Source organism: Fusarium falciforme, chromosome 7 (assembly GCF_026873545.1).
Source record: "Fusarium falciforme chromosome 7, complete sequence".
Lineage (NCBI taxonomy): Eukaryota > Fungi > Ascomycota > Sordariomycetes > Hypocreales > Nectriaceae > Fusarium > Fusarium falciforme.
The window spans coordinates 1,042,670-1,315,554 of NC_070550.1; the positions used below are offsets into that span (position 1 = coordinate 1,042,670).

General features: G+C 49.9%; 78 protein-coding genes and 2 pseudogenes across 80 annotated transcripts in view, besides 2 other annotated features; 46 read left to right on the forward strand and 34 right to left on the reverse strand.

The window, feature by feature from the left end:
• Positions 1–1,283: 1,283 nt before the first annotated feature.
• On the forward strand, positions 1,284–2,545 carry NCS54_00895000 (Hypothetical protein; the record flags this gene model as incomplete). The annotated part of the gene is made up of 2 exons (XM_053154312.1): positions 1,284–1,443; positions 1,809–2,545. The coding sequence occupies 2 exons, from the start codon at positions 1,284–1,286 to the stop codon at positions 2,543–2,545; spliced, it is 897 nt and encodes a 298-aa protein (XP_053010287.1).
• Positions 2,546–5,140: 2,595 nt separating this feature from the next.
• On the reverse strand, positions 5,141–6,491 carry NCS54_00895100 (annotated as a pseudogene). The gene is made up of 6 exons: positions 6,366–6,491; positions 6,280–6,305; positions 6,148–6,227; positions 5,832–6,099; positions 5,294–5,765; positions 5,141–5,248 (listed from the first exon to the last, which is right to left on the reverse strand).
• Positions 5,141–6,491: a sequence feature.
• An 864-nt stretch (positions 6,492–7,355) lies between these two features.
• On the reverse strand, positions 7,356–15,327 carry NCS54_00895200 (Carrier domain-containing protein; the record flags this gene model as incomplete). Its single annotated transcript, XM_053154313.1, has 8 exons — positions 7,356–8,273; positions 8,325–8,793; positions 8,849–12,695; positions 12,747–13,740; positions 13,794–13,906; positions 13,964–14,177; positions 14,222–14,642; positions 14,702–15,327. 8 exons carry the CDS (start codon positions 15,325–15,327, stop codon positions 7,356–7,358), a joined length of 7,602 nt encoding a protein of 2,533 aa, XP_053010288.1.
• Positions 15,328–16,742: 1,415 nt separating this feature from the next.
• NCS54_00895300 (Methyltransf-25 domain-containing protein) lies at positions 16,743–17,486 on the reverse strand (the record flags this gene model as incomplete). The annotated part of the gene is made up of 1 exon (XM_053154314.1): positions 16,743–17,486. One exon carries the CDS (start codon positions 17,484–17,486, stop codon positions 16,743–16,745), a length of 744 nt encoding a protein of 247 aa, XP_053010289.1.
• A 6,599-nt stretch (positions 17,487–24,085) lies between these two features.
• Positions 24,086–25,778, reverse strand: NCS54_00895400 (Hypothetical protein; the record flags this gene model as incomplete). The annotated part of the gene is made up of 3 exons (XM_053154315.1): positions 24,086–24,103; positions 24,162–24,334; positions 24,383–25,778. 3 exons carry the CDS (start codon positions 25,776–25,778, stop codon positions 24,086–24,088), a joined length of 1,587 nt encoding a protein of 528 aa, XP_053010290.1.
• Positions 25,779–27,970: 2,192 nt separating this feature from the next.
• Positions 27,971–28,981, forward strand: NCS54_00895500 (Hypothetical protein; the record flags this gene model as incomplete). Its single annotated transcript, XM_053154316.1, has 1 exon — positions 27,971–28,981. The coding sequence occupies one exon, from the start codon at positions 27,971–27,973 to the stop codon at positions 28,979–28,981; it is 1,011 nt and encodes a 336-aa protein (XP_053010291.1).
• Positions 28,982–29,388: 407 nt separating this feature from the next.
• On the reverse strand, positions 29,389–30,638 carry NCS54_00895600 (D-amino-acid oxidase; the record flags this gene model as incomplete). The annotated part of the gene is made up of 4 exons (XM_053154317.1): positions 29,389–30,215; positions 30,275–30,372; positions 30,427–30,561; positions 30,613–30,638. 4 exons carry the CDS (start codon positions 30,636–30,638, stop codon positions 29,389–29,391), a joined length of 1,086 nt encoding a protein of 361 aa, XP_053010292.1.
• A 4,067-nt stretch (positions 30,639–34,705) lies between these two features.
• On the reverse strand, positions 34,706–35,716 carry NCS54_00895700 (Hypothetical protein; the record flags this gene model as incomplete). The annotated part of the gene is made up of 1 exon (XM_053154318.1): positions 34,706–35,716. One exon carries the CDS (start codon positions 35,714–35,716, stop codon positions 34,706–34,708), a length of 1,011 nt encoding a protein of 336 aa, XP_053010293.1.
• An 882-nt stretch (positions 35,717–36,598) lies between these two features.
• NCS54_00895800 (Zn(2)-C6 fungal-type domain-containing protein) lies at positions 36,599–37,684 on the forward strand (the record flags this gene model as incomplete). The annotated part of the gene is made up of 1 exon (XM_053154319.1): positions 36,599–37,684. The coding sequence occupies one exon, from the start codon at positions 36,599–36,601 to the stop codon at positions 37,682–37,684; it is 1,086 nt and encodes a 361-aa protein (XP_053010294.1).
• Positions 37,685–38,490: 806 nt separating this feature from the next.
• NCS54_00895900 (Hypothetical protein) lies at positions 38,491–39,246 on the forward strand (the record flags this gene model as incomplete). Its single annotated transcript, XM_053154320.1, has 1 exon — positions 38,491–39,246. One exon carries the CDS (start codon positions 38,491–38,493, stop codon positions 39,244–39,246), a length of 756 nt encoding a protein of 251 aa, XP_053010295.1.
• Positions 39,247–41,555: 2,309 nt separating this feature from the next.
• NCS54_00896000 (Fungal-trans domain-containing protein) lies at positions 41,556–43,804 on the forward strand (the record flags this gene model as incomplete). Its single annotated transcript, XM_053154321.1, has 6 exons — positions 41,556–41,725; positions 41,779–42,505; positions 42,563–42,643; positions 42,699–43,312; positions 43,367–43,549; positions 43,603–43,804. 6 exons carry the CDS (start codon positions 41,556–41,558, stop codon positions 43,802–43,804), a joined length of 1,977 nt encoding a protein of 658 aa, XP_053010296.1.
• Positions 43,805–46,955: 3,151 nt separating this feature from the next.
• NCS54_00896100 (HET domain-containing protein) lies at positions 46,956–49,314 on the forward strand (the record flags this gene model as incomplete). The annotated part of the gene is made up of 3 exons (XM_053154322.1): positions 46,956–48,581; positions 49,027–49,193; positions 49,251–49,314. The coding sequence occupies 3 exons, from the start codon at positions 46,956–46,958 to the stop codon at positions 49,312–49,314; spliced, it is 1,857 nt and encodes a 618-aa protein (XP_053010297.1).
• A 1,808-nt stretch (positions 49,315–51,122) lies between these two features.
• Positions 51,123–52,733, forward strand: NCS54_00896200 (FAD-binding-2 domain-containing protein; the record flags this gene model as incomplete). Its single annotated transcript, XM_053154323.1, has 1 exon — positions 51,123–52,733. One exon carries the CDS (start codon positions 51,123–51,125, stop codon positions 52,731–52,733), a length of 1,611 nt encoding a protein of 536 aa, XP_053010298.1.
• Positions 52,734–53,381: 648 nt separating this feature from the next.
• NCS54_00896300 (Hypothetical protein) lies at positions 53,382–54,745 on the forward strand (the record flags this gene model as incomplete). Its single annotated transcript, XM_053154324.1, has 5 exons — positions 53,382–53,682; positions 53,737–53,843; positions 53,902–54,058; positions 54,115–54,347; positions 54,404–54,745. The coding sequence occupies 5 exons, from the start codon at positions 53,382–53,384 to the stop codon at positions 54,743–54,745; spliced, it is 1,140 nt and encodes a 379-aa protein (XP_053010299.1).
• A 771-nt stretch (positions 54,746–55,516) lies between these two features.
• On the reverse strand, positions 55,517–56,715 carry NCS54_00896400 (2-nitropropane dioxygenase-like protein; the record flags this gene model as incomplete). Its single annotated transcript, XM_053154325.1, has 3 exons — positions 55,517–56,318; positions 56,383–56,650; positions 56,703–56,715. 3 exons carry the CDS (start codon positions 56,713–56,715, stop codon positions 55,517–55,519), a joined length of 1,083 nt encoding a protein of 360 aa, XP_053010300.1.
• A 789-nt stretch (positions 56,716–57,504) lies between these two features.
• Positions 57,505–58,527, forward strand: NCS54_00896500 (Hypothetical protein; the record flags this gene model as incomplete). Its single annotated transcript, XM_053154326.1, has 1 exon — positions 57,505–58,527. Exon 1 carries the CDS (start codon positions 57,526–57,528, stop codon positions 58,525–58,527), a length of 1,002 nt encoding a protein of 333 aa, XP_053010301.1. The 5' UTR covers positions 57,505–57,525.
• Positions 58,528–60,445: 1,918 nt separating this feature from the next.
• Positions 60,446–62,092, forward strand: NCS54_00896600 (annotated as a pseudogene). Its single transcript has 2 exons — positions 60,446–61,005; positions 61,063–62,092.
• Positions 60,446–62,092: a sequence feature.
• Positions 62,093–64,948: 2,856 nt separating this feature from the next.
• Positions 64,949–65,603, forward strand: NCS54_00896700 (Hypothetical protein; the record flags this gene model as incomplete). The annotated part of the gene is made up of 2 exons (XM_053154327.1): positions 64,949–65,119; positions 65,547–65,603. The coding sequence occupies 2 exons, from the start codon at positions 64,949–64,951 to the stop codon at positions 65,601–65,603; spliced, it is 228 nt and encodes a 75-aa protein (XP_053010302.1).
• Positions 65,604–65,909: 306 nt separating this feature from the next.
• On the reverse strand, positions 65,910–68,169 carry NCS54_00896800 (Endo-1,4-beta-xylanase; the record flags this gene model as incomplete). The annotated part of the gene is made up of 6 exons (XM_053154328.1): positions 65,910–65,933; positions 66,019–66,087; positions 66,283–67,091; positions 67,144–67,802; positions 67,858–67,992; positions 68,048–68,169. 6 exons carry the CDS (start codon positions 68,167–68,169, stop codon positions 65,910–65,912), a joined length of 1,818 nt encoding a protein of 605 aa, XP_053010303.1.
• A 1,790-nt stretch (positions 68,170–69,959) lies between these two features.
• NCS54_00896900 (Bac-luciferase domain-containing protein) lies at positions 69,960–71,810 on the reverse strand (the record flags this gene model as incomplete). The annotated part of the gene is made up of 6 exons (XM_053154329.1): positions 69,960–70,854; positions 70,900–71,012; positions 71,077–71,211; positions 71,261–71,352; positions 71,464–71,576; positions 71,638–71,810. 6 exons carry the CDS (start codon positions 71,808–71,810, stop codon positions 69,960–69,962), a joined length of 1,521 nt encoding a protein of 506 aa, XP_053010304.1.
• A 753-nt stretch (positions 71,811–72,563) lies between these two features.
• Positions 72,564–74,539, reverse strand: NCS54_00897000 (Hypothetical protein; the record flags this gene model as incomplete). The annotated part of the gene is made up of 4 exons (XM_053154330.1): positions 72,564–74,077; positions 74,131–74,194; positions 74,247–74,351; positions 74,417–74,539. 4 exons carry the CDS (start codon positions 74,537–74,539, stop codon positions 72,564–72,566), a joined length of 1,806 nt encoding a protein of 601 aa, XP_053010305.1.
• Positions 74,540–75,787: 1,248 nt separating this feature from the next.
• NCS54_00897100 (Hypothetical protein) lies at positions 75,788–77,627 on the forward strand (the record flags this gene model as incomplete). Its single annotated transcript, XM_053154331.1, has 6 exons — positions 75,788–76,012; positions 76,080–76,201; positions 76,249–76,406; positions 76,499–77,013; positions 77,085–77,251; positions 77,312–77,627. The coding sequence occupies 6 exons, from the start codon at positions 75,788–75,790 to the stop codon at positions 77,625–77,627; spliced, it is 1,503 nt and encodes a 500-aa protein (XP_053010306.1).
• A 1,059-nt stretch (positions 77,628–78,686) lies between these two features.
• On the forward strand, positions 78,687–80,607 carry NCS54_00897200 (Hypothetical protein; the record flags this gene model as incomplete). Its single annotated transcript, XM_053154332.1, has 4 exons — positions 78,687–78,987; positions 79,036–79,417; positions 79,864–80,436; positions 80,487–80,607. 4 exons carry the CDS (start codon positions 78,687–78,689, stop codon positions 80,605–80,607), a joined length of 1,377 nt encoding a protein of 458 aa, XP_053010307.1.
• Positions 80,608–80,625: 18 nt separating this feature from the next.
• NCS54_00897300 (APH domain-containing protein) lies at positions 80,626–84,807 on the forward strand (the record flags this gene model as incomplete). Its single annotated transcript, XM_053154333.1, has 5 exons — positions 80,626–81,034; positions 81,348–81,595; positions 81,648–82,147; positions 82,201–82,436; positions 83,750–84,807. 5 exons carry the CDS (start codon positions 80,626–80,628, stop codon positions 84,805–84,807), a joined length of 2,451 nt encoding a protein of 816 aa, XP_053010308.1.
• An 880-nt stretch (positions 84,808–85,687) lies between these two features.
• NCS54_00897400 (F-box domain-containing protein) lies at positions 85,688–87,259 on the forward strand (the record flags this gene model as incomplete). The annotated part of the gene is made up of 1 exon (XM_053154334.1): positions 85,688–87,259. The coding sequence occupies one exon, from the start codon at positions 85,688–85,690 to the stop codon at positions 87,257–87,259; it is 1,572 nt and encodes a 523-aa protein (XP_053010309.1).
• Positions 87,260–94,945: 7,686 nt separating this feature from the next.
• Positions 94,946–95,815, reverse strand: NCS54_00897500 (DLH domain-containing protein; the record flags this gene model as incomplete). Its single annotated transcript, XM_053154335.1, has 3 exons — positions 94,946–95,272; positions 95,328–95,706; positions 95,766–95,815. 3 exons carry the CDS (start codon positions 95,813–95,815, stop codon positions 94,946–94,948), a joined length of 756 nt encoding a protein of 251 aa, XP_053010310.1.
• Positions 95,816–96,192: 377 nt separating this feature from the next.
• Positions 96,193–97,074, forward strand: NCS54_00897600 (Hypothetical protein; the record flags this gene model as incomplete). Its single annotated transcript, XM_053154336.1, has 2 exons — positions 96,193–96,567; positions 96,616–97,074. 2 exons carry the CDS (start codon positions 96,193–96,195, stop codon positions 97,072–97,074), a joined length of 834 nt encoding a protein of 277 aa, XP_053010311.1.
• Positions 97,075–97,873: 799 nt separating this feature from the next.
• NCS54_00897700 (Zn(2)-C6 fungal-type domain-containing protein) lies at positions 97,874–100,278 on the reverse strand (the record flags this gene model as incomplete). The annotated part of the gene is made up of 4 exons (XM_053154337.1): positions 97,874–98,803; positions 98,855–99,106; positions 99,164–99,947; positions 99,992–100,278. 4 exons carry the CDS (start codon positions 100,276–100,278, stop codon positions 97,874–97,876), a joined length of 2,253 nt encoding a protein of 750 aa, XP_053010312.1.
• Positions 100,279–100,857: 579 nt separating this feature from the next.
• Positions 100,858–102,264, reverse strand: NCS54_00897800 (Hypothetical protein; the record flags this gene model as incomplete). The annotated part of the gene is made up of 4 exons (XM_053154338.1): positions 100,858–101,158; positions 101,220–101,389; positions 101,448–101,872; positions 101,931–102,264. The coding sequence occupies 4 exons, from the start codon at positions 102,262–102,264 to the stop codon at positions 100,858–100,860; spliced, it is 1,230 nt and encodes a 409-aa protein (XP_053010313.1).
• Positions 102,265–103,306: 1,042 nt separating this feature from the next.
• On the forward strand, positions 103,307–105,086 carry NCS54_00897900 (Hypothetical protein; the record flags this gene model as incomplete). Its single annotated transcript, XM_053154339.1, has 2 exons — positions 103,307–103,343; positions 103,399–105,086. 2 exons carry the CDS (start codon positions 103,307–103,309, stop codon positions 105,084–105,086), a joined length of 1,725 nt encoding a protein of 574 aa, XP_053010314.1.
• Positions 105,087–105,179: 93 nt separating this feature from the next.
• On the reverse strand, positions 105,180–106,988 carry NCS54_00898000 (MFS domain-containing protein; the record flags this gene model as incomplete). Its single annotated transcript, XM_053154340.1, has 3 exons — positions 105,180–106,416; positions 106,466–106,748; positions 106,811–106,988. The coding sequence occupies 3 exons, from the start codon at positions 106,986–106,988 to the stop codon at positions 105,180–105,182; spliced, it is 1,698 nt and encodes a 565-aa protein (XP_053010315.1).
• Positions 106,989–108,784: 1,796 nt separating this feature from the next.
• Positions 108,785–111,078, reverse strand: NCS54_00898100 (Epimerase domain-containing protein; the record flags this gene model as incomplete). The annotated part of the gene is made up of 6 exons (XM_053154341.1): positions 108,785–109,092; positions 109,143–109,942; positions 110,069–110,122; positions 110,183–110,346; positions 110,399–110,715; positions 110,796–111,078. 6 exons carry the CDS (start codon positions 111,076–111,078, stop codon positions 108,785–108,787), a joined length of 1,926 nt encoding a protein of 641 aa, XP_053010316.1.
• Positions 111,079–111,708: 630 nt separating this feature from the next.
• Positions 111,709–113,011, reverse strand: NCS54_00898200 (Putative endo-xylogalacturonan hydrolase A; the record flags this gene model as incomplete). Its single annotated transcript, XM_053154342.1, has 2 exons — positions 111,709–112,520; positions 112,597–113,011. The coding sequence occupies 2 exons, from the start codon at positions 113,009–113,011 to the stop codon at positions 111,709–111,711; spliced, it is 1,227 nt and encodes a 408-aa protein (XP_053010317.1).
• A 3,534-nt stretch (positions 113,012–116,545) lies between these two features.
• On the forward strand, positions 116,546–118,130 carry NCS54_00898300 (Hypothetical protein; the record flags this gene model as incomplete). Its single annotated transcript, XM_053154343.1, has 5 exons — positions 116,546–117,139; positions 117,208–117,270; positions 117,342–117,788; positions 117,857–117,958; positions 118,017–118,130. The coding sequence occupies 5 exons, from the start codon at positions 116,546–116,548 to the stop codon at positions 118,128–118,130; spliced, it is 1,320 nt and encodes a 439-aa protein (XP_053010318.1).
• Positions 118,131–119,829: 1,699 nt separating this feature from the next.
• NCS54_00898400 (Hypothetical protein) lies at positions 119,830–120,943 on the forward strand (the record flags this gene model as incomplete). Its single annotated transcript, XM_053154344.1, has 2 exons — positions 119,830–120,471; positions 120,542–120,943. 2 exons carry the CDS (start codon positions 119,830–119,832, stop codon positions 120,941–120,943), a joined length of 1,044 nt encoding a protein of 347 aa, XP_053010319.1.
• A 2,604-nt stretch (positions 120,944–123,547) lies between these two features.
• On the forward strand, positions 123,548–125,257 carry NCS54_00898500 (Hypothetical protein; the record flags this gene model as incomplete). The annotated part of the gene is made up of 1 exon (XM_053154345.1): positions 123,548–125,257. The coding sequence occupies one exon, from the start codon at positions 123,548–123,550 to the stop codon at positions 125,255–125,257; it is 1,710 nt and encodes a 569-aa protein (XP_053010320.1).
• Positions 125,258–127,938: 2,681 nt separating this feature from the next.
• On the reverse strand, positions 127,939–128,601 carry NCS54_00898600 (Methyltransf-25 domain-containing protein; the record flags this gene model as incomplete). The annotated part of the gene is made up of 1 exon (XM_053154346.1): positions 127,939–128,601. One exon carries the CDS (start codon positions 128,599–128,601, stop codon positions 127,939–127,941), a length of 663 nt encoding a protein of 220 aa, XP_053010321.1.
• Positions 128,602–129,575: 974 nt separating this feature from the next.
• Positions 129,576–131,842, reverse strand: NCS54_00898700 (Hypothetical protein; the record flags this gene model as incomplete). Its single annotated transcript, XM_053154347.1, has 3 exons — positions 129,576–130,501; positions 130,559–130,840; positions 130,891–131,842. 3 exons carry the CDS (start codon positions 131,840–131,842, stop codon positions 129,576–129,578), a joined length of 2,160 nt encoding a protein of 719 aa, XP_053010322.1.
• A 4,083-nt stretch (positions 131,843–135,925) lies between these two features.
• On the forward strand, positions 135,926–136,690 carry NCS54_00898800 (Pectate lyase; the record flags this gene model as incomplete). Its single annotated transcript, XM_053154348.1, has 1 exon — positions 135,926–136,690. The coding sequence occupies one exon, from the start codon at positions 135,926–135,928 to the stop codon at positions 136,688–136,690; it is 765 nt and encodes a 254-aa protein (XP_053010323.1).
• Positions 136,691–142,995: 6,305 nt separating this feature from the next.
• Positions 142,996–145,395, forward strand: NCS54_00898900 (Hypothetical protein; the record flags this gene model as incomplete). Its single annotated transcript, XM_053154349.1, has 8 exons — positions 142,996–143,129; positions 143,174–143,336; positions 143,391–143,502; positions 143,555–143,726; positions 143,779–143,806; positions 143,862–144,096; positions 144,145–144,478; positions 144,531–145,395. 8 exons carry the CDS (start codon positions 142,996–142,998, stop codon positions 145,393–145,395), a joined length of 2,043 nt encoding a protein of 680 aa, XP_053010324.1.
• Positions 145,396–148,136: 2,741 nt separating this feature from the next.
• NCS54_00899000 (AAA domain-containing protein) lies at positions 148,137–151,126 on the forward strand (the record flags this gene model as incomplete). The annotated part of the gene is made up of 6 exons (XM_053154350.1): positions 148,137–148,897; positions 148,978–149,371; positions 149,437–150,214; positions 150,279–150,307; positions 150,394–150,653; positions 150,712–151,126. The coding sequence occupies 6 exons, from the start codon at positions 148,137–148,139 to the stop codon at positions 151,124–151,126; spliced, it is 2,637 nt and encodes an 878-aa protein (XP_053010325.1).
• Positions 151,127–151,598: 472 nt separating this feature from the next.
• On the forward strand, positions 151,599–153,251 carry NCS54_00899100 (Hypothetical protein; the record flags this gene model as incomplete). Its single annotated transcript, XM_053154351.1, has 5 exons — positions 151,599–151,664; positions 151,715–151,748; positions 151,839–151,876; positions 151,939–152,208; positions 152,268–153,251. The coding sequence occupies 5 exons, from the start codon at positions 151,599–151,601 to the stop codon at positions 153,249–153,251; spliced, it is 1,392 nt and encodes a 463-aa protein (XP_053010326.1).
• A 2,610-nt stretch (positions 153,252–155,861) lies between these two features.
• NCS54_00899200 (Hypothetical protein) lies at positions 155,862–157,589 on the forward strand (the record flags this gene model as incomplete). The annotated part of the gene is made up of 3 exons (XM_053154352.1): positions 155,862–156,804; positions 156,855–156,970; positions 157,020–157,589. 3 exons carry the CDS (start codon positions 155,862–155,864, stop codon positions 157,587–157,589), a joined length of 1,629 nt encoding a protein of 542 aa, XP_053010327.1.
• A 1,252-nt stretch (positions 157,590–158,841) lies between these two features.
• NCS54_00899300 (Hypothetical protein) lies at positions 158,842–160,185 on the forward strand (the record flags this gene model as incomplete). Its single annotated transcript, XM_053154353.1, has 1 exon — positions 158,842–160,185. The coding sequence occupies one exon, from the start codon at positions 158,842–158,844 to the stop codon at positions 160,183–160,185; it is 1,344 nt and encodes a 447-aa protein (XP_053010328.1).
• Positions 160,186–160,593: 408 nt separating this feature from the next.
• NCS54_00899400 (Ribokinase) lies at positions 160,594–161,550 on the forward strand (the record flags this gene model as incomplete). Its single annotated transcript, XM_053154354.1, has 1 exon — positions 160,594–161,550. One exon carries the CDS (start codon positions 160,594–160,596, stop codon positions 161,548–161,550), a length of 957 nt encoding a protein of 318 aa, XP_053010329.1.
• Positions 161,551–161,602: 52 nt separating this feature from the next.
• On the reverse strand, positions 161,603–163,130 carry NCS54_00899500 (Hypothetical protein; the record flags this gene model as incomplete). The annotated part of the gene is made up of 3 exons (XM_053154355.1): positions 161,603–162,339; positions 162,386–162,992; positions 163,125–163,130. 3 exons carry the CDS (start codon positions 163,128–163,130, stop codon positions 161,603–161,605), a joined length of 1,350 nt encoding a protein of 449 aa, XP_053010330.1.
• Positions 163,131–164,889: 1,759 nt separating this feature from the next.
• On the reverse strand, positions 164,890–166,805 carry NCS54_00899600 (Hypothetical protein; the record flags this gene model as incomplete). Its single annotated transcript, XM_053154356.1, has 6 exons — positions 164,890–165,044; positions 165,108–165,174; positions 165,221–166,069; positions 166,128–166,280; positions 166,337–166,459; positions 166,515–166,805. 6 exons carry the CDS (start codon positions 166,803–166,805, stop codon positions 164,890–164,892), a joined length of 1,638 nt encoding a protein of 545 aa, XP_053010331.1.
• Positions 166,806–171,310: 4,505 nt separating this feature from the next.
• NCS54_00899700 (Hypothetical protein) lies at positions 171,311–172,714 on the forward strand (the record flags this gene model as incomplete). Its single annotated transcript, XM_053154357.1, has 1 exon — positions 171,311–172,714. One exon carries the CDS (start codon positions 171,311–171,313, stop codon positions 172,712–172,714), a length of 1,404 nt encoding a protein of 467 aa, XP_053010332.1.
• Positions 172,715–176,863: 4,149 nt separating this feature from the next.
• On the reverse strand, positions 176,864–178,942 carry NCS54_00899800 (HET domain-containing protein; the record flags this gene model as incomplete). Its single annotated transcript, XM_053154358.1, has 1 exon — positions 176,864–178,942. The coding sequence occupies one exon, from the start codon at positions 178,940–178,942 to the stop codon at positions 176,864–176,866; it is 2,079 nt and encodes a 692-aa protein (XP_053010333.1).
• Positions 178,943–179,713: 771 nt separating this feature from the next.
• NCS54_00899900 (AB hydrolase-1 domain-containing protein) lies at positions 179,714–180,580 on the reverse strand (the record flags this gene model as incomplete). The annotated part of the gene is made up of 1 exon (XM_053154359.1): positions 179,714–180,580. One exon carries the CDS (start codon positions 180,578–180,580, stop codon positions 179,714–179,716), a length of 867 nt encoding a protein of 288 aa, XP_053010334.1.
• Positions 180,581–181,264: 684 nt separating this feature from the next.
• On the forward strand, positions 181,265–182,263 carry NCS54_00900000 (PKS-ER domain-containing protein; the record flags this gene model as incomplete). Its single annotated transcript, XM_053154360.1, has 1 exon — positions 181,265–182,263. The coding sequence occupies one exon, from the start codon at positions 181,265–181,267 to the stop codon at positions 182,261–182,263; it is 999 nt and encodes a 332-aa protein (XP_053010335.1).
• Positions 182,264–185,613: 3,350 nt separating this feature from the next.
• NCS54_00900100 (MFS domain-containing protein) lies at positions 185,614–187,260 on the reverse strand (the record flags this gene model as incomplete). The annotated part of the gene is made up of 1 exon (XM_053154361.1): positions 185,614–187,260. The coding sequence occupies one exon, from the start codon at positions 187,258–187,260 to the stop codon at positions 185,614–185,616; it is 1,647 nt and encodes a 548-aa protein (XP_053010336.1).
• Positions 187,261–190,363: 3,103 nt separating this feature from the next.
• On the forward strand, positions 190,364–191,850 carry NCS54_00900200 (Putative aspartic-type endopeptidase OPSB 3; the record flags this gene model as incomplete). Its single annotated transcript, XM_053154362.1, has 5 exons — positions 190,364–190,613; positions 190,663–191,058; positions 191,134–191,224; positions 191,298–191,647; positions 191,708–191,850. 5 exons carry the CDS (start codon positions 190,364–190,366, stop codon positions 191,848–191,850), a joined length of 1,230 nt encoding a protein of 409 aa, XP_053010337.1.
• A 285-nt stretch (positions 191,851–192,135) lies between these two features.
• Positions 192,136–193,686, reverse strand: NCS54_00900300 (MFS transporter, FHS family, L-fucose permease; the record flags this gene model as incomplete). The annotated part of the gene is made up of 4 exons (XM_053154363.1): positions 192,136–192,851; positions 192,906–193,130; positions 193,183–193,400; positions 193,454–193,686. The coding sequence occupies 4 exons, from the start codon at positions 193,684–193,686 to the stop codon at positions 192,136–192,138; spliced, it is 1,392 nt and encodes a 463-aa protein (XP_053010338.1).
• Positions 193,687–194,710: 1,024 nt separating this feature from the next.
• On the forward strand, positions 194,711–197,346 carry NCS54_00900400 (Glyco-hyd-65N-2 domain-containing protein; the record flags this gene model as incomplete). The annotated part of the gene is made up of 5 exons (XM_053154364.1): positions 194,711–194,840; positions 194,911–194,993; positions 195,063–195,147; positions 195,222–196,307; positions 196,364–197,346. The coding sequence occupies 5 exons, from the start codon at positions 194,711–194,713 to the stop codon at positions 197,344–197,346; spliced, it is 2,367 nt and encodes a 788-aa protein (XP_053010339.1).
• A 718-nt stretch (positions 197,347–198,064) lies between these two features.
• Positions 198,065–198,930, reverse strand: NCS54_00900500 (Hypothetical protein; the record flags this gene model as incomplete). The annotated part of the gene is made up of 4 exons (XM_053154365.1): positions 198,065–198,082; positions 198,196–198,336; positions 198,389–198,675; positions 198,726–198,930. 4 exons carry the CDS (start codon positions 198,928–198,930, stop codon positions 198,065–198,067), a joined length of 651 nt encoding a protein of 216 aa, XP_053010340.1.
• A 790-nt stretch (positions 198,931–199,720) lies between these two features.
• On the forward strand, positions 199,721–200,647 carry NCS54_00900600 (NmrA domain-containing protein; the record flags this gene model as incomplete). The annotated part of the gene is made up of 1 exon (XM_053154366.1): positions 199,721–200,647. The coding sequence occupies one exon, from the start codon at positions 199,721–199,723 to the stop codon at positions 200,645–200,647; it is 927 nt and encodes a 308-aa protein (XP_053010341.1).
• A 1,279-nt stretch (positions 200,648–201,926) lies between these two features.
• NCS54_00900700 (MFS domain-containing protein) lies at positions 201,927–203,570 on the reverse strand (the record flags this gene model as incomplete). Its single annotated transcript, XM_053154367.1, has 2 exons — positions 201,927–202,973; positions 203,055–203,570. The coding sequence occupies 2 exons, from the start codon at positions 203,568–203,570 to the stop codon at positions 201,927–201,929; spliced, it is 1,563 nt and encodes a 520-aa protein (XP_053010342.1).
• A 680-nt stretch (positions 203,571–204,250) lies between these two features.
• On the forward strand, positions 204,251–206,438 carry NCS54_00900800 (Zn(2)-C6 fungal-type domain-containing protein; the record flags this gene model as incomplete). Its single annotated transcript, XM_053154368.1, has 3 exons — positions 204,251–205,114; positions 205,200–205,582; positions 205,634–206,438. The coding sequence occupies 3 exons, from the start codon at positions 204,251–204,253 to the stop codon at positions 206,436–206,438; spliced, it is 2,052 nt and encodes a 683-aa protein (XP_053010343.1).
• A 401-nt stretch (positions 206,439–206,839) lies between these two features.
• On the forward strand, positions 206,840–208,521 carry NCS54_00900900 (Non-reducing end alpha-L-arabinofuranosidase; the record flags this gene model as incomplete). Its single annotated transcript, XM_053154369.1, has 4 exons — positions 206,840–206,952; positions 206,997–207,455; positions 207,509–207,567; positions 207,614–208,521. 4 exons carry the CDS (start codon positions 206,840–206,842, stop codon positions 208,519–208,521), a joined length of 1,539 nt encoding a protein of 512 aa, XP_053010344.1.
• Positions 208,522–210,168: 1,647 nt separating this feature from the next.
• Positions 210,169–211,308, forward strand: NCS54_00901000 (Hypothetical protein; the record flags this gene model as incomplete). The annotated part of the gene is made up of 1 exon (XM_053154370.1): positions 210,169–211,308. One exon carries the CDS (start codon positions 210,169–210,171, stop codon positions 211,306–211,308), a length of 1,140 nt encoding a protein of 379 aa, XP_053010345.1.
• An 849-nt stretch (positions 211,309–212,157) lies between these two features.
• On the forward strand, positions 212,158–214,197 carry NCS54_00901100 (HET domain-containing protein; the record flags this gene model as incomplete). Its single annotated transcript, XM_053154371.1, has 2 exons — positions 212,158–212,692; positions 212,747–214,197. The coding sequence occupies 2 exons, from the start codon at positions 212,158–212,160 to the stop codon at positions 214,195–214,197; spliced, it is 1,986 nt and encodes a 661-aa protein (XP_053010346.1).
• A 1,573-nt stretch (positions 214,198–215,770) lies between these two features.
• Positions 215,771–217,303, reverse strand: NCS54_00901200 (Alginate-lyase domain-containing protein; the record flags this gene model as incomplete). The annotated part of the gene is made up of 2 exons (XM_053154372.1): positions 215,771–216,368; positions 216,435–217,303. 2 exons carry the CDS (start codon positions 217,301–217,303, stop codon positions 215,771–215,773), a joined length of 1,467 nt encoding a protein of 488 aa, XP_053010347.1.
• A 1,750-nt stretch (positions 217,304–219,053) lies between these two features.
• On the reverse strand, positions 219,054–220,190 carry NCS54_00901300 (NmrA domain-containing protein; the record flags this gene model as incomplete). Its single annotated transcript, XM_053154373.1, has 1 exon — positions 219,054–220,190. One exon carries the CDS (start codon positions 220,188–220,190, stop codon positions 219,054–219,056), a length of 1,137 nt encoding a protein of 378 aa, XP_053010348.1.
• A 5,111-nt stretch (positions 220,191–225,301) lies between these two features.
• Positions 225,302–226,058, reverse strand: NCS54_00901400 (Hypothetical protein; the record flags this gene model as incomplete). Its single annotated transcript, XM_053154374.1, has 2 exons — positions 225,302–225,770; positions 225,823–226,058. The coding sequence occupies 2 exons, from the start codon at positions 226,056–226,058 to the stop codon at positions 225,302–225,304; spliced, it is 705 nt and encodes a 234-aa protein (XP_053010349.1).
• Positions 226,059–230,313: 4,255 nt separating this feature from the next.
• NCS54_00901500 (Fungal-trans domain-containing protein) lies at positions 230,314–232,377 on the reverse strand (the record flags this gene model as incomplete). The annotated part of the gene is made up of 4 exons (XM_053154375.1): positions 230,314–230,352; positions 230,409–230,691; positions 230,759–232,148; positions 232,290–232,377. 4 exons carry the CDS (start codon positions 232,375–232,377, stop codon positions 230,314–230,316), a joined length of 1,800 nt encoding a protein of 599 aa, XP_053010350.1.
• Positions 232,378–232,935: 558 nt separating this feature from the next.
• Positions 232,936–233,878, forward strand: NCS54_00901600 (NmrA domain-containing protein; the record flags this gene model as incomplete). Its single annotated transcript, XM_053154376.1, has 2 exons — positions 232,936–232,968; positions 233,018–233,878. The coding sequence occupies 2 exons, from the start codon at positions 232,936–232,938 to the stop codon at positions 233,876–233,878; spliced, it is 894 nt and encodes a 297-aa protein (XP_053010351.1).
• A 689-nt stretch (positions 233,879–234,567) lies between these two features.
• On the reverse strand, positions 234,568–236,340 carry NCS54_00901700 (Amidase domain-containing protein; the record flags this gene model as incomplete). Its single annotated transcript, XM_053154377.1, has 1 exon — positions 234,568–236,340. One exon carries the CDS (start codon positions 236,338–236,340, stop codon positions 234,568–234,570), a length of 1,773 nt encoding a protein of 590 aa, XP_053010352.1.
• A 663-nt stretch (positions 236,341–237,003) lies between these two features.
• Positions 237,004–238,874, forward strand: NCS54_00901800 (Hypothetical protein; the record flags this gene model as incomplete). Its single annotated transcript, XM_053154378.1, has 6 exons — positions 237,004–237,185; positions 237,239–237,446; positions 237,502–237,518; positions 237,579–237,681; positions 237,728–238,641; positions 238,691–238,874. The coding sequence occupies 6 exons, from the start codon at positions 237,004–237,006 to the stop codon at positions 238,872–238,874; spliced, it is 1,608 nt and encodes a 535-aa protein (XP_053010353.1).
• Positions 238,875–239,529: 655 nt separating this feature from the next.
• On the forward strand, positions 239,530–243,342 carry NCS54_00901900 (Zn(2)-C6 fungal-type domain-containing protein; the record flags this gene model as incomplete). The annotated part of the gene is made up of 9 exons (XM_053154379.1): positions 239,530–239,704; positions 239,755–240,153; positions 240,315–240,401; positions 240,455–241,167; positions 241,685–242,056; positions 242,121–242,507; positions 242,596–242,964; positions 243,019–243,151; positions 243,233–243,342. 9 exons carry the CDS (start codon positions 239,530–239,532, stop codon positions 243,340–243,342), a joined length of 2,745 nt encoding a protein of 914 aa, XP_053010354.1.
• Positions 243,343–244,171: 829 nt separating this feature from the next.
• NCS54_00902000 (Hypothetical protein) lies at positions 244,172–245,078 on the forward strand (the record flags this gene model as incomplete). The annotated part of the gene is made up of 3 exons (XM_053154380.1): positions 244,172–244,306; positions 244,365–244,413; positions 244,510–245,078. 3 exons carry the CDS (start codon positions 244,172–244,174, stop codon positions 245,076–245,078), a joined length of 753 nt encoding a protein of 250 aa, XP_053010355.1.
• Positions 245,079–245,764: 686 nt separating this feature from the next.
• On the forward strand, positions 245,765–247,479 carry NCS54_00902100 (MFS domain-containing protein; the record flags this gene model as incomplete). Its single annotated transcript, XM_053154381.1, has 2 exons — positions 245,765–247,235; positions 247,283–247,479. 2 exons carry the CDS (start codon positions 245,765–245,767, stop codon positions 247,477–247,479), a joined length of 1,668 nt encoding a protein of 555 aa, XP_053010356.1.
• A 790-nt stretch (positions 247,480–248,269) lies between these two features.
• NCS54_00902200 (Hypothetical protein) lies at positions 248,270–255,504 on the forward strand (the record flags this gene model as incomplete). Its single annotated transcript, XM_053154382.1, has 3 exons — positions 248,270–248,484; positions 248,544–252,003; positions 253,204–255,504. The coding sequence occupies 3 exons, from the start codon at positions 248,270–248,272 to the stop codon at positions 255,502–255,504; spliced, it is 5,976 nt and encodes a 1,991-aa protein (XP_053010357.1).
• A 941-nt stretch (positions 255,505–256,445) lies between these two features.
• On the reverse strand, positions 256,446–257,156 carry NCS54_00902300 (Hypothetical protein; the record flags this gene model as incomplete). The annotated part of the gene is made up of 1 exon (XM_053154383.1): positions 256,446–257,156. One exon carries the CDS (start codon positions 257,154–257,156, stop codon positions 256,446–256,448), a length of 711 nt encoding a protein of 236 aa, XP_053010358.1.
• Positions 257,157–259,393: 2,237 nt separating this feature from the next.
• Positions 259,394–260,774, reverse strand: NCS54_00902400 (Hypothetical protein; the record flags this gene model as incomplete). The annotated part of the gene is made up of 2 exons (XM_053154384.1): positions 259,394–260,063; positions 260,113–260,774. 2 exons carry the CDS (start codon positions 260,772–260,774, stop codon positions 259,394–259,396), a joined length of 1,332 nt encoding a protein of 443 aa, XP_053010359.1.
• A 2,894-nt stretch (positions 260,775–263,668) lies between these two features.
• Positions 263,669–265,132, forward strand: NCS54_00902500 (SMI1-KNR4 domain-containing protein; the record flags this gene model as incomplete). The annotated part of the gene is made up of 1 exon (XM_053154385.1): positions 263,669–265,132. The coding sequence occupies one exon, from the start codon at positions 263,669–263,671 to the stop codon at positions 265,130–265,132; it is 1,464 nt and encodes a 487-aa protein (XP_053010360.1).
• Positions 265,133–265,762: 630 nt separating this feature from the next.
• Positions 265,763–267,853, forward strand: NCS54_00902600 (HET domain-containing protein; the record flags this gene model as incomplete). Its single annotated transcript, XM_053154386.1, has 2 exons — positions 265,763–266,237; positions 267,609–267,853. 2 exons carry the CDS (start codon positions 265,763–265,765, stop codon positions 267,851–267,853), a joined length of 720 nt encoding a protein of 239 aa, XP_053010361.1.
• A 36-nt stretch (positions 267,854–267,889) lies between these two features.
• On the forward strand, positions 267,890–269,617 carry NCS54_00902700 (HET domain-containing protein; the record flags this gene model as incomplete). Its single annotated transcript, XM_053154387.1, has 1 exon — positions 267,890–269,617. One exon carries the CDS (start codon positions 267,890–267,892, stop codon positions 269,615–269,617), a length of 1,728 nt encoding a protein of 575 aa, XP_053010362.1.
• A 182-nt stretch (positions 269,618–269,799) lies between these two features.
• NCS54_00902800 (Hypothetical protein) lies at positions 269,800–270,648 on the reverse strand (the record flags this gene model as incomplete). Its single annotated transcript, XM_053154388.1, has 1 exon — positions 269,800–270,648. One exon carries the CDS (start codon positions 270,646–270,648, stop codon positions 269,800–269,802), a length of 849 nt encoding a protein of 282 aa, XP_053010363.1.
• Positions 270,649–271,103: 455 nt separating this feature from the next.
• NCS54_00902900 (Zn(2)-C6 fungal-type domain-containing protein) overlaps positions 271,104–272,885 on the forward strand; it is a gene marked incomplete at both ends in the record, with an annotated part of 1,992 nt that continues 210 nt past the window's right edge. Inside the window, 4 exons of the mRNA XM_053154389.1 lie at positions 271,104–271,409; positions 271,462–271,975; positions 272,038–272,128; positions 272,183–272,885. The exon at positions 272,183–272,885 is cut by the window's right edge and continues 210 nt beyond it. Coding sequence (XP_053010364.1) covers positions 271,104–271,409; positions 271,462–271,975; positions 272,038–272,128; positions 272,183–272,885 — 1,614 coding nt within the window. The remainder of the gene's footprint in view (positions 271,410–271,461; positions 271,976–272,037; positions 272,129–272,182) is intronic.

Here is a 272,885-nt window from a genome sequence, read left to right on the forward strand (position 1 = left end):
TGTTGCCTCGGTGATAGATCTCGATGTGGCCAAGATGAGAATAAGATCAAGTTCTGCCTTGGCTATTTTATCTACGTAAGTGACCAAGTTGCTATTTTCGACAGAATTGTCAACTTATACATAGCCGCCGAGGCTCGTCTTACGGTCCTTTCCTGGGGTTGGTGACCAATCAACTCAGGCTTTTGAGCCAATCGGAACACCAGATAGCAACTGTTGAAGTTGTTGGTTTAGCAGTTGAGGGCCCAAACATGCACTGTCATTGGCAAACGTTTGTCATCTTCCACTTCACTTCAAGGTCTCTTTGGTGTATTATGTTGTCTTCTTGGGGAAATCCCCGGACATAACCCTCAACACCATAGCTGTATCTCACGACTTCAATATTGCTCGCTTCTGTGCTCTTTTAAACAATAACCATGATAGCCTTTCAAGTCCCTACTAGGATCTTGATGGAGCATTAAAAAAGGTGCGATCCTGTCTTTGATCCGACCAAAGTCACTGAGAACAAAACACAGCGATAATGTGACTTGCAGCAGTATGTATCACAGGCTGACAAAATGCACTCTTTTTTTAGTATCCGGGTCTATGGCCTCCAGCTTACCCTATTGCTGTGTATACCTCGGCCTCTGTGATGGCGTGCTTTCAGGGCCGTGCATGTGTCACAGGCTTCGTCAACCGGGAGTTCCGAAAGGCCGGGAAACAGATCTTGCTGGAGTCCATCTCACCGGAACAGGGGCATTTCCGCTAAAATAAACTCCGCGTCAGGTAGGTTTCAGCTTCACAAAGGCTATCAAGCTTTCTTCCAACTCTGTGATGGAAAACATGGGAGGAGCCTCAATGCTGATTGGTCATGGTGCATCTCTTTGGGAGTAGGCAACTAATTAGGTTTCGGTGTCTACTCTCTCCAAAGGGTAGGTGGTAAAGCAGCGTAGCAGGATCTACCGGGACAATAGTTATACCGTCTGTATTATAGTAGGCATGAAACCTTACACGTTTAACCAACAGGTGAAGACAAACCTTATATTGTGGTTTAGACCCGCTCAAAGTGACGTGTAATCCTGGGTCCCTTGCCCCCACGCCTTCATTCAAACACTTGGCCTGCTAACATTAATCCCGCCTCTGATAGTATTATATGGAATATTCCCTGTTTTAGCATCGCCTTTGGGGGTGTTCAGCGTACCGCGCGGCTTAATAATCATTCTCAACACCCTCTAATTTCTCAAATAGCACATAGCCTACGTACCGCCCTGTCACTGGGCGTCTCGCTTTTCACCTTTTCTATCACAATGGCCAACCTCCCAGTAAATCTATCCATCTCGGTGCCTACTTTGGTTGGGTCATTACTCTCTTGTACGACTAGCTTCCTCGCTCTCTGCCTTCACACAATTCTTCCCCCGCAACGGCGGCATTTCCGACATGCACTAATAGTAAATCTGCTTGTTGCAGGTAGGTTGCCCAACAATAGTTAAGCGAAGTGTTACTGATGTAAAGATTTCAAGATTTTATAAACAGTTTAAATAATACTGTGTCTGGCATCTTTGTACTCAAAAATGGCTATGCGGACCCAGGGGCCTCCCCGAGCACTGGATGCCTCGCCAACGCGTGGATCGGCCAGTTCTCTGTGCAAGCCATCGACTTCAATATTCTCATCATCTCAATATCGGTGTTTCTGGTGGTTCAAAGGCAACAGTTTCTTAGCGATTCATCAAGAGCAATGACCACAATTGTGTGTATCTTGCCGTGGATTCCCGGTACAATCACTAGTAAGCGTTACTGAGGCCTTGATCACCGAACTCTTACTGAACAAGCAGGCTTTGTTGGCCTTGGTCTTGGTACTTATGGGCCTGTAAGCGGCAACTGGTGTTGGATACAATCGCAGTATCTTGGCCTTCGGTACGGCCTCACGCACGCTTGGCGCATCGCTATTTTCCTGGCCACGATATCAATCTACACTTTCATCTACATTAAGCTCCGACGACTGTTCAGCAGACTCAAGGTTGACCTTAGTTCGTCTGCAGCTGGCCAAGATTTAGCTGGTAACCGGTCTCGGAGTGAACCAGATACCACAGAGTCGTCCGATAGCCGTCGGATCTGGATCACTACAACAGTTGAAGCCTCGTATGAGTTGCAATCTCAGCCAATATCCAAAGGAGAACAGCGTAAAGAGGGTTCAAACATTGGGAAATCACAGTGGTCCGCTTCCCCAAGAGACCAGCCTCCTCCAACAGAGATCCCCTACACAGATACAACCCAGCAATCTTCGAACAATGTGGAGCCATCTAGGAATGCGCTGGCATCGCCTAACCTAAAGAGAATGCTTCTGTTGAATGGATATCCGATTGCGTACATTATCCTCTGGATTCCTGGCATGGCGAACCGCTTGGCTGAGTCGGTGGGTACCTCGCCACAATGGCTCACGTCGTTGCAGGCCTGTACTCAGTTTGTTGGGATGGTTAACGCCCTGACTTATGGCTTCACCGAGCAGATGCAGCGCGGGATACAGATGTGGATGAAGAGGCGCAGTTTTCGAGCACTAGATATCGAATAAATAGCTGCCTTGCCGTTGAATGAGATTAGTGGTACATCCTGTCTTGCTGTGCTGTGAGTGTTAGGAGTTGAGTTTCGATTCTTATGCCTAGCAGTCTCGACAATGCCAAACACACCATCTCGGGTTACCGAGGTCCCTATGTGAGTGTAAACCGAGTTTTGATCATCATGGCTCTTTGGTCAATGGCGACCCCTACAGAACGTAGTGTTCTCGATGAATCAAGGTTCGCTGAGGCAGAGTGTTGAGCGCAGAAGCGTTTGCAGAGCTTATTTGATATTGAATCATGCGTTGAAAGGCATTGTACAGGATGGCTTGATTGTGTTGATAACTGTATTTCTCTTGCTGGATTGCCTGGATCCGCCCGCTGTGTTTGTAATGAGGTTACATAACTTGAAAGACTTTTTGGTTCTCTTCCAGCAAAACAAAGCCGGTTGCAAGGGTTCACTGCTTACAGCCTGTCCATATAAAACACGTATGAAAGAGATCATACCACGTTTCCATCACTAAGAGATGGGAAGGTAAACAAATTGCGGCACTGCCACAAGAATACACTCGCTCGAGGTACGTGACCATCGGTGATGCTTTGGATGACACCGTAACATTCTATCTTGGCCGCTGCTCTAGCAAATGATGTCGAAGAGGAAGAATGTTGAGCCAAATCATTAGGGATCTTCAGCTCACGCCGTGAAGTTTGTTAGTGTCATCTTTGACGTGTCACTGTGCGGTGCTTTACGGTATTGGGTTTCAATACCGTCATGTATTAATGACTACGTTTTTTGCTGTTGTGGCTGATGGTCTCTCGCGGACTTGTCATTGCAGATAATAATGTAAGGACACTACTAGTGTTATCTTTTGGGACTTTTGGTCCAACCCTATGCCCCTCAACCCAATCTTTGAAGTGACTGGTTGTTAAACTCCTGGTAAGGCAGAAGAAGGGGCATGTTCTTGAGTCCAAGGGCGAGGTTCGAGCTCTGAAGGAGGGAGATAGCCCCATCAACGCTGGCAACTTCAGTTCAATAGTCAGGCTCAAGGCGCTTCATGAATCTGGGATAAACACCTTAAATACGATATTTTACGCTATTAGATTTTTGTGCCATTATGTATTAATGACTATGTCTTTTGCCTGGTTCCTATACTAGACAGCAGCGGCAACGTCATACGACCCAGTGACGTTTATTGCTTAATTAATTATAGTTCTCGATATTATATTAAGAGACTATAGTCTTAAGAAGGTAGAAAGGGATAATTCTCTTATTTCTCGTACGGAGGTTAAAGCAATTAAATACCCCATAAGAGGTTTAATCTTTCATAATAATACAGCTAGGTATAACTCTTCTACTGCCAGCAGCAAAAGGTTAAAAAAAAAGAAAAGGCTACTATATTAGCATTGGGATACAATGCTATGATATGTTAAAAATATGTTCTTTATTATAGTTAAAGCCCGGCCCTCGATGGGTTAACTAAGCCAGAGGATCATGTCTTTTGCGGTTGTGGTTGATGGTCTCGTATGGACTCGTCATTGCGCATAATATTAAAACACGTTAGATGCAAGGAGGCCTGGGAACTTGACTCATAGATATAAAACCCAGAGTATATCAAGATTATATGGATTGGCTATAGTTTCATGCCGATTCAAAGGACTTGTGTTGTAAGGCTGACTTGGGTGGGAATATAGGGCTTGCGATCAAGGGCCAAGTTTATTCTTTGTCCACATCTATCTGCTCTAGCTCCCGCTTCTTCGGGTGGAATTACTGGCACAATTAGAGAGGGCTCGTATTCTTGCACGAATTTCTAGCGGGTTAGCTATCTGTTGTGCAAATGACACGACTGGGTGATGTCGGTATATTTGGCCGGTATGAGTGCACTCGTCCCCTCCAGATCCCGGCTTGCGCAGTCAACCGGTTTCAGCACACAGATGAGACTATGATTTCCATTCTGGCAATCTTGAATGTGGTATTCTCTAGGAAAACATGCCATGAACAATCACCCTCGCGACCCGATGGCGTCCTCTCCACCACAATCCCACTTACATCGATCCCGCTACTGTGTTGGAGTTTGAAATCAAATTTCCACTCTATCTGTGTTACAGGCGTGGGAGACAGCGCCCAACGGGGTGTACGTCATGGGGGTGTACTTTCTCGACGACATCGGGTGTGATAAGCTCCACGAAATAGTCTTTTTCAAAGGGCCAAGACAGCTGTTGGTACGGCTAGTTACTACGAAATTACGGTCAGACCATTCTCTACTGATACACCTAGCTTTATCATAGGCGGCTGGTGTGCGATCATACCTCTAAGAAACTCTGGCTCTGGAAATGGCAACCGTACCCACGCTACTCTACCTACTGTAGACCGCTGGTGGCCAGGGCATCGAGGGTTACGGCAGCATCAACACAGGCAGCAAGCTAACTCGACATGTTTTGGAAACATATTCTCGACCCAAGGTACACAAGAGGGACCGTGTTATGGTGAAGTGTGTAGCCCATTGCCACCACGGAACGTTGTAACAATCGCAGCAATTATCTAAGGCCTGAATACCAACAAACATACTCCAGTGCGCAGACGTCAATAGGGATTAATCGAGGCAAAATTCGCTCTAGGACATGTCAACATCCTCGGGCTTGCGGCCCCATACGACATAGAACTTCTGATAACCATGCATCCTGTGATCTGCTAAAGCTCTCCTGACGTCGATGAGGTTGACCTGGCACCTGTTAGTTGAGCGCAGGACGAATTGGTCGAAACTCACCTCGATCTCCTCCTTGGTCATGCCCTTGACACGATGCAACAAGCCGTAGCTGAGCGCCTGTAATCCTTCCGCCACATTCGCATGCCATAACTCCCCAAACCTCTTGAGCCTGCGGTTTTTGGGCCAGCCGTTGATGGGAATCTTGTAGATCTTTTCATGGATGTCGACAAATCCATTCTCCTTGAGGGCTTGCTTTATGCCCGCGGCACCGGGCAAGGGTCGATCGGCAGCTATGCTGGCGTCGACAATGTCATCGCACCACTTTTTGAAGGGGTTGTTTTCCGTGACCGAGTCGTCATCGCACTCCATAAGACCCTCCAGTTCTTGACATTCTATCCATCCACCAGGCCTCAGCCGCTCAAAGGCCGGCTGAATGATTTGTGTAGTCATATCAGACCAGCAGCCCATAGTTACCCTGGTGTGTATCAGGTCAAAGTCGCACCAGTCCCTGCCTTGGGGCCACTCATCGGTTCTAGGACGGTCAGTTCATGTGTCCAAGGTGAGCGCGCAATGGCTGGGGCAGTGGGTAGTTACGCACGCATCGTCAATTATGAATTCAACATTAGGAGGAACCAGCTCGCTCTGGATAGGAGACAAGTCCGTACCAATGATCCGAGCTTCTGGGAACTCATCCCCAAGATCGATAGCCCAGTGGCCGGAGCCTGTGGCTATATCAAGGACCTTGCGCGGAGGGTTTTCGTCATCAAAGGGGGCAAGACAACTTCTGCCGTCCAAGAGGATTTTGAGAGTCTCATGTTGAGTATTCAACCGTTCGATCTCGATCAAGTCATTGGGATAGTAGTAGGCTGCAAAGTTAGCTTCTATTGGGGTTGAGATCTCAGGGCAGAACGTACAGCCGGCGCGATAAGCGTGGTATGTCCTCCCGTTCTCCTTGTGGAACTCGTAGATACTCTCCGCCACGGATGCGGTATCTCTGTGATGAATTAGCGCTGAAACATGGCGGCGATCAAGGGCTGTAGGCTGACAATGTGGGACGACTCCAAGGGTTTGACTATTGAATGTGAGCATCGGTGGAATGAGGGCACATGCTAGGCGGCCCGATGAGACTCACGTCGACTTCAATTCCAGTCGTATAGTCGAGGTACGCCTCAAAACTGAATTCATAGTCGGAAAGACTGTCTCTCGGCGCGACAGTGCTCGACATTGGGAGCCTCCGAGTTAGCCGAGTTGTGGACCGCTGGTGTGAAAAACTGAGGAGTCGGGCGGACGTGGAGGCCCAACCAGGATTTCAAGAGTGGAGAGGCGGGGCCATAGGCAGGCGATTATCCGTGCTGGGGAGAGGAGAGAGAACTGTAGCGTCAAGTAGTGGTGGGCGTGTGTTTCTGTCTGTGAAGAGGGGAGGGGAAGAGGGGTTTCAGCGAGACGGACACCGACAGACTGGGTCCTCCTGGCTGAATAAGACTCAGAGTCGACCCGAGGGGCTGGTAGTCGGGAAAATGGTGACCCGGAGGATCGGGACGGGAATGGAGATGTGTGCGTGATCCAAGACAGGGGAGCCAGTTTTTATTGGGCAATTTCTTGTGATGTTTTAGGGCAAGGCGTCCGTGCCAGATCCGGCGGTTGGGCGGGGAGCACAGTGTGGCCTGATGCTGTTGAGACACTATCTTGATTATCAGAAGTGACTTTATGGCGGGTGTTTTGCTCTTTATGAGCCGAGCCATTATCCGCCGGTTACTCTGTCAGCTTGGGATAACACGGGCACAAAGTGGCCTTGCTATACCACAGACCATGCTCCTCCCATTACCTCTTGTGTCGGAGCTGTTGCTCCTCCTCTTACTCACATTCTGGTCATTCATGATCAGAAACACAGTGGCGAGTCCGGGTGTGGCGTGCTCTGGGCCGGCCCAGGATCTACAATCGGTTTAGGTCTAGACTCATTTCAAGTCGTCAGACTCCACACACCATGCCAGAACCTTGAGCGACAATCACGAATTGTATGTTGCAAACTACCCTATTCTCGAAACATTCCAGAAACAACAAGGAAATATACTTTCAAAATCGGCATATTCCATTCTAGATAATGACATTCTGGATCCATCTATCATGCCAAGCCCGCTGCCACCTTCTCTCCAAGCCTCGCCGCCACAGTTTCTCCAAGCTGCCTCAAGGATGCAGCGCCCATCATTTCCAATACGCTAACCTGAAGCCCTGATGCCTGGCGGAACCATCGTCGCAACTCGATCGCCGTCAGAGAATCCAGACCCATCTCGGAAAGCCGAAGGCTTGTATCGATGGTAGTGTCTGGCTTGAGCAAGAAATCGTTGATCTTTCTTCCAATCTCCACAGCCAAGAAATCGACTGTTGACTCCTTGGCAAGGATATCCGCGCCGTCGCTATCGGTCAAGCTCTGCAGAAATTCCTTGAGACTGTGGCTTTCGCCTCGGGCGTCAGATGCTTCTCCAATGGCTAGGTTGTGGTAAATTCCCATTCGTCGATCTCGACGCCAGTTGGTTGGGTTTTTGGGATTATCAAGGTGAAGCTCTGATCTCAGACCCATGATGATGTGTCCCTTGCTTTCCCACGCAGAGAGGGAATCTGATGAGACATCCGTAAAGTTGCCCGTGTCCTGACTTGTCTGTGCCATCGAATTGACAAGTGAAGCTTCCACACTGTCCAAGAACTCTTTCTCCCCCAGCGTGTAGAGGCCCTGCAGCTTGATGCTTCGAAGTGCCGCCGGGTTCTCGGCCACAAAGCCGACATCTTCGATGGGGCAAATGGAGAGGACCGAAGCTGGGAGGCCAAGAGAATGCCGGTACTGACAGAATGACTCGATAAAAGTACATCCCGCTTTGTAGTTCCCCTGTCCAGGCTGATCAACAACCGTGACGGTAGAGCTGGCTAGCCAGAAGTAGTCCAGAGGCTGCCCAAGGAACGCTTCATGAAGATTCCATGTACCGTGGACTTTTGGTTCATTAGCGTCTCTCCAATCCGTCCACTTCATGTCAAGGAATGGAGAATCCTATCAAGCATCAGTCACATGTTATTTGTTGCATGCATGGGGGTAGCCTACTCTTTGCACCATTGCAAGATGGAAAACGCCCTTGATCTGAGCCGGTGACTTTTCGATCGCTTCCTTGACATCTTCAAGGTTGTTGACACTCCCCCTGATCATGGTAACAGTGCATCCCATGGATTCAAGTTCTGCTGAAACTGGGTTGTTTGTTGTGACACTTCTTGACAAGAAGACGAGGTGTCTGGCACCATGTTCAGCCATCCAGATAGCCAGAGATCGTCCAAGACCCCCCGAGCCACCGACGAGTAAGAAGGCCGCAGCAGGATTGAACTTGATGCTTTCAGCAGTTGCTCTTGCTTCAAGAGTCGACAAGTCCTCAGGTAGTTTCAGGATCACTTTGCCAATATGATTGCCACTCTGAAGATAGCGGAAGGCTTGCTTGATGTCAGCTGCGTCGAACGACGTGATGGGTTCCAGTGGACGGAGCTTTCCCTGCTCAAAGAAAGCTAGGGTTCTTTGTAAGACGCTAGAAAGGATATCAGTAACCATGAAAACAAGGCAAAGAAGAATATGTGGCTTACTCGCGGAGAACAATGCCTTGTTCCTTCATCATGTACATGACATCGATACCACAGTACGATCGGTTGTCCAGGAAACGACTCATATCGAGCTGACCGAATCCGGCGAGGTCACGCTTCCCGAGCTCAAGCAATGATCCGTTCTTTGCAACACACTTCCATGAAGCGTGTAAGAGCTCGCCGGGGAGCGAATTCAGAACAAGATCCACTCCTTTTCCTGCTGTCTGCTGCATCACCCCATCAAGGAATGAGGCGTCTCGCGAGTTGAAGATTCGTTCTCGTGGGATGTTGTAGGTCTCGACCAGATAGTCCTTCTTTTTCTCACTCCCGACTGTAGCATATATCTCTGCACCCATCATTTGACTGACTTGGATAGCAGATAATCCAACACCACCACAAGCTGAGTGTATCAGTACGCTCATTCCCTTGCGCAGCCTTCCAACATCAAGGAGTGCGTAGACCACAGTTGCAAAGCAGCCCTGGATCGTCGCTGCCTCCTCAAAGCTGATGGAATCTGGAAGTTTATGCACGAAGTGGTCCGCGACAACCACGTGCGTGGAGAAGCCACCCATGTAGGTGAAGGACATGACTCGGTCGCCGATGTTGAGGCCCGTCACGGCACTTCCAAGTCTCCTGACTGTGCCAGATACTTCCATTCCCAGGGAAAGATTTGAGGATTGAGATGAGATGAGACCCATAGCGTAAACGACGTCTCGAAAGTTGAGGCCAGCAGCACGAACATCGATTTCAACGTGATCTTCCGGAATCGTGTCTGGGATCGGGAGAATTCTCCAGTCCATCGTCTCCAACATACCCGGTTTGTCGATATCCACCTTTTTCATCACCTCCCCTTGACCTTGGTCGGATCTGGGGGAAGCTTCGTCCAACAATGGGAAGGGTTGATAACGTCCAACACAGATGACTCCGTGATTGATGACGAATTCCCTATCCGGCTCAAGGTTCTCGTTGTCTTCGTCCTGGACGATCTTTTCGAACAGCTGAGAGACCAGAGTAGGGAATTGGTTCTCCCTGCTGTCAACCTCGAGTGTGTAGAAGTTGAGCCCAAGTTCTGAGCGCAGAGTACGAGCTACACCCAGCGTCTGTGCAGACCGTGGATTTGAACACTCGACCTGGATTGGGTCTGTCAACCAAAGAATCCTGCCTGAGCCGACAGTCCTAGCGAACTGCTGAAAAGTGGCAAACGCTTCCTCTGGGATATCTTGGAAGAAGTTGGCCTCAAGATCAAGACAGGAAATGATGTCCTGGCCCTCGGGAATATCGTCTCCGAGACGACGCTTTGCAATGGCCCAACCTCTTTCTTCAAGTGTAGTAGCCAATTTGCCAGCAACCTCTCCCTCGGGGTTCCCGCATAGTAGAGTGATGCTAGATGGGCTGGAGACCCGAGCAGGCTGTTTCTTGGCCACTATGACGGCGGAACGTCGATGTGGTTCTTCGGCGTCGAATGTAACAGCGTCAGCTCCGCTGAACCCGGCGGCTCTTAGCTCCTGATCCCATCGTGATACTGGGACATAGGGTTGGTCGAAACGATTGTCTTTTTCTCCCAGCCACCACCCTGAAAAGTTGCCAAAGATGTAATTGAGTGACCGAGTTACGCTGCACAACTCTGTCATCACGAGCATTCCATCCGACTTGAGCAAAGGCCGTATATTGCTCAACGTCTGTTGCAAACGAGGTGTTGCATGCAGGACATTTGCTGCGATGACGAGATCATAACTCGACTCTTGGAAGCCTTGCTGAAGCGGGTCATGAGACACGTCTAGTACTTTGAACTCGAGGTTAGAAGCATGCGCAAAACGCTCTTTGGCAGCCGGGAAAAACCCTGCGGATATATCGGTGAAGGTATAGGTAGAATATGCCGGTACTCCATGGACATCGACAATGTTCCGCAGAATGGTCTCTGTAGTACCACCAGTCCCTGCTCCGAGCTCAAGGACTCGCAGATTCGGCCTGGTGTGAACCAAAAGGCGCAGGAACTTGGAGTAGTCGAATGTCATGACATCGTAAATCTCGGCAAGAATATTGTCTTGGAGAAGGATGTCGAGTGTGTCGGCTTCACCCGTAAAGATCTTGTCAATGTTATCGAAGAGACGCCTCATGCCGATGACAATGGCTCTTTGTGGTAGTTCCAGTAGAAGGGTAGTAAGTTCCTCAATCTTGGCCAGTCTCTCAGCTCCTGAGAGAGCAACATGCTTCTCAGGATTCTCGACCAGCTTGTAGCTTCCAGCTGCCGCAAATCCAATCTGTTGATTGACCCAGTCTCGAAACCTCGCGAAGTGAGGCTGGCAGGGCTTAAGGTACCTGACCCTCTCTGCCGTTTCGAGAATGAGGAGCAAGCCTAGCTCTTCATACAGTCGAGAGTCATGCTCGGAAGATGTCGGTGGTGTGAAAAGAGTTGACACATCGACGAAGTCAAAGTGTGGGAGCCACTTCAACCTTGCTGCAGCGTGAACGTCGAGTGTCTCAGGGGTTTCGTCGTCTCCTAGGGCATGGAATTGAATCCCGGAAGCCCGAAATGTCAAATCCTCACCCGACATGAACTCGACGCATGGCTCGACTCCATACATGTTCCATGCTTTGGCGTCCATGACATCTGCACCTGGGCCAATCTCGAGCTCCTCAATGGCAGTCGGTACGCAAAGTTGGGCTAGGTTTCGCCCTAAACCTTTCGCCTGTGCGACCAAGAGTAACTGAAGGCCGGCATCAATTGTTGCTGGGTGAAGCGTAAAAGGGGAGTGACTCTGTTGGCCTCGGTTGATGATCTGGGCGAAGGCAAGCTCTTCGGAGACTGCTGATGTGACATTCGACAGTCCTCGGAATGAGGGCCCATAAATGAAACCTACACTGGCCAACCGACTGTAGATGCGGGAGACATCAACCTTGCGAGGAAGGACTTCTGGCACCCAGTCGCGGGTCCTGGCGTTGTCGAGGAGGCTCACTTGGCCAGTGCAATGCCTCACCCAGGTTGACCCGCTGTACGACGAAACCGAAAACTCAAACCATTCCGAGAATTCCGTGTCGTTAAGCTTGCGTCTTTGTAGACTTGTCATCAGCTCTGTTGGAGCCGACTCAGACAATAGAAGGGCTGTCTGTGCCACGACATGTCGAAGACGGTATCCAGCGCCAAGAGGCGAGTGAGTAAGCTGCCTGACAGCTTCGCCAGCCATAGCCACGTATCCGGCAAAAGGGAACACGATATCTTCGTGCAACTTGTGATCAACCAACCAGGGCTCGTCTTCAACATGGAGAATGTTCCGCCATTGCGGTTCAGCGTCGGTGCATTCAAGGATACGAGATCCCAGGAGACAATGGTCAGGATACTGCCGACTCCTCCATGCCTTGGATATGCGACTCTCAAACCAGTATGATTCTTTGTGATCCCATGGGTACGTAGGCAACCCCGAAATTGCTTTCCCAATGGAGAACATGGGCGACAGGTCCATCTCGAGTCCTCCTTGGTACAGCTTCCCTATTGCGGAAAGGAATGCAGCAACAGAGTCCTTGCCACGAGACTGGGTTGTCACATAGTGACACGGCTGAGACACCTGAGAACAAGTCTGGCGTAAGGGGCCAGCGAGCGTAGAATGAGGACCGATCTCAATGAAGATGGATTCACCTTTGACTGCCAGCAAGTTCAAGACCGCTGGGGAGAACCTGACTGGAGACGTGAGGTTCTTCACCCAGTACGAGGGGTCGCGAATGGAATCATCCATCAGCTTAGTTGTCACCGAAGAGAACATCTCGGCTTTCGCTGGAGGTAGATCTTGCGACAGCCCCGGCAAGTCAGACTTGAGGAGATCGTGATATTCGGTGCTGAGGGGAACCATGTGGTCTGAATAATTAGTTTAGGACATGAAAGACGAATGAAGGGGGAGATACGCACGGGAATGATACGCCATATTCACCTTGAGCTTGCGGGCAAACATGTCAGGCATCTTCTGTTTGATGGCCTCAACAACTTGGTCGACCTTGTCGGCATCACCCGAGATGGTGGAGCTGTTCGGGCTGTTTTCGCAAGCCAAGACGACTCCATCACACAAGTGTTCGGACACTTCGACGGCGCCCATTCCAATGGCTGCCATGCCTCCGATCAGGCTTTGCTTTGTTGTGACATAGCCGCGGTAATAGGCAATGGTTATTGCTTCCTCCATTGAAATGAAACCAGCGGCGTACGCAGCAGCGATTTCACCGCTTGAATGGCCAACGACAACAGTAGGCCTGAGGCCCAGGGCGGCAAATTTGTTGAACAAGGCCACTTGCACTGCTGTGCACAGAGGCTGAGAGAGTTCTGCCTTGTGGACTTGGGTAGTCTCGGGCGACTTGAGAAGTTCATCTTGACTAGGATTAACAAACGCACACTCGATGCTGAAAGATTCACTCTTCTCACCTATAAGGTTCCACGTTGGCGGAAAACTTAGCCGTTTCAATACTGCATTCATATTGAGCAGGTCTGTGCGAAATGCATGATCGCTCTCGATCAACTCCTTGGCCATTTCAGGCCATTGTGCACCTTGACCACTGAAAATCATTACCAATGGTAGTGGGTCCGACAGTGCTTTCATGGGCCCGGAAGTTTCAGTGACGCTGGCCCCGTCCAAAATGGCATATGCTCTGTGAGGTAAGTGTTCTCTGTGCATGGCGCGAGTGTAGGTGAGGTCCGATATCGACTCTGGGTGCTGCAAGAACCACTCTTGATGATTCTTGATCTGCTGCTGGAGGGAGACCTCTGTGTTGGCTGACAAGAGAAGCAGTCCTAGCTTTGGCGGTTGATCCATGGGTGGACCAGGGTCTTGGAGCACTTCATGCCCATTCTCACGAGCAGTGCCGTTTGGCTGAACTGTGCCGTTTGAATAAGGTGCGTAACGCTCGAGAATGACCTGAAGATAAGGTAAGCACTTGAGGCTAGTAAAGGTGGAAACAGAGCTCGTACATGTGCATTGCTCCCGCCAATGCCAAATGAATCGATGCTGACCCTCTGTTTACGGTCTGACGGAAATGGAGTTGGCTTGACAGGAACAGTCAATTTGTACTCTGCAAAGGGAACTTGACGATGAGTTAGCTTAGTCAATCTCTCTCGAGCCTTGAAACTTGGGTGCCTACTCTTTGGGTTGGGGTTGATGAACTTGATGTTGGGTGGAATGATCTTGTGCTCGAGGGCGAGAACACACTTGATCACAGAAGACAGGCCGGCGGAACCTTCAGAATGTCCCAGGTTGGGCTTGACCGAAGTAATGTAGATTCCATTCTCGCCAAAAACCTTACCCACAGCCGTGGTTTCAATGGGATCGCCTGTCGGTGTACCAGTACCGTGACACTGCATTTGTTAGCCTCATATGTGCTGATTGGTGGCTTACTGACCTCGACGAATGCTGTCTCTCGAGGATCCAAGCCAGCATCGCGGTAGGCCTTCCTCATGAGAGCCTCTTGTGCAACTCCATTGGGAGTGACAAGACTAACGCTCTTCCCGTCGCAATTTGTGGAAGTACCCTTGATGATAGCCCTCACCGGGTTGCCATCGCGAAGGGCATCGGCGAGAGGCTTGATATAAATGGCTGTGATAGCTTCAGCTCTGGCATATCCGTCTGCTGAAGCATCGAATGTCTTGCAGGAGCCATCTGGAGCAAGCAGCTCGCCTGCAGACATGGTAGCCGTGAGAGCGGGAGTAGTGATCATGCTGGCACCTCCAACAACCGCGCCCGACGCATCGCCCCTCTGGATGGCCCGACATGCTTCATGCAGAGCGATTGTTGAGGCTGAGCATCCAGTTTTGATCACCATACTGGATGGTGATATATCAGTATCGCGAGAGAATGGGGGTCAGGTATCGTGCCATCTCACCTGGGACCTCTAAAGTCGTACTCGAACGAAACACGGTTGGCCATCATAAGGTCGCCATGTCCAGTAACAGCGTGTACACCACCTTGTTGGGGCGCCTTGGTGCTCATCATCAACCAATCATCTCCAAATGTTCCTATGTAACAGCCCAGTTGCTGCCCGCGATAGTTGACCTCTCCTGCATCTTCAAGACACTCTCGAGTGACTTCAAGCAGCAATCGTTGTTGTGGGTCAGCCTTCTCAAGCTCAGCTTTGGTGAATGTGAAAAACGATGTATCTAGGCATGATAGATCTTCGTCGAGGAAATATCCGTGCTTAACCTTGACCGAGTCCTTGCCGCCGAGGCTGTCGTCAAAGCCCTCAAGGTTGTAACGGCTGCTAGGAACGGGGATACGAGCATCTACCCCATGATAAAGGAGATCCCAGTAGTCATCACAATTGCGAATGCCTCCGGGAAGACGCAGTCCAATACCGCAGATGGCTATATCAGACGATGCCGGCTGTTGGGTGTGTCCATTTTGCTGATGCTCATCGAGGAAGTGTCCATTGGACATGGACACACCAGAGTCAGCTGTGCCTGGCCTTCGGACCTTCCCCGATGTGGAGACATCAACGGAATCGTTACTCATGATGACAAGACGTGGGAAATAGAATATGGTAGATGAAAGGTCCAAGTTTGAACGAACGGGCCTCAGGGTCGTCGAAGCCGAGCACTACCCCATTATCTAACAATAAACTAGGTGCCCAATGTCTGGTATCAAGAGCGAACCTCTCACGCCATGTCAAAGAACATATCATCCCGGACTCCGCCATAATGCCGCATTGGCCCCTTGAGCTAGCAAGCTGCAAGGAGCCTGTTGTTGGGCTGGTCATGGTCGGATGATGCAAGCTGGTGGCACCAAATTCCCTCAGTCTCGCAGATGCTGTTAGTGGAGACTAGGTAAGCAACCTCTCCTTTGACAACCCCGATTAAAAGATACGACCCGGTGCTCTGGGTTCGGCGGATGGTTGCAGATACTGTGGCGGGAGTCTGTGCGGTCAGTTCAAACCAAGACCAGAGATCATGGCACCAGAGCCAAGGCAACCCCGGTCAACACCTGATATGGTGTCTATGTGTCCCGCACCACCTCCAAGGTTAAATCTTGCAGTGGTTCTGGGTGACATTGCAGGGGGGCTGACGTGGTCACTTGGGGAGGGCATGCCCTGTAGACGCATAACCGGGAGATAACAGCCAGTGGTTGTCCGCATGCCGCTCCTCGTTGGTGGGGATGAACGGAACGCACAAGGTGTCTCCCCTCGGAATCCCCGGACCTGCTGCGAGGAACCTGTCACTCATAAGCCGCAATGGTTTATGCAGCCGTTGTGCAGTGGTGAACGCATGTCGTGTCACCTGCTCATTGGCCTCAGCTCACCGCCTCTAGAACTACGCATCCATAAGCACCGGCATCTATCAAGTGATGAAACGGATGGTACGCGAACGACAGCTCGTCAAACATCATGATCAGGACGTTTTTTCTCTAGAGCCATTATTCTTTCCCCTCCTCACACTTGACGCTTTGACATGCTCACATGCATGCAATTGTGGAGTTGACGGGTGACTGACTGCAACAGCAACGGACCTTCAATGTCTCACGGCGCTGCAAGCGCGGTCTGTCATCTGCGGCCCGGGCCTTCTAGTTCGTGCCACGTCGATGTTCTCTCTCGGAGTTGAACTATTGACTTTAGCGTAAATACTAAGGCCGATTGGGATGTGGCCAGGTCTGAATCGGGTGACCCGAGGTAGTGATGAGTGTACCCCGAGCGGCATTCTCGTGCATAATTCCTTGTGATAATTTAGTTGTACCAAAAGCTTGGTTAGTTAATTCATGTTCAGATTGAAGTGCCAAGTGTGATTTGCACCTGAGAATCAGACAACAAAAAGCAAGACGAGCCTAGATAAAGCAAACGCGACCTGAATCAACTATCTGACCTCACAGTGATTCTATTCAGTCTTAAAGGCAAGAATGCACAAGCATTCCGTACGTAGTTACTAACGTACATGACATCACTGTTTTCGGGGCTTTGCAGCCCTGAATATAAATATCATACCCACAATTCGCGTCTCGACCTCCTCAAATTCCTCCTTCAATACTTTCTCAAATACATTGGGGTCTTCCTCGTAGTTGTCAAAAATCCCTCTCTTGTTGTAGAAACCCAAAGCAAAGGTGGCAACCCGGCCCGGCTTCTGCTCAGCCTTGACCTGATACCCTTTTTCCGTCTTCTCCCAAACCTTGCCTAGGATTGTAGATCCAACCAGTACGCCATCCTTCGCCAGAAGGCTCTTGGCGTTCCTGATTGCTTTGGACTTGGACAAAGTTGGCCCAGGCATGTGGTGCATGATGAGGGAGAGAGAAGCAGAGTCAAACTTCTCATTTGCAAGAGAAGCAGGAAGCGGTGCTCCCGCATCGGCATGAACGGTGCGAATATCAATATCTGGATGACGAGACAGAATCCCCTGTTTCGCCGCGCTGAGAGAGGCTTGACTCAAGTCGACCAGAGTCAGATGCTGGTCCTTGGCCTTTCGACCCAGGTCTTGGATGGCTTTGATTGGAAAGTAACCATTGCCAACACCAATATCCACGTGTCTTTGAGAGAAGTTCTTTGAGAACAAGGGACGTAGGTGTTTCTGCACTGAGCAGCGCCAGATGAGAGGAGCTGAGACTCGTATGACGTAAAGGTCATATATGAACAAGACGATAGGAGTAAAGCGTATCGATCCGGCATTGTGAGCCGGCGTTGCGACTGTCATTTTGAATTGAGAGGACAAGTGTACTGTAGGGAAACAGACTTTGGTAAAATGGCCAATGTCCGATCTCTCAGGTTGGTTCCCTCTTGGGGGAGAAATACGAGCGTTTAAAACAGTGTGGCTTAGCTGGAATATCTATGCCCATATTGCCATGGGTTCATATGTCTCTAAACAGAAACCATGGATTGTAACAAGAGGGGTTGCTCGCCTGATGGTAAACGGCCGTCTTGGGTGAATGGGTCGACAACACATCCGTGCATTAGCACACACCGTCAGTCGGGCTCATGGATGCATACAGCGGAACCGGGCTCTTGCAGCCTGCCGAAAATAGAAAAACGTACGTTATTAGCTCGGCGGAGATAATGCAGCTGCTATGCCTATTACAGAGTCGCCGGACCCTTCAGAAGTAGAGTGGGGATTGGGATGGATGACCTCTGGAGCAGAGATACGAGACAGTTCGCAAAGAGGAGCCCAAGACGTCATACAACGCCGGGAACTGGAGGTCCTTACTCTATGCATCACCCGGCTACATTTTGATGTCTTACCCAACTACATCATAGAGCAAGGCAGTACGACCATGAGGTCTGCGCCTCATACGAAACGTGCTCACACGCTAAGACGGCGTGACGAGATCAAGAGCTAGGCGACGAGCTAACGCAGAACAGAGCAGATACACGACCCGAGACAACGCTAACGAGCGCCAAAGCTTTCAACAGCGACTCTACTGCACACACCAGTACCTCCACGAGCTGGACTTTGGTGGTACACATGATCTAAACCGTGACCACTTTATCGACCATGGTAGTGAGCACTAGGACCGAGGAGAGCTCCTTTGCCTGGCGCGATAGCAGCTGTCCATAGACAGCGGAGACTATGCTGAATGTACATCACTGTACTTATCAGCACATCGTGGTTCTTTCTCAAAGCCGTGCTTGTCACAGAATGGCTATACATTGTAGCCAAGGACGTCGAGGCCATCAATGGCAAGCTCTCCGGCGCTAGAGTAGCACACATGACAGCCTTGAGGGTCTCTGGCGATAATTCGTTGTGGTGTTCCCTTGCACCACGGCTAAAAAAAAAGGCCACTGTGTTAGCATTGGGATATGATGCTATGAGTTATTGACAATGTGTTCTTTGTTATAGTTGAAGCCCGGCCCTTGATGGGTTGACTGAGCCAGAAGATTGTTCCCTTGCACCATGAACCTCACTTAACGGTATCTTAATTGCCACCTATCTAAGCACTTGTAATCCTTTGTCGTGGTGGCCGGTTGATCCAATTGCTTTACTTTTGCCGCATGCAATAGGAATGGATTCGCTGTCGCGATCAGTAGGTCCACCATCCTTCAAGTGTGGTATCTTTGGAACCCTTCTATCAACAGTGGATGAAGAGCAGATCGGAGGGGGGTCGCTTGTGAATTTCGACAAGGAAATACCTCGCAACCAGATTGGCATTTAGAATTTTTCATACCTTGCTGACCTCTTGTTGCAAGTTTCAGAATGAGTCATGAGTAGTTGCAAGGAAAAGACTTGGAAATACCTATATCTATGAACATAGCTGAGCCCTTTAGTCCAGTCAATGTGGCTTGGCCAAAAGCCTATACTTGCTAAGAAACTACGTCTTCTCTTTACTCCTAAGAAAGGATTCTTTATTGAGTGGCCTTGATGTTAACCTTGCGATTCATCCTGACGTCAAAGACCTACCTTAAATTCACCAAGTATAAGATGCATTCGTTCTTTCCCATGGGACATTGAGTAGGATGTATAACTATCTCATTTACCGAGTATCGAAACAGCCTTCTCAGCAGACGTGGATCTGGGGTCATTCTACGAGGCTTCGCTAGAAGACAGAGAATATATGTTTAAAACCGATTGGATACAGTTGGAGTTAAATACTAGAGATATTTGGACAATTGCTATAACGATGATAGTGGTTTCTAGACGCAATACCCAGCAGCAGATCCCACAAACGCACAATATGATGCGACGCATTGGCTAAGAGGTGATTATAAAAACGGTGGCAATGCGCCTTCGTTTCATTCCCCTTTAATTTCCATCACATTGCACTCAACTGTTTTCAAATGAAACACTATTCTAAGAAACAAGAGCCTTAAGACAACCGTGAGCCGGGCTATAGAGAAGCGAGTACTACAGCGGATCGCGTTCTAAGCAAACACACCAGATGTCGACGCGACACAGCACTGGAACGTCACAGGCTGCGATGGGCGGCGGTTCAAAGAAGGCATTAAGTCCAGTACCCAGGAAGATACTGGCTAGGTACTATCAGTTTAATTATATCTTTGATAGTGAGGTAGCTCACCTTGAGAAGACTCGTTGCTGTGTTGATGCCCCATAGCATTTTGCTAAAGATATAGGGTAAGTGGTCTCCACAGTGCCTTGGAGACATTCAGCCGATGCAGCCAATTAGGCCCTGATCATGAACGGGGTTCAAAATGAATCACGTTTCGGCAAGGGACATCCTATCGCATAAAATTAGCGCAGCCACCGTCTTATACCTAAAACCCCGTCATATTCATAATTATTCCTCAATAGGCAATAGCCTTAACCGCTTTCCCTACCTATTAGAAGGTCATAGTAAAATTATCATAGCTATAATACTAAGTAAGTAAGCATATTAACTTTAAAGCTAAATTTAAATGCCTTTAGATATGATTTTTAAGAAGAAGAGAGTTATTATTATATCTCCCATAGAAAATATACCTAATTTAAAGAGATACTATTTATATAAGCCTATTAGAAGTCTAAGAAGCGGTCCTAATTACCGCTGGCTATATAGGAAGTATTATAGCCGCCGCCTATGTACCTTAATGATCCTAGTAATTAATTAATTATATTAGGGTCTTAAGCTAGCTAGGGTTAGCAGTAAATTAATAAATAGACTTTATACTTCCTTAGAAAACTCCTTAAAGCCCGCTAAAATAATAATCTAAATATTAATAAGAAAGGGGTATATTAAGATATATTAATAAGCTTTATCCCGGGCTTTAAGATAAAATAAATAAACTAAAATTAATCCTATAATATAATAAAAAATAAGCTATAAAACCTAAAAGACTTCTAATATATTTTCTATAAAGCTTATAACCTATTAAAAAAAGAATATTATAAGAGGATTAAATATATTAATCTTAGCTAGGATAATAAAAATAAAATAAAAGAGAGATACCTATAGCATAGCTATAAAGCTATAATAAAGGGACTTCTTATTAGTTTATATATTATAATAGATTTATAAGAAGAGATTTTTATAAATAATCTATTAGTAGGCTAGCTTATTACTATAATAAATAATAATATAATCTAAGTAAGCTAAGACCTAAGAGGTAAGGTAGAGAGTAAAGATAAGGATATTATAATAATTAATAATAATAATAAGAGAATTAAAAAAATTAAAAAAGAGAAAAAAAAGAATAAAGAGAGTAATAATAAAATAAATAATCTATTATAGAGTTAGCTTCTAGATTCTTTTTAGCTTCTTAACTCTTTAATCCTTAATACTCCGCATAAGAAAGAATTTTTATTATTACTAGCTCTAAGACTTTTAATGCTAAGGAGAGGGTTAACTCTTACTTTATCGTAGGTATAGCGGCGATAATATAATACAATATCTAAGTATTAAACTCCTTCCTTAGTAATAGCGAAAAAAAAAAAGGAAAGAAGTAAGGGATTAATTACGGCGGTAAAGTTAAAGGAGTTACTTCGCAATAATTCTTAAAGGAGCTTATCTATTATATTATAGGCAGCTAGGTCAAAGGACCTAGAAAAGGTAGTTATTAATTACTTAGAAGTCATTAGAGAGTCAAAAGGTATACCCTATGCTATAAGGGTAATTTTATTATTTAAGGAAGTAAGGAATATAATAATATAAAATATGCTAGGTTTAAAGGAGGTAAAGGAAGCTTAGGTTAAGAGCTAACTTAGCCTAGTAGAATAAGGCTATATAGTTATTATACTTAGATAATAAGGCTTAATAGTATTTAATCTCTTAAGGTAGCTTTTCCTTAGTAAATTAACCCTAATTTAGATACCTTACTATTAATTATAGTTAAGCTATTATAAGTCTACTTTTATAGCTTTAAATTACCTTTTATTACCTTTAGCTACGCTATTAGCTCTCTTTTTATTTACTTTCCTTAACCTTATCGCTTCTACTGCTCTTATTACCTTTTTTATGCTTATTACCTTCCTCGCCTTAGCTGCTCTTATGGCGCTACTAACTTCTAGCCTTATATTACTTTTCTTTTCTTCTTCTTCTTAATATAACGCTATATTACCGCTAAGTTACTTTAGTAATAATATAGCATAGCCTAAGCGAAGTCTATGCTAGCATAAAGTCATCTATATGCCTCTTAGCCGCTTTTATTACTTCTTAGGCGAGAGAGAAGTTATTTAGGTATATTAAAAGATTAAGATTATACTCGCTAGGCTCTAGGCTATCTACTAAGAGGAAATTCTATAGACCTATAACTATAAGCATAATCTAATATTAATCTCTAATAGAGTACTTAGCGGCGCTATATCTCACGATCTTAAACTTCCTCTTAACCTAGCTAAAGATCTACTTAATAATTATATAAAGCTAGGCATAATAAAGATTATATATCTCTTCTAGGTATTATAGCTATTAAGTAGCTATTTCTTAATCTTATAGATAGTATCTTATTTCTAAGAATAAAATTAAGATACCTCTTCTAGAGCTAAAACCTATATTAATAATATAAAATCATACTAATAAGATTTATAGGTTTATAGTCTTTACTATATATATAAATAAGGAGTTATTAATAAATCCCTTAGCGCCTATAAGTATATATATAAAGAACCTTTTAAAGTTAATTATTATAAGGATATTTTATAAGATATTATTCTTCCTTAATTAATATTTTTTTTATTACTAATAAAGAATAAAGGTAAGTATATAATATTTATTTATAGCTCTAATAATATTATTAAATACCTTTATCTTTAGGGAAAGCTTTATAAAAATTAATAAATTAAGGAAATAACTTATTAGCTATATAATAAAGCAAATATATAATTACTAAAGAGGTTTAATAAGTTTATAGAATATATTTAAGATTATTCCCTAACTAATATAAAAGCAAAAAGTAATATTTCTTTATAGCTCTTTATATATAAATATCTATAATATAATTATTAACTTTTATTTAAGAGATATATACTTATTATTATAAGTAATAATATTAATCTATAACTACTAATAAAGGGCCTAAAATAGGGCATATAGTATATAAAATAAGTACTTAAATATATTATTATCCCCTCTAAGTAGCTATAATATATATTCTCTTATAAGGTATATATTAGCATATAAATAGTAGTAGCAGTAGCCTCGCTAAATTAGTCTCTTATTACTAATAATACTAAGAAAGCATAATATAATAAAAACCCTATAGTAATTAGTAATAACTTTATTTTTTATTATTAATTAATAAAAAAGCTTCTTATTATTAAGGAGGCTATTATTATTAATTAAGTAAGTAATTTCCTTTATTTCCTCATCTTTAGATATTATTTCTAACTAGAATTAGGACTATAAATAGCTTCTAATTACCCCTTCCTACCTAATTTAAAATAAATCATAAAAATTAATATAATTAATATCCCTCTTGCCTCTATAGGTAAGCCAAAGGCCATAGCAGCCCCCGGCTAGCGTGATATATATAGATGATGATCCTTGGGGTTAGAGATATAACTAGGACGGTTAATTCTTATATCCCTTGCTTGGAGCGGTGCTGGATCGAGGAAAGCGTATCCCCTTATTCATTTAATAGGAAAATTTAAATTATGATTCATTTTGAACCCCGTTTATGATCAGGGCCTTAAGTAGCTGCTTTAGACCCTTGCTGGTCAGTGGTGGAGCATTCCGGGGCCTTGACTTCAGAGCCCACTTAACCAGGGAGCAAAATATGAAGGGCGACCTGTATACCAAAGGGTTGAAGTACCGATGAATTGATTCTCACCATATTGCACCATCTAGCTCGTCTATATCACATTGAAAAATGCGTGGGGTGTTAGCTTGGCCGGAGCTATCAAACAGCAGAAAGCCAGAGAAGCCTGGCTCGTCGACATCGCCCAAGGACTTGCAGCCGAACATGGCAGTCACGTGAAACGAGGATTGTAGGGGACGTTGCTCTCTATGTCACTGATGAATGACGATCTAGAGGGGACTCGTAAGAACGCCGAATGCCGGAGGATCTAGTCAATCATACTACTCCCCGGAACACCACTTCACTTGTTTAATTTGATGGTGGGACTACTGCAGAACAAGATGGCTATTTATAATTTGTATAACGAACTGGGGAGGCGAGTTCATATAAAGACTAAAGTTATAACATAATATGCCAGTGCTCTAAGTCTAGAGGCTTAATTTTGTAGCTGAAAAAGGCGAATTGTAACTAGCAGGGAACCGGGATGGTCCTTATAACGATCTTGGCTGGGTATGCTCGCAATGTTTTTACAAAGCTGTGTGATAAGGGGTAGAATCTGTAAATTGGATCATATGCCATAGGCCGTGCTAAAGCCCCTTGGCCAGCTCAACTCATCCTGTCCAATTCGCACTTCTAACTGTCTTGGGGAACCTAGAAGTCTCCTGTTAGCGAATACGCAACTCAATACGAAGGCTTTGGATGCACCTACCTCCACCATACCAGGGTCCTTATCAGCAAAATTTTTAACACAGTACCGCAGTCTGTTCGGGTAGTATCCCTTCTGACAGCATCCGACCTGTCTCCATTGCTTCGTCCAAAGATTCCAATCTGGATTCGCGCACCTGATATTGCCAGGAATGATCTCATCATGGCAGTTCACCCCTATTTCAGTTAGCCACCCTTCCACGGCTTTGAACAGTCGCAACTTACCTGGGGGGCAGCAAATGCTCACTTCGCTGGCCACCTCCTCGTCCAATTCCAATCCATCGGGACAACACCAGATTGCCGTTTTAGAGATGTGGGTGCCTTTAGGACAGTATCCACCGCTTGTTTTTGGGTTGAAGAGCGGGTAGTGAACAAATCCAGTCCTCCCACCACACTGTTTGGGCCGGCTATATTTCACAGTGATCTTAACCTGATCAGTCTTGACATTTTTAGAAGAGATGAACAAGATGATGAAGGTGGCTGGAGTGTCCCCTTTCTTGCATGGCAGGTCATGAGTCTTCCCTGATGTCGCATCAGTTGGCATCTCCACCCAGTCTTTGACACCAGGTTTCCGATATGCTACCCGCTGATAGCTGTTGGCGGATGAATAGATGCTAACAGTTTGGCCGTTCTTGACGGTTATCTTGAAGACAGAAATGGTGAATGGGGTAGTTGTGAGTGTTGCGGTGCCGGTAGTGCTCGCCGCGCCAGTGCCCATCTTGATAGAAACGGATTTAGGAGGGATTTCCGGTATGGTGGGGATCATGACTCCGCTCGTATCCTCAATAGACTGGAGTGCGAACTCTTGAGCGAAAGTAAAAAATGTCTCAACAAAGTTACCCAGCTCCGAGAGACGTTGCCTCTCCGCGGCGCCGGAGAATCCCACGGGTGTCCGCAAAACCCACTCGTTCATAGAGTTCAAGCTCCAGTGATTCCCCATGGATTGGAAAAACACACTCGCTGCATAAGCAGCTTGTCCATCATGTGCGTATAGAGGTACAGCCGGGTCGTACTCAGCGCCGCTGAACTTCTTCCCAGGCCATTCAGTATTCGAATCTGGAAAGACGACATTGGCGAAATAGTTTGCGGTTCCGTCGCGTATATACTCGGGATCACGAGCATTTCCCATCTTCATGTCCTGCACGCAATGGTACAGCTCGTGTGCCACTGCAAATGAGGCTCGAGGAACGTTGGTCGTCGCCTCCGTCGTCCACCGTTGATACATCTGGATTTGGAAGGGTGACTTTTTCTCGTACGGATTGCTCGTCGCTGCTGTCGTGAGGCCGTCGACCGCGGTGGTGAGAATGATGACGATTACGGCCGGAAGCTTTGCGAACTTGTTGTAGGTTTTGAAAGTCTCTGCGAGGGACTTTCCAAGCACTGGTTTTACGGCGTTCTTGGTCTTGGTAGATAGCTGGCTCCACTTCCGAGTGTAGATCACAATGATCTTTGTGTCCCCAAACTGCTTGGGATAACCGGCGAGGGGGTGGCAGTCAGTCTTGACTGTCCACTTGCTGCCGACATCTCCAGGCTTGAGATTCCAATATTTATCGCACCTACTCCATTGAGCCTGTGCTGAGGAAAGGAAGAAGAAAAGAAGGGTGAGCAAATAGAAGCGCATCTTGACGAGTGGTGCTCGAATATGCCAAGGGTTCCGTGAGTCTGTCAGCCACAGCCTAGATTGGGAAACTGGTTAGTTTAGAGAGACAACCAGTGTTGTTACAAAGAGGAACAGAGCTATGTATTTATCGCGCGTAGTCTGTCGCTGCGACCGATTGAACTTGGTCGGTGACGGTAGACGCCGTGTTCGCACGGAGGTGTGACATTTCTTGGCATCTAAGTAGCGCCACATCGACGCCTCCTCAACGCCTCGAGCGTTCGCTGGTGTAAAGACGCTGCTTCTTCGTCCGTGCTATGGCCAGCCACGAAATTAGTTATCAATAGCCAATGAATAGTTTACTTCTTTATCCCCATTCGAGCGTTCGGGGCCCCGCCACAGGTCCTAGTTAGCAGGGTTTAGTCCCTACTGCATCTCTTCGGTCGGTCTAGCCTTTCGGTGGTCACCTGACGGTAAAGACTAACTAGACTGCCACAGGAATGTCGCCCAGGTACGACCACGGGTCTTAGTGAAATTTTGGAATGAGAAAGGACTGAGAAAGGAAAGAAACTACGCAGAATTTTTAATTAGGATGCTAGGTGTATTTATTGAACAGGTCTTCATATGAGTTGGAAAGGCATGGTTTAACAACTGAATATGATCTGTAGGCCTGTTACGTGATGGAGTAAAAGAAAGAAGATTTGCTGTCTCATTAATGTAACTAAGATGATAAAGGCGGTCAGGGTTGACTGTCATATCGTTTATGGAGCCCAATCGCACGTGGCTAAGCCAGCAAGAGTAGGTCAGATCAGTCGCCTTGTTAACCCGTACACCAGTGCAAAATAAGTTAATCAAGGAATCGAAAGATAATGCAGGCCCTGCCTCACGTGCCAAACGGACCACTTGATTACAGTAACATCATTGGTTGCCGACAAAGGAGCTATCCTGAAGGACAGGCCTCATCCAATAATGGATCGATACGAGGGATTGCAGCACAGGCGACAACACCAACTGGAGATCAAGGCCGGTCAACAGAAATTATTGCATTGAGTACCTCAACCGTGCTCATTTCGAGCAATGGAGGCCTATTTCACATGGGACATGACTGGCGGCTTTGAGAAGCAAGTTTAGCTAGACAACTCCATGCACAGTCGGTCCTCGGTATTGAACAATGATAGCTGTGACATTGAACTCTAGCCGTGAAGATAGCGGCGAAGAGGTACCTGCAGACCTAAACAAGGGACAAGCTGAGACTCATGGTGATACATCGGTCGCGAGGGTGAGCCATGATGTCTCCAGAGATGGAGACATATCTGCTTCTCCAGTTATGATGGTTGCTTCGTAGAGAAGTTGGTTGATATCGTTGGGGAGAAAGAGGCGGACCTGGTCCAGCACCGACGAAGAAACAGTGCGAAAAATGTCGCCAAGAGCCATACCTTATTGTAGCATGAGTTGAGACTGCATTCGATACCTGCCTGGTGACCAGTCTCGCCAAGGACGAGTGTCAAGATCTTGCTTCCCATTGTCTCCCCTGCCTCACTCTGGGGCGATAGGTATCACGAGTTGAGTCACGAAAATTTGGCTTGGTGAAGAGTTGAGAAAAGAAAAGCATAAGAAGAAAAAATAATAAGTGGTGTTGTGACGCGATGATAACTGCTTTGGAACGCGACAGCCGAGTGAATAGCTGGAAGAGACTATTTCCGGGGTTGTACCAGTAAAAAAGTCGGGGAATGACGCTGATACCATAGCACGATGTGAGATGTCACTCTATCAACTCGGAGATAACATGGCCTTTTTGGTGAGAGGACACTTGAGATGAAGATATGGGTTTGGCTTTGTCTGTTGCCCCGGACGCCGAAGGACTAGAGTACCCCACGGGGACTGCAGCCGCAAGTTCCTTAGGCGCTATAAACTTATCATATCTCGAGCTCGGTATAACTGACTGATTTTGAAGTGAGGGGCGGGATGGGGTCCAGGCCATTAGCTGATTCAAAATGAGGCAAGTTTCCGCGAAGGGCATGCAATCCCGAGATCCCGTTCAATGATAAGAGGCTTGTAAGGCGTGGCACCTTTCAACGAGTACACAGACGAGCATTCGACGAGCCTTGGATACTTTTCTTCTGGGTCTCAGCGCTGGCAATCTATTGCCTCTTCCCTTGCAATTGCAACCAAAACAAGCCGCTCCCTTCTCCCACCCTCTTCTCACATCACTCGCCATGAGGTCAAAACGGGTCATATCCATCGTCTGCTGTCACGCTGAAGGTGAGGTAGGCGATGTGGTCATCGGAGGTGTGATTGACGTCCCCGCAAAGACGATGCACGACAAGCTCGTCCGCTACATGGCCGAGAAGGACGACCTTCGCCAGCTGCTTCTCCAAGAGCCACGAGGACGTCTGGAAATGAGCGTAAATCTGGTCGTGCCGCCATGTCGTCCCGACGCCGATGCCGGCTTTCTCATCATGGCCCCTGGCGACTGGGTGCCCATGTCTGGCTCCAACACTGTGTGCACCACGACGGTTCTTCTCGAGACAGGCATTGTGCCGATGAAGGAGCCTGTCACGGAAGTCAGACTTGACACCGCGGCGGGGTTGGTTGTGGCAACTGCGGAATGCCAGAATGGCAAATGCAAGTCTGTGTCTTTTGACAACGTCCCCGCCTTTGTTTACGCCCTCGATAAAGAGATCAGCGTTCCTGGGCTTGGAAAGGTTGTCGTAGACATTGCATACGGGGGCCAATGGTATGTTCTCGTCCAAGCAGACGCACTGGGTGTTACGGTGGATACTGTCAACGCGGATCGCCTCATCGACCTCGGTAAACGGCTGAAGAGCGCCGTGCTGGCTGAATGCATGCCCACGCATCCCGAGAACCCGGCGATTTGTGGCATCAACAACGTCATCATCACGGAGCCGCTGGTAGACGAGCTTGGGGGGAAGTCAGTCAAGCATACGGTCATTGTCACGCCAGGGAGACTAGATAGAAGCCCATGTGGTACGGGAAGCTCTTCTCGCCTCGCCATTTTCCATGCCAGGGGGCTTGTCAAGGTTGGTGAGCCGGTCAGGTTTAGGAGTATTATCAACACTCAGTTCATCGGTCACATTAGAGGCACGGCAAAGATTGGGGACCTGGATGCAGTGCTTCCGACAATCAAGGGAAGGGCTTGGATCACCGGTGAGAAGAATGTGCATCTTGACCCAGAAGATCCGTTTCCGACCGGGTTTTTACTATGAGTAGAATGTAGAAAAAAATACAAGAAAGGCTCACGAAATTATTCTTAATGTCAATGACCGTCTCCGTCAGACACAATAACATAGAACACAATTAATGATAAACAGAAGACAGTATTAAGACCGAGTGCTGTAAAACACCGTGACCTAGCTAACATGAAGTTTCTATGGTGGTAATCATAGGAGAAGCCTCATATAAGAAAAGTCAATTGTTCGGCTATGCGATTGTCGTCAGCCTTGCCATGAAGTGTACAGGGAGAAAACGTGCTCTTCTCTAGCCAAGCGTAATGAACTCAAGGCTGACAAAAATGAAAGCCTGATTTCCCACCTCAGAAAGAACAACGAGGACCGAGGATAAAAGCTCATACGATTAAGTAAAAATAGAATACTAAAACTCTAACACAGGCATCTTACAACTTTGCTCGAGCCTTGGTCACCTTTTCAACCAACTCAACAACTCCTTCGGCACAGCCAAATGACCCCATGTAACCCCAACCGGAGTGTCCGTAGTTGTGGATAATCCACGTCTCGTCATCCAGCTTCTCCTCCTCGAGCCTCAGACCATCCTTCCTCCATGGACGGAAACCAACACCATGCCGCACGACACTCAACCCCGAAACACCCTTGCCGTCAGCAATCTCCGGGCAGAGAGTCACAATTCGTTCCATGATCCGATTCGCGGTGTTGGGATCGGGCTGAGAGTCCCAGTTGCCGATCTGATATGTGCCTCCAATGACTGTGCCACCGCCAGCTGCTCTCTGCATGGCATAAATCTCCTCACCGCTCCCATCGAGGGTGCTCGAGCACATGAAGAGAGGGAAATTCTTGGGGGTCTCGTTTCGCACAACCACGATCTGACCGCGGGAGGGAGCTACTGTTGTATCCTCAACGCCACCAAGCTTCAGGGAGCCGAGACCAGTGGCATTAACGATGATATTGGCTGTTCGGCCTGTGTGACTCAGGTGCTTGGCTTCTTTGATGTGAGAGATGATACCACGTTTTACCACAACGCCGTACTTGAGACACTGGCCGAGAATCCACGGGAGAAAGATTGCTGTGTTCATACAGATACCCTGATACTGGAATCCCGAGTCGTACCCAGGAGCCACTTCTGACGGGAGATTTTCGCGGAAATTGTTGAAGATCTCTTTGAACCATGGGTTATCCTGGTAGAAGTGAGATGAGAAGCCAGACGTGTCGGCCTCCATGTCCTTGTTTCGGCGGATGACATGGGTCGCTACAGATGCAGGGTCAGTCATGCTAACCAGGGTGAAGGTTGAGAGGCCAGTAACGCACTCTGGAAATGAATCCCTGCTTCAGGGGTTTCTTCAGTCAACTTCTTGAGAGCGACCCAAGTTCTTCGTTCCCAGCGGCTTCCCTCCTTAGGTGCCAACCTGTAAAACTGTTAGAGCAGATACAACTTGACTTCCACAACTCCGGTTACTGACGGAATCACGTTGGCGCCCGCCCAAGGCGAGGCATATTCAGCGTCATAGTCACCGGGCATGTGTTTAGCTACCACAGTAACGACATTGCCTTCTTTGGCCAGCAGCAAAGCTGACGTCAAACCAATCACACCGGCACTGATAATGTTAGCTGAGCTATCTCTAGTTCCCAGAGATCAAGTCACTTACCCGATAACAACGACGGTATTGGCCATTTTGGACGAACCAACAAACACGAAACTGGAAAGCAGTATGCGTACCTAAGTCTGCCAGTCGAGCTATGGCAAGGAACCAGACAGACTTAAATGCTAGCTATTCACCTTGTGGGTTATGACAACTCACGCCCCCTGATTAGCCACACCGCAACGGCATGCTCATTCAAGAAGGACTGAGTAAGCCAGCTGACGACTCTCAAGGCCAGCCTAGTTCGTCTGTTGCTTTTTGTGGCCCACGATAACCTCCACGAAACCGAGGTGTGCCCATTTTGGTCAGATGTGACCCACATGGCATCTCGGCACCAAACTTATCTTGAGGATTCACGCTTATCAGCGCGGTTGCTTTCCTAGTTAACTCGAAGGTTGGGGTCACGCGGGGGACACCACTACTACCCCACGACCCTCAACCGAAACTAAGAGGGCGGCTGTTCCGGTTGTTAGTTGCCGAAATGGCAAGGCTTTCCGTTTGAACGCGGAAACGTGCCTGTTTTGGGGAGGGAGTTTGTATCCGAAAAGAGTCTAGTACACTTAAGTCTTGGCGTGGGGTAAAGAGAATGCGCACCGTTCACGAATGGCATGAACACTGAAGAATGGTAATAGGTAGGCTTCGACCTTCTCTGGAAAGAATGATGTTTTTATGCAATTAGTTACATCTCATGAATAGCGCTGAACGCTTGAACAGTGCGAGATTTCAACCGCCATTGCGTCTCTTGAATGTTCTATGCATAAGTTCGCATCTGTTCTTCATAAATCATAAAGCTGATTAGCAAAAAGGGAAAAAATGGTAAAAATGAAAAGACACATACAACAGCGGGGATTCGCTGGTCGTCACCGACCCAACTACTAATCCGCCCCTCACTGGCTTATCTATGGGAGAGCGGACGGGATCCCGAGTTCTCCAGTGGGTATGGTCGTATGTGGTTGCTTCTTCTTCTGCCGGAAGCTAAGGATCTATGGAAAAATGATGGTGGACCGAAAAAAGGCAAGTAACAGGCTGGATACGGCATGGGACCAACTAATCTCAGCCAGGCACGATCGTCTGGCTTCCCTTTCCGGGTGAGCATCCCCGACACGGCGCCTAGGTACCTTTAAAACCATGACTAGCAAGTGGCCCATCTGATTTCTGCCGCCTGCATGGTCCTGGTTGGCGGTTAGCGAGGCTGCAGCTTTAGGAAGTCAACAATTAGTTAACGGTGTTTTACGGTATTGGGTTTGATGCCGCTCTGTGTTCATAGCTGTGTTTTTTGCTGTTGCGGCTGGCGGTCTCTCGCGGACTTGTTATTGCAGATAATAAAAAGAAATAATAATAATAAGTAGTCAACCACGTGGACAAGTTCACTTATCTAGGGAGACGGGGATCACGTTTAGAAGCTCATAATAGCATTAATTGCAGTCATATAGGTCTAGATAATACCGAGGGCTAACGCTTTCAACTATTGGTTAACGTATATGATAAGCGAGTGTTACAAACAAGTGAGTGTTACACTACACTGTGTAAGCTAAAACAGCTAAACTCCAATTTTCTAAAACTAGCTATCTAATTTTTAAAAATCTAAAAACAGGTTTTATAGCTATTTAACTTCAGAAGAAACTCCATAGTATTTCTTTTAAAATTTTAAGAAATTGCCTTTTAAGAAAAACAGCTTGTTATATAGTGTGAATACGTTGTTTCTTAAACTAGCTTAGTAAGGATTTTTTTAAAAATATAAGAAATTTCATATAGCTTTTTTGCTATAAGATAGGCTCTTTTTCTTATTTTTAGCATATTTACGCTTAATTTAAATTTCTTAGAATTTTTTAATCAAGTTAAATCTTAAGGTGCAAATACTAAGAAATTTCAAAGTGTAACACTCACTTGTTTGTAACACTCGCTTATCATGTACGTTAACGCTTAGAAATTTCCCATAGAAAGGGAGTTCCTGGTGAAATAATTGTTTGACATTGGGGCATGTGGATGCTTAACACACGATACTTATTTGAAATTAATATGTGTTCACGCTGCTGATGGTCCATTTATAAGCAATAAAACTAGAGCAGTACCTTCAGCTTGTATACCGAGAAATAGTAAGCATTTTTTTTATAACCTTTAATATTTTCTTTAAAGCACGGATCATAGCCTTCCCTACCCTATGGGGCGTGGGAGACACCTAACTCGGTGTTTAATATAGTACAATAGAAAACTACATAGTTAACCAATGCCGGATCTAAGTACGTGTCACTATTAACCGCTTCTTAGCCCCTTGGGCTTACATTAAAGTAGCTAAATAGGTATGTCTCTTATTGGCATCGGGGTGCTAGTGGCCACCAAGTTCCCCGTTCGTGTCCACTCAAGGGTGGATGCCAACGGCTGCGATCAACAAATTGGATGGCTTCCGTAGCTCAGTTGGTTAGAGCGTCGTACTAATACTTCATCCGAGTGTTCTGTAATGCGAAGGCCTCTGGTTCAAGCCCAGGCGGAAGCAGTTCCCACATGCCCTCCAATTCCTTTCTTTTTGCCGCCTGGGAAAAGAGCTCAATATTTCTGGAACCGAGGCCTAGTCGGTAGGGATGATTTGAACCACGCGTTGCCACTGCATCTACCTGGTGGGTGGGTGTGAACCGAAAGTTATGTGTTCTGTAAGAATGAGAACAGAGTAAACACAGAAGTGAGTGTGCCACCGAAGATATTGCGCAAGTGAAGGCTTCGGAACTGGAATTTTGCCCCATATCTTAGCCAATCCCCCTAAGCTTCCTCGATTTGCCTTGTCCTAAGCAACACCAGTCCGAGATGCTAATTATGAGTGATCATCCTGAGGGACTATTACTAGGTATCGAAGTGAGGGCCAAGCTATCAACACATGGCAGTGCTCAGATGAGGATATTAGCCATTCTGGGGTTCAATAGTTGGCGTAAAGGCCAAGACGCATCAAGACTTCCGCCATTATTTTCAGTTTCAGCATAGGGATGTATACTTTGGTAGATACTCGAAGATCTGAGCTCGTTCTATTCTTAATCATGGAATCGTTATACCACACTTTGACAGATGACTATCGATAGCCTATGAAATATACCCATAGCGTTATAGAATAGGGACTATGACGGATTGAACAGACCTCACCAACAATAATGCATGCCACCCTCGAGATTAAAGTTGAGAAACTACCTATCGTATTTGCTAAACTCGTCTTCGGTCTTTCGCCATACTACCTCTACCAGGACCCCTATACAGCTCTCATGCGTGATTGGGAAGCGGGTCCTGGGTTGCTTGTCTATAAAGATTCTCACAAGAATCGCGGCTATGAGAAGGATAATGCTAGCACGTTATCACCGCAATCGCCTTATATCTCAGTATGAACTATCGTGATCCTCGTCGTCGAATATAGACTTGGTCACGTGTTGAGGCACCTTCCGGTCCTCCACAGCACCGAGGGCATTCGTGGAGATGAGTCATTTTTTGTGATCGTCTCCGGCTGGAGCTTTTAATCGTATAGCAGACGAGTAGAGCCGCTGAACTCGGACAAGGATCAGGGCCATCGGCCAGATCCCGAGTCAGACCCTTCAGCATTGAATGAATTGGTTTCCAACTCCACTGAAAGTACGGCATATCTTTTCTTTTCCCAGAATGGAACCACTGATCACGGTGTGTTTTAGTTCTAGACTGATGTTTGAGGCGGCCCTTACTACTGGCGAGCAATGTGAGGCAGCAGCACTCCATAATCACTGCAGAGACAGAGAATGGTTGTCGTGTTCAGTCAGCTTTCATGAAAGGAGTTTACGCGGTTCTCCGGAATACCCATGACGGGAAGGGCTATCAGTTCATCGATTTTAGATTGACCAGATTCTAAACACAGACGTAGAATTTTAGCTGCGGCCACCATACAATGAATATGGGAGGACCTTAAGCAGTCATACTTGAGGCCCCCTGACTTCAATTTTCATGCAACCAAATGTTTCGTCTCAAGAAACAGTTGCCTATGTACAGCTATCTTCGGGCTCATGATGTATTGGAATGTCACTCTTGCGCCCCTGACTAAAGCAGTTGCGTCTCGATAGTTACAAGAATTCTTAGGGCACCAAGCTCATCTCCACTAACACTTAACCTTAAGGGAAAAGACCTGACCCCCAGTCGAGGTTGCGTTGCTACCCAAGTACGATCCTGCGGTTGCAAAGTACAGAGTGCTCCTTTCTTTGATCGTTTGGCCAAATACGGCCGAAACTGGTTGGCTGATGGCCAGGGAGCCATACTCCCAGGAAACCAACATCTGACCCTCACCTCTAGCGGTAATCTTCTCAATACCGTTGAGGTTCCCCAACCCTGTGGCGAGGAATGCAACACCGTCTCGTCTCAGGGCAAAATCATCGAACGTTGACCCGTTGAGTCCCCGTGCGATGATCTCAGCCGGTGCCCCGACTGCTAGACCCTCGGGAGTGATGGCTAGGCGGCCGTACAAGCCCTGATTTGTGTTGGTAAAGTACAGCCATCCGTCTCGAGCGTGAACTCCGTTGATGCCGAGCAGGAGGTTGGACTCAGGCTGGGATATAGGGGCAAAGAGGGGATCCGAGCTGACGGTTTCGACGCATCCTGTTCGTGTGTCGAGCCGGAGTAGAGAGCCAGCAGCACAATCCGCAACCAGTAGGTAATGCGGTGAGTGAGGTACAGGTGTCAGGCCGTTCAGCCATGCTGCCGACGGAATGGGGAATGCCTTGATCTTGGCCCCAGCCTCGGTGAGCGTGATATGATGGACAACGTTGGAGCCCGGCTCTACAAGTCCTTCTTCCCACGAGAAGTTACTGGCAGTAGCAACGATTGTGTCTGGCAACGGGGATGTGAGCCCGAAGATGGCCGAGGAAGATGGCGCGAGAGAAGTGAACAGGTAGGGGGTCCTCTTTGACAAACGGCTGAGAGGGTTGATGCTGTAAAGATCTCCGGTGTAGGCGTTGCACATCACAATAGTGCCATTTGGAAGAAGAGTGAGGTTCTCAATGCGAACTGAGGGTGGGAACTGAGTGAGGAGTCTCGGCTCTGACATAGCCCGGGATACGTGTACCAGAAAGTGCAGCCATGTGAGTATGATAGACACGCGAAACGTGAAGTGCATGGTGATGAAGAACGAGGAAAATGAGTGCCAGTATGTCAAGTTTGATGTGGTGCTAGTCCTGATGACTCGTAGGGCGATGGCTCATTTAAATAGTTGCATGATCAATAACAGGAAGACATGCCGGCAACAGAGCTCAGAGTTAAGGCAGAGATGCGAAGAGGCCTTAGGAGCCTTGCGCATGGATGCTATGGTTCTCTGGGGTTGGAGGCAGAGACTGTATAAACTGAGGTGATTGGCCATATCGTTCAGATTTCCTAAATCGGTCTAGCCGTGAACGTTTGAGGTAGGGGTTAAGGAACTGGGTTACATTGCGGCATATAGGGCTGTTTCGTATGGCCAGGGATGTCGCGTTTCTCTGGGTACGCTGGCTTGTCTAACCGTATAAATTACTCCAATGACACCTTTCGTCTGTCGGTAAAATGCCAGCTGCATAAATGATTCGTTCAAAGCTCGCCGATGACAGTCTTCTTCTAACAAAACGCCGAAGTAGCTGGCCTATCTTTACTCTATACATAGGTCGGGACCATCCAGCAAGCCAAGTGGGGTTTTCGTTCCCATTTCCTATTTAAGGGCAGCAGTGTCGGGTGTTGCTCCAAGAGGGAACACGACAAACCGATCGACCCATGTGCGGGGCCGCAGCACTGGAAACATGTCGTTCTTAGCTCGCCAAGAAGAGCAACAGTTACTGGAGCCCTTCAAGCCACCGTTCAGGCGGAAGTTCAAGCCAAAGGCTAAGACAGGCTGCCACACTTGCAGGTGAGGCGACGGAGAGACTACGAACCCGCTTGCTGTCAGGTTGATACTGATACTGAGCCGACTTGGCTCCCAAACAGGATCCGAAGAGTCAAATGTGATGAAACACGACCAGCATGTCGTCGTTGCATGTCCACTGATCGGGTGTGTGATGGATATCCGTCCATGTTCCGAATCTTGACCCTCGGGAGCCCCATATCATCAACTTCAGCGAGCACCCCTGGTTCTCAGCCAACACTCTCTCTATACCAGCCAAAGTCTTCCACAGTTACGACCGATCAAGTCGAAAAGCTAGCCCTTTACTTTCACCGCAAGCGCCAAGCCAATGTTTGCTACCGGAACGAGGCCCGGGCAATACTGGCAAATCTCTCAGATCCCACCATCCGCCATGGACTCGATTCTCTGATCGCTCTACACGACGGACTCGGAACAAAAAGACACACTGCCAATGTCGGCACTCACGGCATATTTATCAATCAACGTAGCTTGGATGCGTACAACGCGGCAGTCTCAAGCCTCGCGTCGCGGCTAAGGGAGGAACCCACTCGAAAGTCTGCCCAGGCTGCTCTCGTGTGCTGCCAGATGTTTATGAGCATTGAAGTCATGATGGGCGACTACACTACTGCCTTCCAGCATTTCCTTCTAGGTCTTCGTATCATGTACCAATATCGGAACCGCCCAGGTGTGAGCGACAGCGGCCGGGTAGTTCCTTGTTACAATCTTGGTTTTCCTCATCTGGACGAGTTTGCTATCAAGCTCTTCGCCTCGGGCTATCCTGGGCCCAAGCACCTGTCTTCCTGCGAAACAGATCGCAGTAGCTCGGCGACAAGCAACATCAACACCATTTTGTGCGATCAGGCGCGCAGTGATCTGAGCGTTCTATCCGTGGAAGTGCTGCAGTTTCTGAATCGGGTGACAGGCCTGCGGAGTCAGTACCAAGTGGCCGAGTTAAAGGCGACGAGGACACAGATTCTTGGTTGCTTGCAGTCATGGGAGCAGACGTACGCTCAAACTGCCAACAAGATCATGGCGAGAACAACTGCCCAGAGAGTGCGTTTCGGAGCAGCATTCTCCCTTCTCCTCCATGGTGTCTTAGAAGTTGTAGTCAACCTGGCAATTGGAGCCTCAACGGATGATGTATACGCACTGGGAAAACAGGTCGCTGACATTAAAGCGACCGCGCATATGGCTACGGAAATAGGGAAAGCAGTCTAATAGCTAGGGATGCCAGGTTTAACGTCAGAGTGATTAACGATATATAATTGATGTTACCTTCTATGATACTGGTTGCTATTGTAATTAAAGAGCGATACCCCTTGACGAAATCAACATCAGGCATGGCAAACGTGGAACTCAATAAAACACCATGCTATTAGCAAAGGTGGACAATGCTTTTTCGCAGTCACCCAGGCAATCGGGCCACAAAGGCTGCACGACATAACTATTCAGTACCACAAGTTCTCACAGCATGGTTGGGCATATGACTTGACGTAGGTAGAAGCAATCCCACGAGACGACCCAGACACTGTTGGCACGCTATTACCAGGGTTATCGCCACGATCACCGACACTCTTGCTAATTTTGCACCGCGTCCCGAGACTCGCACTGACACCCTAGCTACATGCGTCATCGTGACCCATTGTGGCCATGCGGCCAACGATTGCCTCGGTGACCCATGCATCGTGTCACCTTTCCCAAGTGTCGGATCATAACAAACGGGAATACTGGAGCTATGGTTTGAAGTTGGTAGTTCGGCTCCGCGGCTACCAAATCCCGTGTTATGTTCTTGCTGGGTCTAAGCCGCTTAGAGAATTTCGGCGCCGAGAGCTCATAGCTAGGGTCCCCGGGTATCACTAAGCCCGGGCTTTCATACCGACGCTTCCGTAGCCAGAGCCCAGTTTTAAGGCCCCTTTATCATCATAATACTAGAGCCATTTAAAATCTCCCTCTGATTCTTAGAAAACGACACGTAAAAACAATGAACATCTTCCAAGAGGACTGATTAATTTATCACGGTAACCATGGCAACTATCGACTATTACCAGAGACTCACTGAAGAGTATAACCTCAGCAACACACCTCTCCTTGTCGCTTCAGGAGTCAGCTTCGCTGTGGGATACATGCAATATGTCTACGCCATCAGAGTCTTACTGCGTGAAGGCAATGGTCCCATTCCTTTCTGGATGCATTCCTTCTATCTCGCCCATGACTCTACGTGGTCTTACATCCTTGGAAAAGCTGCATCAAGATATGACGAGCATTGGTTTCTACGAGGAACATCAACGGCTTTGTTTGTATGGACCACCCTCGAGATTTTCTGCATCCATCGTTCCATCACCAAGACCCGCAATGCGTGCTTCGGTTCCGTTCTTGGTCCGAACCCTTCCCTGGCCTCTGTTCTTCCCTATGCCGCGTTTCTCCAGATGGCCATGTACTGCGTTGTTTGGTTCGGAATTATCCTGATGGGCGAAGGGTGCGTTATGCAGTGGTTCTGCTTGACAAACGTCCTCATTATAGTCGGTCCAACACACGAGTACCTCCGACGTGGCTCGCGAGACGGTCTCGCGCTGGGATTCTGCCTCGTCAACATCATCTGCGCTATCTGGACCTTCACACCATTCAGCATGTGGGCTCTCACCCTTCCCGAGATCTTTGCCCAGCCCATGTACTACTGCGCTGGCTGTTTCATGTTCCTGTACTCTCTCTGGGCATTCTACATTGTCTACAGTTACCCAGCCAAGAAGTCTTCAAAGAAGGATCCATCTCCCATTTGGTAACTTGAGAGACGCATCACAATCCAGGAGCACAATGGACCATTGAGACCGAAGAGCACCGTTGACCCCAACGTCGTCTTTAGGAGAGATGTCCTTGAGATAAACAACAACAAAAAGAGCAATGGGTAATCAGGGGGAAAACACACGCAAGTCATCACGAAGGAAAATGTTTTTGAGGGCATGTATCCAAGACATCTAAATTAGAAATTCACATTTCTTTGTGGAAGTTTCATCCTCGGTAATTCCATAGCCACCGCTAGGTGAACGTCAGCTTTTCTGATGTCTTGCACAGTTCTTGTCTGGTTTGGACGAGATTGCAGAGGATGCACTTAACTGTTGATCGGGGCCGCGCTCCGTTTGCCTAGATGATCAGAGAAACGAGGTCTCAGAAGCCCCTAATCACTAGACGATACCTGTAGGATCAATTCACCGGCTGATTTTCATCAACCAGAGTGCAATGTTGATAACCGAGTTCGGGTAACTTCTTGTTAAAATGAGGCTAGCCGAGGTAACGTCCGCGCGGTACGTCGCTCACACTCTCAACGTGAAAGACAACAACCATCCTGATGATGAATATGTGTACAAATACTGATGAGAGATTGATCATCTCTGCCATGCAACAACCTATCATGAACTAAACTGAAACCTGCTTCAATGGCCGACCACGATATTTTCGGGAACCCTCCATACCGGTATCTGCCGACACAGCATATGCTGGCCATTGCTGCCGCGCCTGAGCAAGGTGAGGACGTATACACCAACACAGCACCGTTATGGCATCCAGTGTGGGCGCGTGGTGTATTTGGTGGTGCCTTGCTTGCCCAGTCACTTGCCGTGGCTCAGGAGAGCATCCCTCTTAGCTACTTGGCGCATAGTATGCATTGCCACTTCCTACTACCGGCTCATACTACAACACCCATTTTCTATCGGATCGAGCGGATCCGTGATGATGGAACTATTGTAATTAGACGTGTTCAGGCATACCAGTCTGGAAAATGCATATTCACGGCACTCGTCAGCTTCTTTCGCCAAGCCGAACGGAAAGAGAGAATGGAGTTGACGCACCAACCAACAATGCCTGAGTATTCAAGAGGCCAAGAGCCACCGTCAGCATCTGGGGAGGATGTTGACCAGACAAGATTGACAAGGACCTGCCAGGCAAATAGAGGAAGCCAATATGAGTCTGTGAGGATTAGCGCAGGCGAAGAAGAAACTCGCCCAGAGTCTAGGCGACTAAGGAACTGGATTCGAGTTCATAGTCAAGCCAGCGCTGGATAACATGCCAAGCATGGTCAAGGAAGCAACACGGATCACAGGGCCCATCTCACAGCTCTCGCCTACATCAGCGACCACTACTTTATAGGGACTGTTCCTCGCGTCCATCATACCGATCGATTCAACAGCTCATCCGCCATCAAGTCCATTATTCGCTCCTTCGGCAGTGACGATCCTTCGAGCCGGCAGATAGTGCGTTCCTACCAAGAACTGGCTACTGAGGAGTTGGAAGAAAACGCGAGATGCGGAACGCCGACTGCTCCTGCCCATCACATTGGAATGATGGTCACGCTGGACCACACCATCTTCTTCCATAATCAGGCAGTGGTTCGAGCAGACGAGTGGATGTTGACCGAGGTCGAGACACCGTGGGCGGGCCAACAGAGAGGTCTCGTTGTCCAACGAATTTGGACCAGCAACGGCACCTTAGTTGCTACTTGTTTCCAGGGGGGCCTCGTACGTCTGGGAAGAAATGAGGCTGGTAGCAAGATCTAAGCCCTCGTTACGTTCTGGAAATGTCCTTGAACCTGTGAATTGTTCTGGCCTTGGCACTCGGTCGTGTTGTATCAGCCTAGGTACATGGTGGTGAAATTAAAGCAATCTGCATTCCCGAAGCATGCCTCTCACACCTTTGCTACAGGGAGTTGGGACAGTGAGTAGCATCCGTTTGTGTTGATGGAGGCAGATTGAATCCCGGCATTTGCCGTGGCCTTGCTATTCATACATACACTCCCGGGTGGTGAAAGCCAGCACAGTGCCCTCGGCAAACATGGGCAGCACCTTGGCATATACCCTGTCCTTCCGACACTTGCCTGAATGCTATACGCACCCTCGGCAGATACCATGACTGTGCAAGTATTGAAAAAGGTGTTCTTCAACACTGTGTCTTACACCTGATCCATTCTTATGGGAGTAGAAGCGCATTCGTTGACCAGAGTTTTGCCAATTGAGGTTGATAACAGATGCCCATGTCTCAATCTCCCGTCTACATTTGTGTGGGTAGCCATTCATTCAATTCCAATCTTTGCTATTGTAAGATGTCACGAGAAGCACGCCCTGGCGGAAAGCCTAGGCGCCGAGCCGCACGAGCCTGTCTATACTGCCGTACCCGAAAGGTTCGCTGTGACCTTGTTTTCCATGGCCATCCATGCACAAACTGCACGCTCGATGAAGGGGAGTGCATTATTCCATTCAAGCAGCACAAGTGGTATTCTGCCTCAGCCATTTGAGTAGCACCGTGATAAATACTAATGGTGACAGGCACATGGCCAATGCTATCTATCAACGGCAGAATCATGTACCGCCAGAATCAACAGGTGCCGAACGGCAGAACCAGGTCCTGCCTGAGAAGCAGAACACTTTGGCAGACAAACCCATGGATCTCGGCCAGGCTCCGCGCCTCACAAATGCAGAAGACCTACCAGGACTTGAAAGATTTCTTCTCGCCTTTAACGAGGAGGAAGCAACTGGATGTGACGATATAAGTGGCAATCCTAACGCAGACTTGGACCAACCTCGAAGCAACACGACCCCTGAGGACCCCGAGGCAGACTCATCAACGACGAGTGAGAGTAGTGCAATCAACGAGCACAAATTCAACTTGCCTCTCTCTCTAGCAGACTTCCAGCAATCGATATTCCTGAAGGGCCTAAGCCCGAATTCAGACAGTAGATCATACAATTCCCAGCAACCTAGGGCTTCCAACTTTGTCATATTTTCCTCCTACTCGTTTATCTCCGCAGACACGTTATGGAACTTAGACAAAGAGGACATGGCGTTTCTAGAGAATCGAAGGTGTCTCTATTTGCCAGCACGACCCGCAATGGATGAGTTTGTCCAACAGTACTTCTTGCATGTTCATCCTACCCTTCCCTTGATCAACGAACAAGACTTCTGGGCAATGTATAATGCCCAGCCTGTGGAGGCAATGTCCACTGGACGCCTGTCTCTCGTTGTCGTCCAGGCCATGATATTTCTCGCCTGCCCGGTACGAAGTCTTCAAAAGGCCCACGAGATGAGATGTCGCTAATGCTCAGCCTAATAGTTCGTGCCACAATCAGTCCTTGATAGCCTATCCCTTACCTCGGTGCATCAAGCACGAGCCGAGTTCTACTCTGTTACCAAGGTGGGCAACATATGTTTCCAGCCCTTGCCCAGATAACAAGCTAATTAGTGCCAAGGCGTTGTTCCACATCGACAGGTGCAGAGATGACGTTAGCAGCGCCCAAAGTGCCCTGATGCTGACGTACCATTCCCCCACCATCTTCGACAAGACCAACAGTTACTGGCTCAGCACAGCCATTCACTTTGCTCGGCAGGCGGGTGCTCATAGATACGGTGCAACTGGAGGCAACCCGAAAGGCCAGGCGGCACTGAAACGGCTATGGTGGTGCTGTATCCTCCGCGATAGAATTATGGCTCTTAGCCTGTGGCGTCCTGTCCAAATTGCTCTGACTGACCTTGACTTCGATAGACTGGGTCTTCTGGAGGATGATGTGAGACAAGAGATCAGAGGCTCTGCGGTATATGATCCAGCCACGAAGCGTATGTTGGCGCAGCTGGTCGGTTGTCTCTGCGAGCTCAGTGTCGTCTTGAACGACATTCTCATGATCTGTTACAATCCTACGCCGGACTCGAACGATCCTACTCGCACTTTGACTCAGTTGAAAGATTCCGTCTCACGACTGAGCGAGTGGCATGACATGGTTGTCCACAAATTCCAGCTTCCAACAGAAGTTCCTGGTGGGCACGAGTCCCTCAGCCTTTTTACAAATGCAATATTCATATACTACTTGTAGTATCCCTTCCTTGTCGTGACTCAGGATCACACCGTTAACTAGATGAACAGCACTGCGAAAGCTTGCTTAAACAATCATATCCTATACTTCCTTGGCAGAAGCGGGGGTCAAAACAACAGCCCCTACACAGTCTGGTGTGCATCCGAAGAGCTTGGCGAGTCTCTACAGTCCATTACCGAAAGCTTTGCCGATCTAGAAGAACGGGACTTGGTGAGATACTTGCCTAACACCTTGTAAGGCATTCCATCTTTATGTTTTATTGGTCTTCACTCACGTCGCTCACTAGCGTTCCCCTGTCACTACTACCATTCTTGTGGCATGTATCCGAAGCAAAAGACACCCAGAGCCAACCTGTTAGGGGGTTTCAAGGCGATTTTGGGGTCTATCGCGATGTCTTCTCAATGTTTGCGAAGCTGTATGAGGCAACAGATAGTGTCCTGCAGTGTACGGGTATAGAAGATACGGAACCATTACAACCTGCTCCGTGAAAGTGGCATATATGGTCAGGCCTAGCCAGGGAGCTTTCCATTCTCTTTGAGCACAGGGAACAAAGCAAGGTGTCACAACAGTTTTGCACTCAAATTTGCTTATGTACGAACGAGGTCTAATATCCTTTGCAAAATATGGAAGATAAGTGAACAAATCTTCCCATGTTGAATACATAGAGGTTTATGTGAACTCGACTCCTAATCCTATGCAAGAGTTATCTAGTTTAAGTAATCCTAAAAAGGCCTTATATGTAGGCCGGGATACTATAACAGCTAGTTACCTTATAGTAAAGGGAAATAGAGTAGATAATCCCTTATATAAGAAGGATCTTTAATATAAAAAAGATAAATAACCTCGAATAAAATTATCAAGTGCACCTATAGTATTATACTCTTTAGATTATTATTTATATATTAAATACTTTCTAACTTTTATAAGGCTTTAATTAATACTTATTATAAGGCTAGCTACCATAACTCTTATTATTAAATATTAGCTAATTAAATTACTTTAAATTAATATTATATAATTACTTTTTTATATTTTTATATTAACTATTAATTCTAATAATATTAATATTTACTTAATACAATATAATTAATTTAAGCCTTATTGCTTAATATTATTTAATTAATTAAAATATTAAGCTGTTTATAAGACTTAAAGATATGCCTTTTATTTATATATTTTAATTAAGAAAAGCTATTTTTATAAAATTTTATAATACTATTAATAAGATGTATTTAAGTTTAAAGCTTAAAATTAAAAGCTTAAATATATAAAATAATTTTTATCCTTTTAGATGTATTAAATATAACTCAAGTATTAATACTTTTAAGTTTCAGTTATCCTAACACTGCCCAGGTTTCTCCTTCCCAAAGTCGAGTAAAGAAAGAATGGAAATTTCATCCTCTAATGAAATCTTAGTAACTGTGTTAATAGGGTCAGTTGTAGGGACTCAATCCAATTATAAATGCCATCCCCTAGGTAAGAAACAAGCCCTTTTTAGAGCCCTTCGCGCGGCCTATGGGATAGTAGAGACACTGTCAAGTGTGCTTTATCGCGAGTTTACCAATAACCAACAGCACAACGTGCAAGTGTGTTAGAATACAATTTAGTGACGCTGCATTGCCATTAGGAGTGAAGAATGTCAGCCACTTACTAAATATGGCGATGGCTCAGGTTGAGGCTTCAGTAGCTAAATAGTCCATTGCGAGCCTAGGCCTTTTGCCCCCGAGTTTAATAAATTAGCACCAACCTGCCTCATTTTCGACAATTGACACGAGGTAACCAGCCTAAAATACCTCATGAGAATATGTACGCGCTTGCCCTAAAAATGCCGCACACCCGGATCAATCCTCTCAAGGCAAGCGGAGGGATGGGGGGGCGCCAAAGTCCTTTCGTCCCTCAAGGCATAGGACCTATAGTCACTTTATCCCTTGAAGCACAGCTTAGACGGCCGGGATATATCACACTCTTTTAGGCGTGAGGCCATTTACAAACATACATGTCAGACACCGATTACGAAGCAGCGGACCTTTTGGCTGTGTTTTGGGTTCTTATTCTGTGGTGCCCTCGACTGACTGAAGGGACTGCAGGGATAATACAGAGGACGCATGCTTCTGTGGCCTAGTGACTCTTGGATGGTCTTGCATGGGGCATAGTTGGTAAGAGACTTTGCCAGGCCTTGGTACTCCGCTAGGACTCGGATGAGGCCGCGAATGTCCCCTGCGGGCTGAACTACGATTGGACCTTTGTGCTGGTTGAGGTTGGTCTGTGGCGGTGGCTGAGGCCGGGACTCTTCGTTCCTCAAGGCATAACTAACTTTCTCTCCGAACGCATGTGAATGGATGTCAGCAAGAAGTCTCATACCTTAGCTGCGCGATACGATGATAGCGTCATGGTTGCGCATATCTCACATTACTGAAACACGAGGCCATCCATCACACGTCAGCAACATTCCACCCAAGGGGAAAGGATGTGGGACGGTACGCGATGAAAATCGCACTAAAATTATGCACGGTATGTATTTGTTTCTGTTTTCTTGTTTTTGGGTCTTGCCGAAACGATCATACCCTAGGGAACGCCTCAACTTGGTGGGAGCGGGGTTGAAGAAATTAAGTTTCCCAATGCCACAAGACTGCGCACTCCCCTCTCCCAGCATTTTGGTCTTTCAATCTTTTTGAGAGTGTTACAGCCATGGCATCGTCCTCCTGGTCACCGGGAGGGTTCATGACGGGTGCCCCGGTTATGTTGTCCATGTATATCAATTCCATGCTCGGATTCCGCCTGAGAGATGATAAGCATGGCATCAATTTCCAGGAATCGCCAAGTTTAGAGAACTTCAGGCACCAGTTCCAGGGGCACGGCGAGATAGAAGTCGATTCCACGAGAGTTGCACAGCAGGCTGAGCGCCATATCGAGGCGGATGAAAATGGCGAAGCTACGGACAAGGTTCAATCCCAGAAGACACTCCGGACGACGGCACCCCGGAAAGATCTCTGCGCTGATTGCCTCAAGCTTACGAATGCAGAAGGACGAGGCCCCAGAGGTTTCCATGATATTTCACGGCTAGGAAATCTCGAGTCCCTGGATTCAAGTGCTGGATGTCTATTGTGCTCTGCCTTACAGCTGGCAATACGACACTATGTGTCATGCCTACAGCCAGACTCGACCGAAACTGATATGAGAGCCTCATTTCGTCCCCATGATATGGCTTTAGGCAGGAGCGCTATTGACATACACTTTGGAGTTATCGAAAGACCTGATGGGTCAGCATGGGAAAGATCAGCTCGCGTGTACGTGTGGAACGAAGGTCAGCTAAATTGTCGACGGTAATTGTGAGATTGCATTCCTAATTTTTAGATAGGAGATGATTATTCCAAAACCATCAGCCCCTATCCGCCGCCTAAGATAATACAAGACACTTCACAGGACTCTGTAGTGGACCTTATTCGACAGTGGTTGAGAGGCTGCCAAGACGAGCATGGCATCTGTTCGCTTCCTTCGACTACAGCACTGCCCACACGGCTACTTGATGTGTCTAAAAACAGTGTGAAACTTGTTGAGCTTCAAGGAGGAGGAGGAGGAGGAGGAGGCTATCTCACCCTTAGCCATTGCTGGGGAAAGCACCAAATGATCAAGACAGAGATGGCCACCCTAACCGAGAGGAAATCCAACATACCATGGGAGAGTCTTCCCAAAACGTTTCAAGATGCAATCAGTCTGGTCCGAAAGCTTGGCTATCAGTACATATGGATAGATTCCCTTTGCATTATTCAGGACGATCCCCAGGACTGGGAGTTGGAAGCCTCCAGGATGGCCTCGATATACCAAAACTCGCAATTAACGATCGCGGCGTCCCGCGCAATCGATAGCTCCCAAGGCCTGTTTTCAATACGAGAGAATGAACCATTTCCTTGGTACTTTCCATGGCCGGAGGACACAGCACGAGGAACCGAGTCAAGCCCTGAGGTCTGGAAGGATTTCAATGTTCCCACCAATCCTTGCGATGGCATCCCCGGCCTGCATTTCAGAATTAAACACCCCTGTACTTTGGAAGGTTGTAGCCGCAGCATCGATGATCGATTACCGTTATGGACACGATCCTGGTGCTTTCAAGAGCGATTGTTGAGTCATCGTGTTATTCACTTTGGCGACACTGAGCTCATCTGGGAATGCAGAGAAGCCAAGTCCTGCGAGTGTTCAGGGGCGCGATTTCAGGACATCCAAGGACCACCATTCGGATATGGCGACACGTCGGAATACTCGGACCTTTATCTGTCGATTATACAGCATTCCGGATTCCAGAGGCCAGGTCTTCAACCATCCGCAGATATGAAGTCTCACTTCTACGACAGTTGGGACACACTTGTGGAGAACTATACTGCTCTACGTCTTACGTTTGATTCAGACAGATTACCCGCTCTTTCTGGAATTGCTTGTGGATTTGAAGGGGAGTACTTGGCAGGGGTGTGGAGAGACAGTCTACCGGTGTCACTCCTTTGGACGCCTACCCCGGGCTTCTCTATGGTACCTCCGCGGCGCCCAGATGCGTATCGTGCTCCATCATGGTCCTGGGCATCAGTTGAAGCCCCTGTCACTTTTGTAAAACCCAGAACGCATTTTCGAAAGACTGCCATTGCCACAGTTTCTCAAGCCGACTGCACTCGCGCCACCAGCAACTTGTATGGACGAGTCCTTAAAGGCTCATTGACCCTGCGAACCCGCATTTTCACCGCGCGCGTTGTCAAAATTGTCCCGCCCCAAACAGCCGAGTTGGACTTTTCACAAAGCATCCTTCCTGGAATATGGGGGAACCTACCTGTTACGTCTCAGAGTGAGCTGCCTGGAGTCAAACTTGACGTATGGCTTCGCGCGAAGGAGGGAAGCCATACCGCGGCAGAACGGTTTGAATATCTGAGCGATCCAGTGAGGAGAGGCAAGGAAGTGGAAGAAGTCAAAGCAGGAGATGTCCTTACCATTGCGCAGATTACGCATACTCATATGCTGGCGCTCAAAGAAGTCGATTCAAGTCGGCGTATCTTTCGCCGGGTCGGGCTCTGGATACCCTATGATCCGCAAGATGATGTGGACGTAGATTGGGTCGAGACTGACGATGACTCCGTCCATGACGACACTGCCGCTAGGAATAGAGCAAGCGACTCCTCATCCTTGGACGATGGGGATAATAGTTCTGAGAGTTCGGAAACGGGGAATCGGCAGAATCTGCGAAGTCTGAGCTTGGGTCGTAGGGTTCGAGCTCTTGCCAGGGAGGTGATTCCACGGTCTTTTAGGCGCCGCTTGCGAAGGTTGATGACAAAGAAAAATCATCAGTGGACTCAGATTACAATCATTTGAGTCGCCACGTCGCCGGCACCGTCTGTTAGGACTGAGGCGGTAAGGGTCAAAGGGCCTACCTAAGTTGTGACGATCGTGTGATTCCCAAGGGATAAACCGGTCGTACTGGGTTTATGTTGGCAGAAGGGCTAATCGCGTGGATCTTAAACAATGTATGTTAAGTCTGGTAATATGCTCAAAGTTATTGAGTGTAACCAAGTTGTATTGATAGCTGAGGTAGCTGGTATATAAGAAAGTGTAAATGAGGGTGATCTATATACTTGTGCTGTTTGTCTGGGCCGACTGTGGTTGGGACCGACGGCGCTCCCGTGACCCCATCGGCGCGACGGGCCTAGCCCAATGCGCTGAGCTTACCTGGCAGCTGCGCGGATCGGCTAATAACAGACTCGTGGAAGACACTTCAGTCGCGGTGCAGCACAACCTGGGCCTGGGAGGTGCTGTTGTGGTCAACGTCTACAAGCGTGCCGACGGGTGTAAGACCAACTCCAAGGTCAACGACGAGGACATTGCGAAGACGAGCTGTCTGGGGTACAATCCTGCTGTAGAGGCACGGGGGATCTCGGATAGGGATGCTAATAGAGTCAGGAGCAGGAAGAACCGCAACGACTTTGCTCTGGGTGATGGACTTCGCCCACGGTCTGGTTTGTAGAATAGTCGAGGAAGATAGTTGGTGCGTTGGTACTCGCCACCAGTACAAGGGTAGTTGCTCCATAGACGATAATTTCTTTATTGATTTCTCGCCAAAACCTCTCAGTTTGCCTCTTTCTCTGGTGCCAATAATACTTAACTGTGTCGGAGACTACTGCTTCGCGCACCATGGTGACGTTTCTGGGGCCAGTCAATGAGCTCATCACGACTCGTCGCCGACGCTTCCTGAATTAAGAAGATGAACGATTCTGACTCCAGAGTGGAGTTTATCAGTTGGCAAGGGCGAAAATGTGTGGATTGAGATGAGTGAATGACTGGTAATACATCTGGTCTGGGAATGGCTTATGGTGAGGAGAGAGATTGAGAAGACTGGAGTTGGTCACGACTGACCTGCAGACCGTATTTGAGGCCTTTCATAGACTAAAAGGGTTTGATGCAGCATTCATTTATGATTTCTCGCCGTTCGGCCTAGAGCCATGAACGACCCCCAACTTTCACGATCTACGCCCCCTAGAGCATGCTACAGGCGAAAAGAATTTTCACTCAATATGAAGGAATCAACACCATGGTTAAATCAGCAGTTCAACAGACATCATAGTTGTTGCCTCATGACTTAGTTATGGCTCCGTAGCAACTCATCATTGAGAAAGGGCTTTAACAAAAGCCGACATGTCCTGAAAGAGATGATTAGACGATTCGGAAACAGCCAAAGACAGCAATACATACCGCCCAAACCTGATAAAGACTGATTCTTGGACTGTCATCTTTGGAACGAGTGACGTGAACACGACCTGCACACTCTGACGTAACACGCTGGCCATTCTTGAACTCTATCTCGGCCAGACCAGTGAACAGAAGATCGTCCGCGTCTGGCCCGCAGACATATACTTTCAAGACTCTATGCTTCCTCGACGTGACCTTATCCCATGCACGTTTGCGTGAAATTCGAATCTCTATCTTCTGTAAGATATGCTGCGCAGACTCATGCCAGGTTCAACTCACCCTCCGATCCACGAGATGGGACAGGGCCAAAGTGAGCCACACCATCATTAGCAAATATCTCATTGGCGAGGGTGTCACCGGAACTGGGACTACTGTCGTCGAGAAGTAGGTAGAAACGCTCAATGAGGTTCTTGACCGCTTGAGAAACCTCGATGCCCGTAGGCCATTACTTGCGAGAGTTACTTGAGTCGAAACCAGATGAAACCTGTGTCCCTATTCGCCAAATGACCTACGGTGTTTAGGCATCTACTTATTTCAATTCACGGTGGGAAACCCGGTAAGCTTCAACCCGCGCCCGCTATAACCCGCGGCGAGTAGCGGCTGGGTGAGCCAATTCCCGATTGCCGAGACATGTATCTTCCGAGGATTCATATTCTTCTTAAACTACCTAGGGGACTTCATTTCAATTGCCAGGGACTGACCGGCGTATGGTCACCTCTTAGAACAGACACCTCGGGCCTCGGCCACCCTGTCTGGCAACCAAAGCATCCATTTCGAGGAGCCTGCACAATTGGATCGTCTGAACCAATTATGCAACAGTCCTGTTACCCCGCAAAATCCGGGGTCTGTGATCGATGTATAAGTCAGAGATCTGAGTCTGTTGCTAGATCCACCTCCAAGTTTCCAACCTCTTGTTCATGATTAATCACGATTCAACCATCTAAATTGATCAAGTCATTTATCGGGATTCGTTGTCCTCACAGCATGTCACTTTGCTGCCTTAGAGCGCCCTCGTCGGGTTTTGCCAGGCCAACTCAACGACGATGGCAGGCTCTTGCTGACACCACATTACCCAGGTATCGTTCTATGGCTTCCCTTCAAATCAAGCAAAAGCCAGACGTCATCGTTGTCGGCAGCGGTATTGCTGGACTTTCTGCAAGTATCGCAGGAGCGGAAAAAGGCGCTTCGGTCCTTCTCCTTGAACGCTTCCACGGCGGAGGCACCACGGCCCTCTCAGGCGGTATTTTCTACGCTGGTGAGGGGACACAGCAACAAAAAGAAGCCGGATATGATGATACCACGGAAAACATGTTTGCCTATCTACGCCAGGAGATCGGAGACGTGGTTCAGGAGAAGACGCTGAAGCGATTCTGTGACGAAAGTCCTGGAATGATCCAATGGCTGGAAAAGCACGGTGCTCGCTTCAAGGGGGCTTTGAGTCCATACAAAACGAGCTATCCCAATACTCAGCATTACCTCTACTTTTCGGGTTCGGAAAAGGCATATCCGTACTCATCACTCGCGAAGCCTGCACCGCGAGGGCATCGCATGGTGCACGATGGATTCTCCGGGGCCGGCATCGCCAAAGCCTTACTTGATGGGGCCAGACGACTTGGTGTTCAGATTGTGCCAGCCAGCAAAGTTGAGAAGATTCTTTTGGCCAAAGATGGCTCCGTCCGAGGAGTCGAGTACCTCACACTAGCCAACTCAGCCTCAAAGCTTGCCAAGCATGAGAAGCTGACCAATCGAGCTCTCAAATACCAAATCACGCTGCCCCCCATTGCAGGGTGGCTTCATAACCGTGCCAGCAAAATATTCGAGCGCAACGCTCAGTTTGCCGCGGCCGAGGCACCCGCTGTTATCTTGGCGGCTGGAGGCTTCTCCTATAGTCCTGAAATGCGAAGGAAATATCTTCCCGACTTCCAGGGCGTCACTCCCCTTGGGACACCAGCTGACGATGGGTCTGGTATCATGCTAGGAGTAGCCGTTGGAGGCTCCACATCCCACATGGGCTGTATGTCGACCTGGAGGTTCTTATACCCCCCAAGCGCTCTTCTTGAGGGCGTTGTCGTGGCGAATCAAGGGGAACGCGTTGGTGCTGAGGATGTATACGGTGCCTTGTTGACAGGGAAGATGATGCGTAATCACCAGTCCCAAGGTTTTGCCATCTATGACTCGACACAGTGGGCCAAGGCGAAGAAGCAACTGCCCACGCAAGTACCTCCTGTCTTGAAGATGCAGAGGTACCATTGGCTATACTGGGACCATAAGAAGGCCAGGTCTCTTGAGAAGTTAGCCAAGAAGTTCGGAATTTCGCCTCAGGGCTTGAGACAGACTGTCGATGCCTATAACGACGCCATTAAAAATGACAAGCCTGACCCGGCGAACAAGATGCCCGACACGCGATCTCCTATACTGAAACCACCATTTTACGGCATCGATATATCTATCAAATTGACCAAGGGTCTTCAGCAAGTCATTGGGCTGTCGCTTGGTGGCCTACGAGTCGAGGAGGAGTCAGGGTTGGTTCTCAATGAGGCTGTAAAGCCAATCAAAGGCTTGTATGCCGCGGGGAGGAATGCTGTGGGTATTTGTTCAAGCACGTATGTGAGCGGCCTCTCTCTTGGTGATGGTGTATTCTCAGGCAGGCGGGCTGGTGTTCACGCTGCTGGAAACGTGAAGACGACGTCATCATAGTAGAGTGGGTCTTGTGCTTGTCTAGCTATGGGGTTCATAATAGGCATCTTTTGCCGCTCGCTAGAAGCTTGGCAGCGGCCCTGTGGGAAAGAAGGGTTGAGCCCAAAGATCTTTGTTGATCCTCTACGCCATGAATTGCCTCAATCGCAAGAAGGGACTTACTTTGACCGAAACTTTGCCGAAATTTCAGCGGGCTTTTGCCGGGAGGGTTGCTTGCTTATCTTATTTCACCTGGAACATCCCTACCTCGTCCAATGGCACGTCCTGGTTGAGTGGCCAATCAACAATGAAGTGTCTTGGCAGCTCCTAGCCATCCTAGTTGTTGACCGGTCCCGATACTCCGCGACCAATGACCGACACTCCCCGATGATACCTTCAACAGGCTAAATTGGTCAACGTCGTATGCTTTGAATGAGGGGTCAAGATGTGGGACAGATGACATTAGTCATGTCGAAACAGACAACATTCCAATGATCTTTTAACACTTTGTTCGTCCTGTACTTTTGTCCTCTACATAACCATTCTACTGAACTCAAGCTCTGTTTACGGACGTCGGTTGAAGGCCTCATCGAAGAGTTATCGCAGCAAATCCTTGGTACTAACGCAAAAGCTGCTTTGTTTACAACCCCTTACACTCGATAGGACAAAATGGCGCCTATCAAGGTGGGAATCATCGGGTACGGCTTCGCCGCAAAGAACTTCCATATCCCATTCATCTCAGCGAACCCAGATTATCAGATCGTCGCGATTCTTCAGAGAGCAGAGGCCCCGGCTGATCCCCCATCAGCAACACCGGGATCCCACTGTACGGTTGACTTGCCAGGCATCAAGCACCATCGCACGGCTGAGGATTTCTTTGCTGATTCCGATATTGCATTTGTTGTTGTTGCAACTCACACAGACACCCATGCTTCATTTGCGGAGAAAGCTTTGCAGTCGGGAAAACACGGTTCGTATTCAATGATAGAGGAGACGTCCATTGACTGACCCGTCAATATTATAGTCATTGTCGATAAGCCTTTCGCTCGATCAGCTGAAGAGGCAGACCAAGTCATCAAGCTTGCAGATGAGAAGGGGTTGATCTTGACCTGCTTTCAAAACAGACGATGGGTAAGTTCGCCCAACCTCACCCTTGATGGCGGTTCAACAAGCTGAAGATAGTTTCAAGGATGGCGACTTCCAGACCCTACGTAGCCTTGTGTCGAAGAACGCTCTGGGGAAAATCATGGAGGCTGAAATTCATTACGACTTTGAATCCCCGCCGTGGCTGTCACACATGACCGAGAAGAAGTATACTCCGGGATCAGGAATGGCATTTGGCCTAGGTTAGTGATTCATATCTCAACTCGATCACAAAATCATTTGGCTGACCACGGCTTAGGAACCCACAGCATTGATCAAGCCGTTGTGCTCTTTGGACGTCCCAAGTCAGTGACTGGCTTTCTCCGTGCCCAGCGTGGAATCGAGAGCGAAGTTGAAGATTCGTTCACCATCATTCTACAGTATGAGGGCGAACAGAAGGATCTATTGGTCACTGTGAAAACGAGTGTGACAACACCACTCGCACAGCAATTGAAGCTTCTTGTGAGGGGAACAGAGGGGTCATACATCAAGGTGAGTCATGCCAACCAGTCTCGTGAGGCTGTTCAGGGCTGATTTTACAACCACAGTGGCAACAACGTAGCACATGTCCACAAGAAGAACAGATTCAGAAGGGCGTCAAGCCGCTGGACCCAGACTTTGGAAAAGAGCCTGAGGCTTTACAAGGAACATTGACCACGTACAAGGTGTTTGATGAACGCTACCAGAAGCTTGACCCAGAGACAAATAAGTATACTGGGAGGTATCCTACGATCACCGGTCGATGGATTGGTATTTATGAGAATGTGGCCAACGCTATCAATGGAAAAGACGAGCTTGCCGTCAAGGCAACTCAATCTCGGGATGCCATCAGGGTTATTGAGTTGGCTCGAGAGTCCCATGAGAAGGGAGCCACCATCCCTTGGAGATGAACGATTCAAATGCACGATGAAGAAATTAGCTATCTAGCCTGCAAAGCTGATCGGCTCTGGTTATTTCGGTAGTTTACTAGTTTCTTGCCGCAGCCATCTCAGATACAGACACTCCTTAAGACAGTTCGCCATCTGCTAGTCTGCCATTTCGTCATGCTTGGTGCCGTAACCATATACCCTCCACTGTTCATCGCCCAAAAATACCGTCGTTCTTTGGCTCAAACTCAACGTGCGGTCGCTCAAGGACTTCCTCGGGGATCTCAATCGGGTTTTCGGCCGTGATTCCCTCCGAGATAGGAACTGCCATACCGAGCTAAAAGTGTTAGCACTTGCAAGACGGTAGATGGACGATGTGACATACCAGAAAGTATCTCAGTTTGGCTGAGTGAAGCATATTTGCGGCTTTGGGAGTGACCTAAAAGCGAAGAACACTGCACCCAAGAGGAGGCAGATCGTGTACAGTGACAAGCGCTGAATTATGCAGATTGAGAGACCTGTGAGAGCTGCCAGTAGCAATAACTTATTACTCTAGGTTTTTGTAAGGCCCCTTAATAATATAAGGGGGTTTTGCCATACCTTACCACCTATTGCGGCTTTAGCCGTAATAATAAGGGTATTATAAACAGAGGATAAGAGGCTTAATTTCAAGGCGATATAAACAGAAATTTATTTATCTTTGCTAGCAAGTCTCTTAAATCTCAACCAATCTCGTAGCTAAGCCTTGACATAGGAACATTCCCCTGTACGATGAACTGCTGTTGTCTCCAAGCTTCAAAGCTTTGGTGCCATTTCGAAATTTTGCGTCAGAGCAATTACAGCCGTATCGACAAGATCCTGCACAACATCGGCTGCTGGCTTCTGTTCGCTAACCACAGCTGCACACTGCCCCATCATCTTTGGATAAACCTGGTCGAGAATCTCCTCCTCATTGCTGGACTCATCTTCCATAAGCCTATCTAGATCTGCCTCGGCGGGAACGACCCCCTGCGACAGGAGCTCTTTCAGCTCTGTCCGACGTTCTTCCTCCCAACTCACAACGTACGGAGTTTTCAGCACCCGCATAGGTCGCCCGGTAAAGATGGTGGTTCGGATGTTGTCGTCAAATCCTGCTCCGCGAACCGCCTCTTTGTGGCTCGTGGGTGCAGCTGCCTCATCAGTAAGAATGAAGCGTGTCCCGACCCAGACAGCGCTGGCACCCATCATGAGAGCAGCAGCAAGAAGTCGGCCGTCGTGGATGCCCCCAGCAGCTACAACTTGCACCGCCTGTCTCGTAAAGGAGCTTTGCTTGTCTCGGACGATATTCACGACGGCAGGGACCAATACCGTCGTCGGTATGTCGCCAGTGTGTCCGCCTCCCTCGCCACCCTGCGCGCAAATGATATCTACGTCGAGGTCAAGGCACTTTTGGACGTGCTTCGGGTGGCCCACCATGTTCATGTACAGAATACCAGCCCTGTGGAGTCGTTCAACGACTGCTTTGGGTGGAACCCCTACTGCCGAAACAAACAGCTTTGCACCTGACTCGATGATGATGTCGACGAGCTCATTCAGCTTGCCCTTTGTATAATCCTTGCTTTTGGTTAAAATTGAGATCAGTTAAGTATGGGCAAACGAGGGTGGTTTGTTCAGACTCGTACTTTGTCTTGCGTGCGCTACCTCCAATTTGAGGGATGAGCAGATCCACGCCAAAAGGTGCTTTCTTGTCTAGAAGAGATGACTTCAGCTCTGAAATCTGATCGCGGAGCATATCGGGCGTGTAATTGATTCCTCCAATAACCCCCAGTCCCCCTGCGTTCGTTACTGCGGCTGCTAGCTTCGGTCCGGCTGCCACGTTCATTCCGGCCAAGAGCACGGGGTGCCTAATACCCAAGAGCTCGGTGAGAGACGTCTGAATTCTATCTGTGTCTAGCATGGTAGTTTAGAACTCGATAGTCCCGAAGGAGATGCCGAAACGTACGTTGCGAAGACATCTTTTCTTGAGACAGTAGCATGTACAGGCTGGGCCGTAAACTGGTGGATATGTCTTTGTCTTTTGCGGGAACGAGGAGGTGCTGGCTACTAGCAGGGTGTGGCGGAGAAGACACTTAAATAGAGTCACTCATCCTGGCGCGTGTTCTGTAAAAATAAGCGTCTGTCATGTAGCCCTTGCTCCTCGCTCGTCTATGTTAAGCTTGCAACTCAAAGACCGAGGTATAATGGAACAAAGTTGAGCACACCATCTACGACACAGCCGCGGTGATTTCGTTCTAGCCAATCGCCCTCTGACAAAGATGTTTAGTCCAAGGAGGTGAAGCGGCCAAGACACAGGGTCAGATGGTTAGGCAGGATCACAAGCAAGCAGACTCCAAAACTCATCGTCCATCAGCGAGAGCTCAAATTTGACAACCTCGCTAGATTGGCAAAAGATCCTTGACAACCGAGGAGAAACGTTCAGTAACACGACCCGATCGATACCTTATGCTCGGCATTAAGTGGGGCGCACCGAGTGAGGTCTCTAAACCCCATGCTTGGTCAAAAGGCTTCACAGCCTCGGAGCAACTCAACAGAAATATAATACAGCCGGAACTAAACCCCATGCACTCCCCAATATTTCCGCACCCACGGCAGAAATGACGTCACTAAAATTGGCGCGAGTTCGCAGCCGAGGTCCATAATGAAATCCGCTCAATTCTCCACTTAGGCAAATGGAGAGTTTTGTTTAATATGTGACTATCTTTCCAAAGCAGTTGACAAATTTGTCATTGTTCTATTGCTTCAGTTTTCCTTGCTCCCTTGTCAAGATGGGCCCCATGTCCCAAGATACCAACCCTGCCTTTGCGCCCACTCTATCCGATCAAGTCTCGATAGAGGAGACTGGCCCGGACCTGTTCCAGTCCCGTTATTACCCCTCTCGCATGGGCAACGCGGCCGATATCGCTTATGGCGGCTGCGCACTTGGAGTTGGCCTTAGATCTGCCTGCCAGACAGTTCCGCCACAATATGTCCTGTACTCAGCTACCGGAAGCTTTCTGGCACCTGTCTCAACCAGTTTCCACCTGCAGTGTTTTGTGCGCCGGCTTCGTGATACAAGAACGTTTGCGACCAGACAGGTCGAAATCACGCAGAAGCAGAAGGATAATACTTCCCGGTTATGCATGATTATTCTCGCAGACTTCCAAAGAGAGGCACAAGAGTCCCTTCTGGCCTACTCTACACCCCCCACGAGAGAATACTCCCCGCCAGATAAATGCGAGTCCCCTTTTGAGGCCGGCGAGAATATGGTCGAAAAGGGTCAGTTACCAAAGGAATCTTTGATGCTGTATAAATCCCTATTCGGCCTCATGAATCGCTTCTTCGAGTTCCGCCAAGCTCCCGAAGGGATTGCGGCCCACAACCTCAGCGGAGTCGCGAAGCACCGGCAATCGAATCAAGACCAACTCCACTTAACTTCGAAGACATCTGCGGATTGGTTTCGCTCTCGTCAACCGGCGCTCGGGCAGCAGGATCAACACGCAGGCTTCATCTTCATGATGGATGGGTTTCTCTCTTTTCTACCACTGGCGCACAGCAGGATGTTTCTGGACGATGCAGAGGCGTGCTCAAGCTTGGATTTTGCTTTGAGACTGTTTGCAGTTGACTTGAACCTGAATGACTGGAACCTTAGGGAGTTAAGGACTATCTCTGGAGGTAACGGGAGGACGTATTCTGAGGCACGGGTTTGGGACCAGGAGGGGAAACTGATTGCGAACATGACCCAGCAGTCTGTCTTAAGGCCGAAGCAAACGTCAAAAGCGCTACTATAGCGCTGATATTAGTATCTTGCTTACTTTTAGGTTGGTGTAATGTCCTGGACATTTATTATCAATTTCCTGTGTTAGGCATTTCACGATCTTCTGGCTCAGTTAACCCATCAAAGGCCGGGCTTCAACTATAATAAGGAGCACATTATCAACACATCATAGCATCATATCCCAATGCAAACACAGTGGCCCTTTTTTTAAGCCTTTCTGCTGCCTGCAGTCAAAGATTCATACCTAGCTGCATCATGAGGGTTATATAGGAGGAGTCCGGGGAGGAACATGTCGGTTAAAGCTTGAATGCAGCATCTCGGCGAATTGCCAAACTTTGGTTGGCACACATCAACTTTGAACACAATGGCAAACATTACTATTATAGGATAATTTGCAAACATCTTATTCGTCGGGTGGACCATCTACTGGATAAGTATACCAGTCGTGAATGACTACCTAGATGTTTGCCCAAATCGAGATCAACTTGCCTTCTATTGACATACCAAGATCAGCTGAAAGATGTGCAGCACATGGCCTAAAGAGCTCCCACTGGCAGAGCAACCTACGGCCAGCAAAACCCAGCTTATTACCGTATCGTGGTTGCCGCGAATGAAGTGTCAGCCGATGACGCGTTCTTTCCATGGCCGAGTCAATTATGCACCAGCACGGGTCGGGGTCAGGTAGCCTCAAAAGGGAGAATGCATTCGCATCTACCGGAGATATGAATCGCATTCTACCATTTGAGTGAGACATTGAACGAGCCAGGGGCAGTGATGATCCTTTGAGACAGCACGATAGGCAGCGTGGCTCATCACCAGGCCGCGTGGCTCCGTATCGCTGGTACCACCCAATTTTACTCCGACGTTACTCACCCACGCAAGCGCAGACACGATCAACGATGAGACGGGACATTTATTCAAGCCTAGTCTGGGCTAAGGCTTATTCATGAAGATCCAGATAAGAGTTGAGACAGGGAAGTGTTAGGCTGGTGGTCGGATGTCATCCGAGGAGGCGCCTTGGCATCGGCATTGACAGCATCTGTAGTAGATCCTAGTCACCTCAGTATCGATTGTTGATTCTAGAACGTGTTTTTCTTCCATCACTTGGCCTTCTGTTCGTTCTCATTTGGTAACAGTCTCGTGTTTGGCCCGCCCAAGAAGAGGGGCGTGGGCTCGCGAGGGACAGAAAATCCATTGGCACAAGAATATTCGCTGTATAGCGGATCTGAATCGTGAGCATCATGGACCTTGTCTTGTAAACTTCAGAGTCAATCACCACGCGACTGGTGATCCAACATTGCAAGGCAGTGGCTCAGACAAAGGGCCGAATATTGGGCAATAACCTTGAGATTTTAGCTTATGGGATAAAGTCGTCTGTAGCTAGAGCATAAACTGGCGGTAAATGTAAAATCTCAACAGGCCTAGCTTGTTTTGGAGGATGATTGTCTTGAGCTTCAGACCCTGGGAAACGCGACGCTGAGCCGCAACACCTGGCGCGACAAGGAATGTGTGGAACCGTTTGAGAATGTTCTTGCAGGCTGAATTGCTTCCTACAAAGGGAGCAAATGAATCCCCTAGCGCTGAAGAACGTGGTATCGATCATTGGATGTACACTGTTCATGATACGCAAGGGATAGGTACAGAATGGTTCCATCGTCCGCGTCATGGGCCAGCATTACGCGTCCCCACGGAAAATGAAACATGGTGCTTGGTCCCTGCAACCGCCCAACTGCCGGATAACGATCTACCATTTGCGATACGTAGTGCGAGAAGATAGTCGATCCTAGTGAGTATCCGCTTCATGTTTCGGGTATTTTTAGCATGTGGCCATGGGAAAAATGAAGCTATACAGACAGCATCTCGACCCCAGCTCTTGACCATTATATAAAAATGGCCAAGCCGAGAGCATCTTGGCGGCTGGTACCCATCAGAATGACCTGCCATTCTATTCATCATCTCAGTCATCAACGAAATCCTCGCAGAAGCCAACTGTCATGTCTGATACCGACCCAAAGAGTTCGTCAGCCCAGCCAGCAACCTCGATTGAGTCTGAGCCACCCTACCACATCCTATCTAGGCGCAAGAAATGGGGGCTTGTCGTTTTGGCTTCCTTGGCAGGCTGTTTCTCGCCTCTTTCATCCAACATTTACTTCCCAGCCATTGACAGTATATCGTCGGATCTGGGCGTGAGCCTGTCCCTTGTCGCCCTCACAATCACCGTCTACATGGTCGTTCAGGGTATCGCGCCATCACTTTTCGGCGCCTTCTCAGACATGTATGGCCGGCGTCTCACCTTCACTGCCAGCTTGGCCATCTACACAGCTGCAAACTTGGCCCTTGCTTTCACGTCGAGCTTCCCGATGCTGCTGGTTATGCGTGGCGTCCAAGCAGCCGGATCTGCAGCGACCATCAGTATCAGTGCTGGTGTCATTGCGGACATTGCCGACCCTCGAGATCGCGGGGGCTTCATGGGGACTAATGCTGGCATCCGGTGAGTGTGGCATGCGTGTGTGCGTACTAGGGAAGTGGCTCGGCTAACATTTTGCAGCATGACTGGCCAAGCAGTTGGGCCTGTCATTGGAGGGCTTCTCAATAGTGCATGGGGATTTAGAAGCATCTTCTGGTTGCTGTTTGCCTTTGGCATGCTTGTCCTCATGGCACTCTTGATCCTCCTCCCAGAGACACAACGCAAGGTCGCGGGCAATGGCAGCATTCCTCTCTCAGGTTTCCACAAGCCCTTCATCTACGTGATCAAGCCTCCCAAGGCATGGGAAGAAAGCACTGAGAAGCCCTTGCCAAAACGTCGAGAGTCGATTTCTTTCAAAAAGGCCTTTAGCCCGCTTGCCTGCGTCCTTGAGAAAGACATAGCTATACTCTTGGCCTGGGGCGCCGTGGCCTACACGGCATGGAGCATGGTCACGTCTTCAACTACGACAGCATTGCTCAAAGGTTTTCCATATCTTAATGACTGGCAGATCGGTCTTTGTTTCTTGCCCAATGGCTTGGGATGTGTGGCTGGTTCGCTTTGCACCGGCTGGCTGTTGGACAAGAGCTTCAAGAGCGCCGAGGCACGATATCGAGTTGAGCAGGGTATATACGACGAACAAGACGTGTCCAAGAAGCGTGGGTTTCCTCTTGTACGCGCGCGTCTACGATTAATGCCTTACTTCAGCCTCGCCCTCCTGTTCTCTCTGGCCCTATATGGTCCCAGCTTTGAGTTCAACGACTTGCGACGCCAGTTCGGCGCCAACCTGGCAGCGCCGCTGGGCTTGCAGTTTCTCATTGCCTTTACCGCCACTGCAATCTTTAACATCAATTCCACGCTGCTCATTGACTGCTTCCCGGACCGACCAGCCAGTGCGACAGCACTCAACAACTTGTGTCGCTGCCTCCTTGGTGCGGCTGGGGTCAGTGTCATCCAGCCAATGATTGATGCTGTCAAGATAATGAAAGCCTTCTTCATCGTCACGGGCATAGTTCTTGTGTGTACCCCTCTTGTCTGGGTGGAATGGAAATGGGGCGAGAAATGGAGGCGAGAACGTGAAGACAAACTCGGTTTGCAAAGGGAACAAAGATGATGCTTTAAAATGCCTGAGCAACATCCCGAGGTTTCCACCGACAACTTCCAGTCCATTCTTTACCCGCATTGCGCCCTTGCTGTCTTTGTTCGGCCTTGAAATGAGATAAATTGGTATTTCTGCCTTTTCCGTCTCTGCTGGTGGCCTGTTTGAACGTGAAGTCGGGCTGAGGACGGGGTTGAAGAACAGATTCTAACACCAAAGCTGTCACTTTAATTTTACAAAATGTCCCTTGAAAAGTCCCCATTTCACGGCCTACTTAAGCTTGGATCATTGCGCCAGGGCACGTAACGTCGCGAGCCGTATTGAACATGCGGAGAATTCACTTAGTGATATTGTATCAACGACTATGGCTCTCCTGTTAGAGCTAGGTGCTCCCAACTTAGACCGCTTCTTTTTCATCCATGCAGTGGATAGAGCCGCTCGCGAGTTCATCTTTGCACTCTAATCAACCGATCACCCTTGCTCGGGCCCGTCACATCTCACCGCGCACATCTGGGCCATGATATACCGGCCCCTTCCCTGCCGACGGAAGGAAAAATGGTTGATGGGAACTAACTACTACTTTTAAAGCTTTTCATGAATCAAAATCAGTTATCCCTAGTCGTGGCCCGTTGGGCGACCCCCTGTCGGCATGCCTCCGGGTTGGCTCCGGAGGACGGCAACCCCAACAGTGGATCCGATGCCGCCCCACGACGGCTTTGGCACGGCTCTGACATGGGGTGAAAGCCACCTCAGGTCGTCATGATGACTACGGAATACATGGGCGAGGTCGAGCGACGAGAGGATAACAGGACTCAAGATTCTTCAGCTACAGCGAGCCCCAGTTCCTACACTCCTCTGGTCTTTCACCTCATTGCCTCCAAGGGTCGCTGCTGTTGTGTGGAAAGGGGGAGCAAGTGGCTAGGCAGAGCCATTCGCATCGGGCTCAATATAGAAAGTAATAATCTGAGCGAATGGAGTGTCTCTCCTCTCTGATCCTGAGCTGGCGTTCATTCCTCCCAACCTGCCGCCTACATGGAGGCGAGGGAAACCCTGCCTTAACGCCAAGCGCTCCGGGAGGGAGCGTCACCGCCCAAGCTTGAAAGCCACGGTCAAGACACATCAATCACCTTTCAGAAATTTCACATCCACGCCACGTCTGCCTTGCCGGCACAGCTGCGGATTCATGTGTGCACAGTAGGCGCCCATAATCATGGACAGCGTAGTGAACTGCAGCTGAGCGTGCATGGTGGAGAGGGTAGAGGGTGGAGGGCTGCCCTGGGCCATGGAACGTGTATGCACGAGAAAGTATGAAGTAAACGGACTTCTACAAGGTCGTCACGGGAAGCATATGCTTGTCCTTGTTCACAAATCGACGGCCTTGTACAAGGGGACACATTTGTGGCTGGGACAACGCTCTCAGCATTTGATCATCAATTAGGAATACGCAATCACTCCAATCTAAACTTACGCAGAGACATACCAGATAGATTCAGTGCTAAAAAAAAACACTTCATGTTTGGCATTGTCTGTCTTTTTGCCGCATTTTGAGCTACTGTGCTCTTGATGTTGGCCAAAGAGGCTCCAGAAAATATTGTACTACAGGGTAGGGAACGTGGCGGGACCTTCAATTTTCCGGCTGGGTGCTGTGGTAACAGCCTAAAATATCAACAACGCCATCGCGACAGCCGTATTCAACCAGCTCTGTCGAGCAAGTGGCCACTGTACGATGAGAGATGCTATCCATGGGAAAATGATTTCTTGGATATGGACTCTATTACTATCCAGGTGTGGGTTGACAACGTGGAACATTCCCTCGTGACATTACCAACGCCTATCAACACTCGCCGACGTCGATCCCTTTGTGAGATGTCGAGCCCATCCAAATGTCAGCGAACCGGCGACGACCCGTCCGATTTATACCCGGATCCCGAACGAACACCTCGAAGACCTCGTCAGCTGTTATCGCGACATGGTAACGACGGAGACGTGTTTCATGTTCCAGCCCCCGAGGCTGTCGTCTCGCCAGGGTCATGCTCCTCCTTTACTGCCATCCTCGCCACCAGAGTTGCGTTTTCTTCTCCAGCCATACCTCTCCTGGCTCAAACGGAGACGTCACACTCGGCGACGCAATCTTGCGGCTCATCTCCCTCGAAACGATTCCAGAAGCCAGCCAGTCTGCTTAAATTGGTTCGCCCGGTCCGTTTCGTGAAGACCCAACCTCGGAAGTGCTCTTCCGCATGACGCCCGAGCACTACTTGAGGCGCTTTCCGCTGTCGAGGCGAAAGAAGAGATCCTGCCAGCTGCTCTTAGACGACATTCGGATTTCCAGGATACGCGAATTCGGCCGTTTATGTGGAACTCCAATGCGAATCCAAGCGTGGATGACAGGGCAGCGCATAAGACTCATGATCGCCTTCGAGCCATCGTTGATGATTCGATATCTTGTTCGAATCCCATAGATCTGAAGCTGCCTGGAACTGTCTAGTGCATACCCCTCTTCTTCGTCAAGCAACTCGCACGTTTCCCTTCCTCGAGGTTGAACCGATCACTTCAGCCCATATCAAGCCCGCCTTTCGCCCCTTGGCAGATACCGGCGATGAGATTTCGTCACAGCGCCCCAACGCCAGTGTATGTGGCATGAACAGTGTCTCTGAGCACAGCATGGGTATAGCACGGACAAGTCCATCGTCAGTCCATAAGATGGTCGATTTTGCACTGGTCCTTCGTCCGGGGAGTGAGCTCCAAAACCTGATCCAGACTTTCTTATCGAAGCAGTCAAGCAGAACGTCAACTATTAACCAAACCTCATATGAGCCTCTCCGCACACGCCCAGCCCCCATATTCATCGAGACGCAAACCGCATCTGGAAACATGGACACAGCCAACGCTCAGCTGGGTATCTGGGTGGCTGCATGGCACCAGCGACTACGCAGCATCATTAACCTCGGAGGCGGGACGGAGAGGATCATTACTGTGCCTGTGATTCAGGTGGTGGGCAGTGTCTGGACTCTCCTGTTTGTGACAGATGCCGGCCCAGAGATTGTAAGTGATGCCTAGTGCTCTTGTTGATGCTGGTATCTAACTGGAGATTGCACCTCCTGGATGGCGACTTTCGAATCGTCGATGCCAGTACGATTGTTGGCATCTACCAGCTGCAAGCTGCCATGTCAGCACTCGCAGTTTGGACCAAGGAGACATTTGAACCCTGGATCTCTTCCTTTTTGACTCGTGTCAATGGGCCGTAACGACTGTAGTTCTACCAACAAGGCAATCCGCACGTCAGGGCTATCGGGGATTACGGTAATGAATAAGCCTTCAAGCTTATGGCCCTACTCTCAACAAAACGGTCGGCCAGGGGATGGTCATGGTGACGGGCGGAGTGGATATTGTTGGTTCCCTAGACGGTAAACACGAGTTTGTCTGCCGTCTATAGTACCCACTCTGCAACCTGCAAGTTCTGGGGTGACAGTCATCGTGGACGACACAACTAGCGAACCCTCGTCAGATCAACAACCCCGACATCTGACTCGGAGCTACCGGGAATAGTCGAAGAGAGGCGATGTTGACATGAAAGCTGTGCGAAGACAAGGCGAAAGCAGCCGGATGGGAATGTTGGTAAAGGAACTTTGCAGCGAGGCTCTAGGACAGCAGTAACAAAATCAAGTTCACTCACAGAGTGATCGCCTAAAGTCTATATGTACACCTTGAAGCTGCCAGCATGGGTCTACCATGTGCCATCCGTTGTCAACCTTTACCACATTTTCTTCCTAGTATCACGCTTAACGCATGATCTGAGAACCGCTGCACTCGACTGGCAGCACCATGAGCCCGCCTAGCTTCCGCAGCCGGCCTCGCACTGGTAAGTGTGTTAGCCAATTGTTTGGAATCTTCTTTGACACGTGAAGAACTTACTGGTGATCCACAGCCAGATCCCGACTCACAGCCACCCGAGCCAGAGCCCGCAGAGCCGCAGTCAGAACCAGAGCCACATCCCGATCCCGATCCTGCTCCTGTTCCTGCACCTGGTGCTACGACTGGGCCTGATCCAAAATCGAAATTGAAGCCACAGTCAGAGCCAGAGCCACATCCGGCACCCGAACCAAAATCAGGGGCTGCGATTGGGATATTCCCCGACCCTGAGCCACAGCCCGAGCCAGACTCACATCCTCCTGACCCGGACCCGGCTCCAGGTACTACGACTGTACCTGATCCAAAGCCAAAGTCAAAGTCAAAACCACATTCACAGCCAGAGGGGCATCCAGCGCCAACTCCAAAGTCTGGGACTGGGACTGAACCAAAGCCTCCACCGGAGCCTGCTCCAGAACCTGTTCCGGATCCTCCCCCAGAGCCTGAGTTGCAATCCGACCCTGAATCACATTCGGTGTCTGATCCTGATCCTGGAGTAGGGCTCGTGCCAGATCCTGTGTCTGGGACTGGGACTGGGCCCGACCCTCCACCAGAGCCTGCTCCAGAGCCTTCTCCAGAACCCTCCCCGGAGCCTGAACCAGAACCGGGTATTTCACCTGAGCCTGAGTTACAATCAGATCCCGAGCCGCACTCAGTGTCTGATCCCGATCCCGGGGTAGAACCTGAGCCTGGGGTAGGACCTTCACCAGACCCTTCACCGGAGCCTGCTCCAGAGCCTGCTCCAGATCCTCCTCCAGAGCCTGAGTTACAATCCGAACCCGAGCCACATTCAGTATCTGATCCCGAGCCGGGGGTAGGGCTCGAGCCAGAACCTTCACCTTCACCTTCACCTTCACCAGAATCTGGGACTGGGACTGGGCCAGATCTCGACTCACAGTCAGAGCCTGAGCCACACTCAGGACTTGGTCCAGAGCCGTCAGATCCTGAGCCTTCACCTGATCCAGATCCTTCACCTGGACCGGAGCCTTCACCAGAGCCGGAGCCTTCACCAGAGCCGGAGCCCGAACCCTGACCGGAGCCAGAGCCAGAGCCTGAGCCAGATCCTGAACCTTCTCCCGAGCCGGAACCTTGGCCAGAGCCAGAACCACTTCCGGAACCAGAACCTTCACCAGATCCAGAACCTGAACCTGAACCCTGACCGGAACCAGATCCTGAGCCTTCACCATACCCAGACCCTGATCCTGATCCTGATCCTTGACCAGAGCCCGAACCTTGGCCAGAACCTGAGCCGGATCCTACTCCAGAACCTGAGCCTTCACCAGAGCCAGAGCCACAATCCGAGCCTGCACCGCATTCGGCGTCTGATCCTGAGCCACAATCAGGCCAAAAGCCAGAGCCACAGCGGGCGTATAATCCATCTCTCTTGCTGACGCTCTCGCCACCACCAGAAGAAGAAGATTCATCAACCCCGACTGTAATCGACGCAGAGCCGCTGCTGAGGTGTCCCTCGGTGGCCATAATCATGTACTCAAACGAGCCAAGCTCCAGGCCGGCACGAGCCCAAGCATCGAAATGGTTTCCCGTGGTGATTGTTCCATTGACGTGCTTTTCCCGTCGGATAGACCAGTACTGCTTCACGGTCTGCTCCGGAGACGACACATTCTTCCGGCTACTGACATAGATGTCGTATGTGCCGTTATCGCTGGTAACTTCGCCCTTCTTTTCCTTGTCGGTAGAGGGATCATTGTTGCCAAAAGATTCCACCACGTAGTACTCAACGAGGGGCGAGGTAGTCCATCCATAAAGGGCAAGATAACTATTGCCGTTGGGGCTGTAAGTGCCCGAGTATTTCACATTCCTACTCCTCTTGGTTACAGTTGAACAAAGAAAGGGGAAAGAGAGTAATGACTTACTTGCGACCGCCAGGGTTCCATCCCTTGCCACCAATAAAGTTGGCTCCATTTGACCACTCAATCGAATATGAGCCTCCATCAAAACTAGTGAAGTTGACATCCCGTCCACTATCAGTCCACCAATAGTGGTAGGATCTATCGACCTATTAGCAAGCTTGCTGCATTATAGCTTCACCGGCGTGGCGCCTACTTCTCTTGAGTGGCGGTGCTTCTTGGAGTTGCGGATCTCGGAGATTTCAGCACTCCAACCGGAGCCGACAGAGCTCCGACCACAAGGCTCAACCCTGTGAAGAGAGAAAAGAAAGAAACCATGATAAAAAAGAAAGGAACAATAACCGAAGAAACGAATGATGATACTGAAAAAGGAGAGGAATGAATGATTGCTGTCAAAAGCTTGCAACAGGACAAAGATCCCTTTACATACTAACCAAAGAACATGAATTCGTTTACCAAAAGAGCCAACCCTATTGAGATAAGGCTCTTGACTAAGCAATGGGTCCATCGACAGCAGCGATGAGATCAGGGGAGAGGAAACAAGCCTGAAACAGCAACCACATGTTTATGCCCGTGGCTTTGGATCGGACCACTACCAAGTAAAGATCGATCCCACTAATTTTCCGCCCGTAAACCGACGTCCTTTTAGTTCCCGAGAAGCCAATGCTGTCCGCATGGTGAATTAATGATTGAATTAATGGCTGGTAATTGCGGTGGCTCAGACAAGTAATGGGTCGATGAGCTGGTGAGGCTGAGTCGGAAGATAACAGTCTCGCCTGGATAAAAACCATGGAGGAGCATGTGATTCGGGAAAAAATCTCATGATTGATATACGAGAAATCGGTAGAATGTGCTCGCCATCAAACAACCCAAGCACGGGGCGATAGAGATTGGCCGACAACTCTCCCTTCTTGTTTCAGCTCCAGCAAACTCTCAGACCCCTCAGCATTTACCAGGTCAAGTTTGAGATTTGACCTCAGTCACGAAAAATGGGAGACTGAAGCCATAACGCACCCAGCCTGGAATCAGTGGTAGCATGATCACCAGATGACCATCATCAGGCAGTTCAACTCAAATTATGCAAAAAAGGGAGACATGACACGTGGCGTGACAATTCTGCCATAAGGGAGAACCTCTTTTAGACAGACGATCAAATAAATGGCATTGCCCAGTCCCTGATGTCGAGGTCCTTCAATCCAAGGCAGCCCATAGCGGAATGGGCAGCACATCTAGTTGTCGAGGAGTCTGGAAGAGAATCTAGACTGATGAGGCGAGAACTACGGTGATTAATGAATGAATTTGGGCTTTGACTCGTAACGAAGATATAAGTAATCCACTGTCAGTGCACTGCGCTCATCGTTGTAACCACCGGCCTCAGCCAGATGCAACTCTTCGTCCTCACATCTGCTCTCTTGAAACCTGTTTGGCTGTTCGCCTGGATTTGCATCAAACTACTGAGAACGTAAATAAAGGAAATTGAGTTCGTTCTAGGTTAGCGACATATACTTCTTGAAAGCGTATTGCTCGGAACACTTCTTCGAGGCAGTATCGAACCATCCAGCGAGCCTTGAATCTTAAGTTGACTGATTTTTCCGAGGCTGTGCAGCTTATTGAGACGTTTCATTCTGCTGGAGTTCGCGGTGGCAGCCTTGAAACTGTTCACAGGTTGACAACGTTCCATGTTGGTAAATGGGCAGGTAGGCATCTACCCTGGTCGATCTTTTGAGAGTCGTTCCACTAAGGAGAGTATTTAGAGCTTCAGAGATTAAAGAGATATCCCGTCCAATACATCTTGACCGAATTCTTCGACACTCATCGAGTCCAGTCAATGGCTCGTGAGCCTCAAGCGAAGTTGACATGTACCCTGCCCAAAACATGTGTGTTTCCAAGCGAAGAGGGGCTACAGGCTGGTCTAAGACTCAAAACTCGAAACATCGCTGGTCGGATACCAATTCACTGGGCAGCCGTGTTAGACGTGGTCGATATGGGTCTTGATAAAATTTTCATATATCAATATGACACCTGATGCGTGATGAGGGCGTTTAAGTGTAAGAAGCGTAATAAGTTTGTCTTGTATATGAGATATCACTTTCCCTATTATTAAGCATCTAGATATTTTCCTTGAACTTGTACTGGTATCCGGGATGCGTTTTGCGTACATGTGAGTCTCCTGGACTCCCATACAAGTTCTCTCTTGCTGTACCTTGAGGGACGGGATAGTCCTTGCCAAGCCACCCACGCTTTTCCAACTCCGGAACCAAATACTCGATGACATCTTCCCAGGCACCAGGTACGACGATGTGACCGATGTTGAAACCATCGACATCAGCCTCAGTGATCCATCGCTCCATCTCATCCGCAACGGTGGCACCACTCCCGATCTTGTAAGGGCCACTGCCACCCAGGGATTGATATTCTGCCAGAATGCGCGGGGTCCAGCGGTCAAAGCCAGCTGGACGCGCTAGGAGTCTATTGCGTTGCTTCACTGTCAACTCTTTCATGAGTGGATGCTCGGGGTCGGTAGGGAACTCTTCATCCCAGGGGAACTTGGAGACGTCGATGCCCGAGGTGCTACCAAGCAGAGCGAGGCCACCTTCGCCTAGAGCATACTGGCGGTACCGCTCGTACTTCTCCTGGGCCTCTTGGTCGGTGGTACCCAGAATGGGAGTAAATTGCACAAAGAACTTCAGGTCGTATGGATTGCGGCTGTTCTCTCGAGCCTTTTGGCGAGTTTGCTCGATGCTCTTGGCAACTAAGGCCGGACTTGCGCCACCACAAAAGATGCACTCGGCGTGCTTCGCGGCGAAGGAAGAGCCAGCGGGTGACATGCCGGCCTGGAAGAGCACAGGTGTGCGCTGCGGGCTCGGGTCGACCTGGTGCGCACTTGAAGACTTGTAGAATTTACCTTGATGCTCGATCTTGCGTACTTTGGTTGGGTCAGTGTAGGTGTGCGTCGATGGATCCTTGACCACAGCGCCGTCTGCCCAGGAACCCTCCCAGAGTCTGGGACTGTTAGAATCAGCCACTTCGAGGAGGAGAAGAACGTACTTGTATACCAAGCTGAGATATTCCTCGGCCATTTCGTACCGAGTGTCGTGCTCAGGTAGTTGGTCCAGGCCGTGTGCCCGAGCCGCAGTGTCGCTCCATGAGGTGACGATGTTCTGGGGCGGGAATGTTAGCACGTGCATGCAATTGAAATTTTGTAATTAAGTATTGTCGGCATACCCAAGCAATTCTTCCGTTGGTCAGATGGTCCAGCGTCGAAAAGCGTTTCGCCAAGCTGAAAGGGGGCTCAAACGTAGTAGAAGCAGTTACTCCAAAGGCCAGGGTGTCTGTCACTGCGGCCATGGCAGAGATGACCTGGGGAGAGTCAGCCACTAATATCCGCCCAACTTGACCGGTAGATTACGCTGAATGGATCGTATAATGGCCATTGGGATGCCGCCCTGATAGCTGGGGCATGGCTTCCCTTGTAAATGTCGTGCGAGCCATAGTTGTCGGCTGGATCATGGTCAACTCTATACATCTGGATGAGGGTGCCAGGGCTCATGGATAACTGAATGCTGGGCTACAAGAGTACTCCTTGTGGTTCTACGGAGCGCTCACACTTACCGAGAAAGAGAGCGTTGAACTTTCCCCTTTCCAGGAGCTTTGCTAGCTCAATCCAGTATGGGAGGCGGTTCTTCTGAGAGCTCTTATCCTCGGGATTCTGCCATTGTCCAATACTGCGCTCGGCAAAATGGTGAGCGACACGATCTGAACTAGGGCTAAGGATGGAAGGTAAACCTGATGTGACCGACGCCGTTCATGTCGAAAGCGTTGAGCAAGATACGCTTCTGATTTCCTTCGAGTGTATATCCATACTTACGCTCCAGTTGTACCTTGCCCTCCAACAGGTCCTTTGAGAGAGGCTCCGCTGGCCCTCCTTGGATGAAGTTGTGAGCGAGCTTGCTGACCATGGTGAGCGGCAAAAAAGGTAGAATATAAGATGTGACGGTGCTCTAGAACCTCCTTTCCACCTCAAGGCCTCTCTAACCATGGAAGGGATGCTTTTATCACATTTAAAAGTGTGAACACGGATGTAATGATCAGAAAAGTCCGATGTCGCTCGACTTGCACCCAGAAACATTGTGCCGCACCATTTGGTGGTGATGTCGTGATCCGGCCTGTGATGGCATATGCTCAACCCCCATCCCCTGCTGCTTTAGCGACCCCGCTCTTATCTATGCCACGCGGGAGTTAAGCGTAGTGGGACACCTCTTTACCCCCTTTTGAATAAAGAAAAGCCGGCAATGCTACTGGGTGTCTTGCGCGAGTTGTCACATTTCGCGTCACGTCATCATGGATTTAACGGACCTAAACGGGTTTTGTTCGGAAATGTTAGATCTGGGCCTCCTTCCGGGGGTCCAACAGTAGTAGACCAGGTGATCTAGCTACCTTATTCTGGGCTCAACCCGTTGGGTATGTCTAAAGCATTGCAGTTTTTCGGGTACCCTTTCCCGATGGTCTCGGCTTGGGGTGGGCTGGCTGGGCAGCTGAAAAAAAAAGGCATGGCTGTCAAGGCTGAAAAGGCTGGACTGGACAATACGCTGGACAATACACCATATTCTACGTGTCAATGGACTACACACATACTGCCATGTCGGTCTTGGTCTGGGTATTTCAACACATACATGATTCTGTCGAATGTACAGGTGGGTAATTGCCTCTTCTCATAGGTCCAGAGTCCATGATTCCTGATATGTGGCGAGATCGATCTTCCCAATCTCAGTCAGATAGCTAGTCAACCTCAGCGGATCTCTATCTGGCCTAGATTCTTTCTCCACTGTTCCGTCGCCAAAATACTCGAACCTGTTTCGAGTTGCCCCCGGTCTGGCTTCAAACGTAAAGTCCTCCCATCGAGGATCCCGTAGAATGCCAGCGCGATGGTGATACGACCCAGGCCAAGCGATGAGAAGCCTTGATGGCCCAGTTTCACTTTTGAACCAACTCCTGCATGCGTCGCCTGTCACGGAATTCTCGAAGAACCCCCCAACCACGTCATTGAACTCTTGGGCCGCCTCCTCTCTCGCATCCAGTGCCGCGTAAGACTGTGACTGGATTTTTCGAACCGCCTTGGCGATGAACACACCCGAGGTCTCAATGTGTAGAGGTACGGAGCCTCCACGTGCGTTCCCTTGAGCCTGCAACACAAAAAAATAGTTCGGAAACCCAGGAGCCATGATGCCGGGATAGGTTTCAGGGTAGCCGATTTCACCATCCGGAGACCACTTCTCTCGGAGGTCGATTCCATCTTTTCCAATGACAGGAAACAGTGTCGTAAAGCTCGACTCGAAGCCTGTAGCCAAGATGACGACATCAACCTCATGGTGAGCTCCACCAGCTGTCTGGACGCCTGTTGGCGTGAGCTGTGTGATTCTCTCAGTGATGTAGTCCACTTTCGGGCTGCGTAGTGTTTCGAGATACCCCGGGGCTGGTGTGAGTCGTTTACAACCAGGTGCGTAGTCCGGCAGTAGACGTTGAAGCCATTCCTCATCGCCGCCAAGACGATCCCGCATGGTTTCGATGATACGCTCTCGGAGGGCTGCATTCTCCTTGCTCCCCAGCTTGTCGGCGCCCTTGATGGTGCGCGTCTGGAACCTCATCTCAAACTCTCTGCGGTGTTCGACGTATGCAGCTGGGTCCTCTTGGAACGCGGCCCGCTGTTCAGGGGAATAGGGAGGGCCACCTGGCGCGTCACCCGTCGCTTCGTGAATACCTTGAATGAAAGTAGGCGACACCCACGTCTTGCTCCGGACAAAGTTGACAATCTTTCTGACCCTGGGGGCAATGTTTGGGATGAGCTGGGCGGCTGACGCGCCTGCACCGACAACAGCGACCGTCTTGTCTGCCAGATCCAAATCCGCAGGCCAACGGGCAGTATGGACCACAGGGCCCTTGTAGGCGTCGAGATGCGGAATGTTAGGAACCTTGGGCTTGCTGATACGGCCCTGGCAGTTCACGAGGAACTCGGCTGTATCAACCGAAACGTCGCCTGTCCGGAGGTTACGAACCTCGACTGCCCACTGGGAAGCACTTGTCAGCCACGTCGCTCGTAAAACCTCATGCTGGAGTTTGAAGTTCTCCTCGAGCCCGTGGTTCCTGACGACGCCTTCGTAATACTGCTGAATTTCACTGCCTTTTGGGTAATACTCGGACCATTGCGTGTTTGGCTTAAGTGTAAGTTCTGGAACTCACATCAGCTTAGGTCAATCTTGTGTGAGAAGTGAGTCTACTTACGATACGCATGAGATGGCACATCGCAACGAACCCCTGGATACACGTTCGCAGCCCAAGTTCCCCCCTATTGTTCCAAGTCAGCCTCAGTAAGTGACAGATACCCCGGGCTCACACACAATCCTGTCTAGACGATCATACACCACGATGGTCGCGTTGGGAACTTTGTGGGAGAGGAGAACAGCCTGCGCAACCCCACCAATACCAGCGCCGACGATGATGATCTTGGAGATAGAAGGTCAGTCATGGATTGAGCTGATATTTGCTTGCAGAGGGAAGGACAACAAACCCTGACCGGTCTATGCGGATTCCATGGCTGGTCTTTTGGATAATATCGCGACTCGGCACGTTTTCCCTCACCAGTCTCAACCGAGTTGTTGAGGATCGGAAAGTTGTCTGCAATTAAGCCCATGCCTGCCACTGAACTGAAAATCTTCGTCTGTCTAGCAATGGCATAAGCGCTCCATATTAGACCGGGTAACTTAAAGACTGCGTCTAGTAGGGAGCATTCTCGACATCAGAGCCCATGTCGTGATTTAGATAAATCTCCCGTCATTCAATTTGTCAGGACCGATATCGCTACGAGGGCCAGGTTCGGGTGCATGTTCGCGACGCCAAGTGATGATCCCATGATCCCTGAAGAGACGAACAAGATAAGGAGCGTCGCTGTGGGCATGGGAATGCTCGCTTCGAGGATTCCCCGCAATCGTGTCGTCGTTGACTACCACTAGCTACCCATGGATAATTGATTGGTATCATAACGTTACAGAGCGCTTAGGCTAGCCAAATCAAGCATTGAAAACCGTGGCTGAGAGTCTTGGTCTTCACAAAGGACGGCATCACCTAACACGACCGTTTAATCACGCACAGGAAATGTGGTGGGACCTCTGGCCAATTCCTGGGCGTACCTGTTGAATAATTTAGTGCAACAGATGGTTCAAAGACGTGAGAGCAGAAAGGATATTTGTATTTAGATCAGGGTACATAACCAAGGTAGGCCTGAACTATCTTAAGATGGAGTTGGTAGGGAAAGGGTTGGTAGATAGGTAATAGGTGAGCCATGGCTATTCTACAACGAAATCAAAGGACATATACAGAGTATGCAGCCCGGAAAAAAAAAAATAAGAGTATAGATTAGAGCTTCGCCGGATATTAGATGGACGCAACCTAACCGAACTTCTCCATAGTTGGTCTTCCCCATCGAGTGATGTGATGGAATGATGCTGTGGTTTGCCCAGGTCGCAATCGCCCTTTTCCAGTTTTCCTTAGCGACCCAACTCTTGGTTCCTTAGTTCGCTCTCCCTCTGGAAAGACGTTGACGCTATCTGTGCATGGTGGCTCGGCAAACACTGACGCCATATCCCCCAGTGAGTTGCATGTTTTCGCCAAGACGAATAAGCGACCACTGTACGATCCAACGGAGCTTAGTCTGGCATATCCGGCGCATTATACCGCCCACGGGGAGAACTAGGAGGCAAGGGCACAGGCATCGGATTGAGGATAGCAGAAGGGACGGTGGTCGCCATTAAGCACACTTGGTCTCCAAATACTATATAAACATTCCTGGCGAGTCTCATGTGTAGAGGCCAAAGAAAGCCACTATCTCCTGCCTCCGGGCTCTCTGAACTGCCTCTTTCCCATTCTGATTAACCTTGAAAAGATGGTGACCGAAAAGCAGGTAATCGTCACCGAGGAGCTTCCCGAGTCCGGTAGCCCCTCAGATCAGGACTCCTCGCCTGAGAACTATCCATATGGCGCCAACAGGGATCTATCATCTAACAAGTCCTTTTTCTCGTGGTTCGACCCCAATGACAGCCCGGCGGAGCGCCGCCTAGTACAGAAGCTCGACTTCTTCATCCTGACATATGCTTTTGTCGGCTTCTGGGTATGTTCAGGCCAAGTCCATGTCCTGAAGGGTCGAGGCCAATCTTTTTACGCTAACAAGCATACAGGTTCTGTATATTGACCGCGGTGTTCTTGCCAACGCCTATGTCAGCGGTATGAGAGAAGACCTCGAGCTTTTTGGGAACCAATATATCCAGCTCAATGCCGTATACAGTGCTGGATACTGCATGTATGTACCTACGTCCGTAGGAATGATGGCGGGCTGACCCCCAAAAGCTCCATGATACCTGCCACACTCCTCATCACGAAATACAAAGCACAGTTGGTTATTCCTGCTTGCATGTTCATGTGGGGTATATGGAGTATCTGCTGCTTCCAGGCTAAGAGTTTCCGAGAGCTGATTGCCTACCGCTTTTTGATGGCTTTGTCACAGGGTGAGTGGAGCCCACCATACCAACGTTGGCTGGCGGGGATGAACTCGTCACCACGCCGTTACTCTACACCCAAAGCAGCGCGTTAATGTCAGATCAAGGTCCTTACTTCTGCTCAATCCATTATATTCTGGGTAGTTGGTACCGGACCGATGAAATCATTCGCCGAGCCGGTATATTCTATGTGTCCTCTGGCGTGGGCACCATGACCACTGGTCTTCTCGCCGCTCGCGTTTACACCAACCTCAACGGGCATCTTGGCCACGCTGGATGGCGATGGATGTATCTCGTCGCCTCTTTCCTAACCTTCCCGGTCGCCATCTGGGGACTGACCTCTCTACCCGGTACTCCCAGGGATGGCAAGCGTTGGTTCATGACTGAACATGAGTTCGGGTTGGCCAAAGAGCGCATGGTCTTGCAGGGCCGCCTGGACCCTAAGGGACTGAGTCTTTCCAAGGAATCCTTGAAAAGGTTCCTCGGTCGGTGGCACTTCTGGGTGCTGGTTCCATGGAACGTCCAGTGGTCTCTTGGTTTCTTGGGCATGAGTTCCGGCGCTCTGTGGTTGAGGGCACAGACACAGTATACCACGGCGCAAGTGAACAACTTTACTGTAAGTCTATTTCCCTTCGACCTGTATTAAAACTGTGTTCCCCTTGTTTCATGAAGCTCATCACCTCGCAGGCAATCTCTCCTAGTCTCGGCATAGTTTGGATTATGTCATTCGCTTGGGTGGTAGATAAGTTCGGTCGCAAAGCTATTGTTCCAACCATTGCCTTTGCCTGTGGCATTCACTTCATCTCTAAATTTGCCTGGCTCCTGTTTGATCAGACAAGCTTCGGGTTTAAATGGTGAGTAGTCCTGAAACTCCTCATTCCGAAAATGCATGTTGCTAATATTGTCCTTCCAAGGTTTGCTATTGTCGTCAACTACATCGAGGTCTCGCTCTCGCCTATCAATTACAGCTTAGCAAACATCGTCTGCGCAGCAGACGCTGAAGAGCGTGCCTTTGTGATTAGCTCCATGCTTGCAATTTCTACTGCTTTTGGATCCTGGGTTAGTATCCTATCGTTCCCAACTGTGGAGGCCCCCAGGTTCTTCAAGGGATACGTTATGGAGGCAGTATTGCAAGTTACGTACCTGACTTGGACTATTATGGTTGTGTGGTTTTCTAGCCGCGAGGAAAGGCAGAAGAAGAAGCAAAAAGATCTTAAGGGCAACCCATGAGGAAAGTAAGGGACCTATTGAAAAGTCGTTTCAAAGGTTAAAGCTACATTCACAATACTATATAGCTCAGAATCTTTCAAGCAAACCACAACCTAGTCAACACTCCCTTTTCATCTGCAGCAATACACCATGCCCTGGATATGTACCAACGAACCCGAGTGGGCTGCTGAGCGCCTTGACTCTACTCAGCCAAGGCCCAAGAGGCAAGCATCCACCAACCGAGAATGCCACCTCTGCCTAGATCGAAGCATGCCTCAAGTTTAGTCAGTGGTCGTCTCTATTGCCGTGGCAAGATGGAACGGAAAAAGATGGTTCCCTCTCTAGAGACATGGCCTTTTCTATGCGAGCCCTTGTGCTTACTTGAATGAATACCGTCCCATGAGGTGTCACGAGAACTGTCCCTCAAGCGTCCGCTTCCACACTTAGCAGTTTCTTTCCCGATTACTCGCCATCTGGGACAAAAGACAGTAAATAATCCTAAGCCATGTCATTGCCCTTCACGTCTTTTCAGCTATGCTCTCGGAGATTGACCAAATCTTGTTTCCTCATCTGTCGCTGCCGATCTCATAAGGACGAACCAATGGAGGACTGCTTAACATTAGGTGTATGATATGCCAATTCATGAAGCGCACATACGATTCATCAGTTCTTTGGCCACAGGACTGCAATACAGTACGCGACATGATGTAAGCACCCATACCCGTCACAGTCGTCAAGCCCATGCCGCTTACCAATACACTGTGTTAGCATTGGGATATTATGCTATGATGTGTTGATAATGTGTTCTTTATTATAGTTGAAGCCCGGCCCTCGATGAGATAACTGAGCCGGAAGACCGAAACATTAACAAGACAGGCTTCTTAATTTAATATTCTTCTTTAAAAATCCTATATCACGTTCGACGATAGCGTAATAGTTGCCAACTTACATAGCGGATGTCGTGCGGGAATAACCGGGCCGAGCTCGCCGGTCGTTGCTCAAAACCCCAGCTCACCACCCCTTATTCTCTTTCGTTCTTCACCCTCTGTCCTATATCTCCTCTTTCATCCATGTCTTGCCATGACTTCTCCCTTGATCCCAAAAAATGTATTCATCCGGTCGCTACGCGAATCTAGTTATTCATTACCAGTCCGGCCTGAGTTTCTCGTTTCGCCATCTGCCAAGTTGGTCAATCCTCGTGGCCATGTCGTGAACACCGATTCTGTCACCCAGACCTTTTCAGCGTCAGTGGTTACAGGACTGAGCGATGAAAGAGTGCTTTCGCTCTTTACTACCGGCTTCTTTGGCGGGTTTGTCTTTGGCTTTGAGCGCTTCATCTTGCGTATTGGGGGCTACAAGCTTCTCCCAGCCAGATACACAGGTATATTGAACTCAACTTAGACAAGACTACAATGTTCATCCTCTGCAGCTTTTGAAATCCCACCGGACGCAGTAACGATCTGGGACAAGGCCAACGTGCCCAATACCCATCTGCTTCCTGTCGGCAGCTGCTTTTTCGGCTCGTTCCGCTTGCTAACCAAGCGCATCGCCGCTGTTCCCTCTGTAGAAGAGCCCAGCTACGTCGACTACGGCTTTGGCTCGGACGAGTTCATCTTTAGCGGCTGCCACCGTTTCCAGATCACCCGTTTGCCCGTCACAGAACAGGAAGGACCTCAGATCCAGATAGAGCTGCAACATCTCCGCTGCAATCCACAGAAGAACCAACCATCCTTGGCTGAGTATATTGAGCGCTTCCACTACGTCTATGCCAAGATGTTATTTGCCAATGGAATCCAGGCACTATTATCAATGTAGATGGTGATAGATATTAGCATTATTAGATATCTACACTTACCTCTCTACTACTTCTAAAGCTCCTTTAAGCCTCTAAAATGCTCCTTCAATGGACTGACGATACTACCATGCCGGAAATCCTTTGCAAGCATCACCAAGTCCACGCAATGCCGGAAGGCCGAGAGACTTCCCCCCTTTCGTATAACTCTGGCCGTTTTGCTCGCTTCCACATTGTGTTAGCAGCTGCCTTACCAGGCAGGCGTGTTTGCCAACATGCTTCTGTTTGATGACTAGTAGTTGGAAATTCCTTTGGTGGGACCACTATGCCAAAGGCAGAAGTGAAAGGAACCTTTCTACAGGTACGGAGGCAAACCGAGTCTTATTGCTGCATGCCACCGGCTTTCAAATAATACAACGAGGAAGGAAGAGATCCCCACCAGTTCCATGATGATTTAACTCCCAGGCCTCCTCGTTCATTCGTCATTCCCGAAGCTCTCGACGCCGATACTCCTCCCCAAGCACCTTCAGTCGCATCCTCTTCGCGTCTCTCCTCTTCCAGGACATCATCGAAGGCCTCCGAGATCTCGCGCAACTCCTCCCCTACAAAACAGCTCCGTAATGCAGAGCTGCAGCAGACAGGATTTGCTAGGGCATCCTTCGAAGACGGCGAGCAGCCGGCGCCGTTGGAGCGTTTGACTCAACGATTAAGGGATATCGAGGAAGGCGACGGCATCTTACCAAGAGACCTTCAAAGTGATGTATGTGTGAGGAAGCCATCCAGGTTATTTGTACTAATCATCGCCCAGATCGCTGGCGAACGTGTACGGCCGTGGATGTTTGGGGGCAAACCCCAGTTTGGAGCCTCCGACCTACCTGGTGTGCAGACTGTCCGCAAGATACACCGTCTAGCCCGAAGATGCTTCAAGGAGAACCTCGCCGAGTCGTCCTGGAGCAATGACGTGCACTCGCAAATACTGGAGTGGATGATGCGGGATAGTCCCAACAGCGACAATGAGCTGTTGGACTACAGATGTTGGTGTGTATTGATCCCTCTCCGAGTCTCGAATAATACTAACATGGACACAGCCTGACTGCTGGGGTCATTAAGGCTTACCGACCGGAACACGCACCGAGCAAGATGGTTGACTTCTGCATCTGCGTTCAGCCAGGGACGGACTCGCCGCACCACGAAGCCATCCAATCCTGATGCCTCAACCGGCCAGGCATGTCAATCAACCACACTGACTGGGGCGACTTGACCAAGAACCCCATTGCCATTTCAATCGAGACAAGGGGACCGGAACAGTTTTACGATACCGCTCTGTTGCAGGTAGCAACATGGCACTCTTCACAATGGCGCAGTCTCTGTTGGGGCCGACGTGGCCCTATCGACGCCATCGAGTTTCTGCCCGGGATCATTGTCATTAAACATGACTGGTACTTTGTGGCAACGGGTCTTGACAGATTTGACAAGGCTCGCACGTTTGAGCGAATACCGCTGGGAAGCACAGAGTCGATACTGGGCATCTACAAGCTGTCCATGGCGCTGCTGATATTGTGTCAATGGGTGCGAGATCAGTTCTGGCCAGCTTTCCGGGTGGATATCTTGAATTTGAAAGCCCAAGTTTCTAGTGGTGAGACGGGCGCAGCATGACTGCCAATCAGTGACGAGTGATTATGGCGTTTGGAGATACCTTGCTTGTTTTATCTTGGAGTAGCGCTACATGATGCCCCTTCTGTTCTTTGGCTGCTTGGCACCTTATTGCCACCTCTTGCGTAAAGTCTACTTATTGGTGTTCCAGTGATAGCTATCGTCAGATGACGTCAAAGCGTACTCGGCGTCTTGCTGACTGTCGATCACACATCTAAGTATATCTAATGAACCGTTCAACTGATTCAAACTGGATGCTGTGTTAGGCTGTATTGTTCTATTGTTGACACTGCCAGCTACTCCAAAGTCCCTTAGTATGGCATCAACAGCCTCCATCGACGTAGACGCCAAAGTTCAGAGAGCCCTCGTGGGCACCAAATTCGAGCCCTCATCCTTGACGAAACTCTCAGGAGGCTCCGTCAACTGGATCTATCTCGCAAAGTTATCGATACCCCTCGATGATGGGACAACAGAAGTTCTGGTCAAGCATGGAGAGCCCTGGATGGCCTCCAAGCCCGAGTTTCCACTAGCGATGCTTCGCTGCGTACTGTCCATTGGGGCCTATCCCATTGTTTTATGCCACTAACTCGCCATAGAGCATTGAAGTGGAAAGCCTGAGGAGTCTGTCCGGTTGTTCCTCCTTTGGAAGATCTGCTTCCACGGATACCTACAACTTTGTCGCTCGAACACCGAACTTCTTCCACTTTGATGAGGATGGTACCAACCAGATCCAAGAATTCCTACCCGATGGGATCAATTTAAAGGACTATATTCTACAGTATTACACTGCTCCGACTCCCAAGTCCTTTGAACCGCAATGCCGCCATCTGGGCAAGGCATTGGGTAAATGGCTCAGAGGCTTTATCGATTGGACTACACGACAGGTCAAACACCGACATGTCGTGGCCCAGAACGACTTCGCCCAGGACATCAAGCACATGATCAACTTTTCATGGCTGTACGAACGCATTAAAGACTTTCCGGATATTCTCGACCCTGTAAAGGACATTCTTGGACAGGTCGAGCAAATGGCCGCTGCGGAGAGAAAGGAGGTGAGCAAGCACCAGATCATCCATGGTGACTTTTGGACCGGGAAGTAAGCCCATTGGCCCTTGAATGGACCTTCAACAGTTGACACTTGCTTCTCAGTATTATTCTACCCAATGCCCCAATCCAGCAAGGCACCGAGGTGCCCATGTTGGTCATCGACTGGGAATGTACCCAACTCGGCTTGCCCAGCATCGACTTTGGACAAATGATTGCCGAGATGTACGCTTTATGGCTGTACAAGTCCATCAACGCGGGGCTATGGATGATGGAGGGCTTCATCGAAGCGTATGGCAATGTCAGCCAAGACTTTGCCTTCCGCACCGCCATACAGACGGGTGCGCATCTGCTATGCACTACCACGATTTTTCCGGGATGGGGAACGCCTGAACAGGTTAAAGAGGTTGCTCGCGTGGGGAGAGATATTGTTGTACATGCTTGGAAGAAGGAGGCTGCTTGGTTTGAGAGGGGTGACCTGGCATGCTTGTTCCGTAGAGGTTCGGTTTGATGTTTGGGGTCTGACTGAAGGCACATACATGACCAGGTCATTAAGTGAATCGACGAGCAATTAACCCAATTGCTGCCGGTGGATATGTGACTACTGGATCACAGGCTCTGCGGTGGATGGCGCTCGAGATATCAGTTGTGCGTTTTGGACTCGGGCTAGCACGTATGGTTAGGTGCGGCCGCGGGTCTTAGGAAACCTTCCTCACTTTAAGAAATCAGCAGTAAAAATTTCCAAGAAAAAAAAAATAGCTTTATAATATAACACGTTACGAGTGACCCACTGTCGGTCTAGCTCACTCCCTTGATGACAGGCACGGCTCGAGGCACGTCTTATATATACATCTTCGCTATGGAACCCTCGCTGGAACCTAGAACTTGCAAGAAATAATCACTAGCGCTTGAATCCGGTCTCTGAACGATCGCCATCATTCTCCTTCACATCTGGCTGCAGCATCCCATCAACGACAATGCCTAAGATGACCATCCTCTTAGATCGGCAGTCTACCACACCTGTTGTTCTCGAGACCACTGACTCGCCGCCACGGCACCCTGCGGAGAGTCAAAGCCAATCCCCTCCTCCCACCATACTCCACTAGGAATCTCGCAGTATTACCCTTACTTGATGAGAAAACCCGAACTATCTTCAAAATTATTGATAGATTAGTTGACTGATAAGATCTGTAGGATGAACTGTGTCGTAATGTAGTAACATCCCAGCTGGCGGATCGGTGGAGCTGGTGGACTGCAGCCCATGGGATGCCCTACGTCTCGCAATGAAGCTCCGCTCCGACTCGGTCTGTGTGGCTCTCCTCAACAGGAGACAAAGCATCATGCTCCGCTGAATATTCCCGCCGGATCGAGCGGATTTGCGATAAGGCGTGGAGCTCCGGGGGGTTGAGATGCCCGACACGGCATAACCATAAAGCCGAAGCTATCCCGCCGGAGACTTTTGAAGAATATAAGGCCCTTGAGAAGTACTTATTTCGACGATGTGTCACTCGTTCGCCATTCATATCTTGAGCTTGATCAATAAAGCTGAAGAGCTCTCCTATCGTCTAGACATAATGAAGGAAGCAATTGTCTCCTTTGGTGGGTTTCCACAGCTCATGGCGTTTGCAGTGTCAGGATTAACCATAGTGAGCAGATCAAAGGCCGCTCGTCGATGTGAGGGATGCACCCGTCCCAACTCCCAGGGCAGGCCAGGTTCTCATCCGCGTCATCGTCTGCGGATCAAACCCGAAAGATGTCAAAAGTGCCCTTTATCTCCCGCCACAAAATTTCGGAGATGATATTGCTGGCATTATCGAAGATGTTGGAGAAGGTGTGACTGAGTTTCGCAAGGGTGACCGTGTCGCCGCTTTCCATGAGATGTTCACGCCTCACGGTGCCTTTGCTGAGTACTCAGTCGCCTGGGCAAGGTCGACGTTTCACATCCCCGAGAATGTATCGTTCGAAGAGGCAGCCACTGTCCCATTGACAGCCATGACAGCCGCAATCGGGCTATACCGAGACTTGGGGCTTCCACCGCCCTGGTCGACGGACGAGGATCGCCCTGAGACTGGCCCGCTTGTTGTCTACGGCGCTGGGGCTGCGGTTGGTGCGTTTGCCGTTCAACTGGCCTGCAAGAGCGGCGTGCATCCCATCATCGCAGTGGCGGGGCAGTCAAAGGACCACGTTGAAACGCTCATTGATCGCAACAAAGGCGATAAAATTATTGACTATCGGCTTGGCCCTGACGCGACTGTGGCTGAGATCAAGAAGGCTCTTAAGGGGGCGTTTTTGCATCACGCATTCGACTCAATCGGCGACCACGGAAGCGACAAGATTCTTGGGGCTGTTCTCGAGCCTGATTCGAAGCTTTCCATGGTTCTTCCAAGGGACAAGGCTAGAATTCCTAAGACTCCTGGCGTCCCGTGGCCCGCGGGATTCGTTGCGCCAGCATTGAAGGGCTTGGCCGAGGATACTCAAGTCTTTTGGACTGCCGTGGGTTCCATACATGGGACTTACAAGGAATTTGGTTACATCTATTTTCGTTACTTTAGCCTCGGGCTTCAGGAGGGCTGGCTTAGGTCTCATCCATACGAAGTTGTGCCTGGTGGACTTGATGGTCTTGCGGAGGGCTTGACAAGGCTGCTTGAAGGGAAGGCGCATGCTGTCAAGTTTGTATACCGGATTAGTGAGACCTTTGGCGCAAGTCAATAGTCTTAAGTTAATAGTAAATCAGTAGTGCGTTTTAGGCCCGGGTTAGTATACTAAAGTATAGCCATTGTAGTTAACATACCTGCATATACCCTTGCACCATAAGGTCCCATGGAAAGTCAAGACCTTCCTGCAAATTCGGATCGAAAACATACTTGCCTAGGAGGAGCAGGTTAATAGTGAGGAAAAATTTAATCGCTCCCAAGTCGATATTCTTCATTAACACAAACAAGTGGCCCTGTGAAGCTTTTGGCGAGGGAATTCTTGAACCGCCCTCCAAATCGGCATCTGGCGGGCGTCGCATTGGAAGAAGCTCTCAGGGCTTGCAGGGGACGCTATCAATCAACTTTCTTTTCTTCCGGGTATTGTGATTGAAGGGCATGAGTGGAGCTTTGTGGCTAGTACGCATGAGAGAGGCAGAACTGTGAGATCCGCTCGTCACTTCACGTGAATCTGTTCCTAACAAGAAATCAGATACCTTGGGCGAGTGAGGGTTCTGTCAAGATACTCTCGCCACTAGGTACGATCCAAGCTATCGCAGGAGTTCGACGGTTACAGAAGTGGATGGTTGATATGTATTGGCCATAGTATAAGCAATATGTCTTAAGGATGGTATAACAAAGAAGTAATAAGATACCAAGAACCAAAGTCTCTTTGTGTCTATTAACCTACGTGGCATACGGAGCACATGTGGTTTTAATAGTAAAAGAGTGTTTTGTTATTCATGCCACAATCCTGCGACTGTTACCGAGCACATCTATCAAGGCACTGTCCTGCGATTGGTTGGAGGTAACCTGGCACGTGATCCGGTCCTTACCCTGTCATGAGACTCGTGCCGCAGAGAACATGCCTCTTATTTCACGCAATATATCAGCACAACACGATGGCTTCCAAGTCGATCCTCAGTCTTTCCAACGAGATATTTTTGAGCATTTTCGGGTACTTTTGTCTGCACTGCCAACATGAATACAACCAATCCTGGGATGATCGGCCATTTCGCTCTCATGACTCTTCACGGGGAAAACAACAACCCGATGCCAAGTCCTGGTACTCTATCGATAGGCATACGCTGTTCTCACTATCCTTGACCTCCAAACGGTTCCGCGATCTTGCGCAGCCCATTATGTACCATGAATTTGTCTTGGGATATGGTGATTCGTGGCTCTCAGAATCATACACCTGGGAAGGCCGGCTTGTGTCGTTTATTCGCACCCTGTCTCGGCGGTCGGATCTTGCTCATCGTGTCAAGGTCATGTATATCCATACATCTCTGTTTGGACGCAATACGGACGAAAGTCGGACAGCCAATCGAGTTGTCATTCTAGAGGCGGCACACGCTCTTGGAATAGACCTTCCAGAGGCCTGGAGACAACGCATGTCCAGGGTGACGGATGCCGAGAGTTACGACTGGCCAGAAGTCTACCAAGTCTTCTTAGGCTGCTATCTTGACGACAAATGTGAGTTAACTGAGAGACAGAAGCGGCACCTTCACCGGGCAATGACCGACGGCTCATTTCCTGGTTGGCGCTGGATGAATGCGGAGCTAGTGGCGATACTGATTGCCCAAACTCCGCATCTCGAGTATCTTAGCCTCCAGGGGGACAACCGGTGGCCATCATGTGGGCTTGCCAAGTCTTCTCTCTCGGCTCTGAGGGTTTCCAACTTGCCTCTGAAAACGCTTGACCTCGGCATTGGTGGGTACCCTATCATCGAGTTGGCCCCGGGCCTGGAGACGCTGAACCTGCACCAATATACGTTGCATTTCGGACATTCAATTCCCAACATGCCAAGCCTGAGAACCTTGAGGGTGACAGATGCCTTGATGTTAGCTGTAACGCTGCAGAAGCTTTTGGATGCTTGTACCGGGGGCTTGGTGGCTTTCGAATACGAGGCTGCCAAGGACGAAACGCAAGGTCTTCGGGGCGGCCATTTTCAGCCATCAGACGCCATCGAGTTTCTCGACAAACACAAAAACACTTTGCAGGTGCTGCATCTTGACCTCAGCAAACGAGACGTCCAGATGAGAAAGATCCCCCCGGAATTGAGCCTCAAAGAATTCCCGGCGCTGAAACACGTCTTTATCAACTCGATACCGTTATTCGGCTTTGTTCAAAAGCGTGAGCAGAACGTCGACTCTCGGGTCCTAATCCAACTTCTTCCTCCTTCAATTGCTTCTCTTACTATCGAGAAGAACCACTATCGCAACTTTGTCAAGGAAGCGCTGTTTGACTTGGCAGTCTGGAAAAGTCAAAACCCAGGCGAGTTTCCTAATCTTACCTGGGTTGCCTGTCGGCCGAAAATCAAGTCTTCCACTTTGGCGTCGCTGTTCCAAGCCGTGGGTGTCAACTTCAACGCCAAGGTCCGGTCTCTAAGTAAAATCAAGCCCTATCTGAACGGCCCAAATGCCGATTCAATTCTTGTTTTCCCAAACTGGGACTCGGACGATGATCTTTGAAGGGAAAAAGGTAGTCAGGGAGGCTAGGCGGGAGAGGAGCAACGTTACTGTTCACGAGACATACTTGTGTTCACCCCCAACTTCTATGTATCTCGCGATCTATTGAACCCATGAATCTCAGCACAAATGTTTGGCATAGATCTTCTATTGATGTGACCCCTTCGCCATCGCTTACTACTGATTGAACATTTCCAATCCAACCCAGATCTACCCCGATGACAATATCAGCAACGATCTACGGGTTTACCCGCTCTTTAGGGTTGTATCCACTATACCAGGAGACAACATTCACCCAGCAAGCTGTGATCATTAGCCACAACTTCACAATGTTAGCAAGGGGAAATGACTTACCCATGGCGTACATGGAAAAGCCCTCTTCGTTACCTGTCAGCCTGAAATTCAACACTCGAATTAGTCTGTTGGAAGACGCACCTGCATCCCTGTGACCCTGTCTTCTGCCATTTATGAGACCTTGTCTTCCCCTCACAACCTCACGCATACAATCCACGCTCGTCGTTCTCTTGTCATCGAGTGTTGGATCAGTAGAACTTCGAGGGAGTATACAGGTCAAGTCCACTGCGACAAGGTTAGCCTTGAATTATGGACGCGACGAGAACAGCCTGACCAAGTGTGTTTCCTCCTCCGGTGAAGGCCTCAGCGTGCGTGGACTCGTGGATGAAGACCTGAACTAGAAAGTCGCCCAGCCATTTGATACCGCGTTTTTCATTGCCATGGAAGTCAGGTTTAGCCAGGAGATCGTGTGCTGCTTGTTTTTGGGCGTCTGACGGCTCTTGGCCTACGTCGACGTGCAGATTGCGATAGTGCATGCCTGCAACTGAGCGCTCAGAATCGACTCGAAGCCATTGGGCATGGTAGGATGGGCAAAGGACCATAATCTCTTCGACAGTGTCGTACAGTGCCTTGTAAGTGTATGCGTTGAGTCCGTCCCCGACAGGGACGCCAAAGCGTGTTTTGGTCTTGGCAACCGGGCCATTATCCGGGCCATCGTCCGGGCTATTGTCCGAGCTATCATCCGATCCGCTGTCTTCTTCATCATCCGTATCATCGTCTGAGTCGCTGTCTGGATCCTCATCTGAATCGTAATCGGGGTCATCTGGATCCACATCGCACACCAGCTTACGCTGCACCCAACTTTCCTTGCCATCCAGAGTGGCAGATTTCTGCAGAACCCAGTACAGATAATCGCCCGACTCAGTAATGACAGCTACGCAAGAGTTAGCATGCAAACTTTGAATGTGGCCAGGCGAAGCTTACTGTCATCGTTCCCGGTGGCTGCGTTGGACATGTTAATCACAATTCCACTTGAGGATGAATGATGAACTTGCCTTGTTCATATGTTTCTCCGTTGCTGTTGGTCTTTGAAAGAACCTTGTTGTCGTTGCAGTAAAGGTTGATGTAGGGGAAGCCACCACGTATCCATCTTACAGGCTCGCCGTTGAGGTATTTTTCAAGCTGATCCGTAATGGTTTGTGCTAGCTCTGTTTGTGGACGTAATTAGTAACTCAAACTAAGGGTATACATGCGTCACCTGGGGTAGTCATACTCCGTGTGCCTCTTAGAGTCTCAAAGCCCTCAAGATTGCCAGGAGCGTTTGCGCCAGTGTAGTGTGTCGAAATGAAGGCACGGTAACTCGCAAACGCGTTGTGCTCATCAAAGGTCCGTTGACTAGAAGTAAGCTTATCTGGTCTGAGCTCTCCGGATCCGTCACTTCGATAAAGACCGATTGCCAGATCGAGATGGTCCACCATATTGGACATCTACAAGACCGAGTCAGATGAAGGGCTTCTGGGGGAAATGGAAGGGCGGCTCATAGTACAATGTCCTTGGCATCCTGGATAGTTTGAGCTAGCAGAGGACTCATAGCCGAGTTTCCGCAACGACTGAAGATTTGCCGCTTGTCTAACGACCGGCCCTGCAGGTTGAGAGTTGTGTTGGGCATTGTGGGCTCATCTTGAAGAAAACCAAAAACCTCGGTAGGGGCTGTGAAGACAAATCTGGAACACAGTAAAAGACAGAATAAAATGGAATTAACTGTCAAACAGCGTAAAGACATGTTGAAAAACGTGTTGAGTGAGTTGAATGGGAGGCAGAATGATTACCAAAACATCTGCTACTTTTTGCGAAGCTGGGGACACCTGCTATCTATTCACGCGACAGTTCCTCTGATCAATGTCCAATTAAACACCCAACTACCGGCACTACCGGGTATGAGTTCTTCAAGATCTGCCTTGCCATACTCGAGTGGACTCAATGGCACGACAGGTAGATCCCCATTCCCCAGGATGGCGGACGCCCCGGCGCTTAGGATAGAGTGAGTCCGGGCGTCTATCGGGAGTGAGGCCAACTAAATGAGCGGGATTTTCTTTAAGCAAGGGTTGCAACATGCGGTTGTAATTTCGCTGAGTTCCTGGCCTGTTGGTGGTCGCAGCTTGAGGGGCGCAGCACAGGTTACAACCAACACGAGTTTCAAATGTTCTGCTTGTGGGCCGGCTGGGCCTTGACGATTGTTGCAGTTACATCAGAATTCTCTGAATATGTTGGCGCTAGCCAAATAACCTTGTTTGATGGTTCGGCGGTTAAGTATATGCGAAACGTTCGATATGCGGTTGGTTGGACCTATCGGTCCTATAGAGGTGTCCGTTGGTTCGAAAACTGCACGACCCTTGGGCCAACAGAGGCTGAACAGAGGCTTTGATAGCACCCGTGAGCTTTACTCAAGCTTGTTGGTGCATCGAAGCAGGCAGTGCTCAGGGCATCGCCATGTTTCAGTGACATCGGGACTGGAGACCCTTGGAAATTGAGGTGTTGCCATATCATCTGCGCTTAGACGGGAGTCAGCCTCGCTTTGAATTTGCTAATACTATCACATTACGCTTAGAGTGGTTTGACTTTTTACCAGATGCTCAATATAGACTCAGCGGCTTCCTCACATCAGTATCCTCTTGTACTTCACCACAACTTCATTCATCTTCTCTCGTTCCTTTTCCCCTAATTCTCGATCGCAAATCCCTTTTTTTTTTTCAGATACCTTATTGCCGCTTCTAGAATGCAGCTGATGACTCCCTGGAAGAGAATCTGGGGAGGCCTTTGGCTCTTGGCAGTTGTCGACGCTGGTAGTATGACACAGCTGGGCATCGAACGGATCGTGACCAAGGGAGATACCTGCCTATCGCTATCCCATGACTGCGGCATCACTATGCAGGAGCTCGTTAGCCTTAACGGCGGAGACAGCAGCTGGTGTTGGAGTCTGCGTCCTGGTCAGAAGGTGTCATGCTCATCTCCCAAGGCATCAGAGGCCACTACTTATAAGCCGCTGGCCACTGGCCATCCTTCCAAAGCGCATCGAAACACTACCAGTAAGGCACTGCCAGCTACTGACGCTGAGCAGGCTGGGAAGAGTTCGCACATTGGTCCGTCATATGGAGACCATACCAGGGGCCATGCGAACGATGATGCAGCGCCGCACAGGCCTTCAGTCACCAACATCTTCTTCACCACTACCACGGGTCATGTAAAGACCACCACGAAATTTTTGGATGGGTTGCAAGCCTCTTCTGCCACGAAATCACCCACTATTCTCAATGGGGAGGATTCCCCCCTTTCTGGAGAGCCTCCCGTTTCTGAGCCACATGCCAGCGCAGACGGGAACAAACGGCCACTGAGGACATTCTCAATGAAGACGGTTCGGAAGAACACTGCCAATGAAATATGGCCAGATCGCCCTTCAATCTTGGAGCAGCCATACGCCGAAAAGAATATCGCCACGGTGGTGGTTACCATTGTGTCCACCGTAATCACATGTCCGTCAGACATGCCTACCCACCATACGGAAGATGAAACCACTGGCCGCCCATCTAACACCAACCACATCGACATCAGTTCTAGGAGAAGCCAGTTTGAGGCATCGTCACAGCCACCCAAGTCCCAACCTTTGAAACAACCCACCCTCGTGACTGAGATCGGCAAGACAAGCCCAGAGTTCTCCGTCACCTTTACAACCTTCCATTCTTCCAGGTTCTGGAACTCATCTATGCCTGCAGCATCTGGGCGAAGTACCGGGTTTTCTGACACAGAGAGTTCAGCGGTCATGTCTCCCACTGGCACACGCATTCCATGTGAGACCAAGACGTCAATTTCTAGCACAACCCAAAGCTCTATTGGCAGCTATTTTGCTTCATCCGAAGACGAAAGAAGCGTATCAACCGCTCTGGGATCAATCACAGCGTCGAAAACATCGATTATCACTCAGTCAAGTCCCAGCAGTTGGACAGACAACCCATCCACCTCGGAAAGATGGCTACCTTCAGGAGCGCCCAAACTATCTAGTGCCCTTACACCGCCCTCTGCTACATACGTGTTTACTACGACTGGCAGTCTGGTTTCCCAAACTGGAGAGAGTACTGTCGGCCATCCAAGCGGTGCACCCAGCCTTACTGCGAGTATTAGCCAACTCACTACGGAGACCGAAAACTCAGATCCAACAGCGTCGCCGGATGCCTCAACCAGCGCAGACCACCAACAAGAAACAGAAACCAATCCTGACGCCGAAGGAACTGTATCTGCGACCCAGTCCACTGGCTCGGATTCGACCTCGTCCCATGGTCAAAGCACAGATGTTAACTCTTCCCCTAGTACCATATTCACGACAGGTCAAAGTGCATCAAGCACAACTGACAGCCTACAAGAGTCTACGAGTACTGGTCAAGAAAACACTGAAACGAATCCATTTGCCACAAGAACTGGTGCTGTTACGACTGAACCAGGCACTATCGCCAGTGACCAGTCGACAGCCGAGTCGACCCTCAAAACTCCAGAGACTGACATACAGCCAACTGGTGAAGAGACTCAAGCCTCAAGCGAGCATAGTCTTTCTATTACCGGAACAGAGGCTGCTACTAAGCCTGAAACGCACAGTGGCGGCCAGACCACAACCGACTCTGGCTTTTCAACAGCCAAGACAGATACCGGGGAGGTGACGGAGAGTACAAGCATGGAGGCAGCCCAGCCTAGTATCACGACTTACCAAACTTCTACCCGGACCGGGTCTACTGTCACCGAAACAGAGCTATCTTCCACGAGGAGTGATCTTGGGTCCACAGGGAGCGACCTTCCTTCCACGGAAAGTAGCCCTGCTTCTCATACAGAGGCTGGCCATGTTTCAACGGAGAGTTTTTCTGCTTCATCAAAAAGCAGCCTCGCTCCATCAGAGACTGCCATTCCCACCACCGAGTCTGGAGTTTCGACTACACAGTCCCAGTCTCGGGTAACCACTGCTTCAGACAAGAGCGAAACCGACACATGGACAACTACCGCCAAATCCGAGGCTGACAGCATTGTGACAAGAAACACTCCCGTTAGCAGCAGTAGTGAAAGTCCGGCCACAACCGATGAAGTCCCCACCGGTTCTGGATCTTCCATCAACCCTGAGATCTCCAGCAGTGCCGAGGAACTTTCTGATGTTCCGTCACCCACAGGTAGCGAGGCTGGAGGGGCATCTACAGACACGGGCATTGATTTTACCCTACCACCCTTGCCCACTATAGATTTCACATCGGCCTTCGGCACGTTGCTCCCTATCAACACAGACGGGTCGACAGCAACTGGTCCCATAACCAAAGGGCCAAGCTCCAAATCTGCAACCACGAAGGGAGGCTTCGATGACATACCATTGCCCACATTCTCCGACGATCCCCCCGCAGAGACTGGTGCGCCCTCAGACTGCAAAGGACAAGATTGTGAAGTGGGACAAGATTGTGACGGCCCAGAATGTACTCGAGGAGGTGATTGTTTCGGTCCAGCCTGCACCAAGGGGGGTACTTGCATCGGGCCAAAGTGCACACGTGGTGGACAATGCCGAGGAGACAAGTGTGAGCACGGTGGCGGCTGCGAGGGCATTAGATGCGTGGTGGGGGGAGGCTGCTTTGGAATCGGCTGTGTTGCGGGAGGTGTCTGCGTTGGCCCTTCGTGCCATCAAGGCGGGCCCTGTTCGCAGAAGATCCTAGGAGACTGCCCCCCGGGCAAATGTACTGGGAAACAGTGCGATGAAGAGGGAGACAAGGACTGCACCAGTAAGACGACAGCCGAGGCCTGTACCGAGACCATCAGCAGCACCGCCGTTGAGACATCGCCGACGACGAGCTGGTCAACAACTACAAAGACGTCATGTCGGACGGTAACGGAATGTGACGTGAGAGACTCAACCGCAACAACTACAATCACGGGGACCGAGGATCCGGAGCCAGAAGCCACCCCATCAGGGTTCTATAACTTTGACGACGAAGACAATACTGACCAATCCATCTGGGATGAGCTTCAGGATGACTATGATGAGTGGCTCAGTGAAGCTGACAACATAGCTGCCACCACCACGACACAGCCAAAAACGACGCTCGCCACATCCATAAAACCTCGCAGTACCGTGACGGTGACAGCGAAACCTGACCCCACACCTAAAGCCGAATGTGACTTCGCGGATGGAACTGTCTATTGGGAATTTTTCATATCTGGGATCTTTGACTGGGCTGACGACGGCGGCAAAAAGTTGAAGGAGGAGGAGACCGGCTGTGGGGCGCTAACAAACTGGAAGTGGCTCGATGGGAGTAACCATAACCAGGGCCATCAGGCCTCTTTCCGCCTCCCATTCTTTATGAAGTCGGGCTGTGTGGAGCGAGCCATCGTCTCTGCTGGTGGGCCAAAGATCCAATGTGAGGCCTTGGATGATTTTCACTTCCAACAGATTACGTCGGCTATGGATGGCAACGAAGCCCCTGGCTCACTGCCTACGTTACATCCAGGGTCAAGCAAGGTGAATAAGGACGGCCGGGAAACATCGACCGGCTCGGCTCCTACATATACGCCAATGGACTGGGGGAATTAGGGTTGAGTCTTACTATGAGGTTGTATGACTTGACCCATTGACAGATTCAGAGAGATTCATGGAGGGAAGAAAAGGTAAGAGAGAGAAGAGGGAGATAGATAGAGACGTTAATTGCATAAATGTACCTACAAGGGAGGAGTCCACCGATACTATGGCTGAGATCATCTCCCTAGATAGATTCGATCCCGGGATGGTGAAACTGAGCGCGATGGGAGTATTCACAGTCTCGAAAGAAGCTCGCATCTCAAGTCGCCGAAAAGCTAGTGATGGCTTCAGGGGTCAGGGTCAACTGTCGGATTGGACCCAGCTTCAAGGGTGGTCACGTGAGGTAATGAGATCGGTCGGAGAAGCCTCGGATAGTCTAGTCCCAATTAGGAAGGTCCCTTTGCTGCCTGAAAAGGAGGGACGCGGGAGACTCAAGAACAAGAACGCAGGGAATCTCCACGATTGAAGTGATTGAGTCAGAGAGAGGGACCTGGGTGTGCGTATAACGTGAAACATGAGGAGGGTGGAATATGGTCCTGTGGGAAAGCTCCTGGGTGTCTAGAATCTGTCGGCTGGTTGGAAAATAGCCGACCTTGGATTGATGTCCCACAATTGATAAATTTACATCCAATTCGCATCACCTACCCTGCAGTGACTCACCTACTGGGTTTTGATGCTGTCAAGTATAGATTGTTGTGGCTGATGGTCTCCCGCGGACTCTCTCGCGGACTCTTCATTGAAGACAAGAAAAAAGTAATAATTCAGGGTTCTCTACTAATCGTTTGCTCGCCAGTAGGAAGTTCTCAACTACAGCCCAGGTGACTCTTAAACCATGCTACTGCTTGATTGAAAGCTTGGTCTTTTGCAAACTGTTGCTTCCTGTCGCCCATATCCCCCCTAACAGCGAAGCCGTGATGTACTCCGGAAAACAGGTTGATCTGCCACTCGTTCTTGGACTTGGACAGAATAGCTTCACTCTCATGGCGTTTCTCCGCAGTGAAAATATCATCATGCTCGGCGGCAGCAATTGACAGTGGGCCAACAACGGCAGAGAGTTCCTGTTCCTCCACGAAAGAAGGATGAGCGACAAAACCGCATCCGATGCCGTTCTTGAAATGGCGGATGACATACTATATTGTGAAGTTAGTACGCTACACATGACTTTGGCTCAATGATGCAACCAACCTTTGCCCCTAGGCAGTATCCCACTGCGCCGATCTGAGTAATTCCCTCGAGGCCCTTGAGATAATTGATTCCTGAAACTACTATAGGATCGATGGCTTCCTGAGTGTGAGGATTATTTCCCTGAGATCCTTTATTCAGCCACCCCATTATGTCGAAGCCATCGGGCATGTTCAAGGGCGCCGGATCGCCATTGAATATATCAACAATGAGGCAGGTATAGCCCTGCTCGGCGAATGCATCCGCCATAAGCTTGCTATTCTGCCAGATTCCGACAATGTCTGGGATGTACAAGATGGCAGTGCGAGCCTGGATGGAAGGCTTGGCCAGATAAGCGTCAATCTTGCCATCGATCTTCACCATGGTCTCCCCGGGAGTACCCCTTGATACATGAGCATTGTGTTCAGAAGATTGGAAGTAGCAAAACAAGCAAGGCCTTACTGATGAAGGGTGCCAGTGGCACAGCATGTGGCGGGCGGATGGGAGGACATGATTCGTCTGGGTCAAGCTTGAATATTTGGAAAACTCTGGTGAAGGTAATTTTGGATGGAATTTACATTAATACGTACAATTCTTGTGATATAACTAGTAGTAGTTCTTGGTCGAGAATCGTTTGTGTCGTTGATCTAAACAGAAATCGGTGGACGGCCCTTACGCTTCCGAAAGTTTCGGCAGGGATCCGTTCCGAGCGACGGAAGGTGGATCTAGATCCACTTTCCGGAGGCCGGCGATTCATCTTACCTGCGCATGATCATCAACAAAGAAGGAAAGACAAGTACATGATATATTTATCATTCTTCTGCGGTCATGACTGGCACTGTTCCCGCTCACTCATTCCAATTTATTCAACCGCCAACCTCTATCCATCATGCCGTCTGATGTCCTCCACGATGTGCGGCCCATGTTTGAGCTTCGCGGCCGCAACTATGTAGTCACAGGCGGAGCCCAGGGAATAGGCTTTGCGTGCACCCGCGCCATATGTGAGATGGGTGGCAATGTTGCCGTGTTGGATATTCAGCAGAACCCCGTGGACGAGTTTCACACACTAAGCGACAAGTTCTCTGCAAAGGCCATCTACATCCAGACTGACGTTACTTCCGAGGACAGCATCAAGGCGGCCTTTGCCAAGGTGCTGCAAGAGTTTGGCACCATTGATGGTTGTGTGCCCGCTGCTGGCATTGCCATCGACAAGCCCTTCTTAGACCAGACGTGGGACGAGTTCACCCGCATTCAAGACATTAACGTTTGTATTCGTCTTTCGCCAACTGAAAGGCTACTGACAGGACACCAGGTCCGAGGAACATTCTTCGTTGCCCAAATGGCAGCTCGTCAGATGATCAAGCAAGGTACAGGCGGTAGCATGGTCCTACTAGCCTCTCAATCCGCCCACATCGGCCTTCCGGGTTATCGAATGGCCGCATACAACGCTTCCAAGGGCGGTGTGCTTATGCTTTCTAAAGCATTGGCAGTTGAGTTGGCACCGAAAAATATTCGCGTCAACACTATCTCGCCTGGATTTGTCGACTCAGAGATGACGAGAAAGGTTCGTGAGATGAAGAGCAAGCGGGAGGGTGAACAGATGTGGCTCGCGCCGCCTAATCAGCGACTCAGCACTCAGAACGATCTCACAGGGGCGGTGGTTTACTTGCTGAGCGATGCTGCTCGACACACCACCGCAGCTGACATTCCGATCACTGGCGGTCTTCATGCGGGAACGATAGATGGGTTGATTAGCTACGACAATCAGTAGGCGTTGTGTTTCAAGCGAATTGACATTTATATATACTTGTTGTTCATCGTCATCAACAATGTTGCACATCCAATGCAGTTCAAAAATATATCGTCCTACTGCTGATAGCCTCAATTGCTCAAGGTCATCATTCCTGTTTACTGGTTCCTCCTTATGGCATCTCGCTTCCATGACAACAAAGAACTCTCTACGCCATGTTTTTTTTTCGTTCGGCGTTTAATGCCGGCATGCGTCGATAACTGTGTTCTTATTGTGGTATAATGGCTTCTTTTGGAAGCGCCACTAAAGGTGCAATAACCTTAAAGAAGGCAGGAATAAACTCACCCTCCTTTTCTTATCAGCCGCCCAAGAAATGATATCCTTGTTATATGATGTCAGAGCAGATCGCTTGGCGGTTACAGCTAGCATCACTTGCGGGCCGGGGCCGGCTATGAACGATTGCAGGGGTTGGAACCGGCCCGCAACGCGGATAGAGCACCCGGCTACACTAAGCTCAACCGTTCAATTGGAGATGACAAAAATAGAGGTACTGCTTCATGTCATAGGAACAAGTTCCAACTGTACCGCTGCAAGATCCCTTATCTTTCGTCAAACACCAAGGGCGTATGTGAATTTGGGGCTGGTGCAGAGGACAGGCAAGATTCATCACACACACCAATCTGTCGCAGAAGGATCTCGGGCATGTGCCGTGCTCATCCATGCCCACGAATAGCGCGTACCATGGTATGGAAAGGCAACAGGACAAGCTCAGAGAGTGCCATAGGCAACGCCTAGATTACAACGTCGATATTGATACATCCTAAAAGCTGCTCTCTGAAAACATGTGGCTTACATCGCCAAGGGGCCACTGGAGACGAAGTGAATCTGTCCATCCCATAATTACATCTGTGTCGGAAAGAGTGGACGGCATATTAAACCCAAATCCCTCAGAAACATTTCCATCATACAGCGGTGGCGTATAGCCCGACTGTGACTGAAAGTCCAGCATCTCCGGCTGAGGAATGAAGCCCTCCCTCGGAATCGATTTTGAAGTGTTAGCCAGTGTCTCCTCTTCACTATCTCCTGTACTTGGGCCTCTGAGAAGGCCTAGACTTAGGAGAATCCGTCTCATCTCCACTAGCCTCTTTGCCAGTCTCCGCGCAGAACGTGACCGTTTTGCATGATTCAACGTGACGCATTCTGCCATGAGAAAACTTCCGCCGAGGGAATCAACTAGATCTGGCGCTAGATTGGACAAAACAGTGGTTTTGTTTTGCTTGAGGAATGCTATAACCAAAAAGGCAAGTCCAGATGTACAGGCTAATATGTGTTGGAAGTAGGGGTGTTGTTTGCGGTAGATGTCGGTGTAGGTGTCGAGCATGTAGAGAACGTGGCAGATATCGTAGACGAGCTCTGTTGCGGCTCTGAGGTGGTTCTTTGTTATTTCGATATCAGATTCTGAGAAGAAGAAGGGTTTAAGTAGTTGACTGCGCACAGATTCGGCGCGGAGGTTCAGCAAGATGGCCCACGTAGGTGGCCTGGTCGATGGATTTGTGTGCCATGTACGGCATTCAGATAGAGTGTAATTCCCAACAGCCTTTTTCCTCCACTGGTCAATCTGGAAGTTCAACAATTCAAAGGCATCGTCGTCGGTGTATCGCTCCCCTTTGGCAGCCCTGGAGATGGGCTCGCCGAACCGGTCACTAATGAGTATAAACGAGAGCATGGCCTTTAAATACGGATGCTGAACCTATTACGCATTAATTTATGAAGATGCATAGAAATGAGTTCGTCTACTCACGGAAGACGTCGAAATAGAGCTGAAACTGTTTTCATGAAAGTGTAGTGGTAGCCCAGTGGCATAGCTCCACTGGCGGTCAAGAATTACGATGCTGCTTATCAAGATGCAAGCCTCTGTGCGCTGGGCATCCGATGTCAGTGTGTGATTGAACACCTGGCCATTATGAAACCCGAGTTCCATCAATGTACGACCGGCAATTCCACACATGCGCCAGGCGGAGCGCGGCATCTCTTGGAAGAAGTCATACCATCCCTATGGCCCTTGAGTCAGCTAAGGTCAAGTCATTGGCAAAGACGATTGATCCTGTACCTTTAGGAATATGATGGTGACGTGTTTTATGCTGTAAGCCGGGGCAGCCAGTTTTGCATTGACCGCGTCTTCAAAACTGTCCCGAAGAAGGGTCTCCTTATGGCAGTGATTTGGCCTAGGGTCGGCGCGGAGAGCAATAACAAGAACGAGGTTGAATATCATCAAAAGCTCACAAGAAGCAGCCCCAGAGTCAGAGTCTGCATACCAGGATTGAGCCTGCTTGATGAGTGCATCTATGTCAACGACAGGATGAAGGTCTCCAACGACCTCCTGATAAATGTGCACAAGCTGGATAGCCTCTTGCAAGCCCATGATGGATCGAAAGGTCAACAGTGGCGTCGCGTCTTGTCTGCCCACCGTCCGAGGCGATACTGAAGGTCGCTCATCCTGAGCAGCTTCGTCGTCAATTGTGTCGGACGCGGCATCTTCGTCGATACTGGCGAGTTGGAGCTGCTGTTCTTGTAGCGGTGGACCGGGACAGCTGTTCCTCCGCAGTTTCAACTGCCCAACATTCAAGGTGTAATCTGGGCTGGTCGGACCGTAGAAGCCGGGGGAGCCGGCTGCTCGAAGGCGTTTGTCGGCAGTGTTGCGGACATCGTGAGCGCTGGCCTCGTTGTTGAACCCTGTCGCGAAATCGTGAAGCTTGGCAGCACCGGCACTGGAGATGGGGGGTGGAGAGTTCGACCGGTCGCGGTTGGCCATGTGAACTTGAGATGCCAGGTTATCCAACTGGTCTTGCAGCGAAGACAGTAATTCGACCATGGACTCTTGATTGGTGCTGCTGCTACTTCAGTGTCAATGATGCGACGTGGGAAAACGCAGTCTTACCTGGACGATGACGAATTGGCTCTTCCAGGATCTTGTCTTGGCCTTGCCTGAACCATGTCGACATTCCAGCCATCAGACTCGAAGCTGGTGCTGTAGCTACAGCTCTGGCCGCGATCCATGCAATACCGGCACGGCTGTCGCCCATCGCATTTGCCCTTCCGACGTCGGCAAGCACCGCACGCGCGTAATACGTAGGGTGCTCTGCGTTTGCCTGCATCTCCGCCAGTGTTGCCTGACCGCTTCAGAACCCGGGCCGTCTCTCGAGATTGTGTCGCGGTGGTAGCCATTGTCGAGGAATTGATCAATTGAAGTCCAACAAGCAATGGGCGGGTGGTTGGAGAAGGGGAAATCGAGTTCGGTCGGATAAGAACCCAGGGTCCAGGGGCTGGTTATGGTGCAGGGAGATAAGCATGTGCTGGTCGGGTATCTACCGTATCAGCAGCGCTCCAATTCCCACCTCGTTTGCAGGCTTAAAATGCGGGGTAAAACGACGCTAAGCCAGGACTGTGAGGTGCAAGTAGGTACCCCAGACTTTGGCTCGATGTGCCATGGATCTCCTTGGCCGTGATGTACCGGCAGGTGGCGAATTACTTGATCAATGGCCAACGAATGATCGATCACAGCCCTTATCATAACTGGGGCCTGATCCCAGTCAAGGAGATGGTGACGACACACCTGGACTAGGGGCACGGGGCCAAGGATCGCGACAATCTGCAAGGGCACAATCCTCAAATCGTTTACTTCTCCCTCATTCTTCGAGTCACGACCAGAAGTAGACCCCACAACACTTCACAAAATCATAGAGAATCCAAGGATTGCGTTAGAAACTTTATTTACGATAAACGATTCATCCACTGCCATCTCAGCTATTCTACCTCACGGACTTTGTAGCTAAACATCTCGTTCGAAGGTACCGAATTCCGATCCCTCATCTTGCTGGCCGTCTCAATTCCCAACACCGGCACCCGGAATTCGAAACGGGACCCTTCCTTCTGACCCTGAACGGGATATGGAAATGGGAGATACTGTGGCATCAATCCCAGCTGGGCAAGCACTGTACCCTGGTCCCAGCTAATATGCTCGTGATAGAGTCGATCACCTCGAATATTTACCACTGCTGTGAACGGCATCTCCAGCTTCTTGAAGGTAGGTGGGACCCCGGGAAGCCTGTAGTTACATGTAAGAGGCTGTGACCCTGCGGGAAAGCGATGTTGATGACGTCACTTACAGCCAGTCCACTGTGGCATCGTGGGTAAACTTGTAGATGAATTCATCCACCACACGATCGATTCCCATTGTTCGACTGATAAGTTCCAGCTCGGTATCTACTGAGTTTTGGAATATAAAGTGTCCTCGATAGAACTCGGATAATGGTCCGCGGCCGATGCCACCAGTAAGCTATAGACATGAATGAGCGTCAAGATTTTAATAGTCCTCTCAACATCTCTTCACTTACAGTGGGTACGTGGTTGACATATGGTTGATCAACCATGGTGCTCATCGTGTGCTCAACGGACCTGTCCGCAAATTCGTAATAGGTATGCTCGTCCCAGATTCGTTCGAGATCGAAATAGGGACCGCCCATCAGTGGCTTGAGGAATGTTAGGTTCCTGGTGTGAGAGAGGGACTCGGCCCAGTAGTCAAAGTCTTTGTCAAACGGCGTAGCCATGCGGAAGGATTTTCCATTGGCATATGAATATGTGGTCACTCCATCCTCCTTCTTAGTGATAGCTGAACTGCCAGCTACATGACGAAGCACAGGGACCCCACAGGTCTCAAGTTTATCTTCATCTGTGGCACTTGCATATACCACGCCGCCTACCACATTCGGTGAACCAAGGAGGGCTCGGGCCGCCTGGCTCCATATTTTGGGGTCGTATGCTATAGTTATTTAGATCTGTTTGATAGAGCGTGAACTTTCAAGACAGAGGTAGCTTACCGACGACACCAACCTTGCTATTCTTTGGCTCCAGTTTATCACAATTGCTCAGCGCCTCCAGAGCAACGCCAATGACCTCTTTGGCACCTCTGCTGAAAGCCTTACCCTGGATTTCAACTACTGCATAGCCCTCCTCGGCCCACTTGATGAGAGCAGACGGGACACCTTCAATAATTTGAAGATGTTTCTCCGACTCCTCTGTTAGAATAATAAGGCCTGGACCACGACCCAGCCTTGAAAGTGGCGGGAGCAGGGTGATGCCCTCACCAAGAGATTGAGGCTTGGGCTGAGGTAGTGGAGCCGGAGGCTTGGTGATGTCTGCGTACACGGGCATGGTGGTTTGAAGTTGCGAGCTGGAATCTTTGCCTCAGCCTGCCTTGTCTCTCTCTTGGTTCTTGCTCTGTAATTGTATTGAAAATGAATAATAGCTCCCCCAGGGCCACTAGTTTCGGCAAATGCACTCAGACTTATACTGATTGTGGCATAGTCTGTCTCCTTGCTCGGTATAGTGGGGGAAATGATGGCCCAGCCCAGTCATAGCTCGAGAGATAAGGGTGGATACCTTTCTCGTTCCGGTCGGGAGTTCCGATCGGAAGTTCCGTAGCGTCGTTTACGATGCCCCGGGAAGCGCTGGAGACCAAGGGAGTCAAGATAGGCAATGAATCTAAGTTGCAGACGCCATACCGTCTTACCCCAGATGAAGCTGGAACGTCTCCCTGGCCCCCCTGAAGCCCAGATACGAAGCGACGGACAGTAGCGTTCCGACTTGTTATCACACGATCAATCTAGACCTGTTTACGTACAGCTGAGCAGATGATAGATTGACGATTTCTAATTACGATAAGCCACTTTGTGGGGAGTTGGGGTCGCTCAGCGAGATTGGAAACGCCCTTGTTTGTTGAGATTCTTTGGCGGCTTTTCCGTTCCTAGTGATAGGATGTAACGCACACCTTGCCATTAAGGAAAGACGGTATGAACTACGTCGGAAGTTGCGAAATGCGCTGGCCGGCGGAACTAGCAGGCTGAAACCACCACATGCCCTTGTCGACTGCAGTGTATCAGAACGGTGTACTGTGATTTGCAGCGTGTTGGCAGGGAGAGTGGCCTTGGCCAAACAGTTCCGGATACGCCGCCTTCGTAGTAGCAGCCCTATTGAGAGGAACGTAATTGTCATTGGAGCGCCATTGATAAGCTAAGATATATTCCTAGTTGTCTTTCCGTATCCTCTAAAGTTAAAGATGTCTTTCTCCGTCTGTTTTCAGTCAGTTGCTTCACCAAGTCGATCTGTGTTCCAAGGAAGGTTACAAATCAAGAAACCTCCAATCATTATACCCAACTATACCATTACTACTCGAGGGATGGCAACGACAAGAGTCATGAAGGAATCATATGATATTGTGGTAGTGGGTGCCGGTAAGTCACTGACATTGTGCCTTGGCGTCTTTCGCGATCTGAACCTTGGCAATAGGATGGTTCGGTCTGGCAGCTGCAAAGGCGATCCGACAAATTCTCCCCGAAGCCAAGTTGGCGGTCCTTGAATCGGCCGAATCATGTGGTGGTACTTGGTCCAAGAATCGACTCTACCCCGGCTTGAAGTCAAACAACATGAGAGGCACATACGAGTTCCCCGACTTTCCCATGGAGGAGAACAAGTATGGTGTCAAGCCAAATTCTCACATCCCTGGCCCTGTCCTCCACCGCTACCTCACCGACTTCTCCAAGCACTTCGACGTCTACAACCGAATCCAGTTCAACACTGCTGTCGACCTAGTCGAGCGGCAGGGAAGTGGTGGTTGGCGTTTGTCCGTCAAGTCCCCCGATGGAAGCCGATCTATCGACACTACGAAGCTGGTCTTGGCCACTGGCCTGACATCAACCCCAAACATGCCTGCTTACAAGGATGCTGACAAGTTTGGGGCGCCACTCTTCCACGCAAAGGATTTTTGCAAGAATGCTCCCAGCTTGGACGTCAAGAAGGCAATTGTAGTCGGTGGTGCAAAGTCTGCCTTCGACGTCGCTTATGCCCTGGTTCAAGACGGCGCTACAGTCGATCTGATTGTGCGACCTACCGGCAACGGACCTGTCTGGATTGCACCCCCATTTGTCACCCCCTTCAAGAAGAGGATTGATCAGCTTCTCAATATTCGATGGATGACCTGGTTCAGCCCTTGCCCATGGGGAGACGCAGATGGTTACCATGGAATCCGGAAATTCCTCCATGAAACGGCTATCGGCCGGTTCGTAGTGGAGCGCTTCTGGTCGGTCCTGAGCAGCGACATCATCACTGCTAACGAGTACGACTCACACCCCGAGCTCAAGAAGCTCAAGCCCTGGCACTCCGCCTACTGGATCGGCAGTGGCCTCAGCATCCTCAATTACGACAGCCCTCTCTTCGACCTTGTCAAGCAGGGCAAGATCCGCGTGCACCTTGATGACATTGAGCGGCTGGAACCTCACCGAGCTATCCTTGCTTCAGGAGAGCAAATCGATACGGACGCAATAATCTGTTCCACTGGTTGGAAGAAAGAGTCGACCATCAAGTTCGCCAACCTCGGACAGGAACAGCTCGGCCTGCCCTACTCGGCTGATGAAAAACGAGCTCTGGCTCAAGCCGCAGACGCCAAGGTTCTCTCCCTTTACCCCGGATTGAAAAAGCAACCCAAGATCAGCGGCAAGCCCAAAGAGGCTAACCCTCTCCGATACTACCGCTTCATAGTCCCCTCCACCTACGTAAGCTCCCAAGACCTCGCCTTCGCAGGTATGATCTCCACAGTTAGCACCGCTGTTTGTGCAACTATCCAGGGTCACTGGATCGCTGCTTTTATGGCTGGCAAGCTAGACCATACTCTTGGAACTGAAGAGGAGATCATCAACGAGATCATGTTACATACCCAATGGGGCAAGTGGCGATTCCCCTGTGGCTACGGCGCTGACCTGCCCGACATGGTCTTTGAGGGTCTGCCCTATGTGAACATGTTGATGCACGACATGGGCCTCAAGACGCACCGAAAGTCCAGCACGTTCCAGGAGCTTGTTTCCCCGTATCTTCCGGCTGACTTTAAGGGGTTGATGGATGAGTGGAAGGCGAAAGATGGCGGTATTATTGAGGCTGTTGGTGTAGAGCCGGAACTTCAAGCTTCTGTGAAGAAGGTGTAAAGAGTAGAGTCCCCATTCAGTACAGCTAGTCTGCTACTACTGCTTCGTTTCCCTTATTTATGTATTCATAGACCTTCCAAATACTCCCAGAGCTTAACTACGACGACTCGGGGTTGTTGCTTTAGTACTTTTCTTCCTGCCGTAGTCCAGCTTCTCTGAGCTCATGCAAATAGCACATACCAGACATACCGCTGAGCTGGCGACAACTATATAAAACTCTCGAGAAAGGACCTCTGTCACAGCTGCGATGCCTCTTGCAACAACCTGCCGGTCTTTGGTCTGCCAGACAACTGATGACACACCAGCCAGGGCTTCACGGATATCCTCTTCCGAGTACTGCTTCCGTCCCACTGCGAAGGATAGCAGGTTGAAGCCCACATTTTGGAAAATACACCCTGCGATGGAGAGAGTGATAGCTATGGATCCCATCTGAACCATGTTGCATATCACAGTGCTGTCCACGCGGTCACGTTCGGACTTGTTGATTACGTTGGAGATACCTAGACCGTGCTGGAACTGCATCCCAAGACCGATGCCAATGAGAGACTCAATACCCATTACCTGTGCCTCAGAGACCTTACCATTCATGGTGGTAGCCATTGCGATAGAGGCAGCGAGTGTAACGGTGGCAGCACAAAGGTAGATGATCTTGTATCGGCCGATGACAGTGAGGAGAACGCCGGTAAAGAGTACAAAAAAGATGAAGACGATGATGAAGGGCAGCATGCGAACTGTCTGCTGAATGGCGCCGTGGCCGCGGGCGAAGGCGTAGAAGAGCGGCGTGTAGTATAGGGTCACAGCATAAGCGGCGCCTGCGCAACCTGTTGCGACCCATATAGGGAGCAGTCTGAGCTTCGAGAACATATGCATCGGGATTGCGCGCTCCTCAGGCGTTGTAAAGACACAAAAGTACTGCTGCGAGACCCAAGCAACAAGGGCCACGGCAAAAACTACCCACATAGCGATAGATGCCGCGGAGCCCCAGTCCCAGATGGGCCCCGAGAAGGTCGTCGCGAGGGCGAATAGGACAGGCACGATCATGTTAAAGACGACGCCAATAGGGTCGATGCTAGCGAGACGTCTCCAGGCAGGGACGTCACCTGTAGCGAGGGACCGCGAGGGGAGGCAAATGATAGCAAGGGCGAGGCAAAGGCCAACAATCGGGAGCTTGATATAAAATGCCCATCGCCAAGTAGTGTGGCTGTTCTCGGCGAAAGCACTGCCAATGGGACCGCCAACGACGAGGCCAACTGCCCACATAGCGCTGAGAATGCCAAATAGGCCTGCTGTTTCGGCAGGTTTGGCCAGAATCGTCACGTAGGAGAAGTTGCTATGATATGCTCAGCTATTTGTCAGACCACGAGGACATGTTGACGCACATCTGCTGACAGACAGAACCACCCCAGCCCATGATTACACGGGCAACAATCATGGTCTGGATATCGCTGGAGGCACCACCAATAACTGTGCCGACCATGAAGATGGCCAGGTGGACAAGGTAGACCCATTTCAGATTAAAACAGTAGGCGATCCTGCGAGCGAAGGACAAGACGGCAAAGTTGGCGAGTGAGTAAGAGAGGCCGATCCAGGGGAGGAGCTCGATGTTGCCAAAGGCCTCGTAGAGGCGAGGCTGAATGTTGGCAACATTACTGACGTCGTACCCTGGAAAGATAACTTTTTGTTAGTTCCGCTGGTGTCCCAGTCCTGGACGGCCTAGTACTGACCACTGCAAGAGCCTGTGATAATGAAGATGAGAACGGCCGCCTTCCACTTCCATTCTGGCAAGCCACCAGGTTTCTCATCGCTGCATGCATCCTTTTGTGCCGTCTGGTCGACGATTCTGAGTTCCTCTAGGCTGTAGGCCTTCTGTGTTTCGTTTTGAGCCGATGGGCGGTCGGACATGATGGGGTGCTGGGCAATGGAATGTTGGCTAATCAGGGATGGGTGATACAGTTCAAAGCCGATTTTAGGTAGATGATATAGAGAAGCAAAGACCGGCCGAGACTGGAACGGGTTTTCTCTATGCGTTTGAGTGAGGGGAGATAATGGACATTAAACCTCGAGGGCTGTCAAGCATCCCTGAAAGAATGGCAATGGCGGGGAATGGTGATATATTTAGCTTCAATACGAGGCCACTGGCAAACGTGTCCGTCAGCCGATATCTTCCACCCAGTCACTATTCGGCGTCGAGGGTAATACAAATCACTCGTGTTTGAGGATGATGGTCTGACCAGGCCGTCGCATGGCTATTCCCTGGGGGAACAAACGGGACACGGCACCGGCTGGCCAAGCAAATGTAATCGCATTGGTTGATTAACCCGAAAAGGATTGGAAGGATCAGAAGGATTGCTTTTTCCCGACATTTTACAAGGCTCAGTTGCCGGCGCCACAATCTTGCATGGGCGCCACCTCTCGCAAAACACTTGCCAGAAACTGGGAAGTTAGACTGAAGATCTGCGAACCCACTCCCTCGGCGAGTTGGCCCCTGTATGGAAAGCGCCGAGAAGGCATCAGCTGTGGACCGGGACGTGCAGCAAGTGGAATTGACGATCAGACGGCGGAGTGGTGGTTGCAATAGTCAACAGTCTAACTTCTCCTTTGCTTCAGAGATCGATCTTTTGTAAAACCCGCATCTAGATCCCTGTCAACTATCATTTATTCGTGGATAAAGGGTCATGTTTCTGTAATTCGATTCGGATTCCAGTCAAATTTTCACGCAAGTTTAATGACGCGTTGAGGAACCAAGACAACGAGGCGGCAGCAGTGAAGTTAAGCGGCACCTTTCAAACCAGACAGTAAAAGGCAAATTCTATTCAATTTTTAACGAGTTTTTAAATGGAAAATCATCCATTCGGTTAGGCTGTTTCAACACTCTGAATGGGCTGGACAATCTTGGCGGCTTGCCGCCTTGCACGCATAGTGCCATAACCAGCCAAGTCATTGTTGTGATGCTTCCAAACTTCGACCTCGCAGCCCCCTCGCGAGAGACCGACTCTCATGGCGCACAGGAAGTTGTGAGCTGCGTTGGAATGGTTGTATATGCCGCTGTTGAAGATGGCTGGTACTCAATTATCATGGGCCGGACTTTGCTCGCAGTCTTTGCCGGCGTGGTCCGTTAAACCAATTAAAGACGCTAGCCCATCCCATCAACACGAGGCAATTTGCTGTAGAGTTGACAGGAGAAAGACACAGAACAAAAAGCACGTACACTTTGTCACGATAGCGGAGAACACTGAGGAAATATAGTGTAATTAGAAGCCCATCCAAGTAGCGTTACCGCGTCAGAAAGATAAGTCTCAACAATAAGTTCCTGTTGCTCTGTTATGGATCAAATCTGCAACGAGTCGAATAAATGAAGTTTCACACGCTCTGCAACATTCCTCATAAGAGCATAGGACACAAATCAGGATTCAAGATTTGGAGAAAGCATCACCATCGTGAGAGGCAATACACAAGCTCATCAAATGGCGTTTCTGTTTTTAGAGCTCATCTGCTGCTGTTCGAAGCTGAGCAGCCACCGAACTTGCTTGCATCAAAGCTCCTCATGCCATTCCCATATCGTTCTGTAGCTAATGTCGCCCTTTCTTCCCTTACTTCTTTACACTTTGGTTCAGTCTTCCTATGTTCAGTCTCTCACTTATGTTTTGACGGTCACCCTTCCTTCGCGCATAGCAAGCCTCCAAGACCAAAATCTCTCACTATAATTGGAAGTATGGGTTATCGATGCTCTCAACGATACTATCCTTCAGCGGCCTCCAACCTTCCTGGCCGGCCCACCGCTTCAAGAGGGCCACAGAGTCAGACTGGTCAGTGGAGATTGTGACATGGTAAGGGTCGGGGTAGTCGGCAATAAACTCCCTCTGGGGGCGGACCTCACGGAGAACAGCAAGAAATTCGTTCCAGTTAGAGCTATGCCCCCAACTATGTAGACGTGCGTTCTTGACTTGGGGATCTAGGATGGCCGCGACATGCAGGAGTGCAATGTCCTTGGCATCGATAAAAAATGCTATATGAGGTTAGATAATGGGTCATACACTGTAGGGTTCAAGACCTTACCAGCAGGAAATGCATCTAGATATGTCTTGTCCCTCCTGAAGTGCGTGGCTATCCAGTTGGTGGGTGCCTCGGCATGCTTCTTGTGAAGGGGTTCGCCGATTATACCCGAGGGGCAGATGACATTGAGCGTGTAGTGAGGCTTTTCTTGTTTGATAAACCTCCAAACTTCCCTCTCGGCAGCGACTTTGCTGGCGGCATAAGTGATCAGGGTACGGGACGGCTCATACGGAGGAGGGGCCCAAGCAGCTTCAACGGCCGCCTCGTTCCAAGTGCCATCGTCAACCCGAGTGTCGTTGCCAGCAATTGGCAGGACGGCGGCCATGATGGAGCTGGTAAACACGACTCGCCGAACTGAGGGTTCGTTGATGGCAGACTTCAAGATTCCTGTCGCGCCAGTGACTGTTTGAGGAATGATGTTGTGTGGGTCGGGGTCCAGATTAGAGATGGTTGCAATGTGGGCAATGGCTGATACTCCCTTGACTGCTTCATCGAATGCGCCATCGGCTACGAGATCAGAGACGACGACGAGTTCAAGATGGCCGCTCTCTGAATACGACTTGAAATGGTTATCAATGAGCCATGATGCTTGAGCTAGGTCGCGAACGGTGCCTCGGACTTTGTAGCCGCGCTCCAGGAGTTGGCGGGTGACGTGGGAGGCGACGAAGCCTGTAGCGCCGGTCACGAGGACCAAGGAGCCGGAGGGAATAGTTGCTTCAACGGAAGGCATAACAGGGTCGAGGAGAGCTTGGATTGAATGGGTGGTGGGTGGATCATGAACGTATGATGTCGTGCTGCTGAGTCTATGAAGATGGAAGAATTGACGGGTAAGGAGTTGCAACTTATATAACTTCTTGAGCAGCCGAAAGAAACCTCTAGACCGATCAAAAGCTTATTAAGAGTCTCCATGGTGTATCCGACTACCTTACCCAAGTAGGAAATACCAACGCTTGGCGAATAACTTGCCTGCAGCATCGGCAAATCTAGACTCTCAGCTGAGTGTTCCTATCGCTTTAGGGCCCATTGGTTTGATGTGACATAACGATAACAAATCCACGTCGCCAAGTTCCCTTCTGGTTACAAACCTCCAGTATATACGCTCCAGCAGCTCTGAGAGACCAAGACTTCGCAAGCCTCCGCTAAGTTCAGCCATGTAAAACACGCCTCGTAGATGCTGTCTGGCTATTTTAATCTCACCAAATACTTCCTGGGAAACACAACATCAGTTACTTGGCCCCATGTACTGTTCAAAATCTCACCTCATCAAACACTAGCGCAAAGGCCATGGCGACTGTTACGATACTGACAGGCTTGACAAGTGCCAGCCGCAATGATTGGAGACCTTTATGCCTATACTGGAGGGCCATCTGCGTCATGACTGGATCGCCAGGTTTGCTACGTAGAATATTCCGGCACGATCTGAGGAGGAGAGCCGTGTCTAGGAGATCCTTGTCTGTCATGGCAAGACCCACCCAGTCTTGTAGGATCTCCCTTGTGTGGTCGTCGGGGCCATGGTCACCGGGGTAGTCGAATAAGCCGCAGTGCACGGCCGAGTAGGGCACGACAATTCGGATATCTACGGGGTGGTCAGAGGGCATCCAGGGAAGCTTGTGTAATAATCTTAGGCTAGATAGATTTAAACATCTAAGAACGTACAATGATCCAGCAAGAAGTGCTCCTGGGAGGATAGAGACGGTGCCGATGCTGAAAAGAGGGTCTTGCAATGCTCAGGAATCCGGACCAGAGGGCTTGGTGTTTCGGCACCGGCCAGGCGTTCGGTGGGAGACTGCATCATTTCTTTTCGGTATCTTTGTACCCGCAGACGTCTTTCTTTGGCATGGGCTTCACGAGTTACGTGCGAATGGCTCAGCTTCCGCGACTCCAAGGGGACAGGTCCCGTCGGATTCGATACGGTGACGAATTGGAATTGGCGCGGCATTTTCATCGGGGTCAAGGAGTCAATGTCAGCTGTGTATTGTGGTTGAGAATTGACAGAGACGACGGTGCTTGATCAAGAGGTACAAGTTGAATTTGCATTTGTCAGATTCAGGCGCCAAGGCTTGGAACTACTTGTTTGGGATAGTCGCGATACACACCAACAGTACATACCTGCACGCGGATGACTTATGATTACAGGATGCATGGTAATTCTCAGGGAAGACTTTTAAAGGTGGGTTACTTAACTGTTACAAATCGAAATGGCATTCGCCATCGAGATTATCAGCACCAGTTACACCGCAGACATGAATGGGCTGCCAAGTTCGTGGCGGTATTGGATGAATCAACACTCCTTGGAACCGCTGTTGGGCGATGAGACAATGCGCCCCAAATTCGGGAGATGCAGCGTTGATCATCTCATTCACCTGCCAAGAAATTCTCACTGTAATATATAGCAATCGGGAACATGGATGCGGCGAGAGATTGCCAAGGTACGCGGCCGTTGTTTGCCTCAAGCCCCTCCCTCTCGTGCCGGCACTTGAAACTTGACATCTTGGCACGTATAAGAATAATAACCTATTATTGCCCTTCTAAACATTTGATACTAGAAACCCATTTAAGCCCCTAGACCCTATCCCGAAGCACCCGAAGTGCAGGTGACACCCAGATTGGCAGGAGTATTAGCACACAGAACTTTGTTCGCCCCGCTAGGCGCTTTGACAGTGAAGTCTTGTATCTGGATCCCACATGTACCAGCTACAGAACAGTCCATGTCAGCCACAACATCCTTGTAGTGTCCAGAAGTGGTGCCAGAAAATCCGGAGAAGACCACGTCGCTAATCTTGCCCGTCGATGGATTAGCTGAGCAATCAGCTGCCGTGGAAGAATAGCAGGTTGAGATCTGAATAGCGTAGGTGCATGAGTCACAGATGATATCCTCCCAAGTGACATTGGAGACGCTCCCAGTGCCATGGGTCGAGCCGCCTGGATAGTACTTGATGCCCGCTGCCTTCATACCACCACTCATAGTGCAGTTCTTGAAGATGCTGTTTGTCACTATATCGTTCGAACCTGAGCTTCCGGCCAGGCTGCCAACTGACAGGCCGTGAGAACCAACACAGGTTACGCCAGTAGTGGTTACATAGCTGGCTCCGGGCTTGAGAACGACGCAATCATCGTCATTGGTGACTTTGGTGTTCTCAACTGTCACGAACGAAGCTGGGCCAATGTCAAAGCCATCGGTGTTATGGGCGACATTGGCCGAGGTGCTCACAGAGTAGAGCGTCAAGTCGGAATAGTGAATGTTTTTGGAGTTGCCACCGGTGACAACATGGAAACTGGGTGCAGCCTTGATAGTGATGCCGCTCATCTTGATGTTTGTGGAACCATCTACACGGATCAAGAAGGGACGTTTGTAGGAGGGGGTTGTGATGATGTGATCCCCTGCGATTGGAGTTAGACGTCAACTTGTCTTGCAAGCATAAAATCATGGGCAGCGCAAACGCTTCACAATACATACAGCTTGCCTGGCCATTGCCGTTGATGGTCCCAGAACCGGTGATAGTTGCACCATTGATGTTCTGTATGTGGATGATCTGTCCTTTGCCGTCCCAGTAGGTGAAGTCAGTGGATACAGAGAGCTCCCCGTTGAGCTGGAGAGTGCATCCGCTGCAGCCTGAAAAGGAGAGCTGGCTGTTGATATGATACGTCTGTCCGCTGGGGATGACGATGGTACCACTAGGGCATGCGTTGATAGCGGACTGGATTGCTGGGACGTCATCCACAGAGGGAGAGCCACCCGCTTGAGGTGTGCAAGTGGTCCCTCGAGGTTGCAGCTGGACGCTATCCGGGATGACGGGGATGGGCTCGGCGGTTGCAAGACTGAAGAGGCATGCACTAGCAACCCACACGAGAAGAAAAGACTTGGGTTCCATGATGAGCAGTTTGTGAAGGAGATTTTGTGAAGGAGATTTTGTTGTAGAAGGCCGTGTTCGAATCGATGAATCATGCGGTTATATGGATCACCTCACTCGGTACTTTATATCAAATGTTGACTTGATGATTTCGATACCGCTGTGAGTATTTACAAACCCGCTCCCTTACCTAGCATCACCCGAACCAGGAATATAGCTTTGAATTTCCCTCTCCATACTGGTGGATTTTCTCGGTCCCAGGCGTCACACACAAGGCACATGACAGTATGGTGGTAAACCAGGTTTCATCCGGGCCCTCGCACTATAGATTCGGAATTCGGCACATCTAGATTGCACTAAAATGCCGATCCCCCAAGAGTTAATGATCACTCGTATGAGTTTCCCGTGGCTTTGGTAGCCAACGTCACGGACCCCAACGGCGTGAGGGCGGAAGCCGACTGTCCCTGGCTTACCCCTGAAAGAGCCGAGTCAATAGGGCACTGGTCCTGTTTCAACCAACACAATTTCTTTGGTCAATCGCCCCCACAACAACACCCCTCATTTCCTGGGGCCCCAATGCGGGTGCGGGGGTTGGCGTAGCTGGAGAAAGGTCCTCTATTTTAAACGCACCACACAACCTTTCAACAAACCCTTGCTTCTGTCCGATGAAGCGTGTCAGGATATCACGGCAGTAAATACCCGCCGCATTTAGCCTGAGCCCATTTGAGTTCTCCATGCTCCTCTAAATCTGGTGTTTACGGGGAACCTGTCTGGCCAGTAGAACGACACTACTTTTTGGTACCCTCTCTATCCCCTGCTTCCCATCTGAGAACCCACCATCTAGAGGCCTCTCGATAGATTCCATCATGCCAACTTCCATGTCATTCGGATAAAGCGGATGTCATGACCTCAGCTAACAGGTGGAAATTAAAAAGAAATAAAAAAGGACTAAAATGTTTAGATGCATCATGTGTTTCTTCGCCACTTCTCTGATGCGGATAGAATTGGTTCAAAGCGTTGACATCAATACGTATCCAACCAATAGAGATATGTGCGTTTAGCCGCCGAGGCCATAATCATCAAAGCTAGAGCTCGCTGCCTCTGCCTTTCGTCCTCCACACGTTCCATAAGTAATCAATCTCGTCTTTGGCAACTTTGTCTTGCACAAAATTTTCAATAACTCAGCCCAGCTTGATTAAACACTAACTCCAAACACGATTCCAACTGTCCACAATGCAGTTTTCTCTTACATCCATGATCCTATCTTTCGCCGTCCTGGGCGTCTCTTGCAGCCCGAGGACCTCTACGCCTAGTGGGTGCCTGAGTGTCAGAGCCTCTGGGGCGCCCTCGGGCGAGTACGCGTCACTAGGAGCGGCCGTCGCCGCTCTTGGGAGTGGAAGCACTTCGTCGACAGCCTGCATTTTCATGTACCCCGGCACCTACGAGGAGCAAGTCGTCATCAGTGCTTACAAGGGTGCTTTGACGCTCTACGGGTATTCGACTGACACCTCTTCCTATGCTGGAAACCAGGTCACCATCAAGCATTCTGAGAATTCCACAGTTGCGGGAAGCGATGAGGCCAGCTCCACTGTTGACGCCAGGGGCACCAACTTCAAAATGTACAATATCGATGTTGTAAACTCGTTTGTGGGAAGCCAAGCAATTGCATTTACCAGTCGTGGCGATCAGCAGAGCTTCTACGGGTGCGGATTCTACGGGTACCAAGGTAAGTTTGCTTGTCGTCGTCGATCTCGTTTCAGAGGCGATGATTAGTATGTGCATGCTCCGCAGATACTCACGTTTCTCTCAGATACGCTATTTGCTCACTCTGGAAACCAATACTACAAGAAGTGCTTGATTCAAGGTATAACTTGACAATTCTCCCTTTCTCTCACAGCTGGGTATCCTGACATCCTCCTAGGGGCTGTCGATTACATCTTTGGTGATGCCTCGGCTTGGTTTGAGCAATGTATACCGCCGTCTCCTTCCCAGTGAAACAAAATTTGAAGAGACCATCAAAAGGCGCTAACACATGTTTCCTGTGGTTCAGGTACGATCAGGTCCACTGCAGGAGGCGCCATCACGGCCATGCATCGCTCCACCACTTCAGAAACAACCTGGTACGTCATTAACAACTCGACGGTAAGTCTTTCCCCTTCCCTTTGCAGATTTAAATCCGATCTATCAAGAGTAACAAGTACTCACTACCCTGGTCAGATCGAAGCCGCCGCCGGATACACTGCTACTGGCGGCGTCTATCTTGGCCGACCCTGGGGTGTTGATGCCCGCGTTATCTACCAGTACTGCTCTTTATCCAACATCATCAATGCCCATGGCTGGAACACAATGGCCCCATCTGCCACACCGTATGTTTGATGCCGCCCATTTCCAATTATCCAACCCGAAATGTCTTTGATGCTAACAAGCAGGATCCCGTTGTTAAGAACTTTCATGGAGTACAGCAACGGCGGAGCTGGTGCAACGACCACGGCCCGCCAGTTTGAAACTGAAGCAACAGCTGCTGTTGGCCTGTCTGATCTTTTCCCTGCAGGTTCAGCTTGGATTGATCACACGTACTGAGGCGTACTTGAGTAGCTTTACGGGGGGGGATGCACCAAGACAAGACCTCATCCAGCCCTCCATATCAATTTACAGCCTAGGATTACATAGCGATCCAAACTAGGCTTGAAAATAAGCTGTTTGTCTTTTGTGGTCACCCTTTTCAGTGAAAATGATGGTCACGATTATGTCTCAATGTGCGGGTCAAAGTCGTCTGTAGACAGGAAAGCGTGGACATAATTAGACCCAGTACAAAGCTTTTCAAGGCCGGAATTCTGTTCTGGATGGTCAGGTCGATAAGCAATCATATCGCGACTATCCATGAACTCTCGTTTACTACTAAAGACTGCGACACTTCCATAGTGAGTGACCCCATTATGCCGTGGGGATACATTGCGGGGAAGCTGGGCCCTTGCGCGGCTAGCCATCCCTCAATCAACGACAAGGGTAACGTTCCCCTTTCATAGTCACGATTCAGAGAGAAGGTTAAGACTAGTGCACACTAAATTAAAGAACGGATGTGAGATGCCGAGAAAACGAACGGATTGAGGTTGTTCCACCAAAGAGAACTGGCGATTAGCTTAGTCTATGTCAAGCAGCTCGTATTTGGTTTAAGCTATTCCTCCAAGCCCAAGATTGGCCAAAGGGAGTAAAACCAATTCAAAACCGGTCAGTTTCTGCAAACCCCCAAACAACCTGGAGTTGATGGGTTCCCCTCTAGATCCCTGTCTGACCATGACTCTCTCCCGGTCAAGCCCCCACAAAGTCTTTCAGTGGCTGTAGGGAACTCGAAATTTGATAATCTCACCTACGTCAATGGCTGTCACACAAACGGGGATACTAGTTACCCCCCCTCGTGGAGACAGACCATGAGGCCACAACATGGCTGCTTCCAGGATCAACCAACCAACATAAATAGACAGATGAGAGAACATGACGGAGTCTATTGTGGCCCAAGTCCAAGACGACCACAAAAGACATCGACAAACTTCTATCATGATTCTCTATGCGAGTGTTGTCACCCTTACCTACCTGGCCAGCATCGCAGATGCTGTTGCCGGTCCATTCCATGGACATAACTCGTTGGCACGCCCCGAAATTAAGCCTTGGCCGCACGCCCCTGGAGGTCATTATCCCGTCTCGCCTCCTCGCCATCATGGCAGATACTGCTTCGTCGAACCAAGTCATGGAGGCGATGATGCTGGCAAGATCCTCAACGCCTTCCGCCAGTGCAACTATGGTGGGACAGTAGTCTTGGACAAGAACTACACCATTGCATCCCCTCTGGACTTGACTTTCCTCAATCATGTTGATGTTGCTATCTTGGGTACCATCAACTTTAGCGGGGACATAAACTACTGGAAGGAGCATTCGTTCAAGTATGCCTACCAGAATGCTTCGGCCATGTGGAAATTCGGCGGCAGAGATGTCAATATCTTTGGCAAGGGAGTTGGCCGCATCAATGGGAATGGCCAGCCATGGTATGATGGTTTGGCTGTTGATCCTTTGCTCCAGCGTCCGGTTCTTTTCTTGGTCGACGGGCTTCACGGAGGCTCAGTGACCGGTTTGCGCATGGACAACCCACCAAGCGTAAGTCATCATTGTCAACAAGACAAATTTGAACAGTGGCAATTGATCTTTTGCTGACAGCTGAATAGTGGTTCAACCTCATCGCTAACAGTTCCAACATTGTTGTAAGCGATCTTAACTTGCAGGCTGTGGTAGGTTGACCCTTCTCGGATACAAACATGGACATCCCTCCAGACATCACACTGACTAATGGCGGCCACAGAGCACAAGCGTGAATCTTGCCAAGAACTCGGACGGATGGGACACTTATCGCTCTGATTCGGTGGTGATCCAGAACTCGGTCATCAACAACGATGACGACTGTGTATCGTTTAAACCCAACAGCACCAACATGGTCGTCCAAGGCCTCAATTGCAACGGCTCACACGGAATCTCTGTTGGGTCACTGGGGCAGTACCCTGATGAGTTTGATATTGTCGAGAATATCTATGTCTACAATGTTTCCCTGTCTAATGCATCGGACGGTGCCCGCATCAAGGTCTGGCCTGGTGCGTTCACGAACTTCCAGTCCTCGCTATCCGGCGGTGGTGGCTCTGGCTACGTCAAAAACGTAACGTATGATGGTGTCTTCAACACCAATAATGACTGGGCTATCGAACTTACCCAGTGCTACGGTCAAAAGAACCTGACTCTCTGCAACGAATATCCTGTAAGTCGAGTCATTCCCGCCACGCCCTTTGTCTCCTAAACACAAAAGTCACTGACATTGAATCCAAGTCCAACATGATTATTTCGGACATCCTTTTCAAGAATATATATGGGACAACCTCTAAGAAGTACGACCCGAAGGTGGGAACCCTAGTCTGCAGTGATACCTCGGTACGTTTCCTCTTGTCCCATTCCATACAGGCGGGGAGGTTAACCTTGCGATATTTAGAAATGCCACAATATTCAGGCACACAACATCAGTGTGTCTCCTCCGAGTGGAAAGACGGCCACTTGGGTCTGTACCAATCTGGACAACTCTCTTCTTGACATCAACTGCATCTAAGATGCAGAGGCCAAAAGTGCCCATTAGAACAGGTTCACGATTGCCGCCGGAGTAACCCAGAGACAGGAGGGGGGGTTGCATCAGAGTGGAGAGGGAAGTATTTTGTTCTTTACGACTGAGTAGGGCATGGTGTTGACCGGTGACGGGTGGCTGGGTAGGTATTTCTGTTGTATTCATCTCTTGTATTTTCATCGGCACTTCCCGTGTCGCTTTAGCTTGCATGAGTCCAAGATTACCCAGAGGCGAATGGAATCCCCCTTTTCTCTTCTGCGTACCACTCGCCTTGATTGTGAGAAGGGGAATGTCGCCGTCACGAGTACGAATAAAAATATTCACGATGACATTGTATGTCCCTGTCAAGAAAGGAATAGGGGGCGTAATCGCAAGGCAGTCACGTACAGGGCGCTGTGCGGCTTGCAAAGTGCTTCCCCTTGGCACTTGACGAAGGGATGCCCCATGGAGCAGGACCAAGGACTCCCAATAAGCGCGGACTGCTAGCAGGTACAAGCAGGGAACAAATGACATGGGGAGGGACAAGATACATAGACAGCCCAAGATTTACCGCTGTACTGTCTATTAAGCGGTCGTGGATGGCATCCAACCCACGCCGAGATCTCTGAGCTCAAGTGGTCCGACGACTTGCATGAAAAGACTATTCCGGTCAACGACGGAGAGTACCTTATCTTACTGATGGAGACCTTTGCTATCATCGTTGTCAGAGTTGTAGAGGCTGTGGGAACTATGCGTCGCCCCCAACCATGGGTTGCGACGACAACACTCACTCAGTGGTTGAATAGCGCCAAGTCCCTGATTATTGAACCATATAGGCTGACATGTAAGCGTGGCATGAAGAGGCAGCACTGAATACGGGGCCTGTGGTGGCTTATTTCTATCACGAGCATAACTTGAAGATATCATTGGCAGAAGGTAAATTGTCTCAGTTGCCTTCGGCTAAAATGGTAGCGAAGAAGCGGCGCAGCAGGTTAGCCTTGGCAAAGGAGGAAGAATGGAGGGGTTACAGCAGAGGGTGAGCTGTGGCGAGATCTTGAAAAGAGGTATAACAAGTCGACGAAGCGGAAGAGCGAGAGGGAGTATACGTTTTATCAAACCTTTCGCTATCCTCCGGCATTATTACTGTTCTATGTGATTTCCAGCTACCTCTGGTATTGTGGCGCAGTGGCATACAGTTGCGGTATGCTACCTGTCAGTAATTCTCGTCTTACCCACCTACTATTTGTAAAGATAATCCTCATCTTAATATCATTGGCGAATGTAACTATAATAAGCGGTGTGGCTGTTGCCCTTAATTCTTTGTGTTAACTCCGTCGGACCACGGCGCGGCGAATCCACATGGACATTTCCAGGCCCCAATACGGACTCTTTTTTCAATAGGCCTCATGATCATCTCCTCAGCCTGGCGATGTCGAACTCTGGAAGAGGAAGGTAGCATGTCCCAGTTGACGCCTAGAGATAGAAGGATGAAATCCTTGCTCAACACATTATGGTTGATAGTGTCCACCACTGAGTGTGTGAAAGGAGGCCAGAGGATTGCACAAAATAACTATAAATATATGGATTCTGTGCCGCCTTAGATATATTTCTTTTTGTTCTCAGGCTTCTAGCATCAAGCCAAACAGTCCTGCAGCAGGTTTCTTGTCCTTCTTTTTCCCAACACAACCTGATCCTCTACCTCATCGTCATGAGGGCCAACGAACTCTTCCTGGCTCTCGCGCCGGTGGTTCTTGCAAATCCAATCTTCCGGTCTGAGAAGACCCAAGGCGTCCACATTGTCTTGGAACTCAGTAAGGAAGCATCCCAGGCCGCTGTCACGGTGTGGAACAAAGATCAGTCGGAAGCGATTGCCAACTCTTGCTCCGAATCTCTTGCTTCGGGCCCCTTTGAGGGCCACCCCATTGCTTTCAAGGTCGACGAGAACGGGAGCGGTAACCTCACTATTGGCGATGAGTCTTACTCAATTGGCGGTGGTGATGATGCCATCGAATGTGGTCGTATCGCAAGCGAGACAGAATTGGTCGTCAACTGTATCGTGTCCCTTCCTGGGAGTGTCGAGTTGAAGCCTTTGGGCAAGCGAGGACTCAAGACATGCTTCCCTGATGGGCCCCTTGAGGTTACTCAGGCAATGGACATCTTCGAGGGAAAGGTCGAGTCGGAGTCACCTCCAGATGTGGCCCCGGCCGAGCTGAGCCAGACCGAGGTAGACAAGATCGTCAAGGAAAATCACCTCGATAAGCGACAGACCCCTTGCGGTATCTGGTCTTCACAGACTCGCAGAGTTGGAAACGGAAACCCACACCAAAACCCGCTGAATATCCAGCTCAGTGTAAGTCCCGTTCTTCACATATTGACCATAGGAGGTTTAGAAAATCACAGGAGCTCACGTATAAACCTAGGAGCCCATGCAGTGCCCTGGATACATTGGCTGCTCAACATATCATACGACATCAAGGTCCTACTCTATCGGCTGGACTGCCAACGCGGCTACGTCCTGGATCAGCGCTGGCTTCGATGTTGTCACCACCATCGAAACCGGCAACAGCTACGTGTGTAACGGCAACCCCAATGACTTCTTTGCTGTGTGGAAGAACCAGGGCCAGACCGCATACACGGTTCAAAACGGTGTCTACAACTCCTGTACCAACTCGTGGCTATCGGTTGGTGGCCATATCATTGTGTGGTCTCCCAACGCAAACAACCGCCGTGGCTTCTACTATTGCGTCTACGGCCGTAACTATGTTCGCGCCATGGGCGATCGTTGGCTTGATACTTCCCCCAACACTCCGGGCGGACCTTAAGTCAAGACCGGTGCTCTTATGTCCCTTATCAAATTATTGTGTTTTTTTGATATAGTTCAAGCCCAGCCCTTGGGATGTTTTTTCCTTGGCTACAAATAAGGAGGGTTTTTCATCGTTGCGCGGTTTTCCCTACCTTAGGCTTAGGCTCTACTTTCTCTTGTGGCTAGCTGGAGAGGATAAGAGAACTATGTTATTATTATATATTTATAATTAATAGCTAGCTCTTGCGCGTTATATTAAGTAAGGCTCAATAAAAGGCTATATTTGCTTAAATCGATAGTGACTGTAACCTTTTCGTACCAAAATACCGAACGAACATAAGTCATGCCCAGCAGCCGGGAAGCCTCATATTGCTCGACTCTTCCAAGGATGGCATCCATGTTTTCCGAATCTTCCAGCAGCCGATCTACTCAGTATTCAATAGTGTACACAGTCCCCTTGGTGAGGATTGGCCCAGCCTCGAGACAACGGTGGGCGCGGGCAGGATTGCTGTCATCCTCCGAGCCTCTGGGCTGCAGGCTCGGTTGAGGATATATTCTACTTGTTGATCGGCCATGGACTTGTCCTATGGCTTTACAACGGCACCCACAGACAGGAGCTGGGCAATGATCGTTCACCAGGTATCGCCAGGTGAGATGAGCGCATACGTCAGGCGCCTGTTGCCTCCGCCGTGCTGGACTGGGGCGTTGATATTGGCGCCTTGGGTACTGAAAAGCCAGTTTATGATCTCATTAGACCCCACAATGGCGGCAAAGCGAAGGGGATTTCAACTTCGAATCTGCAAAGAGGCCCCGTGCTGGACAAGGAACTTGACCATTGCCGCCTGGTTTGCCATGATGGCGCACTCTAGTGGGCTTCAAATTGAGAAACATGAGTCGGCGTCGGTGTCTTTCTCAGGGAGAAGCTCCGCTACCTTGACGTTGCCTTTCAAGGCAGCCATGTGTAGGGGCGTAAAGGGAAAGAGGTTGGGGCCTTCTTTCAGAATCCAGCAAGTTTGGTGGGGCTCCGATATCAGGTGTCTGAGGTCAAACTTGTCCTGCTTAAGAATATCGACGACTGTGCCGTTGTCGATGCCAAGGGAGTACAGCTTTGCGAATATGCCCGTCTAGGGAAGCAGGAGTCTTGAGATTGACAGTTGGGCCGGATGACGATAGCAATTCGGTCGTTAGTGCATTAAAAGAAGCCACCAGATCACGCCCAATCCTAGTTCACTAAAGCACCGCGCGCTCATCGCTATGTTTTTGTAGTCCAGTGCATCTTCCGAGACTTTTACTAGCAGCGAGGGACGGATTACGATTGATGAAGTAAACATTTTCTCGAGCCATTAACGCTCAAACCCGAGAACCGGTCGACTTGACAGAAATTCCTGTCTATATGTTTATCTGAGCCTCCATGGGTTTATGGAGGTGTACTAGGCGAGGGGCAAAACGAGGTAGTGGTCAACTGCCTCGGGAGACCAACTACCTAATGCAGCATCCTCGACCATTATGGTGTGGTTGGGCTTTGCCTGACCCCATCAAGCGGGTCCCCCGAGACTTCTGGTGAGATGGCCGAGTTGGTTATGGCGTCAGGTTAAGGTCACCTTAACAACCTAAGATTCCTGATGGAGCAATCCTCCTGGGTTCGAGTCCCAGTCTCATCAAATTCTTTTTGCTAGCTGGGGGTCTTGTGTTATTATTGTTGGCATGGAAGCCATTTATGACGAAGAAAAGCAACCACCTTTCTTTTTATATAACAGTGCTCTTGAATGTAAATAGATGACTATGGTCTCGCAGTTGCAGCGTTATATGAAAGCCTGTGATTCTCGATGACTTACCGTAGCTGACGTCCTCATTCCGCGAAAGGAACATTGTTATCATCTGCGAGAGTGGCACGGTGATAACTAAAATATTGCATCTTGAACACAAGTCAATTATATGGAATGGCCAAGGTCACGAGCGAAACATACGCGAACAATGTGCTAGCGGGCGAAATCAAGGAGGAAGATTGTTGCCAGCCTTTCCACATATAGAGAAGTCGTTACATAGATACATAAGTGACGAACTCAAATCAAAATCAGTTGCGACACATGATTCAAATGTGAGACACAAGGGGTGAATTCCAAGGATCTAGCTTACTGAGACGGAAAATTAATGAGCGTTGGAGAAAGAGCATGCCAAGCATAACTAACCAACAAACAAATTTCTCAGTGTTACTCGGCGACAACATCGGCAGGTTGGTTTGGGAGAACCCGGAAGATTATTGGGGCAGCATCTCACCAGTAAGCTCGGTAATATGCAGTCATAATTGTCACCTGTTGCCTGGAAGCGGGGCACCACAGGGAGGTGAGACGATGCGTTGCGCCATGAAAAATGAAGCCGGATCTGACACTCGCTTCTTGCTGATGCGGGAGTAGAAAGTCCTGACCGAACTTGGAGCAACAGTCGGTGAGTCAGTCTAGAAAGAACGCCGCAGCACTTCTAACCCCTGAGATCACTTCAACTACAGTATTTTCTTGCTGCTTGGTAGGCATTCCAAACCCTTATATTGTCCAAGTTTGTTCTCACTCTCGCGCCTTATTCTGGTAACGCTTTTGCTTGTCCTCTTCTTTTAACCCTGAATACCATGGAGTCAGAAGAAGCCACCCATCATCAGACCGCTACCCACACAGAGGATGGGCTCGAGGATGGAAGTGCGGAAATTGCTGTGCCCACTCCCCCAAACGAGGGCGAGACGGCAGTTCATCAAAATATCTATGGACCAACAACTGAAACCCTCGCCGAACTTCAGAGCAAAAGCCTTGAGGGCAGCGACGACAATCAGAACTCTTGGCATGCCTTCGTTCGAGACATGCATCAAGACAACCACCCTTCCAGTGACGCAGAAATAGAGAAGCTCAGGGCCATGCTGGATGGAGCGAGTAAGTCGAGGATCAACGCCAGAGACGAAAGAGGCCAGACGGCACTTTACATTGCCGTCGAACGAGATCTGAAAAAGGCTGCCATCGAGCTACTCAACGCTGGTGCGCAGACCACAGTGGCAGACAACACAAATGACCATCCCCTTCACATTGCTTGTTATTCAGGCAATCTTCAGCTTGCAAAGAAGCTTCTAGCAAATAACGCAGATGTCGAGGCCAAGGGAGAATACGGCGAGACACCACTAGGTCTGGCCTGTCGACGCGGACATGCAGATGTGGTTGAACTGCTTCTCAACCATGACGCCAGCACGCAAGTCTTTAATTGCAGTGAGAGGACCCCTCTCTTTGCAGCAGCCCTCCACGGTCATGTTGGTGCAGTCAAACACATTCTCGAAAAGGACCTGTCATCCCTTGACAAAGTTGAATCTACCAACACCTGGACAGCCCTTCACGTGGCAATCTACAAAGGTCATGAAGAGATTGTCAGTATGCTGCTTAAAGCAGGATCGAGGCTTGATATGCGTGCCAAGGATGGAAGCACCCCTCTGATGACAGCAATCCAAAATCATCGTGAAGGCATCGTGAAAATGCTACTTGTCCGCCGGTCAGAGAATGAAGACCTTCAGCTGGAGACGCCATCTGATAACAAAGCCACGCCACTTGGTACTGCGTGTATGCGGGGTTTCGCGACTGGCGCCCGTCTCCTGATCGACGCCGGCGCAGACTGTACAGCCCGGATATTCGACAGACCGGTACCGATTTTCGCACTCGCCTGCGGCTACCGCCATCGAGAAATTGCTTTGGACATGATTACAAGATCCAAGACTCGCATTGATGGAAACTGTCAATCTAACAATGGCCGGAATGCGTTGAACATGGCGACTGCACGTGGTCATACCAAGATTGTGGAACTGCTGCTGGACCATCGAGAAGCAATTGGGTTATCACAAGATACAATATCACGGGCATTATTCGGAGCGATAGACGCGGGCTGTGAGAGTGTGGTCAAGCTGATGCTGGGCCCGAAAGGGAGAGTCTCAGTGAACTACAAGACATACTGGGACAGAACACCGTTGCATAATGCTTGTAACCCACTTGGATGCATCACCTCGGACTCAGAGATATGGGGCCCTGATGACCTGAAAGAGGAGGAGAGAAGCAATCCTGAGTTCCAGCCTGGGAGACACAAGGCTATATTGAGTCTCTTGCTGGAACAAGGGGCTGATGTGGACGCAATATCAGAGCATCAGGGGACGGTATTGCATTCCGCAACGGCATCGGGTAACGTTGCCACCATTGACCTTATTCTGGAACGTATGTGCCATGTCGACGCATCCCTTAAGAATTATAACGGCCATACTGTACTATTTATCGCTTTCGAGCCGGGGCGCGAGAACGCCATGAGGGCCCTCTAAAGCTCTGCCAGGTTGGAAACAGCCGATTTTGGCTCAGATGAGCGGCAGCACGATGCTTTGAGCTGGGCAGCGGTGAGCCCAGTTAGACACGACATTGCAAAGCTGATAATGGTCAAGATGCACAAAAGTATGGAGAAGCCCAGACCGGTCGAGTCAGATGTCTGGAGTGCCATCGAATGGGCCACCTTCATGAAGCTCCACCAGGTTCTGTGGATGCTGATTGCCAGTTCCCCCCGATCCAAAGAGACAACAGAGATGCTCGAACGAGCAATAAGACTGACCGCGAGAACACAAAGCCAGTCAAGCTTGTCAACCCAACAGGACGCGAGGCCCGACCACGAAACAGCTTCAGTCGACGGGAAAGAGGGGAACGACAGAGTGAGCGACGCCAGGGATACCAATGCAGAGAGGAAATGTCAGCCTGATGACCAGCAAACTCTTATGGATATCTTGCAGGACCCACCAACTGGACTATTATACACTGGTACTGCCGAGGAGCCAAAGCTTAAGGGGGGGTTAAAGGAGATTCTTGCAATATGTTCGAAAGCCTTGTCAGTAAAAGCCAGATATTTCTGGTGAACGAAATATCTATCTAGCTGCACAGAAGTTTGAAAACTCACTGGAATGACTCCCTAAAACAATGGAATCCTTTGAAAGGCACCGCGATAGATAAAAAGTTTGAAGCTGGGAGTTGATGGGAACCGGGATAGACCCAGTACAGAAGAAACTAAAAGACCAACCCAAAGAATGAAGAATCTGTAACCCTTGGTAACCGCCTCAACTCTCCAAGCGATCTTCATGCTGCTCTCCATTATTTGAATTCTACCTTTGATTTGCAGGTGTCTTCTTGTCCCCGCTTTTGGCTGATCGCTCTGAGCTGGACAAGAGCGACAAAAGTGCTGCGGATAACCTCACCACGCAAAGCCTAACTTACTTGTACGGCTCCTACCATATGAATTGAATACAATCACGTTAGATCTTTCAAAATATCGGGTTCTTATGCCGTCATCAACTAATAACTGTGTCTGTTGCCTTCGTGGTTGATGGTGTCTTTCGAATCCAGCTCTCTCAAGCTAAATCCACCGCTCACTTGTGAATGGGGCATGAATGCGCCAATCATCTCCAGACGATGAAGCACACCAATGCAGACGCCCAAAGAGATTGATGAATTAGATGAGCGAAGAGAAACTGGGACATGAATAACCCTAAGCATATATGGCAGGACTGAGATGTGGGAGGGCTTCGGCCGCAGGCAGCAGAAAGGCTAAAAAAAAAAGGCCTTTGTGTTAGCATTGGTATATGATTCTAATGACGTATATATTGTTTTTTTTTTTGTTTTTTTTTATAGTTGAAGCCCGGCCCTTGATGGGATAACTGAGCCAGAAGATAGATAGAGGTGTGAGAGGACCTGCTTTTTATTAGCTGATAATCCCCTGGAAGTAGACAAACCCTTCGGAGCATTGTGTGTACCAACATCAGGGAAAACTCCCAAGTGACACCAAGGTGGCGGTTTTTGGTCGCCTTGTGATGGCGTTGAAAGAGCTGTCTGGTGGAGTGTCGTGCGTACTCTCCCATCTCCTATTGTTTTCTCGGTTGTTTATTTTCCGTACCCTTTAACTAGTCAATCGCTTCACAGATGCAGCACTACTTGGTATGGGTCGTTGAGGTTGCATGGACTTGCCTCTCTCGTGCTCACTTTCTTTCAATAGAGAGGTGATGGACGGGACACCATCTCTAACCATGAAGTTCTTTTCCTTACCCGAGAGTGTGGAACAGAGAATACAGAGCGCGCCCTGAGACGCCCGTGGCGGAGATTCCTATTCCTACCTAGCCCTGTGGGTAGCTAGGACTCAGGCGACAGGGATCAAGCACCCAGTAAGACTGTTGTGACAAGGGGAAAAGCGTTTGGAAATTTTCCTGGTCCTCCACATCGCTTCGCTTCCACAAATATTATCGTATGAGCCAGGGAATGATTCAACCAGGAGGCCAAAATGCCAGCTGCATTGGCAGCTCTGGGAAGTATCACAACACTAACACAACAGACCACGCTATCTGTTCCAAGTCAAAACTCAGGTGAACCCTCTGCCTCATCCTCCTCAGGCTGTGGACAAGCAAGGCTCTCCCCAACGCCAAGGAACGCCCCCGGCACGTTGGGGGCGGGGGTGTTGCCCTTTGGTGGAGATTAGGCGAAGCGATTGTTGTTTCTGTGACGGCACCAGGTACTTTGGAACTTGTCACTGCGGCGCGCGCCCAGGAGGAAGCTGTTTTGGCCCCTCGCTCATGTCGACTCGAATGCTGCAAGATGGGTGTCCTCGGCTAGCTACCTAGTCAGTGGCGTTGATTAGGTGGCGTTAGTTAAGGGTTCTCTTAATTGCCTTCAAGAACAATCCTTCAGCTGTTTGTGGTCGGCTGGGCCCAGCCGAGCCTTTATCTTGTCGGCTTCTTCGCGGTGTCAGTCATTCTTATTGTCTCTGTTGTTGACAACCTTCCTAGGCAGTGCCAAGGCGAATGGAACCCATTTGCCTCTAATCTCACTCACTTCCACCAGCATCAGGCAATCTGGGAATGTGAAACTGTAATTTTGTTGTGCTGTCATGAAGGCTTGAGTGGAAATAGGGTGACCGAAGGTGATGTGTTAATAAACAAAATGGATGTACGGAGTACTACCTCGTTAGTTTACCTCACACCTTTTTAGCAATAACCCAGAGAAACTTTTCCTCTTCATCTCCCTCCAACGCAGCTGTCTCAACTTTCAATCCGCTCGCCTGCAAAGCCGCAACTGTCTCATCCTTTCCAAGACCACTCCAGAACATCCACCCCTTGTCGTCGAGCCATTTGTCAATCACAATGCCAGACTCCTTGTTCGTGTCAAATGTAGATAGAAAAACACCCCCAGGCGCAAGCCAGCTCCCAATGCGGCGAAAAACTTCCTTCTGCTCCTCCTGCTGGAGATGGATGATGCTGTACAGGGCGACGACTGCCGTGAGAGACTCAGGTGCAAACTCCAGCTTCATCATGTCGCCAGGGTAGAAAGTAGCGCGACCTTCATGAGCTGCGAGGTTCTTGCGTGCGAGATCAAGTTGCACATCCGATAGGTCATTGGCATGTGCAGGGGCCCGCGAGAGCAAGGTGGAGAGGAAGGGATCCCCAGAACCACATCCCAGCTCGAGAACCTCGTGTTTCTTGCCGTCACTGGTAGTGACAAGCTCTGGACAGTGGGCGATAAGTTCATTGAGGTACTTTTGACGCAGGTGATGATGGCGTTCGGTCCAGGTATTGTATTGCGAAGCCATGGCATTGTAAGATGCACGAAGGCGATCCTTGACATCGCTGGGTGCTTCCATGATTCGAAACCGTTAGTATATCGAGTTAAGGTTATTTCGCTGGTGATCTCCAATAAAAGACGATTGACCGAAAGGAGCTGTACCAGCTATTTCATCTCTCAAACAGGTCGGAGTCAAGTCTATTCTCCCGGTTCAGCCAGATTAGAGTTCGGTATGACTCATTTGTGTGAGAACCCCACGTCACATCAACCATCAAGCAAAATACCGGTGCCCAGTATTAGTCATGATGATCGACAAACCCCAACAAGACAGCTACCTAGCTATCCGAAGAGTTGCTATTCCATCTCGTTCTCCAACCACAGCACAGTCCCAACATCATTCATACAAGTAACATGCGCGGCGCAGCCAGGCTCGTGGCTAATCCTGTAGATGTAGGCTCGAGACAGGCGCTCGTTCCAAAGTAGCCACCCCTTCGAATTACCGAATCCCGAGAGCAATCAGTCACCATGAATGAATCAGAGTGCTTGATGCAATCGTCCCACAAGTTGAGTCTATTGTCATCTTTTACAGGATGCAAGGTGAGCTCAAGCATCCACTCTCATTAGCTCTATAAGCCCTGGTTCCAAGATAGTCTTCTTGACGATCACGTATTTGGTTTCGACATCTAACACTGTCACTTATGCTAGCCGAGGCTTTTCTAAAGAGGTAAAACGTAGAAAGAGAAATCAGGGACTTGGTTAATCAGAACAGCCCCAACGTGGCAGCTGGCCAGTCCTCATAGACATAGGCTGCCCTCCATCGGTTTCGAACAGAACATACGTCCCGTCCGGGACCGAACCTGGAGTATTATACGACCACTGTAAGAAGGTTGGGATTCTCCGGTTCTGGGCTCCTATAGTGGCACCTTCCCCCTTATTCGCCGTAGTAATAAACGAGACATTGAGCCGGCCAGGGAAGTCCTCATAGAAACTGAGTTGGATAAGGAATCGGAGAGTCTGTGTCGCATAGTTTAACCCCCTCCACTCAAAGGTGACTTAACGGCCCTGAGGTCCATTAAAGACCTCGTACCTGACTCCGTGTCCTGGGAAGCCCCGGTATACAAGATCGAACCAATACGCAAACACCGTGACTTCCGGGACGGTATCAGCCGGCAGTGGGCGAGAATACCAAACGCGAGTCCCGGATCCCAGTGAGACCATGGCGTTTGTGCTGACGAAGACAGTTGTGTCATAGACATCAAAGGCGCCAATGGTGAACGGTAGAGACACTGAGTAGGAATCGTCGTCGACGCTTTGGCTGTCGCTTACAAGTACAGTAGGGTTATTGAGAGAGGGAGTGGCGCCGAAAGGTATACACTCGCTGGTGGTAGGGGTCATTGTGGTCGTAGTCGTCTCATCCTGGGTAGTAAAATCTGAGGTAGAATCTGTAGGGTCGGTCGTTATGAAGTCTGAAGTCGAGTCGGAGGTTGTTGAGTCCATTGCGGTGCTGGTAGTGGAATCGGTTGTGTCATCTGTTGTGGGGAGTGTTGTCAAGCTTGCCGTTGAGTCAGTCGTCATGGTTGGCTCGGAGCTAGTCATGTCGGAAGTTGGCTCTGAGTTGGTTGTTTCGGAGGTTATCCACTCGGTGGCCATGGAGCTAGTCGTTTTGGGGAGTATAATGGTGGAGTCGAGACTTGTTGGATAGTCTTCCACAAAGACGGATGTTGGCAATGTAGGAAGAGTGCTCGCAATATGAGAAGATGGGGTGGAAAAGAAAGACCTCTCTAACTCGGAGCTGGTAGATGACAGGAGGTTAACCGACGAAGTGGAGAGAGAAGAAGAAGAAGTATCCATGTACCTGGATTCGGCGCTGGCAAGCCCAGGAGCCTGCGTAGAGCCCAATATCATAGAGCCGGGGGCGACTGAACATGTCATAGATGGACATTCTTCAAGCTCAAGGCCAGTCGATGTTGCCAGGTCAACTAATGAAGTGTGATCAGAAAAAGAACTTTGTTCAAGTCTGGCTTCAGCGCTCTCACTTTCAAGGGGAGTCGAAGTCATGAAGAAGGATGCCAATGGGCTAGACGAGTTTGTGAATATAAACCTCGTGGGGACCGCCCTGGTTGTGCTTTTTGATGATAGAGGATCGTCTGTTGGTGGGGTAGAGATAAACGAGGGATCTGGAGTTGTCGATAGACCTTGTTTGGAGACGGTGGTATGTGTGGAGGCAACATTTGGGGAGGTGGCGTCTGGGGTGGCCGAGGCATCCAGGGTACTCCGTGAGGTGCCAGAGGCGAATCGGTCATCTTGACAATCAGAGACTATTGACAGGTTAATATGGAAAGAAGTATGTATGTAGCCACCAACATACCTAATAAAATGGACAAAGAAGCAGGCAAGCATCCCGATGGCTGAGAGGTGAATGCAATGTAGACTTGCCCACTCACAGGTTCCAGACAGAAGCTCGCTCTGCCATTGGGCAGTCTAACATGAGTCCAACGAAGGTAATCTCCTGCAGTCAAGAAACCCGTGTCAACGGCCCCTTCAGGGAGCGGTTCTTGACCCCGAAACGGCTTGTGACTATCTCCAGCCTGGTAGTATATGGGCCCATCGTCGTCAAAGAGTCGACCCTGAAAAAAAACAAATGACCTGGCATCGATGCAGCTGTCAGGATTATGAAGGCTTCCATTGCCGACAAAACCTCCAAAGCCTCTTTTCCTAGAACTGTCTGTAGCATCGACGTCCTCTTCCACACTCTGGATGATGGAGAAGACGACTAATCGATCAAGCTCAGGAGTGTCAGTGTTTATTGATGCTAAATTAGATGTTGATCTGGTGCTGGTAGAGTCCCTCAAGGCTCTAGACTGAACACTCAAGTCGGAAGTTTGGATTTCGGTGTCAATTGAAGCTGGGCTGGATGTGGACCTCGTGATGATGAAGCCCGTCGGGGTTGTGGAATCAGCACTGGGCTTGGGCCTTCTGATTTCACTGGAGGAAGCAAAATCGACTCGTACGATTGAGCTACCAGTGGTCGGTCGGGAGACTTCTTCGGTACCAGATGATTCATCGGGGTCAAAGAACGATCGAGTAGAACCTGGCGGCTGAACCGAGATGCATGGCAGTGACAGGCAGGCTGTCAAGAATGAGATATTCTCTGATGGGGAGCTTGAAGGATTCAGAGCGTCCGGACGGAGAGCAGCCGTGGTTACTGGTTCCAAAAAGGTCGAGATGTACGTAAAACACAGAGAAGAAGGGGCAAAGTCGGCAGCCCCGGCGATATTGATGCCAATAACCACCACGAGAATAGACAGGTTGCTCTGCATCTTGTCAGCCTGAACATCAACCTCTTAGATGAAGTTGATATAACAGCCGACTAGAGTGGGTGCACGAGCGTATTGGCATGGCGAGTTTGTTAACAATGTGAGGTATGGCGCCTGTTTTTTTATCAGTCGTACAAGCAAACCCCCTGGGGAGAAAACGCATTGCAGAGCGCAAGATGCCCTCGCAACACGATCCGAAACAGCCAGCCATATGCCGATCGTGCGACAGATGTTTGAATTTTCAGCTGTTGGTGGTGGAAATACCATATATGGACACAACTGGGAACGCAAGGGCAGCATCTCGAAGCCTCTGCGAGGAGACACATGCTCTCGTTTCTAGCCAGCTCGCCAGGTTCAATGCAATTTTCCAAAAGAAGAAGTCTTTGTCTCGGAGCATGGTCTGACAGCTGGTTATTTGGGCCAAGGCAAGGGTCGTTTTGGAGCGATCTCGATCTCGTCCGCCAAGACGAGGCACATTGCTGTCAGTTGGTCAGCCCGCCACCGACAATGATTCTCCCTGGTAGCAAGGCAAGGGCTATCTCACAGGGTGAGTCGATGGTCGCCCTCATGGGCAGAATTCGGGATCTTACAGGAATGCGATAGGGGAATAATGAATCATCCAACATTCCATTCCAACGACCGGGTGGACTCATTGTATTTCCATGACTGTCTAATCGATCGCCTGGATTTAACGAGATAATTGTTGGGCAAAAGTGACCTGAATGTGATCAGAAGCTACCTGTCATTTGGCTGACTCAAGCCGCTCCGCGACGGGCAAACGGCTTGGGTACTGGACTTGGGCTCTCGAACACTAAACTTAGGCTTAAGACTTACGCTTTTTAAACATTTTGGACATTTTACATTACTGCTCTGGGTAATTGAGGTTATCCCAGTGGCTGAGGAAAATGGCTCTACCATCGCTGATAGAAACGTCGGCACCTTTCTACGGTTCGAGACAATGTCACCATGGCCCGTCAGTGTCGAAGTGCAAGGCTGTTCTTGTGTTGAAAAGCTGGATTGCCCTTGTGGACGACTTTCAGCCGTCTGTGCTCGTGTTCCTGATTCTTTTAGATTAAATTAGTCTATTGAGCCCCTTAATCGGGAACATCCTCACTTCTACAAACCAATTCAGCCGGGGTTTCTCCGACCGGTCGACTCATGGCTAACTTCCACGTGACCCCGATAACCCACCATAAATACAAACCGTCTTCATGTCTTTCTTTTATAAGAACAAGGCACTTCTAAGTCTGACTCTTATGCTTCCTACTATGAAACCGCCTCGTGCTAATATTAGACTTCCAGATTCGGCCAACTCCAGGCCGCCTGGCTTACTAGAGAAGACATTTTGATCCCTCACGCAAGGCTTTTCTCTTTTTTTGAAAGACTGCAACAAAAGGAATCCATAGCCTCACCACAAGGAATTTTATATCAACAGATCAGAAGAGACTTCAAAGGCCATGGAGAGTGCAAGACTTTCACCATCTGAGTATATGAAATGACAGATCACTTGAGCAGGCCATCAATGGCATTTAGGAGAATGCACCCCTGTCATGGGCATGTTTTCAGTGAGCAGTGAAAGATGCGTTGCCAAAATCGTAAAGGGCAAACATATCCTCCAGAGAATAATCCGTAAACGGAAGAAAAAGTAGGAACTCCGCCTGTCGACGAGATTGGCATTCGTATGCCTGGGACAAGGATGTCGGTTATCCAGCTGAGATGGCGTTTCGAACACCTTGCATGAGGAGGAATTGATAATGTTGAGTGGAGATGGGTACCATCATTAGTTCGAAACAGCGACGTACAAGTCCACAAATGATCAGGTATCAAACTGCGTAATAGCCGCCGGACTGTGGGACTTCCACACCGATGGGAATAGTGTTAGGGCGCAAAGCAATATGGGGAAGCAAAATGGGGAACAAGCGGTGAACGGCTTCCGACCATGTCCATCATAAGGAAGACCTTCAACGAAGTGACATAGGATATACTGCCCGCTGACCGAGTCACAAGAAGACAATTATGATAACACTGTTGTATTGTTACGATAGTTCTGTTTGTGGATCGTCTCATTCCTTGGCCTAGGCTCCAGGAGAAGGTTGTGTTGGTTGTCGCACTGCAAGCATTCACGACCCGCCACCAGGCAGGTCCTTAGAATCAGGGGGGGCTTGGAAAGGCGCTCACCCAATATGCTCATCTTTCCCAATCGAATGTGCGCTGGACAGTCAGAGAAGTCTTGCAGCTGCCCAACCAACAAGAGATCTGGCTGACCATTAAGCGTGTCGAGGTCAACGATGATGAATCGCACGTTGGCATTTGGCATCATAACAATATGATTATATCTGAAAACCACAAATGAGTGCCTGCATCATGTGGCCGATAAACAATAATCTCAGAACCGGCAGGCGAGAGTGACAAGCAAATCATGTTCTAACAATGCAAGCACAAACCAAGCTATTAACATGGCACTGGAGCGCCTCAGACAATCAGTGATTCTTTCTTATCGTAAGAGACAACAGTAGCGAGCACCTCCTAGATGGCTGCATGCACGCCGTCTTGCACGCGTTGTAGGCCGTCGCCGTTCTCATCTCCATACGGTATATGAGTGAAGTCACACCGTCTCCTACTTGACGGCTGCTCCCAATGGGCTATCCCAACCTATCTCACTAATGTTTCATCGGACATATACCTTCTTACTTGACAAAAAGTGCGATCTATTCATTTAACTATTAATACCTATGACAAATGCAAAGGAGGTGTGTGGCTGTATTACAGATACTCGAAATCACCCAAGTTGGTGATAAACCACATGTTTTTTTTTTGGGAAGGATGCTACAAAATCTTCCTTTAAGTAGACTTCGTTTCAACAAAACGTGACACACTGAGACGAGACATTCAGTTTTTTACATCAACACATGTTAAATATGGAAATAGATAAAACGTTCTCTCTATTTACATATTGAATAGAAATTTCCATCTCACTCCTTACCTAAAAACTCTGCAAGGAACGACATTGAAAGGAAATGGTCAGGGAAAAGCTTACCCTACATGAGAAGCGCGAAATGGTTTCCAAATTTGGTCAGCGATTGGAGACTTTGAAGGATGAACGCGAGATCGCCGAGAGTTCCGATAAACCCAGTCGAGGGGCTTGGCATGGGTCATACCCCTGGCTTCGATCCCATGCATCTTGAAGAAAAAAACGGTGACGGTTTGGCAGTGGATGGTTTGACACTTGAGTTGGACTTGTCATCTTACGCGAGCATGTCACCAGCATGTCACTAGCATGTCACTCGGAGGCTCACATTTTCCCGCCAAATCAAGCTCAATGAAGCTTCTTTTTAACACTAATGACCGAGGGGGTCCAGGATGTTTGGGTGGGCGAGTGAACCCATCTCATTTCCGCAACTGGGGCGCTAACTAAACAGGGCTACGCCTTACGGGCCATGTTTCCGGACCGACTGCTGTCGTCTCAGATTTTACGTGGAAAGGAGTCGTTGTTTGTCTGCAAGAGGTAGTGTTTCGCAGTTCGAGCCCTATTCGAATCTCATAATCATACCTTTCTTAGGAGTTGAAGGATAATCTGACAGTATGGAGTTAAATGGGTAGTCACCGGTGAAAGATCAGGGCCGCATCGATGACCGATCCCTGGTCAATATCCCAAAGGATTGGCCCCACACTGACAGGTGACAGGCTCTGGAAGAGTCGATGGAGAGACCCTCACTTTGTTTTAAAATTTCCGCCAATGGTCAGGCATGCCTGTATCAATGAGGCCGATCTGAAACTCCTGGCCGGGGCTACCGAGGCCAGAAAGCTCGTATTGCAAAGCCAGGGTAGACAGGAGATGTACGAGCTGTGATATCGAAGGCTCAGCAAGAGATTGATTTCCTCCTTATAAAGCTCCAATCTCATCCGTTTGCTGTAAAGATTTTTTACTCATTCCTCATTGCCATCTTTGTCTCTCTTTTCAAACAATTCGACTTCTTACACTCGTTGACCCTGGTGGTTATACACTCATTCATTCACTGATTCATATTTACCTTCCACAACTTCTAAACTCAACACTTTCTCTACCAACAACTCACCACTATCAAAATGAAGTTCTCCATGGTCATCGCCGGGCTCTTTGCCTCTGCCGCTATTGCCACTCCTCAGGGCAACATCACCCCCAACACCATGGGAGCCCTCGAGAAGCGTGCCTCCTTCCCCATCCCCGCCTCCAAGGGTTCCGTCACCTACAAGTCGGCCCAGACCGTCAAGGGAACCTTTGATGGCGGCATGAAGACCTACGGCCGTGGTGTGAAGTGCACTGGTCAGAAGGAGGGCGGCGACAAGGATGCCGTCTTCATCCTTGAGAACGGAGCCACCCTCAAGAACGTCATCATCGGCACCGATCAGATTGAGGGCGTTCACTGCAAGGGTTCCTGCACCATCGAGAACGTCTGGTGGAAGAAGGTCTGCGAGGATGCCCTTACCCTCAAGGGTGACGGTAACGCTCTCGTCAAGGGAGGTGGTGCTACTGGAGCCGACGACAAGGTTATCCAGCACAACGGTCTTGGTACGGTTACCATCGACGGCTTCACTGTCGTTGACTTCGGAAAGCTTTACCGATCTTGCGGTAACTGCAAGAAGATGGGCACCCGCAACGTCGTGGTCAAGAACGTCAAGGCCTACAACGGCAAGCTCCTCACTGGCATCAACTCCAACAAGGGTGACAAGTCTACCATCACTGGCACTTGCGCTACCTCTGTCAAGAAGATCTGCACTGAGTACGAGGGTACCGTCCCCGGCAAGGAGCCCAAGGAGCTCCGCTCCGGTGTTAGCGCCGCTTGCAAGTACACTTCCGTCAAGTCGTGCTAAGCGTATACAACAACAACAGTTGCTCGACTTCGATGGACGCATTGAAGGCGAAAGCATCTGGAGGAGAGGAGGTAATTGATGTAAGGGAGCGTGCCGGAAGGGCTTAATCGTAATAGAAGAGAAGAACCCACGAGGGCTCCCCAAACTATTACTGTATCATTCTGTATATACTAGCTTTACCATAAATAATCGAGGATATGTTATCCAAACATTTCAAGCATCGGACTGTGAGCCGATTGGGTCAGATTCAGATTGTCTTTGAAGGCCCCTTGGCCTTCCTCCATTTATCCTAGTTCAAGTACAGCCAGCAGACGTCTGAAGACCAACTTCCACTTAGAGCCGTAAAAGCTCGGCGCTGCCATTTTGCCTTCTAGAATGGTAGTGTATGCCGATGGAAAAGAGTCTTGGTATCCTCCGCCAATATCCTCACTTTTAGCAAGCTGCCCTGCCCCCGGCGGCGCACAGAGCTTCAAGGTGAAGACTCTCTTCTCTACGATAGTCTAGTCCCTTCCGGATAGAATGTTAAAACTGATTTATCTACACCTGCGATTCTGATGTTGTGATGAAAGGCTAGTGTGACCCAGAGGGTACATATTCTAATGACCCGCCCATGGAAAGATTCCCTCATCTAGTTCTTAACGTGGACCGTAAAGCTTAGGTGGCCAAGTTCCGTAAGACTATGCAGTTCATCCCTTGCAGAAGACAGCAGCAAGCTTCAGCCAGACTAATGCTATGAAATCATTTAGACACCTATTATGACTTTTAGGGATTAAAAAGCGAAGACACGGTAGCCAGACTATTCTTCTGGTCACGGTTGTCTGGCTTTCCGAATGATCTCTGCCTCGCTAGGTTCTTCAACCCGACAACGGGTGAATGCGCTCACATCTGTAGAGCGTGACCAACTTCAGGAGCCCGCCCTTTCCAGCATGATGAATTTCGCCTATTTACTTTGTAATGAAGGAACATATTGTTATCTGTTAGTGGTCACTATAATTTGGCCCACTGATAGTCTTAGCGAGAACAGATCCAGATTTTCTCGGATGCGCCAGCCTGTTGAACCATCTCAGCCTCCCCGAGAGGCAAAGAGAACCTCAAAAAGAGGAAGAGAAATCTAGCACCATAGTTTCTCTCAGCCAGGGTCGTGATCTTAGATAAGGTCTTATGTATTATATGGAAACACTTACATATGAGATAGGGGCTAAGGGAGGCTGCTCTATTATTCAACATATCACGACGAGCCATTTGTGTCTGAGCTGAGTCGCTTACACTATGAATACGGAGATCTCAATTAGGCCTCAAACTACAAATGTCTGTAAGGCGCGTCTCAAATCAGCACTTTCTCAAGTATCCCAATAATGTTGGCGTCATGAAGGATAAAGGCAATGGCGTCATAATGAAACCGGCCAAAGGTGGTATCCAACTGTTCCCAATGATTTATTACCGTGTTATTTCTTTGAAACATAAAGCGTGAGAAGATAGTGGGGAGTCTGGGGAGAACCTCGGACGACATAGTCTTTGTCCATCCGCACCTGTCGAGTGCTTACAATGGCCGTTGTTATCTATTATTCCATTTTGATCGAAGTTGATACTTGCTACCCAATTCCAGCCATCCACAGAGGTAGTTGATTCGAGCACGAATATTCTTTTATCAGCCTAGAGAAGACATGGGGGTGCGGCTAGGTAGCCTCCTGGGCTCGCACCCAACATCCAGATCATCCAGACGGACGGGAGTGGGACAACAGCCTCTAATTGAGATTCATGGGAGGAGCTTGAACAGATCTTCAAGTTCTTGAGCCTTCCAATAGACTTTCGTAATTCTTCCTTCCTGTCCAAGAACTCTCCAGATAGGTGCCAAATTCTAGCATTCTTGAGCACAAGAGATCACTGAAACATTAGAGGCCCAGGCTGCCCGGCCATGCATGGGTCATCACGACGATAGCTCTGAAAGAGAGCCCAGATTATCATTGGGCAGGCTGGCTCTAGATCGAATCGAACTGGACGGCTACGATCGTAGTACTCAGATATCCGGTCTATCACCCTGCAAGCCGACGGTAGATAAGAAAGATTAGCATCTGTTGCTGCCTTGAAAAACGGGCACAATCCAGCTCGCAGTGGCGTTGGATCAGCAGGCATCCCACTCCGTGCTTAATTCAGAGTTGTAAAAGCAATCATGAGGGCATACAAAGAATGTAGAATGCGGAGAGACTCTGCATGTCCTCGGCTATGCACTTGAATCACATGCGAGTATAGCCTCAAGCAGCCCACCCCGCCTACAATGCAACGCCAAGGAGAGCTGCTGTGCCTCTTCCAACTAGGCCGATTTTAGAAGTAGCCAAGCTACCCTCAATCGTATTTATTAGCCATTGCAGGAGATGGAGAGGCCTCCCTGAGTTACTTGAACTGCCAAGAGAAACTGCGCCACTCAATCATGCTGTCGCAGCAAGATTTTAAGCTTGCTTGGAGTGCTCAAAGAATAGATACATATACTTGGTAGTTGTCCAATTTTAAGCCCTAGAATGGTGAGATTTATTTTCTAAACGCCTGAGTGAAGACACTCAGGACTTCTTTGACCCTCGTCCCAAGATGCCCACCGCAACAGCTGTGGCTGGTCATAAAGCCACCATTACTAACTTTGGCCCGCTAACAACGATCTATTCGGCGCCAACATCATGCACCACAGAAACAGACCATCTTTACTTGGGTGTGACAGAAGAACCCGGCATACTTTGGGCTTACCCAATCTGTACCGGTGTCCAAACATTTGGCGACTGCATACCATCGGGAGACGCCTTCGATAAGCTCATGACTGATGTATATGCGAAGATCTTTGACCATGGATTCTATCATTATTATTCTCCCGGTCTTCACTGCCCCCAAGGCTGGACCACTGCCGCTGCCCTCGTTAACGAAGGTGGATCCTTCACAGAGATCTCGGGATACTTGACGCAGAGTTACTCTCGCTGGCTCGGTCACTAGGAGCCCGGCAGAGCACAGCCTTCAGACCCAGGAGAGGTTTGGAAACAAGTCCTATTGCCCTCCGAGACTCTCAAGATATGTCGCCCGAGGTATTTAAGCAATTATTCCGCTTGATTTCCTCATACTGACGCCTTTTTGTAGCGGCTTCGAAGGCGACAACAACGGCGATTGCTTCTCAGTTCTAGGTCCAATATCTTCCTATGGCTTCACAGAACTGTGTGGGTATTACGGTCATAGCGAGCCAACGCCCATTGGAACTCAGACAATTCACAACTCAACCATCACTCTGTGGGAAACGATCAGCTTGGAAACCTTTACCCGGGTCCTCGAAACTGGAGATGTTGAAGGTGGCGTTGTCGCGACCAGGGTTCCAGCAGTGGCGCTCATCCATAAGGAGTCAGATCTTGAGCTGGCAGGAGGGAGAAAAGTTGAGGAGAAAAGCAGGGCTTCGGAGAGGTCTATGTTTCAACAAACGACGCTTTTATGTCTAGTTGTTTTTGTTACGATATTTGTTTCTTACTTTTAGACAGAGAGAAAGGTGTTAGGTCTGGACGCGCTGACACTACTTCCACATCTGTTCAAGTTGTTTAAGACACCATCTCCTAGTTCTCCCCACGGCTTTGACTTTTATATTTCTCTTTAAGGTCTGAAAGAGTAGCCAAGATGACATTGTGTTAAGTGTCAGTTATCCTAGCCACGTCCCAACGGGTTCGTCTTGTCACTTGTTCTTGATATGAGTTCTATCTACGTTTCTACAAATTGTGTGAAAGTACCTGTGATCTGGATAAAACGGAGGACATTGATGCATTTATCAGGATTTCAGTGCTGGGTTTATTTCACAAGTCGTTGCACAAGGCCTTCTCACATGGTGCGGCAAGCCCACCCCTCGCTTCCTATAAAACTGCCACGATGGTACTGCCTTTGTGAAGCTGACAATTCACAGTAGCAGCAAAAGGTACAATCGTCGTGCTGGTCAGCAACTTCCGACGATAACCGCGTTCCAAGAGTTGACGTTACTGAACGTGTTCCTGTGCAACAGCTGCGATTGGTGTCGAAACAACTCGGCTATGTGGAGGTATCTTGGTTATTGCCATGGTCTTTTTAGAGACAATCAAGTATGAAGATGAAGGCGGCTACACGGGAAACACTGTCATTGATAATATCATCTTCGTTGTTGTGATAGAGGTGAGGTGCCGAACTTGAGTATCAGAGCTAGAAAGGTCAAAGAAGGTCGTGGAGAGGAGGCGAGATGAATTCTGAAACATTTCACACTGAGCAGGAAATGTGATTACGTGCAGAGCCTTGTGCCGTCAGCTCCTATGAACCATTCTACCACATGTAAGGGAAGATTGGGGTTGGGTACGTGAGAACGATAAACGAATCATGGCAGAATGTCTCACCTGTGAAGAAAGGCTAGATGGGAAGCCGTGAGTGGTTGCCAGAGTCATGGTATCTCTCATGGGATCTGGATGTTTGATCTGCATAAGCGAGACAAGGGTAGCGTTTCGGGGGGAGCTGGAACGAGCGGTCGAAAGTGTGCTTGCAGATCAGTATTCAAACAAACTGACACACATACAAGGGCCCTGACTTATCAAGTAGATGTGGCACACCCTTGGCTTGGCGCTCGAACTCCTAAAAGCCAACCTGCAAAGCATTGTCAGAGTACGACGAACAAAGACTCACTTCTAGGCCATCTGCTTGCTCGTCTGGATATTTAACAACCCTGTGAGTACAAGGCTGATTTAGCCGTTGGCAGACCGAAGCAATTATCCACTTGCCGGTCCCTTGCTGTTCTTTTCCAGCTCCATTACTACAGTGATGAATGGACTTAGTTCTGGCTTGCTTCCTCTGCTTACTGACTATGAGATTTCGGCATGTCTAATTTTAAAGCCGTTAACAAATGTTCAATGTGAAAAAAAACTGAACGCAAATAGACGTGGGACGCCGCGGGGTGGTCATACTCATAGCCAACTAGCAGCCATTAACGGTCATGAGTCAGGCCTGGACGGTGAGACCAAGAAATGTATGTGTCAAGTTTGGTGAATTATTATTATAAACCTTTTTCGCGCACGGCGCATAGTGAGGATATGACTGTGTAGGTAGATTTCACCTTACATCGTACATAGAGAAGATGGCCTTTAATTAGGGAAAGAAGATACCTCTATACACGTGGAAGTCTCTTTCTTCTTTTCCTTACCTAATTAACTGGCCTTTTCCTTAGTCAACGTACCCCCCGTGCTTGAAGTTGCGGAAGGCCAAGCACGGGAATAGGCCGGACTTGAGGCCCCCTCAAGTAAGTTCGATCCGAGAATAACAGGGTCCGAAGCGATAAAACAGTGACTTCTTATCTTTGAAAACCAGGTCCGTGGATTCATTCCCCGGCCATATACCAGGTAGATAAGAATGAGAACCCTGGGCTCATCTGGGACCCAGAACTTCAGACGTGCGCATCCCTGCCACCACACTCTTCAGAGTAGCGTTGTGCACGACCGACAATCACCAGAATCGGCTTTGATCTCGCCCGCATGGTGGTATAAAATGGTCATGCGCTGAGAGCCCAACAGCTTCAGTGTATAGGTATCAGAAGATGTGTTGAAGCCTCTTCAATTAATACCATTTAAGAGCCTTTTAGTCCACTTGTCCGTTGCGCGGACTGTCGGTAAATTTTTTTTCTCTGTGACAAGCTTCCAGAAACGCCACGTGAGTAAGCGAGATGCATGGATGATACGTACGTAAAGAATGTAGAAGCATTGACTACTTGTCAATAAAATCAACTTGATAGGTGTGGCCGCCGGTCAGGCTTCCCCTGCGAGAAACCCCAGATACTGTCAATCGGAACATTATTCAAACCGCACGGTCAACATCCCCGCATCTTGGCAGCCAATTACATCGGTATCTGGATAGAGAGCTTGCTGATGGGAGTGAGATAGCGGGCCGGCGGCCAGGAGAGAGCGGTGATCGCTTGCAGATAAGAAGATAACGCCCACGATCAGACAAATCATGGCGTCGAAAAGGCGCTTATCGTGATTTGGATCAGCCTTATCTGCACCATCTAAGCCATTTTTACTGACATCTCCGCGCGGATTGCAACCTTAATTATTACCCCACGCCTCTGGTTCGGCCATGTCAAGCCGGCATTGTCCAATCAGGATGAGTCTACTTATCGCCAAGAGCATGAACATGGACGATCACCTTGCGAAACATGCGTTCAAGAATCTGATATAAAGTATGAGCCTTGGCAGTTGGGTCAAGCTTTTGGCTAGACGAGCTTGGTCGCTGCAATTGTCTTGTCAAAGAAGTGCTCCTTTGTTTCACAAGAATTCGCAATCATGGCAGGTGGCGGTGGTCCATCTTCCGGCACTGTTGAGCCTCCCTTGAGCCAAGCCTACGGATACGGCATCATTGTCGGTCTTGGCTTTCTCTTTTCATTGGGCATGATCTTGACGACATGGATCCTGAAGAGGTATTGAAGTCTTGCCCTCCACACGGTCTTGGCTAACCTGATAGATACAACAATGAGCAGCAAACCTCGGAAATGTTCAACACGGCTGGCAGGACAGTCAAGTCTGGCCTGGTCGCTTCTGCTGTTGTTTCTAGCTGGACCTGGGCGGCAACACTACTGCAATCATCTGGTGTTGCTTACAGATATGGTGTTTCCGGACCATTCTGGGTATGTGAGAGCGTGGCCTTGAGTCGTCTCATTAATATTGACGTGTGATGTCAGTACGCTTCGGGCGCAACAGTCCAGATCATCTTGTTCGCCACCATTGCAATCGAGTTGAAGAGAAGAGCACCAAACGCCCATACCTTTTTGGAAGTCATCCGTGCTCGCTATGGTGAGTTGGGATTTCGTGATGGATATGGCCCGGACTTCACTAACCGTCCTAGGTCGCCTCACGCATTGCGTCTATATCTGCTTCGGATTGTTCACCAATATTCTAGTGACTGCCATGCTGTTGACCGGAGGTTCCGCCGTCGTGACATCTCTCACTGGCATGCACACCGCTGCCGCTTGCTTTCTCCTGCCTCTGGGTGTCGTTCTGTACACAATGTTTGGAGGGTATGTGATTCAACTACTTTTGTGCCATGGAATGTCCTAACCGATGATTTAGTATCAAAGCGACGTTTCTTACTGATTACGTGAGTAAAGCTCCTACACGTCTAAGAGCTTATCATTCTGACTGTCGTGCTCTAGGTTCATACGGTTGTCATTCTCGTCATTATTCTCATCTTCGCCCTCACGGCGTATGCTGGTGGCACTGAGCTTGGTTCCCCCGGAGAGGTCTACAATCTTCTTGTCGAGGCTGCAGCCTCTCATCCGGTAGACGGAAATGCTGAAGGCTCCTACCTAACCATGAGATCAAGAGAGGGCATCATCTTCTTTGTCATCAACATTGTTGGCAACTTTGGAACCGTCTTCATGGACAATGGTATGCATGATTCTCGCTCAACAGGGTATATCTCTAACTCAGCATCAGGTTACTATAACAAGGCTATTGCGGCTCATCCGGTGTCTGCACTGCCTGGGTATATCATCGGCGGCTTGTCCTGGTTTGCCATTCCTTGGCTATGCGCCACGACCATGGGTCTCAGTGCCCTGGCCCTAGAGACAAACCCAGCCTTCCCAACCTATCCGAACCGCATGGATCCGGCAGATGTGACGGCAGGCTTGGTGCTCCCGTATGCTGCTGTCGGCTTGTTGGGAAAGTCGGGCGCCATCTGCACCCTCATCATGATATTCATGGCCGTCACATCAGCGACGTCGGCCCAGCTGATTGCTGTCTCTTCCATTTTCACCTATGATGTTTACCAGTAAGGCTTCTGTCATTTGTCATTTCTTTAGTCTTGCTAACGCACTGTGTAGAACCTATATCAACCCTCGTGCCTCTGGCAATCGTCTGATTGCCGTGTCTCACTCCAGTGTCATCGCATACGGTACTATCATGGCAGGCTTCAGCGTGGGACTTCACTATGCCGGCATCAGCATGGGCTGGCTCTATTTGTGGATGGGCGTCATGATCTCTGCGGCCGTCATCCCTGCCACTTTGACCTTGCTTTGGACTCGACAGAACTGGATCGCTGCCGCATGCTCACCGGTTCTTGGACTCTGCTGCGCCCTCATTGCCTGGACAGTCACCTGCGCGAAAGAATTCGACGGGGTGTTGAATGTCGACAACCTCGGTGCCAACAATCCCATGCTCGCGGGCAATGTCGTTGCCCTACTCAGTCCCGTCATCTTTGTCCCCTTCTTCACCTTCGTGTTTGGGCCAGACCGTTATGACTGGTCGTCCATGGCAGCCATCAAGCAGATTGAGGACTCCAATTCGTCTGATTTTATGGAGGATTCCGAAAACGCTTCCCCACCGGCGACTTTTACTGTTGTTGCCCCCGAAGAAGACAAGGCCAAGTTGAACAAGGCTTCCAAGACGGCCAAGATCATGACAGTTTGTATGACGCTGGCGCTCCTTGTACTTTGGCCTATGCCAATGTATGGCTCATCCTATGTTTTCTCCAAGGAGTTCTTCACTGGATGGGTCGTTGTGGGAATTATCTGGCTGTTTGGCAGTTCCATTGCGGTTGGTCTTTTCCCACTTTGGGAAGGCCGTCACAGCATGGTGCGAGTGGCAAGGGGAATTCTAGGAAAGTCTAGCAAATTTGAGGCTGATCCTGCGATCGAAGGAAAAATGGTTGATGAGGAAACGATCAAAGACTTGGACCAGAAGGATTGAACGTGCCGTAGGTGCGTCTGGTTATGATTAGCAACAGAAGTTATGGGGATATCCAAGTGCGTGTAGACCAATCAAAGCACGAAATGTTGTCTTATCTCAACCCTTAGACCATCTTATTCGGCTTGTTTGCCCACCGTAGAGCCAGGGGTGATGTTTCACCAGTTCGACCATCTGGTTCAGTTGACCCATCAAGGGCCGGGCTTCAACTATCGTAAAGAACACATTGTCAACACATCATAGCATCATATCCCAATGCTAACATAGTGTTTCACCAGTGTAATAGAGCAGAATGATAAGGAGTACAGATATGTCAAGTCAAATAATTCCAAGCGCTCACCTGGTGGGCTTTATAAGCTATATGGAGGTTGACCATTCTCATCGATTCCCGATGATGGGTTGGGATTAGAACTTCAACCCTTCATGTTTTCCACAGAGCCCTCCATTGCTGACATTCATAATTTCCCGTCTCTTGAAGAGATCGTGAACGTATAGGCTCCTCCCACCATCAGTCACCAACAGCTTCAACACCAAACTATCACTGACCCTCTCTCTCTTTGATTTCCTTTGCTGCTTCCTCAACACCCCAAGGAGCTGCTCGATCAGCGTCTCAGTATTCTCTCGCAGCCTCCCAGACTCAATCACCGTGATAGAGTCGATCAGACAGTAGACGACTGTCCTGCACTTGATCAACAGAACCAAGACATCGAGAAGTGTCTTGAAGTCTTTCTGTTTGATACCTTCTGCCCACTGGCGCTTGACTGGATCTCGCGCGTAGGCTGCCGCTGCTCTCTCGTCGCTGAGGAGTTGACCTATCATCTGACATACAAGCTTCGTAGCGTTGTACCTCTCTCTGCTACTGCAGCTCACGGCTTGTATTCCGCAGAAGGAAGAGAGAACTATGACGTCTTCATCATCGGCGTAGTGTTTTTCGATTTGAGCACAGAGGTAGGAAAGACTGGGTACCGCCACGGGCTTCTGTGACATGCCGTGGACCAACAGCGCAGATGATCGGGATTTGTCCTTGAGCCAGGTCTGGTAATCTGTTCTGTGTGTGAAGGCAGCAAGCTCTCTCATGGCTTCCTTCGAGAGTGCTGGGCGAATGGCTTTTGCTAAATCAGCAGCCGCTTCCGAAGGGTCAGAATCGACGTATTTAAAAAGAGCTCTCATGGTGAGGCCTAGGCCAGATTGGTCAGTCGCCGATTCTACTAGATCTTATTGAGGGGCTCATGACAGTTACCGGCTGGTCGATGGTTTGCTGGGGGCCGCGGTAGACCAACACTGGTCTCTACGTCTCGACACACTTGGTGCTCTAGTAAGTGGTGGAGCTCTCTCATGACGTTACCAAGAATGTAGCCGCCATAGCCGCTATGGTCGGTGCTGTGGTCTTGTCTCGGGAGGAAAGGGGGCCTGGTTGGTCGTTCTCCATTCCTGGCAGTATTATCAGCGGAAAGTAGCCTCTCCTTGATGTGTGCGAGCTCTGTATTTATACGGCCTTCCTGGGTTTCTTCAAGTTTGGAACACGAACAACGTCAGCTGGGGTCTAGTAGATGCACTTGGGAGGAAGAAGACCTACCAGGAAGCTCCTCAGAGCAATACTTCAAGAGCAAAACTAGAATGCTTGTGAGGCTCTCGAATATCTCAATGGTATCTCGGGCCATCGAGGTTGTTAGCCGCGAAGTTTCAATGGCTCTTAAGTAGTCGTTGTATCCGGAGCCAATATCGCGAAAGACAATTGCGAGCATTTCGACCACCGTCTCGTCCATCATCTCCTCATCCACGACAGCCTTGTCGATTTGTGTCAGGAACGTAGTCTCACCGTCGGCATATCATAGTGGTTTACACACTCACTCAGCATTGGACCCCAGCAGATTCAGATGAGCTGAAGACCCCGTATCTGTCCGGCCATGCCAGTGTGTCTGAACCAAGGGGGCACTCACCACAGTTTGCTCCAGATTCTCCTCAAATCAAACTGCTTCTTTCAAATCTCCACAGAGAGCTTGATGGGTATCCTGTGTAATAAGCCCAACGATTGGTCCTGGACGCGCTGGGAAAGCTGGGCGTCTGTCGGCTGGACATCTGCCTTCTTGGCATCTGTCGGCTGCGGGAGAATGGGTGCCTTACGTACTGTGCCTTCTCTTAGAGTTCGGATCGGAACAGAATTTTCAAGACTGCAGGCTGGGGCCCGTCTGTTCTTGCAGGATATGAATGTTCCTTCTTTTTGATATGTAAACCGTGCACTCAAGTCAGCAACCGTCTCCAGCTGCCACTTTCTTAATCACAATCGATCCATTCTCATTTAGCCCTCATTGTTTCCTGATGCTTTATGGCCAATATTTACTCGCAAATCGTCTTTGAGTAATGACTCCGCCTGTTGGAGATCGGATGGAAGAGGCAAGGGCTCGTAACCGCCCTCAGACGATGACTTTGAACAAAGCGGCTGATCCAGCCAACCCAGCCTGCAGCATCAATACGGATGAAGATTCAGCAGTAAACCATCCTTCAGATCACGACGGAAAGACTCTTGATACCGTGACGAACCCCATGCTAGGGGCAAAAGGCGACCCTGACAAAAACAAGGCCACAGTCGACGGGGGCGAAGCTCTGGGCACCCGTCGGCCTATCAGCATCATGCGTAACAGTGTATTCCAACGGGGATCACTACAGAGAGGGAACTCAGACTGGCTATTGGATCATCTAAGACCTTGGGCGCCCAATTGGAGTACCGGCTTGTCGAACTGGAAATGAAAGTCAGCGCACTGCAGGGAGATCGGCCGTTAGCCCAAGATGGCGATGACGGAAGCGGTGATGTTCCTTTGATTCCCAACATCAAGGAGCTCGGCTGGGTCGATTTCAAACCACAGCTAGCGACCTACTGGCCTCTGCCCGACGACTGGCCACATCGAAAAGAAATGGATGATGAGCCGAAACACGTCATCGAGATACTCAAGGAACAGCCACGCCAGGGCCAATTCTTCAGAGTCGCCGACATCTCTTTTTCTGCAGTCGGAAACTCAGCCGTTGTCCAGAACATAAGCCACAACACAGATGCCTACCAAATTCGGATAAGATCAGAGATTCTGATCAGGACCCTCAGTGAACTCACAGGTTGTAAGACAAAATTAGGGCCGTATGGACATCGGCTTTTGCTGCTGCGACCGTTCAAGCTTCTCATAAGCTTTGAAAAGGACATTAGAAACCGTTTGGAGGAATTGGAGAAGCTTCATGCCACTGGGAACCACGGTGATCCTCGGGAGGAAGCCCCATCGAAAGGTAGCCAGGAACCAAGCCATGCTGCTGGCCCGCTCAAGGAGACACAATCCGTCGAGGCGCTGAAACATCTCGGAGTTCTGTGCCGTGCAATCAACACTTATCTGACTCGTCCTATCAAGCTTCAGCACAGTTTGAGCCATGAAAGTGGCCCCACGATTACATTTCACGACTTGTGGTGTCTTTTCAAACCGGGATATGAGGTTGTTGGCCAAGAGATGTCACGGATGCAGCTGTGAGTATTCGACCAGCGCCTCGCCGGTACTGAGGCTGTTGAACACCCCAGCGTAGTCGATTATTGACTGTTGACCGCAGGTATCGAGTCGTCAACACCACCGGAGGCCGCGATAACGCCAGGGATCAGAATATTGGGATGGCACTCCCTGTTATGCGTACTCCGGGTCTACTCGCATCCGAGAAGCTGAAAAAGGAGGGCTACTCGCATGGCTCCTTGGTCTTGGAGTGCTTTTACATCCATTTTGATGGCATTCATTTCGGGCCAGTGAACAGGACATTTCATATCCGCAGGTTTGATGGCGAAAGGCCGATAAACTCGCTACCTATCGTACCACTAAAATTCTACAAGGATGCGCAAGAGACCCGGGAGAAACTTCTCCACAGAGGCAGGGAGTTCGCCAAGTTAGCAAACCCAAAAGTCAGAGCTCACCGCAAGTACAAGGGATTGACGCTGGATAAGAATCAAGAACAGGTTCGTCGGCTTCTATCCCTTCTCAACCACGAATAATCGATTGGTGCTGATGCTGATTGATACAGGTCGAGTCCGAGGTCATCGTTGACTTTGAGCTGGCGTTCCTACAGAAGAAAGACAGCAAGCCTCATCTAGGATTCGAGGGCCTCCTGGTTTCTGACGAGCATGGCGAGTTACATGACCCCATGTTAGGTAGCATCCCGTGCACTGTACCGGGATGCTGTAGCAATGATTCCATCTTCATGGACTACGAGGTGGATGCATACGAGCGGAACAGCTTCAAGGAGAGCAAGAAGCCTCTTCTCGAGATGGTCCCGGCCGGATCAAGGGCGTTAACTAATGACCAGTTGGTTTTGCTACCGCCCCAGGTGCACGGATTCGTTTTGAGGACTAGGAGATGGGCCACGTTCGATATTGATCTCCTCAGCGACCCAGAATATGTCGATGGCTGGAGCAACCTCGTCATCGATCCCGATATCAAAGAGACAGTACTCGCCCTCGTCGAGAACCACCACGGGTCCCAGGACCATCAAGCCAAGTCCGATGCAGGCCTTTCGTCCGTGGACTTGATTCAAGGCAAGGGCACCGGCCTCATCATTCTTCTTCACGGTGAACCCGGAGTCGGCAAGACAAGCACCGCCGAATGCGTTGCTTCACACACCAAACGACCATTGTTCCCCATCACCTGTGGAGACATCGGAGACAAGGCTGAGACTGTGGAAGCGAATCTGGAAAAGAACTTTCAACTGGCTCACAGGTGGGGATGTGTGCTGCTCCTCGATGAGGCTGACGTCTTCTTGAATGCACGTGACGAGGACATCCAACGAGACTCAATCGTGTCTGGTGAGTAACATGAGATGTACTACTGATGTTTGGTCTTTTTGTTTCTCTAACGGATCCTGGATAGTGTTTCTAAGAAGCCTCGAGTACTACAGTGTAAGAATTTTCTCAATTTGCCCTCTAGCGATCCCTAAACAGTTTCAGGGTATGTTTTTCCGCCAAAATGCTAACGATCGAGTTAGGGCATCCTGTTGTTAACAACGAATCGAGTCGGACACATAGACAGGGCGTTCAAGTCCCGCATCCATCTGAGTCTTTTATACAAGAGACTGGACCTTGATCAGACAATGAAGATCTGGAAAAACAACATCAAGAGGATTGAAAATCAGTTTGAGCGGGAGGGAAAGAAAATTCGTTGCAAACAGAGCAGTATCCTCCACTTCGCCAAGCGACACTTCGACGAGTTGGACGAATCAAAAAGCCTAGTTGTCTGGAACGGAAGGTAAGTTCTCAGGGAGCTGGATAGCGTGACTACATGGAACGAACTAACAACGTAGCAGGCAGATTCGCAATGCATTCCAGACAGCCGTTGCCCTCGCCACTTACGAAGCCAAGACAGGGGGGGTGCCGGTTCTGGGCTCTGAGAATTTCGAAAAGGTGGCGAGGACAGCAAAGCAGTTTGAAAGGTATCTCAAAGGAGTGACTCTTTCAAGCGACCCTGAATATGCTAGAGCTAGCCGATTGAGGGACGACGAGTTTTCGTCAAGTTGCTCCAGCGACAGCGAAACAGAGGAAAGGGGGAGGAAGAGAAAAAAGGGGAAGAGAAAGACAGGCAAACGGCAGAAAAAGAAGGGGAGGCGGGCGAGGGATAGCACAGACGAGTCGAGCGAGGACAGTAACAAGGTTGGAGAGTCGGATTCGGACAGCAAATCCTCTAATTCGAGTGATAGGGCACGAAAGAGAAAGAAGGTGTAGAAGACTACTAGTTTGTCTAATGATATAGCTCACGGACAAGTATATAGTCTTGCTTAATATGGTTTGCATATTATATGACCTAAAAACATTACAAGTTTGCGAGGCGAATTCCGTTGATTAGTCTTAATTACCTCACTAAAGGGGAGTTAGTGGATAGTATATGAAACGAGCCTTGCGTTGCCCCCGTTTAAGCCCCAATAGAAATCCCCTGCTAACTGGACATTTCGCTATCGTCAACTGCTTATCATTGCACCATCCATCCCCACTCGCACATCATGTCCAAATCTGCCCTAACCCCTATTTCTTACCAAAGAATAAAATCACGAAACATGCACCGCGTAGCACCATGGTTTTCCTGCAGACTCCGTCCATGTCGTGACTCTCGCTTTCTTATGAGTTCACGCCTACAAACTCGAACTACATACGAGTTTCGTCTTATCATCTATAGAGGAACGCCATATTCTGATCCAATATGGCTTTACACCCCTCGGAAGTCGCTAAGCATAACAACGCCAAGTCTTGTTGGCTTATCATTCATGTAGGTTGTAACCACAACTGGTGGGGCTTAAACTTACTAAATAACCGCAGAACGAAGTCTACGATCTAACCAAGTTCCTTCCCCGTGAGTCACACACTGAGATCAAGTCATCCGACTCGATGATGGCATAGGAGCATTCCTACTAACGCCGAATGTGATGGTTTCTTGGGATAGACCACCCTGGAGGCCGTAGAGTCATTTTGATGCATGCGGTATGCCAAGTTGACCATGCTTTTGATCTAGACGACGAAGACTCACATTTACACCACTCTAGGGCAGAGACGCTACTCAAAGATTCAACCTCGTCCATTCAAAGGATATACTCGATAAATGGCTTGATCCTTCCCAGAAGTTGGGTGCTATTGATTCCAGTGAGGCCGTGGAATCCGCCACCCTACAAGAAGAAGAGGAACGCCAAATTGCCCTCAACAAGAAACCACCACTCTCACAATGCCTTACTTTGAAGGATTTCGAAGCCGTGGCCCAACAAACTATGAGAAGAGAGTCATGGGAGTACTATTCAACAGGATCAGAAGACGAGTTCGTAGGTTACATCCCATTGACTATCTGGCAGGGCGCCCCATAACTCACATGTGCCATCAGACCCTCAAGGAAAATATAACTGCCTTCCAAAAGATTCGTTTCCGTCCCAAAGTTCTCGTCAATGTCGAGCATGTCGATATATCGACAACTCTTCTGGGGACAAAGACGGCAATCCCCATCTATGTCTCAGCTACAGCTAGTGCCAAATTGGGTCATCCGGAGGGCGAAGTAGTCCTAACAAGAGCAAGCAACAATCACGGCATTGTGCAAATGATACCGTTGTACTCATCATGCCCTATCGAGGAGATTACTGATGCCAGGGCCCCGGATGCCACTCAATGGTTTCAGATATATGTGAAAAAGGACCGCAGCGCCACCCGTAATGCTGTTGAAAAGGCTGAGAGACTTGGTTGCAAGGCTCTCTGCATCACCGTTGATAACCCTCACTTGGGTAGCCGCGAAAGAGTTTTGCGGTCGCACCATGAAGGTGAGACAAGCGACACCGACGAGTTTGAGGATGCGCCAGCCACCGAGTTAGATCCTTCGCTCACCACAAACGCAAGTCTTGCTTGGGAAGATATCCCTTGGTTTCAGAGTATTACAAAGATGCCTATCATCATCAAGGGCGTGCAGCGGGTTGAGGATGTCCTTATAGCGGTAAGATATGGCGTTAACGGTGTAATTCTCTCCAACCATGGCGGCCGTCAGCTTGAATACGCCGAGGCTCCCATCGAAGTCCTCGCCGAGGCCATGCCCATCTTGCGAGAACGTGGACTTGACCAGAAAATTGAGGTATATATGGATGGTGGCGTTCGCCGAGGGACCGATGTTCTTAAAGCTCTCTGTCTTGGTGCTCGCGGAGTTGGGATTGGTCGCCCATTCCTATATGCGATGGCAGGGTATGGCCAGAAGGGCGTCGAGAAAGCGATGCGAATTTTCAAGGATGAGCTGGAGAGGAACATGCGTCTGATAGGATGCAATTCTATCGACGAACTGCATCCTGGATTAGTAAAATTGCTTTCAAGGGATCAAGCAAAGATGTAAACAGCGCTGATCCTGACTGAGACCCTCTTGGAATGTTAGGTATCATAAACCTGTTCGTTAAACGCTAAACTGCATGCTAATGCATTGCACGAAGGAGGAGACAAGAGATAACGTATTTCGCTTGTCACTGGGACATTCCTCTCAACTGTGGAATTGATAAACCCCTAGCCCCCATTGCAACTCATAAGTATGGGTCAAACCAAGTATCCTCGCGAAAGATCCAGCCAAAGCCCAGATTTGCCGGTTTTGAACTACCTCAATTCTGTCTTTGTGACACCATCAGATCTTGTGGTTGGAAAGCAGCTCGTCACGAATCATGTCGGGTGTCCAGTCTCCCGCCTTTGGGACAAGTGCTGTGGCAACCGTTTTGCCAGCTTCGCGCTTGAGTGTCGAGATAGTGGTCTCTCGGTTGACTCGCACTTGTAAGTTGTGGATCTTTGGGTCTCCGCTCGCAAGCTACATCTGTAGTTAGTGATCTGACCCTCAACGTTATGGAGACAAAGAACCACTTACCCCTCGGTTATCCAGGCGGTAGTGGGTATTCGAGTAAAGCGCGTGCTCTCCATCGGTGAAACCGTTGATTTTGTCGTCTGGTATCGACTCGATGAAGTTCTTTAAGGCTTTCCCTCCTTTGCCCATGATTGCTGGTATGGCACTGTCGAGTGAGAGAGTATGGTACTGAGAGTCGACTTCACAGCGCTTAGAGGCGATGACGTGCAGTTGGAGATGCCCCGGAGGAGTGTATTGAAGTGGCAGAGTTGAGACATGTGTCGCATCTAGGTATTGCTTGATGAGATGTCAACATCGCACAGCCGTATGGCTAACAAAAGTGCCAAGTTGGGATTAAGCGTGTGCGAAAGAGACAATATGATATCCAAGCATAATCTGCTTATAGAATGAATCTACCACAGAAGGGCCAAACAGTTAATTGTATTTTCGATTGCGCTGATACACGGGCATTTGCACAATATGTCGCTAACAATACAGCCATTTGTGTCACAAGTGTGTTGGTCAAGGTGCGTTTGATATCTGTGGACATTTTATCCAGCCTCCAAACAGCCCTTTTCTTTTGTTGGAGCAATAAGAGGAGCTGTTTCTCAGTTGCAAACAGAAAGTCAAGGTCCAAACAGCCGTATTCTTCTATTATTGGAAAGCTACCGAGATGCCATGCTGCAATTGAGACGATTATTGAATAAAAGTGAGTTAAAATTGCCTAAAGTGTTTGTCAAAGGCTGTATTGTGCGAGGCCCTTTTTTGCATGTTGTGAATGACCATTGTTCATGGTGCAGTGACGTCACTAACTTGGTGGGTCAATTGGTGAATCGGATTAAAAATAATCGCCGAAGAAGCCTCTTATGCCACAGAAGGCCAATACTGTAATATTACCTTAGACGCTTCTCGACCGATGCTGGCGTAGGCGCAAGCCACAGTGTGAACACTTCGTCACATAGCTTGATATCGCCAGGGGCATTTATAAGTCTGGCAGTGTGCGTAGAGAATGGCGAGGTGGATGCAGAAACAGGCCGTTAGCATTCAAATACAAAGACTTCTCGAGGAGCCTTCTTTCCATACCACACCACTAATCCACAGTGATTCTCGCAGTCACAATGAGCTACAGTCTAGAGCCGCCCCAGAAAAGAACTGACCTGGCTGAGACAAAGGCACTCACAACGTGAACTGTTTGCGGATTGCGGTGCCGAATTGGAGTTGTAGATTCTCGTCAAGTCCCGTGGTGCGACTATCAACACGAAAGTTCTCATGCGAGCTGCTTGGGAGAGTCCAGTCAAAACTTCAGAAGGTATTCCTCAAGAGCGTCGATCATAATCCCAAGCAGTGGGGTGATGCAGAGTACTCCCAAATCAGTAGTTGCATCATAAATTAGATATATGAACCAACAGTTCTGGTTGGAATAGCTTGCTTTCATGATGTATTGGATTAAATGCCATAACCACGCTCAAATTTGAGGTCCTCTTCCCCCTTTCATGATCATTCACAGTTCCAGTACCGGCGTTTGCATATCCACCCTAGACTCAATACTTTACATAATCTGCCTCGCCTAATGGATGGGCTTTAGGCGAGGGAACAGGACTGTTGGACTGAGATGTCGACCCAAAATCGCCAAGGAGTGGTGCATTGTGAAGCCATGATCAGCTAAACACTGCGGATAAATACCACATAAGCGACTACCGGGATCGCTCGACTGGGTGAGAGTTGTAGGGGACACGCAAAGCTTGATAGATTTCATCACCTGTTGGTTAAAACCGCTTGGTGGTATGACCGGCAGTCCGGCACCCAGGCCAGGCCAGAACCCACCCAGAAGCACGACCCCAGACGTCTATGACCATTTTAGCTTTTCCCCACGTAATGTCAAGTGGCGTCGTCTGAGTCGTGCGGGCGTACTAGGCCAGATTCGTGGGTCATAGCCTACGACCTCCCCACTTGTTAACCCCCTTGCTGGTGCCGACTCCCAGGCACCGTGGAGAAGCACGAGATTGAGTTACCGACGAGGAAGAATTTAAAGGCGGGCTGGATCCGGGGAGAGATAGTCGACATTCTCTTGTTCAGCCCAGGCGTTTCATCGATTTAATGTCATCTTCACCCGAGCATACCATGGAGCCGTCGACCAAGAAGAGCATGTGGCAATCCCTTCGGGAGAACCCCAAGGTCCTGTTCATTGCCTTCTTTGCATCGCTTGGAGGTTTTGAGTATGGTTACCAGCAGGGTGTTCTTGGCCAGTCTCTGGTCATGACCCGGTTCACTGAGAACTTTCCTTCCGTCGTCAAGTCCTCCTCAGCAACTGGCTGGCTTACTTCTATCCTCCAGCTGGGAGGCATTCTTGGGTCTCTCTCAGCTGGTGTTCTAGGCGAGCTCATCTCCAGAAAGTACACCATGTTTATCGCCTGTTGCTGGGTCATCCTTGGCAGTTACCTCTACGTCGGTGCAACTGCTGGTGCCCCATCTCTTCTCTATGCCGGACGATTCTTTACCGGTGTCGGAGTCGGCCTCTTCAGCGGCGTCGGTCCTCTTTACAACGCTGAGCTCTCTGCTCCGGAGATGCGAGGTCTACTCGTTTCCTTCTACCAACTGGCGACCATCCTGGGCATTATGCTCTCTTTCTGGGTCGGCTACGGCAGCAACTACATTGGCGGAACCGGAGAAGGCCAATCTGATCTTGCCTGGCGCCTCCCCTCGATCATCCAAGGCATCCCCGCCGCCGCCCTCGCTGTTGGCATCTGGTTCATGCCTTTCTCCCCACGCTGGCTTGTCAAGGTCGGCCGTGATGAAGAGGCCAGATCCACCCTGGCATGGATGCGCAAGCTGCCAGAGGACCACGACGACATCCGGGTCGAATTCCTCGAGATCAAGGCCGAAGCCGTCTTTGAGCAAAAGGTTTTTGCGCGCGACTTTCCTCATCTTGCGGAGAAGGGCAAGAGCCGCTTCATGCAGCAGGTGGCGCAGTATGTGACTTGCTTCAGGAGTATTGATAACTTGAAGCGTGTCTGCACGGCTTGGCTGGTCATGTTCTTCCAGCAGTGGTCTGGAATTGACGCCAGTAAGTGTTCTTCTATGGTATTATAAATATGTGGAGGCTAATGTTTTCAGTTATCTACTACGCCTCGAATGTCTTTATCAGCCTGGGACTCACTGGTGGAACCATTGCCCTGTTGGCAACTGGAGTCACTGGCGTTGTCTTCCTCATCAGCACTATTCCTGCTATGGTCAGTCAATTACCAAACCTAGGTTGTCACAAGACTAACATCTGAACAGTTGATCATTGATCGAGTTGGTCGCAAGCCTCTCCTGCAGATCGGTTCCATCGTCATGGGCGCTAGCATGGTCACTGTCGGCGTCATTGTAGCCAAGTTCCGACACGACTGGCCTTCACACGTTGCAGCCGGCTGGTCAGCCGTGGCCCTAATCTGGGTCTATATTGCTGGATTCGGTGCTACATGGGGCCCCGTTTCTTGGACGCTTGTGTCTGAGATCTTCCCTCTGTCCATCCGAGCCAAGGGAGCCTCCATCGGTGCATCCAGCAACTGGGTCAATAACTTTGCCATCGCCTTCTTTGTGCCTCCTATGCTGGAAGCCTGGGCATGGGGAACCTACATCTTCTTTGCTGTTTTCTTGGCTGCTGGTATCGTTTGGGTCTGGATCTATCTCCCCGAGACCAAGAATGCCACTCTTGAGGACATGGACCGAGTCTTCAAGAGCCGCACGGGTGAGATGGACGGTGTGCTTATGAGGGAGGCTCAGGCCGAGGTTGGCCTGCTTGGTTTTGCTCATGAGCGTAAGCTGTCTCATGACAAGGAGATTGAGAAGCATGTCGAGGAGTTGTAATTGGGACATTCTTGGAAATATTGGGCGGGTCTTGTGAAGAGATACACACATGGAAGGTTTAAATTTAAACAATTTACAGGAATTCAATTGCACGTCGCATCTTTATGTTGTCTTTGATGCTTTGTTGAGACTATGATCTGCGCGCAAGACAGAACTGGTGGACGGCAATGCAGTTTGTGTTAAGCTATCCTTTCTCAACCCTCTGACACCTTGAAGCTACAAGGTCAAACGATATGACGATATCCAAATGAACAAGCTGGGAAAATCAGCAACATTCTCAATTCCTGAGGCAGCCCCCAAGTCGCCCCTGCAATTACATGCCCCTTGGCCAGGGCATTGTAACGTTACAGCGATCCTCGGCGGATCGGCCGACAACAGGCCTGAAATGGTTGATCAAGGCGCCCACGATGAAAACCCCATCGTGGTGGTGCACTGAGTATGGTTGGTACTTCTAGGGGTGAATGTGCTCCTAATGACGACACTCTTGCTGATGTAACACATGTTGCTCACAAATAGGTAGATGGCATGAGCGAGCAAATGTCTGAGTATATGTTGTGCCTGTTGAAAAGGTGCAAGCAAACAATGAAGTGACTAGCACAAGTACGACAGACTTATCACGATTAATATAGGACATCCGAATTTCTCTCCAGAGAACTGATTAAACTTGTGTAGTCATCGGCCTGACCCAAAGCGATGTTTCAAGTTGGTGAGGTGCCCAAGCTTCCCCCCAAAAACATCATCCCATGGACGCTCGAGTTCGCATCATCAACGTGGAGTACTTACCCCGGATCGACTTAAGCTTAATGCTAGTCTTACCATGAGCCAGAGTATGAGCTGGGGAAATCTTTCTCGGCCAAATTTGTGTTGTCTTGATATGACTCTAGGGTGAATCCCCGCATGAGACGGGTACGGACGGTGAGGATAAGTCGGGGATTTCCTGATCCCCTTGAAACCCCAAAACACGGGTGTGGAGCCAACGGGTGCCTATGCCCCCCGTAAATGGAAAAGCGTTGGCAAAGGAACAGCACGAGGTCAACAGAGTTTGGCAAGACTCGGTCAGACCCGGCCAAGTGGAGCTGGTAATACGGAGTACATAATGATGTGGCTACGCACCCTGTTTCTGGTATAGTTCAACTCGCCTCCAACAACTCGATCCACATCGCATGAACCATCACCATCAGATGTTGGAACTGCAGCTGATAGAGGAGTCGAGATTCGAGTCTACTTCGCACTCAAACATTCAAAGTCAATCATGTCATTCTTCTCGGAGGACTTGTCACTTGACCCACGCTTCTTCGAGCTCCAGGAGGAGCTGCGGTCTGTGCTCTTCGCCGGCCTCTCAAGCCTGTCACCCAGCAGACCCTCCACACCCGAGGACGAGGCCGCAGAGACACTCAACTTTTCACATGTAACAGTCGCAGTCCCACACGCGAGACTGTTACGCTACCTACAGAATTGGATCACGGAATGTGCTCCTCATCTTGACAAGTTCGATGAGAACCAACACTTTCAGATTCAGGTGCCTCTGATGGCGCGCAAGTCACCGGCGTTGCTCTATGCCATGCTTGCATTTTCATCGAGGCAGATGGAGAGGAGAGGGCTGACGCAGAAAGGATGCGACAGTCTGGAGCTGTATCAAGAGAGTATCAGGCTCCTCACACCTGGTTTGCAAGCCAAAGACCCCAACATGCTCGTCACGGCGTGTATCCTCGCTGTATTTGAGCTCATGTCAGGCGGTGCGAGAAATTGGAGGCGCCACGTCGAGGGTTGTGCCTCGCTCTTTGAGTATTTTGGCGTCAATGGTTTCTCTGGAGGACTCCCGCAAGCGGTATTCTGGTGCTACGCGAGGATGGAACTGTGTGGAGCGATAATATCTGACGGTGCTGAGACGACGGTGCTGCCTCTTGATCAATGGGTTCCAGCGATGCGAGAGCAGCCATCAACGCCTGAGGAATCAGAGAGGTTTATCCAGAGCCTTTTCCATCAGAAGAGCCGCACATCTCCAGATACACATGCCAACTGGGCTATCTACCTCTGCACCAAAGTCTGTCATCTGCGCTTCCGAAGGACACAATATCTGGAGCTCGGAAGAGCAGACTGGCAGGATAGCAGGCCGTTTTCAGAACAGTGGCAGAGACTATGGTCAGAATTACAATTCTGGTTAGATGAAAGACCTCCGGCGATGAAGCCCATCCGTGTGGTTGAGGCGAGTGAGAAGCAAGTCTTCCCACTGATAATGTTTCCCCATTGGGCCGCCATCTCAAGCAACCAGGTCTATCATGCCGCATGCATCTTGATGCTGGAGATGCAGCCACCAGAGCAGAACTTGGACTCTCACTGTTTGGCTCTTTGGCATGCCCGCAGCGTGGTCGGTATATCATGCGCCAACCCCCATCCTGGGAGCATGGTCAATTCTATCCAGCCCTTGTTTGTTGCGGGAAGGTTGTTCTCGCATGTGAGTGAACGGAGGCAGATAGCCCAGTTACTCAAGTCGATTGATAGAACAACTGGCTGGGGAGCATTGTGGAGGTTGAGGGATCTGGAGGCGGAATGGGGATATGAGGCTGGCCATGTGTTTGATGATTCGGGCAAGTAATTCATTAAATATTTCAAGAGCATACGCAAAGAGGAGAAAGCCTAAAGAGCCTTGCCGTGACACGATAAGGCATTGTACATTAGCTGAGGACGCAGCAGTGATCCACCTGTAGGCTACGAAGCCCCATGGGTGGCGACGCCGTTGACATCCCACGCGCCTTCTCCACCGCTTGATAGTGGCTGGCTTCTTTTGGGATAGCGTTCCTCTTGTCGTCTCCCCCAAGGACCTTAACCACAGCTATTTATTTGGGCATATTAGCCCAGGTCCCCCATCCCAGGTCCTTTTCAAACAGCTTAGACTTTGGTCGTTTTCATCACTTCTTGTTCATCTCTTCAATTTCCTTCTAATAGAGACGTCTTACGCTCGCTCTGCCCCTGTTTTTGACTTGCTTCCTATCTGAAACTTAGAATGTCGTCCAGACCAGTCATCAGCGTCCTCGGATCTCTCAATATCGATCTCGTTTCCTATGTACCGCATCACCCACTCCCGGGAGAAACAATAACCGCTAGCCAATTCAATGTTTTCCCCGGCGGCAAAGGCGCGAACCAAGCTGTTGCCTGCGCAAAGCTGTCTCGGACCTCGGATCTTAAGGAACCCAGCGTCGACGTCGCCATGATGGGCGCAGTGGGCGTAGACGCATACGGTTCTGTCCTCCTGGAAAGCCTAAAGTCGTATGGTGTGGAAACGACGGCTATCAAAGTCGATGGCGAGTCCAAGACTGGGATCGCCATGATTGTCGTTGATGAGCCTTCAGGTCAAAACCGCATCATCCTTTCGCCTGGAGCAAATGCTTCGCTCAAGCCTACCCAGTTCACCCACCTGCCTGGTCCATCACCCACTCTGCTCATAATGCAACTGGAAATTCCAATCGAGACTGTCATTCAGGCGGTGGATGCTGCGAAAAAGACAGGAACGCCTGTTCTTCTCAACCCGGCCCCGGCTCAAAAGCTCCCGGAAAAGGCGTACCAGGGCTTAGCACATTTGGTTCTGAATGAGAGCGAGGCAGCCCTGCTGTCAGATGTCAAAGAGTCGGACCTGGATGATTTGAAGTTGGTGGAGCAAATCGCAGGCCAATTCCTAGCCCGGGGTGTTGAGAATGTGGTCATCACCCTTGGTGGAAGAGGTGCCTATTACGCCAACGAGACAGATAAGGCTTTTGTTCCAGCTCTCAAGGTCGATGTTGTTGATACGACTGCAGCAGGCGACACTTTTATCGGAATGTATGCCATACACGCGGTCCATGCTATCGCGAGGTCGGAGAAATTTGATATCGATGAAGCTGTCAGGCAGAGCATCAGGGCATCGTCGAAAACGGTCTCCAAAAAGGGAGCCCAAGTGTCCATACCCTGGAAGGACGAGCTGTAGCTTAGGTTGAAGAACCCTGCGGTTTCTAGTCTTCATCTCTCAAATTTTCAACTCATCGATGGGACATGGTTGGCGGTGTGCTGTGACTAGATGAGCGCCAATACAGCCGTAGATTTGAGATTTCCTCATCTAATGGCAATTTCGTCACATCCGTGATTCGTTGAAAGCAAGTAAGCAGCGCTTCCTGCTGCGAGGCATGGGTCATCTCTCTTGCGGCCCGGAGCAGGGCAGCCACTACGAGAGGATCCCACTGCTCTGGAAAGTTATTCCAGACTGCTAGCCTAGCGATTTTTTGTGTGTGCCAGCTTCTTGAAATCAGATGGTGTGGAAACCTCGATAGCTTCACAAGTCGCGGCTTGTAGGCGAGAAGGAGGAGGGAGGATAGATGCATGGTCAGGTTGGCCTGCAGAGACAGGGCACTGGTATAGACATCGGCCGGAAAAGGAGACTCTTGCATCTTGTGTCCGTTTAAATCAGCATCAGAACTTTCCAGCACCGGTTCCATGCCAGGAGGCCTGTCCTGGAACCATTGCATGCAGCTTGTCCACAGCCTAGACCATGCGGCCCACTTGAGAGAATAGGACTCGGGAGCGGCTGATTGCATGTTGGACTGGCCGGTAAAGAGAGGGATGAGCTCGTAGTGAATCAGCCGGAGACATTCAAAGAGGCAGAGCAAACATGAATCGTAGGTCTCTATGGGGGATAGAGAGGCATTGAAGAGGGATCTGCCTGAAGAGAGTGGGATCTTCATGGATGGTGGCTTGTTTGTCATAATGGAGGCTGCAAGGTCTATGAGTGTCAGCATATCGCACGCGAAGCTATAAAGGAAACATACCAATCTTGAGGTGGAATCGTAACAGAGATTTGAGAGGCTCATCCATGTCTTCCAACGTTTGACTCGGAGTGTCTGGTTGTGGATGATAGAATCGAAACTTGGGCCACTGCGAAGGCCCATCATTGAAGAGGTCTCCAAGAGCGAGTAATGATCGTCCAACATCTGCAACAAAGGTGTTTTCTAGCAAAAGCCGATGATGCAGCTCTTGTAGCTCCTCGATAGAAGTCTCACCACGGCTGGTACGATGTCTAGCAAGATAAATAGCCGCGTCCATAATGACGGCCTTGTCCTGCGTCAGAGTCATCATGTTGGAACCGAATGAGGGTTTTGGGGCGTTGGACTCTATCCACGGCACGAGCTGGTACCGGAAGCAGTGCATCGCTCGTTGCTTACACTGGCCAGCCTTGTCATCCCACGTCGACGGCGTGAGGATCTGGTTTCCGGTTGACTCGTGGGTGTGAGCGAGGCTGGCTGCTGGCGATGTGTCGAATGGCGTGTTTACAGCGCCATTGTCTTTTGCTGGGTAGCCGGTGCTATGTGGCGAGTCGTTCGGAGGTGGAATGGGCGAGACTGCCTTTGGTAAGGAGAGTAAGTCATCCTGCACAAACTAAAGCTTTTGTTATTTGAGAGCCTGGAGTGGAATTAGAATCGACTGACGGCCGGGGACTGTGCTACGTCTTGATGCCGGCCTGGTGTTTTATCAATGTCGCCTGACACTGAAGCCACTTCAGCAACAAACGCCCATTGCTTGTACTCGCAAGCTACACCCCTCTCTTGGCAACTTCCGCATCTGGGTCTCTTCTCATCGCCTTTTGATTATGTTAGAAATCGTTCCAAGACAAGGAAGAATGTTACGACTCGCTCGGGAGGTTTGGGGCGTACATTTTCTTCGGCGTTTCCTGCATGGCAGACATCCTGTACGGGACCGTCTTTTGCTATCAGGGATATTCCGTATTACCGGCATTATTGAAGGTGGCTAAGAGATGGATGGCTTCAGTGCTAAGAATCACTGAGACGTCTGTGTGGAGCAAAGAGCGTCATGAGAAGGAGAAAAAGGCAAACCTGGGAGGGGATCCAGGGTTGTTTTTATTAGCTTCCATTACCAAATTTTAGCGTCTGCACCACTGACCCAATCCGTCACGTGATACTACACCACCCTGGCCTATTTCTTGACAGCTTAATGTATTTCAGACGTCGAAAGGCAGTTGAGCAGATATCATGGTCCCTGTTCATTTGTTTCACCATGAGTTGGTATTTCAAGTAAGTTTTTCTACTGATAATGCATCTTAGCTGTCTTCATCTGATGATACCGGGCTGTGCATCCTCAGTTGCAAATCCACGACCCCTCCACTCTGTTCAAACACCTGAGCCCAATATTCACTTTCCTCGCCTCCCACTTCCGCCATCGCAAGCCCATATAGAGTCCGTAGCACTTTACCCGAGAGCAAGATAACCATGCTGCTTCGGTCAATCCACCCCTCGAGGACCTTATCGACAACAACGTCCAATCTATGACCAGCCCAATTAACAGCCCAAATTGGCCAGAAATCCCACTTGTTCTTCGCTAGCAACTAGGTTGTTGAGTTGGCATTGGCGTTTTTTATATTATCTATCCTCCTCCTTCGATTGAGCTCCGTAGCTGAAATTCTTGGGCGGTATTTCTCTCCATAGAGCTTCCGACACTCCTCCTCATCTCGAACCCACAATATGTCGTAGTCGCTGGAATTCGTCATCTCTGCATCCCTCTCTAAGTGGTGTTGGCGTCCCCGGGCCTTTTTCTTCAGAGGCTTGACAAGAATCGCGTCAATATTTCTATCTGTAAGGGCCTTGCATCTCTCAGCCCTTGAAGCATAGACGGTGATGCGAGCTGTGGGCTCATGTCGTAAGATGTACTCGAGTGCGAACTCATCCGTGCCTCTCGCATCGCCAAGAATGAATCGATCACCTCTAGCTATGGCTTCTTTTATAAGATCATGATAATGCATGGCGAATTCGGAGTGTGAGATGTCGATATGGCCACTGATCATCGCTGTTCGACATTTTGGTGGTGCTGGCTCAGAGAGGTTCATGGTGGGTGGTATGTTGACGAAATACCAATCTGGAAAAAGTGTAGATGCTGAGATAGGAGCGATTCACGCGAAAGCATCCCTTAAAATACCCAACGAGAATTTGAGAAATAAGCAAAGGTGACTGCGGATAATGACTCAGCCGGCGAGCGTGATAGACTCAGCCTCAGGTGTGTGGAGGACACATGCATTGTATTGACTCACCCATCAAGAAAGGCTCCTAGACATATCGAGCCAAATCTACGCCAAATATAAAATACTGATTAATATGCCGTCAAGGTAAACATGAAAGGCGACGATGGACTGGGTTCCACAATGACAAAAACATAATCCGAAACGTCGTTTGGTGAAGATTCATCGAAGGCAAATGGAGCCCAAAGGGCACCACTAATCTGCTTATAGTCTCATACATAGCTACTGGTTAAAGGTATTTACTAGCTATAGTGAGGAGTACAGAGGGGGAAAATCCGCTTCAGGGACATTCCTCAAGACCTCATCAATAACCTCTGTAGCCATCAGTACCTCCTCGTCGCGGAGGGTCCATCCAACAACTTGCACATGGGCCGGCGCACCATCAAGAGCATCTGCGTCATCTATATCCCCGTTAGTTACACATACACTTTGACGGTATCATAATGACTGCGATGAAAACTTACATCCTTCAACCTCGTCAGTGTCAATCATCTTACTCGCCTTGAGAAAGGGAATGACACTTGCAGGGCACTACACGATGTTAGCCACGCCCAGAACACAGATAAACAGAACATACATCCAAAAGATTCCAGATCATGGTATACACTGGGAGGCCGTAGGCATTGTGAGGCATGCCAGTTCCCTGGTGCGCAGGGCAGAGCAAGACATCCATGCCGGTCTCGGCCCACTTGGCATGCCACGCTTGGCGATAATCGCCACGGTCGCCATGAAACTGCCACACGTCTTCAAGAGTGCTCTTGGGCGCACCTGCCATCGCCTCCTTAAGATCCTTCATCCCGGGCAGGATCTCCTCCTCAGCATCGTCAAGGAACTGCATAAGGGTCGCGTTTGTATCAAAGCCGAGAGAGTGAGTATAGATACCGGCACAGTCGAGTGTACCGCCTCCCTCGGGCGTGGACAGCGGAACGATCTCGTGGCCAGCAGCCTTCAACGCCTCTGCGGCCTTCCGGAGGGCCCGGAGGATAGGAGGGAATACAGGAGTCTGAGGTGAGCCCTCCCAGTACCCGATTTTGAGCTTCTTTTTTGGGACATCTGCCCACGGGACTGCTAGTGCCGAATAGTCTTTCCTCCAGGAATCACTTCCAATGATGGCCTTGCAAAAGTAGGTGAGGTCTTGAGCACTATTGGCGTGTGGTCCAGCTGAAGGAAGGATGCCGGGCCATCCCTTGGGGAAGTGAAACTGTTGACCGGAGAAGGGGATCCGATTTGCAGTTGGCTTAAATCCGTACGCACCGCTGACGAGAGACGGTGAACGGATAGAGCCTCCAATATCGGTGCCTAGACCGAGGGGTGAGCCACGGAACCCGACCAAAGCTCCCTCTCCTGTGCTGCTGCCAGCAGCGCCCAGAGTGAGCTTGTGGGGGTTCAGAGTTACGCCAAATACGTTGTTTTCACCCTCCATGGACTGGGCAGTCATGTCAGCAATAAGGTCGGCAATGTCATGATCGGGCAATGGGACATACAAACAAGCCCTGGGGAACATTTGTCTTGCAGTACAAGACGGCGCCCCCGTCGAGAAGGATATCGACAATAGGCGAGTTCTCCTCCGCAACTGGCTTGGGCAGATATGCGACGAAGCCCAGGGTAGCTGCTTCGCCCTTTACCATCCACATATCCTTGATCCTATGTTAGCGGCCGCATTGCTTGAGAGGAAACCAAGAGGGCAACAAACCTTGAGACTGATAGGCAATCCATGAAACGGACCCTTGGGTTTGCCCTCTCGCGCAAGATAGGCATCCAGCTCCTTTGCTCTCTCAAGCGCCTTATCAAAGAAAATCTCTGTCAAGGGATTGATCTGTTTCAATGGCAGTCAGCCCGCCAGGTAATCAGCACAGGCACCTGCGACTTACCAACTGCTGAGCGATTGCAGCGCGCTTGCAGAAGGCCATGGTCACCTCGAAGGAGGACAACGCGCCAGAGGCCAACTGGGCGAGGAGAGACGTAGCATCGTACTTCTCCGTAATCCCGCGCTCGCGCTTGGTCAGAAGATTGGTCTGGTTGAGGAGGTCGAAGGCGCTGATTGGGTTGTCACGGCGGGCTTGGCTGGTGATGCTGCTGTCCAAACGCCATTCTGCGGGTATGCGCGAGTCACGGGCGGCGCGCTTCGCCTGAATGAGTGCATTCCAGTCTGGTTTCGACATAATTGATGGGTTCAACGTTGAGAGGCGAAATTGCGAGTTGAAGGGTTGCTGGAGGAGGTAGGGTGCAGAGGGAGATGTAGTGCGATGGTAGATCTCAATATATACTCGTCAACCAAGACGCTTTTATTGCAGGCTACTCTTATCATTTACCATGTGGAACTGCCGAGAATCTAACGGCTTAGCTCTACTGCCTAATGTGTTTTACTGGCCTTCTGGCTCATGATACCTCGGTAGGGTTGGACGGTCTTGTCCTTGGAGGTGGCCGAGTCAATGTCAAACTGCGCACATGGGACAGTCGGTTCAGGGGTTGCCAATCTTCTTACCCCATCTGTACTGTCTCTTATCTAGCATTGTAACCGGAATACCCTTCATATCCGTTTTAGGAAATTTTCAAGGCAACACTGAATGGCTTGGCATGAGTTTGTATCATCTGGTCGAGTTCCGCTTCCGCGTCTGAACTAGTTCCGAGGACCCAAGGATACTTACGTCTGATTTGTCACTCAACCGTACCCCGCATTTTCCCCGGACGTATGCAAGATGGCTACCCGTTTGCTGTTCCGGCTTGGCTGATGAGGCCCTGAAAGTTACTCTGTAGGGAGGGCCTGGGACCAGGGGGCCACTCAGGAGAGCATTGATTTCTAATAGAAAGAATGATATTATCAAGAACTATGCTGCGGGCCAGTTCCTCCAGGGGTCTCGCTTTGCAACGGCGCCGTCAACGGGTGGTAGTGAGTGACAAATTCGATCCGTCGACCCATTGCATGAACGTGCAGGTTGAAGTCTGAACAATTGAACCACGTACTCAGCGGGAAAAGAAGAAGAAAAATAAAAACGGGAAAACCATAAAATGAGGGGTAACACAAGGACAGATACACATGAAGGGCTTGAGAAGAGCAAGAGGTTTGGGTCAATGCTGAGAGTGATGCTCAAGAGTCTTTGACCCCTCGCTCGGTCAAGACCAAGAGCAGTATCTATTATTATGTATTACCTAGGGCGACGAGAGCTATCCTTGGATGTGTCAAAGACAGGGCTTTGAAGCCTGCATCTTCTTGGTGGCTTTGACTCGGACCGAATTACAGTCTACCTGGATCTCGCAGCGATATCACCAGCGGCAAGGAACAAATGAACAATAAGCTTGGCGCAAACAGCCCCCATCCAGGTAACCGGCTGTTGGCCAGGATTCAATCTCATTTTCAGGCAAGATCGTCCCCCTAGAGTGGAGCGCGCTGGGGAGGCTGAGCCGTCAACGCTGATCTCGGGACGCTCCGTGTTTCCGTACCCCGTAAATAGAAATTTTGCCGCAAGGTTCAGGTTTAGTTTTTATGACTACAGGCAACTTGAATTAAGCGAGCTTCCCCAAAAAGCCCCTCGATATACTAAGATAGAAAGAGCCTTCCTGAGCTATCACTGATCAGTGGGATCCGCAAAGGAGCACAAAACGCACACCTGACGCCTGTCCGTGCCTGTAAGTCCAGCCTCTTCCAAACGCCGAGTTGATGGCGGACTAGATAAGTTCACTGATTCGACGCGCAAATCGGAGACGGTTTCAGTTGTATCACCAATCTAGCCCGGAAGCTCTTCCACAGTCGTATCTCAACGCCGACACATTCTAAGCATAGGCTTCAGTGTATATCACTATTTAACAATCAACAGATCGATTAACAAAGGACAGGATATAAAATTCTCTCTTTCACCATCACCAGGTGGTTTGCGAGGTGGGGCATACATCTCGATATACTCAGCTCCCTACGCATTTTAAAATAGAGCGAGACCTTGGTTCGCTTTAGCCCCTGCCTTTCCATTCACCTATGGCTGTTTAATGTGGATGTCCTTTTTATCATCAACGACGTGTCACTATAAGGTCCACAACTACAACAAAAAAAGATGAAGTCATCAATATATGGCGACACCAAAACCTAATACTGTATAGCTATAGAGATGTTGGAGGCTGATACTTTCCTTGTGCAGAATCAGGGTTTCAATTTTCTCGAGAGCGCCCCTTTTGATCATTGACATAAATTTCCCCTTACGCTTCTCATGCTGGTTCCGTGGTTAAATAGGGATGGCCTGACATGGTGACTAGGCAGGCATACCGAAGCAAAGGCTTCTGGTCGAAGTGTCGGACATTACTGTGCGATCACGAACGCCTTCCCTACCAGAATAGGTTCTACAGGTAACTGTTTCCTAGGCCATTGCCGAAAACAAAATAGCGTCGTGAGGGTTGATGTAGTCAAAGCTTTGAGTGGAGGTTGCTTCATTTCCACCCATACCCCCATGAAGAGTGAGTAACCCGTGGAACACGAGTTGAAGGGAATCGCTTGGAATCTTTTGTCCCTGCAATTTCTACTCAGCTTCGACTATGCCCGCTCTGACCATATTTCCACCTGTAACCGTACTCCCTCAAGTTATCACGGCGGGGAGCAAATTCCTTCACTTGGGAGCTGTTGGGCACCTGAGTGTAAGGAATGATGATGGTGAACTTGGCTACGGGCCGGCTGGATGATGTGAGGGTAGTTTAGGCCTCAGGCACACCTCTTTCAGCAGGTGCGCTTCAATCTGGCTTGGAATGCCATCAGTCTCGTGGCAGGTCTAATGTAGATGTTGGCTCGTTCCGATGGACATCATGGCTCCGAAGAAGAGCGATTGGTCATTTGATCTCGTTCATCATCTCTCTGAGACGGCCACATTCATTTGTGCCTGCTCTATCACTGGCTCCAGCTCGAAGAGATTGCCTATAGCCCTGAAAGGAGAGATGAGGTTCAGGAATTCCCCCTGTTCGTTCTGACGGCCGGGCTCCGCCAGACCCTTGATAAGGTGGGGTGGATTATGGGTTTTGAGGGAAGGATGTGTCCTTCTTCGCATCCGGGTTGAACGCTTGCCTTGATATTTGTGCTGAGGATAAAATTCTAAACGTAGCCCGACAGCAAGTTTCCAGTTTCCGTCCCTCCTTGTTGGGTGGCCTTGGGTTTCCCATATTTGAGCTGCCAGCATTCCGGCGAGACTGGCATCCCCGATCAAAATATCAAGGGTTTCGGCACATCATTTACTTACACAATCCTAGATATATGTGATGTCCTCGTTGGTTGTTCCATTATTAGAGGATTTCGTTACATTATGTGGATATGAATCAGCAAGGTCTGAATATTGTTGTGTGGCAATTGAGATACTTCCAGATGCACAATCGACACTTTTGGTTCCGGCTTACTCAAAAACCGCCGAAAACGCTTTCTAGAGTGTTGGGGTGATGATAATCTGACATACGTATTTTCGTATAGGGGAAGATTGGCTATGAGAATGCTCATGGTGGTGATGGTGATGGTAAGTCGGCAGTTAGAACACAGATGGTCATTATCTACTTCCTAGGGGTTACTGAGCGATAAGCCAATAGGTTACGGAGGTAGAGAGGATGATAAAGAATAGAAACGGGACATCGTTCGTCAGGCATATGCTTTTTTTTTTTTTTCACAATATTCACCGTAACCGCCAGCATAGGGAACGCAGCGTTCAACCTCAGTGCTCTAGCTATATGATCTTCCGGTTCTAGGAGTCCTCAACGAGTCTTCAGGCTAGTTCGACCTGTTGTTTAAAAAGGACGAGCGGGAGTCTATTCAAATGCCCACCAGAGCCTGGAAGCAGCAGTCGCAGCACGGGAGTCAAGTGTTCTTTCCATTTCCCACTGGGTTTGCAATTGTTTCACTGATGGCACTGGGAAGAGGATGACTTCTTCCTCAGCTATTCCTCCTAGACACAGCTTACCCATCACTTCAGCAACCAATAGGGGAGATTTTGCTCCCCAGCGCGACCTACACACTGATACAATAAATAGACATATGTCGTAATCATTCACGAGCGAAACACGAAGTATGGGCGTCCCACAATTTGCGCAAAGGTACCAACTCCAGAGCATACCGATGCGAATGCTCCTTGACCTCTTCCGCCTGTCACCTGCTCCATACTTGGTGATCATTACAGCATATGATTGGATTGCAAGTACAGCCAGCAAAGTTTATTATAGCACCATTATCTGAACATATGTAGAACCGTGCTCACACCCTTGGGATGGCTCAGTTGACCAAGGACCTATCACCGGACCCCATCGCTCGTTCAGGTCAAATTATGCTAGAATTGAGCGATATCAAATTTTTAAACGGTCATTCAGTCTATGACCATTCTGAGAATACTCAAGGGACTTGATTAGGTAGCAATCAACCGAGAGAGGAGGCAAAATCCCGGCCCAACGGCTCGAGACCGAAAGGCGGTGAGCACCATCTAAAACGCCGGATGCGTTGGCTCCAGTAACTAGCGTCAAACGGTGACCCACAGTTTGGTCGATGACTCTTTGTCATGACCTCGGACGGTGGCCATGGATTTTCATCATACCTCTACCGGCAATAACACATCAAGTACATCACATCCGATACCAAATCGCACCCTGGTGTACATCTTGCTAGTACGGAAATCCATCAGTCTATGAGCGTCGTTCAAGCGGTCGCACACATCTCACCATGGGCGCAGTCGAGAGCAAGCAGCCCCGCAGCCCGAATGCCAAGAGGCGCGGTGGCGAGGGACAGAAGAGAGGTGTCGACACATCGCGGCAACTGATCGAGATCCCTCTCGATCTCAACGCATTCTTACAGGCAAAGGAAGCCCAGTTCGACTCTACCACCCCCGAGGATGACACAGCGGCCGTCAGCAATCCCAGCGAGGCCGAGTTGGGAGACACCGCAGTCAGCAATAGCCTCCCGGAGCAGGAGCAGGAGCAGGAGCTCAACACCAACCAAGAGTCTTCCACTCAGTCTCCTCTAACTGTGCAGACTCCTGTCAAGGCCGTCAACAAAGTCTTTCGCAATGCCGACTGGTCAAAGCCCCTACAACAATTCATAACGGCCCTCCAGCTCGACACAAATGGAGTCCATGTCATCTACGAGTCAGACATTGAAAAGTCAGGTGTCAAGCTTCCCGAAGAGCTGAAGGCACGCACAAGCTTGAGCAACCCGGTCAAGTTCTCAGCTCATGTCCACAAGTTTCTGTGCCGCCAGAGCAGAACCGCTTTTTCAGACGACATGAGGCATCTCTACTTCCTCTACCACCCTGATGCGGAGTGGCATCCAGATTTCTGTGACTTTGCTCAAGATAAGCCTCTACCAGACAACTTCCTCGGCTTCTCTGATAACCTGGATGCTCTCGTCGCCTGGATGGTGTTTATCCGGCAAAACTTGGGGAGACGCTCAGACACAACCATGTTCCACCTGCTGATACCCACCTGGCGACCCATGTTCATTGACAATGCACTCGAGTTTCCTGATCTGGGGACCCTCACCATCCACGGCGAGACTCACAGTTCCCACAACTTCGTCTGGTTCAACCTACCGACCCTGGAGGACTACCCAGGGAACTTGCTGTTGAAAGATGTGGAGAACGTCACTCGCGAAGAGAGCGAATGGAAGACGGCTGCTACAGTTGGAACAGCTGTCGGGGGTATATCAGCCTCGTTGGCCGGCACCTTCGCCCTCAGCGTAGCTTTCCCCCTTCTCACCCCCCTAGCACTCGTTGGGGCATTGTCTGCAGGTGGCGCATGCAGCACCATTGCCACAACACAGGTGAACAAAGGCCTGAGCAGAGAGATCCCTCGGGTTCTTGGAGGTATCGAGGTGCCCAAGGAACCTGCGGTACCGGAGGTTGAGACCAGCAGAGAGGAGCCTGTGGTCAGTGAGCAGGAGGATCTCAAAGAAGATCTCAAAGAGGAAAGCAGCAAGGAGGATCCAGTTAAGAGCAAGAGCGAGAAGACCAGGTCTAAGAATGATCAGGCTAAGGAAGCCAAAGGGCCAGTCGACGTCCAACAAGAGGCCAAGGCAACAAGCGGCAAAAAGCATCGACGGAGTGACCGTAAACGTACTTCTAAGTCCTGATTGGAATTATAAAGAAAAGATCATACACTGCAGTTCAGCCAAATCAGAATATCAAGCCCCTTATCCGTACTTTACCCCAACCTGAGGGATTCTCATTTCAGTGCATTGGCTTGGCCCCATGTGACATTGCCGTAGATGCATCCACTACAATCTCTAAATAGTTTTCAACTCCAACTTCTCGTACTACAGTCATGGATGTCCAGGTATGCCAGCTTTTGGGTCCCGCTCCGACATTCTTTAGATCTTTCGGGGCCTTGGACCTCAAAGCGAGCGCCAACAACTGTCCAAAATCTCCCCACGCAGAGCGGTGCCATGGATTTCGACTGAACAAAATGAGCATCAAATGAACAACTGCTATCAAGGCTTGAGAAGAGAGCAAGGCGAGGGCGAGTGGAATAAGTGTGCTGACCCCGAATCTATAGGCGTAAACGTGCTCGAAGCATGTATTGTCGATAACGGTTGTATTGTAGTAAGGTACCGGCGTGGCTGGGCTAGTTCATTGCCTTCAATGTCCATGATCCGCGATAGAGAATTGGCAAAGTAGGCTGCGAGAAATGATGGCAGACATGTGAGCGAATCCATTGACCACCACGGCAAAAGTAAAACTCTCTCAGATAGTAAACACAGGTGCGATGAGTGACATGCGGGACCCATGCGTCCGGAGTGCTGAAGACACGTACAATACAATTCACAGCCCGACTGATGATGCCAGGGAAGCGGGACAGGTCAGAGAAACCCTTGTGATGAGAATCTTGGGAAATCACTTTCCACGACTGCTTCTCACGTCACTGAAGCGATATCAAGAGGCCAAGAAAGATATCAATTTGCTAAACATCAGTGCGAACAATGGGGGGTCTCAACTAGCGAATCTCAATCCTCTCCACTTTCCAGCTCACAGGTAAGCTCCTCAGCGTCATAATTCCCTCCACGTATGCATGACTGATCAGCTGATAGTGATCGTTCTGTTTCTGCAACAAGTAAGGGACATACGCCCCGCCAAGTACAGCTACAGCCTGGCCGCGCTCGACAGTCTCAGCCGGAGCACGACCAAAATATCCTTTGTTTGTCACGAAAAAGCTATCTCGTATGCCGTGAACTGAATCATTCATCCCAAGGTGGTTGGAAAAGATCTCCCGGAGAGGCTTGGTTTGATTCCCTTGGGCCAGTAGTAGAATGGCCGCCACGATCCAGGAATTGAAAGAATGAGGCAGTCGATGGCCTATGGGGTCTCGTGCCCATAAAAGCTGAGGGGAGATGTCTAATAGGGCGAGGAAAAGTCGATATCCAGGCGGCTTGGGCCTCTTAATACGCCTTTTGAATATAGCCGTAAGGGTTGACCACATTGCTTCAATATTCAACATCCTGTCGGGAAGAGGATATTGATTGTCAGGTTTTATGTTACGGAAAACTTCCGCAACACAAAGTGGGATATCTGCATAGTCGCGCAAAAGTTGGCTCGCTTCAACCCTGGTACCTTGCGAAGGAGTAGGAGTCATAGAGTTGTCCAATAAGCCACCAGAGTATTTCCCAAAAATATTTTTCCCGTGTTTTCTAAGCCACTGATCAAGTCCCCAGACAAGCTCAAACTCCTCGAGATCATGATCGAAGGAGAAGGTTGCGTCAACCACATCAAGCAAATGACCGTCGATGAATAAGCTGCGATCATGCAAGAAGGGATTTCCAGGTAGAGATCGGCTGAAAAGGGGGCTAGCAAATTCAAGAGCTTCTTCGCAAGGCTTCATCGTCCATTCTGGTACCCAAGAGGGGAGAGAGGGCATAGACCTTTGACTCATCAAGGTCTTGCATGACCACAAGGAAAGATCCTTCCGTGATCGGATGATTTGGCAGCTTGCTTCGTAGAAACCGTCCTCTGTCGACTTACTGTAGTCTGGCACGACGTCTGCACATGGCGACTGGAGTGTAATGAGTCCCAGCGCGGCATAGACCATGTCCCGAGGATCCGTTTGCTTCGAATAACTGAAACTGGTCAAGACGGTAGCTAAGTCCTGACATCTAGTCTCATCGCTGTTACGGTATCGCAATCGAGCATCTCTAACGCAGGGAACGAGACTCAGGAATTCGTCTGCGAGAGGGCTTCTGAAGCGTTGAAATACCAACTTTGACCTGCCTTCGTAGGCCATCCGGAAAATATCCCAAGGAATAATGTATGATCCACACAAAACGTAAACCATCTCGGCGACAGCGACTTCCTGAAGAATCCAAGAACGCTCGAAGTAAGTGTTACAAAATAGTTGGTCAATAGCGTTCCAAGCCTTTCGATCATGGAATCTAAAGAGGACGTCGCCATCAAGCTCCGGATGCCGTCGGGTAGTGTGCAACATGGCGGAATCTCTGTCATGAGTGAAGAGCATGTAATCTCCTTGCCCTTGAATGATAGACCCATGCTTCGGACGCTCAGTGAGGTTGGCCGCAATAATGTCTTCGATTTTCTCTGTGTCTGGTTTTCCGGTTGGATGGCGTTCGATCCCCACCAAGCTAAGATATGGAAGAATATCAAACGCTTCTTTAGCCCCAGGAAAGTCAGGGCCAAGCCATGTTAGAACAGCAGTGGCCGACGCATAAATCTCGCGCATAAGTGGAATTTGCTTCGCTTTCTCCCCCGGGTCTTCCTGATTGATGCACACCGCATCCACCCAGAGCACTCTAGGGCTCGAAGAGAGTCGCAAGGCCCGTAGTGCCAATGCTAGATTGGTTGTGACGGGCCGAGGGCTACCGTTACATGTGATGCTGGCCAAGCCGTGGGTTTGTTTCCACTCGTAAGAGAGAGCTTCGAATTTGAGCGACTTGCTGAGCTTCACGCGCCGCAAACTGCAACTGATCGAATCACCAGCTTGGCCGGCATTCAAAGTCATGAGCCGAATCTGGCGGTCGTTGCGAAGCTTGGTGTACATGGTACGTGCTATTCGAGGTTGATGATGGTGGATGCTAAGGGAGGCAGAAGCTCGTGTTCGAGAACACACCGTCAGACTCAAGAAATGGGGCTGAGTTTCAAGAGTCTGCCTTGCCCGCTGCCTAACGTTCAGGTTGCTGCAACATGGAGAGGTGTTTGTGCCTAACGGTCTGCCCTGGCTGCAGGCTGTGGACTTGGCCACTGTGATTGGCCCTGCACCATGGGCTCTGATTTACAATCTCCGATTTGGATCACGGATCCTGCTGAAAATGCGCTGGGCAACTTTGCCGTTCTTCGCGGCAGTGTCCCGATGAGGCCAACCGTCATATTGGCTTGACGGCATTTAGAGCATTGTCGCGACACAAACCGACATAAAAGTCGGCGATGACAAGGCTTTGATGCGACTTGCAAGTAAATCATCATCACCCCATGTGCGACCACTGGCACTCAGGAACTGTAAATATACCTTCTTCTGCCGCCGTCCCGGCACATTTGTCGCTTGGCTTCCTACCAGTCATCCAAAGCCATTTTTACTACCATTTGAAGCCTCATCGGCCTCGCTATCCTGTTGGGAAGGCCATCATCTTCGGGTATGGCGTCGGCGTCGTCAAGATCAGCTTCGGTCCCCATATCCCAAGAGACTGTCCGGGAGGATCCCAGGATATTTCCATTGACATTGGCGAATTAGAGAGCGTCTATGAAGGCGACGTATTTACTTCCATGCATCAAACTAGAGCGCGAGCGCGATCAGGTCAAGGAGGGGATAACTTCGAGAGATGTCTATGGCTCTATCACGAATCCGGCACCGAAAACCTCGCTGGGGAGACGTGGGACAGTTTACAGCGGAAACCACATCTGTTGAAGGGAAGTTCTATCTTGAGAAGATACTCCCTGGGAAGTCTCCGAGGCGGCCCTGGGATATACTACAACGAGATCTGGGACGCTTTCCATACTCTCGGACAAGATGCCCCGCGACTGTTGAAACCAACCAAGCGTTGCTATTGAGGAGGCAGGCAGGGATGCATGCAAGAAACCGCTCTCTTGTGCGGACCAATTATCTCAGCCTCTGTGAATCTGCGCCTTTGTAGTATTTATTGCAGTCATAGAAGCTTTTCAGACCTTATTACCCAAAAGTGTAAATGAAGAAGAATCAGATGCTGAACACAAACTCGGCCACAATCATATGGAGCAAAAGACTCGGATTCATTGATTCCCTATATAGTCAAAGTAAGCGAGAATCAAGGATCAACCGCCTGAAGAGCAGATGGCCATGGGAAAATAACGTCTGTCTTTGGGAACCCGTAGAAGAAGCATAATCCAAGAAGCCAACTTTTGATGTAGAGTCGAGGGAGACGGTTAGGGGCTTGCCTCCATGAGAGTGGCCACGAAACCTCGAGCGATACGTGGTGATCTAGATCGTTGGTACCATGCTGTTGATAACCACGTTCCATAGGACTTGTAGCGGTGAAAACAAATGCTTCCTGCGATCCTCGGTCTCCCTTGCTTCTTGTGTTGGTCTCGCGTCGCTTATCTCCATTGTTTCTCTCAGTGCGACTGGGATCCCACACAAATATAGCAGAGCATGGAACTTCCGGTTCAAGAGCGCCCCAAATTTGACCTAGCCGGAGCGATTTGCCGTTCTCGATCGCCGCAGCCAGTTCTTCTGCCATAATATTCATGTACCGCTTAGGAAAAGCTTCACTCTTGAAACCTTCATCAGATCTGGTGGAATCGTCGTTCAGAAATCTTTCAATCTGAGTGGCAAGACTAGTTTCGCCAACGAGTCTCAGCTCAGCGACAAGTTGAGTGAGCCGTCCCTGCCTGTCTGGGGTTAGGCTGCAAGATGACTTCTCCGCCCCTGACAATGGGAGTCGAAATCTTGCGGTATGAATGATCCTGCCAAGTTTCCAAAGGTGGCCTCTTGTCTTGATGCCACTTTGCTTGAGTTGAACTTCCACGAACCGGCACCCTTTATTGAATGTCAGGTCGCGCTCGCTGCGGGGAGCACAGAACCCCTTGAATGCTTGAGCCTCCAGGTACTGGGACACGGTCTTGTCGGACATAGAGGTTGGATCCTCCTCCTCTACGCCGTTGTGGAGAATCTCTCCATTGAGAAGACACATCGCCAGTATCGATAGACTAAGGCTCTGCGACATTCTCTTCAGTTCCAAATTGTCCATCCGAATGGCGTATTGGCAGCAATTAGCAATGATAGCCGGCTTGTCCCAAGCATCGCCCAGGCTCCTTCTCTGGATGGCAGCAATGACAGACGGGGTCATAGACTCTGACCTGTCCAGTAAAACGGTATACTTCCCTACCACTGCGAGAACTTGTTCCGCATGACATGATGCATCTGCCTGTCGTGGTGTTTGGGCCTGAACAGCAAGGCACAATTCGGTAGAGGTTTTGCAGAAGTCCACAGATTTAATGCAGATTTCGCATGGAACGTCAAGGAAACGCCCATATGATCTTTTCTGCGCCTCCAAGAAGGGTGGATGCCGAATAAGTAGAGTCATCTTTGCCCCTGCGCGGTAGTTCTCCTGGAATGTCCAGGCCCTTGTCCACCAACGATCTTTCGTTATCCTGCTCAATAACCCCAGCGCTCGTGAGGCTTCGTCCTGGCTTGTCGTTTGTGAAAGCTGGAAATTGGATGTTCCCGGGGGTTTATAGACAAGCTGTCCGGTAAGAACTTTGACCAACAGATCCAGTTCATCCCGCCACTCGATTGGCATTCCGAGCAGAGCCACGGGGTTCTTGCTGAGTTTGTAGACCAAGTCCATGGTCTGGATTGCGTCATGCTTCTGATTGCATCTCGCATGGTAACACACGCCCTTTTTCCCGCAGGTCTTCTGTTTGACACAATGCCTGTCGATCCAAAGCAAGTCCAGATCTTTCGCCTGCATGTACGATAACACGCGGTCAAAAACGCAGTCCCGAACCGGCGATGGGAAAAATTGACGTTCATCCCTAGTTTGGACTGCATATTTGCCGCTGCTTTGGTCTTCGTGATCGGATCTTTCCCATGTATATGACAAAGCGACATAGTCTTTTTTCTCGAAGGCATTGATCTCGCGCCGTATCAGCGTGATTCTCTGGCTCCAGCTTCTAGGCTTCAAGCTGTCGACGGACCGAACGAGTTCCTCCTTGGAGCTCTCGTCAACAGAGAGACATTCCAGGCGTCTGATAAAATGCAAGTATTTCCTCTGGGGCTGTTGGGGGGTCTTCTGAATGTCGAGGAGGAGCGAGACAATCGGCTTGTCATGGCGTTGGGCAATATCGCTTAGAGGGATATTGGAATCGTCGACTCCTTTATCCATTTTGATAGAAAACCAAAGGTGGGAAGAATTTGTGTGTAAGGTTTACATTCAATCATAACTCGGCCTGGAAAACGAGGTTTGTTGTTTATCCCATTTCAAATATGTGAGCTGCAGGTGGCGGAGAATCAGGCTGCATTGCTGCCTAATCCGACATCACAAGCAGGTAAGATGACAAGAGATGATATGTGTATGCTCTTAGGTTACTATTCTTAAGCTATAAAGTTTAATTAAATATAAATAAATAATTAATAATTAAGTCTTTTATCTCTTTTAACTATATTATATATTTATATTATAACTTGAATATATTAGCATTAAATATTATTTAGAAAATAAGTATATAATACTACTCTTTAATCTAATTAAGGTTAATTCTTATTTATATTTCTTATTATTAACTTTGCCTTTCTCTCTAGTATAGTTAAGAAAAAACTATTTATAGACACTTTATTATCTTAAGTCACTTTATTAATATAAGCTCCCTTCTATAGTCTTCACTAACTAATATCTTGCTGCGGTAAATGCGACTGCAACCTAGCCCCTTTCTTCCAAGGCACAGCTTTGCCTCTGGCATATTATATTGTTAACCTGACTTCGCGCTGAAAACTGGCCAGACAAGCGGCCGAGTAGAGGAAGAAGAATAGAACGAGTTCTGCAGTTTTTGGATCAAATTGTACTGGCTCGAGCCGCCATTAAAATGCATTATTAAAAAGTCGTATTTTAATAACTCTTCCTAGCTACTTTCTATAAACCCCACTCTTCCTTAATAACTCAGGCCGCCTGGGGATCTCCGAGGAATAGCTCAAGGTGCTGGGCATATAGCTCAGGCACCTGGAACAGATGGCCATGGCCTGAGTCAGGATATATAATCAGCTGGGCGTTGGCAATCTGTTGCTGGAGTACAAAGCTATTAGGCGTCGGGGACATGATATCGTCGTGCCCGTTGGTTACCAACGTTGGCGCCTTGATATCCTTGAGGCGTTCAAAGTTCTTCTCGTCGATGGTTTGGGAGAAGATGGCCGACAGTTGCGACTGTGCTCCCTGCCCGGTAAGGTACCCTCTGCGCTCTTCTCCCTCAACATTGCGCTCGTGAATCCGGTCCCACCAGTTCTGACCAAGCGCCAAACTAGTATCGGAGGGATAGAAGAAGAGGTAAAGCATATCCTTCTTAGTAGGGGGCTGGTCACTGTCGGCTCCCGCACTCTCTAGCACATCCCGCGGTGGTAGGACGACACCTTCACCGATAGCAGACTGGGTGCCGGCGAGGATCAGCTTGCGAACCAGGTGCGGGTAGTCCCAGGCAAGGACCTGGGCCACACCACCTCCCATTGAGAAGCCCATGACGTCGGCCTTGTCGACCTTAATGGCAGCCAGGAACTTGGCGGCAATCTCGGCCATGCGGGCAATAGTCTGGGGGACTTCGCCATCGCTGTGGCCGATACCAAAGTTATCGAAGATGAGGACTTCTCGATTCTTGGCAATAGTATTGAAGAGGAGGGGGTCCAGCGTGTCCATGGACCCACGCAGGTGGTTCGCGAAGAGCAGCGGAACAGCACTTGGCTTTCCGAAGTGGCGATAGGCGACCTTGATGCCCTCGATGGACGTGTACTGGGTCTTGACTGTCTGGATGGTAGACATGTTGATAATAGGCAAAGATGGTGGTTCTGAAGGATAGAAGACGAAGTTGGTTTGGGAGGAAGAGTCTTGGGGGGAAAAAACAGGCTGGTGGTTTGTGTCCTTGGGCTTTATAGACGGGTAAGTTTGGACGCACTGCTAGTATCTGCCACGGGCCACACCAGCTGTCTAGATGATTAGTATTCTCAACCCAGAGTCGGGAAAACAAGCGGAATGCTTGATAATATCCCCGCCGACTCATTTGTGACCGGGAGCAGTTACGTGATGGTTTCCCCTCGTTGTTCGGCAGTCAGTATAATGTACTTCCCTGGTTGCTCCGGGCCCCAGGCTAGGAGCATGGGATAGCTAATCTTCATTAGTAGATAGGCCAGTATGGGGTTTTTAGAAATTTCTCCGATACCCCGCAAACATACGGAGCCCGAAGCGGCATGAAGTAGTCCCGATGGCGTCACGCCTAGCACTCTGCCGAGGCAGCCGAGGCAGCCGTTATGAACGGGTGGTGATGTTGTTTGCTTCGTAGTTGGAGGCGAAGAAGGCCGTCGGGGTAGACTACAAATGATGGTGATTGCGCCCCCTCTCATGTGCAGCCATAGCACCTCTCCTTTTCTCAAGTCTCTGGAATTGTCTCTGTCTCTCCCATCCAGTTATCCCATTACCACGCAAATAAACCACTTCTATCACGGCGACATGACCCAACTCATGAATGCTTATCGCTTCTCCAAGCCGTCTAAGGGCTTAGAGTACACCAAAGTCCCTGTGCCTGTTCCCGAACCAGATCAAGTCCTGGTCGAGGTCAAGGCCAGTGGCCTCTGTCATACCGACCTCAACATCATCACCGGCTTGGACGAGACCTTTTTCTGGAAGCGGCCCATCACCCTGGGCCACGAGATCGCGGGCGTGGTTGTCTCTACAGGGTCCAAGGTCATCAAGTTCAAGACCGGAGACCGCGTCGTGGCCATTATCACAAACAAGCATCCCATCGCCATCGGTGACGTGATCAACGCCGCGGGCCTTGGCTGCGACGGCGGGTTTGCGCAGTTTGCGGCGCTCCGTGAGGAGAAGACGCTTCTTATCCCCGACGCTGTCACGTTCGCTGAGGCCGCCGTGGCCACGGACGCAATAGCGACGGCCTACCACGCTGTGGTTACTGAGGGTCAGGTTTCCGCCTCATCCAAGGTTGCGGTGGTGGGCCTCGGCGGCCTGGGCATGTCCGCCATCCAGATCGCAGCCCGGATTGGTGCCAAGGTGCACGGGTTCGACATTGACCGACACAAGTTTGCTACAGCCCTGCAGTTGGGCGCAATTGTCTGTGGGAGAAGCTTTGATGACCTTCCGGGCGTCAATTTTGACACTGTGTTCGATTTTGTGGGCACGGGAAGCACGACGGCTGCCGCCATAAAGGCCGTCAAGCCTGAAGGCAAAGTTGTCCTTGTCGGTCTATCAAGCAAGGAGTCTACCATCGATACCCACCAGCTCGTAGGTCTCGGCGTTCGACTCGTCGGCTCGGTTGGGTCTTCAGCCAATGAGGTTGCCGAGACGCTTCAAATGATTGCGGAGAAGCAGTTTACGCCGCTTATGGAGGAGATCCCATTCGCTAAGCTGCCGGAGGGCATAGAGCGCCTCACGCAGGGTAACGTGGTCGGACGTCTATACACTGATCCGTCTAAGCTTAATGAGACGGAATAGTGGAGGGGTGCTTAAGAAGGTGAGACGTATTAGTATAACATGAGCCGACCTACAAGGAGCGGCTTTAGACAGTTTTTGGGCTGAGAAGGGGACCACTGATGATGAATAGTAATTTATGCTTGTTACATTATCGTCTTGTTATTTGCTAACTCCATCTCCTGCCGCATTCAGATTGACTAAATGCAGTATCATCCTGGTACATAGTTCTCGTGGCACGTTTGTAGCGGTGAGGGCTATAATGTGAATAGGCCATGAGTATTGTGGCAGCTTATAGTATCTGTTTAGGATTAACTAAACGGGATGTTTCACTGCTAGGAATTCGTTCTCTTCTGAGCAACTATCGCCTTCAAGGTACGTTACAGACCACAAATGACCAGCATCAGCCCAAGGGGAACTATAAATAACATTAAGCTATTCTTCTCAGACGACGAATTATACGCCCCAAACGAAGCCAAGGTGAAGCAATATTTCCAAATACACCTTCTTAGATACAGCCACAGATGAACTCACCGTAGAAGTACTGGAGGCTTACAGCCATAAGTCAACTGTCTTTTCTATTAGTTGCGTCTTCGGGGTTGACTGAGATTTCTCTCACAGCTTCGTATTGCGGTGACCCTCTAAGGAAACTAATACACTATCTCAATAAGATCATGCGTCCGATATAGTATTTCTTACTTCACCAATGACCCGACACACACCCGAGTCTCTGCGTCGTGGCGGGTCAGCCTCCTCCCCCCAGGCCCCTAGAGAGTTCATAGGGTCAAGCCTAGCAGCCAAGATGATGGTCGCCCTTTGAGCCAGAGGCTGCAGGCATTGCGACTCGCGGTTACGGAAATCGGATAAAAACATCATGAAACTATGGAGATACTCCGGTGCAGTGAAGAATCCGGCAAAGTCTTCAACATCGGCATTTGCGATCACGTCACAAAGACAGTTCGCAGTATCGGCTATTTTACGCTCCTACAGGAATGAAATGCAATCAGCAAGTGTCTTTAACAGGGAGAGACTTTGGGGTGCTAATTATGCACTGCATACCATTCCAAGACCGTGACATTCCAGTGATGCCGGCGTGGCGGTAGAAATGAGTCTGAGCAAGCTTTTCGATGTTTCGAGGACCGGTTGGATATATGGTTCAAGACTACCAGCTTGTTGAGTTTTGGAAGAATCAGGTCGCAGAGAAGATGTCATTCGCATTTGGCAAGCAAGTATACGAATCCAATGCTGGGTTACCGTGATATCCAGGCGCTGTGTCTCGTCTATCTCCGACATCGAGAGTACCCCTCCTGTACTATGATCGAGAAGCCTTGCAATGGACTGGTTGGCAAGCGGCGATAGGTCAATATCGCCGCTGGCCTGTTCGTTCATCCTTGCCGTGATAAAAGGCTCATCAATCGTAGCAAACACCTTTACCAGGGACGCAAAACCGTATGCTAGTCTTGGATCTCGACATTCGAATATGCGAGGAGGATCGATCGTCGGCCTGAGGATGGCTCTTTGTCGGTGTTGGACAGCGTATGCTCTGAAAATTGTCAAGTCATTCCATGGGCCACATAAGTGTGAGACCTACCTCTCAGTGACAAAGAGGAGCCAGAAGAGCCGCTTCCGTCGCTGTTCCGTGTCTGCATCAAGGCTCATGTATGACTCTGGCTCCCCTAGCCGCAAAGCCTCCACAAATCCAATGGCCTCTCGGAGGTAATACGAGGCTGACTTGGGCTGAATCAGGTTGTCGTGCGCCACAAACAAGAAGAATGAAGTAAGAATGGTCCATTCGTCGGCTTCTTCGATAAAGGCGTGCTGCTGCCGGGCTTGCATACATTGGGAGATAAAGAGCTGTGGTGAAAAACCCGGTATCGACTCACGGACAAAAGTCCTATGGTCATGGTCATTTTCGATCGGCATTCCCATTTCTGAAGCCTTGAGATCTGTGACATTAAGCTGGACAATGACTGCAGCTGAGAGTGCCGAAAGGAACGCGTATAGCCATACGGGTATGTGGGCATCTTGCCTTTCCGGGTTGAATAGAGACGACAAGAATTCCCGATCAACGACGGGAAAGACTGAATATAATCGTTCAAGGTAGATGCGTACGTAGGGAACGAAATTTGGGTATTGAAGGGCGAATGGTGAAGGCTCATAACCAGTGGACGTAGCAGCGCGACTTGTCCAAAGCGTTGCATCTGGTTCATTTAATTGAGGATTCTTTTCGACAAAGATCTCGTCATTCATATATCCCTTCGCAGTGCACTGCCGCCTCGGACTGGCAGGGCTGGGTGCACTCCACAACAGATCGGTCTCGCAAGGACTTTGAGATGTATCGCTCTGCTGAGGTGGACAGGGACTTGTTATTGTGGATATCGCGTCCGAGTCGCCACTATCCTGTTGAGAAGTTCCAGGCAGATTGACTGATCCGGGAACTGTTGTCTTTGCTGGCTCATCTTTGTCGTTGTTGGGGCGAGCTCTGGGCCTTCGTCCTCTCGTTTTGGGGGCCGAGTACGAACAGATTTCCAGACTCCTCTTGCAGGCTTCGCAGGGCTGTTTGCGATTACACCTTGCTTTTTTGCGTCGGCATTGGTCACATGCTGCACCAGGGGCTGGCTGCAGTGAGGAGCCAACTCTTGGATGATACAGCTTGAAGGAGATCATAAAGTTCGTGTTCGCGTCGTGGAGGCCAAGAAGACGTTTTCTCCGCCTTTAAACTAACCGTCGATTCGCGGCAGATGAAGGTTGCTCGAGATATTGCGAGGTCGTGCAATGGGTCAGGAAGCGGGACACTTGTCTTTGTCCACAGCGCGAGCGATATTACAAAGTTTGAAAGATAGAGTCGAGAGGCTTTTGCAGTAGTAGGTTTTCATAAGACCAGGTCAGTTGAACAGCTGAGTCGGTCCGACCATGAGTCTAGAACTGGGCTTCACTTCCCCCGCAATCTCGTGACGAATTAGACGGCTTTAGACCTGGTGTTATATCCTGGTTCACACTGGTGACTATGCTCGATTCGGTAAATAGCCGTCCCCCGCTTCTTCGACTTGTGGGGGAAGATGGGCCAACGAGTCAGTGCTGTTGCCCCTGGCCCCTCTGAGTCCTTTGACCAAGTGCATGTTTACTTTTAAGCAGATTCAGACCGCCCGGCTGTAACCGTGCTATGGATCAGCTGCTAAGGCAAATCCCGGAAGTCGTTCCGCCCCCTTTCCGTCTACATGAGGTGATCACCGTCTCCATCTGCTGTAGCAAGGATCATGCACAAAAATCTCAATTGACAGTTCGAGTTATGATACGATGGTCATTTAATTCACACAATCCTTCGCTCCCAGGCTCGTCAATAAGATCCCCTCCTGGCTCCTCAACACTTGCACTCACTCATCGGACCTTTCCTTCTTCTCGTGCGCGCCATGTTCAAAGGGATCCACTGACGTTTCCTTGAACTTCCTAGCGCTGACGCCCTGTTGGAACAAAACGTCGAGTTCTCCATAAGTACGGTCCTTGGGCTCTGGGAGACGGAAATAGGCCCAGGCAACGCAGAGGAAGCACAGGCCCGCCCAAAAGAAACCAGCCTTTCCACGCCAGTTCCACGCTGTGGGATTAAGCATGTACGGAATGATGACTCCGTTGACAATGCTGAAAATGTTGTAAAGGTTTCGGGCCAGGACAATGGTCTTGGCTCGCAAACGGGTTGATGAGAGCTCCGAGACAAGTGAGTAGCACACAGGTCCTACAGTCGAATCGTAGAAGAAGGTATATACTAGCAACAATGAACCTGTAGCCCATGAAGCAGCAACGTTGTGGTTCCCGGCTAGCGAGGTGAATCCGATAGCCAAGAGGATGACGAACAGAATAGCCAAGCCTCCAACATAGAGGGTACGTCGTCCGAGATGGGTCATGAGGTACCAAGAAAATATGGTGCCGAAGAAGCCTAGAGCATACTGGCCTAGAGACATGTTGAAGGCGTTCTCTGTGGCCAAGCCGGCTTGGGTATAGAAGTAGGTTGAGTACCCCATGATACCTGCACCGCAGAGGTTCTGGGCAGCCCAAGTGAAACAGACCACCTCAGTACGGCGAAGGTCGACGCCTTTGAAGCAGTCGAAATAGGTGGTGCCTTGTTCAATTTCCTTCTCGAGTTCGTTCGTATGAATCATCATGGCCACAGTCTCGTCAGGGTTGAAGTCGATGTCGGCCTTGCTCGTCAAGCGTTTCAGAGCAGCTACGGCATCTTTCTCACGCCCTTGCCGGACAAGCCACCAGGGGCTTTCGGGAGCGAAGAAAACGCCAACCAGAATGGGAACTGGCCACATCCATTGAATGGCAAATGGGATACGATAAGCCCACTCATCCGACCTGCTGACGAGGCCGCGAAGAACTCCGGAAGCGATAAGCTGGCCCATGACCCAGCAGAGATTGACGTAGGTGGTGAGATAGCAACGCAGCACCACAGGGCAGACTTCCGAGGCGTACGTGACAGTCAAGGTCTGAAAGACACCCAACGGGATTCCCATCAGGATCTCGCCGGCGCAAAGAGCAGGGAGGTTGGGAGCAAAGAACAGAACAAAGATGAAACTCGTCACCGCAGCGAGGGCCGACATCATTGTCTTTCTATAACCGAGGCGCTCGGATATAAACCCCGTCATGAATAAGCCCAGGATCTGACCGACGTTCATAGCATTAGACAGGCCAGCCTGCCAAGCAGCTGTGAGCGAGTAAGACCCGTCCGGTTGTAGTTGACCATATTTTTTGTTGAAGGGCTCCATTGCATAGAAAGAGCTCATCAGAACAACATCGTAGCCTTCCATGACAATGGCCGTTGACAGCAAAACAGACCACCCAATTGCCTTTGGGTATAGCTTGATGCCTCTCCAGACGGACATGGAGTGTTCCTTGCTGGTGGCAACCTGGGCATCTTGGATCGTCTGAACAAAGTTGTTTTGATCGACTCGATCCACGGCAAGGGACTCCACGGTGTCGACGTCCGCTTTTGCCGAGGTGACTGGTTCAAGAGGGGCGGCCATGGTTGGCAGAAATGAGTTGAACGTAGATATGAAGGGGTATGAGCATGTACAGTAAGGAGATTGATGCGAGGGTAGAGGGTTTGAGTCGCCCTGACTTAGCTGGGGAAGCCCTCTTTAATAGTGCATCAACGAAGCACCGGGGAAGGCATCACAACAACCCACTTTGTTGTTAGGTTAGATGGAAGGGGTAACTAGCCGGAATGTGGCGTGAATTGGTCCAGTCCAAAACTTGGGCCCCATCATTCGATCATCTAAGCACTCAACAGTGTCGCCGCAAGCTGGGGTTCCGCCAACTCTATCCCCGCAACCCCATGTTTTTCGAACGCAAGGAGACCATGGTAGATTGGTGAGGAGCTTCATTCTTCACCTTAACGGCTATTTACCCTATGTAGCTAAGTGTATTCGGGCCGACGAGAAACCAATCATATCCAGGGAACGATGGAGTGGACCCGGGCCATTACCCAGGAAGGTCTAGCCACCATGTGAGCTAGTCCCCGGCTACAGTACAGAGAGGGGGGGATTGCCATGGAGCTTGCAGGCGAAACGCCAAAATCCAAGATCGGTTTGGGCCGTGACCAAAGAGACGGCAAGGCTTGGCATGTGCTCGACGCTAGGCTCAACCAACGTACTCCCAACACCATTTGTGGTAGAACAGGGCGGGCTGGGCCTTGAGGGTGGCATGGCATGATCGATTGTCAGTTGCACCAAGTTTCTGCCCTGAATACATAAAGAGATGAGCAGCCGTAAATAACACCCCCCTAAGCCGCTACTGGCGCCGTCATGCTCGTCCATGTACTAACACTGGATGCTGGCCGATACCCACCGGCTTGTTGATTCTGACGGATGTAGTTTGTTGTTGGTATCAATGACGTCTTCAAGAGAGCTTATCGGCCACAATACAGGCGAGCACGATAATAAGCAAGATCCAACGACAATCATAACTGTAAGAAAGGAAGTCTCTCCTGTATAGATCGAGTGTCTCCTCCACTATCTGCTAGATATAATTTCCAAATCCATGGTGTAGTTATAGATTCTGCAGATGTAGCACCCGGTGTACGTTCGACACAGAGGCGGGGTGAAGCAGCGAGAATGACTGCATCGCTTCACAAGCTTCCCGCTGCTATCTCCCTCCTCAACCAGATCGCAGTCTGGGTCTTCTTCGGCAGCCTCTGGGTCTATGTGTGTGATTTCCTAACCAGCGAGCCTTCAACGGCAAGAACGATCACGTTGTCAAACTCGATGATCCAGCCTCCGTACTTGTAGATAAGAGCGGCGTCCGGAAACTTGACGCCTTCTTTATAAAGCGGGTTCCAGTTAGAGACCCCAAATGCCGAAGACAAGATTTCAGTAGAGTAGATACTAGACGATTAGGTGTCAATTACCCTAGCACTCCTTCTAACAATGAGGCCAAGAAAGATGACACGAATGAGGACTGTGACTCGGGAAGCAAGCTAAAGTAGCTTCGCTTTTGAACATGGTTGAAACTGGCTTGGAGATCCTTTGCAATATTAGGGGTGATGCTGTGAGACGAGGGCTTATTTATTCCCTCTCAGAACCTCTGCACAAGATTGAACCAGTTCTGAGGATTGAGTCCTCTCGTACATATACGACCCGCAGCCAATGGGAACTTTTGTTGCTGCTCCCAACACGTGAGGCGAGCTGAATACGGGCTGCATTTATGAGGTGGCTGCCTCTTAATCCTCCGTGTTGGTCGGTCAACAGGTATATCTATGCTTGGCTCAGCATGACAACGTCATGCAACTCCTTCTCGGCATATCATGTCCCCTGCCTTAGGTTGAGGTTTCAAGTATGGTCCATTCAGAGGTCTTGAATTCATCCTTCTGACGAGGCCTAACAAGAACGACCCGTTCGAGGCTTTTGTACTACTACAATTGCCTAATTACATATGACTAGCATGGGAAGTTGATATTAAATATTAAGAAATATAGCGGCCTGCCAATGAGAAGGATATACAATACCTGTTATTCTATCTTCATTTCATTTGCATCCTCGAACGGCCATGCCCGAGTAGTTCCACTGCCTTGTCGATCTGACTGTTGGCTTGGTATGCCCCTGCGAGGTTGTTCTGCGACGCCAGTGCTGATGGGTGATTCTCCGCCAATGTCTTCTCCTGAATCGCCACTACGTGCTCTAGTAGTTCTACTGCCTCTCTCCCCAATCCATCTACAAGCAGGCATTGGCATTGGCTCTAAAGCTCCCGTGTGTATGGAGACTAGTTTGACATCTGCCCCCAATCTTTGTTTCAAGGAGTGAATATGAGTTTCTAATGACTCTAGACTAAACTTTACTCATTAGGCGTACGACGTTAGCTTTTAGAACCAGCATGATCGATGTGATAATGTGGTGATTAAACAAGGCCATGTTCTGATCTTGGGGGACTTTATGGAGAGCTCAATGCTCCGCATAGCTTCTCGAGCCAGCAGCACCTATCTACAGGAGGGGGTGCACTAACTTCTCCCAACATTCAGTTTCAAGAAAGATGCTAAGGTATAAAAGTCTCAGGCTGGTGTAAGAAAGCATACTCCTTGAACCAGATAGTAATAAGGGAGTACGTTAATCGGACCTTAACCGGCCACAACAATGGGAACTCCGTCCTGTTCAGTGAGTCTCATTTGGAAGGATCAACGCACCCATTCTTCCTTGACACTTGGATCACAGCTTCGGTAATGTTGTCATCCAGGGGTAGCAAAGGCCTCGTAATCTCTACGGCAGTTCATGTGGCTTTCTTTTATGTTTTGAAGGGGTCATAAAAGTTAGACAAGGTAAGTTCGGGATTGTCCGGAAGACGGAGCCCGCGGGTATGCGCGCATGGAGCTCTTGATTAGAGTTTAATCTAGCTCGGCAAGTTAATAAGAATTCCGAGGACAGGTCAGTCTATACGAGTATGTAATTTTAAAAACCCCGGCTGGCGTTCGGCACATTCAGGGAAGGGCTTTGTTGTCAACACAGAGGCTTGAATGGTCCAGAACATACCTTGAAGGCTGTGCCTAGCAATCAGTCCTATATCATATCCTTAGAGCCACTCTTCAGCAGAAGACACGCAAGTCTGTAAATCATCCACTTGCTCTTTTGGTTAAACAAGATGAGAGCAGTTGCTATCATTCTGGCCCTGTCCACCACCTTGGAGGCCATCCTCGCAGTCCCTAGCGTTGGGAAATCACTACACTCCTACAACCATGCACCGCTTGAGCCAAAAGGTGTTCGCCCCATAAAGCAGGTTATCACGAACCATAATGATGATCCTTCCTCGCAAAGCTACACCCTCCGGGCCAGAGTCGGCACTCCACCCCAAGATCTTACCTTAGCATTGGAATTGTCTCAGTCAGATACCTGTAGGTCACCCACTGTCAGAATGAACGAAAGGATCACTCACTTGTTTAGGGTTTACAACTGGCTGCCCCAACGAAGACCCGTCATGCAAGGACTTGTACTTCAAAACCAAGCAATCAAAGACACTCAGTCGTGCGCTAGGCACCGCCAAAGTTAGCTACGGTGACCCAACGACAATTCCTCCCAGCAACGATACCATTGACCTTGCAATTCATCAAGATGTGATTAGCATCGCTGGGGTCACTATTCCTCGCCAACGCTTCGGCCTCAGCTCTCCAGATTTCGGACCTACTGATGCTGCGGGTTTGATAGGTCTGGGGCCTAATCTTAAACTCGGCTACCGTGCTGGCAAGCCGTATAACACGGTTCTTGACAGCCTAGCGGCTAGAGGAGCGATTGCAAGCCGCACTTTTACTCTTCACACAGGAAGCTATGATGATGATCACGGTACGATTTTCCTCTTCTTCTATCTTAGCCACAGGGAGTAAAGTCGACACAACTGGTGTTAACATTGAGAACCAGGCGTCATAATTTGGGGTGGTGCAAACACCGGAGGTTTTCGAGGCAGGCTCGTCAAACGCCCACTTGTGAAGGATGAGCTTGGCACGTTTGGGTAAGTTTATCCCCTTTGAATCCTACAGACTCTCAAAACTTGATCAAGACGGTATACTCACTTAAACTTGAAGGCCCTCGATTGCCCTAACAGGCTTGGCCCAGAAGTCTTCTCAAGGCAAACATTCTTACAAGATCCAGAAAAGCGACTCTGTTTTCCTTCTGGACACAGGAAACCAATACTTGCGGCTTCGACATTCCTTCGTGGACCCGCTGTTGAAAGATATGGGTGCCGTCAATGATGGCAACGACGCGTGCTTTGTTCCCTGTTCCAAGCGCCAGGAACCTGGAAGTTGGGACTTTACCTTTGGAGATATCACTATCAAGGTTCCTTACCGCGAGATCATCACTGAAATCAAAGATGACAGTGGCATGTGCTGGGTAGGAGTATTAGTGACATGGAAGGGACAGCTCGTCTTGGGTCGTAAGTAGCTCAAGCTTGACTCCAGAGTATTGCTACTTTGCTAACTTGTAAAACTGTCAGTACCTTTTATTCGGAGTGCATATCTTGCTTTTGATTATGACAACAAAGTTGTTGCCTTGGCTCAGCCAGCCAAGTGCCCTGAGCACCTCGTGGCGTTTGGCAAAGGGCGCAATGCCATACCTTCCGACCTTTATGGCTGCTAGAAGGCAAAGTTGTGGCTATTGGCCAATATTTGAACCAATTAAGCTGGTGAAAATATTAACAAGCACGCAAGAAATGCCGGTCCTACCCACACAAGCAAGCACCTTGTCACTTTAGATATCAGCATCCTAGTTTATTTGATAGCGAAGTTGAACAAGTATGGGGTTTGCAAGCATGAATGTCTCGTAAAGTCAAAGCTCCTCTTTCCTCTGCCAAATCAAACCACCGGTAGTAAAAAGAGTAGCAACAGGAATATAAACGTAGACAGGCCAGTATTGCAATACCAATCACACCTCAGACTTCTCAACCGTCTCTTCGTGCTCTTGCTCCTTGATTTTCTCCATGTCGACCTGTATATGAGACTCACGAGGTGTAGCCTCGAAAGAATCTGCCACTTTTCTATACCTATCCACAAAGTTGACACAAAGTGGGTAGGACCAAGCAACCACGAAGAAAGCCAAGGGAACGACCATACTCCTACCCGTGCCAAGATGATCCGCCGCCACGCCCGTCAATGGAGGAACGCAAGCTCCGCCAATGACTGCTCCCACAATGAAGCCGCTACCGCGCTTTGTGTGTCGACCTAGACCCCTCATACCAAGGGCAACAATCGTCGGGAAGCAGATTGATTCGAAGAATAGGACACAGTAGAGCAACGAGATGCCCACATTGCCATGTTCCGCAACAGCAGGTGCAAGAAACACAATGCACATGGTTAAAAATGCAAGGAATACCTGCCGCGGCTTTACATATTTCATAAGCAAAACGCCAAGGAAACGGCCCACGGTGAATGCCGCTTGCGCCCCAGCGAAAAACTTGGAACCTGTAGAGTCGCTGGTGTTGCTTCGCGTCTCGGTTGCGTAATTGATGAACATGCTTGCGATAGCCACCTGGGCACCGCAGTAGCAGAACTGTGCGAAGGCGGCGTGGAAGAGTCTGTACTGTTTCACAAATGGCTTCTCATGTGCGCTCGAATGCGTCTCTTGTGCTTGATGCGCCATATCTTCAACAGTTTTAGCCTTGATTCCGAGTCCAAGGACGGGCACTTCTCACTCACCGGCATCAGTGATCTCAGGAATATTCGAAAAGAGAAACAAGATCGCAAGCAACAGCACAAAGGCGGCAATAGATAGGTAAACCCACTGCACGTTGGCCAGGGCCGCCTGGTCATCAAAGTTGAACAGGACGTAGGAGCCTAGGACGGGTGCGACGACTGTGCCAATGCCGTTGAACGCCTGAGACAAGTTGATCCGCACTTCTGCAAACTTTGGGGGGCCACAAACTATGACCAGTCAGGACATAAAGAGCCGCATGCATTGGTGACTTCGTCTTACCAGTGATGTAAGGATTGGCCGCCGTTTCGAGAGAGCCCAAGCCATTGCCAATGATAAAGATGGCCATACAAAAACCGGCGAAGGATTTTGCCTTGATGCAAGGAATTGCGATCAGAGCGCCGACAGCGTAAAGGCAGAGTCCCCAGATAAACACGGCCTTGTATGAGTAGTGCCGCAAGATCCACGCCGCGTGTCCGAGAGACGCCAGTGGGTAGGCACTTTGTATTATGGTAAGGGCATGTAAAGTGTACAGAAATGCAGCTCAACTCACCCAAAGTAAGCGGCCTGTAGACCAGCGGATCGTGCTCGAGTAATATTGAGAGTGACTTGAAAATGCTTGTTCAATGTATCCAAGAGGCCATAGCTAAAGCCCCAAAGAAAAAAAAGCGTCGTGACGAGTGCAATGGGCCAGATTGACTGGCGCGTGGTGAGATCTGCCGCCTTGGTAATGCGGTCATCGGAGACCTTGAGAGAGCGCCTCTTGAGAAAGGCCTTTACGCCCATGTTGTTCAGCTAGAGATCGCTTTTTAGCTGTTGGAACAAATTGTATGGTAATTATGGATGTTTGGAATAATGAGTAGCATGACTTGAGATCAGAGATCTAGTGTTCTTATAGTCGACCTTGTCGTGTTGCCCTCCACACCTCGATTAGGGGGGATACAGACCCCATGGGGAAGCCCATGGGGAAGAACGGGATATTCTGTCCAACAGGGTAATTTCCCCCCTTGGAGAATTATAGAGTGAAAACACCCGACGGTTTATTTACCCCTGCCCGGGACAACTTGGAAGTGGCTGACTCGGGGTCCGTTGTTTTCAGGACGCTCTTGCCTGACACGACCTTACCCAGAAGACAATAGCTTGGCTTACCCCGCGTTTCTCTCCTTGGTTTTTGGGGGCGGGGGCGGGTAGTCTGGGGAGAATCGGCCGATCCTAATCAACCGTCCCCTGCATCATCTCATCTACTTCGCGATGACGCGCTGAGAAGAAATACTTTGAGAAACAAGTTAACGGAGGGGAGAAATGATACCTCTGAAGCAAGATATCTAATATTTAAGCTTTGTGGTTAATAGCCTCGAGTCAGCTTTTTATTTTCTTGTCTGCATGGCGTTAGTCCCTTAAAGAATGTCATCATAAAGAGAAATAGTATAAGCGACTATATGAGATTTACAATCCCAAGTTCGAGCATTTCTGCGAGCGCTCGTATCGAAGTCTCACTAAAATTAAAGAAACAGGCGTCGGGTAATAGGGAAATTTACATTAACGAAGCCGACACAGGAGAATCGATTGGATTGATCAACAAGATTCCCCTCGTATCTCCGCACACCACCTTCCTCTTAAATTACCCGTGGCGCGATGGGATGAGTTTGAAGAGGCATGGACTTAGTTAGGAAACGATTAACAAACATGTTTTCCTATAAAGCTCCTTAAGCTAGGAGGACCTGTAGACTCCATGACTGATCACATTAACTTCTTTCGTCATTGCTTTGTCACGACTATGAAGAATCTAGCATCCTCTTTCTGGGCAGCTATGAGTTTAATCCCTCTTTTTGGGGGGGTTGATGCGAGGTCCATTTGGTCCTCATCGCCGGGAACTTATGGGGTCGACGACAGTTACATCCTCAAGTCCGGCTATCCAGTCGGTAATGGGGTCCTCGCAGGTATACTCTCTCGTTCGACAAGGTGATTGCTTCCAAAACTCTAAAAACTGGCTAACATGACCTCGGGCAGGCACGCACTTCGGAGAGCCTGGTCACGAAAAGATTGTTTTCAATGTTGACTCTTTATGGTCTGGCGGTCCGTTTGAAAACTCGGTATGGAAATATGGCTGCACGGTGGCGAGAGCTCCGAAATATTTGAGTTACTGACAGATGGACCATTAGGCCTACACTGGAGGCAACCCAACAAGCAACAAGTCAACTGCTCTTCCCGGAATTCGCGAGTATATTTTCGATCAAGGAACTGGGAGTAAGTCCTGCTCCCACCCCAATTTCCCCACTCCCCGATGTTTTGAAAACCTGTTTCTGACCGAGATGTTCCAGATGTGTCGGCTCTCCTTGGCAGCAACAGCAACTACGGCTCATATCGTGTCTTGGGCAACCTCAGTATAACCATCGGCCACGCTACTGATTACACGAACTACACCCGATCTCTGGACCTATCCACCGGCGTTCATACCACCACGTACCTTGTGAATAGCGTCAATTATACGACAACCCTATTTTGCTCCAATCCGGCCGGTGCATGCGTCTACCGTGTAACATCTAATCAAGACCTGCCAAATATCAACATTCAGTTCGAAAACTTGGCCGTTTCATCCAGCCTGGCCAATTCGAGCTGTCGCTATCCGTACACTCGATTCAGGGGGGTCACTCGGCTGGGAAACCCAGAAGGAATGATATACGATGCCATTGCAAGATTTGTCGACAATCGCGATGGTGACGGAGTCTCGTGTGGAGCCAATGGCTCTTTGACTATCGCCCGATCCCCCGGCTTCAAAATGGTAGACGTTATCATAAGTGCAGGGACCAACTATGACGCTACCAGAGGCAATGCTGAAAATGGCTATAGCTTCAGAGGAGATGACCCAGCTGCAGCAGTACAGCGATCGACTTCTTCAGGCGCACAACAGGGCTATGATAAGTTACTGAAAGTGCACATCGAAGATTACCAATCGCTTTTCGGAACCTTCACCTTGACCCTTCCAGATGCTCAAAGGTCAGCGGGTCAGGAGACAGCAGCGTTGATTACGAGCTATTCCAGCAGTGGCATAGGGGATCCTTATCTGGAGAGTCTTCTGTTCGACTATTCACGATATCTGCTCATTTCCTCATCTCGTGAGAACTCGCTACCAGCGAACCTGCAGGGCAAATGGACGGAGCAAATGAACCCTAGCTGGAGCTCTGATTACCATGCAAACATCAACATCCAAATGAACTACTGGGCAGCGGACCAGACTGGCCTTGGAAGGACTTCGGTTGCTCTGTGGAATTATATGAAAAACACTTGGGTACCTCGGGGAACCGAGACCGCCCAGCTACTCTACAATGCGCCTGGGTGGGTCGTCCACAATGAAATGAACATCTTTGGTCATACAGGTATGAAGAATCAAGCAACATGGGCCAATTGTGAGTTGCACCAGGTCTCTTCCATCTGACACTGATAATTGACTTCAAGCCTCTAGATCCAGTCGCTGCGGCGTGGATGATGCAACATGTGTGGGACAACTTTGAGTATGGCCGATCACTCACTTGGCTACGCCAGGAAGGCTACCCTTTCCTCAAATCAGTTGCTCAATTCTGGATTTCCCAGCTTCAAGAAGACGACTTCAACCATGACAGCACATTGGTCGTGAATCCCTGCAACAGCCCAGAGCATGGTCCAACATCGTTCGGGTGCTCCCACTATCAGCAGCTGATCCATCAAGTTCTTGAAGCTACCTTAAACTCAATCACATATATCGGCGAGAGGGACCAGCATTTTACGTCAGAGCTGAAAGCTGTGTTGAAAAAGCTCGACAAGGGCCTTCATTACACGTCGTGGGGCGGCATCAAAGAATGGAAGTTACCGGACTCTGCTGGCCAGGACACAAAGAACACCCATCGACATCTATCCCACCTCGTCGGCTGGTACCCAGGCTATTCTATCTCGTCTTTCCAGGGTGGTTACTGGAATTCAACAGTCCAGGCAGCTGTAGAAGCCACGCTCAAGGCCCGTGGCAATGGAGTGCAGGACCAGGATACTGGTTGGGGCAAAGCCTGGCGCGTTGCGTGCTGGGCCCGTCTCAACAGCACGAGCCAAGCATACAACGAACTTCGACTACTCATCGACAATAACATCGCACCCAATGGTCTTGATATGTACCAGGGCCAAAAGGCGCCTTTTCAAATCGATGCGAATTTCGGGTTGGGTGGAGCAGTGTTGAGCATGCTCGTGGTTGACCTCCCAAATTCCTACGTCGACGAGGATAAGACACGCACGGTAGTCTTGGGCCCTGCCATTCCACCCAGATGGGGTGGCGGCAATGTTAAGAACTTGAGGTTGCGAGGCGGGTGTGCAGTTGATTTCGAATGGGACTCTGATGGAAAAGTCACCCACGCAACCTTGCATGAAACTGGAAAGCATGTCAAGTTGGTCAATGTGCTTGGCGAAGAGTTAAATGAGTAGTGAGCACTTGGTTAGTATCCATTTGAATTCGAGTTGTTCATCAGGCTGTTGTAGCTTCCCTCATTAAGAATGGAACATGAGAACATGATTTGATCCTATGCAAACGACGGGATAGTACTAGTTGAGCTAATACCGGCGCTCATAACATCGAGATAATTGACCAAGATATCACCATCAGCGTGCAGGTCCTGCTGCACCCAAATAGACTGGATCGCGTCCATGACCCCTCGGACAGTCCTGATACGGGAATCCCTCTGAGTCCTTTCCACTAGGTTGAGAATCGCCACTCTTTGATCATCTCTCCGTGCTTCGCAAGCGAGGATCAACAGGGGGAAAAAGTGCTCACAGCCAGAAGTACATATCTTGCTGGGCCCAGAGAACCCCGCTTCTATTAGAGCATCCAGATTCACCGGTGGTTCCCAAGGGCTTTGCGAAGCCCTCGCGAGATATATTCGCGTTGCCACTTGGTATAACTCAACGGCAAACGTGGCGTCATGACTTAGTTTCGCCGATGTTGATGTGACGGAGACAGTATCTATTCTGCTCTCTAGTTCCTTGAGGCGACGGATATAGTCCTCATGCCGGCTTCGAGGGTCTCGTGGATCAACTAGTGTCTCGCATACCTCGGAAAGCAGGCTTAATATGGCATATGTAGGGTTGGGGGAAGGAAGTGTCTGTTAATAGCGACTTCAGTGAGGGAGCTATAAAGAGGGACGGTTTACATGTACATACCGGCCTGTATCGCGATAGTTGTAGATACTCATCACCAGGGGGGCCACCTCTCGTGTTTGAACGACTCTGGATTAATGACTGGTGGCGCCAATGATGCACAGCAAATCTGGAAAGTACTCCGTGGTAGTAGACCCAGTCAAGCAGATGCCGGGTGTCGCTTTCATATGAAACATTCTCGAGTTGAGCGGCACGGATTGTGTCCATGGCTCCCCATATATGCCATAGCCAATCGCCCGAGCTGTCCGATGGGAGGAGGGTCTATAAACTCGAGTTAGGGGTTGGTGCTGACTTTTTCTTAGAGTGTCAATACCTCGAAAGCCCCAAGAAGCATAGAGGCGGCCACGTGTTGGGCAGCTCTCGCCGTCGTCATCGGTCCCTCCTTTAGGGAGACTGACAAATATTGAAGGGCCTGTATTTTGAGCGTCATGGCCTCTTTGTTGGGCCCCTGACTATGGAGCGAGGAATAGGCCAGTAAGGCGTAAAGAATGGCGAGGCCTGATGAGGTATCGGCTGCCATTGTCATGGTCATAAGGGCATCTCGGATCTGCCCAGTCGTTGCACCAAAGGTGACGAGGGAGCGATACGCTGTGTCTTGAACTGGACCAAGAGTCAGCCGTAGCAAAATCGATTAAAATAATCCCACTTACAGTATTGCAACAGACATGTATGCTCTGCTTGTACTTGTGGTCGGTTCGGCAGAATCGGAGAGAGAGGAACCAAGCGATCGAGATACATGCGCGAGGTCCGATGGCTATGTAGTTCCATGTCGTTGAAGGTCGTATTGATCAAGAAGAGAGTACTTGGTCTTTCACTCAGCTCATTTGTCGGTATGCCCAGTGGATTTGCAACCATTGCGCGTCTATTGTCGTCGTCTCTGGGCCACGAAAGGCGTGGCTCATATCCTTGACAATGCATCTTCGAGTGGGCGCACTTGCCACACGTGGGCAAGCCTCCATCGCACCTGATCTTACGCGCTAATGCAACCTGGTTAGAGCAAAGACGTCTTCAGCATGATTGCGACTGACCTGCGCAATTCCAGCAGCCTTTTCGAGGTTTCATAGTAGCGACGGTCAAGTGGTTATTTTGGAGCCAGAATGGAGGCGTCGGAAGGCCGGAAATCAACTGACGAGTCCCAACCGGCCAAAGTTGCTCTTGGTGGAGCGGGAGAGGTGAGATGAGATGAGTGTATAAATGCAACATAGAACCTGGAGTAAGCACTAACCCGTTTCAAGACAGATATCAAGTCAACGGTCGATGAGTGGCTAACCTTGGTTGGTCTGTCATCATTTGACCCACAGGAAACAACTTTGACCGAGACCAAGCCTCAACTTGAGCCTCTTCATGCAATGAGACTCACTCGCTCACAGTCTGCGTCGTCATGCCTTCCCAGGAGGTCCGCGTCCCTGGCATCATTGTGTGATCAAACTACGCGGCCTTGCTTAAATTGAATTATAAATCAATGACTGATCTGAGTCAAGTGGTAGTTGAGTGCTACCTTGACATGTATATAAACTAATCTATCTGCCAACCTCAGTATGCGATATCAAACACAGCATCACACAATCCACACTACATCATCAATTCTTCTCTCTTCCTAACAGGTACCATCAACTCGTTCTCTCTTCCACAATCTCTATCCACCATGACTACCTACCTCATCACACAAGCAACTGGCCAGCAAAGCCAGTGGGTCATCAAGCATCTCCTCGAAGCTGGCGCCAAGATCCATGCCGTCGTACGCAATCTGCAAAAGGTCCCATCAGTCCTGAAAGAGCCAGGCATCACTCTCTTCCAAGGAGAGAGCAAGAACTTGGACGAGATACTGGCAGCAGCCCAAGGTTGCCAGGGAGCTTTCCTCAACACTGTCCCCTTTCCCGGCCTGGAGGCTCTCCAAGCCAAAACCATCGTCCAAGCTTGCGAAAAGGCCGGGGTTGAGAACATTGTTGCAGCAACCACCTTTTGCACGGGAAACAAAGACATGTGGGACAACGATGAAACCAAGGAAATTCAGCTGGATGGGTACTTTTCGTCCAAAGCAGAGGTCGAGGACATTGTACGCTCCGGCAAGTTCAAGGCCTATACCATCCTTCGACCTGCAGTTCTTCATCACGACTTTTTCATGCCAGGTGCTCTGGGAAACTTCCCTCGGCTCCCGACTCACGGAGAGTTGGATGACCTTCTCGTCCAGGGTGCGAGGGTGCCTTACACGGATGCGTACGACCTCGGAAAATACGCAGCGGCCGCTCTGCACGATCCTGCTAGATTTGCAGGACACGAGATTGACCTTGGCAATGAGCTCCTTACATTCGAAGAAGTAAGGGATGTCCTTGTAAACGTCAGTGGCAGAGAGGTCCTTGTGGTCAAACGTACCCCAGAAGAGTTGGAGAAGCTGGGTGCCAGCGTCTTTGGCCAGAAATTCCAGCTTTTCTCAAACATCAAGGATCTGAGCTGGACGCCCGCCCATGCTAAGAAGATCCAGAAAGAGTACGGCATTCCCTTTACGCCGCTTCAAGCATCAGTGCAGAGGGATAAGGTTCGTTTGTTGGAATGTTTGCCAGTCAAGCAGTAAGAGTAATGATTCTTAACAAAGGCCACGACAGATTGGAATGGCTTTCATTGAGAAAGGCCATGGCAAGGATAGGTCAGATAGCAATACAACAGGAGATCAACCGCGACCTTGCATGCAGATTCCCCAACTTATGCTGTGTTTATGTGGTGTGGCAATGACAAGGCCTTCAGACGACCAAAAACCTTTTAATGCATTTTATTGCACCTCGCCGCCGATTGATAAGATCCGCATTCCTCCTGACCATTGGCCGTGAATATCAACGTTTAGTTGTTGATTCATTTGTGGAAACTCATAGTGACTTTATCTGAGATGGTTCCCTCTTTATGTCACCAGGTTGCACCCTGAGTCCTTGATGTTATTGCGGAGATCATTGATTGTGGACGGTTTAATGCCCCCTCCCCCTTTTTTTTTTTCGTAGAAGTTCTAGTCACTGTCTCAAGATTCTTTGTTTGACTTGAATGGCTTCCTATTCTTCATCATTGATGAACCAAGCAAAGCCTGCCGCGGTTACCCTGTAGCGAGGAACTCAAAAGTTTTTTGGACAGTTCCCATATCAACGGAGCAAATCCTGTCAGAACTGCGGATCCCTCAAGACCTACTCTGCGCCTCTTGACTGGCTCTACATTATACGTGCTAGCCAACTTACCTGTTCTGGGTTGGCTTCGCTTGCAGTCAGCCAATACACACTCGAATCGATGTTTCAGGACCCGCAGTTCATACCGGATCTGTTGACTTTGGCATGGAGCATGGACACGACGCGACACGTTCTACTTCGCCCCGACACGCGACGCGAGGGACGGATTGTGGCACGTCCTTTTTCATCATTTTCAGCGTTAGCGTCGCCAGCCGTGAGAGAGACCATGTCTTGACAAGAGTCAACCTCTCTCAAGCTTCAACATGTTGAAGCCTTCATCTTCCTATTCTATTGTTACTTTGCTCAGCGCAGCTCTGTCTTCCTTATGAGGTCCGGCGTAACTTGCGCAATTTGATCCGGTGAATAAATCTGGTAAAGCATAAATACCAAAACCAGTCGCCTTTCCTTTGTAAATTGCCGTCAATTGTTCACAGGCCCAGTGTTTTTCGGAACAAAATTCTCACATTTGTCAATAGGAAGAGAAATGACCATAATGCGGCAGTGTTCTACCTCAGGGTTGGACTATATAGTAGTCTGGACTTCTAGGGTTCATATCATGTCCTGGGCTACTCATCCGAGGTCATGGACGTCCCCGAGAGCTGCCAAAGCCTTCTCCAATAAGTATCGCTTCCTCAACGTATCATGCTAGTTGACTTCCTTTGTTTCCGCATCCGTCTTGTAGTTGGCAAACTGGCGGACGCTGATTTTCTTCATAAAGAGCTCATCAAGCTCTTCATAACTGCGATGGGCAGTTTCGGGCTGATAGAACCAGAGATAGACTAGACTAAGCACTCCAAGACCACCAAACAGAAACGCAGTCTTAGCACCGAGGTTGGCCTGGTCGGGGTTGAACATGTAGGGGATGACAAAGGCCCATACACAGTAGATGGTGTATTGAAGGGCAATACCGATCGAGATGGTCTTGACACGGAGGCGCGAGGTGGCGACTTCACACAGAAGGGTATAAGCAGTCGCACCAATTGAGATGTTGTAAAAGAAGTTGTAGGCGACGATCAAGGCGACAGAGCCCTTGATGGCGCCGGGGCTACCCTCGGTGGCCAGTCCAGCAGCAACAAGTAGAATGACTGTGACCGAAAACGTGCCCCAGAAGGTCAATGGTCGACGGCCGACGCGATCTACCAGGAACCAAGAGCAGATATTCCCGGCCATGGAAAGTCCATGCTGGGCTATCTGCAGCTTGAAGCTAGCTGCCGTGCTATACCCCGCTAGCTGGATGTAATAGGTTCCATAGGAAGCGACGAAGTATACACCACCCAGTGCTTGAATAGCCAGGGGCATGATGGAGATGATGGTACGGCGTAGGTTTGAACGGCGGAAACAGTCAAGGTAGGTAGCCCCGGCTGCTTCTTCTCTAGCCTTGTCAAGCGTTGTCTGAATCTGGGAGATTTGCATGTCCAGTTTGGCCCCAGAATATCCGAGCCGGCGCAGGGCTTGCGTTGCCTTGTCTACCTTGCCGACACTCAATAGCCAGACAGGGGACTCGGGCATGAAAGGGGCGGGGATGATGCAGATTCCAGCGAATCCGAATTGAGAACAGAATATGGCTCGATATGCCCAGGGTGACTCGGTAGCTCCAGTGTTGTCAACGATGATGGCTGCTGTCAAGGGGCCGATAGTCATCATCAGCGCCGTGAGACATGTGAATAAGCCACGAATGGCCATGGGGGTGACCTGATTGAACGCAAACTATCAGTATATGGCGACATACATGATGAGAGGTATGGCGCTTATGGACAAAGCTTGGAAGCGTACCTCGCCAACGTAAGTGACAGCAACAGACAAGATTACACCAGCCAGGAACCCGTTGAGAAACTTGCCACCGAAAAACGTAGCCGGGGTGGTAGCAATGAACTCGATAGCGATTGCGACGAACGATAGGGCGATAGAGACAAGGAGGATTGGCTTTCGTCCAAACTTGTCAGCAAGATAGCCAGCAGAGAAGGTTCCAATGACCGAGCTAGCAACAGGTCCGCCATAAAAAGCAGATTGCCAATCAGCGTCAAGGACATAGGATCCCTCAAACTCGTTCCCAAAGTCCTTGCGGAATTGCGGAATGCTCAGAACCATGCCAGAAGCTTGGTTCTCGAAAGAGACAAGCAGACATGAGATGACAGCGAAGAAGGCCCATGCCGTGTCGAGGGGATGCTTTCGCATGGCTGCAATGGGACCGAGCTCGTGCGCTTCATGGTTGGCAACTCGAGCGAGGACTTCTGAGGCATCGTGGATGTGTTCGGCACACTTGGCCTCGTCGTTTTTAGACGAGTCCATGGTAGACGAGATGATGTGGCCGGGCAATTGAGGTGTAGGAATGAATGAAGAGAATTGTCGGAACTGGATGCCAGACACTTGGTTGGAAGGCGACTCGTTAGACTCCTGGGAGGGGCGAAGGCTACTTATATATAGAGACTGACGAGTTGAAGTATTGCCTGAGACTTGCATCAAGTCTCGAGCTTTAGTCTCATGGTCTGTCAACCGTGACCCGACAAAGCATGAATCTGGGGTCCCCAGAAAGACAAGAGAGTCACCCGATGAGGATCCGGGGTTATTACAGGTGGCCAATGCTCCACCGTCTGCAGCAACTGAGTCCGCTATTAGTCCATGGAGGCGGTCCGGTGGTTACCGTCAGAGAAGACATCCAACAGTGGCACGGTTGCTCCTGGAACAGACTCGGCCTTGAGCCAATCAGATAACCGAAGCAGGTTCAAGACTAAGTGGGCCGGGGAGTATCGGGGTGGAGAATCTGCTAGCCGGTTCTCTAGCTGCACCGTCGTCGGCTGACTGTCATTGGATCGGCACTGACTTGGAAGAGTTGAACCTTGTTCAGTCGTCCTGGGACGAGGAGAAACCACGGGTAAACCCATCGTTCGACTGGATCTGCTGAAGAAGTTCAAGCAACTCCTGCAGGCCAGGCGCGAAATACAAGACTGGAGGCAAAAAGACAAACTGCAATGGAGCCCCTACTCGCAAACATCCTCTCGCTCGACTCCTCGGGTACACTTCCTGGCACTGGAATGCCACCGTCATCCAAGGGAACCTGGATTCCTTCGCAAGCAGCCTCACTCCCGGTTCCCGCCATGCTGCCAGTCTCACAGCAGCGCTCTCAGTCTAGCTCGGCGGACACACCTGTCTCGAGAGAAGCCGCATCATATGCTCGTCGTCGGGCGGGAACAGCGTGCACAGTCTGTCGAAGCCGAAAGACAAAGTGTGATAACCAACGTCCCATCTGTGGGTTTTGCAAGGCCACAGGTGGCGCTTGCGTGTACCCGGAGGACGCCCCCTCAGACCCATCAAAGCTTGACAGAGGGAGTCTGGCCATTCTGCAGCGGCTTGGGGAGATGGAGCAGAGGCTGACCACCTTACTCGATCGCCAACACCATGTGTCGAGTCCCAATCAGGACCCGGCCCGTAGCTGCACAGCGGAACACACTGAGCCACCAACAGCGACCCCGGGATGGGATGTCGGTGTGGATACTCCTGGTCGAGCGGAAGAGACTAGTTATGATCGTCCACCCTCGGGCGACATTGTGACGAGAAGCTCCGAGATGCGAGTCGAGAAGATTCTCCAATGGCCCATCTTTTCGGCGAACCACCCGTCTCTCGCTTCTAGCCTCGGTCGCGTGGACAATATTCCCCGAGTCGTGGGGAGTGATAGCCTGTTTGACCTTGACCCAGAGGTCATTCGAAATCTTGTCGAGAACTTTTTGGTTACTAACCATGTCAAGAACCCTATCTTCAATATCAACGAGCTCTGGGTCTCTGTGAGGAATGTTGCCGAGACCGGGCTTCGATGGGATGGAGAAACATGTCTTGTGGTACGGACTGCACCTCTGCTCAACTCGTGACATTTGCAAATACTACCGTTATAGTTTTTTAGACATTTCATACTGACTATTGCAGCTTCTTATCTGCGCCATTAGCGTCTTGTCGTCAAAGATTGGCGAAGAGCTTCACCCTGGATACTCGAAACACCCGAGTCGCCTCAACCGTGCAGAATTGTATTTTCAAATGGCTCAACGGCGGATTGGGATGCTTTACCACAGCAATTGCCTCATGGCTGCTCAGTGTAGCTTCTTGACGGCTGTCTATTTAATGACAACATTCCGAATCATGGCTGCTTGGAAAGCCTTCTCCCAAGCTGGGTCTCAGTGCGTGGGATTATTGGTCGCTGGAGGGAGCCTCGATGAAGAAGGGCGGGCCAAGTCGTCAGAGACCGAGGGAATGAGTGCCAGCGACCAACAAATGGAGGAGAGCCTTTATTGGAGTTGCCTCAAGAGTGAACTGTACGTTTCCCACAGCCGCTTCAGTTGATGTTCTAACTTGAGCATCTGCAGGGAATTGAGAACAGAGCTTGGTCTTCCAGGATCCATCCTCAATGACATGCAATACTCACACCTCTACCCATCTCCTCCGGGTCCTAGTCAGCTGGTAGCTGACAGAATGGGTCCTGAATCCGAACATCTGGAGAAGGGTTGGTTTTTCTACCTGGCCGAGATCGCCCTGCGTCGTATCATGAACGAAGCTCTATCGGCTCGCTACAGGGTCGGTTCTTGGTACTACACCATTAGCTGGTGGGCCACGTCCGGGGTGGATGGGTTCAGGGGCCACGTGGATGAGTTCAGGGTCAAGCTGAATACATGGCAAGAAATGTTGCCCCCAGTGATGCGTTTCCCCCATGACCCACTGGAGAATACCGGGGATGCGCTGCGTGGGATCCTTCGAGGTCACTTCATCGACATCCTCGACGTTTTATACTTCCCGGCTGTCCAGGCAGTTGTTTGTAAGGACGTCAGTGAACTCAGCCCCTATGTTCTGGCCACGGCACAGGCAGCTCTACAGACTGCTACGTATCGCATTGCCATCTGTGAGGAGGGCTTCTGGCACCGCCATCAGGGGACCTGGCTGATGATCAGGACATGCTCCCGTAGCACACTGCTGCTGCTTGCCACGGCACTTCGAGCCCAGCAGATGAGTGGCTTGGAAGATCTTCTCCCGAGCGGATGGAGGGCATCAGTGGGGAGGGTCATTGCGCTCATTGAGTATTGGCAGGACGAGAGTCCAGACTTGGGCATCTTACTGGAGCGCTTCAGAGAACTAGCCGTCAGGGCTGGTGTTGAACCACAGACATTACGTACCTGATTTTTGATTTTTTTTGACTGCGTTGACGGATTGACCCATCGGCTGAATGACTCGTGACCCACGAACTGCTCATCAATTTTTGGTCATTTCGGGAATGTTGATAGATCGGGGACAGGGGATAGTGTAGTGGGGAAGAGGGGACCGCGATACTCCCCGACAGCGATATTCCCCGATGAGACGATTTTCCAAGGTCACGAGCACTATGAAATGGCGACGTTGGCGTCAAGGAGATTGCTCACGAAAGAGCCTCAGACTTCCTCCAAGATTCATCGTTAATTCCCATTTTGTTAATCTCTTAGGCTTGTTTGAAAGCCATATATGAACTCTGCCACCCTCTCTCTCACTTCTACTGCCAGCCAACCAATCTGAGACCTGAAAATCCAGACCAAAGGACCAGTACCATGACAACTTTTACACCACTCCCCAAGGGCCATGAGGCCTCGCCATCGATTTCTTTCAACCCAGAACACACGATAGCAGATATCAATCCGCTGATTTACGGCGGTTTCACCGAGTGAGCATCTTGCAACAATTGGAGGTTCCGAGCTGACTCTTTAGACATATGGGCCGTTGCATATACGGTGGAATTTATGAGCCAGACAATGGTCACGGTCTTTCGGACAAGAACGGATTACGGACTGATGTCATGGAGTGCATCAAGGAACTTCAGGTTCCTGTTGTGCGTTACCCCGGGGGCAACTTCTGCGCCACCTACCGCTGGCAAGACGGCATCGGTCCCAGGGACAAGCGGCCCAAGAGGCCAGAGCTTGCCTGGGATGGAACAGAACCCAACACATTCGGCACCGACGAATTCATGGCTTGGTGCAAGGCAGTCGGAGCGGAGCCCTATCTGTGCTTGAACATGGGAACAGGCACTCTTGAAGATGCTCTTGCGTGGGTTGAGTATTGCAACAGTAACAAGGATACCTATTTCGCCAATCTGAGACGGCAAAACGGCCACGAAGAGCCCTACCGTGTCAAGTACTGGGCCCTTGGTAATGAGATGTGGGGTCCATGGTTAGTGTCAGATGCAATGTGGCAGTTTGAAGTACTATATTGACCAGACACAGGCAAGTTGAGCAACACACGAAGGAGGACTACGCCAAGAAGGCTGTACAGTGGGCTCGAGGTATGAGTACATCTTATGTTAAAGCCTATTCACTAACGATAACTAGCTCTGAAACTACTCGACCCTTCAATCCAATTGATTCTTTGTGGAAAAGACGGATACTCTGACTGGGATCGATATACCCTCCAGCAGTGCGTCCGGTGGGTAGACATGCACTCCATTCATTACTATTCCATGGGCAAGGGGCACTATACCAACATCTCGTCGGTATACGGCGCTGAGCGAGCCATCCAAGTCTGCTCATCACTCATCGACCTCGCAAGATGCGAGTTTGACATGTCTCCATACCCAGAAGTCGACCGCATCAACAGTAAGCCCCTGGGGAAGAAGAGGCCCACCATATGCTTCGACGAGTGGAATGTTTGGGATCCTGAGCGAGCGCCTGGACACAAGGGGGGTGAGGAGCAGTACAATTTGAGCGATGGCTTGGCAGTGGCCATCTGGCTCAACGTCTTTATTCGCAACTGCAAAGAACTTGGTATGGCCACCATTGCCCAGAGTGTCAACGTCATTGCGCCACTCATGACCACCCCACAGGGGGTGTGGAAGCAGACAACATACTTCCCTCTCCTGCTGTTCTCCAGATACATGCGCGGCAAGTCTGTCGCGGTTCATGTTCGGTCAGGAACGTATGAGGGGCCAACATGGCCCGAGTGGATTCAGAGCACTTGCGTAGTGCCCAAGCTTGATGCCAGCGCGGCCGTTGACGATGACGGATGGATGAATGTTGCTGTTGTCAACTCGCATGAGGAGCAGACCCTATCGACAAAAATTGATGGCATCAAGGCTGGCACAGAGGTCCAGGTCTTCACCGTTGGCGGAGAGAGGTACCGTGCCTCTGACGTCAATTCTATGGACGATGAGAGGATCGGTATCTGCGAGACAACGTGGACTTCGGGAGAATCATTTCAATTTGAGCGGTTGAGCTTCACTCTTTTGCGATGGAAGCTATGAAAAGCTCGCTGGCGCCTGTCGATGGGACTTGCCGAGTTATTGTGGACTTGTTATTGGAGACAATAATAATGTCCTCGAATACACCTCATGCCGCATAGCACTACCAGATCCTACATACTACTATCGGACCCCAGCGCTCTATACGAAAACAAACCCTCCATTCCGTGACAATGTTTTAGGTATGATGGCCATGTGGAAAATTGTGTTCTTGGTATTGTGATGTTGAGTTGAAGGCTGCCAAGAAAATCCGATAAAATCACAACCAGAGGAGAAAATGCTTGATGACACCAGAGGATTCGAAATCGATATGAATGGCCAAGGCTCTGGGCTTCAACCTTTATCCCTCGCCCTTCTGTGGTTAAAAGTGTGTGGTGTTCTACCAGCCCCCCTGAAGCATTCTGACAGGGGGTGAGACCTCAAATGCAGCCCTAGCATTTCCATCTGACGCACTCACTACTGTCGTCCAACCAGAATAGCTGTATACACGCCTGCGGGGCTGTGACGCTCCATGCTGACGGCAGCTTGATGCGACCTTAAGACGATCAATCAACCAGCCACCTCAACGAAAGAGCCTTAGCTAACGCAGCATTAACCACGAAGAAGAGAGCTAGTGTTACAAACCAAAATACGGCGACGGTCAGACCATGCGGCATCTCAGTAGGCCAACTCAATTTCATGCCAAACTGTTGCTCTTTGCGACCGTTCTTCTTCAAACCGGCTCAACATACTCAATCGTTCTGCTTGCCAGACGTAAACGGTACTGACGATTGATCAGGCCACCTCCAAACCAATCCTCGACTATTTATTACACCGTAGCCGCTTGTCACACGATATGTCAAGGTGAAAACCACTGGACGCATTCTTGGCCCCCAACATTGGATGCCGTGTCTTTGCTTGCACAACAACATAACCCGTGGACCAAGAACACGCCTTGAGAACTTTCGGAAATGGCTAAAAATAACCCAGCGCGCATCGCATGGCTGCTCTCAGCCCTCAGGTCGGGTGAGAACAACGTTGAGAGAGTCACTCGTTGCTGGGTGTCACCGGCGTCACTCAACTTGATCCAAGAGATCGTCGGCGAGCCTGACGCAAACAGAAACCCGGATCCATGCGTGTTTTACTTGCACAGACAGCGTTACACTGACGAAACTCGCCCTGAACCGTTGGGGGCCGCAGAACGGTAGGTAATGCTTGCAGGCGGACGGGCCGTGACTGGACACCATAAAACAAGGCACGCGCGAATTTTTAAATGATGAGTCTAATCCCCTCACAAGGCTGCGCCTAAAGGAGCAATAAGTCCGCGTCAGCTGTCCATAAGCAGTAACTTTGCTTACTCTTCTCCACCCCGTGCCGCCGAGATGCATTTCTCCACAAGGGATGGATGAGCGCAAAAGCCCTCATTGGACCCAGATAACCCAGGCTGGTTTTCAGCCCACCATTTCGTACTTTCTCCAGCGAATGTTTGAGAATGGATTTCGGGCTGCGAGATGGTGGCCTTGTCATGCCAGGATTGTGCATGGGGCTATTTCTCCGACATATTTCTTCTTTTCTACCCAAGTCTCCTCTGCTTCTTCATGTCCACCCTTTCTCCCATTTTCTTAAGTCGATAGCTCAACACTTTGCAAATATTGGATCACCATCGCCAAAATGCGTCCCTCGAACACACTCTACCTCCTGGTAGCCCACAGTCTATACATATCTCCGGCGACTGCGGCTCTCGACCGCTCTCGTTCCCAGTTTAAATACTTCTTTCCGACTGTGGAGCAATACGCCAAAGAGCGCTTCCATGAGGCGTGCCCCGAGCAGTATGCGAATTACTTCAATGAGAGCCTCCCTGATCCAGGCTGGGGGCACAAATACTCGGGCGAGTTGATGGAATGTATCCTAGAGGAATGGGGAGAGCTCAACAAGGCAAACATGGCAGTGACAGCTATCCTGCTGGCACTTCTCCCGGCGGGACTTGGTCAGTTCGGACCCAGCATGGCCGAGATTAGCATTCTGAGCACCCGAAGACCGATTCTCGCGATGTTTCTGGGCTTTGGACTGATGTCACCGAACCCAGTCGAGTTCGATTTCGAAGGCATTCTGCAGAAAGCAGGCAAGGGTTCTGCGCCGCTCGTGCCGATAAGGGCTCTAGACGGGAGATATTTCATTACCAAAGTTCTCGTCTCTCTTGTCGAGTATGTCATCGCCATGGGGTCAACGGCGAACTGCTTCTACCAACTCTACCGGTTTACATACCACGCCATATCCCTGGCTCCGTTGGCTGTCTATCTCCCCGGCTTACCGGAAACGGCCACGCTATTTGGATGGGCATTTTTGAACTTGCCGCTATACCTACTCAGTTTTGTCGTCTTCGCCCTGGCCTTCCACCGCGCTACGCCTCAATCGGGATACAAAAGGAGAAACCGTTGGGTCGAGTTTATTATTGCTGAACTGACTCCATGTGGCCAAGGCCCTCACCTCAGGCTTCAACAACGAGGGACCCGAGAAACTCTGCAGCGCCTGCTTGGAGCTCTCACTCGACTCGTTGCCGGGCTTCATATCATCCTGGGCACTGTTCTCATTGGCAGCATCGTTCTCATACCCTTGGGCGACTTTCTTCCAGTAATGTACAGTTTTGTATTCGCGGCTATACTTACTCGGGTTGTGTTGAGCTACGAAATGAGTTGTCTGGCGAAGAGGACAGAAATCGAACCGGCGCAGGGTCTAGGCTCAGACCAAGTCGTGCATGAGACACATTCTCTGGGACCGAAACAGTATGAGGGTTTGAGCCAGGAGGATTGAATGAATAATGCCTTGCCATCGTTGGGGGCAATGGAAGAGATGAGCCGTACTTGGGCGAATACGATGACGTTAGGGTCTGATGCTGGTCTTCCCATTGGGATTGTTGGGCTCTGCTATGCTTCAGTTGCCCCGATACAACATGAGTGGAAGCGCTGTGAGGTCGGTAGACCATGGTAGTTAGCGCACTCTTGGATCTGGATTTTGGGTGAGAGTCGATAGCGAGCGCTCTTTCAACTCATATGGGCGGTATGGTAGAAAGGGACGAGAAGTATTGGCATTATTTGCTATATACGGACATGAACCACGCAATAATAACGATCAAATTATAAATCTAGTCAGAGAGCTTCGCGGGTAGATATGACATTGCTTCCCTATACACTGGATCTCATGCCACTTCAATAAAATGCTACTTTAACACAGTAACGAAGCACGTGGCCGGGTTGCTTTGGCGTCAATGTTTCCTGACAGGATGCGTGTGCTTGTAACAGCAGTCTCACGTTCGGATGATTGAGTTAACCCGGTAAGGCTCTGATTGGTTGAATGGAGATGAAACAGAATGGGTTTGTGATGCGCTGGAGTTGGATTATGCCCTTTAACTTGGCTTCAAGTGACAGGTTTTGGTGGCTGTTGGTTTCCATTATGCCAGCATATACGGCTCAGCTGTTGCCGAGTTGCCGGGTTAATTGGATGCTTACGTGGTTACGAAATCAGCCGATGCCTGTACAGGGGTGTCGTAATACTACCTTATCATTCAGCACAGCCTCATCAACGTCAGCCCTTCATGGTCCTTCAGATTCCTCCTAAACCGTAACTCTCTCTCTCTCATCCATACATGGCTGAGTTAAAACCATGGACGCCCAAGAATCTCACATAAGCTTGTACAGCTTGATTCCTCTCGAACCGAAAAAGAGAGAGATTCGTCTGTTACGACTCCTACCTGGCGGCGGTGATGGCCCGGTCAAGACCGACCTCATCCGAGAATCCCTCGACAACAGCCCGGATTTCAGCGTTCTTTCATACTCATGGGGGCCGGAAAGCGACAAGGTCCCTATCACCGTTCAGGGTATGACCGTGATGATCACTCGGAACCTCCACCAGTGCCTTCTGAACCTGAGATCTGACACAACCCCGCTTGTCATCTGGATCGACGCCATCTGCATCAACCAGTCTTCCAACGAGGAAAAGAATACACAGGTACCGCTAATGCGAGACATCTACAAGGCGGCAAGGGAAGAGTTTGTGTGGCTGGGCGAAACAACGACTGGCCTGGACTTGATCGTCTCATGCGTTCGGTTCATTGCATCTCAAGACCAAGACTTCCATCTAGATAAGCTGGAGCGCATCGTGGACCACTTGGTCGTTTCGCCAGAAGAAATTGCATCAGGTAAAGATTAGTTATTAGCCATAACCACTTTAGAGTTCTAACTAGCCATTGCAGCATTCACCGAGTTTTCCGAGCTGGCATGGTTCCATCGCACATGGATCATCCAAGAATTTGCTTTACCTCGTCAAGACCCGATCTTCTTGTGTGGTGAACACCGCATCCCATGGCCTCATTTACGACGATGGTGGCATGATCTAAAGGAATGTAACAGAAAAGTAACTAATCACGCCGAGTTGAACCGAGAAAGCCCTGATTGGCAGAAGCTCCACGAACTCATCTCTTCCCATCCACTAGAAGGTCTTAGCACACTGAGAGACATATGCTCACACGAAGAGGTTCTGACAAAAGGACTTCCACTCTCAGTACTGATTGAGTCAAGTAAGAAGTCCCTCGCCACGGACCCAAGAGACAAGGTATATGGTGTCCTGGGACTCGCCAACGACGACGCCAAATCGAGACTCACGATAGACTACAACAAGTCAGTCCAGGATATTTACGAAGAAGTCACCCGGTATCTCATCTTCGCAGAGGGCAAGCTCAACACCCTGTCCGGGCAAGCACTGGATATCATACCGCAATGGGACCAAAGCACCGGAAATTCTGCTCCCCCTGGACTCCCAGTTTTCAAGTGGCAACGAAACACGAAGAACGTCGCTTCGAGCTGGATCCGGGACTATAGCCACGTTCAGCCCTCGTACCGACCGACACCATTTCTGCCAGACTGGCTGCCTCGTGCTGTAGGCTACGACGCCTCGCTGAAGTCAGCTCCGGTTGAGACTTCCAATCGTCAGCCTGGAGAGCTGGGAATATGCGGAATGGAGGTAGACGTTGTAGAGGAGTGCCACAGGGCTTGGTATATGCTTCCAGGCAGCGTGGCATATCTGAAGGACTGGGATGCAATCCTTCCTATCTTCTTTAAAGCTTCTCGCTCAAAAACTTCCAACTCAGAGAGGGAAACCGAGGTGCAACTCAACAGAGAACTTCGGACGAGCAAAGATCCAGAGTGGGATCTTCCTTACAACCCAAAGCATGGAGCTTCCAAAAAAATGAAGGAGGCAATCTGGAGAACCGTCATCGGAGACGAGATGTTCCAGATTGCTCAACGAGCTCCAGAATATTGTTCTAGACTCTTTGACGGATATATAGACGCGGTCCTAGGGCGGACCGGGCACTACAAGGTTCCAGACGATGCTGATACCACACTTGACAAGGAGATGGCTCTATTCTCCAGGTTTCAGCGAAGGATGGACACGGTGCTGTATCGGCGATCAGCATTCTCGACCCCGGGCGGGTGGATCGGTATTGGGCCTGATAATATGAAAGCGGGAGATGTAATTGTGTTGCTGTCTGGGGGCGATGTACCGCATGTTCTTCGACTCTGCGGGTGTGGGGATCACTACGAGCTGATAGGGGAGTGCTACGTCGAGGGAATTATGTACGGGGAAATGATGACCGCCTTGAAGAAGGAGTCAAGCGTTAAGGGTAAGATTTTTCGCATTCGTTAATCTAGACCACACCTTGCAGTCTACCCCCAGATCGCCAGCTTCAGGGGCTGGCCCTCCTAACGTCTATGCCAACTTGTTTCTCGTCTTGCCCTGTTTTCAAACTCGCGCTATTGACAATATTCTCCGCAGAACTTAAGTCATAAACCTCCATTGAAGCCGTATTTCCACCTTGTGTATCACGATGTCACCATCCTAGGCTAAACAACCATCCATCAAATGCTTGTCTCAGCAGGCTTTCGCTCATATGCTCTGCATTCTGAGGGATAACCCCGAGTTCCCGGTCACATAATTGAGAGTCGGCTAGTAAAGCCATTGTGCTTCCAATACTACATATATCCCTTGGGAGAGTTCCGCGTATCTTGGCTAGAAGAAAACCTAGAAGACTAAGCCCAGTCATGGTGCGCAAAGAGAACCTGAAGGATAAGTTTCGAGGTGTCGTCGATAACAAGGTGCGTGACATCCGCAGAGTACGAGCTAGTTGTCATTGTGTGAGATGTTGTTGTCGAATTCCCATATGTAGCACTCAAAAAGTTGGTTCGAGAGGTTGTGTTGCTTGCTCGGAGATTGCGGTCGATAATATGCCTCATGTACTCGTCGTCGTCCCTCGCAACGGCTCTAATCAGCTCGTCGGCATTGTTAGGCCCTAGGAGCTCTTCTTGCGAATATCCATTGGGGCACTTTACCAGTTGGTTGAAAAAGGGGTCGTATTGGTACTCTCGGTCGTTTCTTACGAAATTGAGGAACGTTGAGCCTACAAATTCCTTGAGTTTATAGCCTAGGGTATGGGAGCCGCTGGTCTTGTTTTTGAGAGCTTGAGAGCTTGGGGCTGACCTCGCACCTGAAGGCTACTGATTGTTCCGACGGCCGGATCGCCTTGGTAGTTGATCGTCACCAGAACTTGGTTGATTATCTGGCTGCACAATAGGCCTGTCAGATTCCTCCCAACAGTCTGGGTGTTTTTGGCGAGATCGAAAAACATGCCCATCGACGGGCACTCATTGCTGACTTGGCCAGCGGTCGAATTGGCAAGGTTGATGTACTCGCCAACTCTTTACAGGGCCTCTCAAAGCCTTATCAAGCATTGGAAGGATCGAATTCGGAGTATTTGGTCCGGGACAGCTTCCCGGGGGCTTTCCAAGTATGAATCCCGCTGGGGCGAGGCTCAAAGTGGTTTCTTACATGGTATTCGTTAATGGCTCACGGGTCATCTCCTCCAAAGACCAGCATATAAAGCTAATGCAGTCGGAACATGAAGTTCTTGGCAACATGGGCTGTGCTGGGAGATGGGCGATTATTCTCCCCTTTTGTTTCCACTTGGTCGCGGGTTGAAGCGAGAGGTGTTCATCAAGTCCCGTATATTTCCTCTAAGTGCGTATAGGTGCTGCGCTTGACATTGCCATTGATATACTACATAAAAGCCTACCTAAATCCATGGTGTTTCCTGTCCTTCTCCCAGTCCAGCTGCGAGACACACACCTTTATTTAGAACAACATTTAAAGTGATTGCTTAAGCAGGTTACCCTCCAGTACAAATGGATGGCTGGTGGACCGCTGCCGTCACAGATTCAACAGCTTAAACATGAAACCTCTTCGCAATGCATCCCTTTTTAGTGCCGCTCGCAGGCCGGCTAGTAATGGCGGGGATGCTTGTGGTGGTCGATAGTAGGGAACTGGCCGTGACTGTCGGCTTAGTCACGTAAGAAGACGTAGTTGTATCCTTGGTGACCGCCGCCTGGAGTGTGGAACTTGGCAAAGTGCGGACAGTAGAAAAGGTGGTTGACAATGGCTGGGAGTTTCCAGTAGTCGACGTAGAAGAGGTAGCTGTGGGGATCGAAGTCTCAGTCGATGGCTTCGGAAGGTTGACATCAGCCTCGTCCAGGTGATGAAGCAGCGATCCCCATCCCAGTCCATCGTAATGCCCCGAGCCTTCGCCCCATGATCCAGCCCCTCCTTCGTACCCGCCAAAGAACTCCAGAGACTTGTTGAGATAGGCAGTCGTCCAAGGCGCATCAAGACCTTTGATCTGGACGTAATGAGCGTGGAGCAACTCCCACGTAGGTCGTACAGCGCCACGAGACTGGTCGCTGATCTCCGTGAACGAAACAATGCCATTCGTATAGGGCTCGAAGGGGACATCGTTTCCAAGATTATACCTGGCAAAGTACTCGGCACTTTTAAGCCGGTTAGCTTGTGATCCAACAATGTTCAAGGTGAACAAGCACAAAGATGTTACGTACCCAAGGAGGATTCGGCTGTTGTTGTAGGCAAAGAGATCCTCGCCTTGGTTCCAAGCCTGCTGACCAATGACTCCCAACAGTTGAAAGACGAGGGATGAATGGCCTTGATCGCGACCAGCCTCTTGTCCCTGGCCGAGAACTGTGCCGGTGCCCGGCTCACGAACAAGGTTGGTGATGGCATTGTTGATGGCTCCGTTGCCCTCACCATGCTTGAAGTAGTTGATGGCAAAGTCCCATGCAGTCTGGTTGTCCGTAAGAACGCCAATAGCGAGCGTAGAAGCAATGTTGCTGAGCTCCCAGTTGGCAAAGAAGTGCTTGACATTGTGTTGGGATCCCAGAACATGGTTCAAGAAGTCGACGTTCATCGGCAGGAAGATATCATTCATCATCGAGATGACCCGGTCGAGTCCATTGTCAGCGAATGGTTTGTAATCCCGCAGCAACTCAGCAGCGTTGGCCAGCTCGTAGCCTTGCAATCCAGCAGTGAGATACGCATCATCTCCACCGCCTTTCAAAGTCCGTAGTTTGTCTGCCCATGCAACAAGGACATCGGCTCCAGTCTTGGCAAATTGCTCATCTCCGGTGATCTTCCAGCGCAACGCGAGATTGAAGGCAGCTGCCGCATCGTGCCACAGGGCCTCACCATTCTCGCTGCGATAGATCTCAGCGGTAGCGTGGTCTTGGTAGTCGGCGGCGGAGAAAGGAATGCTTGTCAACTTATCCCAAGAGCTAACCCAGGGCTCTTTTTTGGCAGCAAGCTTGGTTTTGACACGGTCAATGTCGGACTCGGTAACGAGCAGGCCGGGGTGAGTAAAGGCGAAAGTCAGAGAAAAGAAGCAAAGAAATAAAAAAGCGTAGGCGTTCGCCATGATGAAAGAAGAAGATTCAAAATGAGTGGCTAGAAGACTTGGCTTCAGATGTCGAATAAAGGAATGGCTGGCGAAATGCTTGTCAAAAGAAACAACAGTAGCAGAATTATCAGACCTTCACGTCCCTTTAAAGCCTGAACCGAGCCGCCTAGCCGCCGTGGTCCATCGATCTGCGGCCAGTGTGGGGGGGCCCTGTCATCTGCCCCTTGCTAATCCTGTAATACAACCTGCGACAAAGCTAGCGATCAAACATGCGAGGGTGAAAAGCTAAAGTGATGTGATCAAAGAATCCAGACTCCAAGCTCTTAGAATGCCGACCCAGCCGGGCGTTTGAGTGACAGATAACACCTTCGTCCAGACCCACACTCACGCCGATCGTTTGATGCCTCGCGGTGGCCAGTGTGAGGTATCAAGGACAGCGTTATTGAAGGCGAGGAGACTCGGCTCCGACGCCTTGTAGCATTGTAGACTATGGTCATTGCGCACTTCTTGATATTGCTTGTACTACAGAGAGGAAAGGGGGGTTTGCGGCAGTGACGTCTAATGCTTGTTTGCAGAATTGATCTTCTGTAACCCCCCAACCCTTACCTGTGGGGAGATTTGGCTCAAGATTGCTAAGCGGGCAGCAGATTCAAGCCTTCTCTTTGTCAGCATCAGATATTTTAAACACCTTATTGCAAAGAGCTATCTGTGTCGATGTATGGGTGAGTTGACCGCCCACAGGTGGTAGCAGGGAAACATTGTAGACTGCGTGTGATGGAAACATCAAAAAAGCAACCAACAACACAAATCCAGTCTCTCATCGATAACCAGCGATCAAGCGCTACTCAAGACGCTCCGTAACTTCCTTGAGTTTCCCACAAGCAGAACTAGAGCCTCGAGGATGTAAAAAATCATGCCACGACAGACATAGAACGTTCCGGCAGAAGATTAATTATCAAAGATCACAGGACAAGCGGCACCATCCCACCGGGGTCAACTACAACTACCAGGGGTGGATACGTCATTCTCAAAACGAAACCGGGAGTGGGGATTTTGCAATGATGTTGAGTGCGCCCTTCAACAGACGAACACACTTGTTACCAGAACTGCCATTTATGTTGATCTAGCACCGACGGCCTGGTGTGATTTAGGTGTTACGCTTTTGGGTGCAGTCTCAGCTTTTATCTTGACTCTCATTGTTAGAAGAAATTCTTAGCTCTTTAGATGTTTCTAACGCCATGTATGACGCGGACAGCTACCGGACATGTCCCCGAGGGTTTGTCCGCAGACAGGGATGAGTTTCATCACGACCCAAACTGTCACAAAAGCACAGACCTCATCTCGGAGAGAATTTCCAGGATGTTAAATTAAACCACGGGGAAACTGCCGTCGCTGGCTTCGAAGGGACGCCAGCCGAGGAAGCTAAGCTAGGATCCGCGGTTGATATTGACATTGTCAAGCCCACGCACGGGTTGTCTAAGAATTCCCTCTTGTGATAGCCCAGGAACATAGCAGCCTACCCTACACCCTTGAGCTGTTCTCCTAAGATCCATACAAGATTTATTCTAGTCAAGCTCGCGCGCATAAAAATACGTGTTTCTGTCGAAACATATGACTTTTAACAAGGTCTCTTCTTTTCCCTCAAAGCATCCGGCGTCAGGGCATAACAGCCCTTTTGCTAGGCGATGTTGAAGGCAGCTATGAAAAGTATTGTGCAATGAAGCTAGAGATTTACCTCTGTGGGAGTATGTTTCTCTCAATATACAGACTACAGGTCCCTGACACTGGTAAATCCATCTTCTTGAACCTTTAGAATCGGTTTGTTAGCTACCATCTTGTCCCACAGTGTACTTCCCCTCTTCCGTTCCTCTTGGCCAATTCGCCTGAAGAACTGCTCCGCGGTGCGAATCCTCCCAGGAAATATTCTATCCAGTAGATCGTAGTCCCTCTGAATGACACCTTTGTTATAACCAGATGCCCTCCAAATGTTCCACCATACGGTAAAGTTCTGTTTGATGGTCATATTGGCGCTATCACTTGCATCGGCCGCGACGCCAACCGGTCTGTCCGCAGTTTCGGTGAGGGATCCTTCCCTCCAGTATGTCTCGAAATCCACATCGATAAAACGTGCCTTTCGTCCAGTAACTTGTTCGAATGCCTTGGCGAGGTCGTGGTAATGCACATGTTCGATAGCCACTTCCAAGTCTCGGCCATCTGCCTCTTGAGGATTTTCAAACAACCATCGGACGTAGAAGCCATAATCATCCAGCGTAACATGAACGACTGCTCCATCGCGTGTAAGGGGGACCCTCCAGGTAAGGATATCCTCACCCGTGACTTCGTCAACTTCAACTTTTGGTACGGCTGGCCCAGCAGAAGAAATCGCCATGTCGAGATACATACCCGTCGTGAACAGGGATACCTTCATGTCGTAGCCTGGACGGGCTTCCTGATTCCGCCGGTGCTGGTCGATTATCCACTCTCCCATTCGTCCCTTTCCGTCTGCATGTCCAACACGAAACTCATCCTTGTATCTAGCCTTCTTGTAGTAATAATCCAAGTTACCAAAAACAAATGATTTGAGACCAAGCTCAATTGCCAATTCGTATGAACGTATAGTCCAGAATGTCTCGCTCTTTTCACCAACAGTGAAACCATCCAGGTTGATGAATGCTCCCCAGCAACCCTCCAGGCCCTGACGCAGATCTGACATGAATTCGAAGGTTCCCTGAAACAACTCTATCTGTTCAGGTGATGGGGAATAGGTGAGGAGCTGTTGCGCGCGGGCCGAAGATGGGTCCCGGGTGAGAATTCGCAAGGCAAAAACCGGTGCCAAGTCGCGGACTACGGGAATGCCCTGGGCGCTAGTGCCGCCCACGATAAAAATTTTCTTGAGAGATGACATGATTTCTGTTTGAAAAGATAATTGAGGACTGATATGAATGCGAGTTTGAGTGTTGGGCAGGTGCGTTGGAAAGTTAAGGGGTAGAAGCTTGATGTTTGATAAATACTTGCTCTGGCTGCGAGCAGCCGTTTGAGTATCCATTAGTAATATATGAGGAGCAGTAACCGTGGTTGGTTAGTGATTTGCGCTTTATGTGACGATAATTGTGTTGCCGCATCCGAGAACAGCCTTACTCATACTCGACCGAAGGCCGTCTGAAAGTATGCCAAGTTCCCCTACTTAGTCAGTTTCTTTGTTGTTGTGTATAATTACGGTCATCTGTTTAGTACACCGTAGTTTCTTTGCTTCCGAAGCTGAATAATTCGCAGCTGGGTTATGATTGTAGGTGGATTTTGGCTGTAGAGTCTGACAAATAGTCGGCGATATTATAATAATAATTATAATCAATTTCTCAGACTACCCTTTCCTCCGCCTTGGGAAAAATGCCCAAATGAATCAGGACAATGAACTTTGATTATCAATAATTAATCGCTAAAGCTATTGATGCGATTGTTGAGCTTCAATTGAAATTTCTGAGCCTGGATAAGAAATACAGGAGGCACGCCACCAAGCCACCCATCTAGTCGACTACCAAGGCGAGTGTTCTTCACAATAAGCTCTTTTCTTTTCTTTTCCAACATGGATCTTTTTATCGAAAAACAGCTCATCAACTCTCGATCCCTTCAGTACACCTACTACGCCGGTCCGGCCAGCAACGCAACCAGCACTGCGGATGGCCCGGCCCTGCTACTGCTCCATGGCTTCCCACACACTGCCCAGCTGTGGGCGTCCGTCATCCCTTGGCTTCTGACTCTTGGGCTTCAAATCTTGGTACCCGATCTCCTCGGATACGGTGGCACATCCAAGCCCTGGGACGTTTCCTATTTTGCCTCGGATGCCATGGCAAGCGACCTCGCTGAGATCCTAGCTACGGAAAATATCACCAGCGTCATCCCAATCGGGCATGACTGGGGGTCGTTCCTTGCTCATCGCTACTACCTCTACTACCCTGAACAAGTAGAAGCCATCGTTGTATCAAGCTCCTATTATCAAGCCCCGATCCGGGATCCTATCAACGTTACCGAGATTGCCGAGGAACGGGAGAATCTGATAGGCTTTCCTCTCGGCTACTACTTCGAGTTCTTTTCCACCTCTGAAGCCGCGTCCCTTTTGTCAGGCAACCTACAGAGCTTCTTCTCGGCTGGAGGCACCGAGAATGACACAATGAAGAAGACGTTTGGCTACAAAGACGGTCTTCGCGACTGGTTGATGGCAGACAAACGGATGCAGCTTGAAGGATTTGCCGCCGAGTCTGGCTTCTTGGAGGACGCCGAGGCCCAGTTTGGCGGCACTGGCTTTATTTCGCCTCTGAAGTGGTATCAAGCATTTGTCAACGGCACACACTATGAAGTCAAAAAGGATCTTCCGGAAAGTGCAGACAGAGTCGAAAAGCCTTTATTACACATATCAGGGTCAAAGGATGCGCTGGGAACAGGTATATTGTATGAAACACAAGAGGCCAGGACTGCTATCAAAGATTTGACCACTGCCGAAGTTGAATCGGGCCATTTCATCCCTCTTGAGAAACCTCAGGAAATGGCCAAGATTATCAACGACTGGCTGGAATCCAAGAACCTTTTGAGCCTATCGTCAGGACGTTGAAAGGAAATGAGGCTTGGATCCTAGTCAAGTTTCCCCATTAGAAGCCACCAGCTTGGGCGGACGTTATTTCACAATCTTGGGACGCCAGTAGCTTCGTGGTAGACAATATCTCTCTTTCTTGTATATTATCGTAAATTTTACTTTGGCTAGTTCGCCTCTTGACTAAAGCTGAAAGCTTTTCTTCAAAATCTTGCTCCGAACAGATGCTATCTAAGACCCCCAAAACTGGTCACCCTGATCCAGAAGAAGACAACACCTTGCAATATATATATTACGCATTTGAGACTCACCCAAGGTCACATATCGCTAGAAAACAGGAGATAAGGCACCCCCTACACCCCTAATGGCGAATTCTCTGTTATCGAGGGCCATTTATTGCCAGCTGGAAGCCCGTCACACAGCCTCGTAATCTTCGATTAAACAAATAATGCGATTCCTATCAGCCCCCGTCAATCCATGGGGCAGGTTCTACACAAGCGTTCATCATGGTTATTGACTTCGTTTTAAAGCTCCATGAGGCCCGAGCCGGTCCATTGTGTCAAGTTAGTCGGCAATTGTTTCTTCGTCCCATCCCTCTCTCGTGTCTTTTGGTATCCTGACTGACAGCAAAGGCAGAATCATGGCCGCCCCAGCCATTCCGATCCCAAGATAAAGGCCGTTCCGATATCCTTTCACCAAATCCTTGCCCTGGTTATTGGTGTAGTATTCCACGGTACCCGCAAAACCCAACCCGGTAGCTAGGCCATAAGACAAGACGGTCCCAATAAGCGACCCGGCTACTTGCTGTTGAGATCGCTTCGCCGTCCCGCTCGTAATGAGCTGAGAGGCTGTGGATAGGAAGTCTGGCCCCAGAGATGCCAACAGAAGTGCCTGAAATACTTGGACCCAGTATGACTGTTGCTCAGGCATCGTAGCCACGAGAATCAATGACACTAGAGTCGCAAGTGATCCGATGGCCAAGATGTACTGTGCTGCAACAAACCGCACGATGTGGGCGCTGAGTATAGCTGCACCAGCACCGCCTATGGTAAGGGGAACAAACGCCGCTGCATTGAGCAATACGCTGTAGCCCCTGACCTCCAGATTCCAGACAGTAACGTACTAGAGTAACATGCCGAAGCTCATGAAGGAGATAAAAGCCGACACAATCATCATGCTAAAAGACGGGGACGACCAAATACCCATAGGCATGATGGGCTGGTCGACAACTTTGACCTCGAGGAAGGCGAAGACAACTAGGTGTAGCAGAGAGACTAGCAAGATGGAATAGACATAGGGATGATCCCAACTAACCAAGCTTGCTTGTCTATGAATATAATCAGTTAGCAGTGATGTGCAGAGGACTCAGCATGCTACTTATGTCCAAGAAAAGTTGAGAAGGAATAACCTAGCGACACCAAAGTAAGCGTCAACGTAGCCGATTTTCCCATTTCGATCCATGGGCTGCTCTTCACCCTCGACAACAAGAAAGAAGAGACCATATACAACCGCACCTAGGATTGCTCTTGAAGGGGGTCTTTTCGTTCGCATACCATATTGTTAGTGGACAAAGGAGCACTCACAGGAAGAAAAACAGCCATTGCTCCAAACAATCCGACCGTCAGATTACGCGTTATTCCGGCCGGGAAGTTGATCGTGATCAGAGCAACGGCATTGGGCATGACAAATGCTGCACCGATACCGCTGAGGGCGCGCATGATGCAAACAGAGATGACATGGCGTATGAAGCCTGCTATGAGATGGAATATGACCTAAGCAGCACCTGCTACCACAGCGGTGATTTTATGCCCATACACGGCGCCAATGCGCCCTTCAATGATGACAAATGTTCCTTGAGTTAAGCTTGCTCATGTTAGTTGTAACCATGAATTCTCAAGCTGCAACCACTCACGGATGCGAGGCCACGATCCGGAGGGCCTGCTCAGGGGGGGATCCGAGCCCTTTTGCAATATGTAGGCTGCCATTGATTCCGGCTCCCACTGGTATCATCTAACGGTATTAGATTGGACTTTCCGGTCAGTTGGATAGTAAGGGCTTACCTGCACGAACCTGCAGAATGATACAGATTGAAGTCAAAGAGGTGCGCCATTTATTGGTAAGGGCTGCCTTCTCCCCATGTTTCATAGTACTCCAGTGCTGTGACATGTTGGTCTTAGGAGTTCAGACTTCCGATGGATTGCGAATTCAGACTTCCGATGGATTGCGAATTAGCATACCGCAGGAGCCAAAAATTTGTCTGTCAGTTATTTAGATACTCCAACACCCGTACTGGCAAGATTCAACAAAAACAACGCATTTGTAAGAAGCCTAACTCTGTTCGAGTCGTGCATCTAGGGGAGTTTGACGAAAACTGAGTCATAAAAGCATGACAGTTGGCCACGGGCTAATTATAATTCTAATTATAAATCCATCTCCGGCCTGGCAACCCTCCAACCCATCAGGCTCAGGCACGCGGCCGGTATCTGGCATTTCCGTTCTGCAGGGTGTTTTATCACGCCACAGAAACATAAACAACCGTATGGCGTGCTCTATTGTCTTGATCAGATTACTTGCTAGGAAGCTTGGCACATGGCACCTCACCTTGTTGAGTAATCACCACGTTTCAGCCAAAGGACAACGAGCTGGGTGCTAGAGACTGATTTCAAATCAGCCTTGGCTGCGGAGACGCGACTAAGATGCCTGAAAACCTGACGGAGCACTTTATTTCAGTGTAATGGTCAAGTATAGAGCAACGTTGCCTTGGCTCGCCAAGTCTCAGCCCTGAAATGAGCCTTGGGGCAGAAGAATCGTGTGGGTCCCGGTCTCCGCTCAGTAAATCTAAGCAAACCGGCCTAAATGATTGTAAATTGCAGCGATACGTGGGAAGGCTTGTACTGGGCAACAAGCTTCCGCCTTATGCCTCCCCTTGGTTCGTGCTAATCTCACAGCTGATTCCCTCTTCACAGGGTGCTTTGTCTTCACGCCAGCGTGGAACCCCTTTCGATCCATTTAGAGGCAATCCTTTTTCCTACATAGATATCCTGATACTGTTTCACTTGTTGATCGTCCAGCGCGAAGCGCGAGGCACCTTGTTACTTACAAAACCCATGGTTGACAACGACGACGGAAGAGATTCAGGCATTCTGACCACCCCACAAAGCGGGCCCTGGAACGACTCTCACAATGTAGATGCTCAATGGGTATCCCGCTTCAGCCCTTTCGAGACTGTTGGATCGTCGCGGGTTACGGAACCTTGGTCACATCTAGATTCAGTGCTGGGAACAGCTCATGTTCCAAAACACAGATACATCGTATTTCCGAGAAGACTCAACCCTAGGTTATTCTCTTTTCTATCATAGCCACACCTACAATAACTTGATCATTTCTCCCTTGACATTCTGGTTTGCCACCATGAGGACAGCACGTCAGTCTCACCACGGTAGCACTGTCCCATCCACGTTCCGGAAAGTCCCTCCGTGCTCATTTCGGCTTGCAGAATCGACCAGCTTCAACAGCCCGGCCACGCTCGTGTCGACGTCGATGGCCCCAAAAGCGGCCGGGTTCGCGCCTGGGGGAACAAGTCCGCTTCCCATGTCGGTCAAAACCAGGCCGGGGTGTAAAACAAAGGCGGTAAGCCACGGCTCTTCTCGATGGATGCGATGTATGAGCCAGTTGAGAGCTGTCTTGCTCGCGCCATAAGGGCTCATGATCGGTGGGACACTAGTGAGATAGTCTTGACCGCCGATGCTCCCGAAAATGGTGGTTATGCCAAGGAAAATGGGGTTTCCGGTGCTGCTGGCCTTGAGGAAGGGATAGGTGGCTTGGAAGAGAGTGATAGGGCCAATAGTATTCGTGTTGACATGGTCTCGAATTGCTTCGGGAGTCGTATTGGAGACCGTGCTTCCAGAGTGCGCGATACCAGATGACTACATCCAGAGATAAGACGCCATACTCACCCCGAAGCTGTGAGACAAGATCTGCGGCGTCCGTATCCACGTGCGAGTTCAGTTTGGCCAAGATCAGCCTGCTGCCCTCTCCTTTGGGTAGGTCGTTCAGAGAGGACGCCTTTGAGACGTCTCTAGCAGTGGCCACGACTGTGACGCCAGTTCGAAGAAGAAGCTTAGAGACAAGTGCTCTGCCAATGCCGCGGTTGGCACCCGTGATCAGGTAGGTCTTTGCAAGTGACATGTTGAAGTGATAGGAGGAAGTTGTTTGAGGATATGTTTGACTTGTCGGAAAGCGTATGATATTATCGAAACATTCAGCTTGCTCCTGAAGTCCGGATTAAATACTAGAGTATCTGATGCATTTTTCCATCATCAAATCAGTGTTTAGGACAGATATCACAGCCTCCCAACGCGCCGCCGGCATTCTTGGTTTTCTATTACAAACATGACGTGAGAGTGGAAATGCAGACAGACGTTACGACTTGTCACTATTCCGAGACTGACATGGTGCATTATTATTAATCACAGAGCCCTTATGCCTTTGAGAATACTGCGCACGGAGAATACTAGGAGCAAGTACTCGGGATTTTATATAATATAGTTAAGAATATGCGCCCTGTTCGGCAGCCCGTAGGGTGTAGGGCGTGTTTTGCGGAAGCATATCGGAGGTTGACTTGGCACTCGCACTCACCAAGGAGTGACATTAGAAATTATGCCTTAAGCCGAATCTCGTATATTCGGCTTAATCAGTAATTATTAACGGCACTCCAAAGGAATGATATCTTTAATGATTACTTGGGCTGGAGGGGGCAGCAAGACGCCAATCTCTTTACCGCTCACTTTTCTTTTTGGTTCATAGCTAAGCAAGATGGTGATTTCAACAGCAGACAGTGTCCCAAATGCCACAATGTTGCGTGATGAATGTGAAATGGAGGATCCTGAGCTGCAAGACAAATCCATCGAAGCTGGAGAAGGAATCACTCAGCAGAGCGAAACCTCTGACAACGCACAGGTTTCACGGTGGGAAGATGATCCACACAACCTCTTGAATTGGCCGTTATGGAAGAAAGCTTTGCAAGTAGCGGTGATTTCATCATCCCGCTTCTCGGCGTGAGTATCGGACCACTCTATTCTAGCCAATATTGTTAACAATGTCAGCTCCATCGGAACTTCTATCATCAGCCCAGCATGACTTCAACTCATGCAAGAGTTCAATGTTAGCAGCACCGAAGCTCTGATACCCGTTGCGCTCTACGTCTTTGCCCTTGGCTTCGGCCCTCTCATCGGCGGCCCGCTCTCTGAAACCATAGGTCGTTATCCGATATATGTCGTGAGCGTGCCACTCGGAAGCCTTTTCACGCTTGGTGTAGGGTTTACCTATAATTTTGGTGCCCTCTATTTTCTCAGATTCATGGCTGGACTGTTCTGGGCTCCTGTCTTGTCTGTCGCAACAGGCACCTTGGCTGAGACGTTCCGACCTAAGACTCGAGGGCCGGTATTAGCCTTTTTTGTCTTGATGGCATTTCTCGGGCCTGCGTTAGGGTGAGCATCATGAACTGTTTCATTGGCTTTCCGCAGACATACTGATCTCGTAAAGCCCTGTGATCGGCCCCTTCATCGTCAACAGGAAAGATTGGCGCTGGACCCAGTGGATGCTGATTTTCCTGTCACTTTTGAGCATGGTTCTCACAGCCTTCGGCCAAGAAACCTTCAACCCCGTTATCCAGCGCCTTCTAGTTGCCAAATGCGACATGGTTCTTCCTCCCAAACCACCATTGAAGCAACGTCCCAAAGGAAGGATTTTTTCTAATTTCCCTTGGAAGACCTGTTCGGATGCTCTTTACTGAACCAATTGTTCCTTTCATCTGTCTTTACGTCTCTGCAGAATTTGGAACGCTATTCAGTTTTTTTCGCTGGAGTGCCGTACATATTTCACAGTGTCTATGACTTTCCTTTAGAACACTCTGGCCTGGTCTTCCCATCCATCGCTATAGGCTGTGTTTTTGGTCTTGTCATGATAATGCTTTGTGATATTTTCATATATCAGAAGCAGGTTGTCAAATGCCTACCAAACCACGCGCCACCAGAATACCGCCTTTATCCAGCGCTAATAGGAAGCATCGGGCTCCCTGTTGGTCTCTTTGGTTTGCATGGGCAGCTCGACCAGACGTTTTGTGAGCTAGCCCTGCGGCGGCTATTATACCCTTCGCCTGGGGTAATATCTTTGCGTTTTCGTGAGAACGATGCAGTATATATTGGACACATATCACGGCAGTGCCGTCGCTAGCGCTGCGAGCGCCAATGACCTGGCTCAGGAGGAGAGAAGATGGCTGGCCTGTTTCATTCAAGAACAAGATAGCCTCGGGTAGGCGGAATCGTTCTGCAGCAGAAACTCAGAACTAAGCGGCTTTATTAGGTGTGGCAGTGCCATTGGGGCTCTCTATCTTGATCGTTTCAGTAAGCTGGTTTGATCTTCCCTCTGGAGGTTAAATTAAGTCCAAGGTCAATTATCTGGTGCGCTGGGCTCAGTTATTGCCACCACCTCTGCGACCCGGTACTACTCATCAGTATCAGCAAATCTGCTGATTTGTTATGTCATTTCGCCAAAAATGGTTGTGTAATATTATGTCGTCCAGATCTGCATTGACAGCCGACACTCGGAGGATGTTGGGCGTAGCTCCCTTTTGCCGGACCCCAAAAAATTACGTGAGTGCTATTAATCGATTACTGATCTACCCGCCTATTATGAAGCCATCGTCCTGCTGTTCATAATGGATAAATTCCTCATCGTGGTTGGTTATACTAAAGCTTAACTTTGTTCTCGCTCAGCACTCCTTATCATGAATGTTGACACGACTATCTCTAAGAACGGCTGTAAACCTCATGGTCGACCGCGGAAGCATCCTTCTGACGACCACAGGATAAACGTGCGTCACCATCGTTTAATTACTACCTTGCATAAAACGCAACCAGAGCGCCCAACTAACTTCTCCTCAGGCGCGTAGGGAAAGAAATCGCGCGGCGCAGAAGTCATTTCGTCTGCGCCACCAGACTAATGAACAGTTACAGAGGCAGGAAGAAGTCGAGCTAGAACATAAATTCGATCATCTTCTTTCTATGTTCCTGTCTTTCACCGATCAGGTCATTCGCTCGGAGTGGGCTAATCGAGACGTGTCCCTGATGGAAGCCGTGCGGTGTTCCGTGAAGGACGTCTTGTCTCTGACTGATGATAGTCCTGACATGGCGTTCAAGAACTCATTTCAAAGCGAGCCTGGTTTAACTGCCCTGAGAAACAACCAAACCACACCAATGGGGGTTTCAATATCACAACGAGGTTCACCCACCCAACTACAGCCATCTCCTTCCACCACCAGGTCTTCCGAGCGCCATAATTCAGGAATTGAAGCTGGTGAATATAGGCAGCATACGAGACAGGACATCGGCCTGTCGGCTTCCATCAACTTTAAACCTCCATCCACGGGCCAATACCGATTGGACAGCCCATTCAGCCTACAGATTGCATATCTGGCAATTCAGTATGCGTGTCACATCTTGTCAACCACCACAAGCCCGGCAAGTGGGGTACTATATCGGGACTTTGGCTCTCGCCTGCAAATACACACGAGGCAAGATATCCTTTTCAATTTGCGGTGGCATCTTGGGCCCGGTTACTCACAACTGGACGGTCTCGCTTCCGCAAACTTTACACAGCCCGCGTTCGTCAGCACAGATATACAGCTAGAGGACAAACAACTATACAACGCTGATCACATTTCTAGGGTTTTGCGGCAAAGAACTCGTGAGCGTGCGGGAAGCGACTGCCTGGATGTTATAGTAAACAATGGCATGTCAGCGGCGACCAATCTGGTACACGCTCCTGCGATACAATCACAGAACAATAACCACTCAAAGTCGGACTCTACGGTGATTATTCGAGATTAAAAGCTAGGATTGTTGCATAATATTTCCAGAAGCGGCATTTGCTTTGGCTCTGGCCCGGCCTTCCTGGGTGCCGATGTTAAGAAGGCGATATGGGATTCCGTATTGCCTGGTAGCTACTCAGTTTAGGTTATTGGTAGAACTACTGTCACTATCGAAGAAACGCACTCGATTCAGGTGTCTTTAAACATAATTTCGTCACCACGCTCCGTATTTTGGCACAGACGCCATGAATGAACGACCTAGGCGTGTGAGAAAGCATAGGTTGATAGATACTGGTAGAATAGACCCCTATATACGGGCAGCAGCAGCCAGGTCCGTTGGTCAACGGACGCGGGGCGTCCAGAGCGTGTATAACGTGTTAAGTACCCAATCCTTGAGCCCGTCAGACATTAAATGCGAAATTGTTGGTATGCGACTTGAATAAATCAGGAACAAACCGTCCATACACTCCCTCCGGTACATCGCCCCCAAAAATATCAGAAAACGCTGCCTCAGATTCCTTCCGGAGCATGGAGAGGTTGCTCAAGAAACCAAGTGCGAGCTGCAGCCAGTCTTTAACACCGGAGAGCTTCTGGCGGGTGGCCTGCACGAACCTATATGTCAACCAAGTTCACCCGACTTAATAGTAGACCGGGTTAAGACTTCTTACCTCAAGTCGCGCCAACATAACGCCTCGTCTCACTATTGTCTCAGCGTCTTGCTGATGATCTGCCTCCTGAACAGCACTGCGAGCGAAGGACGCAATGTCATGGAGTTTTCGACACCCACCCAGAAGCCTGTTCACATCACAGCCGTCGCCACCAAGACGCTCCAAAAGGTTAACAAAGTCTCCTATTCTGTCAACATCATCCTGTGCCGTAACAGAACCGGGATCCTCAAGTACAGCCAGCAAGAGCACGAATACGGCCGAGAGGGGATAGCATAAAGTTCCCCTGCGTGAAGCCGAATGTTAGTCAAACTCCAGACTTTCTTGTTGGCGAGCATTGTAGCGGAACTCACCACTGCTGGTAGAAGGGCTCTGATGCCAAGTTGCGTGCAATGTTAATCACGGCGCGGGCAGAGGCAGTGCACGCATCCCGGCCCTTTCGTGCTCTAGGCTCTGTTTGAGGTGCTCTGGAGGCCCAATTCGGCTCATCGGCAGCCCTGGGATGGACGAGCACCATGTGCAGTCTGCTCACAGAGTTATGAAAGCTATATAGCAAAAGGGCCATGGCGATGTTAAAGTTTGGCCCAAGGTGGTGGGTTTCCGTCAACATGTCCCCTGGTAAACCTCCTTTCCAGGCTAGAAGCTGTCCATTCATCGACGAAACAACCCTTGTAAGCTCGTCACTGCCAAGGTAAACAGGTCTTTCCGGATCGAACTGGTCATGGATACGCCTCTGGATGATGGCAAGCTCGGATCTCCACGGAAGAAGACTCGAACATTTGCAGGCCTGTAGCGCCGCGCAAGAAGATGAGGAGCACCTCAGGGGCAATTCCAAAGGCGTTTCTCCACGTGTGAGGCCGGAACCACATCCGTACTTGTCCATCATCTCGACCTCAAGGACGTAGGTGGCCCAGAAGACCCGTTGATGTCTCTGGGCAGTAGGGACGTCGAGAGAGCTGTAAAAGTCCCTACGATGTAGACCAAGGGTTTGAACCAGACGACTTGTCGCGCTCGCCAGCTGCAAGGTTATCTGTGTGTCGGCAGTACATTGCATGAAGGCAGTCATGGCAAGCAGTGCTTCGCAGGCCGACACGTCTCTGCCCCGCGTGATGAGCTCTGGGAAATTTGAAAATGCGTTCTTGAAGTAACTCCATGCAGTCCGAGATGTGTGTGCGAGGGATTCGTTAGTCGTCCTGTGCAGCATCGCAGTGGCGAAGAGTGAGTTCACAATGGTCCATCGAGATGGATCATCGGCACAGCTGTCGGTGCCTGCCAAGTATTGCTGGTCTAGCCGCTGCAGGAACGATTCGCGAGTGATTATGATGCCGTGCTGTTGGAGCTCTTCAAGAATGGGCTCTACAAGGCTAGCCAATAGCAGACGCGTGGGCAGTTTAGCAAACACTCTGCTCCGGTAGGGGCCTTGGTCTTCGTGCGCACGCATCCACTGAGATCCCTCCCCAACGTTCCGGGCGAACTCTCCGAGCTTCGATGTGATGATTTGCGCAAGTGGCGGACACTCTTCTTCTTGGATGTATTCTGTCAGGGGTGGAAGATCTTGTATGGTTTCCGTTTCATCGTCGTCAGGGGACTCGGCCTCATCGTCGCTGCTTGTCCCAGCAGACCCTTGGTTGGGTCTGTTTTTATTCGAAATCCAGTTGTCGCTGCTCCGAGGATCACCAGTGTCAGTCAAGGAATCGCAGTCAAGATCGTCATCTTCAGCCAAGTCCTCCCTTGATGGGGAATCTGAAACAGGGTCATGGAGTCGCCGCAGAGCAGACTCTAATCTCGCCAGCCGTATTTCAAGCCGCTCCACATATTTCTTCCTGGTGCAGGTTAGATTTCAGGTACTAGCTACCAGCTGTTCCCTCCCAGGGCTACGCTCACTGTCTCCCAGGACCTCTGGGTCTTCGTTCGGTGTAATGGCAAGAGACGGCCCACCTTGCGCAATTACGACACGACGGCTTCCCTCCATCGCATCGTTTCTTTCGCCTATGGCATTCATTGCAAGCCTGGGACCATGCATGAGTGTTTCTGTGTTCTTGTGACCAGGGCATATTCGAAAGCTGGCACTTACACGGCTGGTCCGAAACCCGGGCTGCTCGGCCATTGGCAATTCACAATATCGGGATCGGCTCTTGCTCGCGGGCCGACATTCAAAGCGAGATACAAATCAACGTAGGTTGGCAAGAAAATGGGGGAGCGGAAGCAGAATCGCGGCGGACTTTCTTGCGCTACAAAAGCATCCGCGGTGGCGGCATTATTTTACATCCGCTCTTCTGACAAAGCACAGATGAGCCCACATAAGCGATGTGGGATTGCCAAGCGCGGTGCTAGACAGATTGGTCATGGTCGGAGACATTTGCATCTGCCGTTGAATGCTCATTACCAAACGCAATCAACTGACTCAAGGCGTGATTCCGGCGACTGTCGAGTATATATATCAATTGCAAGTTAGCCAGTATCCAAAAGAATAAATCATCCCATTAATCGCAGAACACACATCAAAGCATCACTCCATCAACTACCCACCATGACCACCTTCCAGAAGATCACACTTATTGGCGTAAGGGACCAACCCAGCCCCAGAGGGGGACGTGACTGACAATCCGCAGAAAGGCCTGTTTGGTTCTGTCGTCCTTTCTGAACTTGCGAGCGCAGGATTCGAAGTGACCCTCCTCAGCCGCTCAGAAAAGCCCGATGAAGTCCTTCCGGACGGCGTTCGCCGTGTCGTTGCAGACTACAACGATGTAGACAGCTTGGCCAAAGTCTTGAGCGGTCAGGATGCCGTCGTTTCCACCGTCGCCGCGGAGGCTGCTCTTGGTCAAAAGTTGATCATCGACGCTGCAATTCAGGCCGGTGTCAAACGTTTCATCCCCTCAGACTTTGGCAGCCTTACGACGAATCCTGCTGCGAGTCACTTCCCCCACCACGTCAACTTCGTCGAAATCCAGAAATACCTAAAGTCCAAGTCGGATCAGATTGAGTACACCATTTTCAGCATCGGTGCCTTCACCGATTTTCTCGTCAATTACGGCGTGGTCTTTGATTGGCCGAACAAGACAGCTGAGATCTGGGGAGACGGGACAAGCCCTTTCAGCACTACGAGCCTATCCGGCGCGGCACGAGCCATTGTCGGCGCTCTCAAGAATCCAGAACCGACCAAGAACAAGAACCTCTTCATTCATGAGCATGTCGTCACACAGGCACAGCTATTGGGCCTCGCAAAGAAACACTCGCCAGGGGTTGAATGGACCATCACCACTGTTGAGGACCCTGAGGCTGAGTTCGAAAGACTCGAAGCTCTTGCCAACAAGCAGCCCGAGATTCCGAACATTCTTGCCCTTATCAAGGCCTCCCTTGTCAGTGGCAAGTACCAGGCCTGGTACAAGAACGTGGACAATGACCTGGTTAGCGTGCCAGTGCTGACTGAGGAGGATCTGGAGGCTACATTCGCCAAGGCTTATGGCTCCTGAGAGAGACGCACACATTCTTACATTCTATCCAACTTTGATTAGACTTCCATAGTGTCAGGCGGGCTGACGTTCAGGCCCAATGCCATACACATTGGGTCCTGTCAACTGCTATGAATATAACAACCACTCCCTTCGAGGCTGCTTTCACAGATGTCTTCACATACTAACTATCGGCGCAGATATCCCATCAGGGGCCAGGCTTCAAATATAACATGGAACACAATAATCTTCACATACACACCCCCCCGGGCCAGTTCCCTCCCTCTCTTCCTCTGTCCTTTTTTGCAAGGCCCCTTACCCGTTTGGACCTTCAAGGTAAATTGCCATGATTGTGTTCATGTACATCGCCACCAAAATTTCGCAATCAAGTACTATGGAACACAATGACCACTATGCCATACGGCAAAAATAGAAGATACCTTCTGCTATTGCAGAGGCATTTTAACCCTTTTATGCTGCTCAACAAGTACACATACCCTCAGATCTTGGAGGGAAAATTCTCGTGGGGCGCCTGATCTGTTTGGTAATGAATGTCGATTAATGTTAATAATGGTTTCTATCCACTATGGCAAGCCTGGGACCTTCTCTCAAGAGGGTCAGTTCAGGACACATGAAAATTGGCCACGCCAGTCTGACCTGACAAGATTAAAATTGGGCCATCTTGACTAAAAAATCCTACCGAATCGGCCTCATGGCAATCCTAGAACTTCCTTGAGCACCTGGAGAGCACCAAATAGCTGATTATCATGATACTTGCGTGCAACTATCTGCAGGTTGATCGGCGCACCGTCAAAGTTTGAGCTCTCCCACAACTCCTTGACATGTCGACAAGCGTCACTCAACGGCACATAGTCCGCGTCATACTTATCCCCAGCTTCCGACTTGATGGGAGTTGGAACCACCACGCCCGGGTAGTCAACGAGGTTGTACAGCGAAGTGTAGTTCCAGTAGAATGCCGAATCGTGAGCAGAAGCAGGTCCAACAAAGGCTGGTCCGAGAACCACGTCGACGTCCTGCTGGTTCCAGCTCTCGGCGAAGGCCCAGCGGAACTCATCTCTTTCTCGGCGCATCTGACTGAGATCCGCAGCTGTCTGCATGCCTTGCGCTTCTGCATCTTTCCAGATCCACTCTGTCAACGGATGGATTGGTTCTCCTGTAGCGAGAATGGCGTCTTTGGCAAGCTTTCCACCCTCAGGCCAGTACATTCTCCTGACCTTTGACCAGGCGTCTGCTGAACCAAAGACCTTGAAATCTTTCACCTCGAGGACTCCCTTGTTCTTTGGATCGGAAAGAAGACCCTTTGCCCAGGACAGGGCTTTCTTGACGGGTGGCTGAGGGTCCACGAAACCGTCATTGCTGATGAAACCAATCTTCAGTGGCCGGCCGAGAGGTGTCTGCAGGCCTGTCCACGGAATGGGAACAAGTCTTGGATCCTTAAGATGTGGTCTAGCGGAGAGGACACACTTCATAAAGAAGTCCATGTCCGTCAAGCTGCGACACATGGGTCCCGTGGATGCCAAGATTGTCAGCTCAGCTGGAAATGGGCTTGCATCAAAACCCCTCATTGGCAAAGTGTACGATGTAGTCTTGAATCCATAGATACCACAAAAGGCTGAAGGTCCACGGATACTGCCACCGATGTCTGTGCCGACACCCAGAACGGAGCCCTTCATGGCGATCAAGGCCGCTTCACCACCGGTTGATCCACCGGCAGAGAGGTGAATGTTGAAGGGGTTCAGCGTCCGACCCCAGAGGGAGTCGCTCTCAAGATGCATGATGGCCTGGGGCTGGTTCGTCTTGCAGTAAAACACAGCCCCGAACTTCCGGAGAATTGCGACCATGTCACTGTCTATGTCGTCCAAGACAAGGCTCTGAAGGCAGCCCTGGGAAGAAAGAGTGCCGGCAATGGGCATGTGCTCTTTTATACTGATGGGAAGACCGTGAAGGGGTCCAATAGGCTTGCCATGCTCGGCCAGGTACTGGTCCAACTGCCTAGCTTGAGCAATAGCCTCGTCCATGAACCACTGCGTCAAGCAGCAGGTGAGCTGGTGCGCAATGATGGCACGCTTGGAGAAAGCAGTGGCCACAGCGACCGCGGTGAATTTGCGACTAGCGATAGCCGCAGCAAGGCTGACCGCATCATAGTCCTCGGTGATGTGGATCTCCTCATCCGTCAAGATGCCGCAGCTTGACGGTATGCCAGAGACATCATTTGGGGGGTTGCTGATGAGCTCTGAAGGGAGGTAATAGTCAAATGGGACTTTGGCCTTGAGGTCTCGCAGCAACGCTTCCCTCCTGGCTTCGAAAGCTGGAGTTCCACGCGGAATGGGCTTTGGCTGGACCACTGGCAGAAGCGTGGCCTCCCTTACGGAAGTCTCAGCCTGGTGTTTGGCCTCGACGACCGACAGGTCTTTGGAGGTAGCCTCCAGGTGAAAGCTGGGTGAAGAAGTAACGACACTCATGATAAGGATGTGCGGTGACTGCTATCAAGGGGGAGATAAGAAGGCAACAACTTGAAGTGCGGATGGACAAGATTACCGGGTTGACGCTCTGCCATTTATCAGTGAATTTGGATGCTTAGATATCATGTTACTCTTGTGACCAACTCCAACTTGGCAACGTAGTACATACACTCGAGTACGCCACGACTATCTACAACCTCAACTCGCCCATCGATTTCCGGCCGTGAAACCGCCCGTATCAGGGTTCCCCTCATGCGCAAATACGTCCCATTGGCTCAGCTCCGGCCCCAGTCCCTTCCTCACGTCCGCCCGCCAAAACGCGTCTTCGCCACGTTTGTCCTAGTCGCTGATACGGGTAGACAATCCCTACGTGTTGTGGAACTGGCCACTGACGTGTATTTGCGCGACCCACCTTTACACGGCTTTGGATAAGGTGTGCGCCACAGCAGCTGAGTGGGTGTACCGGTGAGGTCAAGGTTTCCGGCGCCATCAGCAGGTGAGGTTGTGTCTCGCTTCAATCTCAACTATTGTATCCTTGTATTGTAGGATCAAAGGTTGAATCACTATAAAGTAGGTGAACGCTCTTCCATGATCGACACGATCCGAATCTCCAAGTCAAACATCCATCTGGCTTAACATTGTAATCCTTACGTTTCTTCCAACATGACTGAGCCACGAACTCCACCCGGCACTGTCCACCTTGTGGACTTGAACCAGGACATGCATGCTCGCCATGCAGGCGGTGCTAGCGATATTGTTCTGAACCCAGTGCCTTCCAATGATCCCAACGATCCTCTCAACTGGACTCCTCGTCGCAAGCTGCTCGCCTTGATCTGCCAGAACCTGTAGGTCAACGTCATCAGCTATCGAAGTGGTATTTTCGCTAACCATCAACGAGTTACACTTGGTTCTGTGGAGTTTCCGTGTCAACCGTTTATTCCGTCCTTGTGCCTCTCTCACAGGCATCCGGCGTGTCCATCTCAACCCTCAATGAGGGTACCGGTTACATGTTTCTACTCTTGGGCTGGGGTCTCTTGTTCTGGCAGCCTTTCTCCTTGCGATACGGCAAGAGGTTGACTTATCTCATTTCGATCCTCGGTGCTATTGTAAGCAGTGCTTCTTATCGACGCGAATCTTATCCCAGGCTGACCAATGACTCAGGGTACCTGCATCTGGAGGTATTTTCTCATGAACAAAACGAGCATATCTACTTCAAGATCTGGCTGACATTTTTGCAGTGCATACGTCAAGAGCAACGGCGAGTGGCTGGCCAGGTGCATCATCCAAGGCTTCTTCATTGCGCCCATAGAAGCGCTTCCTGAAATCTCTGTCACTGACATTGTAAGTCGTTTCTACCAAGGAAAGGGCACTTCTAACATCTCATCAGTACTTTACTCACGAACGCGGTACCTACATGGGAATCTACTCCTTCGCTCTCGCAGGCAGCAACTACTTTGCGCCCATAATCTGCGGCTTCATCGCCGAGTACCAGGGCTGGCGATGGGTCTTTTACTGGCCCGCCATCTTCCTCGCCTTTGTCTTTGTCTTTCTGTTCCTCTTCATGGAAGAGACCAACTACAACCGAGTGGTAGTCCCTGAATCCACTTCGCCCGTCAGTCCCTCTGCCTCGGAACATGCCATTGACGACAAGAGCCACCCTGCGGAAGAGGCTGGAAGAACCTCTATGGCTGAGACAGGCGAAGTCTACGCCGCGCCAAAGACGTTTATCCAGAAGATGTCCCTTTGGCAGCCATCGCCAGGCCAAAACATGCTCAAACGAGCCATTCGCTCTCTCTCATTCCTCAGCTGGCCCGTCATCTTCTACGCTGGCTTCTCCTACGGCTCGTACCTCATCTGGTTCAACGTGCTTAATGCAACATCTTCCATCATCCTCTCTGGCGAACCTTACAACTTCAAGTCCTCCATGGTTGGGCTGAGCTACACAGCTTGTTGTATTGGCGTCATCGTTGGAGCTCTCGTTTCGGGCAACTTCAGCGACTGGCTGACCATCAAGCTCGCACGTCGCAACAATGGAATCATGGAAGCGGAGCACCGACTGTGGCCTTTCGCCATCTGTGTCGTCATGGTTCCTGGTTCTTTGATCCTCTGGGGTGTTGGCGCTCAACATGGTGTTCATTGGTTTGGCCTCATCTTCGCCATGGGCTGTCTCGCCTTTACCAGCGCGGTTGGCGTCACTCTCAGTGTCAACTACTTGATTGACAGCTATCACGACATTAGTGGTGATGCCATTGTCACCGTCATCCTTGTCCGCAACACAATGTCATTTGCCATCAGCTACGGGTAAGCTTTTTTCTCCTCGCGCAGGAACATACACTCACAAGTTTGCCAGTATTACTCCGTGGTTGACTGACCTTGGGTACCAAAACTGTTTCATCTCGGCTGCGTTTGTTGGAATGACGGCTTCTTTGGTGTTCCTTGTCATGATCAAGTTCGGAAAGTCGCTCAGGATCAAGAGTGCGGCCAAGTATGAGGAACTAGTTAAGCGGGATCAGGCCCAGTGGGAGCACCGATAAAGGGGTTGCTGGATGGTGTTGAGTGCCCCTCTGGATAGAATCAATCGAATATCAAGTGCGCATCAGGTACTAAGTGTGACTAAAATCGGCTCGAGGCACACCCTAGCAGCTGCTACGGCGTTTAAAAACGAGGCATTCCGAGTATTCCGAAATCCGGTATCCAAAAGCGCCGCCTCTCACAGTTTCCCTTCTGCGTGACATCAGTCTTTAACTTTGATCCATCTTCCAGAGTAACGCAAGGGAACCCTAGAGACACATGATTCGTGTAAACTAGGCAGTCTCTTGGCTCGTTCTTGGTGTTGATTCCGTTCTTCGTTATCATCAACATGCCCACCCTCGACAGTGGATTCAAGTCAGGATCCTGGTCAATGTGGACTGTTACCCCGCAAACTAACCCTCCACCAAGGATACAGTCCAATCATTGATCCTAGACCAAGCCCCCAGATAACGGACCAGGGCTACCAGCGTGTCGTAATCTCCACTACTAGGTCACTATCCTAAATACTAAGAACGACTGTGCGAATGTGTTAAGACCTTATCGCATCTCCGATAGACAAGAGAAGAGACTAACCATTATTCGCTTAGATTCATGCCATCGTATCGATGAGATACGTACCCTGCACATATTAAGATCACCACCTCCCCCGGGTCCGCCATGTTGAACCCCGTTGAAGCTCTCTCCAAGTATCCTCCCACTCTCTCAATTATCTCCGACACGTTCTCGTCTGCCTTCTCAAGGAGTGTGACATACCAGAATGACACACAAACGACAAGCACTATGAGTGGCGCTACTCGGCCGAAACTCCGTACCAAAACTGGCTGTCTGACCTGTATGCTCGCCTATCAGTAGCCATCGGAATATGCGCTAACTGATAGCTAGGCAGACAGCGCCGTAAGAAATGCAACGAGAAGTTCCCTGTCTGCGACGCCTGCAGCTTGTCCAGCAGGAATTGTCAATGGCCGTCGTCTTCAGACCTCCTTGATCGTCGCTATGCTTCCCACTCCGACTCTCGACATCGAGAGCCTATCGCTAAACCGAAACCCGAGCACATAACGACACTAATAGAAGATGGTCAGGCCTGGGAGGGGCCGGTGCAGGAAATCCAGCATGATGCTGTTCCTGTCGCTTTTCACGGCGACTCCGAAGGGATGCACCCCCTGGATCTTGTCTTGGAGGCTGGCGCTGTCCATGGCGTCATCTCCCATGACCTAGAGCTCCTGCTCTCTCGACATTTTGCCGACAGATACTTTTCTCTTCTGCTGCTGCCTAGCTGCCATCGTGGGTTTCATGATGGCTGGCTAATAGATATCCAGCACCTCATGGTGACGCACAAGAGCCTCTATTATTCCGTCCTGGCTTGCTCTGCGGCTCATTATATGAATGATGAATCCTGGTACAGGCGGGACCTTGCGCTCATGTACTATTCTAAGGCGCTCAAGGAACTCTCTACTCTTCTTGCAACGGTTTCGAGTCACGAGAATCACAATGGCCTATTGATGTCCGTGATGCTATTGTATCTGCACGGGGTAAGTTCTGCAGTTCTTCAAGAGACTTCAATGTTAACGAGCAAAGTGTCTAGGATGGGGCACCACCAACGATATACCACGGCATGTCAGTGCGGCAACCCGCATCGTCACACTCCGCCTTCTAAACCGACCCGACAGCACACCACGGCTTTTTGATAGACTAGCCATCGAGAGCGTCGTCTACCAGACCTTCCTTGTTTCGACCGGCCTTTGGTCTGACAGTAGTGAACTTAGTTATGATTTTAATCCTGACTTCTGGGATGGAGCCGAGAAGGTATTGGAACGGTCAACCCTCTTTCCAGGGAACCAGAGGGCCCTCAACAGCCCAGTGCTTGGTGTACCTGCGTCACTTTTCCGACTGGTCATGTTGCTGAGACAATGCTATCGAGTTGGCTTCTCACTTGACCCGACCACTCTGGAGCAACTGAGGAACGAGGTGGCCAGCTGGGAAGAACAATTACTCTACGACGAGGACTTCCGATCACGCTTTAATGAGACCGCAAAACTAACGCCTCAGGAAACATGTTTTAGGGACGGGAGCTATCTCTACGTAACACTTGCTTCTCTTTTGTTGGAGAAGATATTGCAGGGCCAGGTGAGCGCGGGACCCCCGCTCGCTGTTCCCAAGGATACCTGGCAGATTCAAATGGCGGTTCAGGTTCTCAAGAGTCATCAAAATGACCAGGTGTGGACAAAATGTTATCTCGGCGACTGGCCCATCTATTCCCTCGGGTTGTTCATGTCATCTACTGAACACAAGCAACTGGTGCGATCGGAGCTTAAGAGACGATGGGAGTGTACAAAGACAGCAATGGTTACTCGCTTTGAACGGGATTTGGAGGCTATTTGGGCTGCTCGGGGTGGGACTGAGATGGTTTGCTCACTAGGCTCTCAACATAATTATTCACGATCGTAATTTTGACGATTTTTTCATCCCCCTAAAGCGCAGACAAAGCTCACATTCTCTTCTTCCTTTGCCCCAAGATGAATACAGGGTAAGTCCTATTGCCAAACATGTCCGGCTACGACATGCAGCATGTTAGTGCCCGCTTATCATACTACCTAAGTCCATGTACAGAGTAGGGTGTTTGTGAACTGTGCTCATCTCTTGCTACCTATTAGTCAGGTGTGATTGGTAATGTGGGGTAAAAAGTCAGTCGAAGTTGGGGTGGAAAAGCAGCTTGAATATTGTCATACTGACAAGCCCCTGGTTGGCAGCTAAAAGGAGCCATGTTCCGCCCCGTTCTACTCTGCTGGACACTGACAACTTAGTGTTCATCCAGACCACTTTAATTAACATCACCGCTACGACAATATCTCGAATCAAGATGGGTTCTATCTCAGTCGACCAGTACACCGACTTCAGGAGCATCGCTGTCGATGGACTTCCCTTCTTCACTCCCAAACAGCGTGTGCCCGTGGGCACGGCACTTTTGGCGCCTGATGACGGCGTGACAGAGGATACCATCACTCCAGCTTTCCGTCCCATTATGATCCGCAGCAAGACTTTCCAGAATCGCATTTGGGTTGCCCCTATGTGCATGTATAGTTGCCAGGACGGCATGTTCAGCGACTTTCATGTTATGCATTATGGGCAATGGGCTATGAGGGGTAGTGCCCTGATCACATTGGAGGCAACTGCTGTTACACAGAGGGTACATCCTGTCACCTTTTCTTGTGAAATTCCCTGATCATAGAGGACCTAACTGACACCCGCAGGGGCGGAACACTCCACAAGACGCAGGCCTCTGGTCTGATGACCATATCCCACCTCTTAAGCGGGTTATCGATGTGATCCACTCTCAGTCACAAAAGGTTGCTATCCAGCTACAACACGCGGGGCGGAAGTGTAGCATATGCCCCCCATGGCTTGGACTTCGTCTTGTCCCCGACGCCTATGGCGGATTTGCCAAAGACGTGCAAGGCCCAACTGCCGAGCCTTGGAACGAAAACTATGCCACACCAAGCGAGATGACGGAGGCAGAGATTCTTGAGACTATTGGGGCTTATGGTAAAGCTGCTGCCCGTGCCGTCAGGGCAGGCATTGATGTCATCGCAATCCACGGGGCCCACGGATATCTCATCCATTCCTTTGCCTCTCCTGCTGTGAGTATCATATCTATGACCTCTTATAGGTCATTAAAGAAGACCCGATTCCGAGTGTGCAGGACGAAAATTAATACTCAGCCTGCAGACCAACAAGAGGACCGATAGATGGGGTGGAAGCTTCGAGGGCCGCACTCGATTTGGTATCGAGGTCGTCAGAGCTGTTCGACGCAATATCCCAGAAGATATGCCACTCTTTTGGAAGATATCAGCTGTAGACTGGCTTCCTGCTGGGGAAGGCTGGGAGCTGGAAGACACTCTCCGATATGTGCCAATCTTGGCCAGCGAGGGCGTCGACCTGTTTGACGTTTCCAGCGGAGGAACCGATAGACACCAGAAAGTGCAGCTGGGACAGCAGTACCAAGTCCCCTTTGCGAAAGCCGTGAAGGACCTGAAGCTGCCCAACGTATTTGTCGGCGCCGTGGGTTGGATCCGAGACGGAGAAACAGTTCACAATGTAAGTTGCCACACAAGCATGTCGATGACTTATCAGCTGATGATCCTATGCTAGATTCTGAGTAATGAAAAAGCAGACGTTGTCCATGTCGCCCGCGAGTTCTTGCGAGATCCCAACTTTGTTCAGAAGGTTGCGCTCTCCACCAAGACAGAGGTCACTTGGGTTGACCAATATCACCGCGCGCCAAGTAAGTGACTGAGTCATTCTATGCTTACTTGGAAGAAAATCGAAGCGCTGGAGAAGAATCTAGTCTCTAACAAGCTATCAGTGAACAAAAAGTATGTCGAGTCAACCACCACGATAACTACGGATCGAAAGGCCTTGGATAATGTCACACAGACGCATGAAAACCAGGCTTCAAACAAGATGAGCTCTTAGCGTTTTGTTGGAGTTGCACATCTTGGGAGTTTGGTTGAATATGAGTAGACTTTGAGTAATTGGTTGGGCTGGGATGAATAAAAGAGCAGATGTCATCATTCTTCATCATGATAATATCACAGGTGTGCGATATTAGTTCCTAGAGTGTCGACTGGTCAGTTTGATGGGAAACGCGCGTGATAGTAGTCAGAGGAACTAACATGTTCATGTCAGTAATACATCCTCGACCATGCTGATATATTTTAACGCCCGGCAATGAAGAATGAATGCTGTCATCCCGACTTGATATGTGGGAGAGATGCGTGTCTAAGACTGGGTGGTTCGGTGGTGGGCTGGGTGTATTCGCCTCTAGGTGCACACATTATTCTGATCTTAGGTAGCCAGAGGTGAACTATGCCGTGATGCAATCTGTTGGGAATGCCTGACCAGCTGGTACCACCTGATGATACGCTCCAAGGAACACAATCGTCGAACAGCGATTGGTGCCCACGAGAATTCCTTGACCCGAGGTTGCATCTTGCGTGCGTATCCGGCTCCGGCTCTGCTGCCGGGATGGTGGGCGTCAAGGTTCCCTTGTCGACTCATTCATTTTCTACCCCATTATTTCCTCTTTCGATGCTGCTCCCCGACTGAGAGGGTTGCTCCCAAATAGGAAATACCCCAATTACCCCCTTACCCACATTCGCCACGCCGTCATCCCGTCTTGTTGGAGGGAGAGCTCGTCCGAGTCTACCAGGTAACATGTATCACGTATTACAGAACATTGTATTTTTCAAAGCCTTTCCACAAGAGGTCGACAGACATTGGAGCCATCTTTGTCTTCGCCACAATGGCCACCAAAACCGTCACACCTTTCATCACCAGGTGCGCTTCCGTTATCTCGACCGCCAACATGGCTCCAGGTCTGGCTCGCAAGTATGAAATCAACGCCGATATGGGCGAAGGCTTTGGTCGGTGGAAAATGGTGAATCTTGCAAAGTTTCAAGCCTATTGGGATTTTGGCGCTGACAGACATCCCCTAGGGACCAGATGAAGAGCTGATGCCGTTGATCGATGCTGCCAACATCGCATGTGGGTTTCATGCTGGTGACCCTTCGATCATGCTCAAGACGATTCGTCTGTGTAAAAAGCATGGCGTGAGAGCAGGCGCTCATCCTGGACTACAAGACTTGTTTGGCTTCGGTCGAAGGAAGATCGAAGTTGATACTGGAGATATGTACGCCATGATTCTCTACCAAGTAGGCTCCCTTAAAGCCATGCTTGATGCCGAAGGCGTGGAGCTCTCTCATATCAAGCCTCATGGTGAACTCTTCTTCTACATGCAAAGAGACACGGCCATTATGAGAGCAGTTCTGGACGCCTGCGCTACCTTCAAAGTTCCGGTCTACGCCTCTCAAAATGCCGAACAAGAAGCCATGTGCAACGAGCTGGGCATTCCTTTCCAAGGCGAGGTGTATGTTGACATCGACTACTCCCCCGAGGGGAAGCTCTTACCATTCGCAAAGTCCCGAGTTGCGACTCCAGAGCTGTGTTCTGAACGTGCCCTTTCGGCGACGAGGACGGATACGGGAAAAGACATCAACGGAACTCAGTTCAGTTTTGGTTTTGGAAACAAGCCGTTCAGCATCTGCCTTCATTCAGATGCACCTACAGTCTTGGAAAATGCCCGGGCAGTGCGAAAGGCAATTGACGAAGCCAACAGAGACAAGTTTGCTTCTGTGGGGCCTCACCTATGACCGGATGTCACACATATTAGACCTTGGGAGTGCTCCTCATTATCTTAGTATATCAAGTTACATCAATAACGCGACATGGGATGTTTCCTATTCATTAACCGTATGCGTGACTGTGGTATCAATTGGCTGAGGCCTCATGACTGACTTGCCATTCCTCGACAGCCCTCTCGGTAAGTCATTCACGCTTGTATCTGTAAACAGGCCACAATTCATGTCAACTGAGCCCCTGTACCGGTCCTTATCTACATTGGACAAGATTGCTACCATGGCTACCGCAAGTGGCCCACACGCCCCTACCAACCAAGCCAATTTATCAAGGCGGGGGAATATCGCCTTACTGTATCAGGTCTCGCCGCTAACTCTAAGAGATAAGGACCCGGGCATCTGGGAGTAAAGAATCGGGGTAGTAATACCCTAGTATCATGGGCTCTTAAACAAGGGCTCGTTGCTAGAATGGTCGAGGCCGAGTACAAAAGGATATCCCGGCCTACCTCACAAACATCCCAGCACTCCATCGTCAGACATTCTTGTTGATCATTCCTCTGCCCTTGGATGCATGTCACTCACCCCAAAGGCCGAAACCACTTAAAGCCTTGATGCTCTTTGGCTCCGCTGCTTAAGTCGAGCTCGCAAAATAACGAAGCAAACCCACCATTCGTCCTCATTGCCATCGCCAAGCAACCACAATGGCGTCTCAAGTACCCATCCCTGGTACAGTTCAACTCGTCGATGCTCAGGGCATCTTCAACGTCAAGCATGGTCAACAAGCCCGAGACATTGTCCTTGTCCCCCAACCCACCGACAATCCCGATGATCCTTTACGATGGAGCGTCCCCCGAAAGACAAGAAACATCATCTGTGCTATGACGTGGTGCTTCTTTGTTGCTGCCATGATCTCGGGCCTGTCGCCAGCGTACCTTCTCATCGAGCGCGATACTGGAATTTCTGTTGCCGACCTCAGCACAGGAAATGGCCTTCTCTTTCTGTTTCTCGGCTGGGGTACAATGATCACACAGTGTCTTGCACTGAACTACGGCCGTCGCTTGACCCTCATGGTGTCTATCATCTGCACCACTGGCGTAACCCTATGGACAGCATACGTGCAGACGAGAGGGGAGTTCTTCGCCAACAGAATCCTCCTCGGCATTGTGTCTTCTCCACAGGAGACGCTCATTGAGGTTATCATCGGAGATATCTTCTTTACGCACGACCGAGGTTTCTACATGGGTGCTTACAGTTGGACCCTGTGGTGCGGTGCATTTCTGGCACCGGTGGCATCTGGCTACGTCGCGCAGGATCTTGGCTGGCGATGGATCCAATATGTCTTGACCTTCATTGGAGCTGGCGTTGCAGTAGTCACCTTCTTTTTCTTTGAGGAGACAATGTTCTACCGCCACAACAACGTTGGAGACTTTCGCGGCATCTCGGGTCTTGACCCAGACCACACGGGCAATATCACCGAAGTGGTTGCTGATGCTAAGTCCGGTGCAGACGAAGAGGCCAAGATACGGGCAGTCAACCGAGACGAAGATTCCGCCTCGAGGTCTATCCAGACATCCGCATTTGAGTCAACAGAAAGCACCAGAACCTACCTTGATAAGCTCAAGTTCTGGGGCTTCCGCGATGCACGACAACCCAACACCTTCAAGCTTTTCTTCTTGCCTATCCAGCTACTCCTCATGTTTCCTGGCATGTTCTTCGGTGGCCTCCTCGTCGGTGGAATCCTCTCCTGGTACAACGTTGTCGGCGGCTCGCTGGCCCTGATTCTGGGCAACCCTCCGTACAACTTTAGCGCAAACAACATCGGCCTTTGCTATCTCGCTTGTGTCGTCGGCGTCACTATCGGTTGTTTCATCTCAGGTTGGATGTCGGATGCTCTCGCCCTCCGCCTTGCGCGACGAAATGGAGGCGTCATGGAACCCGAGCAGCGTCTCTGGACTTGTCTCATTGCCCTCGTGGCGCACCCTGCCGGCTGTCTCCTCTATGGAGTCGGGGCATCATATCAGATCCATTGGTTCGGAATCGTATTTGGTCTAGGCCTCATCTCTGTCACTCTTCCAATGGGCTCCAACCTAGCCTTTACCTACATTCTCGACAGTTACAAGGAGGTTGCCGGTGAGGGCCTTGTCTCAGCTATCCTTATCCGCAACATGATGGGTAAGTCTCCAGCTAGTAGTTCTAGAGCAGTTCACTAACTTCTCTAGGTTTTGCTTTCGGTTACGCTGTTGTCCCCATGATTGAGAACCTTGGCCTTCGATATGCCTTCGTGCTAATCGCCATCTTGGGCTTGGCCTTGTGGTGCAGCGCATTTGTCATGATCTATGTTGGGAAGACTCTTCGACGCTCGACTGCCCAGTCATACTGGAATCTCGTTGAGCGATATGGTGCCACGGCCCATTAAGCACAGGGATTAGTTAGTTCCGTAGCTGTTTTGATGTTGTAAATCTAGGGGGAGAATTGTTGTGCATTTAGTCGAGTATCTACAGTCACTATCATAATAAGACCCTCGGCTTCGCTTTATTACTCCAAATAAACAGGTTACGAGAAGAAAGACACAGAAATCCTTGTCCTTCTTGTTATCAATGCCATTTTAGAAGAGGTCATCATCTATCGCAACAAAGGACACGGCTGTTTATTGGCACTTTGTGAACTTGGTGAGACCTCCAACAGAGACCATGACGTCACAGCGAGCACAAGCCAATCGCACAGTTATCAGTCGGCGCCGAAAACATGAGCTGCAGTCGGGTGCTCACATGACCGTGATCAAGTCTAGAATGGCTTCACTTTCAGTCGGCTTGGCCAAGTTTGACATGACTTGGCTGTAACCCAGCCATCAGCACGCTAGAATCCGTCAGCCGACACACGGCCAGAAACACGGCACTTACAATACTTTCTACCCCATGGAATTACCAGGAACAGCTAGTGCATTCAGAGACTCCCAGGATCCGGGACAATTTCCTTTTTCGTCTACCCCGCGCCGATCAAGAATTGGGGTAAAAAGTACAGCCAGGGTTAGCTGCGGGCGCAGACATGTACCCCATTTTTGATAGCACCTACTGGGGCAACGATAGGCGACATGCTTGAAGACATGACATGCAGACTCTCCTTTGCCGTGTCTAATCATATATCTCCGGCTTGCCACACTAACATTAGGTATCATCCTTCATCTTTATGGTTCATTATCAGACATCATGGGATCCACCGATTCAGGCATGCTGCGCAACATCCGCAAGGTCTTGGTAGCCAACCGAGGCGAGATTGCTGTGAGATGCATCAGGGCTTGCCGAGAGCTAGGGGTCCAAAGCGTAGCCATCATTACAAACGCAGACGCAACGTCTTTACATGCCACATTGGCAGACGAGGCAGTACTGTTGCCAGGGGATGACAGCACTGCGTATACAAACGGGTAAGTTCATGGCATTCCCCAGCTTGTAAAACCTTGGTTGCTAAATAAAGGCCCAATAGTGAAGCCATCTTGGACATCTGCAAACGCACGGGTGCTGATGCAATTATACCCGGATACGGCTTCTTGAGCGAAAATGTCGAGTTTGCCGACATGGTGGCCGCTGCGGGCATCACATTCGCTGGTCCCTCTTCAGCGTCCATCAAAGCTATGGGCCTCAAACACGAGGCCAGAGCCATTGCCGAAGCGGCAAATGTCCCTGTCATCCCCGGTACCACACTCCTAGCATCATCTGGAGATGCCACAGAAGCAGCAATACATCTGGGGTTCCCAGTCATGCTCAAGGCTACTGGTGGAGGAGGCGGTATGGGGTTGCAGATTTGTCATACCGAGCAGGAAGTCGAGAAAGCCTTCTCAATGGTTGAGAGCCGCGCCAGCACTCTTTTCAAGAACAGTGGTGTGTTTCTTGAAAAATATTACCCCCGCTCACGACACGTCGAAGTTCAGGTGGCGGGCAACGGCGACGTTGTAGTCGCCTTCGGAGAACGAGAGTGTTCCCTCCAGCGGCGCCATCAGAAGGTGATTGAGGAGTGCCCCAGCCCTTTCGTCGAGCGACATCCCGGACTACGAGAGAAGATGCTTCAAGCAGCTATCGACTATGCATCCCAACTCAACTACAAGAGTGTAGGGACCGTCGAATTTCTCGTGGACGATGAAACGGCCAAGTTCTTCTTTCTCGAGATGAATACACGCCTTCAGGTCGAACATGGAATTACGGAACTGTGCTACGGAGTTGATCTGGTTCACCTGATGTTGCAACAAGCCGACTACGAACATGGTGGTGAGCTCGGAATTCCGTCTGATGTTCTGAAGGGACTGGGGAGACCACAGCCACTGGGTTCTGCAATTGAAGCCCGAGTTTACGCAGAGATGCCGCTTCACGACTTTGCTCCTAGTCCTGGCGTCTTTCAACACGTTGAGTGGCCCCAGGGTAAGGGCGTGCGAGTTGATACATGGGTCCGAAGTGGCCAACGGATCACGCCTCTTTACGACCCTCTAATCGGCAAGGTCATGGTCCATAGTCCAGATGGACGAAAGGGTTCTCAGAAACTGATGCTCGCGGCGCTAGCTGATACAGCTCTCCAAGGGACGCAGTCCAACTTGGAATACCTCTCACGGGTCATCGAGTCGGACATGTTTATCAGCGGCAGCACGTTGACAAACTCTCTTGCCACATTCAAGTTCAAGACCTGCTCGCTACAGGTCATTGATCCTGGCGTGTTTACGACAATCCAGGATTACCCAGGCCGAATTACCGTTGGACACGGAGTTCCCCCTGGAGGCCCCATGGACGATCTTAGTGCCCGAGCTGCCAACATCCTGGTTGGAAACGATCCGGGAGTTGAGCTTCTCGAGGCTACCTTGTCTGGCCCAGAGCTCTTGTTTCACGAGGCAGCCATCGTTGCTGTCTGTGGTGCCGAGCTTCCTCTCACACTTGATGGCAAACTTGAAGCAATGTGGTCCAGAATCATCGTCAAGCAGGGCCAGAGACTCAAGCTTGGCAAAGTCTTCGGGCCTGGCCTGAGAACGTATCTGGCTGTCAAAGGCGGATTTCCGGAGATACCCGAATTTCTTGGCTCAAAGGCCACCGCCCCTGAGCTTGCATTTGGTGGCCTCCAGGGGCGAAAACTTCAGGTCAACGACATCCTCGCTCTCCCTAAAGAATCAGGAGCTTGGGCGGCTGAAGCTACATCTTTCTCTCTGCCACCCGAAGCTATACCCACCTTCAACAACCAGAGCGTCTATTGTCTCGACGGTCCTTACGGTTCTGACGACATTCTTACTCCTGAAGGCCGTAAGATATTGTACGAAACCGATTGGATCGTCAGCCACAACAGCGGTCGCAGTGGCATTCGTTTAGAAGGTCCACGCTTGAAGTGGGCTAGGACGTCGGGAGGGGGTGGTGGATCTCATCCGTCAAACGTCTTCGATTACGGATATCCAAACGGGGGAGTCAACTTCACTGGTGAATCCCCCATCATCTTTGCCCATGACCGTCCGGACTTGGGAGGTTTTGCCTGTCCCACAACCCTCTGTTCAGGTGAGATGTGGAAGGTTGGCCAGCTGAAACCGGGCGACACGATCCGATTCCGGCAGACGACTTATGACAAGTCACAGGAGATAACGCAGAGGAAGAATGCATATCTCCAGGCTCTGCTTAAACTTGCACAAGGAGGCGGAGATGCCAGTCAGATACCTTCCCTGGACATTGAGTTTGGTGAGGAAGCTACGTCTTCGATCCTACATCAAGTTTCACCTTCAGGATCTCATCCTCGGGTGACATATCGTCAAGGAGGTGACACAAGCATCATCGTTGAATACGGCGAGCAAGTTGCAGACCTACGGAATACAGCGTGCGTCCAGCTCCTCGCCAAACAGCTGGTTGCTGCAAATCTCCCGAGTGTCCGCAGCGATACCAACTTTGCCACCCTCACGGTACGCTTTGATCCGTCTCAAACAGATCGGACAAAGCTCCTCCGGCAACTCATCGACCTTGATAGCAGCATTGGAGAAACAACCGGCATCAAGCTTACTACTCGACAAGTCCGGCTTCCCATCTGTCTCGATCATTCGTCACTGGAGGAATCTGCCCAGCGGTATATGGCGAACATCAGACCTACGGCTGCATATTTGCCAGACAATGTTGACTATATTCGCAAGAGCAACGCTCTCGAAAGCCGTAGCAACGTCTTCGATTCCCTGCTCAAAACCCCATGGCTGACAGTGGCCGTTGGTTTCTATGTTGGAACACCCATTTTGTTCCCTCTTGATCCTCGATACATGTTTACAGGTCAGAAGTACAATCCCAGCCGGGCCTACACGCCAAGCGGCTCTGTTGGTCTAGGTGGCTCGTTGCTGGCCATATACCCTGTTGCGGCCCCTGGAGGGTATCAACTCATGGGTCGCACATTGGGCGCATGGGACACGGCTGGAAATCGTCCAGGATTCTCAGCTACGCGACCATGGCTATTCAATCACCTCGACTTGGTGAAGTTCTACGAGGTCTCTGAGGAGGAGTATGATCAAATAGAGCGCGACTTCGAGTTTGGTCGATACGTCTTTGACGTGACCGAAACGACACTCGATATGGACGAGTACATCGCCAAGTTTGACGCGGCAAATCACGATCCGGATTACCAAGCCTGGCGAAGCCGCCAGTCTGTAGCAGCAAAGGAAATGGGGGAGCTTGAGCAGAAACTGTTTGAAGAATGGACTGCAGCAAAGGCGTCGGCCAACAACAATGCAGGTGATGAAGATGATGATGATCCCAGCAAGACGGTCAAGATTGAGTCCCCAGTAGATGCCAGTGTTTGGAAGGTTCTGGTGGAGCCCGGTGATGTTCTGGAGAAGGGACAGACAGTGGCAGTGCTCGAAGCAATGAAGATGGAGATCAACCTGGTGGCCGGTGAGAATGAGGCTGGTGCGGTGGTTGTCAAGATCAAGCAGCGGCCCGGAACTGTTGTGAGTCCAGGGACAACGGTGGTGACAGCCCGGAGACAGGATTGAGATAGAGTTATTCAAAACATTATTCAAATTTCTATCTGCTTCACCTTTTCGAATTGATCCTTACTTGATGGTGCACAGTCAGTAGGCGGCTAATGTTACGGACCCGGATAATAGCCACGATGCGGCTTCTTGTGCACTATTTCAATGGTCTTAAAATATTGCAATCTGGCCCGGAGCACCACGACCATTGTTTTCTTGATCCATGGCCTTCCACACCGGCTTCTACCGCAACCAGCGCTGGGTTTTCAGGAGAACGTGTCGTCCATGTGGCCTACCCTATAGCTACTCATATCGAAAAGGGGGTATTCCGTTGGTGCCGTATAGAGCCGAGAGCACTGGTTACGATTCAATATTCAACACTTGAAGATCTGTGACTTTAGGAGAGCCCCACGAAGCTAAGTTGAACCACATCAGGTCAAGTTGAGTATGGCCCGTCAGTGGTCTCGTGGCGCTGGGATGTGTCAACCGCTCTGGGCACGGATCGGCAGACCCATTTCTTCACATTGTTTCATTTGTTGATTCTTATCCCTCACCCCTGTCCAACGATAACCGGGCCGGGTCTTATCTCAACTCTCCCCGCAAAACCCGGTCCACCGGAACGGATCATGTTTGTCGTCGCCTCTCCACCTCCTGACCAATTCGCTACTCCGTGCCGCTCATCCTGTTTGCCTGCATACGACAGCTCTCATGCACATTGCCGCCCTTTTTCTCAAGGGTATGGCTTACAGCACCGCCCCCACGCGTTAATCACGTCGCCATCTCGACGCGACGGCCTCCTTTGCGCCATGAAAGGTCGACCGCGACTCCGTGTGGCCCCGTGCAAATACTGTAATAAGGAGTTCAAACGGCAAGAACACTTAGACCGTCATATTCGTACCCGCAAGTATTATGCATCCTCTAACTGTGTATCTCAATGCTGAGTTTATAGACACTCGAGAGAGGCCATTTGGATGTTCTTGTGGTCGCACGTTCTCTAGACAGTCCGTCATTCCCAATGTCTTTGCGCAATGATACGGGTTGAAGAGTGTGATATTAACAAATGTATGCACGCTTAGGGACCTTCTGACCCGTCACTACCGACTGTCTCAATGTTCAGACCCTGCTGCCAATCCATGTGACAACAGAAGAGGCTCAACAACCAGCCGACCACCCCAGTCCACGATTCAAACGTTTTCAGTCGAGCCTACTGCGATTTCTCCCCCAGTTGTCAGTACCAATTACGGGAGAACCAATTCATTTAATGTTGAGTATCAACCTTCTGTGTCCGGAGACATCGTCTCCAACGTTGCGGCTCAGACTCCTCAAGAACAACTTATGGGAAAATTCTCGATACACGATCCTGTTTACGAACTCTCGAATAACAACCCTGATGCCCTCTCAAGTAACGGTGGCCCCTCAACGTCTGGCGATGACCAGATGGATGTGGCCGTCGAGACGGCCGCCGACTTCACCCAACTGGTGGGCTTTGACACCGACTTCTTCTCCCATGAAACAGGCATGATCAATGATTACCTGATGGGTGTATTTTCTCCACTAGATTACCGGACACCAATGATCGACAATGTATCCGATGGGTACAGTGGGATGGGCAGGGGGCCGGTCGCGTCAGTTCCAAGTGTTCTGGGCTCTGATTATCGCGAACCATCCGCTTCGATGCAAATCGCCATGGCAACAGAAGAAACCCAGGAGTCTACGCCTGAGCCACGAGTTTTCCACCGTGCAAATCCAATGGATCAGACTAGTCGGAACGAAGGCGAAGTTGGCGGAACATTGGACGCTATTGACGATGTTATAGGGTCCAATCCATGGGCAGTGTCGACGGTTGCTTTCAGTAAACTAACTGCCGAGGTTGCAAAGCATGAGCATGTATTACCGGAGCCCTTCACCCTCCCGTGCCGACAGACCTTGTCGCGATATATCGCCAGCTACATTCGTGGATTCCACCCCCATCTCCCTTTCATACATATCCCGACATCTTGTGTGGAGACGATGGCGCCTGTTTTGCTGCTTACCCTTGCCGCTACTGGGTCATTCTATGGTTTCGAGCATACGCACGGATATGCCATGATCCTTTTGGCCAAGTCAATCATCGCTGAGAAACTCGAACAACGTCGCCGAGAGTCTACTTCCCGTCTTGTTCGAAGTTTTCCACGCTATGCCGAGCTGCCCAATAGTTCCTCTGGAGAGCACGACACATCCACACGGTCAAGGGTGACGCCACAAGCCGTACCTACCCCCGTCTTTGATCTCGAGTTGGTACAAGCTCTGGTGATCCTCCAGATGACCATGTCTTGGCTTGATGGACCATTTGCCGAGGATGCGCTAGCCATGAGTAGCCAACTTGCCGCGGTTACTCGCGAGGGCTTGAGCCATCCACCTATGGAAGATAGGCATGAGACTTGGAAGGACTGGTCCCTTGAAGAAGCAAAGCGACGTACGCTATTATCTGCTTACTTCGTGCTCAACATACAGACTATCTGCTTCAACGTACCACCTCAAATCACCACCTCCGAGATCAACCTCATTCTTCCATGTTCTGAAGCAGAGTTCAAAGCACCTAGTCCGGCTGCCTGGCATCGCCTCCACCGCAAACATAATTTCCATGATATGAAATTTCAAAACTGTCTCAAGCGGTTGCTGTCTGGAAAGTCACTCGCCAAGGAAGTCTCGGCAGCTGAATTCGGGAACTATATGCTCGTCCAGGCCCTGTTGGTACAGATTTACTTTGAAAGACAAGCTGCCTCAGTTCTATTGAGCTCTTCGTCAAGCCTTTCGTCTTCTACAATCCAGCTCTACGACGGTGCTCTTGCTGCGTGGTCAACATGCTGGGATTCTGCCATTGAGTCTGCGTTGGATCCCTCATCTGTCCACGGACCATTGGCCTTTAACTCAACCGCCATCCTCCGACTGGCCCATGTGCATCTCGGAGCTGACTTGTTCAGTCAGTGCGCTCTCAACTCGCGGGATCCTCGGGTGGTTGCTCAAGCCTTTGAGCCGCATCGAAATCCCATTTTGCTTGGCTCCGCGCACCTAGACAAGGCTGTCCTGCATGCCATCTACGCATTGAGAATTCCCGTGAGGGTTGGGATAGCGTTTGTGGCTCGAGGCCGAACGGGGCATTGGAGTGTCCAGCATGCCATTAGTAACTTTGCGTGCGCGCTGCTGCTTACGCATTGGCTCGAGAATATCTTCAACCTGGTCTCTTCAAGTGGATTCGACGGTCTGAGGCACGAGGAGAGGCGTCTACTCTCCATGATTGAACGGCTTATCGAAGAGACACATCTACATGATGACCTAGGGCCAAAGGACTGCTACCCAAACCGGATACGACGACTGGCCATCGCCGCGGTGAAGCTTTGGGCTGAAACCTGTCAGGGTATTCAGGTATATGAGTTAGTTCATATTATGGGTGAGACACTTTCTCTGGTCGCAGAGTTATTGGAGAGTCGTCTTTGAAGCAAATATGTAGATTTAATCAAGTTCAACCTCATCGTCAAAAGTAACCATCTCCCAGCTCTCTTCAGAGCCCAGAGCCCAGAACGATTCCCCGAACGTACGGCTTGTTCATGTACATCATGGTCCACATACCGACGTTCCATACTCCGATACTTAATCTCGGGGCTTCTTCTACGATAATCCTGTGGGGCTACTTTGAACGAGAAATAGGATGTGAGTAAGCTGTTCGAGGTAAAGGGCAGAGGACCATCTGAGGGCTAACCGTCGGGGGTAAGGTCGGAAGAGCCGACGAGTCAATCAAAATCGACGTTTGGCATACAGCCGGGTGCGATTCCGCATCGCCGGCATGTTCCCACAAGGCCCTAGGGGTATGCCATTTGGCAAGGCTCGCCGGCAGATGTTACGTAGGCCTGCCTTAAGCCTTGGGGAATATGGATTGGGCATGTTTTCGTCTTTTGGGTTGTTGTCTTTATCCTTGCGAACGTCATCCCGGTTTTCGATCCTATTCTCTCCATCACGTCTGCAACCACGATCGCTTGGTTCTCTTATGGGTGCAGTGCTCTATTCTGGTTTCATCTCAACTGGAATAAGCTGCAGGGTTGAAAGAACATTTGCTTGGCAATTGTTAACGTTTTGCTTATTTTGGTTTCTTTGCTCATGAATGGAGCGGGTTTGTGGGCTGCTATCGATGAGCTGCTGGACATCTTTCACAGTGAAGGGAGCTCTGTCCGGGGCGTGTCTTCATGCAGAAATAATGTTCTGTTTGAGTCCTGAGAATAGCTGTCATAGGTACTTATTATGAACTGACCACGCGCGAATCTCAACCATGGCAGCAGCTACTTCGGACACATCCACAATACACCCCTATTTCTCCCAACCATTTCAATCTGAGCCCTGAGCAACACACTAGCATCCCCGCGATCTCTAAGCCTGACACTATATCAAAGCCATATCTTTCCCTTCTGCTTTACCAGACCACTGATGGTGGCCTTGTATGGAGCTTGCCCTCCAGAGATGGGTGATCGCCCTACCAACCCGATTGTACCCGTCACCTTCCCATTCTTCCAAAAAGCAAGATTGAAGCCTCCGCTAGCCGGGTTATAGATATTAGCACTAACTCCGCTTCTGGCGTTAAAGACTGAAAGATGGTTTGCGGCGGCAATGGAGGTGTCGACCGAAACCGTCACTGAGTTGGCTGTGGTAGACACTCGCGCAAAGTCGGTGCGAGTTATGTCTTTGCTGCCACCGATGAAGCCGTTGAGATATCTGTTGGTGGTGTATCGAATGCTTCCGGCAACTGGGCTGACAATTGGGCTGCCGATTGCGATGACTACATCAACCGGGTTCGCGCCATTGCGGGTTCCCGGTGATGGGATTTGTTGAATGACGAGGCGCTCGCCTACGACTCGCCAAGACTGCCAGTTGCCCTGATTGTAACCATCAAAGGTCACATCCAGGAGAACGTACTCCAGGTTGAGTGCTCGTTTCTTAAGACCTGTGTCTTCGTCACGTCTCACAATAGTGAAGGAATCCAGGTCGGGCCGGTCAACGACAGGGATTGAGTCGTCATCAAAGATCGAGAGGCCATCCGCGGCGGCAGGGGAAGCCCAGAGGTAGCTGAGAAGAGGCAGGAGAGAAAAGAAGGTCTTCATTGTTGGAATTGAGTGTCAAGCAGAGATGATCATGATGTAGATGTTGTTTGGTTGAAGAAGATGAGCGAACTTGACAAGGGCCAGGATGAGCGAATATATAGTCGAGGACTACTCATCTCGGCATCTTCCTGTAATCCGGCCTTTATGCTTATTGTCCGCTCTTGCTTCTGCAGAACAACAATATTCGTGAGAGAGAAAGCCCTGGTGTTTGAGTTTCATGTGATTGCCGAGACATTACTACCGGTGGCGCTTCCTCTCGTCAGCCCTAGACTCCCAAAGGAGCCTGATGCTGCACTACTCCAAAGTCTTATTCCCAAACGGTTCCGAACAGTCAAGTGGCGCCTCAGCTCAAACCTAGAGACCAGATCCGTTGAGAGTGGTGTCATTCCCCACCGATGAACGCCATCGCCGACCAAACGACGAGGCTTGAACATTTTTGTTGTTGATGAGGGGTCTGCCCTGGTTCCAAACTACCACTGAGCGGGCGAAGCAAAGACAGGTCGTCTACCTAGTTGAATTGGCGGTGCTACCTTGACAAACCGTCTAGCTCAGCTCTCAAAGTCCCGAGACTACTCGCCCGGTTACAACGTACGATCTACGGCCCACAGCTCTCGTAGAGGCTATACTCGAGCCTGCTTCGGAATCACCGTAGGCAACTCGCCAGCGTTGATATGTGTATCACACGTAGTCAGTGTCTGAACTAGGTCAACCAGCAATTGATAACGTAAATAGCGAACGAATAACTCCCATATACCAGAAAAGGCCTACTGTACTAGGAGTCAAATGTTACCTTATTCATGGAGAAGTCCCAGGTGGGCGCAGCAGAATGGCCTGGCCAACATGTAGGTGAGTGAATACACTTCACCGCTTTTGGGGCAGCAAGAGAGACAGAACAAGCAGTTCCGCCCAGCCGGAGCTGGAATGAAGGAGAGTGTAAGAGTTGGGATCCAAGAAAAGGCTCGGATATCATGCGAAATCTTGGCCGAGTTATGGGCTGGATCTTACTGACCAATATGGACGGCTTAACCTAATTGAGGAGCTATTGATGCAAGCCATATTACCACTTTGCCTAATGGTATTACCTGCATTCTCCACGGAAGTCCAGGGAAGGCCGATCGATGTAGCCAAAGCCATCCGAGACTTGGGAAGTAGGGTTTATCTTGGCATCTAGGCGCAGACCAGCGACCTGGTAAGACGGCCCTCGGAATGGAAAGCCGACTGCCCAGCAACATTTCGTCGCACAGAATCCAAGGACGGCAGTTGAAATAGAATCAGATACTAGCAAAACTTGCTCTCTTCCTTCCATCACCGCGCTTGCTGCATGGTCATCTCTCTCTCACATGCACGTACGCTATACTTGATTACCTTTACTTGGCCAACGCCGCTTCAGCTTCAGCTGGTCACAATTTTCCCTTTCTAGGCACAGTACTCTTGGCCAGCCCCAGCCTTGAAATAACATGACACACATAATAAAGCAGACTTCTGCAACCGAGGGCACTTGACTTCGCTTAGGAAATCAGGCTGTGGTGGAAAGGGAGGCTGCGCCATCTCCGGCATCGGGATTTTATGATCTCTGAAGCTTTCTATCGGCTCTTTTTTTACGTCTAGTCATCATGTCGTTTCTCAGAATCATTACTATTCGTACACCCGGGCCAGTAAGTACTCAGCTGGCGATGATGAATGTAACAGACAGCTACACGACGCTTAGCATGACAGTGTAAAATTTACCATGGCTCTACAAGAGACCATTAGCCACAATAGTTAAAAACACAGTCATTGACACATGCGAGCAGTCAAGGAAGGGAAAGACATGGAATTAAGAACGGTGTCCTGTCGATGACCAAGCTGCCCGAACTACTGTACTCGACAGGCTTATCTCACAGCCCGTCTTGTGCCAAACGCGTACTGGGTGATGTTCAAACCGCGAATGGGATCTAAGGCTCTCCAAAGCCAATGGGGGAGCGCGACAGTGTCGAAAACAGTTACATCATGTTGGGAACAGTAAATCGTTGTTGCTAAGTGAGGAAGGCCAACTTCGCCATATGTCGTGAACTCTGGAAACCGACTAGGAGGATTAATTGAGCAGATTTCTAGTTATTCCATACTATGGCTGTGTGAAATATATGAAGGCAGATCAAGAAGCTGGCTAGTCTCTTCTCTCAAGACTATGTTGCACCGACCATACTGGTTACGGCAAGAAACCAATCTCCAATCGGCCGAACATATTGAGGGTGAGCTCATCTATCACTTTCCAATGGCCGGCACTGATAGCACTCTGGCTGGTTTACACGATTACCGTTGGTAGACTCTTGGAAGTCCAGTACCTGAGGCGTCGCCGAGTATAGCTTACAGATAGCTATAGGCATCCCAGAGTGGACAAAGGTCTTGCATCCTTGTGTACCTGCGCAGGCTTGCGCACAAAAGTCGAAGTGAATTAACTCTGACGAGAAGTCAATCAGATATGACTCGGCCGCAGGGTTGTTGAATCGTCCAACACCAGCACATGTCAACCCATCAGATGGTATCTCGCGTCGAGTGCACGGCGGATCATATACCTCGACGTTGACGTCGTCGATGCGCACCTCGGCGCCGGGCCAGGTCGGTTGAGGCGACCAACACTTCCAATGGAACAGGATATCTGTGGTAGTGGTGCTGGCGGGGAAAGTGGCCACCAGCTGTCTTTTGACATACTGGTTCAGGGGTTGCGTGGGATTTCGTATGGTGTTGCCGTGCAGTAACCCCTGGAAATACGTGAAGAATTCGCAGGTTATACCCTCGATCGATCCAGCGTCTGTAAATGTCCAGTAGAAAGTGAGGAGGTATTTTTTCGTTCCGTCGATGCCCGTAACAGTCTGCCTCAAAGGGTAGACGGGACGGCCTGTGCCAGTAATGGGGAACCGTACCAGACTAGAGCTTTGGTCAGTCTGACGAAGGCGTCAACGGGAGGAAAGCTTACGCATAGTGTTCTCCCCCATGGGCGTTTGCAGGGTCATTCTTGATTTCCACACTTCTTCCTATAACCCAGGGTAAACCGTCCACTGTTGGATCTTCAAACCCGCCATTAAAGAACCCCAGACGTGTTCCGGCCTCAGTAGTCGTGGCTGGGACTTCGCTGGTAGTGGTCGTTGAAGACACGGCTGCTTCAGAGGTAGTTGTCGTCGGAAATTCGGAATAAGATACTGTTGAGGACTCGGAGGAAGTTCTGGTGGAACGGCTGGCATCTTCCGTGGTCGAGGTCTCGCTGACGGTCGTAGGAGAAGCGAACGTAATATCCGATGTAGTGCTCCAGGAGTTACTTATTTCACCAGAGGTCGGAACAGAGCCAGTTTCAGTTGTTATGGTGCTGGTGAGTTGTGCTCCATCTTCGCTTGAAGAGGACCGGGACTCAAGAGTAGTCGTATCTGAGATGTCTGATTCCTTGGTAGTTGAAGTTGTCCAGGCAAGATCAGTTGTGTCAGAAGTCGAAGAAATGGTGGTTTCGACTACAGCTGTGCTCGTGGTCTCGAATGATTGAGATGACAATGCTGAAGATGCATTGGGCTTACACGGGCCAGCATTGGCTCCCCAGGAGAAACCCAACGCCAATATGAAGGCGCTAAGTGACTTGGGCGGCGCCATGTTTCTCGTGGTGAGGGAAAAAAGAAAGACACTTGGGAAAAACAGAGGCGGAGGAGATGAAGTGGCTCACGGAAGTTATCTAAGCATAAATTTAGGGGTCTCCCCGAATCAGGCCACCGTTGACGCTAACAGACACTATTGACTCTGCTAACATGAGCTATCGACGCCACTATTCATTACGACAGCTGAGAGCCCTGCCAAGTGAGAAAAGACAAACCTCAGAGTGGCTGAGAGCGGGATACAGTGGAGCCAATTTCGGATATTTTGCAGGGGTTAAGCATTGCGCAGAGCTAGGAAAACACAGCATCACAGCTCCTGGGTCGCAGTCTTTGTAGCAAGTTCGTCCACCTTTGGTCCGCATGGAATGGAAGCCCTGTCCCCTGCTGTGCCTCAAGTTGCATAAATTCCTTAGCGGGTCTGGTCGGTTGGCTGTTGCGCAGATGTAAGGACATCTTTGCTGGCTTGGGGAATGATGCTAATCGGTCTATATGAAGAGATCGGCAAACCACCTCGTGATAGCTGTATGCTAGCCGACTTTTGTCTACCTGTCTGAGTCTCTGTTCGTTTGTTGACTCCGTCATCAATCAACACTGACCTGGTAAAGAGCGGGTGTGACAAGCCTGAGAGCACATAATGCTTGTGTTGTTATCGTCCAGGCATAGGAGCATTCTCACAACTCCGTAGCTCTCGTTAATTACTGCATCGGTCTAACAAGTTGATTGGATCAAATAGATAGATCCGCTGTGTAGATAGGCTCAGTTGTGATGGTTGGCAATGTTGTTGTCATCTTGACCCGTTACAAGGATTTCATAATGGCATGCTGTGGCTCATGCGGCTCCTTGCCACACAGTACGGCTGGCCAAGCACCAAGACTCCCTACAGTAGCGCTCCTTCATCCCCGACCCGAAGCAGAAGGCATTCACAGTATGAATAGGTGGCCAATAGTGTTTAGAGGGTACAAGATATCGCCACGGTCAGGAGATTTCTCAGGGCAGAAACCAAGCTTCAATCAGGCCCCTCATGTGCTGGTCTCCAAATTCAATGACGGACTCGTGATATAACTACTGAAATAAATTCTGTAGAGGGTGGAAGGGCAAGAGCCAAACCACCCGAGTCATCTCAACAACATGAACTTCACATATGGCCAAATCGCGCCCTCGAAAAGCGAACTCACAACACTCGCAGACCGGCAGTTTTGGCTTCGAACCACCGCCTAAAGTTCAGGCGTTGGTTCACCGCTGGTTAACCAACCAGGAAGCCAAGGATATCTATCAGCAGTTTCAAAAATCCTGCATCAGAAACTGTCAGGTTCTATGGAGCGGGATGCTACGTGTACAAGCCCAAAGATGGGCGGACCAGCGGAACTTACAGACCTTGACAACCGCGTTGGGACCTCTTCTCGATCCTTCTCATCCAGATTGCCCATATCATAGAAGACCACCTTCCGAGTGGGTTAGGTACATCCACGGTGCCTCGGTCATATTTGCCTGGTATATATCCCAAGGCGACTCGGTAACGGTGCTTTCACAGCCTCCACCGCAACGATTCCATCCCTCTGGAAAGACCTACTACCAGACAATCGAGGAACCCATCATCAAAGGCAAGATGGGCAACAGACCTGTCAAGAAGATCATCGTTGTTCATCCAACCGTTGGAGAAAATTCCGAGGACTTCAAATATGAAATGTGGCCCCGGGACGAGGTTTCCATATGGACCGAGACTTTTGGGACACTGAAAATTGTCATTCATTGGCGAGCAGTTCCAGGAGACAAGCCCCGCAAATCAAAGTCTCGAAGGTAAAAAGTCGGTAAGAATAACTGATTGATAAATAGCTGACGTCGAGTGAACCAAGCATTGTGCCGACAGCCAAATTGACGGTTTCGAACAAACAGCAAAGCGAACCAAAGCCGGCCAAAAGGGGGCAAAAGAAAGCAAAGAAAAAGAAGGGTCAAAAAAGAGGTGAAGATAACCCCGGAGGAGGAAGCACTGCTGGCAAGCAAGACATGGTGGCGGGCCTTCGCCAGTCGACTAAGGGGAAAGGAAAAATGAAGAAGAAACGAAGCGGAGTGGGAGCAGTGAAGGAGCCGAAGAATTGAGAAGAAGGATGGATTGAGATGCAATTTCTCCGAAGGGGCGTTTTGACGCAGCGGTGGCGAGGGGATAGGTGAGGACAGAATGATGCCATCAAGTACCTCATAGATTTCATTGTAATTAAGCATACAGACTGAAAATGACCTACTGTACGGGACCCGTAGGTACGTACATATCATATCACAGCAAAACACCAGGTTATTCCACTACGGTACTCCCAATGCAGGACAAAAGAGAGAAGAACTAACTTTCAGGGGTTGGGAAACGGAAGCCATATTCTAAATCATCTTCCTCCCTGCTGATATCGTTATTATTTGGCTGAGTAAAGTTGCCAAAGCAACCTGCAGCCCGGAGCTTCTACAGTCACTTCGCTACTGAAAGCGAAAGCTTGCAATGGGTGTATGGGCAAGGCAGCTATCATACTATTCCTAACGTTTATATGTCATGCGTACTACTAAGGGCCAGTCATTATGCTCACGAGGAGTATGAGGTGCAGCTTGAACATGAAATACCTGTTCAGCTTAAAGAGCTTGGCAACTGCTTTTTAACTTGATTCTCTCACCACGCCGGCAAAAAACACAGTTTCAACACAATATTGGCATGTTGATAGGCCTCAGCCGCAGCTTCTTTTCGCTGCGACCCCGCCGCATTGGAATTCTATATATTACGTCATAGAGGATTCTTATCCTTGCATCTCACCTCAGCATCAGTCTCGTGAAGAAAACCCGGACATCGCGGGCCAAAAGTTCACGATCTTCTTCTTCATCACCTTCTCAACCGTAAATCACCCACTGCCAGCTACCATGGCCCAGTTCAAGAAGTTCGACGCCGACACTGTCCTAACGAGCCGAGATGTTCCGGCCTTGTATCAGTCAATCCAGGGATTGGCCAAGGAATTCGCCGTCCTAGGCCAGATCAAAACAGCAAAGTCATTGATATCACTCCTCCTCTCGCAATATTCCTCCGACTGGCAGCTCCGGCAAATCAAGTCCCTCAATTTTGCCTTTGCGGAAGTAGATGAATGGCCTGACCAAATCCCTCAAGAAGAGAGGACGGAAGAAGCGTTGGACGGTGTGGCCACCAACATCACCCCGGATTTTGGGAATGAGAGCGACGCCGAAGAGGATGACCCGGCCGAGTTGGGTGTGCTCCTAGAGACTGCTAAAGACAGTGATGCATCCTCAGGAGGCGCAGCCATGGAGCGGAGCAACGCGCTTGCTACCGCTTTAGCCATGGCCATTCGGTTGGCATCTCGGCATACATCCTCCATTGAGGAGATCGAGGCAGACCCGAAGGTCCAAAAAGCTCTTGGGTATATCGCCGTGAGAATGCACGGGAACCAGGCCATCAATCGTCTCACTGAGCACCGCACGAACTGGCGTCTTCTCTCTACCGGTGCCTTGGCTCGAAAAATTCCGGTCGACATGACCAAAGTTGACGCGTTTGGCCAAGAAGTTATCGCCACTTTTACTGAGCGCCTGAAGAATGGGCGTCATGCGCACCCGAGGGAAAAGAAGTCAATCAGGGAACTTCTTGATGAGCTGGACCGCAACACAAGAGCCAACGGGACAAGCGAGTACGAGGCGATGGGGGAGGAGGTGCCAGAATCTCTCTTTGTTCTACCGCCTGCAACGGATGAGCAGATATCAGCTCTCGAGCTCAGGCTCGATATCGTTCTCCCAGATGACTACAAGGAGTTTTTTAAGATCAGCAACGGGTTTGGTGGCTCGTGGAACGGTTACTACCTCGAACCGCCTCTGCACGGAGTCGACGACGTTGAGTGGGCAGAGTTTTATGGTGATATTCTTCCAATTGAGTTACATGAGAGTCCAACCGGAAACCTGGATCTCGACCTCCCGGGTGGAAGAGAGTGGCCAACCTACGGAAGGCCAATTGAACTCGGAAGCGAGGATGTCCTTCAGGCTCAGTTCATACCACCACACGACACCAGGAGAGCTCTTGAGGCATACAAGGAGTGTCTAGAGAGTCCCGAAACTCCGGATGCTGTAAAGCAGCACACTCGCAAACTCATCGCTTCCAAGTATGGGAGCTGGGAGGCGTTTAAGAAGCTCGAGTGGGTCGCGATGGACCAGCACGATACTGAGAGCGTTGCCTATGGTACATTTACGCAGTTTTTGCAAGAAAGAGTTCAAAAATCGGAGATGGGTAGTTGGCAGGGCCAAGGAGAGAGAGACCGTGGAAGTTTCGCCTATTCCTGCATGGCTGATCACCCTTTAGTGAACAGAAAGAGACGGTTTGGAGAATGAAACATGTGGTTCCGTCGCTCATGTCTAGTTCAGTGATGCCACAAGGGGATACAAATGTTGTGTTTAGTGGTGATGAGCGACAGCCGAGGATGAACAAACCGTTACCCTGAAGGTGGAAAAACAAACTGCCTTAAATTAGATACATATTGAAAAGAGTCCACAGGCTGCAGATCTGCGCAGTCAAGATTGGCTGCTCACTTAAGTCGCTAATTTCGAGCCAACAGGGGCACTCGGCACGAACCAACACCGTCCCGGTCTCTCGCAACACCACTATGATTGCGTATCAACTGGCAAGGGTTGTCTTGAGTGTTGCGAAGACAAGGTCCAAATGATAATGATCGCAGAGATCTCCATTTGAGATGCGCAGTAGACGGCGGTAAAGTTTGGGGATGGGGAGCGACCTCTTTTCATTTTTGACGGCTCATGGCCCGCCCGGTGGCTTGCGGCCACTAAAATCAATAGTCTTTCACTAGTTCTATGCAGCCAACACGAACAAAGAAAGAAGAGACAAAGAGAAAAGTGGTCCGCAAGAGGAGCATCTGTCTCCTTTTCATCTTTTCCCTTGAACTGGCAGTCTCTTTCGTCACTAACCTGCTGTCACTCGTTTTCCAAACCCTTCCGCTCGTTACCATGATCTCGTCTCGTCTTCTGACTGGGGCTCTCGCCCTACTAGCCGCCAGCGTCGTCAACGCTGGAGTGTGCTACCCGCCCTCCATCCGCACGCTTTCGACTACCGTTGCAACCAGCTCGTCCAGCATTGAGACTACCTCCACTAGCGAGAGCGCTAGCACGACCGAGACTGGGGCATCGAGTGATACCACAAGCGCTGAGCCTAGCACGACAGATCTCGTAATCACCACCACCTCCAATGCTGAGGCTACCAGCGACACCACCACATCGGCTGCTACCACCACCACCTCCGCCCCAGTCGACAACACAACAGCCGGCAGCTGCACCGACGCGAACGACTGTCTCCTCTCTACAGACCCTCTTTGTGTCCTCGGCCTGTGTGAATGCGTCAACGACGTTTGCGTTCCTCAGGACATCGAGAGCTGCTCGGTTGACGCCGACTGCTCTTCGGGCCAAATCTGTGAGAACGGAGTTTGTACGACACCACCCCCCGAGTGCGCGTCGGCACAGGATTGCAGGAACCTCGGGCGGTGTATCATATTCCCCGTTCTTTGCCCATGTGTTTCAGGACAGTGTGAAGGTTAATGCTCAATCTGGGGATCTAATAGAGGCTAAGGAGATGCACGGACTTGACGGAGCGGGTGCTGTGAGAGATGGGGCTTCTTTCTTTCTCGATGTAAATAACTTGAAGCTTGGAAGTGATTGTGGTCTACCTAATATTCATGCTGAAACAGCGTATTTCTTAGAATTTCGGGTCTGATTGTACTTGTACTGATAATCAACACACTGACATCTGCCTTATGGTGTTGATAACACAAGACGGTATGCTCAGTTCTTGACACTGAGATCGCAAAGCTTCTAGACAAGTGGCTAGGCGAGTTGACTTGAGAAATGTGTTTCCCAAGTCTGTCGAAACTGCAGAATGAAAAAGGTTGATGTCATTGCCCTCACAGTTTTCTAGGACTGAATAACCGGATCTACGTTGTGTTCAATGTCGAGCGACAGGCCTGAAAACGGCTGCTCAAGGACTAGGCGATGCGGAAAAGAATACGGCCGATACACCAAGCCAACAACCCACCATTCCCGCGTTGCTGATGGATCATTACGTGAATGCTATTCGTCTTGGAAAACCATCCGTCTCTATCAAAGCAGACATGGTTTGAGCTCATTCTCCTTCGTCTACGACCATTCACGGTATTGCGTTTCAGTGTCGGCAGGTATTGACAACCGTGTTCTTTACTATTGTGACCGACGCCCTCCTTACGCCCGGCATTATATACAACAAAGATGCCCCACGATGCGACTACTTCGATGAGCAGTGAAGGCAACGCCCATATATGTTATGTGGTCACATTCTTTTTGTCCCATAGAGACAAATCGGAATTTCTTTTCATGCAACTAGCACAACATCTTATCAATGATCACTGCTAACGACCAAGCTTGATGACAGAGGAATAGAACAGGGGTAGTGGTTGTCGGTGGGTGACTTCTGGCATCTCGTTGGGTGAACTTTTATTTGCCAAGAAGCTACCCCAGATGCGTTGATTGTCAGCCAATAAACTCATGTCAGACGCATATAGATCCCCAAGGGCTTATGCAGCTGAAAGGGGGATCGAGCTGAGGATTTGGTCCCAAACCACCCTGAGGTATTTTGGGCCTTTTCTCGAAAGCACCATATGCCCGTCAAGTGCTTTGCCGACCCCCCTTTCCCATGCCCAAGAAAGACTCTACACCATCACTATGAGTTTCTTTCTTCGCAAGACCAAGTTCAAATATGCCTCACAACTGGACAACGATAGCATTCGGCTTGTGCGATTTCTCAAGCCAGGATGGACATAGCGAACAGCGGAGTTGAGTCTCGAGCTAAGCATCTGGCAACTCCAAGATTCTGACAAGCTTGGCTATCACGCGCTCTCGTATACCTGGGGGCCACCCGAAGGGGACGGTAGTTACAGCTCTTCCGACATGCGCCCAATCCTACTCAACGGCAGGAAATTTCAGGTCTACCCCAACTTGCACGATGCTCTCGTCCAGCTTCAAGATTCTCTCGTCGCCGGGTATCACTGGATTGATGCCATTTGCATCAACTAGGAAGACGAATGTGAAAAAGTAGCTCAAGTATCCATGATGGCTCATATCTATTTCTCGGCTGCCCAAGTCAATGTCTGGATTGGAAGACGTAACGAAGACACACCCATGGTAAAGGCTCTAATCGGGAACTTGGCAATGTATATCAACAATGTGCTTGCCTTCGAGGGAGCCCTGGGTCCCCTGCTCGAGAGAAAGGTGAAACAACTTGGACTCCCATCCTTGACCAGGGAGAATTGGCTACCATTGGTGAAATTCTACTTTCAAAATTGGTTCAGGCGATCGTGGGTTATACAGGAAGTGGCACTGGCAAGAAATGTTCGTATTGTCATGGGCGACAAGGGGTACATCACTTGGGAGGACCTCAGAGATGCAAATGGCATCATGAACCGACTTGGATTCTACCCAGGCGGCCTGACCGAGATGCAGCAGGGACTGGGAGATGAATGGATGTTTCCCGCAATCGGTTATCCCGCCGAGATGATCGTGGCCACTGGCTTGTGCAAGTCTCGAGATCTCAACGAACCCGAGTACCCATTTCTGCTACCTCAAATCGAGATTCTCACCGGCTCCGACTCATGGAGAAGAGGCACGGCCCCGACGCTGGCGTACCTCCTGATGAGATGCCGGCGGGCTCACGCTTCTGATCAGCGAGACAAGGTGTACTCACTACTGGGTATAGCCAAGTTTGCAGCCACCGTCAAGGGGGCTCCCACAACTTGCATAGAGGTTGGCTACACAGATTCCTCGACGCCGGGGACGGTTTTCATAAAGGCAACAACCTTCATTCTCGAAGAATGCAATCATCTGGCTTTCATCTCCCTCGCAAGTCTAATTACATGCAAGAATGGCGAGAATCTCGAGCTAACGCCGGATTTGCCGTCTTGGGTCCCCGACTTCTCGACTTCAGTCCAGCACGCAACAACCACGCCGCTGCTCTGTTACTCAAAACATTATGAATTCGACGCTTCCTGGTACCGTGAGCTTGGATCCCTTGGCCTGCGCATCGATGGTGCCGAGCTTCATGTCAAAGCTGTTCGAATAGGGACGTTGTCAGTTGTTTCGACTTCCGTTGCTGAGGCTCTCATGCTCACCTGGGAATTTGAGCCTTTCGCTGCGCTTCTCCTGAAATGCGCCCAGCGTTACACTCCTACAGGCGAGCTGGCTGTCGAGGCCTTTTGGCGCACTCTCATTTTCGACACAGAGACGCACGGCGCACACCCAGCGAGCCCGGAACTAGGCAGTGCCTTTGGATGCTGGGTCCTTCTGATAATATTATATTATGTGCAACACTCCGATCTTCCTGGATATGGTTGTGAAGCGACCATTCGCTGCATGAAGCACTACAAAGCTCTCGCCGACCGGGACGCAGATGTTGCGGGTGACATGCTACCCGATTTTGATCGGGTACGAGACACGCTACGCCGGCTGGGCCTTGTTAGAAACGCAGAAGGGAAGCTGGTGGTCGATTTACCGGATGAAGAAAACCGCAGGATTAAACGGTTGGGCGATTCCTTCGGGTCTCTAGTGAACATCTTTGGGTATTTCCGGCGTTTCTTCCTGACAGAAGAGGGCCACATGGGGATGGGCGGTCTTGCAGTGAAGGAGAATGACAGTGTGTGGGTTGTTTCATCCTGTCCTGTGCCTTTGGTTCTGAGACGTCGGCAAGATGGCTCGTATCAGTTGATAGGAGATAGCTATGTGCACGGAATTATGCATGGCGAAGCAGTCAAGAGCGCCAGGTGGGAAGATGTATGTATTACTTAGCTTAGACGACATTCGACGCTACTTTATCTGACATACTTTCTGCATCATGGGGGAGGAGGGGGATAACCAACACTATAATGATTACTTTGGGTTCCTAGAGCTTGTAGATACCTAGCTAGCTCAATAATCATCTATGGACCTGAGGATAGTACTTCGAAAATAAAACATGGTATCTCTCCAAGTTAAAAGTCCGTGCTAAACGAGATAGCCTTTGTCTTCTCCGCAGTCTCAGACAACTTCTGGATCTTGGCCTGAAGCATACCGTGACAGTCAGATCCCAAAGGAACTCGCAACTGATCCTCCAAACCAACAGCCATTCCTGTTCCCGTAACGACCTCATAGATACGTTCGACTCCCTTCTGAGGATCACCAGGCTGATTTCCGTGCATACCCTTGAGTATGTTCCCAATGTCGAGGTATCCTTCCCGGTTCGTGCTAACATTCTTCCCCTCTGAAGTGGACTTGAGAAAGTCGGTTCTGAAGATCCCCGGCTCGATGATATGAACTCTAATTCCCAGGGGCTTTAGCTCCTCATACATGCTTTCGCTCAAGCCTTCTACGGCAAACTTGGAGGCTGCGTAGATGGGAGCACCTTGGCCTGCGAGAATGCCAACACCACTTGAGATTTGCAAGATGACACCCGAACCCTGAGTCCTCATGTGCGGAATGATAGCCTTTGTAAAGTTGAAGAGTCCAAAAAAGTTGACGTCAAATTGATAGCGGACTTCTTTTTCGGTAACTTCTTCGACTGCACCCATGTGGCCGAAGCCAGCATTGTTGACAAGGACATCGATGCGACCATGTTTGGATACGGCCGAGTTGATGACAGCCTCGATCTCGGTGGGTGAACTTGTCACCTCGACCTGGACGAGGTCTGCGTTGGGAGAGTCACGAAGAGACTGGGGAAACTTTGAAAGACTTCGGGCTGTGGCGACGACTGTGTGGCCTTTTGAGAGAGCCAGCTGGGAGAGGAGGAGGCCAAAGCCTGAATTGGCTCCGGTGATGAACCAGACGAGACTCTTGGACGACATTGTAAAGATGAGTGAAAGTGGTTGTTGTTATTGTTGTGGCTATGGTTTTGTGGATGATGTTGTGGTTGTCGTTCTTTAAAACAACAGCTGGGTGGACTGTCTTTATAGAATTCGTGGCCTATAAACAATAACTTCAGCATCTAGTATCTGCCGCGCTCCTAAGTCCGCTTTAACAACGTTGTAAAGGCACCTAGGGCATGTCTTGTTCATATCTCCGGTTCTTGTAGATGATTGGTGAGTTGCTGAAGAGATGCATGCCAAGCCACACCCCAAATCAACCAACTCCGCCCTGGCCAGCATTTTCCCGCCCTCACTCGGCCGACGCCAAGGCTGCGTCAGCACTTGCTTACCAACCTGTCCAAAATTCCCGACACGTTTTATCTTTCGCCGTCCTGTGTCGGGCAAAGACGCAGCTCATTTCGTGAGGCGGCTATCCTTAGTCTCACATTCTCATCATGAGCGACCAATCCCAAGTCGATGTGGGACACAAGCGTGGTCGGAGAGTCACGGCGTGCATCGAGTGTCGGAAGAGGAAGAAGAAATGTGACCGTCGGTGGCCATGCAACCACTGCCGGAGACGACAGTCGGCCCATGAGTGCAAATATGAGAGCAAGGTAGCTCCAGGGTCGAACGAGCCTGCTGCAGACCAAGTCACGCATAGTTCCACGCAAGGGCGTGTTTCTGTCGGTGGCTCTGCAGAAGCTTCCGCTGCCGTTATATCCCTCGGGTACATGGACGACCCGGTGCTCAACATGATTGCAGTATGTACCTGTCTGAGTCCCGGCCGGCGAAACCACTAACACTCGAGTCAAGAGCACGGTTCAGTCAAACGACACAGCAAAATCGCTGGAACTGTCAGGTCCAGTACTTCAAGCCTCTCGTGCCATTCCTCCACGTCCGTATGCCGATATGCTCGTACAGAGCTTCTTTGATAACGTCAACCACCATTACTGCATTCTCTATCAGCCATCTTTTCAGGCCTCTTACGAAGCCTGGTGGTCTCGCCGTCGGGATGCCTCATATCTCTGCGCCATGACTACTATTGCTTTTACCAGCTTGATCCTACGTGTCTGCTGCAATGCAATCCAGTTTCTACCGAAAGATGGACAAGATAGACTAGAGTGCGAGCTTGGAGAGTCTGCAACCGACCTCAGCCAGCTCTACCATGAGGCTGCAAATACATTGAGCGACCTTCTCCCCCCGGGTGCGGCAGGGCTCGTCAATGCTCAGCAGCTCTTTCTTGGGGCAACTTGGTTAAAGGCTGAGGCGAACTTCCTTGAATCGTGGCACATGCTGGCGGGGTCAGTAAGGCAGACACAAGAAATTGGTGAGTTTAATTTTGGTATCCCTGGTTGATCAATGAGTAGGTGGTAACGATAAGACACCTAGGCATCGATACCGATAAGTCAACCCCCGACATGACGGGATACGAGCTAGATTCACGAAGGCGGCTGTGGTGCGCTCTGGACACTTGGGATAGGTAAGAATACCACTTGTCTGACCACACCCAGATCGAGTCATATTCACTTTGTAGATTTATGACAGCTGTCTTCAACCGGCCTCGCATCATAGGCTCCGATAACTCTGTGCCATATCCTAGCACTACTCTCAGCCTCTCTGGCGTTAGCTCGGATGTCCCTTCAGCAGCACTGGCCAAGGTTCTCGAGAACCAGCTCGGAAGGGTTCTATCGGGAACCAAGCCAGGAAATCACTCTCTGGAAGAGAGCCTTGCGACAGTCGAAAGCTGGATGTCTACTCTTCCACCGGTGTTCAGTCCGCTTGCCCCTGAAAAGCGATGGGATGAAGATGCTCCCTGGTTGCGGTTCCAGCGGCTGCAGTTGCATTGTGTCGGATACATGACCCAGCTGGCCCTCATGAAGGCGGCATTGGCAGTTGAGCCCCAACAGCAAAACCACATTGAGAAAGCTATGGACATCGGGATTTTGGCTATGCGTGTTTGTCAAGAATTCTTCGACCTCTGCTTTCCGCAACAGGCCAAGTATTTCATGGTCTCGTTCTGCCCGTTTGATGTTGCGGCGTTCCTATGCTCGATACTCCTCAGAGACGGAAACAGGATATTGTCGAAGAGAGCTGAAATGGTGAATGCGATTGGCTCCGCGCTTTCGATATCCTTCCGACTACGAGACTATACCAAGATGGGAGAATCGACGTGGGCCATACTCAACGCCTTGGTGTCACGACTCCAACTAGAGCCGGGTGAAAATGAGGCGCTGGGA